At 38.8% G+C, this 217,645-nt stretch overlaps 3 protein-coding genes and 1 non-coding gene across 5 annotated transcripts; 3 read left to right on the forward strand and 1 right to left on the reverse strand.

Annotated features, from left to right (window-relative positions):
* Positions 1-22,892: 22,892 nt before the first annotated feature.
* AP3S1 (adaptor related protein complex 3 subunit sigma 1) lies at positions 22,893-99,527 on the reverse strand. 2 transcript variants are annotated; one of them, XM_010352603.2, is made up of 6 exons: positions 99,207-99,527; positions 75,951-76,042; positions 72,667-72,778; positions 41,129-41,200; positions 33,947-34,054; positions 22,893-23,611 (listed from the first exon to the last, which is right to left on the reverse strand). In XM_010352603.2, the coding sequence occupies exons 1-6, from the start codon at positions 99,273-99,275 to the stop codon at positions 23,483-23,485; spliced, it is 582 nt and encodes a 193-aa protein (XP_010350905.1). In that variant the 5' UTR covers positions 99,276-99,527; the 3' UTR covers positions 22,893-23,482. The 2 variants fall into 2 exon arrangements, with proteins under 2 accessions (XP_010350905.1, XP_030782840.1); XM_030926980.1 differs by lacking the exons at positions 72,667-72,778; positions 75,951-76,042 and having other exon boundaries at positions 99,207-99,387.
* Positions 99,528-99,601: 74 nt separating this feature from the next.
* On the forward strand, positions 99,602-113,410 carry ATG12 (autophagy related 12). Its single transcript, XM_010352606.2, is given in 5 exon segments — positions 99,602-99,707; positions 99,709-99,925; positions 103,545-103,681; positions 108,559-108,621; positions 109,996-113,410. Coding segments are annotated over 5 exon segments (564 nt in total). The 5' UTR covers positions 99,602-99,620; the 3' UTR covers positions 110,056-113,410.
* Positions 113,411-125,518: 12,108 nt separating this feature from the next.
* On the forward strand, positions 125,519-137,607 carry CDO1 (cysteine dioxygenase type 1). Its single transcript, XM_010352602.2, has 5 exons — positions 125,519-126,233; positions 129,170-129,247; positions 131,082-131,236; positions 135,826-135,995; positions 136,875-137,607. Exons 1-5 carry the CDS (start codon positions 126,064-126,066, stop codon positions 136,902-136,904), a joined length of 603 nt encoding a protein of 200 aa, XP_010350904.1. The 5' UTR covers positions 125,519-126,063; the 3' UTR covers positions 136,905-137,607.
* Positions 137,608-167,489: 29,882 nt separating this feature from the next.
* Positions 167,490-167,676, forward strand: LOC115896744. The gene has a single exon (XR_004056637.1). It is a non-coding gene; the product is annotated as a U2 spliceosomal RNA (small nuclear RNA).
* The last annotated feature ends 49,969 nt before the right edge of the window (positions 167,677-217,645 follow it).

Below are 217,645 nucleotides of genomic sequence, written 5' to 3' on the forward strand. Positions count from 1 at the left end.
TACTATAAAGACACATGCACACGTATGTTTATTGTGGCACTATTTACAATAGCAAAGACTTAAAACCAACCCAAATGTCCATCAATGATAGACTGGATTACGAAAATGTGGCATATATACAGCATGGAATACTATGAAGCCATAAAAAAGGATGAGTTCGTGTCCTTTTTAGGTACATGGATGAAGCTGGAAACCATAATTCTGAGCAAACTATCACAAGGACAGAAAACCAAACACTGCATGTTCTCATTCATAGGTGGGAACTGAACAATAAGAACACCTGGACACAGTGCAGGGAACATCACACACTGGGTCCTGTCATGGGGTGGGGGGCTGGGGGAGGGATAGCATTAGGAGAAATACCTAACGTAAATGACAAATTAATGGGTGCAGCAAACCAACATGGCATATGTATACATATGTAACAAACTTGCACGTTGTGCACATGTACCCTAGAACTTAAAGTATAATAAAAAGAAAAGAAAAGAAATTGAAACTTAAGTACAATATGATTCATATAGGTTGCTATTGTTACTATTATCATTATTATTTTAAGTATGAGATCAGATGACTCAACTTGAACTAAAGATTCCTAGCAGCTCAGGAGCTCTGCTATGAGATGAATGTCCATTAAATGCTCGGGCAGACAGTTCACATCTTCTCCTTCTGCCCTTCCTGCCCCTGCCCCAGTGTGTAAGTTGCTCAGAACACTCAGCTGTGAGCATCTCTCAGTTGTGAGCTGACTCTTCCTAAAATAACTGGAACAGTCCCCTATGCTTTCCACATGGGATGTCAGTGCTCTTCTCACATCTTTTTTAAGCCTCAATCTTGATATTTTAATTTATTTTCCATTTCATTTCTGTAAGACTTTCCTGGTTGTGAAATGTTAGGGTGGTCAGTTCATGCTTCATTAACTTTCCTTCAAGCCTATCGAGATTTCTAGTTTGCTAAGGACATGTGGATATGGCTAGGCCCACAAGTGTTGGCTGTGCCCTGACTCTTTCTAACAAAAGTCAAGGGTAATTCCCATTGTGGTGAGAAAGGCATGTCTGACTGACAGGAAGAGGGAGGGAAAGGGTGAAGCTGAAACATAAGCAACTTCCCAGGAGCGGCAGTATCTAAGGGATGCATTAAGAAAGAGGGACTGCTGGCCAGGCGCGGTGGCTCACGCCTATAATCCCAGCACTTTGGGAGGCCAAGGTGGGTGGATCACGAGGTCAGGGGTTCGAGACCAGCCTGACCAACATGGTGAAAACCCGTCTCTACTAAAAATACAAAAATTAGCTAAGCATGGTGGCGGGCACCTGTAATAGCTACTCAGGAGGCTGAGGCAGGAGAATTACTTGAACCTGGGAGGCGGAGGTTGCAGTGAGCCGAGATCACGCCACTGCACTCCAGCCTGGGCGACAGAGAGAGACTCCATCTCAAAAAACAAAAAACACACACAAAAAAAAAGAGGGACTGCCGAGAACATGGTGCACTTGTTAGTCCCATAGGAGCAGAGCACAGTCAGCATTGTTACCTCTGGATAAGAACATGCATGAATTCAGAGGCCAGGAAGTTCCAATTTCTTCAAGGATTAAGTTAGAGAATCCTAAGGGATAAGAGTCTGGCCATACAGTTCCAGGAAGAAGCTCCAACATCTGTTCCATCTGTGTCTGGGCCCAGACTGGGACACCATGAAGCCAACTGGCAAAATGTACTATTTCCCCTGGCCAGAAGATTAGCATCTTTAGAAATGTAAATTCTCCTTGACTTTTCTCCCTATTCCGTATGTTGTTTTCATTGTTGGGTTTTGTTTTTCTTCTTGTCAGATTTTCTTCCTAACTACTTCAAACCTTGACCTTGGACACACCTCAAACAGAAAAATGCTGCCACCACGGATCCTGTGAGCCTGGAAGATGGTAGCTTTGGGAGGCAGGGAAGAGAATCAGACAAATTCGACAAATTCTGATCATTCTACTGTTACTTAGAAATGGGTCTAGATGTGTTATATGCACTTGAATTTCATCTCATTAAACTCCTATAGGATCTGCCTGGATCTTTCCACTACCATAAAAGTGCCTTAGTGGTTGGACTGGGTGCGGTGGCTCACGCCTGTAATCCCAGCACTTTGGGAGGTCGAGGCAGGTTGATAATGAGGTCAAGAGATTGAGACCATCCTGGCTAATACGGTGAAATCCTGTCTCTACTAAAAATACAAAAAATTTGCCGGGCATGGTGGCGGGTGCCTGTAGTCCCAGCTACTTGAGAGTTTGAGGCAGGAGAATCACTTGAACCTGAAAGGTGGAGGTTGCAGCGAGCAGAGATCACACCACTCTACTCCAGCCTGGGCAACAGAGTGAGACTCCCTCTCAAAAAGAAGAAAAAAAATGTGCCTTAGTGGTAACAATGGTGTGATGAGTAACACTTTACCTTTATCATTTCTACCCCAATTATTGATCCTTTATGAATAATCACACCTTGACTTAAACACAGCTGCTTTGCTTCTGTAAATTAAGAATTAAATTGTGTTTCCTTTTCATCTTTATCCCTAGTCCTAGATTTGATCTATTGGTTTTATAAATTTATAATCATAGAAAATTCATTTTATCAAATTTGATTTGATCTATTGGTTTTATAAATTTATAATCATAGAACTTTGACAGTCTATGATTATCTACGGGCAAATAACTTCGAATAAGGTGAAACCTTCAAGATAATGCCCTGATACTCACAATGGTTTTCACATTCCCCCTGCTAGTAAAATCTTAAAACACTCCTTTTAGGAAGACCAACTGCAGAATAACATTGAATCCCAGAATGTGTGATTTCCTGAAAATTACATGCCAGTCATTTGAGTTAATTAAAATGTTAAGACACATGCCCACCATACAATAGAAATCCAAAATGAAGGCCAGTTGAAGAGTAAAGGAGTTATTTAATATTTATCTCCTTTCTAGTTCATTTCTATTTGGGTTGGTTGTTTTTTTTTTTTTTTTCTTGGAAATTTGCAGCTTTTGGCCTGGTGCACGAGGAAAGCATTGACAGGGAGGGAGATGTGGAGGAGGACGAAGGCACCAGGAAATGGCAGTGAGACTCAGACAATGGTTTTGTTGTTTGTCCCTGGACTCTGATGATTTCTGAAAACCATTGCATCTTGTTTTGAGAGCATTGTCAGTTCATAGGATGAATAAAGTTTTCTTCAAGGTCATATATTACTTCACAGTGGAGCTGGGGTTCTGCAGTCCCTGTGGTGCCTAACACAGAGCTTTGTACACAGGAGACATTACAGAAATGTGTATTTGCTAAATGTAGGTGAATTCCTGAAAGGTGTGTGTGAATTACATCTTTATAAATTGAATAATACTTTCAAAACATACAGGGGGCATATTTAAAAGAATACTGCATTGGATCTTTTTGTAAAATGAGTATCTACCTCAATTTATCTATTTTGCCAGCAGAATTGGGTTTATCAGGTTTCCTTAAAACTGAGCATGAAGGATGGGTGCAGTGGCTCACGCCTGTAATCCCAGCATTTTGGGAGGCTGAGGTGGGCAGATCTCTTGAGGCCAGGAGTTCGAGATCAGCCTGGCCAACATGATAAAACCACATCTGTAGTAAAAATACAAAAATTAGCCAGGTGTGGTGGTGCACGACTGTAATCCCAGCTATTGGGGTGGCTGAGGCAAAAGAATCCCTTGAGCTCAGGAGGCGGAAGTTGCAGTAAGCCGAGATTGCTCCACTGTACTCCAGCCTGGGCGACAGAGGGAGAGTGTCTCAAAAAACAAAAACAAAAAGTGAGTATGAAAATCCTTTTTCCTCATCTGCAACATGAAGGGCTTAGACTCTTGGGTTGATCTTGATTATTTCTGCCAGTACTAAAGTTCTGCAGTTTAAAAATCAGCCTCCAATTCACATAAAATTTTGAAAGGTGAGAGATCTGGCCACCTTTGCTGCTTTGGGTTGTAGGAGAAGAAAAATAAATCTTTCTTCAACCCTCATAGGTTCTTAGTTAGAACAGCTCCCTGTAACAAAAGGCAGATTAACCAGAGAAAAACAAGCAGATGTTTATATATATATATATGTATGTATGTATTTCATATATACGTGGGAGACACCCAGGGAATGAGTAGTTTTTAAAAAGGTGGCTTTGAATTCCAGTTAAATAGCATCGTCAACAAAGAATAGTAAATTTTTAAGTAGTGACAAGACAAACTGAAAGGATTTTGAGCCTCTAGGGGTGGCAATGCCTGGAAGGCAAATGAATGCCTCCTCTAGCAAGAGGAGGACAGGAAAAGGTGAGAGAGAGTTTCTGTTTCCTGAGGCCTGAAGTGCCCCAAGATTATAACAAGACTATCACAAGTGTAACAAGGGCTATGGGAGTTATGAGCCAGGAACTTTGGACAAAAGCCTATTTCGTATATGTATGATGATTATATATATACACATACATAAAATATATATTATGATTATACATAATCATAGTATCACAATCAGCATATGTATACATATTTCTATATATATCCAGTTGTATCTCTATTCAGCTAAGCATGAGTTCCCACAGATGTCTCCAGTTCTAATCCATTACCACATATTTTGTAGATAATACAACCATGGAGAAGTATAAAGAGAACCTGATTTTCCCCTTTTCTACATAACTCACTTTTCCTATCAATTTTCTTACCTTTGACATTTAGCAGCTCCACCAGACCCTGTACTGGAGTGAATTTGTGTATATATGGGCATATATATTTTTTTCTTGCATCTCACGGGCCCTTTCACCCTGCAGATTCAAGATTTTGTTTACATCTACAAAGTTTATTTTAAAAAATCATATTCTTAAATATGTTTGGGGTTCTATTTATTCAGTTCTGTACTTTAGAAATACTAATTGTGTGACTGTTGAAGTTCCTTTATCTATCTTCCATAATTATCACATTCTCTAGAATCAATTTTTATGTCTTTTGTTTTTTTTTTTGTCTCATTGTATGATTTTTCTCAAGCTAGTTTTTTCTTTCTTTCATCCTAATCTTTCTTTCTTCCATTCCTCCCTTCCTTCCTGCATCTCTTCTAAAGTATAATTATTTTTTCTTTTATTTCTTTTTGAGTTCTCCAGGTCTTTTTATTTTCTCCTCTCTTATGTTCTTTAAATTCTCACGTCTGTTCTTCGAGTTCTCTTTTCAGAGAAATCATGCTATCCAACATTTCTTGGAAACTCTATAGAGCTTAATTAATTCCTATGTCTTTGAGCGCATTTTGTTCTTTTCTTCTCTCACTCCTTTTTATGGTGGTATCTATGTATATGTGCCATGTTATTCATTTAAAATCATTGCTTATATTGTCAACTGGGGTCAAAAAATAGTGTGAGGAGGGGTGAGAGAGTGACCCAGGGCAGCTGTCTTCTTTGTCTCAGATTATTTCAATAATAACTTATCTTATTTCTTTTGGAAGCATGTCTTCTTTTAATTTTTAGATGTTAGCATTCAAGAGGCAATGTGGCGCCCCAAGCTTTAAGACCCAGGCTCTGTGTGCTAGTATCTGAAGAGCAGGTCTTCAAATGTGGATTCATGTGATCTCCCCAGACAAGAAGGCTTGATGTGGGTGAGGGTGGCACATCAGCAAAGCTCTCCTTCAGCCCCACAGCCCGGCGTCCTGTGGTTTCTAAACTGTCTCGAGGGATTCCCTGCTTCTCCCCTGGGCCATCGACATCCTTAGGCATGACCACACTAAAATATTTTTTTAGATAAACCTTTCTACAACATAACAATTCCTTGCAAGAAAATGTTTCCAGCTAAAGCTCTTAGAAAGTAGGTTTAATTTTCACTTTTCTCCCTCACTTTGTTTTCACAATATTTCAAGTATGCTTTAAGTTTGTGGCCTGGACTTAAGACCATTTCTTTATTTCATTGAAGATAGAGGGTTTTTTTGTTTTGTTTTGGTTTTGGTTTGCAGCAGTGGGAGGATCTTTTTGTTTCTGTCCTATTATTGTTAGATTTTTGCGTGAGTTTTGAGGAGAATGATGTACTAAGAACACTTATTCAATTATGTTTAACTGGAACACATAATTATTTCTTAAGTGTTTCTTTTCCAAATTGATGAACCTGGATATTCAAACACTGGTTGAATGTGCATTTATCAAAAAAATTGTCAATGTGCTTAAAAACTTTCAGGGAATAACATCAGAACTCCTCAGTCTAATTTTCAAGGTCTAGTTTGCTTTTCAAACAACACACCCACCACTCTGTCTCTGCAGCCTTCCACTCCTGAAAGCCTGATCTTCCCTTCCTTTAATAAGCCAATTCATTCCAGCTTCTGTATTCTTGCTCACATAATGCCAAATGATCTGATATATATGACCAGCCCTGAAATAAGTATGGTGATTTAGCTTGTTAGTTATTTTTTATATTCACTTGATGACAAAGTGGATTAAATGAGGGGAAAAGGCTACTGTAAAGGTTACCACAAAATTGTTTCTATTTGGCTGCAAACTCTGGGATTCCTGCATTGAAAACTTTGATGGTCATCAAACCAGAGATAGGTAGGGCAGCATCCTCCCCACTCTGCAAATGGAAATTGAATCCCTGGATTTCTAATATTCCTGCCTGACTGTTAATTTACAGGGAACTCTCATGGATAGTCTACATTCTTTATAAATTAATAAATCATCTATTGAGGATACTTTCATCTTTGTAGATGCAGCCCACAGAATACAATAAATCATTTCATTTTTATTTGGTAATGTGATCTTTTTGAGCAATGAATCCTTTGTATATAAGTCAGAAGTTTATTGAGTAAAAAGGAAATGTCTTAATAGTAAGCACTTTTATCATCATGGCATAAATAAGCTTTGAAGTTTCACATTAAGAACTTTGTTCTACTATATTTAGTGGTGTTAAAAAGTAATGGAGGGACCTACAAAGCAGGCAAGCTTTAGGAAAACATTTTAAGGTTTGCAGAATAATTTAAACTTAATTTCAACAGAAGATGGAATTCTTTGGGATTTTTGGGGGTGAATAAAAGCAAGCATGCAAGTGCTAGGTCAAAAGACATGGCATTTACGGTTGGAGACTAAGTACTATTGCTTTACAGGCCATTCAAAGATAAGCCTTGTGGCTAAGCAGTGCATAAACTTGACCTTGGCTCACAGATTTTAGCTGCCATACTTTACTCTTCCCATCTCAAAAGAATAACCAGTCATGATTACCATGACCGAGCTGCTAGGAATGACTAACACCATTTTTCCTGTTTATTTACCCTATTGGGTCATATGATCTTAAGGAACACTGGATAACTGTGTGTGATGCCAGTGACTCCTTGGCCATCAGTGGAACACAGTCAGTCTGAACTTGCATGTGTGCCACATGAATGTTCCTGATCGCCATATGCAGCTGTGAGACACTGGTCAAAGCAGCATGGCATGTTTCTAATAAGCCTGTAGGTTATTATAATACAGAACATACAGTCATAGTACAGAACAGGTCACCTTCATTCACGCCTGCTGCCCTTTGTAGCCAACTCCTTCTCCTGTTCCCAACCTTTGATAACCACTGTTCTTCATCCCTATGGTTTTGTCTTCCCCAGAATGTCATCTAAAAGGACTCATAACAGTATGCAGCCTTTGGGATCTGGTTTATTTCAATTAGCAAAAATGCACTTGAGATTTCTCCATGTTGTTGGATAAAATCACTTAATATCCATATTCATATACCACACCTGCATAGTTTAGATTCTGCTCTGGTGAATCTCTTGAATACTGTTACTAGCTTTTTTATTGCTGTATAACAAATTACCATAAACTTACAGGCTTAACACAATTCCCATCGTAACCTCAAAGTTTCCATGGTCCTGGAATCCATCCTCTGCTTAAGGTCTCACCAAGTTGCAACCAATGTTGTCCAGGGCTACAATCTCATCTGAGGCTCATGATCCTCTTCTAAGCTCACTGGTTGTTGGCAGAATTCAGTTGGCAGAATTCCACTATAGGATCAAGGTCTCTGTTGTCTTGCTGGCTGTCGACTGAGCATCTCTCTCACCTCCTCAGCTATCCTCAGCTGCTGCTTCCTGCCATGTGGCCCTCTCTACAACATAGCTGTTTGCTTCTCCGAGGCTAGCAAAAGTATGTCTCTCTTGCTTCAAATCTCTCCCTGCCCCAAATGCCTGGACCCTACCCTCTTTTTTAAAACTTGCCTGATTAGACTGGATCCACCCAGGAAAATATTCCTCTTTGTTAATTCAAAGTCAACTGGAACCTTAATTACATCTACAAAAATCACTTTACCTTTGCCACATAATGTAATCTAGTGACAGAAGTAAAGTCGTATCGTATTCCCACATCTTGCCCACACAACGGGGAGGGGATTATTCAGGGGTTGTACACTAGGATGCAGGGATCTGGGGGACTATCTTAAAAATTGTAGGTATCATAATATTCTACTCCTTCCTACCTATTTAAATGCTTCTCAAAATCTCTCTCACATCCCACTTCTTTACAAAGTCTTTCAAAGCTCCTTTTCGTAGCTAACAAAATTGAGGCTCAGAGAGTATATGCCAGTGACTCCACCGATTAACAGCAGATCCAATACCACAGCGTTATTTCACCTCTGTAGCCCTCACTTACTGCATAGCAAAGGTAGGCATTTAATGTGAAAATTTCTCAGGTGTCCCTGGCTCTAACAGCTAGAGATGCAAGTGGGATGGCTCCACTATGAGAAACTGGGCAGGTCACTGTGGGGGAACAGAGCAGTTCAACTTTCATCTTATTGGCATATTGTCATACCAAAAAAAATTGTGTGTGAACCAAAATTTCAAGAGCTTCAGAAAAGGAGCTTGAACACCAATGATTTAGCCTAGCCTCATCTTATGGATTAGAAACATAAGGACCTTTCTTACTCAACATGTCCAATTCTGGGAAGTGAGATGAAAGCCTTAACTGAGGGGTTGATTTGAGTCAGTACAGAGAACAATGGGCTTCTCACACAAGTAGAGCACAGATTAGGTGTGAAGATGTCCATGCCCTAATTCTTGGAATTTGTAAGTGTTGTTTTATATGCTAAAAGGTGCTTGGCAAAAGTGATTCAGTGAAGGATCTTCAGGTGGGCAGATTACCTTGGGTTATCCTAGGGGGTTCTATGTAATCACAGGAGGCCCTAGAAGAGGGAGGCAGAAGATCAGAGAAAAAGAAGACAATATGAAGAGAAGCAGAGAGAGATTTGAAGATGCTATACTGCTGACTTGGAAGATGGAGAAAGGGGACGTAAACCAGGGAATGTAAGGAACACAGCTCTAGAAACTGGAAAAGACAAGGAAAACAGTCTTCCTTGGAGCGTCCAGGAACCAGCCTTTCATTTTGCCTTTAGAGCAGTGAAACTGATTTTAGATTTCTGACCTCCTGCAAGAGAATAAACTTGCCTTGTTTCAAGCTGCTAAACTTGTAATAATCTGTTTCAGCAATAGGACATTGATATGTTAGGCATTGGAGAGAAGTGTATGTCCAGGGGATATGTTAAAATAGAATAGGGATTCTCAAACTTTTTTGACTGCAACTTTTGATAAGGAATACATTTTACATCAATATCCAATATTGTCAGAGGTGTGTGAACAAGAGCAATTCCATCTTAAACAGGAGCTGGGTAAAATGAGGCTGAAACCTACTGGGCTGCATTCCCAGACAGTGAAGGCATTGTAAGTCACAGGAGGAGACAGGAGGTCAGCACAAAATACAGGTCATAAAGACCTTGCTGATAAAACAGGCTGCAATTGTTAGACATGAGTTCTAAATTTCTTTTCAAAGAATCAGTATGTCAGTATGTTCAATTCTTTGCCTACTTTTAAACTTAACTTCCTCATAAAGCAACCTTTTTCCATTGCCTACTCCACCCTAACTCATTCCAATTACCTGCTGCACCCTGACTCATTCCGATTACTGGACGCACCCTGATTCATTCCGATTGCCTGCTCCACCCTGACTCGTTCCAATTACCTGCTGCACCCTCATTCTGATTACCCGCTCCACCCTGATTCATTCCAATTACCTGCTCCAGCCTGACTCATTCCGATTACCTGATGCACTCTGGCTCATTCCGATTACCTAATGCACCCTGACTCATTCCGATTACCTGCTCCACCCTGACTCATTCCAATTACTTGCTCTGTCATAACCATTTTTCCTGCCAAACCACTCGCCCTGTCACTCTCTTTAAATCAGCCAATCAGAATTAATTTAGCCTGTGCGGTCTAACCCTGGCCAATAGCGGAAGGACACAGCAGCAGGGGCCACGTGCATCAGGAATAAGAACCCCTGCCCCTCCTTTGTCCAAGTGTGCACTCATCATTGCTCCATCTGTAAGGGTGCACCCTTCTATAGAAGTACCTTGCTTTGCTGAGAATTAAAAACAAAAATTTATATTCGAGTGCTATTTCTTTTGTGCACCAAAACCTTATAACACAGTAAAAGAGCCAGCCAAAACCCACCAAAACCAAAATGGCAACAAGGGTGACTTCTGCTCGTCCTCACTGCTACAATCCCACTAGCACCATGACAGTTTACAAATGCCATGGCAACATCAGGAAGTTACCCTATATCGTCTAACAAGGGGAGGCATGAATAATCCACCCCAAATAACCATAAAAATGGGCAACCAGCAGCCCCCGCGGCTGCTCTGTCTATACAGTAGCCATTCTTTTATTCCTTTACATTCTTAATAAACTTGCTTTCACTTTGCACCACGGACTCGCCCTGAATTCATTCTTGCATGACATCCAAGGACCCTCTCTTGGGGTCTGCATCGGGACTCCTTTCTGGTAACAATATGAATAAACATACAGTTGTGCACACACACAGAATAAAAAAGTCTTGCAAATCAGTATTATTCCACAAAATGTATTGATATTTTCTGTATTATTTTATTCTATTCCATTATGTCATTTTTTAAAAAATGTTGATTAGGACCCACTAAATAGATTGCATAACCCCGAATGAGTATCAAACACTGGCATTCAAGGAAGAGAGTAGACTGAGAAGTGTAGACTGGGATCCAACTGAAAGGGGCTTTAAATGTCAGCCTCTTGACAGCATATGATAAATGCCTCTTAGTAGCTCATAGTTGGTGCCACTGCCATCAGGGCTCTAATAAAGTACAGACTATATACCAAGTGTTTCTGTAGAACTCTGAATTCTCTCTGTAAGTAGTTCTCAACTGAGGTTGGCTTTGCAACCCAGAGAATGTTGGGCAGTGTCTGGAGATATTTTTGCTGTTACAACTTGGAGGGTGTGCTGTTATTGGCATTTAGTGGGTAGAAGCCAGGGATGCTGCTGCTAACCATCCTGCAATGCACAGGACACCCCCCAACAATGATGAATTATCCAGCCCCAAATGTAAGTGCAGAGGTTGAAAGATCCTGCTCTGGCTGGATCTTCTCTCAGTCAGTTGTGTTCAGCAGTAGTTCAATCTCTTTTGAAATCCTTCCCCAGCTGTGTCTTCCCTGTGCTCCAAAACTATGCCTCTACTACCTGGTGTAAAACATTACAAGCTCTTATGAATTAGGTTTTTGATAAGTGATGACTGCATTAAAAAGAGTTTATTATATAGTGAATCTGAAAGTGGTGACTGTGGATATGTGCAAAAGATCATCTTGGCACATGGTGGCCTATTCCAGGTTGCCACTGTCAGTCAACTAAACAAACAAATCTGCAAATTGTTTCAAATCTCCAGAACTGCAGGGTAGCTAATTTCTGTCATCTAAACATGCATTTTAGGTTAGTACATTTTACTGCAATCACATTTAAAGTACATTTAAAGATCATTTGAACAGGGCATAGGTAGTACTAGTCCAGTGAAAACTGAAAAGATAATGACTTCCACATTATAAAGCTGTTTAGAAGCTCTTTTTGCTCAAAAAATAATTTTACCAGTGTCTCTAATCCCACATGGCCCGTTGTAGGGCACTAGAAAGCAGCTTAAAGGTAGAAGGAATAGTCAGTAACCAGCGTCTGTTGTTTCTACTAATAACTAGCATAAAATATACCTCATGCTTGGGAAATAATATCTAATTAAAGCCAACGAGGGACAACTTTCTGGGAGGCCCAGACCACATTCCCAGGGCCAGCTCATTGGAGTGGGGGTGGGGACAGAGTGGTGGTGGTTAGTGTCAAAGGATGGAATATGAAAATAATCTATTTTAGCCTCCATATTGAGGGGAGAGGTCTTTGAAAAACAAATGTAACACGTATTGCTAATAATCCTAGAATAAAGGTTTTTAGGTTTGTGTATAGTATCTCTTCTAGTTTCATTGGAACATGAAAGAGCCTATAAAAATAAACTCCAGGAAGTGGAAGATAAACTACAAAGGGAGTTTTAAACGTAATAATTAGAACCTCTGCCCCTTCAAACTAAAATAGCTTTACTGTGGAAAATACTCTGATCTTGGGGGGCGGAGCAAGATGGCCGAATAGGAACAGCTCCAGTCTCCAACTCCCAGCGCGAGCGACACAGAAGACCGGTGATTTCTGCATTTTCAACTGAGACTCCACCTCTGGGGACAGGGCACAACAGGGGAAGCAGCAGAGGCTTGTGCAGACGCGAACGACTCTGTCTGACAGCTTTGAAGAGAGCAGTGGATCTCCCAACACTGAGGTTGAGATCTAAGAACGGACAGACTGCCTGCTCAAGTGGGTCCCTCACCCCTGAGTAGCCTAACTGGGAGACATCCCCCACTAGGGGTAGTCTGACAACCCACACCTCACAGGGTGGAGTACACCCCTGAGAGGAAGCTTCCAAAGTAAGAATCAGACAGGTACACTCGCTGTTCAGCAATATTCTATCTTCGGCAGCCTCTGCTGCTGATACCCAGGCAAACAGGGTCTGGAGTGAACCTCAAGCAATCTCCAACAGACCTATAGCCGAGGGTCCTGACTGTCAGAAGGAAAACTATCAAACAGGAAGGACACTTATACCAAAACCCCATCAGTACGTCACCATCATCAAAGACCAGAGACAGATAAAACCACAAAGATGGGGAAAAAGCAGGGCAGAAAAGCTGGAAATTCAAAAAATAAGAGCGCATCTCCCCCTGCAAAGGAGCGCAGCCCATCGCCAGCAACGGATCGAAGCTGGTAAGAGAATGACTTTGATGAGATGAGAGAAGAAGGCTTCAGTCCATCAAACTTCTCAGAGCTAAAGGAGGAGTTACGTACCCAGCGCAAAGAAACTAAAAATCTTGAAAAAAGAGTGGAAGAATTGACAGCTAGATTAATTAATGCAGAGAAGGTCATAAACGAAATGACAGAGATGAAAACCATGACACGAGAAATACGTGACAAATGCACAAGCTTCAGTAACTTACTCGATCAACTGGAAGAAAGAGTATCAGCGATTGAGGATCAAATGAATGAAATGAAGCGAGAAGAGAAACCAAAAGAAAAAAGAAGAAAAAGAAATGAACAAAGCCTGCAAGAAGTATGGGATTATGTAAAAAGACCAAATCTACGTCTGATTGGGGTGCCTGAAAGTGAGGGGGAAAATGGAACCAAGTTGGAAAACACTCTTCAGGCTATGATCCAGGAGAACTTCCCCAACCTAGTAGGGCAGGCCAACATTCAAATTCAGGAAATACAGAGAACGCCACAAAGATACTCCTCCAGAAGAGCAACTCCAAGACACATAATTGCCAGATTCACCAAAGGTGAAATGAAGGAAAAAATCTTAAGGGCAGCCAGAGAGAAAGGTCGGGTTACCCACCAAGGGAAGCCCATCAGACTAACAGCAGATCTCTCGGCAGAAACTCTACAAGCCAGAAGAGAGTGGGGGCCAATATTCAATGTTCTTAAAGAAAAGAATTTTAAACCCAGAATTTCATATCCAGCCAAACTAAGTTTCGTAAGTGAAGGAGAAATAAAATCCTTTACAGATAAGCAAATGCTTAGAGATTTTGTCACCACCAGGCCCGCCTTACAAGAGACCCTGAAGGAAGCCCTAAACATGGAAAGGAACAACCGGTACCAGCCATTGCAAAAACATGCCAAAATGTAAAGACCATCGAGGCTAGGAAGAAACTGCATCAACTAACGAGTAAAATAACCAGTTAATATCATAATGGCAGGATCAAGTTCACACATAACAATATTAACCTTAAATGTTAATGGACTAAATGCTCCAATTAAAAGACACAGACTGGCAAACTGGATAAAGAGTCAAGACCCATCAGTCTGCTGTATTCAGGAGAGTCATCTCACATGCAGAGACATACATAGGCTCAAAATAAAGGGATGGAGGAAGATCTACCAAGCAAATGGAGAACAAAAAAAAGCAGGGGTTGCAATCCTAGTCTCTGATAAAACAGACTTTAAACCATCAAAGATCAAAAGAGACAAAGAAGGCCATTACATAATGGTAAAGGGATCAATTCAACAGGAAGAGCTAACTATCCTAAATATATATGCACCCAATACAGGAGCACCCAGATTCATAAAGCAAGTCCTTAGAGACTTACAAAGGGACTTAGACTCCCATACAACAATAATGGGAGACTTCAACACTCCACTGTCAACATTAGACAGATCAACGAGACAGAAAGTTAACAAGGATATCCAGGAATTGAACTCATCTCTGCACCAAGCGGACCTAATAGACATCTATAGAACTCTCCACCCCAAATCAACAGAATATACATTCTTCTCAGCACCACATCGCACTTATTCCAAAATTGACCACATAATTGGAAGTAAAGCACTTCTCAGCAAACGTAAAAGAACAGAAATTATAACAAACTGTCTCTCAGACCACAGTGCAATCAAACTAGAACTCAGGACTAAGAAACTCAATCAAAACCGCTCAACTACATGGAAACTGAACAACCTGCTCCTGAATGACTACTGGGTACATAAGGAAATGAAAGCAGAAATAAAGATGTTCTTTGAAACCAATGAGAACAAAGATACAACATACCAGAATCCCTGGGACACATTTAAAGCAGTGTGTAGAGGGAAATTTATAGCACTAAATGCCCACAAGAGAAAGCAGGAAAGATCTAACATTGACACTCTAACATCACAATTAAAAGAACTAGAGAGGCAAGAGCAAACGCATTCAAAAGCTAGCAGAAGGCAAGAAATAACTAAGATCAGAGCAGAACTGAAGGAGATACAGACACAAAAAACCCTCCAAAAAATCAATGAATCCAGGAGTTGGTTTTTTGAAAAGATCAACAAAATTGACAGACCACTAGCAAGACTAATAAAGAAGAAAAGAGAGAGGAATCAAATAGACGCAATAAAAAATGATAAAGGGGATATCACCACCGACCCCACAGAAATACAAACTACCATCAGAGAATACTATAAACACCTCTATGCAAATCAACTAGAAAATCTAGAAGAAATGGATAATTTCCTGGACACTTAACACTCTCCCAAGACTAAACCAGGAAGAAGTTGAATCCCTGAATAGACCAATAGTAGGCTCTGAAATTGAGGCAACAATTAATAGCCTACCCACCAAAAAAAGTCCAGGACCAGATGGATTCACAGCTGAATTCTACCAGAGGTACAAGGAGGAGCTGGTACCATTCCTTCTGAAACTATTCCAATCAATAGAAAAAGAGGGAATCCTCCCTAACTCATTTTATGAGGCCAACATCATCCTGATACCAAAGCCTGGCAGAGACACATACACAAAAAAAGAGAATTTTAGACCAATATCCCTGATGAACATCGATGCAAAAATTCTCAATAAAATACTGGCAAACCGGATTCAGCAGCACATCAAAAAGCTTATCCACCATGATCAAGTGGGCTTCATCCCTGGGATGCAAGGCTGGTTCAACATTCGCAAATCAATAAACGTAATCCAGCATATAAACAGAACAAAAGACAAGAACCACATGATTATCTCAATAGATGCAGAAAAGGGTTTTGACAAAATTCAACAGCCCTTCATGCAAAAAACGCTCAATAAATTCGGTATTGATGGAACGTACCTCAAAATAATAAGAGCTATTTATGACAAACCCACAGCTAATATCATACTGAATAGGCAAAAACTGGAAAAATTCCCTTTGAAAACTGGCACAAGACAGGGATGCCCTCTCTCACCACTCCTATTCAACATAGTGTTGGAAGTTCTGGCTAGGGCAATCAGGCAAGAGAAAGAAATCAAAGGTGTCCAGTTAGGAAAAGAAGAAGTCAAATTGTCCCTGTTTGCAGATGACATGATTGTATATTTAGAAAACCCCATTGTCTCAGCCCAAAATCTCCTTAAGCTGATAAGCAACTTCAGCAAAGTCTCAGGATACAAAATTAATGTGCAAAAATCACAAGCATTCTTATACACCAGTAACAGACAAGCAGAGAGCCAAATCAGGAATGAACTTCCATTCACAATTGCTTCAAAGAGAATAAAATACCTAGGAATCCAACTTACAAGGGATGTAAAGGACCTCTTCAAGGAGAACTACAAACCACTGCTCAGTGAAATCAAAGAGGACACAAACAAATGGAAGAACATACCATGCTCATGGATAGGAAGAATCAATATCGTGAAAATGGCCATACTGCCCAAGGTTATTTATAGATTCAATGCCATCCCCATCAAGCTACCAATGACTTTCTTCACAGAATTGGAAAAAACTGCTTTAAAGTTCATATGGAACCAAAAAAGAGCCTGCATTGCCAAGACAATCCTAAGTCAAAAGGACAAAGCCGGAGGCGTCACGCTACCTGACTTCAAACTATACTACAAGGCTACAGTAACCAAAGCAGCATGGTACTGGTACCAAAACAGAGATATAGACCAATGGAACAGAACAGAGTCCTCAGAAATAATACCACACATCTACAGCCATCTAATCTTTGACAAACCTGAGAGAAACAAGAAATGGGGAAAGGATTCCCTATTTAATAAATGGTGCTGGGAAAATTGGCTAGCCATAAGTAGAAAGCTGAAACTGGATCCTTTCCTTACTCCTTATACGAAGATTAATTCAAGATGGATTAGAGACTTAAATGTTAGACCTAATACCATAAAAACCCTAGAAGAAAATCTAGGTAGTACCATTCAGGACATAGGCATGGGCAAGGACTTCATGTCTAAAACACCAAAAGCAACGGCAGCAAAAGCCAAAATTGACAAATGGGATCTAATTAAACTAAAGAGCTTCTGCACAGCAAAAGAAACTACCATCAGAGTGAACAGGCAACCTAGAGGATGGGAGAAAATTTTTGCAACCTACTCATCTGACAAAGGGCTAATATCCAGAATCTACAAAGAACTCAAACAAATATACAAGAAAAAAACAACCCCATCAAAAAGTGGGCAAAGGATATGAACAGACATTTCTCAAAAGAAGACATTCATACAGCCAACAGACACATGAAAAAATGCTCATCATCACTCGCCATCAGAGAAATGCAAATCAAAACCACAATGAGATACCATCTCACACCAGTTAGAATGGCAATCATTAAAAAATCAGGAAACAACAGTTGTTGGAGATGATGCGGAGAAATAGGAACACTTTTACACTGTTGGTGGGATTGTAAACTAGTTCAACCATTATGGAAAACAGTATGGCAATTCCTCAAGGATCTAGAACTAGATGTACCATATGACCCAGCCATCCCACTACTGGGTATATACCCAAAGGATTACAAATTATTCTACTACAAAGACACATGCACACGTATGTTTATTGCGGCACTATTCACAATAGCAAAGACTTGGAATCAACCCAAATGTCCATCTGTGACAGACTGGATTAAGAAAATGTGGCACATATACACCATGGAATACTATGCAGCCGTTAAAAAGGATGAGTTTGCGTCCTTTGTAGGGACATGGATGCAGCTGGAAACCATCATTCTCAGCAAACTATCACAAGAAGAGAAAACCAAACACCGCATGTTCTCACTCATAGGTGGGAACTGAACAATGAGGAAACCTGGACTCGGGAAGGGGAACGTCACACACTGGGGCCTATCATGGGGAGGGGGGAGGGGGGAGGAATTGCATTGGGGAGTTATACATGATATAAATGATGACTTGATGGGTGCTGACGAGTTGATGGGTGCAGCACACCAACATGGCACAAGTATACATATGTAAGAAACCTGCACGTTATGCACATGTACCCTAGAACTTAAAGTATAATAAAAAAAAAAAAAAGAAGAAGAAGAGAAAAAGATAGATTACCAGATGAATGGTTTGGAAGCATTCTGTGATAAAGTGGTATCAATAAATATTTTGGCCCCTGAAAAAAAAAAAATACTCTGATCTTAATTTCTGTGTTGCCATATGCAGTCTCTCCCCAACCCTAAGAGAGACTGGAGTGGTGGTGAGGAAAGGTCTTAGCACACCAACATTTGGGAGCTTGAATAGTTAAGAAGAGTATCAGAAAGACAAGGTTCCAGATGAGCATGTTCCAAGGAACGAACAATTGAAAGTGAAAAACTATTTACTAACCAGTGACTTGTTCTATTCATTTGTGGTTCTATTCATTTCCCAGTTCTATTCATGTGTGGTCTTACTGCTGAAGCAAAGGCATACAAGTTAAAAGGAAAAAACAAAGCTACCATTTTATGAAATGCTGAACTTCTTTGTGTTTGGCACAGTGCTAAGCACTCTATATAGCATGTAATCATCACAATAGTTCTATGAGGTAAGTACCACTGGCGTTCCCATTTGCAGATGAGTGAACAGGCTTACAGAGATTATTTGGCTTAATTAAAAGATGAAACTAGGTTTAGAAATCAGGTGTTTTGACTCTAGAAGCCATGTAATGAATCACCCTGGGACATGCAGTACATGGAATTCTTTCAAGCACTGTCAATGGTTTATTTTATGATGGGCTCAAAGTAAAGGGAATTATTATGGTGTGGATGGTTGAAACGAGAAATATCACTGAGTTTCTTTTTTCTCTTTTTTCTTTTTTCTTTTTTTTTGGAGACAGAATCTTGCAGTGTTGCTGGGCTGGAGTGCAGTGGCACAATCTCTGCTCACTGCAACCTCTGCCTCCTGGGTTCAAGCAATTCCCCTGCCTCAGCCTCTTGAGTAGCTGGGACTGCAGGCGCCCACCACCAAGCGCAGCTAATTTTTTGCATTTTTTAGTAGAGACAGGGTTTCACCATGTTGGCCAGATGGTCTCAATCTCCTGACCTCATGATCTGCCCGCCTCGACCTCCCAAAGTGCTGGGATTACAGGCATGAGACACCGCACCCAGCCGTCAGTAAGTTTCTTTTTATCTTTTTCCCAGTTCTATTCATTTTACTAAGCAATCTATTATAGAAGCTAGTTATAACATGGAAACTATATTTCCCAAATCCTGTGATCTTACACAGGTAGTTACCTAATATATAATAGGTTATAATATATACATACATATGTATATGTAGTGGGTAACTTGATAGGTTATATATAATGTATATACACACACACTTATATACATATATATATACACACACACACATATACACATACAGTGTGAGGAGGTAAAGTAGGTTAAATATTTTGGTTCTGGCATCTCACTGAGTGAGCTGTATTGTCAGTAGTAGCAGAGTCCTAATGAAATCTGTCTCCAAAATGGCTGTGATTTCCACTAGATGAGCCATTATAGCTACTATTTATGGGACTCTGAAAGCCACTGTTTTGGTCAGACTTCAGTAAGCTGTGGAGTAACGGCGGATGCGAACTCCTTTCTTTGCCTCCTGGTCTCCTGATTTGAGGAGCCAGAAGGACTAGAGGGCAGCTGTAGACTAAAAGCTAATGTGACTCTTGTTCTGCTTAAAATCAGCATTTCCTTTTTGGGAACCAAGATTTCTATACCCATAGATCCTAGACTTGTGATGACCAGAAGCACAAATTTCCCAAGTGGATCACTGGGAGAAGTGGGGCCGCTCCTACTTTTACCTCTTGGTGCCTGGACCTATGGCATCTACCTACTGGAGACACAGCAGCACAGATTTGTTATGATTTAGGGTATATGTTACATCCTGTAGAATATGTCCCCCTTCACAAGGTATCATCTCCAAGCTGGTGTTCAGGTGTCCCTTTAAAAGGCCATTTCATTACTCTATCCATCCAGCAGCTTCTAGGTTTTGTGGCTTGTGACAAGACTAGTCTCACTGATCTGTATTCACCGCTATACCTCCTTTGTTGTAAAGTGAATTCCTTGGTCCTTTGTGAGGTTAGGTAGGTAGGTGGATCAAACCCTTTGTAGGTCCTTGAATAATGATGTTGGCTGAGGCCATGCAGCCAGGAAGGGAAATTTCATACCCAGAATATGTATCATTTCCAGTCAGAATCAACTTGCTCCCTTTTCAAGATGGCCAAAGTTACTTGACACCAAGTGGTTGCCTGGTTTCCTCAAGGGAAGGTGCTGAATCAGGGGCTGAGCCTTGCTCTCTGTTAGTGGTAGATGGGATATTTGACATAAGCAGTAGTTTAATCAGCCTTGGAGAGCAGGAGCCCCTGCTGTTAGGCCCATGTGGAGCCTCCATCCCCATCACTATGGCTTCTCTACTCATGTTCCTATTGTGCCAACACTGCAGTGGCCAATAACAGAGGCAGACTGACATTCCGGTGAGTCATTCTGTCCATTTTGTGATAGATGCTCTCTGTCAGATAACATACGATTCAGACTTTTCAAATACCAAACAAAAAGAAAGATTGTACTTTCATGTTTATTCCCGTAGACTCACCCACATGCCTCTTACCCAAACCTCCTCGTTTCTGATCTTCTGAGCTGTTAACTAACCAGCCAAGTCATTAGCTATGCTTCCACATGTAGTTTTACCTTGGGCCGCTTTTACTTTCATACCCAGCGGACACCCATGTGTGCAACTCAAAAGTTCTGCCCATTGGAAGGGTTTCTGCTCACCATTGTCTTACCCAGGAGCTGAGGGAAAGGCATTGGTCAACAGTGGAAAATGAAACTGGGGCCAGGACTTGTGCAGCTAATGTGTGCACTCTGGCCCCTTCTTTCCCACGTACACCACTTCCATCTTACTAGAGATTGTTGCTAGGTCTGCCTAGCCTTAGGATTTCGTGGGCTGGACAGATCTCAGGTCACTGCTGGAAGCATGATCACTTGTGTCAACCAGGGCACAGTAGCACCAAGGACTTGTTTTTCAAATGGTTTATAATTTTCTACTGTGGGTGTCATGGCTTGGTCGCAGAATTCTAGGGGGCCTACGTTGTTATTCTCCAACTGGAACATGCCCAGAAACACCACATGGCACCTTTTCCCATCACTGACAGCTCCAATATCATCGAGTTTGTTAGGTAGTATGGTCCAAGAGGAAGAATCACTTGCCTTGTAGCCGGACCTGCTGCAGAGCCCTTTTTTGTTGAGACTTATTCAGAGCTGGATGTTGTTTGTGTAAATGGGTTGGAATAGTGTTCTCTGTATGAAATATGCTGCCTTCAAAACCTGAAGAGGCCTTCCAACCACTGTGCTCATTTCTGAACGGGGAAGTTATGAAATACAATATTCATTTGACAGGGATATCATAGACCATTGGATCCCAGGCCCCCGAATCTTTATGGGGTTTCTCTCTCAACCACTGAGGGCATGTATCTTCTCAAGGTCTTTGATATGTTTGTAATTTCTTGTTCGTGCAGTCTAAATCACACAATTTTATCAATATGTGGACTAATGTGATATAATATCCAGAGGATCCAGATCCTTTGACTATATTATGAGGACGGGCAGGTGAATTAACATTTATAGTTAACTGTTGTGCATCCAAAGTGAATGTGAACTTTCTAGACTTTCCTCCTATAAGGGATGGGAAAGAAGGCATTTCCCAGATCAATGGCCACATACCAACTATCTGAGAGCCTTATTAATCTGCCCTAACAAAGATGCTACATCTGCCACAGCAGCTATAACTGGCCAATTTGCAGTAGTCCGCTGTCATCCTCTAGGATCCATCTGTAGGGAGTAGACTGGTCAATTAAGTGGAACATGATGGAGACCACCATTCCTGAATCCTTTTAGGTCTTTAAGCATGGCATTAATCTCTTCACTTGTCCCCAAGTTACAATTCTTACTATCCTGGCTAAGAGTGGTGTAGGGGCAGTTTCAAAGATTCCACTTAGTATTCCTTTCTACTATATCTCTTATCCCACAGACTAGGGAACCACTGCAAGGTTTTACCAAACACATACCAGTTAGATATATTCGAGGATAAGGAAAATATCATAACCATGAGGTAGACCTGTAGATTCAATATAAACTAGACCTGGGCCAGGACTAAATGTATTACCTAACCCTCATATGTTCCCAGTGTAATGGGGGAAGGGGCGATGACGATGCTTGGTCCCTGGGAATCAACGGCAACTTGGAAACTGTGCCCAGTAATTCCTAAAACATTGGGTTTTCCATTACCCAGTGCACAGTTACCCAAGTAAGTCCCTTTAGGGGAAGTCCTGGGAAAATAATTAGCTTGCGCATTTGGGTGGTAGTGCAGGGTCCTTCCTCCTGGAGATTTAGCATTTCTGCTAATCAATGAGTTCTGGATCTGAGAACTGGCTCAGAACCAGACACTAGAAAAGAGTTCATGACTTTTTATTGCAGCAGCTGCTCTCAGCCTCCTGATGATCCATTCTTGATTTCTTTTGGTTGTGCAGAGCAGGCAATGTCTTTACTGGCTGCCCATCTATCTTACATCTACTGAAGCCATGTTCCATTAAACATCTCTATAGCAAACTACAGACCATTAAAGCTATTTGTATAAAAAAGATTTTACATTTTCTCAATATACATTTTAGAAAGACTGTCGCCTCCCACTCCAGATCTCATCTTGCACAATATGCATAAGACAGACTGCTCCTGATTTGTGAAATAATTTTCAGAATAATTTACTGAGTTTCTGAATATTAAAAACATAAGTATAAAATAAATCGACATTAACAGCTGCTTAATAGTGATAAAATATACTTTTATTTACTTTGTTGAGTCAGAGAGTTGTAAAAAAATTATTGCTAAAGTAGATATCAGGCAAAAACAGAAAGGTGCTTTAGAAGTCCAGTTACCTTGGAGTTTATTTAAACTAAGAGAAAAAAGTCATAATGTTTTCATGCAATACATACTTGGTTCTTTAAATAACAATTGTGTGACAAATAGCAGAAGGAATTAAGGAATGCTGCACTTGTGATCCATACAAAACACCAACATTTTAGGTTGTACATAATTAAAGAAATATCTGAAATACGTTTTAAAACACTGTAGTAGCTAATACATAGAGGCATGCCGTGGGTGGGCACAGGAATGCAGTTTAGAAAAGAAAAAAAAATCACATAGGAACTACTCAATTTCTTTAAAATCACTGAGCAAGAAAAGCAACATTGAACTTTCATACTGATTTTACACAACTTCTATACAGTACCTTGACTTAAATCCAAGAGCAAAAGTTAAGACTCTCCTCCTCTATTTTTGGTAAACAACTGCATGGTAAACTTAGATGACTCTTCCCCCTGGATTTTACCTGGGAGTGGCCTTTTTACATTTTTATTTAAAAGAGGGCAGGTTTGGCACTTTTATACTGATGTCACCAATGTTAATATTTCTTGGGATCTCAGGAAGATTCATATTCTTTACAGCTGATACAGCACGGGCTGGAGCTCCCGCTAAGCCAGCCTGTATACAGAAGCAAATAAAAGAAAAAGAAAATGTACAACTCAGGTGTAGCTCATCATAAAACACTTACAATGGAAGACAATGATAAAAGATTTTCATATAACAAGCTTAGGGACCAGATGGTAGTTTGAATTGGTATGGAATGGTTACTTTGAAATACTAATCTATAAAGAGAAAACAGTGACACATTAAAAAATACAGTGAACACATGCAATGGTAACAATGTAAAGATTTAAATACAAATTAATGTGCACTACCACACAATATTCACACAATAAGACCTAAATCTTCACTTGTATCTTGATTTAACTGACATATAGCATGAAGCATGATTTACATTAGTTTCCTTATTAAATATCTCTTGCAACGATCATGATATACTTTCTTTTGCTTTTAAAATGGCATTTATTATCAATATATGCTGTGAAATAAAAATTGTAAGTAATAGATCGTGCTTGTTTAATTTCTTTTCTTAGGGATAAACCCTTAAAACATTTTAAAACAATAAAATTAGTTTTTTAAATTGTGGGGGCTCTTTTAAACTTTTCTAAGAAAGTTCTAGAACATTCAAAAAATAGGCTTTTAAGTAAAGCCTCAATCCAAAGAATATAGTTCTGCTTAAAGATGAAACTACAAGAAGAGGATCATTACAACCCTTTGGTGCATTAGTAAAAGTATGATTAAAAATATTTTGTCATATGGCATAGATTGAGCAACATATGTTCAGCTTGCAGTTCACAAATTTAGAGAAAGAAGAAAATAAAAGCAAGAGGCAGTAAATATAGATAAATGAATTCTAAAACTTCCAGTAAGTACCATTAGTGCATAACACTTGGCTTTCCTATTAGTAGGAACATTTATAATTTGTGAAATAATTTTAAAAGAAAATATGCTTACAAATAAAAGAAAAATTTATATATATCATTTTTCTCACCTACATTAACAGCCTTCATATTTAAGGTTTAATTTATATACCAATTACATTTCATTAATTTTTATTCAGGCTATATAATAAAGCAAAGTCAACAAAGACATCTGAGTTCAGTGGCATCATTTTGTACAAAAATAGACAACAAAAACGAATCTTCCACTTTGATTAGATTATATATAAGGCAATGTCCATCAAATTAGAAACACTAGCTTTAAGGTCCCTTTTCATAATTTTAGTTTTCTTTTCTTATGTAATCCTACCTTTGTTAATTAAAATAAAAATAATAATAAAGCTGTTACCTGAGAAAAATCTTGACTGATACAAAATAGGCCAGTGTAAACTATTTGCTAAATAAAGGATACAAACATTGTTAAGCAATGAAATAAAAGCCATGGATTATCAATTCAGAATTGGAAATCATAGAAAAATTAGTAGAATAGTATTAATAAGTATATTCTACACAGGCAATAAGGGCCATACAAATGAATAGCTCCATACCCGACTCAATACTGAATAGGCTGGAGAATGTTTATGATTTAATGGATGTTAGTTATTTTTGATGTACAACTAAAAATGTGATTGACCTCTATACTTATACCTACCTGAAGCAATGAAGTTTTTGTTATCCCCCTTCCTTCCTGCTACCCCAAAGATGTTGGAGATACAACTAAATAATAATTAAGGCAGCATGTATCATATTCGAAAGGGTCTTTAACTTGATTCCATTCCAAGTTAAAGGTCTAGCTACCAAAATTGAGAGTGGGTTGGGATCAAAGAAGAATCTAATTCAAAGAGGTTTACCATCTTTTGGCTTTGTTTTACCAGGAAGTATGTTGACTACTAAGGAAGAAAAATTTACAAAATTGCAGACGTCCTGGAGGTAGTATCATTTTTTAGACAGGAGGATTTTGTAATTTTTCTAGTTAAAAGACCAATTTGCCACTGTTTTCACTTTGGAATTTCCATAAAGAAGACAAATGATGAATTGACTATAGAAAAATATTGACAAAATATTTGAGCATAAATATTTAAAAAGGCATTAATTATTAAGGGATTTTACTATTGCAAGAGAAATTCTGTGTATCTGTGTATTTTACTGGACACTATGGTTTACACTTATAAATAGTAAACATAATTTTTTCAGTATTAAATGTACATGAAGCTCTCTTTTCCATAATATCCTGTACCATGAACAGCTAAAGCAAAAAAAAAAAAAATTAAAAAAATTAAAAAACGCATCCTGTTAAATTTCATTAGACTGACTTGTATCTTTGTGACCAAAGATGGTGTCGACTGTTGGCTGCTAACGAGAATACATAAAGTCAATACAGCAATTGATTTAAATAGCATACTTGTGCTTAATATGTAAAATCAAAAGAAGTTTCTAAGTACAACAAACTACAATTCTTCTAAACATAAGCAGCAAGCCATAGACATGCAAAAGATGGGAACTATTCAGAACATGCAAATGAATTAGGAGAATCAAATTATTTCTCAAGCATGTTCAATACTTTTGTGTAGTATGCCATGAATTTAAATGGTAGGAAATTTTAAAATTGTAATATGTACTTTAAGTTTTAATTAAACTAACATTTTAAAAAGAAATCATTACTATGCAAAATATAAAATGTGAAGAAAATATGATAATGACAATCGATCAATAAGTAAATGTTTAAACCAGCTAGCAATGTTTCTATATGAAAATTTAGGGCAAAAAAAGACTTTATGTCACTCAGTCAACACCAGAATGGCTATAAAACAAATTTCATTTTCAGACATTCATGAAAGTGATGCCTGAAAACATTTTTATTAAAACATAAAGTAATTTTCCATTAGGGGATCAGTTTGCTGACACAGAGGTATGAAGTAATTTTCATCTTGGTTAAGATATTTTTTTCTAGTAAGATACATTCAAAGCAACAAAGTAACTTTTACTAACACTTAACTTTTCAATGCTAAAACTTACAGAAATTAAGTTTACCTGACTTGTTAGCAGTACAGTAGTCCCCGCTTACCTGCAATTTCACTTTCCATGGTTTCATTTACCCGTGGTTAACTGTGGTCTGAAAATAGGTGTGTACAGTACAATATTGTGATAGAGAGAGGACTTACTCACATAACTTTTTTTTTTTTTTTTTTTTTTTTGAGACAGGGTCTGACTCTGTCACCCAGGGTGGAATGAGTGATGCAAATCATGGCTCACTGCAGCCTTGAACTCCTGGGCTCAAGTGATCTTCCCACCTGTCTCCTGAATAGTTAGAACTATAAGTGTGTCCCACCATGCCTAGCTAATGTAAAAAATATACATATCTTTTTGTAGAGACAGGGTCTCACTGTGTTGCCCAGACTGGCTCAAACTCCTGGCCTGAGGTAAATCTCCTGCCTTGGCCCCTTAAAGTGTTGGTATTATAGGCGTGAGCCAGTGCACCTGGCCTCACATGACTTTTATTACATTATACTCTTATAACTGTTCTCTTTTATTATTAGTTGTTAATCCCTTACTGTGCCTATTTTAAAAATTAAATTTTATCGTATGTATGTATGTATAGGAAAAAACATAGCATGTATAAGGTTCAGTAGTATCTACAGTTTCAGGCATCCATTGGGTGTTTTGGAATGTATCCAACACAGATAAGAGGGGATTACTGTAAATACACTTTTAAACGTAAAAGTAAGATATTTCTGACAGCACAACATAGTTCTTAAAGATTTAAGATTATATAGTTGACACACAGCAGAAATAAAAAGAATGAAATTCTACTAGAGAAATAACTTGTTTCCATCTATGTTACACTTGAGCACCACCATGGCAGGTAAAACTGCAGCGACTACACCAATAAAAACAAATATACGAATCCAAAGCAGTTAAGAATATGAACTGGATGAAAGAATGAAGTACAGTATATAAAAGAATGATCATGTTTTCTCTCCCATGAGATTAAATAAATTAACAGAATTAAGAGAAAGAAAACAAAATGAAGTCTGCAAATATACCAAAATGAGGCCAAACAGATAGAAGACTTATACAGACATACTCTTGGAAATTTCAAGCACTTGAATCACAAAGATAGTAATGGATGGATATGATTTGTTTTTGATTTTGTTTTTAAATTGCCAGACCCAAAAATAAACAAAATATGTGCAAGCAAAACTGAAAAAGCAGCATTACTAAAATATATTTCAAAGACCCTGAAAGCTCCCTTTTCTTCATGCAATAAACAATCAACTTTCTTGAAGGGAAAAGGAAAGTAATAATCTTGTTATTTATTTCATAAAATATCATCCTACCATCTTAAAATGTCTTTTTTTTTTCAAGTTTGAAATACAGCATAATAAGATGGTAGTTGGAACAATTGGTGCATATTAAAGCCTTTACCCACCCCTCCTGCTGGAAGTGCTCTATGCACATTCATGATTTCCACCGAGCACCGAAGCGAAAGAGCACCGACATTAATAAACACAGTATTAAATGGTTTCAGACTCCAAACCATTAACAAAATAATGGCAGATTTTGAAAGCATGTTTTTGAGCAAAAAAGACAATGTCAACAGTTTAAAAAATTTTTCAACATGAGGTAGAATAACTTTTAATCTGGGGATATATAATAGGCTTGTTCTTTGCTTTAATGGCAGTGCTTTAATATTGCAATTATAAACATTTAGATATGCTCATGACAATTCTCTAGTGAGTAATAACTATGGTGTTTTACAGTTTTAACAAAATTAGAATGTTCAAAAATTTAAAAAACCTTCCAAATTATTAGTCATTTTGTACGGATTATCTTCAATTATAGCTTTAACATCAAACATAGGATTTGCCTGCATGAAAAAAAGAGAGCAGACTAATGATTTTCATGGATTTATTATTACTAGTTTTGACCATTACATGTGACCTCAAGGGTTCTCACCATAATTTTTTACAAGTACAAGACAAACATGTATGTCAAGGTAGAGAGGCAGAACCAACTCATGAGCTGACCGTCCAACATTGGTATTAAAATACCGAGCCACTTTTCTTAGTCTCTACTCTTTGAAAACAGAAACTTGATTTTTTTTTTTTTTTAAAGGCCCATTAACAGTTCCAGTAATGAAAGTTAATGGACCCAGGTGATTAGTGGTTCTTTGCTGGAAAATAGCACTTTAACATAAATTATATACTGTAACACAGAAACTGGCAATAATTTTGCCCAATGGTGAAAATAAGACTACTATGTATTCTCTATATGAGGGACAAAATAACATGGATAGAGGGACCAAAAATGGTACCCCAGTTTTGTGATATAGCCCACAATCTCAAAATAAGATACTATAAAGCCACCTGTATGTTGCTACTTCTCAAACACATCCAGAGAGTGAGTAAAAATTTAGTGGCTAAAAGGCAATGCTTTGTGATATCACCACAATCATCAATTCTCGGTGTTTTTCTAATTAGTAAGGTGCATAATCTAACTTCATAAGTTTACGAATTTTTTTCTCCATAGGACTCAATAAATTACTTTCATTTTGAAATTTTCAATCAGAGACCTTATAAACATTTCTTTTTCTTACATAGTTTTACACAAAAGAGTTGCTCATCACCACATACATGGAACTTTTAAAAAAGTAATTCACACAGTTAATTTATGATGTGAAAAAATATACAGGAAATATCAGAAGAAAAATGAGTTTTGTAAAACTAGAGGTCTATTAAAAACATTTCCAATATTTGCCAATATGCTTTGCAAAAATATTCAGGGTTTTTAAATCAATACTAACTAAAACATTAATGTATTTTTACTGATTCTGATTATGACATGTTTGGATGTCAGAAGGTTTGCTACAATGAAAACCCATTGTATTTTGGTCAATATATTTAATTCCATTTTTCGAGCATTCAAGTTTGAAATACAGTCAAGTTTTATAAGGTTTCTGATCTTACTTTCTGTTGGCCACTGTTAATATGCACCTGCAGGTCAAAACTGTAAAAGCAATTCTGTTAAGACTTTGGAACTGAAAACCATTTGAGGGGAAAAAGTACTATTTAACAGTCACTATTCTAAGCCTTCACTGCTTCCCATTTTGTATGCAAAACTCTGAAGGTTCAGCTTTTGGTTTTTAAATTCACAGCTTCCAAAACCCAGCAGGCAATTTTATGTTAGAATCCTAATTTAGAGATGGAAAAAAAACAAATCTGTGAGAGTTAAATTAAGATTGGTTCTGCTATATGATGCTCAAAATAAATTTTACGTTTTTATACACAAAGTAAATTGTCATTTCTGCAAATGCAATTTGTCAGTTAGATGACAATGTTTAAAAAAAATTTAAACTTTCCTTTTACAAGGCAGGCAGACAAAACAGAACAAACATGACATCAATGATATACTAGTAAAATACACTAAGTCCAATAAAGGATGAAGAAACTACAAGGAGAAACTAGAATGGAAAATAGGCTACAGGGACTGTATGGGTTCATTGACACAAAGCATTTTTGAGTCTGGCCTAAATAATTAATTGCCTTTGACATCATTTTGCTTTCCCTTTGTTATAGCACATATTTCTGGAAGTCAGCAATACCTTGTCTACCTGTCCTGTCTGGGAGACTGAAAGATAAAGGTCTGTAAGAGAGAAGAATGGAAAGAGCTAGAAAGATCAGGATGTTCGGAAAAAAAAAAAGAGGACTGACTTTCAAAAAGTAGTGACTAAATTCAGACCCATTTATCCATCTTAAGAATAACATGAAATACACAAAAGCTAACAGATCTCCCCAACCCCACCCCTCTACCTCCACCCCCAGGGAGTCCTTTCATTCTTAGGCAGGTTCCTGAGTGCCTCTTATACTTCCCCCGAATCCCATCAACCTCCCAGCTTAAACCCTCCTCTCCCAATATTCCAATGTTACAGTAAACCATTTTTCTATCAAAACAGAATAGATGGAAATACATTCAGGGTATATCTTTGCTTCTCTCTTTCAGGATCTGGGAGAGCTTTGCTCTACCTGTCTAGGTATTGGGAATTAAACTGATTCATTTTTTTCCATTACCAGAAATGTACTAACTTTAGACCAACATAATAAAAGCTTTGATTTCTGACAAAGGCCCCTAGATAAATGCATGTTATGTTTAAAAAGCTGTGTTTCAATTATACCCAGAATGATTTTTAAAGATAAATGATGTTCCTAAAATATTACTTACATGATGTAAAATATTGATAACCAGTTCTTTTCATCAATCATGACATTCTCGATTTTAAACGAGCCTTTTTTTGTGTTTGCTTTTGGGATGGAGTCTTACTCTGTCACCCAGGCTGGAGTGCAGCAGTGCAATCTCGGCTGACGGCAACCTCCGCCTCCCAGATTCGGGCGATTCTTGTGTCTCAGGCTCCAGAGCAACTGGGATTACAGGCAAGTACCACCATGCCCGGATAATTTTTTTTTTTTTTTTGTATTTTTAGTAGAGACGGGGTTTCACCATGTTTGCCAGGCTGGTCTCAAACTCCTGACCTCAGGTGATCTGCCTGCTTTGGCCTCCCAAAGTGCTGGGATTACAGGTGTGAGCCACTGTGGCCAGTCAAACAAGTCTTTAAGTTTGTGCTTATATAAAAAAGTTTAACTGAAATTTAGTAAGAAGATTAGTAAAAGTTTATACTTTGCTTTCAAGTAATTTTGGATTATTCTGCAGAGTAATATCTCTGGTAAATTTAACCAATTGAAGTAACATGGACATGAAACATAGGAAAGCTTTTGACATTTCAATGTTTCTGGAATAAAGCTAGACATCGTTCAAACATACTTAAAATATATGAAAGCTACTGAAAAATTAGTCATCATACTTTTCAGTGCTGTTTTAAAAAGATGATCAGGACTAAATGGCCTCACTTTGATTTGAAATCCGATTTCATAACTAAAATATTACCAGACATTACATGTATAGAAAATATATAATTTTGTGGTTTATCTCCAATCAAACTTAAAACATACGTTCTTGTAAAAGACAAAAAAAGAGAAACTAATTTGGTACCAGATAACAATTATGTATGATGCAAGATGATCAGGGAATGAAAAATAGAAGTAATCACCAGTATTCTAAACTATTTTAAATAGCATTATTTCTGTGAATGGATTTTAAGTTACAGTATTCTTATAACTTTTCCCACTGAAATGTAAATTACATTTTACTGCTCTTTATGGATAAGAAAAATTGCCTTATTAATGAAGTTTTATTCAGCAATCAAACAGCAAACACCCATTATGTGATAATTACAGGTCCTTCATGGCTTTCGTCAATATAGCACATTAACCCATTTATGCTGGAGGTTGCAAACTTTTTTTTGTGAAAAATCAGACCTTGGGGATGACCTTGAACAGTAGGATACAAATAACTCCCACAAGCTTAGCATTCCAATAATGGAACACTAGGCATAAATGTGTTAAGTGGCAGAAGAAAAAGAAGGACCGCCACCAATGAAAGGGAGTTAAGTACCTGGAAAGGTGAAAATTCCAGACAACTGGTCATATTTTTAATAGACGATTATACAGAATTCACAAATTACTAGATACTCATTCATTACACCAGTTATTAAAGGACTGCATCACTGTTTGTCCCTTGGCATTTAAAATCTATAACCATACAGTTTTGCAAAGCAATGTTTAACAAATGACACATAAATTTTAAGTTCTTTTAAAACTTTAAAAGCAATAGCTCAGGGTTTACAGTAATCTTTTCTTTACTAAATAATATATTGCAAGTCAGTTATACTAAATTAAATTATGAGTCTTTTTCCTTGTCCCAAAACAAAATTTTCTCTATTAACCTAATTTATGTTTTCCACTTTCAAAAGCCAATATTTTAGAAATTGGCTATAGGACAAACAAAATATATAGTTACTTAAGAGAATCTTAGCTCTAAATCACCATTATAAACTTATCCTTTGGGAAACCAACAGGAATGGGAAATTGAGATAAAAATGCAAGACTATTTTAAATTTAAAAGAGAATATTGGAAAATGTTTTTATAAGAAAGCTTCAACTGTTTCTAGATTTCAAATTTATTCTTCATTCTGCATTTTCTTCAATTAAAATGGGCACAGAATTGAGTTAAACTGATCCTTTAAAACGTCAACAAGATAAATTTTTCAGAACTCACCTGTTGTAAATTAATGCCAGTGTATTTTTAATACCTTGATGTTTTCATAGTAATATTTACTTTAAATCAACAGAACATCTGAGCTTAACACTAATAATTATAAATAAAGTTTGTTTTTTCCAATCTGAGTTATGACTGAAAATACCAAATGTAAGAGTATCCTCAAACCAGCTGGGTGCTGAATGAGATATCAAAAAATTATTGATTTTTTTTTTTGAGATGAAGTTTCACTCTGTCGCCCAGGAGTGCAGTGACGTGATCTTGGCTCACTGCAACCTCCATTTCCGGGGTTCAAGTGATTCTTGTGCTTCAGCCTCCCGAGTAGCTGGGATTACAGGTGCGCTCTACATGCCCAGCTAATTTTTTTTTTTTTTTTTTTTTGTAGAGACAGGGTTTCACCATGTTGGCCAGGCCAGTCTTGAACTCCTGACCTCAAGTGATAAAACTATTGATCTTTCTAAACCTCTGCTAGGGTAATAAACAACCCAAATAATGTGAACCCAGGCGGCTCAGCTACAGCACCTGCTACTGATATTCAGACTAGTGCTTGAGGGAAGAGTCACTAAAATCCTGAAGTGGGGTTTTATACAATGCTAAAGTGCTGGTTGTTCCTCATTTATCCAATCTAAGGTTGAATGTAACAGCAGAAAGTTAGCTAAGTATAACAAACCAATCCTATAGAATGCAATAAAAACCATGGATATATATGTACCAATGTCTAAAATACGTGACTTAACTAACTTGTCAGTGAAATCTTAGGAAAAGGTCTAGAATTAAAAGATTAAGGTATTGAATTTCTTTTTTGAATGTGAACTCAAACATGCTAGGCATTTATTTATAACTTGAAACATTACTTACTTCCTTATAAGAATTCCATTTCCTGTCCTTGCCCTTTCCAGAAGTAGTTTTGTAACACAAAATTTATATATCTTTAAAATATTAGTTCTAAGACTTCCTTGATAATTACTGACTGATGTTTTACAAAGCAGATATTAGATTCCATTATTCAGATAATTCTTTTAAGCAATAAGATTTGGAAATGTGCTTATTACCCAAGGCAGCTATGACCGTGGCTAAAGAAGAATACACAAAGCTGTTTGGTAGATAATAGTCACAGAACCTTTAGCATACTAATATGTGTATATCCAATTTTTAAAAAACTGAATAAGCATAACTGCTGAACCTAAAGGGTGATACTGAAGGACAAACAGTGAAAGCTACAAATCATGCGTAATCTGTCATCATGCTTAGAACCTTTCTTAACTACAGCATTTTCCATTCTTACCTCAGATTTTTCCAGCTTATTTTGTGCATCAATCTGTGTAACAATCTCATTCATGTTTGTCTCCAATACCATTCCCCCCATCACCATTTCTGCAAGAATATTGTGAACCTAAAGGAAATAAAAGAACATATACCCATAAAGAAAACTAAAAAGAAGTTTCATGATTCACTTTTTGTTTCAAACACCACTTCGTCTATATTAAATGTATGAGCGGTAAAAACAACTTGGAGTAAGGGCTCATAATCCACTTTCATCACTACTGTGAAGTCCTAGGCAGTTATATAATCCCCTTAAGTTAATAGGCTATAAAACATTAAGTTAATGAGCTTAATAGGCTATAAAACAAAAACAATAGTACTAGCTTCATAGGACTGTTGAAAGGAATAAGGTAATCCAACGCAGTACTCAAAACAAAGTAAATGACTAGTAAATATTAACTACCATTCTTATTATTATTATGTCAAATTTAATACTAAAATATGATTTATAAGGGTCTTTTATGCCAGATTCTTAGCCAACAATAATTAGGTTGTTATTTTACACTCATTGTACTTAATGAAGCAACGTAGTACAGTACTCCTAACAGGTTCTAGATTGGAAAAAGGTAGAATTTTTAAAATTGCGGGTACTTTAATAGTGCTTTTACCCCAAATCCTCTACACATGTAATACTCAGATTTCCTCTCATAAATACATCTTATAATGACTAAAAATGGTGTCTTCTGTTGGGGAGTAAAAATATAACTTCATGTCTTTTCATAAGGTATTATTGGATCAAAAAAATCAACAATTCAGAGCTGAATTACATTTCACAGAAGAATCTACTCTGCTATATATATATATTTTAAAATAATGTGGTAAGGTTAGAAATGGAGACTCCAAAATTAGATAAGCATGAATACTGACTCTACCACTTATTACCACTCTGCATCCGTTATTAGGTCCCTTTATCCAAAGCTAATCAGTCAGCTATATCTTAGGTATCCTAGAAAACTTGCTGTGCACATACTTGTTATACGTGTGTACATGCATATCTAATTTACACAAATGAGAACATATTATATACGTTAATTTTTGCAGTTCTGCAAGAAAATAAAGAATTGAAAGTTAGAGTCAGGAAAGAATGAGAAATTAAGTTAGGAAAACCATAAAAGAGACTGGTGACAAATGAAACTGTATTGGTAAGAGCAAACGAACAAAAATATAAAAATTTAAAACAGTGAATCAACATTAATTATTAGACATATATTTGTATAATGAGATCTCTCACTGATCTCTGTCAGAGAAGCAAGTTGCAAATATGGAAAATGAGAAAGCCAGAAGAAATTCTATAGTATTGTACTAGATTCTGAGGTATTAAGAAGTGGTCAATGATTTTTAATATACATATCAAGATCTAGAAACAGCTGTGTGTGTATACACACATCTATTTCCCAGTTCAGTTCACTAAGAACCAGGAGTCATGTCACCCCAGCAACAATGAGCAAACACAGTGCCCAAATCGTCATTTCTAAACATCATTCTCCACTGAAAGAAGCCAGGATCCCTTGGAGAAATGGCTGACTTAAGGGCTGGAGCAGAAAATATATAAGATGCTCTGTTCATTGAAAAGGCCAAGAAACAATGAGCAGCTTCATCATTATGAGCACCTCTAGACTGTGGTTACTATATACTATCTCCAGCACAAAGGAATCAGGGCTCCTAGAAAGATGGGCAACTTGAACATAAAAGAAAGTAATGTCTGCAATTGACTTAAATCAAATACATTAAAATTTTTATGTCATAGGATACTAAAAAACTTAAATGATCTTTTTTGGTAGATATTAGAAAAGCAACCAGTTATGAAAATTGGTAAATATAAAAAAACAACACTCTAGAATGTATCTGCCTTTCCTATATAAACTGTAAATATAAAAAAAAAAACACTCTAGAATTTATCTGCCTTTCCTGTATAAACTGTAAATATAAAAAAACAACACTCTAGAATGTATCTGCCTTTCCTATATAAACTGTAAATATAAAAAAAAAACACTCTAGAATGTATCTGCCTTTCCTATATAAACTGTAAATATAAAAAAAAAACACTCTAGAATGTATCTGCCTTTCCTATATAAACTGTAAATATAAAAAAAAAAACACTCTAGAATGTATCTGCCTTTCCTATATAAACTGTGCCTTTTATTTAAATCCATTTGTCTTCAATGAATTATTTCATCCAATGTGTACTTTTAGTGTATTGAATATTATTTCTACCTTTAATTATACTTTCTCTTTTCTCCCAATATTTGTTAGTTTGATCTAATTTTATTACACTATTCTCTTCCTTTTAAATATGAGACTCTCTGTGCTTATACTTCCCATTAATAAATATCTCTCCCTCTTAAATGACTTTATTATTATTTATAAAACAAATATCAAGTCTTTCTAGATCACTGAGACCTTGTTTTCCTACTAAAATACTTTAATTATTCCTCATTCTTTTTTCTCTCAATTGGATATGACCCTCCAAGTACTTGTATAACACATGTGAAATGCATCCTTCAAAGTCTCTTATCTTCTTCATATTTTCTGTATTTCAGTCTTATGCTTTGAGATTATTTCCTACACTTGATCTTCTACCTTTAATTCAAGCCTCAATTGTGACCCCCGTCTTTAAAACTTTTCAGTCTGAAAAACTCTTTTCAAGCTCAAGAAGACTTTTCCAAATCTTAAGTACTTTTTAAATCATTTTAAAATTTCAAGTGAGGCCAGGTAGTGGCTCACATCTGCAATCCCAATGCTTTGGGAGGCCAAGGTAGGAGGATCACTTGAGGCCAGGAGTTCAAGACCAGCCTGGGTAACACAGCAAGACCCCAATCATACCAAAATAAATAAATTTTAAAATAGTAAAATCTCAAGTGTTACTCTATCTTCTCCAGTAGTTCTTTTCCATGGAGTGTCATTTCTGATTGTTCAATGTGTCCATCTCTCTTGTTCAGATGGCAGTGCTTTTTTTTCCTATTGGCTTACTGTGCTCAGGGCTGGCCTCCAAGATGTTATTAATGACTAGCTCCTTTATTTGGTGAAAGTAAAAGGAGTTTCTCATTCTGTGCCTGTGGTTAAAGATCAGGCTATCAAAATCCTCAAGAGGGACCAGGTTGGAGGAAAACACTCTGCTCTTAAGTCTTCATTCTCTCAGCCTCAAGGGTAGGAAAGACACTTGGGCCTCCAGTCAGATCTCTACACTAATCACTTGTGGAGGCAAGTGGGGGAATGCAGAGAGGAGAACAGAGTATATTAATAGCTGTCATTATCAAAATCATACATCCTCCAAATCAAGCCCTGCACAGAATCTTTAGCTGTCTCATTTTGCCTTGGATTTGGATGCTTTGTTCCAATACGGGCAACAACACGGGGCCACCCAATTGAACTCATACCATACAGGAAATGGGAGGATAACTCAGCAGCTCCTCCCAGCAACTCCACAATAAACATGTAGTCTAAGTAAGAAACAAACTGAATTATTCATATTTTAGGATTTTAGGGGTAATACACAGCATAACTTAGCTGCACGTGATAAAGGGTCTGACTCCATTTTTGATGTTTCTCTGCTCACAGCCTTCAAGTTCTACTAGTCCCCATTCCTCTTCTGCTTCATATCTGGGCAAGCTGTTAAGGTCTGGGTGCTCCTTCCTTTACACTAGTGGAAAGTTCAGACTAGCTAAGACCTGGCCCACATGCAGAAATCCTCACCCCATTCCCACCACCAAACCACCAGAAAACCCAAGCCCGGTGTTGTTCTCTGCTTTCTCCAGAAAGCCTCATTATGTGAGTAATAAACCTTTTCCAAACCTCTTAGGGCACTTGTGACATTGTTAGTCTCTACATCCAAACCAATTGTGAGTAGGGGCGGGTCTGTCCCACTGCTTCAGGGTGACCACACTAGCCTATGTGATTGATACAGCTATTAGCATGTAAAGATTTATAAAAAGAAACTGGTAACAACCACAATAAAAGAAAATGTGTGACAGTGGTTTACAGGTTGGACGGCTGGCCACATGGAAACTTATATTTGAGGCTAGGAAGTTACTGATGCATGTTTGTAGTGGCAAAATATTTGGTACAATTATCATCTGTGATACCTTGAAAAGCAGATAAATTTACCCAATGAAAACTTTTTTCTCTCTGACATAGAAACTAACAATGTCCTGGATAGTGGCAGCTCTGTTACCATGGATCCCAAAACGACAGCATGTGGAATGCGATAAAAATGCTGCGTGAATAGGAAAAACCCTTTTTTGTGTCAAGGGGTTATAACATTTTCATGTTTGCTACTGCAGCGCAAATTAACTCAGCCTGACTGATAACAAAAGGGGTATTCTCTGTAACTTTCTCTTTTCATCTACTCAGTTGTGACCCAGAAGCAGTCTGAGGGTTGTGTGCAAACCTCTCTGTCTTGCCTTTAAGAAAATGTGAGCCGTGACTGGGCGCGGTGGCTCACGCCTGTAATCCCAGCACTTTGGGAGGCTGAGGCGGGTGGATCACGAGGTCAGGAGATCAAGACCATCCTGACTAACACTGTGAAATCCCATCTCTACTAAAAAAAAAAAAAAAAAAAAAAAATTAGCCAGGTGCGGTGGCGGCGCCTGTAGTCCCAGCTACTCGGGAGGCTGAGGCAGGAGAATGGCGTGAACCTGGGAGGTGGAGCTTGCAGTGAGCTGAGATCGCGCCACTGCAGTCCAACCTGGGCGACAGACAGAGACTCCGTCTCAAAAAAAAAAAAAGAAAAGAAAATGTGAGCTGAGTCAGTCAGAAGATTCCTACTGCTGGAAAGTCCAGAGCGGCTTAAAAGTTGAAATTTAAAAATAAATATATATATTTTTAAGTTGAAAATAATTTTCATCAAAGTGCTGAAAGCAAAGTTAGCATTGTCTTGGAGAACAGAAAGGAAATACTTATTTGATCTCTGACTCTTGGTATCCTAAAACTTTTGTCTCCTTGCCTTGAAAAAATAAAACAAGATCTTAGCCCAGAGAAAAGAGAGACAGTTAATTTTGGCAGGTTCTAAAATAGTGATATAGTGTTGTGTAAAATGAACAGGCTACACAAAATACATATTGTATGATTCCATCTTCATTGTTTTAAAGATGTATTTGTTTAAAGATTATTTGTTTTAAAGATGTAAAATCAAGAACTATATGTATTCTAAAATGTTAACACTAGGCAATCTCTGGGATAGGGATGATTTTCACATATTTTTCTCATCTGTATTTTCTGATTTTTCTAAAATGAATGCATACTTATGAGAAATAAAAGTTTTAAAAACATTTTGTATCATGTATGGAAGTTGCAGATGAGTACAGCTTAATTTTCTTCAAAATTTTTATTCTCTTTCTCTAGTAAAAAAATACAAGAACCTTACTCTTACCACCACATTTCACAACAGAGTCCTCAATTTTCTTAAAAGATGGTAAATGTATTTATATAAGCTAATGATGACCTCTCAGCAGTCATTTTAAAACAAAGCTTTCTAAAAATTTTAACCATGTACCAAACCAGAAATTTTTTTCTTTTTTGAGACAGGGTCTCACTCTGTCACCCAGGCTGAAGTTCAGTGGCACAATCATGGCTCACTGCAGCCTCAACCTCCCCGGGCTCAGGTGATCCTCCCTCCTTAGCCTCCCAACCAGCTAGGACTACAGTCGCGTAACACCACACCTGGCTAATTTTTGTATTTTTTGTAGAGACCGGGTTTTGCCATTTTGCCCAGGATGGCCTTAAACTCCTGGGCTTAAGCAATCCTCTGGCCTCAGCCTCCCAAAGTACCGGGATTACAGACATGAGCACCTGCACCTGGTCTTCAAAACATAATTTTGAATATTGTGAACCCTAATGACTAAAAATAACAAGTCTTTTTAAGTGTTAAAAAGCATTAGACATAGTAATTAGAGAAAAATAGCAGAACACTAAAAACAGACTCATAAACATATCATGTTTAAGTACTCTGTCCAAAGTGAATTAATTTATAAAATCAAATCACTTGGTAAATGAGAGATATGATCTAGAATATTGGCTAAAGAGAAAAGTATTTTTTTGACATTCACAAATAATGAAATTCATTCCTTGTACTTTGATTGTGATGCTGGTTACATGTACTATACACACTTGTCAAATCTTAGTTTGGTAAGCTTAAACTTGTTGACTTTTAACACCTGTAAATTATGCCTCAATAAAGCCAATTTTTAAAAATCACACTGCATTTTTTTTTTGCTAAAATTTTCAGACTATCTTATTCAATAGTTGAATCACTCATAAAGAATCTCTTAGATTATACAAACTTAATACAGAATAAAATCCGCACATAGTGCAAGTGGAATCTCTTCCTCCTAAGTTCCGTGTCACGAATATCTACCAATACTGGTAGAAATCTGTCATTCTTTCTCTCACCTCCAGCTTTCAATAAGCCATCAAATCCTATCACTTCTACCTTCTCCCAAACCTCATCTTAGTGTTTTACCTTCTTTCAAACCTCATGGTAGTGTCTTAGTCATTTCTTTCTGGACTACTGCAGTAAACTCTTAATTGACTTCCCTGTGTTTAATTTCTCAACCTATCAATCCAATCTCCATAACACAAGAAAAAATCATTCTATCAAAAAAATATACAAACAAAGCAATAATAATGTCAGTAAAATCCTGTTTAAAAACATTAAATTGCCTCACAATAAAGTTCAAAGGCATGGCATTAATGGTTCTTTTAAATTAGGACTGTTGATCAATATCAGTCCCTCCTCACAAAAAGGCCTATATGTTGTATCTCTGCCAGTAGGACCATCCTCTCCTTTTCTATGTATGAAATACCTACTAATCCCTTAAAAATCCAGTTTAAATGTAATTTCCCCCTTCACAGTCTCCTAGGGAGAGGTAAGTGGGTCAGCTGTGTCCCCATTAACATCCTGTCCATACTATTATTATTTGTTAATGCCACTGTTTCCGCCCTTAGATGTGAACTCCTGTAAGGAAGGAGCTGAATCTTCTCCACCAAGCACAAAGCCTGGCTCATAGTAAAAGCCATTTATGAACTGAATAATAAAAGAATAAAATAAAAGAAAAAAATAGAATTATTCATTAAAGCCACTTTTGCTATGACAATTATAAGTTAATGTTTTTTTAAAAAAGCTTAGATGTGACAATAGAAATAGTACCTTGTCTACATGGAAAATCAAATCCAGTTCACAGACATTTTCAAAACATTTGTCTAATGTTTCCACAAATACCTATGGAAAAAGAGAAACGGTTTTGAGAACTGTTTAAATTTATTCAAACCTGTTATCTATAAGGAAGGCAATTCTTAATTATGAACTAAAATTTTGTATTATACATTTATCTTTTTCAAACTAAAAATTGTATTAAATGCAAAAAAAGTAAAAAAAGAATAGAGTCCTAAAAATACCAAGTTTAACTACAGATAAACTACTTTTCAATATGTAAATATAGAAAACAAAGTAAACTTTTTTTGAAAACCACTAAAACTAGAAAGTCTTAGCACCATTTCTTACAAAATCACTTAAAAATACTCAACTAAGTCTCCTTATTTTGACATGAGTAGGGGAAGAAAGCTCATTAGGAAATATCTATCAAGAGAGGTGAGGCACAGTCCAACTCCCTACTATATCTAATGTAGCCAGTAACTTTTAATTATCAAATCAGTATAAAAGACCACTAAAAACTACTTATGGAAAAAACACAGACTTTGGAATCAGACTTACCTGGGTAGAAACTCTAAACTGAGTAACTTGCATGACCTCGTGTGGAAAAGAGTCATCTCAGCAAACTTGCATTGTTCAAACCTGCACATTCCCATAAATGGACTGTTTTCAGGACTATCCCTTGGCCAGCTCCTGAGAACTAAGCTCCGACCTTTCAGAAAGTTGTGCGATTAGAGTGTTTTCGTGTGCTGGAGGTCTTGGGCCATGCTGTACCAGTATGAGCAGGTACTTTATGTTAATAATGTTGATTTACAGTGAATATAAGTTTTTTCTCTGAGGATCTGAAGCTTAAGTAGCCAAGGTCAGTCATGCAGGCATGACATACCTATGTGACTGACCCCCAGGGTAAACTTCCCTGGTTGGGAATACTCTCTACACATTATCACATATTTTGGGGGAAATTAAACATGTCCTGTGTAACTCCAGTAGAAAGGAACACCTGACAGCTTGCAACTGGAGTCTTCCAGACTTCATCCCATGTGCCTTTGCTGACTTTACTCTGTATCCTTTCACTATAATAAACTATAGCATGAATATAGCAACTTCTGAGTCCAGTGCATCCCAGTAAATGATTGAGATGGTCTTGATGATTCCTGATGCAAACCTTCAAAAATCAGTCTCTTAAATTCCACACTGCATAGTTGTCACCGACTATTCTATTCCCATTTCTATTCTCACCACCCCTTTCAGTGGTAATTTCAAATAAAGTGACCATACAATTTATCATCCCAAACGGGGTAGTATTAAAAGTAAAAAGAAACAGCTATTAATACTAAATTATATAATAGGATGCAATATTATCATAATGTAATAACAGCCTGGAACAACAGCTATAAACCAGGACTATCCCTAGTTTATTGAAATGAATAGTCATCCCACTATTCACAGGTGATCCTATGGGGAAAGAAGTAAAATGTAAACAAGAGGCTTCTTGCTATAGTTGCTCCTACGTAGGGCACCTTTCTACACATCCACAATCCAAGGTTCCTTCCTGGCATCAATGTTAGATGGTTAAGTGGACATGTAACTACAGTTCATCCTTGAACAACATAGAGTTTGGGACTCCAACCCTCTAGGCAGCTGAAAATCCATGCATAACTTTGACTTCCCCAAATCTACTAATAGTTTACTGTTGATGGAAGCCTTACCAATGACATAGTTAATCAACACATATTTCATATTTCACAAAATATGTGAAGTAACGTTTTCATGCCTGCTGGGGTACAACTTCATGAAATTTCCCAAAAATTTCCTTTTCTTGCTGTTCAACGGTCTGTATGCTGGATCCACTTATCTTGAAATGGAAAGCAACCACAGCTGCAGATCTCAATTTAAGGTACATACCAAGTGATTCAACTTTTGCTGGTAATGTCATGACATTCTCTGCTTCTTGGGGGCACTTCTACCATCACTAGTGGCACTTGGTATGGGAGTTACCATGGTGTTATTCAAGGATTACGATATTGAGTAAACATGATGAAAAATACCTAAGAACCAGGAGAGATTACTTTTTGCTCATGGGGACATAGCAATTAGCAGGACATAGCAATTTAAGCAGATACTCAAAACACTTGACCTCACCACAAGGAGGTGACAACAAAATTATTATAGTTAATATATACAGTTAATTTTGTCTAGCTATAATTTATTTTAATTTCTGTGGGTACACAGTAGGTATACATATCTGTGGGGTACATGAGATGTTTTGATCTGTGGGGTATAGGCATGCAATGCACAATAATCACTTCAAGGAATATGGGGTATCCATTCCCTCAAGCATTTATCCTTTGTGCTACAAACAATCCAATTATACATTTTTACTTATTTTTGAATGTACAATTCAATGATCATTGACTATAATCACCATATTGAGCTATCAAATAGTAGGTCTTATTCATTCTATTTTTTTGTATCCATTAATCATCTCCACCTTTCTCCAACCCCCCACTACCCTTCCAAGTCTCTAGTAACCATCCTTCTACTCTCTCTGTCCATGACTTCAATTGTTTTGATTTTTAGATCCTAAAATTAAGTAAGAACATACGATATTTGTCTTTCTGTGTCTGGCTTCTTTCACTTAACATAATGATCTCCAGTTCTATCCATCCATGTTGTTGCAAATGACAATATCATTCTTTTTGCTAGTACTCCATGTGTATTCATCTGCTGGTGAACACTTAGGCTGCTTCCAAATCTTGGATATTCTACACAGAGCTGCAACAAATATGGGAGTGCAGACATCTCTTTGATATACTGATTTCTTTTCTTTTGAATATATACCCAGCAATGAGCTGGATCCTATGGTAGCTCTATTTTTAGTTTTTTGAGGAACCTCCAAACTGCTCCCCATGGTGGTTGTGCTAATTTACGTTCTCACCAAGTGTACAAGGGTTCCCTTTTCTCCACGACCTTGCCAGCATTTATTATTGCCTGACTTTGCATATAAGACATTTTAACTGGGATGAGATGATATCTCACTGCAGTTTTGATTTACATTTCTCTGATGATCAATGATGTTGAGCACCTTTTCACGTGCCTGTTTGGCATTTGTATGTCTTCTTTTGAGAAATGTCTATTCAAATCTTTTGCCCATTTTTTGGTTGAATTATTAGGGTGCATGCAAGTCTGAAATCCAGTGGGGGAGTCAAATCTTAAAGCTCCAAAATGATCTCCTTTGACTCCATATCTCACACCCAGGTCACACTGACGCAAGAGGTGGGCTCCCACGGCCTTGGGCAGCTCCAACCCTGTGGCTTTGCAGGGTACAGCCTCCCTCCTGGCTGCTTTCACAGGCTGGTGGTGAGTGTCTATGGCTTTTCCAGGCACACAGTGCAAGCTGTCAGTGGATCTATCATTCTGGGGTCTGGAGGATGACGGCCCTCTTCTCACAGCTCCACAAGGCAGTGCCCCAGTACGGACTCTGCGTGGGGGCTCTGACCCCACATTTCCCTTCCACACTGCCCTAGCAGAGGTTCTCCATGAGGGTCCCATCCATCTGTATCCTTTGTAGTATTCTTTATAATTTATAATAAGTGGGTAAATGTGTTTCCCTGAGTTCTGTAAAGTGCTCTGGGAAATTAATTGAACTGAGGAGGGGGGTCACAAGAATCCCAATTCACCATCACTCAATCAGAAGTACAGGTCACAACCTACTACTTGCAACTGGCATCTGAAGTGGGGGCAGCCTTGTGGGACTGTGTCATGGGATCTGATACTATCCCCATGCAGACACTGTCAGCACTGAATTATAGGACACCTAGCAGGAGAACTGCTTGGTGTGTGGGGAACAAACTCCCACACATCTGGTGTCAGATGTATTGTACTGAGTGACTGTGGCGGTAGAGGCGAAAAACCATCTTGTATTTTCCTTTTACAACAGGTCAGCCACAAGTGAGATTTTAGTTTAATTTTTTGGTAGGTAAAAAATTAGTATCATTTAGTATCCACCTAAACTCCCAACTTTATTTATTTCTCCTCAAGGCCTTGGTGACATGGTACCTGAAATGACTTTATTCATTCTAACTAATTCAGATACATTTTTCCTCTTTGATACAACAGACTCCTGTTATGAGGACTGAATGGGGTAATGCTGCTTGAACACAGGCAAGCAATGAACAAATACTAACTTTTTGGAGCAAGTAATAATAGGAGTGAAAAGAGGAAAATTCTCGCTGTTACCAGGGCAGCCCTGATGAAATAGTTGAGAAAGTTCTTTTTCTTACTGTTTTGCTTTAGACCCCTATTAATAGGCACATCTGCTTAAAGAAACTAGACAGCCTGGGATGATACCAGGGCTCCGGAAACAACTCAAGTTACTGGTGACATTTCCATTGAGAAAGAAGAAAATATTTACTTCGAAAATAGTCTTTAACTTAGAAATCATTTGAATATTTATTTAGAAAACCATAGTTAAAAGTTATGGAAAATAAAGCCACTGAAGTTCTACCCGCTGCTTAAATTTTTACTTAAGTGTAACATACACACAGAAAAGTACAAAAATCATAACATATAACATAAATTTTCTGTATAATCAACACTCAAATCATGTTTTAACATTACCAGCATTATAGAAGCCTTCTCAGAGTCCATCAGTCACTATCAACCATCAAAGGTAACCAATACCCTACTTTCTAACACTATGAATACATTTTATCTATGTCTGAACCATATTAAAATGAAATCATAGGATATATGCTCTTTTGTGAGTGGCTTCTTCATTATTATCTTTGTGAGATTTATTCAGGTTATTACATAATACAACAGCTAATCATTCTTAGTTGTAGAGTATGCCATTGAATTAGAATATCACAATGTGTCCATTCTACTGGTGATATAAATTTGGGTTGTTTCCAGTATGGTGCCATTACAATTAGTACTGTTAGGAACATTTCTTACACATCTTTTGGTGAACATATATATATATATATACACACACATAGCTACTGATTGTATACTCGGAATAGAACTGCTAGGTCAAAGAGTCGCGTAGGTTAAGCTTTAGTATATAGTGCCAAATAGACTTTCAAAACAATTATGCACACTTAGACTTTAAACAGCAGTATATGAGAGTTTCTGCAGTTCTATAGCCTTGTCACCACCTTATGTTACCCATCTTTTAACTGTACTCAAGGGTGTGTGGTGGTATATGATGATATTAATTTGTACTTCTCTGATATATGACTGTGTACCATTTCATCTGTATTACCCATTTAGATATCCATTTTCATAATGCCTGTTCAAGATTTCTGTTCATTTTCTATTGGTCTTTTTATCATTATTTTTTCTTAAATATGGTCTCACTATGTTGCCCAGGCTGGTCTCAAACTCCTGGGCTCAAGCAATCTTTCTACCTCAGACACCTGAGTAGCTGGGATTAAAGTGGTCTGTGTTTTCTTATTGATGTATAGGAATTCTTTATATATTCTAGCTACAGTCTTTTGTCGTATGTATTACAAATATCTTTGCCAGTTCTGTGGCTTGCCTTTTCATTCCAAGAGCAGAAATTTTCCATTCCAATAAAATCCAATTTTTCAGTTTTTTTCTTTATAGTTAATATTGTTTTATGTCCACTTTAAGGAATCTTGGCCTACAGCAAGGTCAGGAAAGAGATTCACTCAGAAGAAAACAAAAGCTTTATTATTTTCCTCTTCAAGTTTGGACCAAATTTATCTGAAATTGATTTTTGTGTACGATGTGGAGTGGTCTTACTCGATTTTAAATCATTATTAGATTTACTAATCAGAATACAATTTCCAGTATGCCTTTATTTTTTCTTTCTTAATTTTTCTAGTTCCATTGATTACCTATATGTTGCAGTCATCCTTTTTTAACTGTTAGAAGACCATCCTGGTAAAAATGCTGTCTAAATAGTTCCCCTTCACTTACATGTATTTATAAAAGATCAGCAGAACCTACTAAATGTGCAGATTATATTGGGCAAAAAAGAAAAAAAAAGTTTGTGATAGCATTAAGTGTGCCTCTGGTAAACTAGGGAGTGGTAAAAAATATGGGTTGCCTATACAGGCAGTACAGTACTGTGTTGAGGATACATGCTTTGAAACCAGGAAGACATACGTGGCTTCAAATCCCTGCTCTGTGGCCTGAAGTATCATTTAACTCCTTTAAATCTCAGAACTATCAGATAGAGACAAAAGTACCTACTTTTCTGGATTATCATAAAAATTGAGTTAAACAATTTAGTTAGAGGGCCCAGCATAGTTCCAAAGACCCATTTAATAAATGGCAGCCAGAATTATTTATCTGGCTGTTCAAATTACGTGATAATTATAAAATTAAAATAGAAATAGAAAATTGTAATTCTGCTGATAAATACTGGTATAAAACGAAGATAACGACATGCCACAACCAAGACACTGTGATTTGTTAACTTAGAAAGGAAAAATGCTGTCCACATTTAATCCAGAACAATACCAAGTGTAAAAAAATGTGAATACTACAAAAAAAGTATACCCTGCAGCAAAATGTCATTTTTTATAACTGCATGTTCTTAATTTATGAAAAAAATCTTAAAATTTAAAGCACTCAGATACTATGTTCAGTTTTAAAAAATCAAAAACCTTCTTCAGAAGACTTTCTATTAATTCTCTTTTGATTTAGCAAAACTTATTCGATATAATTAGAAATCTAGAGCCCTAAGGTCCATACACACTGATGATCTGTTACATGGACGAGGCCAACAAAAAACAAATAAACGACAATCTGAAGTGAAGAAATTAGGGGGGAAATTAGAGTCTTGATGGTTCTAACCATAACAACAACAAAATTGCTGTTGCATTGTTATTTCACAAGGAGAAAGATAAAAGGAGCTAAGACCTAGAAGTGTCATAGTAAATAGCACCCTCTTGTGTCTCAATTTTAAAATGATAACGTTTCAAGACAATTTCAATATAACAGGTATCTAACTACTACTGAGTAGCTATTCAGGTGCCAGGGATATAAAACCAAAGACCTAAACTCTGTCCTCAAGGAATTCAAAAGCTGGTGGGAGAAAAATTACTTCTAATTTACAAAAAAAGAATAATATTTTAAATTGTCCTGCATTTTAATTACCTAGTATTCAAAAAATAAATACAAAAAATAAATAGATTCTGAAAAATGCCTCCCTCAAATATTAACAGTTCTCCTTTCCCATGCTATTCTAGTTATAAAACATTCTTGTGTTTTCTTTATCTTTACATTCAAGCCATAAACAGTGACCTACATATCCAGGCTACAAACAGTAACAGGTATCTATTATGTGGCAGCTTAGTACTGAGTACTCAAGAGCACAAACTTTAGCATGCGTACACTCAAATTCTAGCTTTGCCTCTAACTCTGAGATCCAGGGCAAGTTATTTAACGCTAAGCCTCAGTTTCTTATCTGAGCATAATAATGGTATCTATATCATAGAGTTGTTTTAGTGATTAAGTGAATAAATATAAAGGGCTTAAAACAATGTCTCACAGAAAACAATACACTTTAGCTAGTATTATAATAACACACACACGGAAAAATAAAGATGTACACAAGACAAAATAAAAATATCACAAATTACCCTTAAACAATACCATTTATTTGGCAGATCCCCTTTCAAGTTTCTAAGTCAAAAAAAATTTTGTTTCCCGGTTTAGAAATTTCTGTTAAAATTCAGGAGGAGCAGATCCTGCTGTTTCGAATCTACAATCATAAATGAAATAAAAAGGGTTATACTGACATGTTACAAGATAGGAAAAGTCTTTAGTGCAAGAATAGGAGGCATAAATTTAAGGGTACTAATATGCTGAAGCAAAAAAAATTTTTTTTTCATCACCAGTAAGATGTTCTAGAGAGAAACATCTTGGTTTAACTCAAACCAATAACTAAAAAATACCATTACAAATACTGAATGTACCAACAGGTCTAGGGAAGACAAACTGAACTTAAAATCAGATCATGTATCTTTGAAGAACAATTATGAATGTAGCCTAGGTACACTCTCCAATATGTACTACTGCATGTACTATTAAGAATCTTTAAAGTATGGTGTTTAAGATATGTAAATAGCACTTGACTCAACATATGACTGCATTCTGGACTGGATTTCTACTAAACCTCACTTGGACAATCACATGCCAGTGATGACAATGTTAGCAAAAATAGTCATTTAATGTGCATTTACTATGTACCATGAACTTAACACATAATGAACTCTTACTGTCAATATAGAGAAATTAAGAGTTGAAGAAAGGACCATCTATCTTCTGTATAACGTCATAATAATTCTGAAAGAGTTTACATTAATGATTCTTTCTCTGTGGTTTATAGAAAGTTAAAGATAGTAACAGCTAGCATTTACTTGGTACAGTTGATCTTTGAACAACAGGGGGGTTGGGATGCTGACTCTCCACACAGTTGAAAATCTGTGTACAACTTTTGACTCACTAAAAACCTAACTACTAATGGCCTGTTGCTGACCAGAAGACTTATCGATAACATAAACAGTCAATTAGTACATTTTTTGTTGTATGTATTATATACTGTAATCTTACAATAAAACGAGCTGGAGAAAAAATGTTATTAAGAAAATAGGAAGAGAACATATATTTACTATTCATTTAGTGGAAATGGTTCATCATAAAGATCTTTATCTTCGTCTTCACATCGAGTAAACTTAGGAAGACGAGGGGTTGGTTTTGCTGTCTCGGGGGTGGCAGAGATGGAAGAAGTGGAGGAGGTGGAATGGGAGGCACGAGAGGCAGGTACACTCAGTGTACTCTTTATTTTTAAAAATCTGTATATAAGTTGACCCACACCGTTCAAACTTGTGTTGTTCAAGAGTCCACTCTACATAGTATTGTGGCATTAACACTGTTCTGAGTGCTTTAAGTATTTTATTTGAGCCTTCACAGTAATCCCATAAGGCAACTACTTTTATCATCAACCATTTGCAGAAGAGTAATCTAAAGCAAAAGGTTAACTACTAACACTTAGTGGTAGAGTCCTGATTCAAATCTCAAAAATCTAATTCCAGAACCCACATCAACAACAAATAATATATTATTTATAATGTAGTAAGAAGCGATCATTTAGAAAATACAGAAAAGTATAAAGCAAAAATTTGAACTGTCCATACAGCACCCACAAACATCTACTGTTAACAGTTAAAATCTCATTCATAACTTCCTTTCAAGTGAAGAAATAGAAAAAGAACTAACTACAAACACAGGCTTTTCACACCATTCTTGAAAGTGTTTCATCTGCCTAAATCAAATGATAAATTTCAAGGAGAATAAAAGAAGTTAACAAAAGGATTCAACACGATGATGGTTAATATTAGGTGTTAACTTGATTGAAGGATGCCTAGATAGCTGGTAAAGTATTCTTTCTGGACATGTCTGTGAGGGTGTTGCCAGAGGAGACTGACATTTGAGTCAGTGGACTGGGAGAGGAAGACCTGCTCTCAGTGTGGGTGGGCACCATCCAACTGGCTACCAGCGTGGCTAGAACAAAGCAGGCAAAAGAAGGTGAAATAACCTTGCTTGCTGAGTCTTCCGGCTTTCATCTTTCTCCCACCTGATTGTTTCCTTTGCTTCCTCCTGCCCTAAAACATCCGACTCCAGGTTCTTCAGCCTTTGGACTCTTGGTTTTACACCATGGTTTGCCAGGGGACTCTCTGGTTTTTGGCCACAGACTGAAGGCTGCACTGCTGGCTTCCATGTTTTTGAGGCTTTTGGACTCAGACTGAGCCACTACTGGCTTCTTTCTTCCCCAGCTTGCAGACGGCCTACTGTGGGACTTTGCCTTGTGACTGTGTGAGCCAATTCTCCCTAATAAACTAACTGCCTTTCATATATACATATATCCTATCAGTTCTGTCTCTCTGGAGGACACTGACTAATACAGATGGAAAGTCATTAATGTGTCTTTGGAACCAGGAGGAAGACACTGAAATACTCAAGAAAGCAGAAGAAATGGAAATACAACTAACGTAGTAAATGATGTTGGCCATAATGTTAGTGCAGACTTCTGGAAGTAGAAAGAAGTAATATTAGTTAAGTTCATATTATTAAGTCATAGGGCTATGATTTCAACCCAGGAAGAACTTTGAGACCAACCATTTTTCTATGTGATAGAATGTCTGTATCAGTGTTCCTATCAGTGTGTTAGCAAAGAATCAATCTTGGGATCAGGCCAGGGCCTCTCAAGTTAACATATAATAACCTCAAAAACTAGGAAAAAAAACGGTTGCCTTACTAGTTAAGTGATTTTTTAATCCAGAAAGACTTAAAGTAACAGAAATTATGATGTGAACCTATAATATTAGTATTTTCATGTTAAGTTTAGAAAGAATCTATATAGTTGATATTTAAATACTTATGCCTTAAAAAATGTAGTATCATAAGAATAGTTAACAGACTAGGCTTTTATAAATCTAAATTTCAATGCAAACCTGAATATCCAATTGGAATGGGTTGTTTTTTCTTTCTTTTTTTTTTTTTTTTTGTTTTGAGATGAAGTCTCACCCTGTCGCCCAGGCTGGAGTGCAAAGGTGTGATCTCAGCTCATGGCAACCTCCACCCCCCCCCCCCGGGGTTCAAGCAATTCTCCTGCCTCAGCCTCCCAAGTAGCTGGGATTACAGGCGCACACCACCATGCACAGCTAATTTTTGTATCTTTAGTGGAGATGGGGTTTCACCATGTTGGCCAGGCTGGTCTCAAACTCCTCAAACCTCGTGATCCACCTGCCTTTTTAAGCTGAAATATGAAGGAAAACTTGCCTACACTGATTGATATATTAGAATGTTTAAGATAACTTAAGAATCATCATAATACATGAACTTCTAAAAATTAATTTGAGATATTTACAAATTTGAGAAAGTTTGCCAAAATATGAGCATAAAAATAAAACATATTATATATATAAATTCAGTTTAAAATACAGGTACTCCTTGCTTTATATGGTACCATGTTAACGGATCTCAGCAACCACTGAACCGTGCAAAGTGATAAACATGGTTCCTGCAAACATGAATTATCACCATGGTATTCTGCAAAGCGAGGACTGCTTGTACTATAGCAAGCTTAATTATGTTTCAGTCCCTCCATTTAAGTGACTTAATTTGATTTGTATGTTGAATTTAGAATTCTAAGAAAGAACCGGGTTTATGAATTTGTAAGGTTAATAAGTATTAATTTTAAAAATGAAAGTAAACTCTGAATAATTTCTTTCTGTGTACAAAACTACTCATGAGAACATTTTTTAAAGCTTATATTGACATAAATTGTCAAAACTATATTTAAACTCCCAAGCAAAAGCTGATTTTTAAAATGGTATTTGGCCTAAAAATACATTCTTCTATCTATAGTTGAATATGGTATGATTGATATTTTGAGCAGTGACTTAAAAAGAGTAAAAATATTGCAAAGGAGGTGGCTGGCAAGTTGGCCGAATAGGAACAGATCCAGTCTGCAGCTCCCAGCAAGATCAACACAGAAGGCGGGTGATTTCAGCATTTCCAACTGAGGTACCTGGCTCATCTCATTGGGACTGGCGAGACAGTGAGTGTAGCCCAGGAAGGGTGAGCAGAAGTAGGGTGGGACATTGCCTCACCCAGGAAGCGTAAGGGGTTGGGGAACTCCCTCCTGTAGCCGAGGGAAGCTGTGAGGGACTGTGCTGTAAGGGATGGTGCCACCTGGCCCCGATACTACGCTTTTCCCATGGTCTCTGCAACCTGCAGACCAGGAGATTCCCTCAGGCGCCTATACCGCCAGGTCCCTGGGTTTCAAGCACAAAACTGGGCAGCCGTTTGGGCAGACACCACGCTAGCTGCAGGAGTTTTTTGTCATACCCCAGTGGCACCTGGAACACCAGCAAGACAGAACCGTTCACTCCCCCGGAAAGGGGGCTGAAGCCAGGGAGCCAAGTGGTCTATCTCGCTTAGTGGATCCCACTCCCATGGAGCCCAGCAAGCTAAGGTCCACTGGCTTGAATATTTGCTGCCAGCACAGCAGTCTGAAGTCAACCTGAGACACGGGAGCTTAGTCGGGGGAGAGGCGTCTGCCATTACTGAGGCTTCAGTAGGTGGTTTAACTCTCACAGTGTAAACAAAGCCACTGTAAGTTCGAACTGGGCGGAGCCCACCGCAACACGGCAAAGCCACTGTGGCCAGACTGCCTCTTTAGATTACTCCTCTCTGAGCAGGGCATCTTTGAAAGAAAGGCAACAGCCCCAGTCAGGGGCTTATAGATAAAACTCCCATCTGCCTGGGACAGAGCACCTGGGGGAAGGGGTGGCTGTAGGCTCAGCTTCAGCAGACTTAAACGTTCGTGCCTGCCAGCTCTGAAGAGAGCAGCAATCTCCCAGCACAGTGCTCGAGCTCTGATAAGGGACAGACTGCCTCCTCAAGTAGGTCCCTGAGCCCCGTGACTCCTGACTGGGAGACACCTCCCAGCAGGGGTCAACAGACACCTCATACAGGAGAGCTCTGGCTGGCATCTGGTGGGTGCCCCTCTGGGAGAAACAGGCAGCAATATTTGCTGTTCTGCAGCCTCTGCTGGTGATACCCAGGCAAACAGGGTCTGGAGTGGACCCCAGCAAGCTCCAGAAGACCTGCAGCAGAAGGGACTGTTAGAAGGAAAACTAACAAACAGAAAAGAATAGCATCAACAAGGACCATAAGGATGTCCACACAAAAACCCCACCTGAAGGTCACCAACATCAAAGGCCAAAGGTAGATAAATCCACGAAGATGAGGAAAAACCAGTGCAAAAAGTCTGAAAATTCCAAAAACAAGACCTCCTCTTCTCCTCCAAAGGACCACAATTCCTCGCCAGCAAGGTAACAAAACTGGATGGAGAATGAGTTTGACAAATTGACAGAAGTAGGCTTCAAAAGGCGGGTAATAACAAACTCCTCTGAGCTAAAAGAGCATGCTGTAACCCAACGCAAGGAAGCTAAGAACCTTGAAAAAAGGTTAGACAAATTGCTAACTAGAATAACCAGTTTAGAGAGGAACGTAAATGACCTGGTGGAGCTGAAAAGCACAGCACGAGAACTTCATGAAGCACACACAAGTATCAATAGCCGAATCAATCAAGTGAAAGAAAGGATATCACAGATTGAAGATCAACTTAATGAAATAAAGCTTGAAGACAAGATTAGAGAAAAAGGAACGAAAAGGAACAAACAATGCCTCCAAGAAATATGGCACTATGTAAAAAGACCAAATCTATGTTTGATTGGTGTACCTGAAAGTGACAGAGAGAATGGAAGCAAGTTGGAAAACACTCTTTCGGATATTATCCAGGAGAAATTCCCCAACCTAGCAAGGCAGGCCAACATTCAAAATCAGGAAATACAGAGAACATCACAAAGTTACTCCTTGAGAAGAGCAACCCCAAGACACATAATCGTCAGATTCACCAAGGTTGAAATGAAGGAAAAAATGTTAAGGGCAGCCAGACAGAAAGGTCGGGTTACCCACAATGGTAAGCCCATAAGACTAATAGCGGATCTCTCTGCAGAAAACCTTCTGGCTTATAAGCCAGAAAAGAGTGGAGGCTAATATTCAACATTCTTAAAGAAAAGAATTTTCAACCCAGCATTTCATATCCAGCCAAACTAAGTTTCATAAGTGAAGGAGAAATAAAACCCTTTACAGACAAGAAAATGCTGAGAGATTTTGTCATCACCAGGCCCGCCTTACAAGAGCTCCTGAAGGAAGCACTAAATATGGAAAGGAAAAACGGTACCAGCCATTGCAAAAACATGACTAATTGTAAAGACCATCAACACTATGAAGAAACTGACAACTAACGGGCAAAATAACCAGCTAGCACCATAATGACAGGATCAGAGTCACACAAAACAATATTAACCTTAAATGTAAAAGGGCTAAATACCCTAATTAAAAGACACAGGCAAATTGGATAAAAGGTCAAGACCCATCGGTTTGCTGTATTCAGAAGACCCTTTCACGTGCAAAGACACACACAGGCTCAAAATAATGGCATGGAGGAATATTTACCAAGAAAATGGAAAGCAAAAGAAAGTAGGGGTTGCAATCCTTGTCTCTGATAAAACAGACTTTAAACCAACAAAGATCAAAAAAGACAAAGAAGAGCATTACATAATGGTAAAAGGATCAATGCAACAAGAAGAGCTACCTTTCCTAAATATATATGCACTCAATACAGGAGCACCCAGATTCATAAAGCAAGTTCTTAGAGACATATAAAGAGATTTAGACTCCCACATAAAAACAGTGGGAGACTTTAACACTCCATTGTCAATATTCGACAGATCAAGACAGAAAATTAGCAAGGATATTCAAGACATGAACTCAACTGTGGACCAAGTGAACCTAACAGACATCTACAACTCTCCACCCCAAATCAATAGAATATACATTCTTCTCAGCACCACATCACACTTATTCTAAAATTGACCACATAATTGGAAGTAAAATACTCACCAGCAAGTGCAAAAGAACAGAAATCATTAACGAACAGACTCTCACCACAGTGCTATCAAATTAGAACTCAGGATTAAGAAACTCACTCAAAACCATATGACTACAAGGAAACTGGACAACCTGCTCCAGAGTGACTACTGGGTAAATAATGAAATTAAGGCAGAAAAAAATGAGTTCTTTGAAACCAATGAGAACAAAGATACAATGTACCAGAATCTCTGGGCCACAGCTAAAGCAGTGTTTCAAGGGAAATTTATAGCACTAAAACTCCCACAGGACAAAGTGGGAAAGATCTAAAATCAACACCCTAACATCACAATTAAAAGAATTAGAGAAGCAAGAGCAAACAAATTCAAAAGCTAGCAGAAGACAAGAAATAACTAAGATCAGAGCAGAATTGAAGGAGACAGACACACGAAAAACCTTTCAAAAAAATCAATGAATCCAGGAGGTGGTTTTTTGAAAAGCCTAACCAAATAGATAGACCACTAGTCAGACTATTAAAGAAGAAAAGAGAAGAATCAAATAGACACAATAAAAAATTATAAAGAGGATATAACCACTGATCCCACAGAAATCCAAACTACCATCAGAGAATACTATAAACACCTCTATGCAAATAAGCTAGAAAATCTAGAAGAAATGGATAAATTCCTGGACATATACACCCTCCCAAGAGTTAAACCAGGAAGAGGTTGAATCCCTGAACCAGACCAATAACAAGTTCTGAAACTGAGGCAGTAATTAATAGCTTACCAACCAAAAAATGTCCAGGATCAGACAGATTCACAGCTGAATTCTACCAGAGGTACAAAGAGGAGCTGGTATCATTCCTTCTGAAACTATTCCGATCAATGGAAAAAGAGGAACTCCTCCCTAACTCATTTTTTGAGGTCATCATCATCATGATATGATACCAAAGCCTGACAAAGACACAACAAAAAAAGAGCATTTTAGGCCAATATTCCTGATTAACATTGATGCGAAAATCCTCAATAAAATACTGGCAAACCGAACCCAGCAGCACATCAAAAAGCTTATCCACCATGATCAAGTCGGCTTCAACCCTGGGTGGCAAGGCTGGTTTAACACACACAAATCAATAAACGTAATCCATCACATAAATAGAACCAAAGACAAAAACCACATGATTATTTCAATAGATGCAGAAAAGGCCTTCGACAAAATTCAACACCCCTTCATGCTAAAAACTCTCAATAAACTACATATAGATGGAACATATCTCAAAATAATAAGAGCTATTTATGACAAAACCACAGCCAATACCATACTGAATAGGCAAAAGCTGCAAGCATTCCCTTTGAAAACTGGCACAAGACAAGGATGCCCTCTCGTCACCACTCCTATTCAACACAGTATTGGAAGTTCTGGCCAGGACAATCAGGAAAGAGAAAGAAATAAAGCGTATTCAAATAGGAAGAGAGAAAGTCAAATTGCCTCTGTATGCAGATGACATGACTATATATTTAGAAAACCCCATCGTCTCAGCCCAAAATCTCCTGAAGCTGATAAGTAACTTCAGGAAAGTCTCAGGATACAAAATCAACGTGCAAAAATCACAAGCATTCCTGTACACCAATAATAGACAAACAGAGCCAAATCATGAGTGAACTCCCATTCACAATTGCTACAAAGAGAATAAAATACCTAGGAATCCAACTTACAAGGGATGCGAAGGGCCTCTTCAAGGAGAACTACAAACTACTGCTCAAGGAAATAAGAGAGAACACAAACAAATGAAAAACATTCCATGCTTATGGATAGGAAGAATCAGTATCATGAAAATGGCCATACTGTCCAACATAATTTATGGATTCAATGCTATTCCCATCAAGCTACCATTCACTTTCTTCACAGAATTAGAAAAAAGTACTTTAAACTTCATATGCAACCAAAAAAGAGCCTGTACAGCCAAGACAACCCTAAACAAAAAGAATAAAGCTGGAGGCATCATGATAACCTGACTTCAAACTATACTATAAGGCTACAGTAACCCAAACAGCATGGTACTGGTGCCAAAACAGGTATACACACCAATGGAACAGGACAGAGGTCTCAGAAATAATGCCACATATCTACAATCATTTGATCTTTGGCAAATCTGACATAAACAAGCAATGGGGAAAAGATTCCCTGCTTAATAAATGGTGTTGGGAAAACTGGCTAGCCATATGTAGAAAACTGAAACTGGACCTCTTCCTTACACCTTATACAAAAATGAACTCAAGATGGATTAAAAACTTAAACATAAGACCCAAAATCATAAAAACCCTAGAAGAAAACCTAGGCAATACCATTCAGGACATAGGCATGGGCAAAGACTTCATGACTAAAACTCCAAACGCAATTGCAACAAAAGCCAAAATTGACAAAAGGGATCTAATTAAACTAAAGAGCTTTTGCACAGCAAAAAAAAAAAAAAAAAAAAACTATCATCAGAGTGAACAGGCAACCTACAAAATGGGAGAAAATTTTTGCAATCTATCCATCTGACAAAGGGCTAATATCCAGAATCTACAAGGAACTTAAACAAATTTACAAGGAAAAAACAATCCCATCAAAAAGTGGGCAAAGGATATAAACAGACACTTCTCAAAAGAAGACATTTATGTAGTCAACACACATGAAAAAAAGCTCATCATCACTGGTCATCAGATAAATGCCAATCAAAACCACAATGAGATACCATCTCCCTCCAGTTAGAATGGCAATCATTAAAAAGTCAGGAAACAACAGATGCTGGCAAGGATGTGAAGAAATAGGAACGCTTTTACACTGTTGGTGGGAGTGTAAATTAGTTCAACCACTGTGGAAGACAGTGCAGTGATTCTTCAAGGATCTAGAACCAGAGATACCATTTGACCTAGCAATCCCATTAGCGGGTAAATACCCAAAGGATTATAAATCATTCTACTGTAAAGACACATGCACACGTATGTTTATTGCAGTACTGTTCACAATACCAAAGACTTGGAACCAACCCAAATGCCCAGCAATGATAGACTGGATAAAGAAAATGTGGCACATATACACACCATGGAATACTATGCAGCCATAAAAAGGATGAGTTCATGTCCTTTGCAGGGACATGGATGAAGCTAGAAACCATCATTCTCAGCAAACGAACACAGGAACGGAAAACCAAACACTGCATGTTCTCATTCATAAGTGGGAGTTGCACAATGAGAATACATGGACACACAGAGGGGAACATCACACACCGGGACTTGTTAGGGTGTGGAGGGCTAGGGGAGGAATAGCATTAGGAGATAATGCTATCCTACATCTACCTAATGTAGATGACGGGTTGATGGGTGCAGCAAGCCACCATGGCATGTGTATACCTACGAAACAAACCTGCACCTTCTGCACATGTGTCCCAGAACTTAAAGTATAATAAAAACAAATATGTATCACAAAGCTTTTTCCTCACAGAATTTCAACTATTAAATATTGAAGGTATGATAGAAAAACAACCCCACCATTTGATAAACACCACAAATATTAATAATTCTTTTAGGTAAGAATGATCAATAGATATTAGGATGAATGAACAAATATATGATTAGAAAAAGTGTATTTACATAGTCTCAAATATTCCCCATAATATACTAGCACAATGGGAAAATGAAACTTTATGACGCATAAACCTGTTGGACTCCACCTTAACCAAGTGATCATCACATATCACAAGTAGTGGAACAAATGGACACCATATACCTCTTGATATGATGCACTATGGACATAATATCATTTCTGTGGCATTCTTGCCAAAAATGCACAATCTAAATCATTATGAAGTATCAAACAAACCCAAACTGGGGAATATCAAAATAACTGGGTAGTACTCATCAAAAGGATCAGTTTATGAAAGACATGAATGAAAGACAAAGTTAAACAATTGTTACACAGTAAAGGAGATTAAGGAGACATGACAGCTAATGGAATGTGTGAATTACATCCGGAATGAGAAAAGGACATTAATGGGACAACTGGCAAACTGTAAACAAGGCCTACAGATTATATAGTTGTGTATCAATGTTAATTTCTTGGGTTAATAGCTGTACTGTGGTTAACGTTAAATTTGGGGAGTCTCCCTCCCCACCATGTCCAATTCCTTCCTGAAAACCAACCATTCTACATTAGGACATGATGAATTTACCTTAAATCAAAGAATAAGACCAACATAAGCTGAGTTTTTCTCTTAAACCTACATTGAAGGGAAGAAAATAAATTTTAAGTCACTTCCAGCTCCAATATTCTGACTTTAAGCACTTGAGTTCTAAACTACTTCCTTCACTACTGTGAAGTAACTAAGAAAAGTGTGTCCACTTGCTGGTTGTTTATATAAATTAGTTCTAATTCTTACAACAATGCTGGTGAGATAAGTATGAATATCAACACTTACAAAAAAGAAAACTGGGGAAAGATGAGGCTAAGTAATTGCCTAAAGTTATACAACTCTTAGGTGACAGAGCCAAGATTCAAATCCATACTACCTGACTCTAACACCCTGACACTCTTAAGCTTGACACCATGATGCCTCCTAAAAGAACTGCTAAGACATCAATGAAACATGTAAATTATAAAAGCAGGTATCATCAAATTTGATACCAGGTTTGATACCAGGATTTGTCACAAATAAACAGCAACATCAATAACTAAGAATTATTATATTTGCAATTGCTGGAAATTAGACTTCTCAAGCATGAAAATAACATAGGAAAATAATTTTAGGAATCCTGCACAACTCTAACAATCTGACCCAAACTATTTTTAAAAAATTGGAGGTTACCCAAAAATATATGAGAAACAAATCTTATTGAAAACAGAAAGTTTTAAATAACCGGGTAACACAGTATAATGCAGGAGGCAGAATTTTCCTAAAATGACCCTGGGCATTCACTTGAGTGCCTGGAAAATAAGCTCACTAGGCCAGGGATCCCTCTTGCTCCAGCAGGAGGAACTGTACCAGAAACTCATCTGCTTCTGGGACCAGGAGTTACTTCATCTCCAACAGGAGAGTTGTAAATTCCCACAATTTCCAAGTGCTGGACAGTTGGTTTTCCCAGGCAATTTTAAAAAACAGGTGGTACCCAAACTTACATAGCCCAAGGCTTAAACAGTTTATCTGTTACCCCACCAACAAGTGTACTTTCAGGCCTACCATCATAATAGATGAGAACAATAACTGGGTGGGCCTTCATCGGCACACCACTGTATGTTCAGTCGATCAGCAGCACCTACCTCACCATAATTTGCTAGGTGATGCTGGGAAGATCAGAGACCTTTCTTCACTTAAGTATTCTTGGCTTATAAATTTCCCCAGTGAAGACTATTTCTTATCACATAAATGTGTCATACAAAATTCATTCCGGCCGGGCGCGGTGGCTCAAGCCTGTAATCCCAGCACTTTGGGAGGCCGAGACGGGCGGCTCACGAGGTCAGCAGATTGAGACCATCCTGGCTAACCCTGTGAAACCCCGTCTCTACTAAAAAAAAAAAAATACAAAAAACTAGCCGGGTGAGGTGGCGGGCGCCTGTAGTCCCAGCTACTCGGGAGGCTGAGGCAGGAGAATGGTGTGAACCCGGGAGGCGGAGCTTGCAGTGAGCTGAGATCCGGCCACTGCACTCCAGCCTGGGTGACAGAGCGAGACTCCGTCTCAAAAAAAAAAAAAAAAAAAAAAAAAAAAATTCATTCCAAGCCATCAAATAACATATAGGATAAAAAGATTCACAAATGCTTCTAACAATGAGAAAGTCAGAAAGATTTAAAAAAAAAAAAAAAAAAACCTATTTACTTAATTCAGTTTGCGTACTAACAAAATAATATTTTATATGCCTTTCTTACAAATACATGCTTTAATGACAATGTTAGCTAAAAACCACGGACATGTTAATCATTTAGTCATTGGTTTCACAAGAAATATCTCTTTTTAATGCGCACACCTACTCTGTGAGTTGGTATTATTATTATCCCTGTTTTGTGGATGAGGAGCGTTAGGGTCAAAAGGTTAAATAACTTGCCCAAAATCACATAGCTTGTGTATGGCAGAGGTGAATGGTTTTAACCACTACAAGATAGTAGATAGCTTTAATTCACAGGTCTTTTCTAACAACCTCATGTCTGTAGGCAACATGTTGAAACAAGTATACTTTACAGGTAAAAAAAATTAAGGTCTATAAAGAATAAATAATTTGCTCAATATCATACTAACTTAGCATCAGCAGCCACGAATAAAATAATTCCTGAAAAGGTAGTCTAATGGTACTGTAATAATAACAAATGTTATATATGGAATTCCAGTTTAAATATACATTCTGACAACATGGTCAGAACGTATCTTTCTACACCTAAGAAAAGTTTAGCTGTTAGTTCTCAATTTTGTTGTTGTTTTTTTTTACTAGCTACAACTGAACAAGACTGATGCTCTGATTACTGTTATATGTGGTACAGAAAACTGTAACAGAAATTTGGAATTATTCACTGAATTTATATGCCTCCATTATCAGCTTGGCATAATAAACTAATTAAGGGCAATATGACTGCTTATAAACAACTCAACCCAACATTAATATTTGATAAACTTTTATTCTCATCCTGTAAATATTTTAACACTTCCAACTTCCAATAACAATATGCTACAACAGAAAGGACTCCTTAAAAAGCTAGCTATTAGCTCTCACATACATGGCCGTTAATATCACGCTAAAATGGTATATATCAATAACAAAAAATGTCTACCCTTTTTTTCCAAACTTACAAGGAATTTTAAAAAAGAAACACAAGAAAACAAAAACTGATAATTCATTTGGGTGGCTGGTGTAAATTCTGTGAAATACTGATGTAAATTCAGTACTGGTGGAATAGTGTGTAAATTTCATATCGGATTTACTAATAACGCCTTCTCCCAGATTTTATACAAGATACAAACTCATATTTGGGACAACACAGGCATACCTTAGAGACACTAACTCTCTGTATTCAAATGCATGCTTCCAGTTATATGAATGGTATCACTTTAATATTTAAAATATCAAAATTATAAGCATAGGTTTAATAGTTATATGCTGAGTTTTCTTGATATGTTCTCTAAAAGAATATGCAAGACCAAGAGGTTTTGATGTAAACTCTCTTGGTTTATAATTTTCCACTTTTATTTTTTACATTAAAATTGCCTTTCTCCAAACTAGAGGATGAACAAATTAAGAAAATCAGTTCTCTCTGAATAGCTATTTGATGAAGCAGAAGCAGAAACAATAAGCTACTCACTTCCATCTTTGTTTATTCAACCAATATTTTTAAAGTGACTGACTCATGTGTGCTCAGTACACTCCCTCTTCAGTATTTAATGAACTGTGGTAACTGAAGGGGAAAGATCGCAACCAAAGAACTTCCAACATGTTCCAGGTAGTGGCAGACATAGCACCTATAAGGTGAATTACAGAAATCTTCTTTTTTTGTGACACAATACATCAGCATGTGGTAACTCAGGGGTATTGTAAAAACAGCTCTAGCCTACTCTAGTAATAGGAAAATGACAAAGTCCTCCTGAAATCCTTTCTTCTATATGTTACCTGATATCAAAACAAATGATCAACGTGTGAAGCATGGCTAAAACATTTTGCAAAACACAGAAGACAGTTTCCACTTTCCATGAGTACATGACAGAATTTACTTCGGATATGACATATTAATAGCATGTTTGTTCTCTGAAAACTCGCCATCTAATCCCCTTTGGAGACAGAACTACTTTCTCACAACAAGATCAACCACAGTATCAAAATAATAATCAATGGTGAGGACTTAATCTCAGGACACAAGCATGAAATACTTCCGATTCACCTCCAGGAAAACACACATTTGCTTTGGTCTTTCTTAATTGCAATATTTCTCTTAAATAAGAGACTAAATTTGAAATGGTACACTTTTTCCTGTTTTTCTTCCTATAGTTCTAGTGGCTAGGCTCAGGGAAATAAAAACAGTGTTTTGGAACACAGTGTGCATGTCTACCACACTCTTCAGTCATGGGTAACAGAGAAATAGAAACCACAGTTCTGCATTAATTTTTTTTTCTGTAAAAATATAATGCTCTCTTGACATAAGGATAAAATAAATTAACTACTCCCCTAGGTGGAATAAACTAAGAAATGTTAAGAGTAAACAAAGTTACAAGGCAATGCAATATATAGTCCTGATCAACCCTTCAATGTTATCAAAAGCAAGATTTGGCTTCTTTTTCTTTGCTAGAAAAGCCTTGAGAAAGCAAAACAAAACTTAGCAGTGTTTCTCCAGTAGGCCCCAGGAGGAAAGTGAACATATGCCCAAGGGATCTCAGGGCACCTTTCCTTCAAGCTCAAAATTTCCTTCAAGTCTCCACTTAGAGCTTTAAATATTATTAAAATTTTGTACTCTACCTCATAATATATACATGTTTACTTTCATTTCCTCATTGCCGCCAATCTTCAAAACAAAGAAAAAACATATACCAGGAATATGTACCATGATTTCCTTGTGGCTTCATGTAACTTTGATACCTGGCTCCTCCCAAAAACCCAGTTTAAGAATTATAGATTTAAGAGTAACGTGGCAAATGAATAGATCCATTTATCATTTATCTCCTTTTTTATTTTATTAACAATGTTTTTATTTATATTTTTTTGAGACAGGGTCTCACTCTGTTACCTGGGGTGGAGTGAGTGGCACAATCTCGGCTCACTACAAGCCATTCTCTCTGGCTCCCGCCTCAGCCTCCCTAGTAGCCGGGACTACAGGTGCAGAACAGCATGCCTCGTTAATTTTTGTAGAGATGGGGTTTTGCCATGTTGCCCAGGCTGGTCTCGAACTCCTGGGCTCAAGTGATCTGCTCAGCTCAGCCTCCCAAAGTGCTAGGATTACAGGTGTGAACTACCACACCTGCCACAATATTTTTATTTTTAAAGCCTTAGCCATAGTGCTAAGAATTTATTACCTAAGTTGTCTGCTTGGGTTAATTTCTTGTCTATTCTGTAACACCAACTAGAGCTCAAACCATGCCTCCTTCTTGATAACTTCAAAAGCCAATTTTATCTGTGTACTAGGAAGCAAGGTGCTAAAAGTGCTAGATATTTTAGGAGAGAGGAGACTGTATGAGTAGTCATCTAGAGGTATGGGAGAGTAAATGGACCAGGGAAACAGAAAATGATTCTTGGGTAGCATAAAGGACTCACTGAGCTAAGGGATCATTAATTTAAAGTGAGACTGGTAAATATGGTTACTTTTTTTTTTTCCTCTAGGTATGTTCAGATGTATGGGTGTGGACAAGGAGTTAAGTGAACACAAGGCTGTGTCACTATCATGACTATGAAATTTAAGCTGAATAAGGAAAGTAAGATCAGTAAAATCAGAGACTGAAAAAAAGATAGATTTTTAAAACTGAGGGTTCCAATAGGTCTAAACACTTCAAAACTGTGAAATCGAGATTATGGAGGGGTTACAGGTTAGACAAAGATAAAATATAGAAGTGGGTACGTAGTGAGATGAAATGTAGGGCAAAATTTATCGGAAGAGAGGAGTTTCAGGTTTGAAGACACCAGGATATTAGAAGAATTATACATATGAACAATGGAATCACCGAGAATTACAAAACAAGCAGTACTGGAATGAATGCCAGTAAACCAAGAACCACAATCTATTAGGAGACAATTTTCCATGGATCTTGTGTTTCTGCACATATTGTGAGCAGAGGCATGGACTGTCTTTGTTCTGGGCTATCTTTTTAAGCATGCTTGTATATCAAACAGCCCTGGAAAATAGTGTCTTCTTCCACAGCAAAGGATAGGTTTCCTTACACTCTTGGAAGAGACAGTCTCTTCCTTCCAAACAAGGGCAGACAAGCTTAGTATCCATTATAAAAGATTCCACTTCCCTAAGCTTGGTGTTCCTCATCTGTCATTTAATCCACGGTGTGTGCAGGTATCATCTGGACCTCTTCGTATCACCCCTTGGGAATTAGAGAATTCGTGCAAACACATGCTGTCACTTTAGCTAAAGTTTTTGCTATTAGTAATAAGGTCCTTTGTCTCTGGCCCAGAAATCTCCTGTCTTCTGCCAGCATCCATGAAATTATGGCAGGTTAACTTCTTAGCTTGCAAGTAAAGCAAATCTCAGACACTTTACAATTCTTAACAAAATCTCCACTGAATGAGAGATGGAGATGAGTGATGACTATAACTAAATGGATAGAAGGTGGTATAGTCTGATAACATAAGATAAAATTCAGAGGTGTTTGAGAAGAAAGAATGGTCTGGAAAATGCAACGAGAAGCTAAGAGTACACCTCCGGGTTCAAAGGCAGAAAGAAGCAGGAGAGAAAATGGCCACTACCTGAAAGGGTTGCAGGTAGTATCATCAGGGAAGCAAGATTTAATTTAGAGCAAAATTAAAGTAATATTAACAGAAGAGGCTGAAGATAAAAAGAAATTTGCTGATGACTGACCCTGAGTTCCAGAGACTTTATGAAAGATTTTCAGGAAACAGGGAGAGGTAGGTTTTAGGGTTAGTTTTGGATACATGTGTTAAGAAACCCACGAGTCTTGAGTTCCTTGCTGTAACTTACATGAGCAAGATAAAAGGTCATGATGAAATTAGTTATGATAGTTTTAATCAGATCAAATGTTTGCTTGTTTCTATGTCCTTTGACCACTTTTACCAACACAGTATCTATTATGAAATGCTTTATTTCTTACTAACATCATTTTAGAAAATTTAGAACATATAAGTTTTTAAAAATTTAAATGCCAAACTGTTATTTAAGATAGTAAGAAGCGGGGCGGAGCAAGATGGCCGAATAGGAACAGCTCCAGTCTCCAACTCCCAGCGCGAGCGACACAGAAGACCGGTGATTTCTGCATTTTCAACTGAGGTACTGGGTTCATCTCACTAGGGAGCGCCGGACAATCGGTGCTGGTCAGCTGCTGCAGCCTGACCAGCGAGAGCTGAAGCAGGGAGAGGCATCGCCTCACCTGGGAAGCACAAGGGGGAAGGGGATCCCTTTTCCTAGCCAGGGGAACTGAGACACAAAACACCTGGAAAATCGGGTAACTCCCACCCCAATACTGTGCTTTAAGCAAACGGGCACACCAGGAGAATATATCCCACACCTGGCTGGGAGGGTCCCATGCCCATGGAGCCTCCCTCATTGCTAACACAGCAGTCTGCGGCGATCTAACCACAAGGCAGCAGCAAGGCTGGGGGAGGGGTGCCCGCCATTGCTGAGGCTTAAGTAGGTAAACAAAGCCGCTGGGAAGCTCGAACTGGGTGGAGCTCACAGCAGCTCAAGGAAGCCTGCCTGTGTCTGTAGACTCCACCTCTGGGGACAGGGCACAGTTAACAACAACAACAACAAAAGCAGCAGGACCCTCTGCAGACGCAAACGACTCTGTCTGACAGCTTTGAAGAGAGCAGTGGATCTCCCAATACGGAGGTTGAGATCTGAGAAGGGACAGACTGCCTGCTCAAGTGGGTCCCTGACCAGAGTAGCCTCACTGGGAGACATCCCCCACTAGGGGCAGACTGACACCCAACACCTCACAAGGCGGGGTGCACCTCTGAGACGAAGATTCCAAAGTAAGAATCAGACAGGTACACTAGCTGGTCAGCAATATTCTATCTTCTGCAGCCTCTGCTGCTGATAACCAGGCAAACAGGGTCTGGAGTGGACCTCAAGCAATCTCCAACAGACCTACAGCTGAGTGTCCTGACTGTTAGAAGGAAAACTATCAAACAGGAATGACACCTACACCAAAACCCCATCAGTATGTCACCATCATCAAAGACCAGAGACAGATAAAACCACAAAGATGGGGAAGAAGCAGGGCAGAAAAGCTGGAAATTCAAAAAATAAGAGCGCATCTCCCCCTGCAAAGGAGCGCAGCTCATTGCCAGCAACGGATCAAAGCTGGATGGAGAATGACTTTGACAAGATGAGAGAAGAAGGCTTCAGTCCATCAAACTTCTCAGAGCTAAAGGAGGAATTCCGTACCCAGCGCAAAGAAACTAAAAATCTTGAAAAAAGAGTGGAAGAATTGATAGCTAGAATAATTCACGCAGAGAAGGTCATAAACGAAATGACAGAGATAAAAACCATGACACGAGAAATACGTGACAAATCCACAAGCTTCAGTAACCGACTCGATCAACTGGAAGAAAGAGTATCAGCGATTGAGGATCAAATGAATGAAATGAAGCGAGAAGAGAAACCAAAAGAAAAAAGAAGAAAAAGAAATGAACAAAGCCTGCAAGAAGTATGGGATTATGTAAAAAGACCAAATCTACGTCTGATTGGGGTGCCTGAACGTGAGGGGGAAAATGGAACCAAGTTGGAAAACACTCTTCAGGATATCATCCAGGAGAACTTCCCCAACCTAGTAGGGCAGGCCAACATTCAAATTCAGGAAATACAGAGAACGCCACAAATATACTCCTCGAGAAGAGCAACTCCAAGACACATAATTGCCAGATTCACCAAAGTTGAAATGAAGGAAAAAATCTTAAGGGCAGCCAGAGAGAAAGGTCGGGTTACCCACAAAGGGAAGCCCATCAGACTAACAGCAGATCTCTCGGCAGAAACTCTACAAGCCAGAAGAGAGTGGGGGCCAATATTCAACGTTCTTAAAGAAAAGAATTTTAAACCCAGAATTTCATATCCAGCCAAACTAAGTTTCATAAGTGAAGGAGAAATAAAATCCTTTACAGATAAGCAAATGCTTAGAGATTTTGTCACCACCAGGCTGCCTTACAAGAGACCCTGAAGGAAGCCCTAAACATGGAAAGGAACAACCGGTACCAGCCATTGCAAAAACATGCCAAAATGTAAAGACCATCGAGGCTAGGAAGAAAGTGCATCAACTAACGAGCAAAATAACCAGTTAATATCATAATGGCAGGATCAAGTTCACACATAACAATATTAACCTTAAATGTAAATGGACTAAATGCTCCAATTAAAAGACACAGACCGGCAAACTGGATAAAGAGTCAAGACCCATCAGTCTGCTGTATTCAGGAGACCCATCTCACATGCAGAGACATACATAGGCTCTAAATAAAGGGATGGAGGAAGATCTACCAAGCAAATGGAGAACAAAAAAAAGCAGGGGTTGCAATCCTAGTCTCTGATAAAACAGACTTTAAACCATCAAAGATCAAAAGAGTCAAAGAAGGCCATTACATAATGGTAAAGGGATCAATTCAACAGGAAGAGCTAACTATCCTAAATATATATGCACCCAATACAGGAGCACCCAGATTCAGAAAGCAAGTCCTTAGAGACTTACAAAGAGACTTAGACTCCCATACAATAATAATGGAAGACTTCAACACCCCATTGTCAACATTAGACAGATCGACAGAAAGATAACAAGGATATCCAGGAATTGAACTCATCTCTGCAGCAAGCAGACCTAATAGACATCTATAGAACTCTCCACCCCAAATCAACAGAATACACATTCTTCTCAGCACCACATCACACTTATTCCAAAATTGACCACATAATTGGAAGTAAAGCACTCCTCAGCAAATGTACAAGAACAGAAATTATAACAAACTGTCTCTCAGACCACAGTGCAATCAAACAAGAACTCAGGACTAAGAAACTCAATCAAAACTGCTCCACTACATGGAAACTGAACAACCTGCTCCTGAAGGACTACTGGGTACACAACGAAATGAAGGCAGAAATAAAGATGTTATTTGAAACCAATGAGAACAAAGATACAACATACCAGAATCTCTGGGACACATTTAAAGCAGTGTGTAGAGGGAAATTTATAGCACTAAATGCCCACAAGAGAAAGCTGGAAAGATCTAAAATTGACACTCTAACATCACAATTAAAAGAAATAGAGAAGCAAGAGCAAATACATTCAAAAGCCAGCAGAAGGCAAGAAATAACTAAGATCAGAGCAGAACTGAAGGAGATAGAGACACAAAAAACCCTCTAAAACATCAATGAATCCAGGAATTGGTTTTCTGAAAAGATCAACAAAATTGACATACTGCTAGCAAGACTAATAAAGAAGAACAGAGAGAAGAATCAAATAGACGCAATAAAAAATGATAAAGGGGATATCACCACTGATCCCACAGAAATACAAACTACCATCAGGGAATACTATAAACACCTCTACGCAAATCAACTAGAAAATCTAGAAGAAATGGATAATTTCCTGGACACTTACACTCTCCCAAGACTAAACCAGGAAGAAGTTGAATCCCCGAATAGACCAATAGCAGGCTCTGAAATTGAGGCAATAATTAATAGCCTACCAACCAAAAAAAGTCCAGGACCAGATGGATTCACACCTGAATTCTACCAGAGGTACGAGGAGGAGCTGGTACCATTCCTTCTGAAACTATTCCAATCAATAGAAAAAGAGGGAATCCTCCCTAACTCATTTTATGAGGCCAACATCATCCTGATACCAAAGCCTGGCAGAGACAACAAAAAAAGAGAATTTTAGACCAATATCCCTGATGAACATCGATGCAAAAATCCTCAATAAAATACTGGCAAACTGGATTCAGCAGCCCATCAAAAAACTTATCCACCATGATCAAGTGGGCTTCATCCCTGGGATGCAAGGCTGGTTCAACATTCGCAAATCAATAAACGTAATCCAGCATATAAACAGAACCAAAGACAAGAACCACATGATTATCTCAATAGATGTAGAAAAGGCCTTTGACAAAATTCAACAGCCCTTCATGCTAAAAACGCTCAATAAATTCGGTATTGATGGAACGTACCTCAGAATAATAACAGCTATTTATGACAAACCCACAGCCAATATCATACTGTATGGGCAAAAACTGGAAAAATTCCCTTTGAAATCTGGCACAAGACAGGGATGCCCTCTCTCACCTCACCACTCCTATTCAACATAGTGCTGGAAGTTCTGGCTAGGGCAATCAGGCAAGAGAAAGAAATCAAGGGTATTCAGTTAGGAAAAGAAGAAGTCAAATTGTCCCTGTTTGCAGATGACATGATTGTATATTTAGAAAACCCCATTGTCTCAGCCCAAAATCTCCTTAAGCTGATAAGCAACTTCAGCAAAGTCTCAGATACAAAATTAATGTGCAAAAATCACAAGCATTCTTATACACCAGTAACAGACAAACAGAGAGCCAAATCAGGAATGAACTTCCATTCACAACTGCTTCAAAGAGAATAAAATACCTAGGAATCCAACTTACAAGGGATGTAAAGGACGTCTTCAAGGAGAACTACAAACCACTGCTCAGTGAAATAAAACAGAACACAAATGGAAGAACATACCATGCTCATGGATAGGAAGAATCAATATCGTGAAAATGGCCATACTGCCCAAGGTTATTTATAGATTCAATGCCATCCCCATCAAGCTACCAATGACTTTCTTCACAGAATTGGAAAAAACTGCTTTAAAGTTCATATGGAACCAAAAAAGAGCCCGCATTTCCAAGACAATCCTAAATCAAAAGAACAAAGCTGGAGGGAGGCATCATGCTACCTGACTTCAAACTATACTACAAGGCTACAGTAACCAAAACAGCATGGTACTGGTACCAAAACAGCGATATAGACCAGTGGAACAGAACAGAGTCCTCAGAAATAATACCACACATCTACAGCCATCTGATCTTTGACAAACCTTAGAGAAACAAGAAATGGGGAAAGGACTCCCTATTTAATAAATGGTGCTGGGAAAATTGGCTAGCCATAAGTAGAAAGCTAAAACTGGATCCTTTCCTTACTCCTTATACGAAAATTAATTCAAGATGGATTAGAGACTTAAATGTTAGACCTAATAGCATAAAAACCCTAGAAGAAAACCTAGGTAGTACCATTCAGGACATAGGCATGGGCAAGGACTTCATGTCTAAAACACCAAAAGCAATGGCAGCAAAAGCCAAAATTGAGAAATGGGATCTAATTAAACTAAAGAGCTTTTTGCACAGCAAAAGAAACTACCATCAGAGTGAACAGGCAACCTACAGAATGGAAGAAAATTTTTGCAATCTACTCATCTGACAAAGGGCTAATATCCAGAATCTACAAAGAACTCAAACAAATTTACAAGAAAAAAACAACCCCATCAAAAAGTGGGCAAAGGATATGAACAGACATTTCTCAAAATAAGACATTCATACAGCGAACAGACACATGAAAAAATGCTCATCATCACTGGCCATCAGAGAAATGCAAATCAAAACCACAATGAGATACCATCTCACACCAGTAGAATGGCAATCATTAAAGAGTCAGGAAACAACAGGTGCTGGAGAGGATGTGGAGAGATAGGAACACTTTTACACTGTTGGTGGGATTGTAAACTAGTTCAACCATTATGGAAAACAGTATGGCGATTCCTCAAGGATCTAGAACTAGATGTACCATATGACCCAGCCATCCCACTACTGGGTATATACCCAAAGGATTATAAATCATGCTGTTATAAAGACACATGCACACGTATGTTTATTGCAGCACTATTCACAATAGCAAAGACTTGGAATCAACCCAAATGTCCATCTGTGACAGACTGGATTAAGAAAATGTGGCACATATACACCATGGAATACTATGCAGCCATAAAAAAGGATGAGTTTGTGTCCTTTGTAGGGACATGGATGCAGCTGGAAACCATCATTCTTAGCAAACTATCACAAGAACAGAAAACCAAACACCACATGTTCTCACTCATAGGTGGGAACTGAACAATAAGATCACTTGGACTCGGGAAGGGGAACATCACACACCGGGGCCTATCATGGGGAGGGGGGAGGAATTGCATTGGGAGTTATACCTGATGTAAATGACGAGTTGATGGCTGCTGACGAGTTGATGGGTGCAGCACACTAACATGGCACAAGTATACATATGTAACAAACCTGCACGTTATGCACATGGACCCTAGAACTTAAAGTATAAAAAAAAAAAAAAAAAAAAAGATAGTAAGAAGCAAGTGTTAACTTACTTGAATTAGATCTAAAATGCCAAGTTCACTTTCTGAGGAATCCACACAGAAGACAAAATATAACGTTGCGTAATGTCTATAAATCAGTTTGTTGTCAGATCCTCCAATTAATCTAAATGACAAAAAAAATTGTAATGTTATTGGAAAGAAAATGCAAAACATTTTCATTAGCTCAAACAAACTGACAATTTGTTTAAAAACCACTTGTCAAACGAAAGGTGACATTCAATGGCAAAGCATTTAAGTGAACTTATTCAGAGACTAGGTAAATTAAGATGGCTGTTTTCTTCAGCAATATCAAGTAAAAGAAGCCAGTGCTTAATTTCAGTTCATTCATTCATTAAACCATTCTCTGAGTAACTACTGTGTGCCAGGCACTGGTAGTGGGGAAGGAGCAATAAACAAACACATCAGAACATCATCAGATAGTGGCAAGTGTTACACTGAGAATCAAAATACAATGATGATATATTGATGGGTTCCCTATTTCAGGCTGAATATTGAGCAAGAGTGACATTTAAGCTGAGATCTAATGATAAGGAGTTGGCTTGGAAAAAATTTAGAGAAGAGCATTTCAAGCTAAGGTAGTAAGTAATAAATGGCCATTTCATCTAGAACAAAGTATGTATATTCAGGGAAGAGAAAAAAAGCCAGTAGATAAGAAAAGATTAGTAAATGATAAAGTCAGAGAAATAGGCAGAAATTAGATCATGGGGCATTTGTAAGTGCTTACTAGATTTAACTCCATACATCACAGTAAGTTACACAGCTTAAGACTGATTATCAACTAGAAAAAAAAGAAGAATGACACTTCTTAAGTTTTGGATAGATTCACCATCAAGATCTCTTCCAGAATTACATTGTTTTGAAATATAAATGCAAGAAAACTAAGCTAGAATACTAAATTCTTTAATGAAATATATTTATTTATAATGACTGGAATTTTAGTATTTTAAAAATAATAATTTAGGAATCATTCCAAACATCTTATAATTTTCTAAATATAGTTTAGCTATTTCATAGTTAAGTTTGCAATAATGAATTCACCTTCTTAAAAGACCCCTAAACACTTAACATAATTTACAATCAAGGTTATATGTAACCAAAAGTAAACTAACATCTATCCCAGCAGAATATAGGAAAATGGCATTTCTTTCTCTCTCTCTCTTTCTTTTTGAGACAGAGTTTCACTCTGTCACCCAGGCTGGAGTGCAGTGGCGCTATCTCAGCTCACTGCAGCCTCTGCCTCCTGGCTTCAAGCCACCAAAGTAGCTGGGATTACAAGCACGCACCACCACACCTGGCTGATTTTTGTACTTTTAGTAGAGATGGGGTTTCACCATGTTGCCCAGGCTGGTCTCGAACTCCTGAGCTCAGGAGATCTGCATGCCTAGGCCTCCCATAATGCTAGGATTACAGGTGTGAGCCACCATGCTCGGCCAGCATCTATTTTTTATACAGTAAAAATAATACTAAACTTATAAGTTCTGTAGAAACAACTTCTCAAGGTATATACTACTTCTATGTCCTCTAATAGCAAAAGGAGAAATGATCTTTGACAAGAATAAAAATTTCCTACTATCCTAGATACTCCTCTAGAGAAGATATTTAATTTAAAAATATCTACATGCAATTTAAAGAGTCTGAGAGTGTATTTATAGACTGTGACTGCAATTGTTCCCTGAAAGAGGTAAAAAGAACACAAATAGGAGGCTTCACTTCATTCTGAATCAGCAATTTAGTGATTATCTTAAAACTTTTGCTTTACTTTAAAAGGAGAGCAAACTTCTGAAGAATATAAGTTTCAAAGAGGCCATTAATGCTATTAAAAGCAAGCAAAAATATTAACGTGGCAAGTATATATTTTGCCTTTAAAAATATAATTTTATCTTTAAGCTATAGTATAATACTGATAAAAATTCCTGTACAGAATGCAATACATCATATACAACCCCAGGACTGAGAAATCCTGTTAGTTAAAATAACTCGTTTTATAGAGGAGAAAACTGAGGCCCAAGAATTTAAGTGACCTGTCCAAGAAAATCAGCCTGTTAGTAACAAAACTAGGATTAAACTAGATGTGTAGCCTCATCTCTGCTGCAATATTTGCTTTCTATTTTTTGTAAGGTTAAAAAAGAACAATCACAATTTCAAGCCACAATTTCTATTTCAAATAGCACCCTAGTTAGATTAATCAGGCTCTTACTTCTAAATGCAGTACACTGTGCTGGGTGATAATTTCCTGGGAGATAAGAAATCAAGAGGCTAGGATGAGAGGAAGTGACAGTAATGTCAAAGACAACTAAAGCTGAATAAATACAAGTAAAATTCAAAAACAGAGGCAGGTACACTTGTCTCAATTATTAAATTAGAAGCCCTGAGTTAACAGCAAAATTTTTAAGTATGTATTGGACATTTAAGGACAGCATGATATAACCTTTCAGGAAACCCAAGTTAAGTATTCCACATGATAAAAAGTAACTTATGACCATGGATTCCCTGTTATCCAGAGTATTTCTCATCTATCATACACATAAAAATAACAAAAAATTCTAGGTTTCTCTGACTGATTCATGTTTGAGAACAAACTGTTTTCATGGAAGCTATTAGTTTAAAAGTATTTATTTGTAATATCTGTCAATATTCTTATTCATTTTAAAATAGAAAAATCAATTAGCTGATTTAGGTATATTTGAAAAACAGACTTCAGTCTTGTAATAGTAAAATAAAAAATGTAATCTAATTTTTATGCACATTCACACAAAGGAATACTCTGTAGTCATTAAAAAGAATAAGCTTGTCCTAGATGTGTTTATATGCAAAGCTTTTGAACATACTGAGAACCAGCAACATGCAAATGAGCATACAAGTGTGATCTCACAAATAAAAATTTTAAGGTTGTATGTTAGTCAACACATATAACATACTTTATATGTTAGTCTATACAAACAATTTTCTAGAAGGATACACAAGAAATTGGGTAGAAGGACTAAGGTTGAGAGGTTCTTATTTTACATTTTATACTTCCCTGTAATGTTGGCATTTTTACCATTAATATATTACCTTTATATAAAATTCCCTTTCAAAATTTTTAAGAGGAAAAAAAGATTTCATATCTTTAAAAAATAATTCTTTAAGTTAGATTTATAGCTAACATAGGTGGCAATTAATTCACCTAATCCAATTAATCAAAATTAGAAAACTGTTACCATACACTGATTAAACAGTATATATTTTAATCATATCGTCAAAACTTAGAAATGTCTATGAAATGCTTTACTTACAATCCTCCTTCTAGGAAATTACAAACATTTTCATCTCTTTTAGATACCAAATGGAAAGTCTCCCTGATGATTTGCTGTTGTGTATCTTCACTCTGAGGAAGAATAATTCATATATATTAGGATGGAGGGTATGGGTTTAATAGCATTTTAAGAATTTTTAAAATCAAAGGTAGTAATATCTATCTGGGAAATCCATCTAAGAGAGGGGTCCTTGGAGAAGTGACTTAAATTACACCTTACAGAAGCAAAACCCAACATTTCTTGATGAAAAAGAAAAGAAAAAACCAAGTATTTATATTTACCACTATAATAAAAGTAACATATTTCTAAGTTTCAAAAACCAACAAGAAAAAATATTAGATGAATTACATACACTGGTAAAAGGGAAACTAGATGTTAGTCAAAGCTGATTATCTTACGAATGAGTAAACTGAATCAGAAAGGTAAAGTTATAAATAGCATAGCTAATCTATATTTGAATGGAGAAAAGAAATAGAACTATGGAGCTTCCAATTAAGTTTAACCTTTACTAAATACAGACTGAGGTAAGAGTCCATCCATCTTACTCATCTTTATATGAGCTGATCTAAAGCCAAGGATTGGCTCAATAAATATCTATTAAGCTGGACTAAGCAATTCATATTCCAGCAAGAGTCAGCGTCCTGACCGGGCACAGTGGCTCATGCCTGTAATCCCAGCACTTTGAGAGGCCGAGGCGGGCGGATCACAAGGTCAGGAGATTGAGACCATCCTGGCCAACATGGTGAAACCCCATCTCTACTGAAAATACAAAAATAGCTGGGTGTGGTGGCGTGTGCCTGTAATCCCAGCTACTTGGGAGGCTGAGCAGGAGAATCGCTTGAACCCAGGAGGCAGAGATTACAGTGAGCTGAGATCGTGCCACTGCACTCCAGCCTGGTGACAGAGTGAGAATCCATCTCAAACAAAACAAAACAAAACAAGAGTCAGCTTCCTAAACACTGCAATAGAAAACTGAACAAGATCATGAACACCAATTTCACAGGAAAGGATGTGAATGGTCCACAAAGAAATAAAAAGATACTAAACCTCAGCAGTAATTAAGTGAAATACAAATTAAAACAACGAGATAGCTCCACATGTACCATATCGGCAAAAGTATAAGAATATGATAGTATAAAATGTTGACAAAGATGTAGAGCCAAAGAAACTCTCATCTCACCAGTGGCAGGGTAAACATAACCAGCACTTTCTCGCCTATTCTATTTAGTTTTAGTTTAGATACTATTCTAAACCATATGAAACCAGTTTTTGAAGATCAAAAACAATTGAGCATTGGCAGTTACACAGATAGTTGACCCTTGAACAATGTGGCGGTTAGGGATGCCAATCCCCCATGCATTTGGAAATCTATGTATAAGTTTTGATTCCCCAAAAATGTAACTCAGCTATACTTTTTCTCTTAAAAATCGGTCATCGTGACATTTTAAAAGTCAAACCTCTTTCTATAAGCAACAAACCATCCTTTGCTGGCATTAAATTCTCCAACTTTAGATCCTTTACCTTCCTTATGCTTTATGTTATCATATAATGACTTCACTTTTTCTCAAATCATATTCTACAGGTATGCCTTTCTTACAGCATTCCCGTGCCCACATAAGAGCTGGATTTTCAATACGAGATAAAAAGGGATTTTGCAAAAGGTGCAAAGTTTTCTCACACATTGGCATAGCTATAGCTACAGATTCATGAATATTCTTTTCTTTCTTTTTTTTTTTTTTTTTTAAATAGAGTCTCCCTCTGTTGCCCAGGTTGGATGGAGTGCACTGGTGCAATCTCGGTTCACTGCAACCCACCTCCAGGGTTCAAGCAATTCTCCTGTCTCAGCCTCCAGAGTAGCTGGGATTACAGGTGCCCGCCACCATGCCCAGCTAATTTTTGTATTTTTATTTCTATTTTATTTTATCAAGACAGAGTTTTTGCTCTGTTACCCAGGCTGGAGTGTAATGGCATGATCTCACTCACCACAACCTCCGCCTCCTGGGTTCAAGAGATTCTCCTGCCTCAGCCTCCAAAGTAGTTGGGATTACAGGCACCCACCACCATGCCCAGCTAATTTCTGTATTTTTAGTAGAGACGAGGTTTCACCATGTTGGCCAAGCTGGTCTTGAACTTGACCTCAGGTGATCCACCCACCTCAGTCTCCCAAAGGGCGAGGATTACAGGTGTGAGCTACCGCGTCCAGCCATAATTTTTGTATTTGTAGTAGAAACGCTGTTTTGCCATGTTAGCCAGGCTGGTCTCAAACTCCTGACCTCAAGTCATCCGCCTGCCTTGGCCTCCCAAAGTGCTGGGATTACAAGCATGAGCCACTGTGCCTGGCCATGAATTTTATTTTCTTTATGATAGTCCTTTTGCTGGATTCATTTATCTTGAAATAGTGGGCAACCACAGCCACAGACTTTTATCTAAGGTACACCTCAAGCAATTTAACTTTTTCTTGTAGTGTCATGACATTTCTCTGCTGCTTGGGAGCACTTCCAACATCACTAGTAGCACTTCAAGGTTTATGATATTACAACAAACATGACAATAAATTACACAGGAATTGGGAGAAAGCACTTTTTACTGTGATGTGCAATTTACTAAAGATACAAACTGCTCACCAGGAGATGATTAGCATCACACAGCATTTTAAGCAGATTCTCAAAACACCTGAATTTACCACAATAGCAACAGAATATTGGAATTACTACAGTAGTACAGTATAAAGTACAGTTAATTTTATACAGTTATAATTTAATACTGCATCTTTACATTTGTTTACAGTTCTCTCCACTGAGAGTAGCACCACTTACCGAGAGTAGCACCATGTCCAGTCTCTACGTGTTTGCATAAATTTTGATACATTTTAACTTTTTATGATGGATTTGTATATATTTTATGGTAGTAAATGATAAAATAAGCTAGTATCTACTGTTTTATGCATTGATGACATACCTCCAAACTTAATTTTTTTATATATATATATATTTCTAGGCTATACAATTTGTAAGTTTTTTCAATTTGTCAAAAATCTCCAAAAAATTTCCCAATATACTTACTGAAAAAAAGCTGTGTGTAAGTGGAGCCTTGCAAGGGTCAACCGTACATAAAAAAATCTCTTAACCTCTGTACCAGGAGACAAACAGAAGAATGTTCATAAAAGCACTGTTTGTAATTAGAAAAGTTGAAAAGGACCCAAATGTCCACCAGTCACAGAAGGATAAACTACGGAATGGAATTGTACAATGGAATCCTATAAAAAGTAAGTTAAAGAAAGAACCGAACCACGCCCTTAAATATGAATGATTCTCAGTTGTGCACAGTGGTTCACACCTATAATCTCAGCACTCTGGGAGGCCGAGGGGGGATCATCACTTGAGCCCAGAAGTTCAAGATCAGCCTGGGCAACACAGCAAGACCCCATCTCAAAAAAAGAAAAGAAAATTTTGGCCTGGTTCAGTGACTCACGTCTGCAATCCCAACACTTTGGGAGGCTAAGATGGGATGATCTCTTGAGTCTAGGAGTTTGAGACCAGCCTGGGCAACATGGCAAAACCCTGTCTCTACAGCATATTACCCAGGCATGCTCGTGCATGTCTGTAGTCCCAGCTACTTGGGAGGCTGAGGTAGGAGGATTGCTTGAGCCTGGGAGGTGGAGGTTACAGTGAGCCAAGATCATCTCACTACAATCTAGTCTGGATGACAGAGCAAGACCCTGCCTCGAAAAAAATTTTTTTAAATAATAATTTTTAAAAATCCATTCACAATATCATCCCAAACAACAAAAAATTTTTTTAAAAACTTAGAAATAAATTTAACCAAAGATGTGTAAGCCATGTTACTTCCTTTCTTAAAGATCTCTAGCTTTTATGTGGCCTAAATAAAAGCTCCCTACCATGCCATAAGACGTTCTCCAATATCTAAGCCAGACTAATCCCTAAGTTTCATCATCTCTTTCTTCTCCCCTATATAATCTGCTCCAGCCACACTGAACTTCTTACCATTCACCTTCTTCACATTTTCCCACTTCTGTCTGGGAACAACTTCCTCACTCCATTCTCCAGCAACACCCTTTCTAAGACACAGCTAGAACATTACGACTTCAATGAAGTCTTTCCTGGCTCTTAATTAAAAGTAGTCCCTTCTTTCTCCATGCTTCCTTGGTATTGTTTCTATTCTTATCATACACTTATAACAATGTGCTCAAATTTCCTTTGTGGTAGTCTGAATTCTAACACCAGAACCTGAGCTTTGTATTTGAAATGTTCAGCAAAGTGGCTGATGTAGAGTAGCCAATAAAAGTGTACTGAATAAATAAATTTGTAATCTAGAAGACAAGATCCACATCCATTTATATTACCCAAAATCTGGGTTACCTTACACACAAAAAAAGAGGCAATAAAGTTAAGGCAGTATGGTATAGAAGTTAAAAATGCAAGCTGTGTTCTAATTAAGATGGTAAATTAAACACACATCTGCATTTGTTGCCTGCCCAAACCCCAGCTAAAACAATATTAAAGGGTTTTTTTAGCAAAGGCATAAACACACAAGGATGAGGAGAATGGGAAAGGAAGACAAGAACAACAAAATCTTGAAAGTGTTTAAATAAGTGTTAAAGTATTCTCAGAAAATTTAATCCTAAATGGTGAGAGGGAAATCATAAAACTAACTCAATTTGTGTCACAAAATAGGCAAAAACTCATGAATTGGTGCTTTTACATATGTCTGGAAGTGAGGATGAAGAGAGTAGTGTAAAATAAGGACTAAAAGTTTGTTTAAAAAGCAGAGGATCACTAAATTCCCACTACCATCCCCAAGAAACGTTCTTAATCTTACTACTAGGAATAGATCAAAGGGAGGGCCTTCGGAGAGCAAGTGGTATTGTGGTAGGCAGAAAAATGGCCCACCAAAAAATGACAACATCCTAATCCCCGGAACCTGTAAATATGTGGTTAACATGACAAATGCCTTTGCAGATGGGATTAAGGACTCTGAGATGAAGATATTATTCCAGATTATATAGATGGGGCTAATTGCATGGCATGGTACTTTAAAATCTGAGAATCTTTCCTAGGCTGTGGTCAGAGGGAGATGTGACTACAGAAAAAGAATCAGAGATATGCTATGCAGCTGGCTATGAACATGGAGAATGGAAGCCATAAGCAAGGAATGAGGGTGGCCTCTAGGAGCTGGAAAAGACAAGAACATAGATTGGCCCCTAGAGCCTTCAGAAAGGGATGCAGCTATACCAATACCTTGATTTTAGTCCAGTAAAACCCACATCTGACTTCTAACCCAAAGAACCATACAACGATAAGTTTGTGTTGTTTTAAGCCACAAGTCTGTGGTAATTTGTTACAGTAACATAAAATAAATTCAGGGACCACACTGAAAACATGGGGATTATGTAAATGTACAGATACCAACAGATCCTGTCTAATCAGAGTTCTCAGAATACCTAGCGCTAGGCCTTCTTCACCATCTAGGCAGGAGATTGGAACATAACTCTGTAGGAACTCAAACTAGATCTAAAGTTAATGATAATGGAGATACCAACTATGACAGAAAACTGTTAGCTGCTCACTAAAATCTAGTTCCCTTATTTTCAGGGCACACAATTTCACCCTCCCCTGAATTTAGGTGGAGCCATACAACACAGTTCTGGCCAGCAGAATGTGGCTGGTAGTCTGTGGTATGCCAGAACTGGCATGAAAGCCTATTGGGTGTATCTCTTTCTTCTGCATTTGGTGACATCATGTTGGTAGCTTGAAATTGGTCACGGTGAAGTATTTATACCACAAAGATCAGCAAATGCTATAAATCAGAGCTTTTTTCCTCCCAGATGATCAGGTTGTTAAACGTATACTATCCAAGCCTCACTCATGAAAATTCCTGCAAAATCTTCCATGCTAACTAGATGTAGAAGTTCCTTTGTCCCCTTCTCAAGAATGATTTAAAAAAAAAAAAAAAAAAAAAGGCCCACATGAAAGGTTCCAGTTGACCAAGAACACCAATGCTGGACTTTATGTAAGTGAGAAACAAACTTTTATGTTAAGTCACGAAGATTTGGGGAGTTGTAGTTACAACAATTCCAATTCCTACACTACTTAAATTGCCTAGCTTGATTACCTCAAGTAAAGATTGCATAGGCAACCTCTAATCATGGATTGAGAGCTTCCAATCCGCTTTCAGTACTCTATCCTTAGAAAGGAGCAGTCAATCAAGGATTACTGGACAGTTGAAGACAACTCTAATATAGGTGCAGCAAACCACCATGGCACGTGTATACCTATATAACAAACCTTCCCATTCTGCACATGTATCCCAGAACTTAAACTATAATAAAAAATAAAAATTAAAAAAAATTTTTTTAAGAAGTTAAACATAAAATAGGGGAAAAAGCAACTCAGAGGAAACAAACCAAGTAAAGAGAAGAAAATTTAAAAATATGTATCATTAATATGAGAGGTAAGAAAATATTAACTATAAGGTAACAGTATTCAATAAAAGAGTGAAACTCAGAAATAAAGAAGCTCATGGGAATTCAACATATAAGGAGAAATTTTAAAAATTCAGTAGAAAACTGGAAAATAAAGTTGAGAAAATAGAGCCAAAGGGCACAAAGATAGCAAACGAAAGAGAAAGAATAAGAAATGTAGAAGAGTCCAGAGAAATTCAGAAAAACTGAAAAAAGGAGACTTGAGAACAGGAAATGAAGAAATGTTTCCAGCAGAGGACAAAAGTTTCTACAATCAAAGGACCCATCAAGTACCCAGCACAACAAATGAAAACAGACCCATGGCAAGGGTCTGTGAAACTGTGGAAACTCTGTCCCCAAAACAGGAATCTACAACTTTTTGGAAGGTACAGATGATCACACATGAAAGAAAAGTAATCAGAATGCTTCAGACTTTTAGATAGCAACACTGGAAACTAAAAGGTAATGGAGCATATATCAAAGTTCTGAGAAAAAATTCAAACCTAAAATTTTATATGCAGTCAATGTGGAGTCACAAGAATTTTGGGGCATGCATGCCAGGTCACAAAAAATCTACTTCCCATGATCTTTTCTCAAGAAATTACTGGAGGGTATTACTGGCTCCTCCATGGCAGGATAATAAACAAAGAAATGAAGCAATAGGAGGAAACACAGGAAACAAGCAAAACGAATCCCCTAAAATAATAAAGATCCCTGCATGACTGCCTTACAACCGGTCGGGATTGGTCCTAGTCAAAAGGCTCCAGAAGAGACTTAAAATTTAAGAACATAAAACAGAGAAAAGATGCATAAGATTTAGACAACTGGCAAAGATGTAAATTAGTGATAAGCGCATTAAACACTACATCAAAAGAAAAGACAATTACAACCTTTAAGGAAAATAAAATGTCAGGAAAGAAAAACAGTACAGTTGACAACATGGCTTGGCTGAAGAAAGTGTTTACATAATAAATTAACGTAAACATCAAAACACTGATCTAACGAAAATTATGAAATAACTAAGAGGGGACTGGGAATTAGTTGTGGAGGAGAGAACAACCAAATAATCAATTTTAATAGCAGAATAAATCACGTCTACAAATAATAAGTCAGGCAGTAAAACAAGTACATTATTTAGACACATGTACATAAACACTGAAAGCAGCTAAAAGTAGTTACTTGTGGAAAGGGAGAAATGAAGGAATGTTATTTTTCATAATAAACCTTATGAAACTATTAGATTCTTTAACCAATATGTATGTATTGCTTGAAGAAACAAACTAAAAGAAGGGAAAGAGGAGAGTAAACAATCTGCAACCAGATATATGGGTTTATTCCTGGATGTACTCTTTGTTAACTGTGTAACTTTGGGTAAGTTACTTATCCTCTCTGTGCCTGAGTTTTCCTCATTTGTAGCATAGAGAAACCAAGAGTATCTACCTCATGGTGGTGTTGTGAGAACTGAGTTCATACACTTACTTTATACATATATGTACATACTCATAGAATGATATCTGGCACATAATAAGCATGCATTAACACTGACTTATTTTTAAGTACTACCTCTGGGCCTTATCTGAAAAGGCAGTTCTAGAATTCTAAGGACAATAAAATCTTATAGGAAGTTTTATTTTAAGGAATGTTATCTTTCTGCATTATATTACTGCTTATCAAGGAAGAGGTCAACTGCGCTAACCTTTAACTATGTTTCATTATATTGACAGTGAAAGAATTTCTCATAGGAACTTCAACTGCTGCCACCTGGAATTTTCTTAGGATGCTGGCAATACTCAATGAAGAGAATCAGTAGGGTGGTTGCCAGAGACTGGTGGTGGGAATAAAAGGAGGAATGGGGAAAGCAAAAATGTTGATCAAATGGTACAAAGTTTCAGTTAGACTGCAGGAATAAGTTTTTGTGATCTACTGAACTGCATGGTGACTGCAGTTAATAATAATGTATATTTTAAAACTTCCAAAAGAATGTATTTTTAACATTCTCCCCACAAAGAAATAACAAGTTGGTGAGATGACAGATACGTTGCTGGGTGCGGTGGCTCACGTTTGTAATCCCAGCACTTGGGAGGCCAAGGCCAAGGATGACTTGAAGCCAAGAATTTCATACCACCCTAGGCTACAAAGTGAGACTCCATCTAAACAAAACAAAACAAAATGTTTCAAAAACTTAGTTGAGCACGGTGGCGGGCACCTGTAGTCCTGGCTACCAAGGAGGCCGAGCCAAAAGGATCCCTTGAAGCCCTTGAAAAGGTTGAGGCTGCAGTGACCTAATGATCACACCACTGCTCGTCAGCCTGGGCATCAGTGCACTCCAGCCTGGGAGACAGAGCAAGATGATATTACTTAAAAAAAAAAAAAAAAAAAAAGATGCTGGATATATTAACCAGCTTGATTGAATCCTTTTATAATGTATACATAGATCAAAACATCACACTGTACCCCATTAATACACACAATTATTATGTCAATTAAAAATGAATTTAAAAAATAGGAAAGAATGCCTTAAAATTTTAATCAAACATCCAAAGGCTAAGCTAAACTTAAATAAGTATCTGCTGACATAAAACTATTTCCCTTACTTAACTTAACAGCTTTCATTAAGGAGCCTAGAACTTACTTCAGGCTGATCAGATTTCCTAACAGTATAGTTTCACAACAGAAGTCAAGAGAGCTATATTTCAGTTGGTCACAACTCCTAGATTACATCAGTCTAAAGATGACTACAGTTACAAAAAGGCAAAAACTTTTATTATTTTAATATTTAATGCATTAATGAAAAACAAAAATAAGCTTTAAAAAATCAGAAACCCACTAATAATATTTTCTCTTTTCCTACGTTTCCCTCCTGTCCTTATGCATATATCACAAAGGCAACTTTAAAACTTCCCTCTAATCATATCAATATGTCATTATCCTCATCATTCTTTTAAAAATTTAGGAAAGTATTTTCTTAAAATGCATTCGTTCACTCTGATAGATGTTAAAATATAGAGGATTACCAACACCAAAGACAAACAGCGTATGATCTAATACAAGAAGTAAAACATAAGATATCATTATTTTGAACTTACAGCTTTGTATTTTGCCTTTTTTATATTTCAAAAAAAGAAACAGAATTCCTCATAATCAATTGGGTGCAGCGGCTCACGCCTATAATCCCAGCACTTTGGGAGGCCAAGGTGGGAGGATCACTTGAGGCCAGGAGTTCCAGACAAGCCTGGGCAACATGGTGAAACTCCATCTCTACAAAAAAATACAAAAATTAGCTGGGCATGGTGGTGCATGCCTGTAGTCCCAGTTACTCAGGAGGGTGACGTAGGAGGATCGCCTGAGCCCAGGGAGATCAAGGCTGCAAGTGAGCTGTGATCATACCACTGGACTCCAGCCTAGGTGGCTGTGAGGTCCTGGTTGAATAAAAATATTAAAACAGGACTGGGCACGGTGGCTCACGCCGTAATCCCTGCACTTTGGGAGGCCAAGGCAAGAAGAGCATTTGAGGTCAGGAGTACAAGACTGCCCTGATCAACATGGTGAAACCCCGTCTCTACTAAAAATACAAAAAAAGTGGCCAGGCATGGTGGTGTATGCCTGTAGTCCCAGCTACTCGGGAGACTGAGGCAGGAGAATCGCTTGAACCTGGGAGGTGGAGGCTGCAGTGAGCTGAGATTGCACCACTGCACTCCAGCCTGGGTTACAGAGAGAAACTCCGTCTCAAAACACAGACACACACACACACACACACACACACACACACACTTCTATATACAGAGAGAGAAAATAACTCTTCATAATAAAAGGTGCAGGGCAATTTCTGACATAATAGTAGCACAAATAACATACTGTAAGAAGTCAAGAGAAACAATGATTTTGAGCAGCAATATTGTCATCTTCAAAGAAAAGTGACAGATACTGAGGAAGGGCCTTAAAGAATAGGTAGAATTCAAAAATAAAGAGAATGGGGAGTATGAAGTTACACGAAGGGCAGAAGTAAAAATGTGGACAAAATCACAGAATCAAGAAAATATATGAAGAGTAATAAGTTTATGTTGCACTTAAAAAAAAGAGATGTCTGAGGACAAAGCCTCAGAGCACTCCAAACATTTAGGAATCATGAAAAAGAGAAGACCCTAGCAAAGAAAATTCAGTTAGTGTGTTTTCTGCCAATGCCTCTCCTAAGTGAGAAGTCTGGCTGGAGACTCTGTGTACATGGGCAGGCCTAACTTCAGCCAGAGTGTGCAAAGAACCAGCAATCAGGATGGCAGGATTCTTAAATCCCAAACAAGAAGAGACTAGGGCACTACAACAGTAACTTAATTAGAACTCTCCAAGAGATCTCATTAAATTTCTTCAGAGAAGAATTCTCTCATATTTTCTCTTATAATGTACAAAAAATGCTTAGCACACACAAAAAAGTACTAAATAAATGGCAGGTATAATTAACGCCCTAAACCACCATCAACCATTCTGCTTTGGTTTGAATGTATCCCCCAAAGTTCATGTGTTGGAAATTTAATCTCCAACACAACAGTGTTAAAAGGTAAGACCTTTAAAAGGTGATAAGGTCATGAGGGCTCTGCTCTCATGAATGAATGAAGGTCATTATTACAGGAGTGGGTTTGTTATCAAAGCGAGTTTGCTCCCACATTTGCCCACATGTGCATACCATGTGATGCCTTCCACCATGTTATGATGTAGCAGGAAGGCCCTCACCACATATGGCTCCCTGACCTTGGACTTCCCAGCCTCCAGAACCGTGAACCAAATAAATTTCTGTTCACTATAAATTACCCAGTCTCAAGTATTCTGTTATAGAAGCACAAAATGAACTAAAACACATATTAAAATGTTTCAGTTTCAGGGGCAAACACTCTATTACTGAAATAACAAAAAGCTGAGAAGGTGACAGACTGAGTTTGAAATATTTAGAGAGTCAACCATGGTGGCAGCTGGAAGGTCTAAGAACGCCAAGAACAAGATAAAATTTGGGAGGAAAACTTGGGGTAAAGTACCAAGACAATTCAACTGGGAAAGAATAACCAACAAATGGTGCTCAAACAACTAAATATCCACATGTAAAAGAATGAAACTGGATCCCCACCTCATACCATACACAAAACTAACCTGAAATGAACCACTGACCTAGGTATAAGAATTAAGGCTACTAAACTCTTGAAAGGAAAAATGGTTACAAGATTTTGACCTTGGAGTAGGCAAAGATTTTTGAGATAGGATACCAAAAGCTCAAGTGAAGAAAAAAGAGATAAGCTAGATGATATCAAAATTCAAAACCACTGTGCTGTAAGTGACAGCAGCAAGAAAGTAAAAAGACAACCTACGTGCACAACATATACCTGATAAAGGATTTGCACTTAGAGTATATTAAGAACTCCTACAAGTCAATAATAAAATGACAACTCAACTTAAAAACAGGCAAAGGATTTGAATATATATTCCTTTCAAAGATATATGTAAATGGACGATAATCACATGAAGAGATGTTCAACATCATCTGTCATCAGGAAAATGTAAGTGAAAATCACAATGAGATACTACTTGATACCCATCAGGACAGCTAGAATAAAAATGACTGACAATAACAATAGTTGGTTAGGACATGAAGAAACTGGAGCCCTCAGACATTGTTGGTGGGAAGGCACAATGGTACAGTCACTTTAGAATATAGTCTGGCATTTTTCCAAATCATTAAACATATTCTTACCATATGATTTGGCAATTTTACTCCCAATTACATACCCAAGAGAAATGAGAACATATAGTCACACAAAAATTCCTACATGAATGCTCATAGCATCATTACTCATAGTAACCAAAAAGTGGAAACAACCCAAATGTCCACCAATTGATAAATGAACAAACAAGATGCAGTGTATATATACCTCTCCATACTAAAATATTATTTGGCTATAAAAAGTAATGAAATATTGGCCGGGCGCGGTGGCTCAAGCCTGTAATCCCAGCACTTTGGGAGGCCGAGACGGGCGGATCACGAGGTCAGGAGATCGAGACCATCCTGGCTAACACGGTGAAACCCCGTCTCTACTAAAAATACAAAAAAACTAGCCGGGCGAGGTGGCGGGCGCCTGTAGTCCCAGCTACTCCAGAGGCTGAGGCAGGAGAATGGCGTAAACTCGCGGGCAGAGCTTGCAGTGAGCTGAGATCCGGCCACTGCACTCCAGCCCAGGCGACAGAGCAAGACTCCGTCTCAAAAAAAAAAAAAAAAAAAAAGTAATGAAATATTAATATATGCTACAACATAGGCGAACCCTGAAAGCATCATGTTAAGTAAAAGAAGCCAATCACAAGACTGTAATACTTCATGATTCCATTTATATAAAATGTTCAGAATAGAAAAATCTATGGAAACAAAACAGATTAGTGGTTGCCAGGGATGGTGGGGAGTGGGGATTGAAGAGGGACTGCTAATAGGTACTAAATTTCATTTAGTTTGATAAAAATGTTCTAAACTTAGATTGTGGCGATGGTTGCACACCATGATATAATTCTAGAAGCCACTGAGATGTTTTTTAAAAAGGTTGGCTAATTCTCAGAGAAAAAGAAAAAAGCTGAGGCAACTTTTATAGCCATACTTTCTCCCATGAAAGTCTTCTTACAGAACTTTTCTGTGGAAGAGTGTTTGGGACTTCGCATTTTATAATAAGCAGCAAGTTCATTCTAAAACAGGGCCCACATACTCTGGTTTCTCTTCAGATCTTATAAACCTTTTGCCTTTTACCAAAACAGGGCCCATATAATTTAAACATTGGGGTTTTTGGAAAAAAAATAAAATAAAAGAGATCATTCATTCTGAGAAAATACAAAGAGTATTTGAGAACAATCTCTGGTGTGTTCTATGGTCCTATGACTAACTACATGATCTTCCAGTTAGAAGTAGGAAGTAACAAGCAGTAATAAAAGTAATCATTATTATTTACACAACAATTACTAAGTCTTTCTATGTCAGGTTCTGCAACCATTCTCTTATTTAATCTCATCAAAAAACCTTACTCAAAATTGAAGTCCACATTGGTTATAGTGTACTATGCAATGTACTATTATATAGTAATTAAAACATCATTTTCTGGGTATGATACCAAAAGCAAGCACTAGCAACAACAACAACAACAACAAAACATGCAAGTTAAATCTCATTAAAATGTTGTCTCAAAGGACACTATCCACAGAGGAAAAAGGCACAGAATTAGAGAAAATATTTGCAAATCATATATACAATAGGAGACTGATATCTAGAATATATTTTTAAAACTCCTACAACTAAACAATAAAAGCAAACAACTGAATATTAAAATGGGCAAAAGACTCAAATAGATATTTTTCCAAAGATACACAAATGGCCAATAAACACGTGAAAGGATCCGCAACAGCACTAGTCACCAAAGAAATGCAAATCAAAACCATAACGAGATATCACTTCATAAACATTAGGATGGCTATTTTCAAAAACCAAAAAGTCACGTGGATGTAGAGAAACTAAAACCTTTGTGCACTGCTGGTGGGAATATAAAACGGTACAGCCGCTGTGGAAAATGACATGGCGCTTCCCCAGAAAAAAGCAAAGCATAAAATTACCGTATCATCTAACAATTCCACTTCTAGGTATGTACCTATAAAAGGTAAAAGCAGGAACTCAGACAGGTATCTGTGCATCTATGTTCACAGCAGCAGTATTCAGAATAGCCAAACGATGAAGCAACCTGTTTCCACTGACAAACGGATCCACAAAATACTTTTATCTGAGGAACGTAAGTCCTTTTAAATGATCTGGCCCAGAAAGGCATTCAAATGTGACAGCAATCACATCCTACTTCCCTCCTTTGAGCTAGGATAGATATTTATCTATTGAAACTGCTTTATACTGCCACAAATAACTAGAAAATCACCTAATAATGCTACACCACACATTATAACCAACTCCCTGCATCTCAACAATGTTAGTCAATCATAACCAACGTTATATCTAAAACTAGTGAGAATTCTTGACAGACAACTTAGTATCATCCCACTCCATGTCCCCTTTATTTAATGCCTGACTCTCCCAGACAACTGTTCTCATTTTGGCTCAAGTAAACTCTTTGAATATTATTTTGTGCTTGAGCCTCTTCCTTTTAGGTCGATGGTATGTACACACATACAATGAAATATTACTGCATCTTAACAATTAAGGAAGTTTTGATACACGCTACACAACATGAGCGAACTTCGAAGACATACTGAAAGAAAAACCAGTTTCAAAAAGACAAAAATTCCATGATGCCTCCTATATGAGGTTCTTACAGCAGTCAAATTCATAGAGACACAAAGTAGAATGGTGTTTGCCAGGTACTAGGAGAAGGGGATAATGGGAAGTTAGTGTTTAATGTGTAAGGAGTTTTTTCTGGGAAAGATTAAGTTCTACAGATGGATGGTGGTGATACAACAATGTGAATATACTTCATGCCACAAAACTGTACACTTGGAACTGTTAAAATGATAAATTTTATGTTATATATTTTTACTACAATAAAGTTTATTTTATAACCCTTTCATATCACACTAAGATATATTAATGACAGGAAATAGCAGGATATGTATGCAGTAGAATCAACTGGTACTCTTCCTCAGTAGGTACAAGGTAATCGAAACAATTCAGTGAGTCTGGAATATTAAAAGATAGTCTTTTCCTCCTGAGTAACAGAACTGTGACTGACAGTAAGTGATTCTTGTAATTACATCAGGATTGCAAGAGTGCAAAAATGTAAATGCTTTTTGGCACAATAGAGGTGGGTCCAGTGGGCTTCACATAAACTCTATTCACATATAATGAAGACAATAAGCTAAGAAAAAAAATCATTTTCTTCTTGAGTTGTGTTACTTTACAGGTGACTTAGGAAAGCTTGATCACAGGTCTCATTGATAGAGAGGCTGTACAGAACTGGAGCACTCATGTTTTTTGTTTCTTTTGCTTTTTTGTTTTTGTTTTTTTTTTCAGGAGACAGGGGTCCTGCTATGGTTGCCTAGCATGGCCTCAACTCCTGGGCTCAGGCAATCTTCCCACCTTAGCCTCCCAAGTAGCTGAGACTATAGGCACACACCATGCCTGGTTTTGATGCACTGACTTTTATCTTCATTCACTGGCCTAGCAACCCCATCTTTCCAGAGCCTAACAATAACTGGGTAGAGAAGAAGGTAACTAATCAGAGGAGAGCCTCATGGCCCCTTCTGCAGAGGCACAGTTCAAATGGCAAAATACAAGTATGATTTGAAGAGGAGTATCTCCTCTTGTGGAGAACATGCTGGGCATGATGTCATTAAACTGAATGATGTCAAGAAGGGGCATGGTGTGGCATACAGGCATGATCTGTCTCCAACATTCTCTTTAGCTTCATCTCCTGTCTCTCTTCCCTGTGTTTTCTCAGCTTGCCTTCTTGCTATTCCTGAACACATTAAGTGTGGTCCCATTTGAGGGACACTGCACCTCTTTCTGCCTGAAACATTCTTTTCTTTGCTGTTCTCATAATTCTCCCTCTCTTATCTCATTCAGTTTTCCTCTCAAATGTCAGGTCATCAGAGGTATTCCCAATGACCCTATCTAATATAGGCTCTCCTCCGTCAAGCTTTATTCCCTTACACTGCTTCGTTTTTCTGCGGACTAATTACAATCTTAAATAATTTATTGCCTATCTCCTATCACCAGAATGTAAACTCATAGGGCAAGGGTGACATCTGTCTCACTCATCACTGTATTACTAGTGCTTACAATAGGGCCATACAAGCAACAAATAAATACTTGAAAGAATATGGACGGGACAAGAGAAGAGTGTAATGGAGAGAAGATCAGCAAGTATCCAGAAAGCTCACTCCTCTTCCCAGAGGCCTATCTCTAGAAGGCCTAGTCAGAGGCCTAACTCTACAGGTGCTTCCTCCACTTGGAGTCTTAAGAAAACAGTTGGTAGCTAGAACTGTTCTTTTTTCACCTCAGTATCCTTCTAAGAGTTGCCTGATTCTTCAGCAAAGAATTCTAACTATATTGTAGTTCAAAGGATTTGATGAGAGGAAAGCTGAAAAGGCAGGATGGGTGAGGAAAGAATGTGTTTAGTTAGCCTAATGTGAGAGTTTTATATAACAAGAATTTGGAAGGGGACTGGGCCCTCTAGATGGTAACAGCTCAGAACCCCCTTGAATTATAAACAGCAGTGACAAAATCCATAATCCCCAGGTACAAAGAAGACTCTAAGTACTAAAGGCAAGAATGAACTCTTGACTTTCAAACAAAAATAAGCGAAGATTTCCCTTTAGAATGAAAAAGACAAGGACACTGATAACCTCAGGTTACATAGGTAAGTTTAATTTTATACAAAAGATATACACACATTTCTTAAAACATGCAAATTATTAATGTGCTATTAACATATATTGCGTTTTTTAAATTTTAACAATAGAGTGGCTGAACATTAACATACTCAGTTACCTTAAAGCCACAATGTTTAATAAATCCACCATCAGCTTCAAAGCATTTATTTGTGTTATTAATGTCTAAAAGGTATATCCTATTCACTGGGACATTCTGAAAGGAAAAATAAAAACTGGGGGAAATACACTAAGTGTTAATAATTACCTGTGTGTGGTAAAATCAAGAATGACCTTAGTGGCCTTAATACTTAATTTTACACATAGTCACAAAAAAGAAAGTTACTTAAAATTGAAAACAACTTTGCTAAAGAATATAATATAGGTACGTTATGTAAGGCCTTCTTTTAGAAAAGCCATGAAATGACCTATAACATTGTACTGTCTATAACACTTACCTCAAAACTAAAAATCATTTTAACTTTGAACACTTTATTTCCTCCTTTACAATTAAATATTCAAAAGGTTTAACCTTAATTTTTAAAAAGCAAGTTTTCCAGCATACTTCATATAAAAACTGTGATCGTATCAGCATTTGGGTTTTTCGAGGACACTTTGATATAAGGAAAACCTGAAATTAAGACCTATTGTGACACATGTTCAGTATTGCATATTACAAGGAACCATTCCTGATATTAACAACCTCAGAAGCAATCTAAAATTACAGAAAACTGATACATATTAAAAGCTAATAAAGAGGGAATAGTGGTGATAGACATGTTAATTAGCTTGATTTACCCATTTCACAATATATACATATACGAAAAAGGAAAGTACACTGTAAATATGTGTAATTTTTTTGTCATCTGTACCTTAACAAAAAAATTTTTTTTTTAACTTTTTGAGACTGAGTCTCCTCTGGCACCCAGGCTGGAGTGCAATGGTGCAATCTCAGCTCGCTGCAGCCTCAACCTCCGGAGCTCAAGCAATCCGCTCACCTCAGTCACCTAAGTAGCTAGGACTATAGTTGTGTGCTAATATGACTCGCTAATTTTTGTATTTTTTGCATAGAGACAGGGTTTTGCCACGTTGCCTAGGCTGGTCTTGAACTCCAGAGCTCAAATGATCCTCCCACCTAGGCCTCCCAACATGCTGGGATTACAGGCATGATCCACCATGCCCGGCCATAAAAATAAATTTTTTTTTAAAAGTTTAGAAGAGGAAATAGCAGACCCTTGTTTGCCTCCCACCATCTACTCCTTTCTTTAATCTTACCAACAGAATATCCATTTCATTCCCGTTTTCACTCTCATCTTCAGCTCCAATCCAAGGTTAGATCTTGATTAGGGTAAGCTATTAATATTATTGGTCTTGGGTGGGTCTAAGCAGAATGAAGAAAAAGACGCAGTCCAGGACTGCAGAAACAGATAGTTGTCTCTTTCTGAATTGAACTGATTACCACCAATTTCAAGGAGAAAAACAGGCTTTGGAAATAGTAATTTTGTGATGAGTAAAGCAGAGAAAGAAAAAGAAATTGGATCTACAATAAAGTCATCGACTTGTTGAATCATTTAAGTTTGGAATCAGTCTACTACTCTGCACTTCCTATCATGTACCTAACATAGTTCTTTCTAAGCATTTGAGTCAGGCTACATAAAACCAAATTTATGTAGACAAATGCATTATAACTAATATGGAAGGAAATCAAATCGTATGGAATTTTCTTCTTAACAAAAAGCTGAAATGCCATGTGTTAATACGTGTTAACACCCTCATACTCAGCAGTGTTGATAATTCTATCTTGATCACAGACTTAAGTTTAATTATCCCATCTGCCACAATGTCTTAATAGTGACTAAAAAAAGACATCAGTGAACATGGATGGATCTTTTTAAGGGACATTTTTAAAAGAAAAAATAAGTTATCTATACTTTCAATACTTTGTATTTTTATGTTAAAATTTTAAAAGAAAAATGGGAAAGAAGAATCTTAGAGTTTCTCCTAAGGCTTGCATTTGGTTAACAGTTTAATTAAATATAGTTTATTAAAAAATTGAGGCAACTCATATAGGTTAACTTGAAAATTTTCCGGCTTGTACTTCATATATGTGTGGTGTGTACGTACACATGCATATATACACACAGTATTTTATATCTGCAGAAACAACTAAGATAATCCACACAAAAGAAAGACATTTCCACTTTATAAAAGTAATTCACAGGCCAGGCATGGTGGCTCAGATCTTTATCCCAGCACTTGGGGAGGCCAAAGTTGGAGGACTGCTTGAGGCCAGGAGGTTAAGACCAGCCTAAGCAACCTAGTGAGACCTTTTCTCTATAAAAAAAAATTTTTAAAGTAATTCACCAGAGGATACATTATGGAATCATAACCCAAGAGATTTTTTTGTTTGATAGCTATGTAAAAATATATTTGGTTTATAAGATATGTCTCATTAGTTATTTACAGTAATGCACAAATACTGTCCGGCAAGTATTAAAAGACTACAGGTTACTGTTGCCAAGTCGCGGAAGCTAAGCATCAACTTAAAAAGACAAACGAAGAAAAACATTTGAATTTGTGCAGTCATAGACCAAGGATATAGAAGGCAAAAACAAAAAGGGAGGCATTCTGAGTACAGACTTGAATTTTTTTTTTTTTTTTTTTTTTTTTGAGACAGAGTCTCGCTCTGTCACCCAGGCTGGAATGCAATGGCACGATCTCGGCTCACTGTAGCCTCTACCTCCCCAGGTTCAAGCAATTCTCCTACCTCAGCCTCCTGAGTAGCTCCAATTATAGGCGTGTGCTACCATGGCTGGCTAATTTTTGTATTTTTAGTAGAGACGGGGTTTCACCATGTTGGCCAGACTGGTCTTGAACTCCTGACCTCAGGCGATCCGCCTGCCTCAGCCTCCCAAAGTGCTGAGATTACAGGCATGAGCCAAGGCACCTAGCCCACACTTGAATTCGTAATGTCTAACTCTAGCAGAATGAACCAAAACTTCCGTTTAGCAAAACAGGTGTGTGACTTCATATTTCTCACATATAACAGCTTGGAGCCACAATCGAATCTAACAATCTATTACAGCATGAAATGGAAATGTGCACTGTTAAAAGGGCGGAGATGAATATATAAGTTGTTATATTATGAGGGAGATAAATGAGGAATGAAAATGCAATGCAGTAGGATAAACTTGTTGGCAAAGGGTTAAACATCTTTCAAATTGCTTAGTATTAAACCATTACTGTTGGACTCAAACCTCAGCATCCTACCAGCATATGGAATCGTTAGCTCAGTCACATCCCTAGATATTGTTTAATAAATTAAACTCAAAATTTTTATTCATATTGGACATACACTTCTTAGAGACCTCTTAAAACAGAAACAGCTGAGTAACAGGTATTCCATCATTACTTTTATGCTAAAGGCAGAAATTCGTAAAACCTCTAGTTAGTGAAGGACTACATTTTAGAAGGCAGATGGAAACTCAGGAAGTCAATTCTAATCCAAACTCTATCCCAAGCTAGGAGATTCTAAATAAATGCATTTAGCAAAGAGTTAGTTTTCTGTGTTCAAGCCTCAGTGTTGACTGCTAAGAATGACACAAATATATCTAAAATCTGATACGTTCCTTCAAGTATTCTATAGGATGGCTGCCACAAGGAATACAGGCTGTGAACGAGAATATTGTGCCATAACAAAGATAAAAAATAAAATCCTAAAAACCAAGAGGAGCCTTTGAGCAAGATCAAAGGCTTCACAGACTGTTTAGGTGACGTTTGTGCTGGGCCTAGAACAAGGGGTTGAATTTGTACACGTGGCAATGGAAAGGAAGGACGTTCCAGGCAGCAAGAATAGAATGACGCCCTACACAGACACTTTCAACTCATGTTCCCTTCCATAGTCTGCTCCTGCTATGTAGAAGCTCCTGGGGTTCTTCCAACAGGCGCTCTCTTCAGGGTTTTTGCATTTGCTGCTCCTTCTACCTGGGATGCTCTTCCCCCAGATATCTGCAAGGCTGCCTTTCTTACCTCCTTCAAGTCTTTGCTCAAATGCCACCTTCTCAGTGAGAACTTACCAGACTACCCTATTTTAAACTGTCATCCTCTCAGTCTCTAAGACTCTTCTGTGCTTTATTTTTTTTCCACAGCACTTAATATTATCTGGCATGCTATAATATAGCCTACTCCTTAATAGCTCTATGTTTCTCACGCAAGGGCGAAAGTTATCTGTTCATCTTCAGATTTTAAAACTGTTTCTGCATATGGTAGGCATGAATTAAACATCCGTTGACAAACTGATGGAATGAATGAATGAAAAAAAATAACTGCCCTCAAAAAGGTCATGGTCTAGTGGAGGAAGCAAATATATAAACAAATAATCTTAAATTATTCCCGAAAGACAAAAAAACACACTCGGCAAAACCCAACTTACAGAAACCTAATACACAGAAACAACTTCTCATACTCCACTTATACATGGCCAGTGACCACCAGATTCTTCTTTATATATCTTCTAGCTCTCTGCCCTCAGTGGCACTGTCACTCATACAACGGCCAAAAATGCCACCAGAGCTGCCACTGCTGCCAGAACTGCCTCTTCCCACATTAACCGTCACTGCTACCTAGTGAGTGATGGTAAACAATACTTCTGTTTCCACTTTTGGACAAGGGAAAGGCAGATTCCTGAGTTTCTAAATTAAATGCATTTTTCAGTAGATAGTTACATTCTACACTACACGAATAGTATATACACTGATTATATGGATTAGCCAGGAAACCCACTGTTTTGAATATTGCTTAAGTTTACATATGGAAAAATAATTTTTTGAATTGTTTTACTATTGCAACATACCTTTTTTACACTGCAAATGGATGACACTGGCAAAATGGTTATGAAAAAGATTCCTTCAATAAAGGCCGGTACTATATTTTAACAAACAGGTAAAGTTAATGGCATTTTTTTCACTCAGGAGGATCAACTAGAATTTAAGCTGGATTACAGAATGATGTAGAATTTTTAAAGAGACCATCAGTATTTAAGTTATAGTAAATTAAAACCACACAGGAGTAGCAGAAAATATTCTTTATAGCTAGCAAAAGCAAAACAACTGAAAAAAAAATGAAGAATAAGCTCAAGACTTCTCACTTCAACTAACACCTTCACAGACTGCATTATCATTTTAGGCAAACTGACATTTTCACATTTACTTTGTAATGGCAAGATTGATTTCCATCTGGGACTTATCTGCATAAAAGTGTTAGCCTTGGCACAATTTCAAAATTGAATTGAAAGCTCATTTCTGGCTATAAGCAAAGTGCCACAATACCACACAACAGTTACACCTCACATTAATCCGACCACTGGGAACCCAATTTTATGTGTTTCAGCTAGTGAATTTTGCGCCCAGATGAGCACACACCTCTATAAAACCCTTCCTCGATCATCAATAAATCACTTATCTCTACTACCTTAATGCCTCCTGCACTTGTCCATACTAACAGTATTCACACATCTAAAAGAGAAGTTCTACAAATGCTACTATTCTTCATAAATAGAAAAAAAACTATAAATGATGGCAAATTCCCATATGTGGAAAAATGCCAAACCAGAAGCTGAAATCGTAACTTTTAGGTATAGAACCACAGTTCCAATCAGTCAACTACAAACGTCACTGGTTACTTCGAGGGTAAATAATTTGCAGCCAGCTGCTAAAAGGCCTGATAAAAATATTAGGTCCTCACGTATCTTCCTCTTTAATAAGGAGACACCTGAAAGTCACACTGGGCAGTCGGTCACGTATCGAAACATACAGGAGAGAGACTGTACAGAGCGTGCAGTTATCAAACGCAGGAAGCCAAAGTTCCTGCCCTATGAGATGATTACAGTGAAAACCAGTAGCCCATCTGTCCAAAGAACAGAAAGTCCACTTGGAAAGGCTGGGAGTCGGGGGAGGGGGGCGAGAAGAACGAGCTCCGCCCCGTCTTCCTCCTCCCGGGCTAACTGCAGCCGCGGGCGGCACAAGGCAGTCGCGCGGGATTGGCTCTTGGGGCCGGGGCGCAGGGCTCCGGGGCGCGGGTGGGCTGTCGCTGCCCGATCGGCGAGGGCCTCGCCCGCGCAGCCGGGAAGGCAACGCAGCCCACCGACGGGCGGAGGAACCGCCCGGGCAAAGCCACGTCGGTGGCTGACCGCGCGGCAGGGAGGTGGGCACCCCGTCCACACCCACCGGGAGGCTGACAGCCGGCGAGAGCCAGGCGGCCAGGACGGGAGAAGGGCCGCAGCGCGCCGGAGGGGGTCGCTCTGAGGAAGCCGCGCTGGGCGCTGCCCGTCGCCAACGACTCCCCCTCGCCCGGATCAGCAGCAGCTGGATACTCACGTAGGGTTGGTAGAACTTGGAGAGCCGCGGCTTCCCGTGGTTGTTGAAGATTAGGATCGCCTTGATCATGGCTGTGCCGGGCCGACCGGGTGGGCACTGGGGGCCAGGGCGGGGGCGGGCGCACGAGCCTCGCCTGGTAATCTCGCCGGCGATCCTTCCCCACCCGCCCCCTCCCGTACGCGCCCGCGCGCGCTCCCGAGTCGCCGGGCGGGGCCCGAGGGGCGGGGCCTGGGCGGGGCAGGCCCTGAGGAAAGCGGAAACATTTCTAGGTCCCAGCCAGCGGTCTAAGAGGGGAGTGTGCGCCTTCGACCCAGCACGGAGACGTTGCCCACCTCTCCTTTCCTGAGGTCTGTAGTCGCGGAGAAACGCATGTGCGTTATTAACGTTCAGAAGTCTGCCACAGCTTCGATTTGAATGACTAGCCAGGAACACCAAGTTTCACTGTGGAATTGGGTTCCCCTACTCCGGCGCCTCCTTTGCGACGCTCTCTGGAGAAAAACCACACCCGCTGCACGCGCTCAATCGCTACTTCCGCTCTCCAGTCTCTCCAAGCAAGATGGCGGAGGAGCCGCAGTGTATGTTGCAGCTTCCTCCCTCAAGTGCTGCTGGAGGGGAAGGACTTACGGAGGTCTCCCCAGAAACAACCACCCCGGAGCCCCCGTCTTCCGCTGCAGTTTCCCCGGGAACAGAGGAACCTGCTGGTGACACCAAGAAAAAAAGTAACTGAATTTATTTCCGGGCAGAGGCGGGAGGTTCAGATGGCATGCGACTGGGGGTGGCGACCAGTAAAGAAGCAAAATTTAGAGGAGCTCCCGTCCTAGACCTGCATTTTGACCAGACATCAGAAGAAGTGTACTTTTTGATTTTTAAGGCTTTTGAGTTGAGTGTCAAAATACTATCTCTGTCTGTCGGTGTAGGTCCTGATACTTGGCTGCCACACCCCTTTTTATATTGTATTCTTTGAGTTGGCCAGACTGCGAGCTCTTTGAAGGAGGGAGGGAGCTGAGTGGGGGTTCTCGGTAATTCCAGGTACTTAACACAAGAGCTATTTATTTTAATAATGTGTTACGGTGGTAGGGATGGTCACTGGCAAAGCCTGGATTAGAATTCACGCCTTCTGACTTACTCGCTTTTGTGGTTTTTTCCCCCTCCCAGATGGTTGTGAATTCGCTCCTTAAACCAAAAACCAAATTCTTAACCCAAAATGAAGACTGCTAAGGGAAAGCTAAAGGCATAGATGTTACCTTTTTGAGAAACACATTTGGGAAGCTTTTTGAGTTACTTCATTGCTTGAACCAGCTATCCTCAGCCCTTTATTGTTTGAGATTTTTCCTTTGTAAAAGAGATTGCCAAGGTTACGTGTTCTGAAGCACTCTGTAGAGTTACAGTTGCCTATGAGAAAAGCAGCATATAAGCATCCTCGATTCAGAGAGGCTGATTTTGTCCTTAGACTAAGTTTTCCGCGTTCAGTCTTAAGATGACAGTGGTCTCTGGCTGGGCGCGGTGGCTCAGGCCTGTAATCCCAGCACTTTGGGAGGCCGAGGCGGGTGGATCACCTGAGGTCAAGAGTTCGAGACCAGCCTGGCCAACATGGTGAGACTCTGTCTCTACTAAAAATATAAAAATTAGCTGGGCGTGGTGGCGCGCGCCTGTAATCCCAGCTACTCGGGAGGCTGAAGCAGGAGAGTCGCTTGAGCCGGCGCAGCGGAGGTGGCAGTGAGCGGAGGTGGCGCCATTGCACTCCAGCCTAGACAACAAGAGCGAACTCCACCCCCCCCAAAAAAAGACATTGGTCTCATTGCCTTTTCTTCAACTTCTGCTACTGTGCATTCTCTCCCAAGACTGCCCCCCTCCCCCTTTAAGTCAGACTCCCATTTCCACGTGATGCACTGTGATTATTTCCATGGATAGCCGCTAAAAAAGAATTCCGCAGGTTTTACAGTTTTTTGTTCCATTTTTTCTTCCAATATACATAGGCAAGAGCGGACTTTCCGAGATTCGTTTTAAGGTCTAACAGTCTTAGTCAAAAGCTTATTACTTCACCCTGATGATAGCTGTGTAAAACAGAAGCAAAAAAAAAAACAGTGGCTTACAATCTAAATATTGCCCGAGGGCATATTTTCTTGGTCTGAACAGTATTTTTTGCAAATTGAACTGTCATTTAAGGATCAGATTTTTATTTTCTGGCTCTTGTTAGCATTTGAGTTTGCCTCTCCAATATAAAACTTTCTATTCCTAACCTATTTCTAATTATTCCTACCTTGAGGTTGTCATCATTTGTTGAGGATAATCTGATGAAAGCAGCTTAACTGTTTTGTATCCTCAGCCTTTGTTTTAATCTACAGAAGAAAGATTGTTGAAACAGACCAAGGTTTTGGCACTGGCGGTATGTTAGGTTACCTGGGGAGTAAGTGTTTTCCTAGTTGATTCTAATGTCTATCCGGGGTTCAAAACTACAGGCAAATCACCTTTAAAATTAAAAAGAGAGGGCAACTGTAATTAAATTATTTTCCGTCTCTAGTTTCTCACTGTCTAACACTTCTTCCTTAGGTAGCATAACTCATGATATTTTCTGCTTCACTTTCTGGAAATGTTTAATTGCGTTAATCGATTTACTGATAGCCCCAGGGGATTGAGGGAGCAGTGAAGAGAGGTATGAAAGATAGGATAACTAAAATCCCATGTTATCTCCAAATACATTCCTATTCCCGAGATAACTGGGCCTAGGATAATTAGTTCTTTAGTAGGAAGATAAAATGTGCATGCATCATGTGTTCTAGATGCCTTCATTCCAGGGGTAAACTTGAATAAATTGACTTCTGATCTTTCGGCCCCAGCATTTAATACCAAAAGAATGGAGCAAGAAGGGTGTAGTAGAATAGAGTTAACTTTAGGGGGCAGCAATCCACTATTTTGCTTTCAATTGTGTCTTGCTTTTTGACTGCAGATGTGTGTTTTTTTTTTTTTTTTTTTTTTTTTTTGAGAGGATGTCTCAGTGTGTTACCCAGGCTGGAGTGCAGTGGCGCATCTCGGCTCACTGCAACCACCGCATCCCGGGTTCAAGCGATTCCCCTGTCTCAGCTTCCCAAGTAGCTGCGATTACAGGCATGCACCACCACCCCTGGCTAATTTTTTGTATTTTTAGTAGGGACGGGGTTTCACCATGTTGGCCAGGCTAGTCTTGAACAAGAGGTTGGAAGGGGACTGGGCCCTCTTGAACTCCTGACCTCAAGTGATCCTCCTTCCTTGACCTCCCAAAGTGCTGAGATTACTGGCGTGAGCCACCGCACCTGGCCAGATGTTTGTTTGTTTGTTGTTTTTTAGCAAATAACTTTTTTCAAGAGAGAGATTCATAGGGTTTGGGTTTGCATATCTGTGTTTTGGATCATTGAAACCTTAAGATTTCTCTTTCTGCAACTTCTTTTTGGCCTTTGGTTTTTCTATTATTGTTAATAACTTACTGCTTTCCTTTATTGAAAAGTTTATTACAGAAAATTTGGTAGTTACAAAAAGCATAAGTAAAACCAAGTAACCATTGCCTACATGTCACTAATGAGAAATAACGTTTTGGTGCATATTATTCCATATTTATGTGAGTGTGTTTTTGATGGTTTTTAATGCATTTGAGATATTATACATGCTGTTGGAGAGATTAAATATCCACATATATACCCAGCAAATGGCAGAGCCAGGATTTGAACCTCAGGCAGTTTAAAGTGTATGCTGTTTACTACATTCCAGTTAATCAGTCACCTCCAAATACCCTTTGGATATTTAGGTTTACCAGTGTGTCATATAAAAATAAATGCTTAAATGGAGGTGAAATCTTTTTAAGTGAATTTTTACACATCTCATATTTTCTTAGGCTAGATTCCTAGAAGTACTGTTGAATCAAAGTATACCTTTATTGGGATCTGTATTACCATATTGCATTCCACAAAGAGTGTACCATTTTACATTCTCAAAAGTGGTATCATCTACACTGGTAATTATTCTAATTTTAAGTAGTTTGGTGGGTGAAAAGGGACATGACATTATTTTACTTTGCTTTTTGTGAACTTAAATATTGTTTTTGTATTGATCATTTGTATTTCTTCTCTTCGGAATTGCCTATTAAGATAAAATGCATTTTAAAAATTAGTCCTGTTGGGAGAACTTCGTAGGATCAAGAAAAAAATTATGGAAAAGAATCTGACATTTTTATATCTCTCACATATCTTCAGTATCATAAATACATAAGACGGATGTAGATTAAATATTTCTGATTTCTAAGTCTTTTATATTCCATTCTCTTTAGATGTTTCCATGTAATTGTCAGTAAATTTTATTGTTTTACAGTTGACATTTTGCTAAAGGCTGTGGGAGATACTCCTATTATGAAAACAAAGAAGTGGGCAGTAGAGCGAACCCGAACCATCCAAGGACTCATTGACTTCATCAAAAAGTTTCTTAAACTTGTGGCCTCAGAACAGTTGGTATGAAACCAATGGTGACGTTTTCCTACAAAAATTTGCAGTAGTTCCTAGGCAACAATGAATTAACTGTTGTTTATAGAAATGCATATGGAGCCACATATGTTGCTTTTGTTATGCCCTTTTATCCCTTTATTTTTATTTATTCATTTTCTTTGAGACAGTCTCGCTCTGTTGCCCAGGCTGGAGTGCGGTGACTCACTGCAACCTTCTCCTGGTTCAAGCGATTCTCCTGCCTCAGCCACCCGAGTACAGGATTACAGGAGTGCACCACCATGCCTGGCTAATTTTTGTGTTTTTAGTAGAGACGGGGCCACCTCAGAAGTGCTAGAATTACATGAGTGTGCCACTGTGCCCTGCCTTATCTCTTGTTAGTGGAGTTTATGTAGTTTATCAAAGGATTCTCTGGGGAATTCTGAAATGAAATGTTTTAGATTTACAATGTGAACCAGTTTATTTATGTATTTATTGCCTCCTGTATTGTTTTCCTCAGAAAGTCACTGAATACCCGTGCAGAAAAATCTATCGTAGAGCATTACAGTATCTGTACATTACTACAAAAGTTTTGGATTTTTTTCAATTTGTTTTGATAGCAGTTACTTTTTTCCTGTTTTTCTCGAGGTAAGCAATGTATCTTTGCCATATATTGTGAAAGAACTAAGAAATATTTCATGTTACAGTACACATTAAGCACTTCACAGGGGCAGTTGTAGTAAAGGTTAATTCTTTAAATGCCACTGCATTTTAACTTGGCATTTGACTACAGAAATTTAAATGTCTACATGTATTTGGCATATTGTTTTTTATATATACAATTTATATATTTATCAGACACCTTTATCTGCAAATAGATCACAATCTTGGATAGTATTAACTCAGATAGCATGAGTGACTAGGTAGTTGAAGAATCGCTATGCATTTTTTAAATAAAATCAGGAATTTTTGTGTGGGGGCGCTGGGGGAAATACTTGCTTCTGAACACAGGCGTGTGCATGGGGAAAGCAAGTGAACTATCATTGAAGCAGCACATGTTGGAATTTCTCTTTGTCAGGGAGGAGCAAAAAACTGACTCTGACCTAAGAGTTTGGCTGCAAGTGCTCTCACAAAGGTGAAGCTAAATGGAAAAGTCAGGGGAATGAGGACATACATTTGAGAGAAATGAGCAGAGGCTATGTATTTACTAAAGACGCAACATGAAGAGTTGGTAAAAATAAATGTACTGACTAATGCATCAGTTTGAAATACATGGGGATTTAAAAAAGATGAAATGATACTGTGTTCTCTGTTAAGAGTCTTGAAATTTTGTATTGCCTATATTCGTTCAGTAACCTGAAAGGACTGGATTGATACCAATACATAGTAGGTTGAACCACATAAAATTGCCATCATTCAACCATTCTACCCTATGTAAACAATTTCATAAAGGTTAAATTAAAGCCTCTGTAGTGAATATGATTATCCTTTCCCATTTAAGCAATAGGAAACATAAAAACTTATTTTGTCATTTTCCTAGATTAAACTAAAACTGATATCTTCTGAGTTTTATCTAGCAAAATGGATGTTAAAGGAAAAAAAGTAATGCTAGGCATTCTGGGAAGATAGTGGTATCAGAAGGCATGCGTGAATCTCTCTGAATTCTCACAAAACTTAGTCAACTAGATAGCAAAACCAAAAACCCATGATTAGTATTTGTAACAAAACTAGGTGATAAGATATCCTCATGAGCCCCGAAACACATGTTGGTGGGGGCAAACCACCAGCAACCACAGGACCTGCATGGTGTCAGCATCTGTGCTAAAAGAAGCAGTAAGAAACAGGCTTGGCATCTGACAGCACTGAGACAAGAAGAACCTCAAAAGCGCTAATAGATCCTGACTGAGAAGCAAAGTGAGCCAATTTGAGAATAGAAGCTGACTGAGAGGAGTTTTGCCCTCTCCTGTAGCACATGATAACAATGTATTTGCACTAAGGAGGACTTGAAGGGCTCAAGCAATCTCAAATAGACCCAGGAGGGCTCCAGGACCCCATACTGAGGAGAAATTTTGGGAAGTGAAAGGAAAATTGAAAAGGGTAGGGACGTGAGAAAGGAAGGAAAGAGAAAGACCAGATCAAAATGGAGGGGAACAGAACTTAGAAAGCTCAAAGCAGGCCTCCATCGTTTTGAACAGTATACAAAAAACGGGGAGCTCTGTGAAGTTAGAAAAACTACCCTAATTCACCTCATTCTAAAAATTGAGGAAAAGTAATTTCACATAAAAACAATAACAAGGTCAAATTCCGTGTTACAAGAAAAAAGAGATGCGGAAAAGAACAACATCCCTAGAGACGATGAAATCAAGCCAGAAAAATATGCCTATAAGACAAGTCGAAAACTGGAACCTTGTGTTTCAAAACGAGCTAAAAACAAGAAGATGGTATAAGACATGAAAGAAAAACAATCATCAGCATTAGTAAAACTAAGAAATGAAGTGACAGAGCTCAGGAAAAGAATTAGAAATAAAAGGAAATTATTTCAGAAATGGAGACTAAAGTAGGAGGAACGTAAACAACGGATAATGGGTTAAGAAAAATAGATGAAAAAAATTTAAAAGTGAGTCAGCCTTTGGACAAGTCTGTGAAGAAAAAAAACAGAGCAAGGGAACAGAAAAAATACTGTAAAAATGTCATTTAAGAGATTTCAAAATACATATTGAAAAAACATCCCAAGTACCTGAGAGTATCAACCCAGAATAATGAACACCAGGATGCATTCTGTTAAAATTACTGGACTTGAAATCATTTGGAAATGTAGGGGTTAGGAAAGAAGGCATGACTTAGAAAATTAGGCTGTCATCAGACTTTGACAGCAAAGATACTTAAGGAGAAAGTGAAATAAGGCTTTCATATCCTGCATAACTGACCTAATCGGGGCACAAACTATTAGCAGAAAATGCTATTCCAATGAATCCATGAGGAATCTACTAGGCAGAGAGCTTTATAACCAGAATAACTAGAGACATCAATTTAAAGACTGCTGATTTAAAGGTAAAAAGAAAAGCTGATTTAAAGGCAAAGTAATTAATAAAACTAATTTTGTCTGCCCAAGTTCTTGTAGTTTGGAAATAATATTTCCATGGAATTTTACTTTCACAAACCTGGAGTAACTACATCTACTTTAAAGGAACAAATTATAAGCCACTTAGCGTTTCTACAGTGGAATTGATGATGTTAACCTGTTACTTATATAGCGCTTTATCTCTTAAACGAACTGAATTGCTTTTTAAAATTTCCAATTAACACCTGTTAAAAAAATCACATTGAATTCCTTCGGTTGGTTCTCCGCTTCATCTAGTCTGCTGTTTTCTGTGAACACAACACCATCTTACTCTTTGTCTCCTTTGCCTACGAAGTCCTAATTACTACTTTCTTCACCTGGTTAAATCCTGCTTATTTCCCACAAAGCCGTCCCTGACCCTTTTGCTAGGCTAGACTAGTGTACATTTCTGTGTGCTACATACTTCATTAGATGTACTTTTCTCACCCATATTTATTCATGTGTGTCTGCCTGTCCTATAGATAGATTATAAGCTCACTGAGGGAAGAGGTCACATTAATCTTCATAGTTCCATGTACAATTCTCAGCACATCATTGACACTGATAAACTAAGCTGTTATTGAGAGCCCTTCCCCTCATTTATAACGTACAAGAGTAAAATCTGGATTTGCTCATAAATTGTCAGGCACTGAACACAAATTTTATTTATATTACAAAAAATTCACATTAAAATGCACATTGTTTTCTGTTACAGTTCTGAAATTTTTGTGCCAGAACTCTACTCAGCCGTAACCACGAATTGATATTTCAGCATGAACTATTTAAAGATAATTTAACAATAACAACTCTTGAGTACATACACCAGGCACTGATAGTTAGTGCATTATCTCATTTTGTCTTTCCCAACAGACCCAAGAGGTATAGTTACTATTATTTTCCATATCTTACAAATAAAGAGGATGAGAGATTATTTGTATTTAAAGCCAGGTTGCAAACCCAGATGTGTCTTATTAGAGCCTGTACACTTAATCACCACACTACATTGGCTAGGAGAGATGCGAGCAATATTGATTGTTCATGGTTGGTGATCAAAATAGTGTCTGTCAACCAACTATTCTGATACTTTTTTTTTTAATACTAAGTTTAATCCAGGACATTTTAGTCCCAAATTTGGATATTAAAGGAAAGCTAAATTTGTTACCTGCATATAATGTTTTGTTTTCCAAAAAGAAAATTATTAGAAGGCACTTCGACACTGTGACTTTTTTTAAGTACTAGAAATATTTTAGTAAAAACAGACTAAACTGAAACATTGAGCAGCGAATCCTTGAAAGAGCGAGGTTATAAGGTTTTAATTTTGTTACTTTTTTCCTGGTTCATTTGCCTGTAAGTGACTTTATAAAAACCTAAGTATATATGTCATACATTTACCCAAGGAAAGTGCACAAACTACCTTGAATATTAGACATACTGATTTTTGACTCTGTGTGTGTAATTTTCTTAGGGGAAATTCTTTATGGGTAAGTGGGGATATTTTTATGATAATGTAATTTCTTGAATAGCCAGCCCTTCAAAAGCTATTTGTAAAAAATATTTAAAAGTTTCTTAGTTATAAAAAGTTAGGAACCACTGTTCTAGGAACTAGAATTGTGTTATTTTTATTCCTCTGGAGGTAAAATGAGATCTTCATAAAGATCTCTTTAAATGGACTAGAAAAGTTAGGAGTTCAGAGAAGCTTTCTTCAGTTGTGAAAACAAGACGAAATAGCTAGCTGATTGGAATGCAGAAAAATGCAGATTAATCAGGATACCCTTAAACTTGTCTGTTTTTCTCTCCTTTCTTGTAGTTTATTTATGTGAATCAGTCCTTTGCTCCTTCCCCAGACCAAGAAGTTGGAACTCTGTATGAGGTAAAAAAAAAAAAAAAAAAATTATTGCTTTTTTTTCTTAATGGAGTACGCACATCTGTATAATATGTATATTGTGTAGTATTGTTAATTCACATTTTTATTTCAAGAGATGGCATGCTTTTTTTTTTTTTTTTTTTTTTTTTTTTTTTTGTGAGACCGAGTGTCGCTCTGTCGCCCAAGCTGGAGTGCAGTGGCATGATCTCGGCTCACTGCAACCTCCGCCTCCTGGGTTCAGGCTATTCTCCTGTCTTGCCCTCCCAAGTAGCTGGGACTACAGGTGTGTGCCACCACACCTGGCTGATTTGTTTTTTTTTTTTATTTTTAGTAGAGACAGGGTTTCACCATGTTTGCCAGGGTGGTCTCGATCTACTGACCTTGTGAGATCCACTCACCTTGGCCTCCCAAAGTGCTGGGATTACAGGCGTGAGCCACCATGCCCATCCATCATGCCATTCTTAATTGTCTGGGATAGAAGAAAAGATGACTTTCTTGTTCTGTTATCTAACATCTTGATCATAGTAAGATCTTAATAAATTATACAGTGATTGAAGAACCAAGGAATAAATTATATTTCAAAGTCATCGTTGTAATTCTTAGAAAGTAAGGCTTTTTCTTTATGGTTGATTTCTTCTGCATTGTTCTTATAATTTGTTATCCAAATCTGCCTACAAGAAATTGAAAAAACAGCGTAAGAATGACTTTGTTCAACATCTTACAGTGTCATTGCAAGAGTCATTAGAGTACACCTAGTAGCACCACTACTAGAAAACAGCTGAAATTACATACATTGTGGTTGGAGATGTAGAGAAAGGACAAGATTAAAATACATAAGCTCGGCCGGGCGCGGTGGCTCAAGCCTGTCATCCCAGCACTTTGGGAGGCCGAGGCGGGCGGATCACGAGGTCAGGAGATCGAGACCATCCTGGCTAACATGGTGAAACCCCGTCTCTACTAAAAAATACAAAAAACTAGCTGGGCGAGGTGGCGGCGCCTGTAGTCCCAGCTACTCGGGAGGCTGAGGCTGGAGAATGGCGTGAACCCGGGAGGCAGAGCTTGCAGTGAGCTGAGATCCGGCCACTGCACTCCAGCCCGGGCGACAGAGCGAGACTCCGTCTCAAAAAATAAAAATAAAAATAAAAAAATAAAATACATAAGCTCATTCATGCCTAAGATGCTTAAAGGACAGATTTTATTAAACACTTCGGATTATTAATATGTGTCTGATAGAAACAGGCATCCTTTGAAAGAGATAGCCTGTAACATAGGTAACTTAATATACATGTGTGGATATTTATGATACATGTGGCATTTATTTTCTTAGTTTCATCTAAGAATAATAAAGATTGAGTTTGATTTATTGCCTTTTTTTTGTAGTGTTTTGGCAGTGATGGTAAACTGGTTTTACATTACTGCAAGTCTCAGGCATGGGGATGAACCACAAAGAAAACCAACTTGCTACATAAGATGGATTTTCACAGAAGAGACAGCTCTGAAAAGTTTTGCTGCTTGTGGCAAGAGACTTAACAGATGTGATCTATTCAGTATGTGTTTATGTTTATGCATAAGAAAACATCCATAGCATGAATGGACTCAAAAAAATGTGATTTGTATTAATACACCAATCATCATAAAAGATGGTCATTATAGTACACCCATTGCTCCTACTTGTTACTATTATTGCTGCAGATCTGCCTCCAAGGTTGAAAAGGAGACTAAGACTGTATAAGCATCTTCATTGCCAGTTCTCAAAATGACTGAAATTGTTTTCGTGATAAAAGTTAATATACTAAAAGGTTCCTTTTTTTTAATGTTTACATTTATGCCTCTGTTTACCTTCTTAAATATAGTCACATTGACCTGCTGGCTGAATACCTCAAAGAGTCCAGTAGAGGGCAGCTCACCAGGCAGAAAAGATTAGGCACTTTGGTTTCACATCTTTGCTGAGGAGTAACAAGGGAAACGGCAGTTTTTGCTAATTTTTAGCTAATATCTAGCCAGGAGAGCAAGCACGTTGGACAGACTGAAAGACTGTAATTTTAGACAATACACATGGTTATATTATAATACAAATTCTGGACAAATAAGTCATATACCTGTTTTCAGTACTATCATTTAAGGATTCTTGAGTCCCAATCACCTAACTGTGGTGTTATTCTGTCATTTATAGAAAGCATTCCAGATCAGCCATGGTGGCTTACACCTGTAATCCCAGCACTTTGGAAGTTCGAGGTGTGGGGATTGTGTGAGGCCACAAGTTTGAGACCAGCCTGGATAACAAGGCAATTTCCCCAACTCTACAAAAAAATAGAAATTAAAAAAAAAAAATTATTAAGCTGCAGAGGCAAGAGGATCCCCTGAGCCTGGGAGTTCAAGGGTATAGTGAGTCATGATTGTACCATGGCATTCCTGCTGGGCAACAGAGTGAGACCCCATCTCAAAAAAAAAAAAAAAAAAAAAGGCATTCTAGTAAATCAAATGGAATGTGAATGGAATTTCAAAACAGGATCTAAGATGGTATGTAGTAGAATTCCAAGTAATATCATTTTAAAGTTAGATAAGTTGAGTATGGAAAAGATGTGCTCTCTAGTTTTGTCCACTTCAGTTTACTGAAGGAATATATTTAATTATATTCATATATTTGACAAATAAAAATATGTTGAATTTTTTTATTATGTTTGCCACTGAGGTTTCAGATGATAGACCTCAAAAATTGAAAATACTGGTTGAATTTGTAGCATCCATTTAATTATCCTTTTTGACCTAAATAACTTAATAGTTTATTAAATCTAAGGTTAGCTAAATATGCAGCTAACCTTATTTGTTTTCTTTCCTAACAACTCTGAAGAATATATAGGACTTTGCACTTTTTTATTTTTTTCTAAGAGAAGGAGTTTTGCTCTTGTCGCCCAGGCTGGACTGTAATGGCGCAATCTCGGCTCATTGCAACCTCTGCCTCCCGGGTTCAAGTGATTCTCCTGCCTCAGCCTCCTCAGTAGCTGGGATTACAGGCGCCTGCCACCATGCCTGCCTAATTTTTTGTTATTTTTAGTGGAGACGGGTTTTCACCATTTTGGCCAGGCTGGTCTCGAATTCCTGACTGACCTCAGGTGATCCACCCACGTTGGCCTCCCAAAGTGCTGGGATTATAGGCGTGAGCCACCCTGCCGGGCCTGGACTTTGTACTTTTTCGAATCATATTTAATTATTTCTTGATCTTTACTCAAAGAATCATTCTGTGCTAAATTTGCAACATGGAGCAATAATTAAGCCTGGATCTGATAAGTTATTGGGTGACTAGAACCTAAAACACAATTTATTTTTAATTTAGACTCTCAAGTCTTATTAAACTTGGGGGGAAAATTGAACATTCAGGTGATATTTTAAGTTTTCTTTGTGACTAAATAGATGTCAATAATGTCATGCTTTATTTTACTGTACATAGATGACCCATGGCACACAAAGCATATGCATAATATTACAATTTTGTACTTACACCTTTAAAAGTATGCCAGACTTCATAATGAATTCACCATATTTAATGAATAAGGCAAATTAATGTTTTATCTGAAATCAAAATGAGATTGGATAATTCCTGGAATCTGATTTCTATAAGTTTCAATCCTAAAGGGACCTTAAATATCTACTAGAAGTACAGTGTATTCCTCAGATTATATGACATTAGTCAACCAATTTAGTTGTAACACAAACTGGGAAAGTCTTAGGTGTTGAAGGAGTGTGAAAATAAAAATCTCATGCAGTTTCTACTTCATTTTCCAAGGATTATAATGTGCTGAGTAAACTCTTGGCACAAAGGAGGAAGCCAGCTACAGACCACATAATGAAAACTATTCAGAAAACAGTTCAGCAAATATTAGTATTTGAATACAGTTCAAGTCGTATTTATATAAATACTGTTTCCCTACATTATTTAACCCAAACTGGATTATTCACTGTTCTTTCAAGATGCCTTGTGTTTTCTGTTTTCTACTTCTGCTCGTGCAGTTTACTTAACACTTTCACCCTTTAAAATCCTAACTCTTCTTCAAGGCCTGATTCGGATTTTAACTTTTTAAAGGCTATCTGAATCATTCAAGGAAAAGATACCCTTTCATAAAAACACTTACAGCAAACTACCACTATTACAGCACTTACTGCATACTGCCTCAGAGCCGTGTGCCCAGTTATTCTGGTTTTTATCTGGTACCCACACACACATAATACTACATTTCCTTATACATAAATAATTAGTAATGTAACACATTGAGTGAATGAAATTGTGATTTGCAAAGTATGACAGCTAAAAACAGGAAATTTTGTATAAAATTTTTGTACAGCAGAAGGTAATGGAAAATATTTGCAGCATATGACAGTGCTTTTAGTGTCTTAAATATGTGAAGAATTCATTTCAATTGGTAAAAAAAAAAAAGACCAACTGAAAAATAGGTTAAACATACCAAATTTCGATTCAGAAAAAAAAAAAATGGCCAATAAAACATGAAACACCTTGAACCCTATTGGCTACAAAAAATACAAATAAAAACAATGCTGATAAACATGAATAAAAGTAACGTACATCTTGGTATTAGCAGAGTTGTGGGGAAATTCTGTCATATTTTTGTTGAACAGAATATGAGTTGGTATATCACTTTTAGGGGGCAATTTGGCAATATCAAAAACCTTGAAACGTAAGTATAAACTTCAGTTTGTTCATACAACCTTTCATTCACACACTGAATGCCTACTATGTCCTAAATATTGGAATAACACTAATAAAGCTCATAAGAGACTATAAAGTCCCTGTTCTTGAGTCACTTTCATGTTGACTAAAGGGCGTAGGACAGATTTTTTAGATTGGAATTTAAGTCTCAAATTTTTTAAAACTGAATTTTTAGAAATAATGGAAAGTAAGAAATATTAGTTTACCCATGTTTCTGTATTTAATATTAATGAAAGATAAAACATGTATGTATGTGAGTAAAATCTTTAGAGGAATCTTTATAAATCAACTCCCATAGTTCCTTCTGTCATCGTAGCTGATATACACGAATCTAGGTTGATTACTTCTAGTGATAGACACAAAGGATGTCCTGTCCATTTTGAGATGGCTATTTGTTTCATAACTGTCTTTCTTACAACATGCCAAAATCTGCCTCCTTGCTTCCTTCAAGTATTTGTTCCCAGTTCTTTTATCTACATCTACAAAACATACTTTTCCCCTTTTCCTGCCCCACTTTTCCCAAGTCTTGTCTCAAGAATGATAAATCTGTCCCTCTAGTTGCTTAGAATTTTGACTGTCTTCAAACCCAGTTTCAATCCATCAGCAAATCCTGACAGCTTTACTACCCAAAACAATCTACAGATTCAATGCAATTGCTATCAAAATACCAATGATATTCTTCACTGAAATAGGAAAAAAAAAAGTCTAAAATTTGTATGGAACCACAAAAGACCCAGAACAGCCAAAGCCATCCTGAGCAAAAATAGCAAAGCCGGAGGCACTGCATTACTGGGCCTCAAATTATATACTGCAAAGCTATAGTAATCAAAACAGCACGATAGAAGCATAAAAGCAAGACACAGACCAATGGAACAGAACAGAGAACCCAGAAGTAAATCCATGTATTTACTTGCAGTCAACTCTTTTGACACACTAAGAACATACATTGGGGAAAGGACAGTCCCTGCTATAATAAATAAATGGTGCAGGCAAAACTGAGTATGTGAATGCAGAAGAATGAAATTAGACCCCATTCTCTCACCATATACAAAAATCAGAATAAAGACTTAAATGTAAGATCTGAAATTATGAAGAGAAAATTGGGGGAACCAAAAGTTTGGGCTGGTCAAAGATTTCTTGTAAGACCTCAGAAACACAACCTATGTGAAAATGAGCAAATGAGATCACATCAAGCTAAAAAGCTGCACAGCAGAGGAAACAAAGTGAAGATATATACTACAGAATGGGCAAAAACATTTGCCAACTACTCATCTGACAAGGAATTAAAAACGAGAATATATAAAGAACTTAATAGCCAAAAAAAATACAATTAAAAATAGGCAAAAGATCTGAATAGATGTTTCTTAAAAGAAGATACCAAAGTGGGCAATGGGTATATGAAAAAATGCTCAACATCACTAATCACCAGGGAAATGGAAATCAAAACTAAATAACAGAGCACACCCCAGTTTAAATGTCTTTTATCCAAAAGACAGGCAATAATGGATGCTGGTGAGGATGTGGAGAAAGGAGAATACTTGTACACTGTTGATGGGAATGTAAATTGCTAAAACCACTAAGGAGAACAGTATGAAGTTTCCTCCAAAAACGAATAGAACTACTTTGTAATCCAGCATTCTCACTGCTGGTTGTAAACCCAAAGGTAAGGAGATCAGTATATTGAGATACCTGATTGCAGCAGTACTCACAATAGCCAGGATATATAATCAACCTCAGAGTACATGCATGGATGAATGGATAAAGAAAGTGTACATGATGGCATATTCAGCCTTAAAAAAGAATGTAATCCTGTTATTTGCAACATGGAACTGGAGGATATTATGATGTTAAGTGAAACAAGGCAGGGACAGAAAGACAAATAGCACATATTCTCATGTGTGGGAGCATAAAAAAAAATGCTTTTAGGATTGACTGGCAAGATGGCCGAATAGGAACAGCTCCAGGCTGCAGCTCCCAGTGAGACCAATGCAGAAGTGGGTAATTTCTGCATTTCCAACTGAGGTATCCTGTTCATCTGATTGGGACTGGGTAGGCAATGGGTGCAGCCCACAGAGGGCGAGCAGAAGCAGGGTGGGGCATCGCCTCATGCAGGAAGTGCGAGGAGCAGGGGAGCCTCCCTTTCCCAGCCAAAGGAGGCTGTGAGGGACTGTGCTATCTGGCCCAGATACCACACTTCCCCTGGTTTCAGAAATCCACAGACCAAGAGATTCCCTCGTGTGCCCACACCACCAGGGCTCTGGGTTTCAACCACAAAACTGGGTGGCTGTTCAGGCGGACACCGAGCTAGCTGCAGGAGTTCTTTTCACACACTGATAGCCGAGTCGATCAGTGGAAGAAAGGATATCAGAGACTGAAGATCAACTTACTGAAATGAGGCATGAAGGAAAGATTAGAGAAAAAAGATTGAAAAGGAACAAAGCCTCCGAGAAATATAGGACTATGTGAAAAGACCAAACCTATGATTGACTGGTGTCCCTGAAAGTGATGGGGAGAATGTAACCAAGTTGGAAAACCCTCTCCAGGATATTATCCAGGAGAACTTCCCCGAACTAGCAAGACAGGCCAACATTCAAATTCAGGAAATACAGAGACCACCACAAACATACTCTTTGAGAAGAGCAACCCCAAGACAGATAATCGTCAGATTCTCCAAAGTTGAAATGAAGGAAAACTGTTAAGGGCAACAGAGAGAAAGGTTAGGTAACCTACAAAGGGAAGCCATCAGACTTAACAGCGGATCTCTGCAGAAACCCTGTAAGCCAGAAGAGAGTGGAAGTCAATATTAAACATTCTTAAAGAAAAGAATTTTCAACCCAGAATTTCATATCCAGCCAAACCTCCGTAAGTGAAGGAGAAATAAAATCCTTTACAGAGAAGCAAATGCTGAAGGACTTTTGTCACCACCAGGCCTGCCTTACAAGAGCTCCTGAAGGAAGCACAAAATATGGAAAGGAAAAACCAGTACCAGCCACTGCAAAAACATACCAAAATATAAACACCAATGACACTATGAAGAAATTGCATCAACTAATGTGCAAAATAACCAGTTAGCATCATGATGACAGCTGGTTAATACATAGGACTTTGCACTTTTTTATTCACACATAAGAATATTAACCTTAAATGTAAATGGGCTAAATGCCCCAATTAAAAGACACACCCTGGCAAATTGGATAAAGACCCATTGGTGTGCTGTATTCAGGAGACCCATCTTCCATGCGAAGACACACATAGGCTCAAAACAATGGGATGGAGGAATATTTACCAGGCAAATGGAAAACCAAAAAAAAGCAGGGATTGCAATCCTAGTCTCTGATAAAACAGACTTTAAACCAACAAAGTTCAAAAAAGACAGACGGGCATTATATCATGGTAAAGGGATCAATGCAACAAGAAGAGCTAACTATTCTAAATATATATGCACCCAATACAGATGCACCCAGATTCATAAAACAAGTTCTTGGAGACGTACAAAGTGACTTAGACTGTCACATAATAATAGTGGGAGACTTTAAACACACACTGTCAATATTAGATCAAGGAGACAGAAGATTACAAGGATATTCAGGACTTGAATTCAATGTGCAAAAATTTCAAGCATTCCTGTACACCAATAAAGACAAGCAGATAGCCAAATCATGAGTGAACTCCCATTCACAATTGCTACGAAGAAAATAAAATACCTGGCCGGGTGCAGTGGCTCATGCCTGTAATCCCAACACTTTAGGAGGCCAAAGTGGGCAGATCACGAGGTCAGGAGATAGAAACCATCCTGGCTAACATGATGAAACCCCGTCTCTACTAAAAATACAAAAAAAGGCCGGGCGTGGTTGCTCAAGCCTGTAATCCCAGCACTTTGGGAGGCCAAGATGGGCAAATCACGAGGTCAGGAGATCGAGACCATCCTGGCTAACACGGTGAAACCCCGTCTCTACTAAAAATACAAAAACTAGCTGGGCGAGGTGGCGGGCGCCTGTAGTCCCAGCTACTCGGGAGGCTGAGGCAGGAGAATGGCGTAAACCTGGGAGGCGGAGCTTGCAGTGAGCTGAGATCTGGCCACTGCACTCCAGTCCGGGTGACAGAGCGAGACTCCGCCTCAAAAAAAAAAAAAAATACAAAAAAAAAAAAAATTAGCCAGGCGTGGTGGTGGGCACCTGTATTCCCAGCTACTCAGTAGGCTGAGGCAGGAGAATGGCGTGAACTTGGGAGGCAGAGCTTGCAGTGTGAGCCAAGATCACACCACTGCACACCAGCCTGGGCAACAGAATGAGGCTCCGTCTTAAAAAAATAAAAGAAAATACCTAGGAATACAACTTACAAGGGTCATGAAGGGCCTTCAAGGAGAACTACAAACCACTGCTCAAGGAGATAAGAGAGAACACAGACAAATTGAAAAAATTCCGTGCTCATGGATAGGAAGAATCAATATCATGACAATGGCCATATTACCCAAAGTAATTTATAGATTCAGTGCTATTCCTATCAAGCTACTATTGACTTTCTTCACATGACTGGAAAAAAACTACTTTAAATTTCATATGGACCCAAAAAAAGAGCCTGTATAGCCAAGACAGTCCTAAGCAAAAAGAACAAAGCTGGAGGCATCACGCTACCTGTCTTCAAACTATACTACAAAGCTACAGTAACAAAAACAGTATGGTACTGATACCAAAACAGATATATACACCAATGGAACAGAACAGAGGCCTCAGAAATAACACCACACATCTACAACCATCTGATCTTTGACAAACCTGACAAAAGGAAGCAACGGGGAAAGCACTCCCTATTTAATAAATGGTAATGGTGCTGGGATACCTGGCTAGCCATGTTTAGAAAACAGAAACTGGACCCCTTCCTTATACCTTATACAAAAATTAACTCGAGGTGGATTAAAGACTAAAATGTAAAACCTAAAACTATAAAAACCCCCAAAAAACCTAGGCAATACCATTCAGGACATAAGCATGGGCAAAGACTTCATGACTAAAACACCAAAAGTAATTGCAACAAAATCCAAAATTGACAAATGAGATCTAATTAAATTAAAGAGCTTCTGCTCAGCAAAAGAAAGTCTCATCAGAGTGAACAGTCGACCTACAAAATGGGAGAAAATTTTTGCAATCCATCCATTTGACAAAGGTCCAATATCCAGAATCTACAAGGAACTTAAACAAATTTGCAAGAAAAATCAACCCCATCAAAAAGTTGGCAAAGGATATGAACAGACACTTCTCAAAAGAAGATATTTATGCAGCCAGGAAACATGAAAAAGAGCTCATCATGACTGGTCACTTGGAGAAATGCACATCAAAACCACAATGAGATAGCATCTCACACCAGTTAGAATGGCAAGCATTAAAAAAACCTGGAAACAACAGATGCTGATGAGGATGTGGAGAAATAGGAACACTTTTACACTGTTGGTAGGAGTGTAAATTAGTTCATTGTGGAAGACAGTGTGGTGATTCCTCAAGGATCTAGAACCAGAAATGCCATTTGACCCAGCAATCCAATTACTGAGTATATATCCAAAGGATGATAAATCATTCTATAAAGACACATGCACACGTATGTTTATTGCAGCATTGTTCACAATACCAAAGACTTGGAACCAACCCAAATTCCTATCAATGATAGACTGGATTAAAAAAATGTCGCACATATACACCATGGAATACTATGCAGCCATAAAAAAGAATAAGTTTATATCCTTTGCAGCGACATAGATGAAGCTGGAAACCATCATCCTCAGCAAACTAACACTGTAACGGAAAACCAAACACCATATGTTCTCATTCATAAGTGGGAGGTGAACAATGAGAACGCATGGACACGGGAACATCACACACTGGGGCCTGTGGGTAGGTGGGGGGGGGGGTTGGGTAGGGGGCAAGGGGAGGGAGAGCATTAGGACAAACACCTAATGCATGTGGAGGTTAAAACCTAGATGATGAGTTGATAGGTGTAGCAAACCACTATGGCACCTATTTAACAAACCTGCACGTTCAGCACATGTATCACAGAACTTTAAAATAAAATTGCTTTTATGGAAATAGAGTGTAGATGATGGTTACCAGATGCTGGGAAGGGTAGTAAGAAAAGGGGGAAAATAAAGAGTTGCTTAATGAGTAAAAAATACAGTTAGAAGGAAAAAAGATCTAGTGTTGGGTAGCACAATTGAGTGACTCTAGTTAATAATGTGTATTTCAAAAAATAACTAGAAAAGTAGAGTTGGGGCCGGGCGCAGTGGCTCAAGCCTGTAGTTCCAGCACTTTGGGAGGCCGAGACGGGTGGATCATGAGGTCAGGAGATCGAGACCATCCTGGCTAACACGGTGAAACCCCGTCTCTACTAAAAAATACAAAAAACTAGCCGAGCGAGGTGGTGGACGCCTGTAGTCCCAGCTACTCGGGAGGCTGAGGCAGGAGAATGGTGTAAACCTGGGAGGCGGAGCTTGCAGTGAGCTGAGATCTGGCCATTGCACTCCAGCCTGGGCGACAGAGCGAGACTCCGTCTCAAAAAATAAAAAAAAAAAAGGAGAGTTGGAATGTTCATAACACAAAGGATGAGAAATGCTTGATGTGATGGATATTTCAGTTACTCTTATTTGATCACTACATATTGTATGCTTGTATCAAAATTTCACATGTACCCCATATATATGTACATTTATGTATCCATAAAAATTTAAAAGCCTGACTGCTTTACCTGCAAAACATGTTCAGGGTCCAGCCATTTCTCATCTGCTACCACTGTGGACAGACCCACCATCATTTTTTTTTTTTTTTTCACTCAAATTGTAACAGCTAACTGGTTGGTTCCTCTATATCTACTATCTCCTCCCCTAGAATCCCCAGTGGCTTTCTATATTGGTGTAAAAGCTGAAGTCTTCACCTTGGCCTATGTGATACGTAGTCATCACTTCCCCATATTCTGCCACCCAAATGCTGTTACTCAAACACTAAACTTTCTCCAATCCCAGGGCTGTTGGACTTAGTGGTTCTTCCACCTGGAAACTTGCCCTAGACAAATGTCTTACTAATATTCAGTCCTTGCTCAAATACCACCTCAAGGAAATGTTCCCCTGAACTCCCTCTAAAACAGCAACTCGCCACTCTACATACCCAACTTCCCGTTTTATTTTTCTCCATTGTATATTTTATAAAGTGTTTGTATGTCCGTTTCTCCATGTATGCTGCATACAATATTTGTTGGTGTGCTCCTCCTATCAACCCAACCCCATTAAAATGTAAGCCCTCCGAGGGCAGTGGCTTAGTTTTGTTAGCAGTGTCTGGCATATAGTACATGCTTTTTAAAATATGTTGGATAGTTCCCTTCTCTGTATATCTACCACCATGTCAATGTCTGTCTGAAAATGTGACAGTCATTGATTGCCCTGGGCAATTCAGAGTACAGTAGAGCTACCTCTCTGGATCTAGGTATTCTACTTATGTTAACAGAGTCTATAATGTCAACTTTTTTAGATGACTATAGTTAGGTTACAATATGCAACTGTTGGGAAGAATTCAGATGTCCTTTGCAAAGAAACAACCTGCAAAAAGTCTTTTCTGGCTTTGAAATCACAACCCTAGGATCCTTAAAGAGGAATGAGGAACTAGATGAGTTACTCTAGCCAATATGTTTTTACTAACTTCATTTATGCATACACTTAAGAAATATTTCTATTTGTGCCTAACCTGCACAAAATACTGTGCACTAGGCACTGGTGGTGATATAAAAATAAAATGTAAGAGGAGCCTGTCTTAAAGGTTCTCACTGTCAAAGTGATCAACGTAAGTAATTGCAACACATGCTGAGACATGGTAAGTGCCATAAGAAAGATAGTGATTGTCCGTTGTTCAGGAGGAGGAGAGATGGCTCATTTGACAGGAAAGTAAAAGCTGGATCTTAAAATAAGATTGGGACATGTTGAAATGGCTGGCTAGGATTCAAGCAGAAGGAAAAGCTTAAGCAAAACAATGGATTTGGTAAGCACATTCAATTTGGCTGAAAGATATATTCATAAAGAAAAATAATAAAGGGCAAAATATCAAGAAAGGTAGTTTACAGCCAAAATATGAAAAAAAAATTAATGCCAGGCTAATAAGACCTATTGTATAGGAAAGTTAGAGTTATTGGAAGAATGTGACCAGGAAACAACATCATCAGTTCTGTGCTTTAGGCTAATTAATCAAGTGATTGTGAATAAAGGATACATATGGGAGAAAGCTGGAACCAAGGAATCCAGTTCAGAGGCCAGTGCCATAATCCAGCCAAAATCGAATAGAGGTTTGAGTAGTGGAATAGCAGTAAGAATGCAAAGTAGGGAAAATGATAAGAGATACAAAACTTGGCAATTGGTTGAATGGGCTCTGGATAATGATGCAAGGAAGGAGTAGGCAGCAATGGATGAGGTTTTTGAGCCTGGGTGCCTCATTGCAGAAATAGAACCTTTAGGAGTTTGGGAGAGCATTCTTGAGAGGAGTTTCACACATACTGCATCTGAGGTGGGAAGAGGTGCTGGAGATTGCAGTCTGCATGTAAAACTAAGGGAATGTGGGAGGCATCCACATACAGACGATCAATGAAATCCTGGGTGTGGGGGAAGGGAGGGAGTTGAGAGAAGAAACAATAAAAATGTGTCAATATCACTATATTAATAAAGTTCCTTGAGGTCTTTGAAGGTCAAGAGGAGGAGTCAGATGGACATAAAGATGGCAACAGTAGACACTGGGGACAACTAGAAGGAGGATGGGGGAGAGCAAGGGTTGAAACTGTTGGATACTATGCTCAGTACCTAGGTGACAATAACATTCATTACCAGAAACCTCAGCATCACACAATATACCCAGGTAACCTGCACATGTAACCCCTGAATCTAAAAAGTTGAAAAGAGGGTAGCTACGCACAGTAGCTCACGCCTATAATCTCAACACTTCAGGAGGCTGAGGCAGGAAGTCACTTAAGCCTAGTAGTTCAAGCCCAGCCTGTGCAACATAACAAGACCACATCTATAAAAAAATTAAAAATTAGCCAAGTGTGGTGGTGCACGCTTTTAGTCCCTGCCACTCAGGAGGTGGAGGCAGTAGGCTTGCTTGAGCTCAGGTGTTGAAAGCTGCAATGAGCCAATGGCTCCACTCAGGGTCCAGCCTCAGTGACAGAGCAAGACCTTTGTCCAAACAAACAGAGACAAGTCACAGACTGGGAGAAAATATATACCAATCACATATCTGACTTGTTTCTAGAATATATAATAAACTCTTAAATCTCAACAATAATATAATTTTTTAAATGGACAAAATACTTAGATATTTCATCAAAAATTATTTACAAATAATTAATCACATAACTATATGCTCAACATCATTAGTCATTATGAAAGACAGGACTAGCTCTATTTCCTAGGCCGACTAAGAATTCCTAAGCCTAGCTGGGAAAGGTGACTGCAATTACCTTTAAACACGGGGCTTGTAACTCAGCTTACACCCAACCAATCAGGTAGTAAAGAGGGCTCACTAAAATACAAATTAGGCTAAAGCAGGAGGTAAAGAAATAGTCAAATCATATATCGCCTGAGAGCACCAGGGAGGGACAATGATCAGGATATAAACCCAGACATTCAAGCAGGGAGTGGCAACCCTCTTTGGGCGCCCTTCCATTGTATGGGAGCTCTGTTTTCACTCGATTAAATCTTGTAACTGCACATTCTTCTGGTCTGTGTTTGTTATGGCTCAAGCTGAGCTTTCGCTTGCTGTCCACCACTGCTGTTTGCCACCATCACAGACCCACCACTGACTTCCACCCCTCCAGATCAGGCAGGGTGTCTGCTGCTTTTCTGATTCAGTGAGGCGCCCACTGCCAATCCCAATTGGACTAAAGGCTCGCCATTGTTCCTGCACTGCTAAGTGCCCCAGTTCCTCCTAATTAAGCTGAACACTAGTCGCTGGGTTCCATGGTTCTCTTCCGTGACCCACGGCTTCTAATAGAGCTATAATACTCACCGCATCGCCCAAGGTTTCATTCCTTGGAATCTGTGAGGCCAAGAACCCCAAGTCAGAGAACAAAAGGCTTGTTGCCATCTTGGGAACGGCCGGCCACCATCTTGGGAGCTCTAAGAACAAAGACCTGCCCGTAATAATTAAGAGATATAGAAAATGAACAACACAATGCAATATCAGCACACCCCTATTTGACCAAAATTGGTAAAACTGACAATACCTGGTGAGGATGCAGGGCAACTAGAACTCATACATTGCTGTTGAGAATGCGAAATGGCACAGACCTTTTGCAAATTAGTTTGTCAATTTCTTGCAAAGTTAAACATGCACTGACTAAATGGCCCAGCAATCTCACTCCTAGGTATTTACTCAGGTGAAATGAAAATTTGTATTCACCCAAAAAGACATTTGTTGAATAAATTAATGAATGAATAATAAATGAGTGGAGCTTTCATAATGTAAAATGACTAGATAATATCTAAAATTGCTGAAACAAACAAACAAAAAAGCCTATTTTTGGCAAAAGGAAGTAACTACCACAAGGAAGAGTTAGAAGAGTTAAGGGACTGACTCTTTACGTACAGGACAGATAGTCGGGAATGGTTGAAAGGACCTGCTGCTTTTCATTGACCTTCCAGTACTACTGATTTTTTTTAACTATGTGAATATATTACTTTCATAAAAATTTAGAAAGAAAAAGAGGAGTCAGAGAAAGAAAATGAAATTGTCAGAAAAATTTAGAAGTTTTATCAACTGAAATGTAGAAAAGATAAATTGTGCTTATATATATATATTTTTTGTTCATTCCAAATATTTATGGATTACACTAGCTGAAATGAAGTAATTAAGAGACTCAGTAGAAAACATTGCCAAGAATAAAAAACAATTTGTGTAAACAATGAAAAGTTTACAGGTTACTCTGTCACAAAATACTTTGTTAATTCACTACCCGCAGCAACACACATTACCAAAGCTGGCTTCTGGAATGCTTTCTACCTATAGCCATTTTTGAACAATAGGTGATTGAGCTTTTAACAACACTGTTAGAATATAATGTAGCGAGTTTTACCAGAGATGTTTAAGACTACCTGGGACAAGTCAATTTCATTGTATACATGTATATACACGAGGGAGGGCGATCACAGTCTAGAAAAAAAACAGGTCTTCAGAAGTCTAGAACTTTAATAACCTTAAATCCAAATTATTCCCTGGGTCCATCTATAATGAGAAGAAAGAAATCTACACTTGCATTTCCTCGTCTTTAACATCTTTCTCATTTAAATGCTACTTTACTTGATTTGTGTTGTTCCCAACGTGTTAGGTGCTATGCATGATGTAGAAACGTGTTTCCTTATATGTGTGTACCAGCAGGCTCCTTCAAGCACATGCTTGAGAGATTCAAATCTAATTAGAGCCTCTGAAATAATTGCGTCAGAGCCCCATCCCCTCAGAAAAAGCCCCCTTTTACACCATCAAATGAAATACCAGATTCTTTGCACTGGAATTTTTTTTTTTTTGAAACGGAGTCTTGCTCTGTGCACTGGATTTTTTTTTTTTAAAGAAAATATTTGATTTTAAAATCAAAGAGTTCTTGGTTTTCCATCATTTCACTACTTGTCTTACTAGAGACCCGAGTCTCCTTTGCCAAAATGTATTTCAGTACACATTTTTAAAAAATACGTGTATGTACTTAAATATATTTTGGCTATATATATATATATTCTTTTCTAAAAAGAAAATATTTGATTTTAAAATCAAAGAGTTCTTGGTTTTCCATCGTTTCACTAATTGTCTTACTAGAGACCCGAGTCTCCTTTGTCAAAATATATTTCACTACACATTTCAAAAAATATGTGTGTGTATACTTAAATATATTTTGACAGAATGTGTGTGTGTGTGTATACACACATATATATGTATGTCTTCGACTTATTTCCACCTAGCCTGGGGCATATTCTAGTCTCAATTGACAAAACAGGCGCTGTCCGGCCTAGGAGTGGAATCCATCCTCAGTCTTCGCAGGCTCCTCGCAATTCTCCATTTGGAAGAAATGTCCCTCTCCTTCCCTTTTCTTTTCCTTCTTTACTCAGCGTCCGCCCCCGCAGCCATCTCCGCCGACCCTTTTTGTCCACGTCCCAGCGTCGCGAACCACAGCGGCGGAGGTGGAGCGGGGAGAGGCGTTAGGCCGGGCGGCTAAAACGCGCCGCAAAAGTGGGGGAGAGATTGCGCGGAGCCCGCGCGAGCCTGGGGACGCTGGAGGCAGCTGGGCTCTTGGGCAGGCGCGGAGTCCGGGGAAGCAGGGCATGCGCGCGTGGTGGGTGTCGGCAGAGTCTCGCCGCCTCCGCCCTCTTTCTTGGGTGGCTCTCCGCCTCCTCCACCCTCCAAGGGCCGTTGGTACATTCCTAGTGACTCCAAGCGCTTAAAAGGGGCCCGGGAGGGCGAACCCCCGAGATCGGAACCTGATTTCTGTGTGCGCCGCGTCTGCGACGAGCCCGGATCCGCTGCGCTGCCAGCGGCGTGGGGTGGGTCTCGCTGTCTTTGCGGCGACATCCCGACGAGCGGCGCCGGAGCGCTGGGTGCGTGCGCGTGTCTGCCTAGCGGTCTAGCGAGCGGTCGGGCTCCCTCGCCCCCGGCTCCTGGTTTGGCTCCGCTGCTCCACCGCAGCCCAGCAGCGAGGCGCGCACACAGCCGGCTCCGCACCAGATGGAGCAGACCGAGGTGCTGAAGCCCCGGACCCTGGCCGATCTGATCCGCGTCCTGCACCGGCTCTTCGCCGGCGATGAGGTCAATGTGGAGGAGGTGCAGGCCGTCATGGAAGCCTACGAGAGCGACCCCACCGAGTGGGCTATGTACGCCAAGTTCGACCAGTACAGGTGAGCGCGCTGCAGCCTCCATGCCGGGCGGCGCCACTCGCCTCGTCCGAGGAGGAACGGACGTGGGGGGCGCAGCCCAATGGCACTGGCTCGGGAAGCTCCGGCCGCGCTGCGCCCGCCGCTCGCCCCCTCGCTGGCGAGCCGCGGGGCGGGCACGACTCGCCTGGGGCTCCGCGGCCACAGCGCAGGCGGAAGGTGGATCCTACTGGCCCTGCTGGCCTCCGGCCGGGGGCTGCGGGCAGGCGCTGGGAAGGGCGGCCACCGCGCGTCTGCGAGACTTTCTGTTCCCTTCTCTCCCGCAAACCCCTCTGCTTCTAAACTAGCAGTCCTCCTGCCCCTGGCCTCGGGAGCGATGCCCACACTCCCAAGCCATCGTCAGCCCCCGGCGCGGAGATGCGGAGAGACCGCGCTCAGGTTCGGGCCCGCCTGGCGTCTTAAGGCACTGTCCGGCGGTACTAGCAGAGGGTGCTCCCGGGAGAGCGCGACATCAGCCGTCGGGAGAAGTGCGTGATGATAAAGAAGACAAGTCACCCACGTCAGTTCTCCATCACTGCGCCTTCTGTCGCCTGCAACCGGGCAGCTTACAGCAGGCATTTTTACTCATGTAAAATAGCGTCTTGTGGCCGTCACCTGCCACTACGCCATTTCTGCTGTTCCCTTTCCCAAACCAACTTCCCCGCCTGCGGGTTTATTCAAACCACTGCCAGGTTTCGCAGATTGAATATTCGACCGTCGTTTTTTTTCAGCCCCCAAACGATCTGATTTCTCTTATCCTTGATTCTGAGTATCCGCAATGTAAATTAAAGACTCCTACTTCCCAGATGTATTTGAGTGAGGTGCCCTGGTAAGCTGACTTTTTTGCAGCCCCTGCTTGGCTTGGTGATTAAGTTGAATCTCTCTACCAATCCTCCGGGGCCAGAGGTAAAATTTAATCACCCCGAAGTGTGAGAGGTTCTACTTCTTCTGAGCAGCCAGCGCATCAGTCTTTATGGTTTTTTTGGGTTTAAGGTTGGGAGAAAGGGGTAAGTGAAAGAAAATAAGGAAAGAAGTAAGTTTGTTTTCTTGGGAACAGGTTCTTTTAGTCACCGTTTAACAGGTAGGATGTTTGGTAAAGTTTTGTTGGCATGGGCGGTTTCAACTGTATTTTAGGATTTGAAATAGAAAAAGTGAAGCCCACTAAGGATCCCATTTTTCATATACAAGTGACTTGAGGAAATTCCTTTGGCTCCTGTCAGCTTAGTTCATGGTAGAGCGCTTCTGTAGCGGTAAAAGCTACCAGAGAGTCTAGCTTTTAAATTTTCTTGCATTTGCTCCAGGTAATTGAAGATTTGTTATCGGACAGATACTCTTCCAGTTACTTGACACATATGAAGAATGGTAGGCAATGAAGAGGTTGAAAAACTTGCACAAGGTCTTCTATCGAGTAGCAAGGTTAGCATTATTGTTCCAGAGCCTACACTCTAAACCACTATTAAACCAGGACAGGTTGTAACCGTTTTTAATCTTTAATCTTTAGAACAAGTGTATTTTCAAGGACCTTGAAGTAGTCTTGATTGACAAACTCTAAACCTTTTGAAGGGCAACCAGTCGGGTTGATTGGTCTTTTCACAGATATCTGAAGTACAGCTCATTAACATAATGGATGTAGTCCCGAGTGGGCAGTTGGGGGAAGACAGGAGATGGGAGAGAAGTCAATTCTACAGTATTTTTTGCATTAAATAAATGCCTAGCTCTGTGAAGGATTCTGTTCTCTGACTTCGGGAGGGCCAGTGCAGAAGAATCAAGACACAGTATGCTCCAGTGTGGGCCAGGCTGTGAATTCTTTGAAAGAAGCCTTAGAGAAGCAAGAAAGATTATCCTAAGACTTGTGAGTTCCTTCTGCAGGAACTCAGTTTACTGTGAATTGAAGGTTTTGTGCACAACTTCTTGTTAGGTCATAAAGAGCTACAAAGTAGAGAAAACTGAGGCTAAAAAGCACTTAATAGGATCGTGCTCTTCGGGCACCTGGGGGTGGGGAGGAATGGGACAGGAAGGGGCATGCTAGACAAGGGTTAACTGATGACCAAGGGAACAAAAACTCCACAAAAATGGAGTAAAGACCCCTTTTCTTTAACGTGACAGCCTAAATGAATGTCATAATTTTGAAACTTTGCTAACTAGATGCTGTCAACAGTACACCTTGGACCAATAGAAACGTTGATGTTGATTTTGCTTTTTTCCTGGTGCTACCGTTATGGTCGTGGTTTGCAGTTTGTTGTTGTTGTTGGTGGTGGTGGTGGTGGTGATGGTTGGTTGTGGTATGTGTGTCTGTGTGTATGTGTTTGCCAGTTACTGGTTTCTCCTAATTGTAAGAGGTTTAGAGTCTTCTATACTTCACTAATATAGTCTTCTTTGTTCTGGTACTCAGATCAACCCCCACAGAAGACTTTTCATTAGAAGGGCTTTTGAATGTGGTTTGTGTCTAGGTTTTAGTGAAACTAAGAATTCTAGAACAGCTATTTAATGAAATCTTGTTTCTCAAGTCCTGATTTAGCTACAGGCAGAAAAAGAAAAAAGAAGAAAAAAAATACAATAGCAACATTCTTGCCTGAACCAGTAATGCACTTTGGGAATACTTTTCTCTGAGAAACTTACTCCAGCAGTTTGAGGCCGTCACATTGAGAAACATGCAATTTCAGTTTTTTTCCTTTTATTTTTCCCGTGCCATTAATTAAAACTGAGCAGCTACCTCTGTAAATGCAGCAGTTCAAAATTAACTGTGAAAGAGGATTTTTCATTTATGTTGGATTTCTAATTAGAAAACTGCATGCAACATTGCTTAGAGGGGGAAATGTTAACATTTGTGAATAAGTGGTACTTGGTGACACACTTACTTTTTCCAGTGCTTGTTTCAGCAACCAGATTAAAACTTCTGAATATACTGGGTTTTTTTTTAGGTATACCCGAAATCTTGTGGATCAAGGAAATGGAAAATTTAATCTGATGATTCTCTGTTGGGGTGAAGGACATGGCAGGTAAAATAACTATTCATTCACAGATATTTATTACCACATGTTTTCTAGCATATGAAAAGTATAGTACCAGGCTAGCCACAGGCCTTACAAGTACTAACAAATCTCTTTTTTTGTTTATTTATTTATTTTTTTTGAGCCGGCGTTTCGCTCTTGTTGCCCAGGCTGGAGTGCAATGGCACGATCTCGGCTCACTGCAACCTCACCTCCCGGGTTCAAGTGATTCTCCTGCCTCAGCCTCCCGAGTAGCTGGGATTACAGTCATGCGCCACCCTGCCTGGCTAATTTTGTATTTTTAGTAGAAACGGGGGTTTCACTATGCTGGTTAGGCTGGTCTCGAACTCCTGACTTCAGGTGATCCACCCACCTCGACATCCCAAAGTGCTGAGATTACAGGTATGAGCCACCACACCCAGCCCTCATTTTCTAATTACTTGTTCGTAATGTTCCCTAATCCCAACAAAAATTCTCATGAGAGTTAGCACAGGGCATTCACGCATACACCACACATATTAAAAGCAGCCCCCAAAATGAATAGTAGATCAAAGGAGGTAAGTAACCCCCTTAAGTTAACCATACTCTGTTTTCTGTGGAGTTAAATTTTATGTGAAATTGTGTTTACACTTGACATTTGTGGTGTTTGAGGTATGTAAACAATCGTGGGACCAAAGACCAAAGGATGGAGAAGCTAGAAAAGCATTGCAAATTCAGAAAATTGCTTTCTACTTCAAGTTAATTATTTAGTTTCTTTACTGAAAAGGCAATTTATACTGTTTCCTTGAAACTTAGCTCCTTAATTTGTCTATAGTTTCACGTTTGACAGTCTTATTATCAACTAAGTATTGCTATCTTTCTCAGTCTTTTGAGAATGGTAAAAGCAATAATTTAGATCCATTTTTATGAAAGGAAACATGAATTTATAAGTGTTTAGAAAGTTAGGTCTATAGAGTGCATTTATTTACTCATATGAAATGAAGTGTTTCCATTCATTCTCTCAATATTTTTGAAAGCACATTATGTCCAGAGTGGGACTAGGCTCTGTGGATTTAGGAAACAAATTCTTTTTATGGTTCATATATAGATTAATAAAATTCATTGTATGAAATGAATACCCAAAATGTATATAGACACATATATTTTAATTAACCCTGTAACCACGACTGCCTCATATAGTTAAATACTATTTACTCTAAGATTGCATAAATAAATCCTTTGTTTCCTCAAATGCAATTAACTTTCTCCCACCAATGTTGGAAGGTAATCACAGGTAGAGCACTCGAAATTGACACAGTGTTAACATTTTATGTACAGTATAACTTTAGGATGGTAATACACATACAGATACCTTCTCTCCTTACAGCTCCCCAAAGGAAGGAGAAAAGAGAAAAGCCTTGGGGAAAAAAGCATTAAATGTTAAGTGGATCTTCTCAATGTGGTACAATTACCATGGATGATTGTCTTAATCCTTTCTAAAATTTCTCTAATGTACTTTCATAATCAAATTCTAGCCCAGTTTAAGTGAGTTGTCTGTATTTGGGGGAAGATAAAATGTTGCTGGTTCTGTGTTTCTATTATCAAAGTACTATAACAAAGTTAATAAAACTGTTCTTTAGTAGGGATATGCATCAAAATTGTACTTTTTATATGAATTGATATAGATGACATATTATTACTTTACCCTGAACATTGTTGAACTGTAAATTTCAACTGAAATGGATTTTGGCTGGGGAGATGGCTTACTGATGGTGTGTAGGTGTCAGTTATGGGAAGACTGTTAACTGCAGGTCTGGATACTAGAACATCTACTGAGTTGGATTGTCATTTTGTGTACATGTAGCAGTATTCATGATCATACGAACTCCCACTGCTTTCTGAAGATGCTACAGGGAAGTCTAAAGGAGACATTATTTGCCTGGCCTGACAAAAAATCCAATGAGATGGTCAAGAAGTCTGAAAGAGTCTTGAGGGAAAACCAGTGTGCCTACATCAATGGTAACATCTTACTCTTTTTCTAAGGGCAAGTGGGAAGAACCATGACCTTTTGTCTGAAATATTGGTTACTTATACTTTTTATGCAGTAAAACCTGGGATCATGAGTCATGATTTAAAATACTTTGGAAATTACTTAAACATAGCAGGTTTTGTTTTTTAACAAAACCTGCACCTGGGTTGGAATCACTTATTGAAAACATATGCATGCAGATTAGTATCCACTGAAAAGTTATTTACTTGTCAAGACAAGACAGTTAAAATAAAATATGAATTTACTTCAGTGGAGTCTTTCAACAAAAGAGATGAAGTTGGAAACATTAGCTTTGTGTTAGAGAAAAGAACAAAATGTTCTGTAACTAATTAAGAATTCTAGCTAGTCTCTGTTTTTCTAAAATACGTATAGCATACCTAAAAAATATCCTCCAGGGAAATTTTACAAAGCACATTATTGGCTAGTGATTTATACATATCTTACCAAGATTTCATTATCTTTTCTAAATGAGATATGGGATAGCCAAATACTTTTCAAGAGAGGCAGTGATTAACTTCCATATTCCTAAAAGGAATAGTAACTTTCCAAAAAGCTCATTAAAATGTATATGTGACAGATAGTTTTTTATTCCCATTTACATATGAAGTTGCCAGTACATAGGAAGATAAAATAATTTGTCCAAGGTCACTGAGCTTCTAAGTGGCAACCAGAATTTGAACCTAAGCAATTTGATCCAAAAACCTATGCTCTTATTCAGCATGTACCCCACCTATATAAAGTATTATAGAGTTTTGGGGGACTTTTTTTGGCAAAGCTAGTTTTTTTTTTTTTTCATAAATCTTACTGGCCTCGATATTTGGCCTGTATGCAAGTTACTTGCAAAGGTCAGATGGTATGGGAAGTTTTCCCTCATTCACATAACACAAGGATGTTAGTTTCCTGTGTGGCAGGAAGCTCTGATTCATTTACCCAAATAATGTGAGGGTTGCTGTCTATAAGGCACACCAGATTTCCAAGAACAATGTCTGTTGTCTGTATATTCACAATAAAGCCACACACCTTTCAGAATAATTACTTCCAGCTGGAGTCAGAGGGCTTGTGAAAACAGGTTAGATCTTTAAGAATACGTAAGCTTTTTCAAGGGTCTTCAATGCAAAATCCTATAGAATCCAAACAGATAAGGAAGTGACATACATCAGGGATAAAGCTGTGGTGAGGCCTGGTATGAACTGGAGTATACAAGCCTCATACTAAGGTGACGGCAGTGGCCACCCAGTTCCAGTGAGATCAGCCTGGTTTCTTTCTCCATAGAAGTTGGAAATTCTGTGTTTTATATGAAATTTTGCCAATCAGTAAAATATTGGGTGGGATATGTTAATTATTCTGTAGACTAATTACCCAAATAACTTAAAAGCCACAAATTTTCAACCTCTGATTCTTACAGATGCAGGAGTAGGGGTGGAGATGAATAGTGATCAGGGGGAAGGATGTTTCAAGTACAAGGAAGAGCACAAGTGAAGGTACAATCGTTGTGAAAAATGGAAACTATTCCAGCATTGGGGGAAGTAAAGAAAGAAGAATGGGTTTGGTCAGTGGATTAGCAGGAGAGTAAAGTGAGCTCACGGGATGGGCCTGCAAGACCAGCTAAAAGTAAGGACTTTGGTCAACGGAGTTGTAATTGGGAATATCTTGATTGATTTAGTAGCAGCATGCAACATAGGGTGGAGGAGAAGGGAGGACTGGGCCAAGGAGACCTAGGTGCCTATTGTAATGGGCAAAAGGTCGACAGGGCCTGGACCTAACTGTCCTTCATAAATATCACCAAGAAAAGTCCAGTATGACTGTGACAGAGGGTACACCATGATCATAAAGGAAAAAGAAGCAAAGATCAAAAGATAATAATAATGCGTGGGTTATTAATAGGAGCTTCTCTAAAGGATGGGCGACTTGTTTTTGCAGGGTCTTTGCTTGCAGGATTGTCAGCATGCATTAGATAGTGCATGAACCTGCAGTGGTGAACATTTCTTCAAAACTGTGCTTAAGCCAGTATATTATGAACGCAACAAGCTACAGGATCAAAGAATTTGCAGATCTGAGAATTAGGCCCCAGTTTCAGAAATAAGGAAAATGAAAGATCCTAGAAGGTGTGACTTGTTCTAAGATAGCTTCGCTAATTAGCTAGAAGTAGAACTTAAGTCTTCTGGTTCTATGCTTCATTCTTTATGATGCGCACTCATGGAGCTAGATCATGAAGAAAGCACAAAGCCACATGGGTTGCCTACATTAGTTACACTAAACTCATTACTTGATTAATCCCTGAAACTTTCTTGTAACTATATAAGTTTATTAACATTTTTAATTGAGTATTTCATCTTGTTTTTTTGTTTTGTGTGTGTGTGTTTTAAAAAATCTTCTTGAAGCTCTCTCCCAGGGCCTCTTGACTGCTTCAGCACAGATCGGTTGATCTCTAGGCCCGGGGTGAGCTGTGATCCTGAGATTCCTTACAATGTAAGGCTTACATCCTCTCAAGCTTTCCCTTTGCTGTTTCCTGTGGCTGGATCCCCTCTTTCCTGATCTCATGATTTTTTTTCATTCTTGGTTGATGCCCTTGTTTTGGTGGAGCATATGCTCCAATGGCTTCACAAGAAAGGATTCTTGGAAGGTAAATTTTTAAGACCCCATATATTTAAAAATCTCTGTATTCAACCCTTACAACTTGATTGATAATTTAGCTAGGTATGGATTATCACCTGGTAAACATCTTCCCTCATAACCATGAGGGTAATTCCTTTGTCTTTTAGTTTCTAGTGTTCTTATCAGAAGGCTAGTGCTGGCCAGGTGTGGTGACTCACACCTCTAATCCCAGCACTTTGGGAGGCTAAGATGGAAGAATTGCTTGGGCCCAGGAGTTCAAGAACAGTGTGGGCAACATGTTGAAACCCCATCTTTACCAAAAACACAAAAATTAGCAGGGCGTGGTGGCAGGTGCCTGTAGTCCCAGCTACTTGGGAAGCTGAGTGAGAGGATCACTTGAGACCGGGAGGTGGAGGCTGCAGTGAGCCAAGAGCCCACTGCTTTACTTCAGCCTGTACAGCAAAATGAGACCCTGTCTTTTTTTTTTTTTTTTTTTTTAAACAAAAACAAAACAAAAACCTGGTGCCATTCTAATTCTTGAATCTTTCTATGAAACCTTTTTTTTCTTTCTAGAAACTTTTGGGACCTTCTCTTTTGGTGCCTTCTTTCTATCCCCAGTATTCTGAAATTTCACAGTGATGTATCTTGTTTGATGACTCATTCATGGTGCTGGGTACTCAGTGGGTTTTTAAATCTGGGAATTCATGTCCTTCAACTCAGGAAAACATTCACAGGTTATTTCTTTGAATTTTTTTTTTAAATTCTGTTTCTGAAACTCCTATTTAGATATTAAACTTCTTGAACGGTTCCTTATTTTTTTTCTCTTTCTTATTTTCTCTCTTTGTCCTTTTGTTCTTTGAGTCTTCCTCAGCATTTCCTGCCAACTCTTTTCTGGTTTCTGTTTCTTCAACCTCTTTTTGTATTATGGTCCCTTTTATGGTATTTTATTTCTGGGAAAATGTTAATGATAGGCTTTTGAACACTTCCCCTGAGTAGTCTCTGTTGCAGGTTACTTTTTTGTTTGCTCTGACCTCTGTCTTTCATACTAGAGGCCTTGCTCAAATGTCTGGTGACCTTGGCGATTTGCTAATATTTAAAAACCAAGAACAAAAAAATTAATTGGTAACCCTGAATATGAGTGGAGCTTGTCAACTGGATTTCACTTTTTGATAGTCTAGCAGAGCCTTTTCCTTCAGGAACTTCCAGCGACAATATCTTTAAAGCTTTTTTCTTGAACCAATCAGATTCTCTGAGAAGCTGCTTCCTATCTTCTGCCTGGAAAGAAAAATCTTGTCTGGCAGCATTCTTGCAGCTAGGTGATGACTAAAGCAGGAATTTTTACTATCCAGTATGGAAGCTTTTGTTTAATTCATCTGTTTTTCACCTGATTGCCATCAGTCTCAAGTTGATCTCTTACACCTGGAGACTAGATCTTAGTCTGCTGCTGAAAAGAAAGAAGAGAGAGAATTGGTAAAAGGGTTTTGAGACTCTGCTTCTTAAACAGGCTTTAAACCAGTTCTTATATCTATAGCCCTATCTTTACCCTCATTTCCGGAAGTACCTGGTGCTGTCAATTCCTGTGCTGTTTGGAGTTTCAAGATATAAATCAGGTTATGTCTTGACTTTCCCCATGGATGGCTAAGGATTTAGCTTTCTCTGCTCTGTAAAGCTATCCATCTTACTTTCCAAGCTTTCAAGTTTTTGTTAGTGTTTTCTCTTTTCCTATTTTGTCTTTGTATATTGATGTCTTTTTAATTTTTTTACTGCCATTGGAGAGGGTTTTCAGGAAGGAGCAGAGGCTAATGCATGCATGTTACTTACTATCTTTAAGTACAAGTTCAATTCTAGTATCTATTCCATTTGCATCACAATTGATTCATGATCTCAGATGACTCACGGGAATTTTACCTGCAGCTGTTGTCTAGGCTCCTTTACCTATTTTTCCCTCTTGGACGTTGTTTAGATTCCATCGGCTTACATCGAGTAGAGAACATCAGCCATACGGAACTTGCCGTGAGCCTCCACTTGTACAGTCCACCTTTCGATACGTGCCATGCCTTTGATCAAAGAACAGGACATAAAAACAAAGTCACCATGACATTCCACAGTAAATTTGGAATCAGAACTCCATGTGTGAGTATGATTTCTTCTAGGTTTAAATGCTTTGTAGGTTGGCACTATTACACTATATGTATGCAAAGAATGAGATGAGTCTTAACTCATGGGTAAGGCCCAATATATCTTGATTGTTTTATTTAACTTTAGAGACTATCTCTTCAGTTTATTTTTAGAAACTTACTATGTCAGATCCAAAGATTATTTGAGAAACTTCAAAATGTGTGCTTAAAATGTTTTCATTTACTTGGGAAATAAGAGTGAAATCTATTATTTGATACAACTCTTACTACCATGACTTACTATTCATAGGTCTAATTTGCTGGGCCAACAGGAATAAGTTGCATAGTCAACTTTTGTGAAGATTATTCAGATGATATAACTAAAGAAAATTGTCTGTTTTGTTTGCCAAGGTTGCTTATTCTTAGAGTTGTTATGCCATTTATACCACAAATAAGAATAAACTATACTAACAGATTCCTCCTTGAGAAACAAGCATTTCCTACTAAAAATAAAAAGGCAACCAACACTAATATAGCAGGGCAGTCTTCTACCTCTGAAATAAGTTTGTCATTTAGAGGAATAGTCTATATTTAATTATCAGAATATCCAGAAATAGACAATGTGTGAAAATGGAGAACAAAACAATCCTTATGAGTCTTAGTGAAAGCACAGCCTCTGAGGGAAGCCAGGGCAGAATTTTCTCATTATTGCCCCACTTCATCTTTATCTTCCACATTCCAAACCCTAAGAGATATTCTTATTGCAGGAAAAACAACAAGGCTCCCTTGCCCTTGCTGAGTTTTCATACAGTGCTACAAAAGCAGAACTATTTAGAACGAGCTAAAATGTCTTTTGTGAAGATTCTTACACAGTTTTTTTTTTCCCTTTTTTCAGGCAACTTCGGGCTCATTGGAGAACAATTAAGGAGCACCAAACCCTCTGAGGTTTTACTTTAAGCCTCGCTGTATGTTTGCCTTGGACAAAAAGGCTACCTACCATGTGCTATCCAGTAATGTGCTTAAATAAGCCAATACTTAGATCTACTGTAAGGCAGATGCTAATTATAAGGCATTAAGTAAGCAAGTAGTGCCCTCAGCTACTGCAGAAGAAAAGTCCCACTAAGGAAAAGAAAGTCTTGTGATTTTTAAAGGCAAGTTTCCACATGCTCTCCTAGTTCTATCCTCTGATTCCATTGAATCCATACTAGGAGTGTCAGTGAGGGTTTTCATAGCTTTTGGAAATACTTTGGTCTCTGAACTGTAATTAGCAAGAAGTAAAAACAGAAACCTCAAACATCAAATGCTTGCTTTGGTACCTGGAGGACTAAACGTAGACGTCTTTAGTATACTTTGTATGTTCTTAACATTGAAAGATAATTTTGTGAATCTGTAGATTTCATTTTTTCAGTCTTACCTTACGAATTTCTTTTCTATGAATAATAGAGAGGAACTGACAGCACTCTGCCATTGGGTAATGAAAGGAAGTGGAGAGGATTTAGAAAAGTACATGCTCCCCAAACCACAACAAACCAAAACATAAACTCACGTCTGTGTCCCATGGTCATAGTCAAAAGATTTTGTACGGCTAAAATTGCAAAATAATTTTAATAAAGTGGATTTGAACACAATTTGAAGTTGCCTTTCTGATTAACATGATACAAACTTCCCATAAATCAGTTTCTTAGATTTAGATGTACAAAAGCACTGTAACAAATGCTTTTATGATGTAAGAATATGAGCGAACCAAAAAACATTCAAAAACTACTTACCTTTTTGGACTTAATTAATATCTTCACTAATTGGTCAGAGACACCAACCTGAGAGCCTCTGGCTGTAGTGTGGCTCAGACATGGTCAGTTTTGCCTGAAAATTGTGTGTCTATACATGTATGTGTTTAAATATGGATTGGTTTTCAACATCTAAAAACTGGAGATTTCGTAGAAGTTGAGGGATTCTAGCTGCTCAGAATTTGAATTATCTAGAACACTTGGTCTGCACTGCATTTTTATTGGTATTAGTTGGCTAGGCTAGGGTTTGCCTCTTAAATGGGCCGGCCCTCCAATCTGCTGCAGTCCCAAACTCACCTATTTCCATTATTTGTTACCTGCAAAGCCTGCATATGCATTCGAGTTTGCTCTTCCTGCTCTAAGCAACTTTTTTAGGAATATCTGTCATAATCTTAGAGCTTATTAATTCTGGGAATTTAGTTAGCAAAGTCCTTTAAAAATAGTTTCTGTGTAGCTCATTGGTTACATTGTTTATATATCTCATATTAGTATTTATATGTTAGCTTCCTCTCATCCTTTAGAAAGATTAACACTTATTGAATGCTTACTATATATTAGGTATTGTTATAAGTTGTTTGAGCCTACTAACAATTCTGAAAAGTAACCTTAATGAATTGGTGTATTTCTGCTGCTGTATGTAGCACATTATCACAAACTTAGTGGGTTAAAGTAATGCAGATGTATTATTCTATAGCCCTGCAGAAGTCTGTTGCACAGCACTAGAATCAGTGTTATAAGGACTGCACTCCTTTCTGTAGGCTGGGCAGTATCTGTTTTCTTGTTTTGTGGATTTCTTTTTCCCTCAGCTCCTAAAGACTGTCCAGTATTCCTTGACTTGAACATCCTTCCTCCATCTTCAAAGCCAGCAATGGTAGATTTAGTCCTTCTATGTCTCATTTACTTCCCTTTTCCACTTTGAGGAACTGGACAATGTCTCCATCTCAAGATTGTATCCTTAATCACATCTGAGAAGTTGTTTTGTTTTTGGCCACGTGAAATAACATTTCTAGGTTCTGAGTATTAGGTATCAGTGCCTTTGGAAGACCACTCTTCTGATCACAGAGTTAATCCCATTACAATATCAACTCAGAAGTCCAAACACCTTGTCTATATATCATTCTCTAAATTAGGTGTGAGGGAGGCTCTTTTTACCATCCATCCTAGGACACAATTCCTCTCTCTATATACACATATTCAGCACGGTTAAGAAACTTGCCAAAAGGTATCTAGCCAAGGTATTACAGACCTAGGATTGAAGCCAGGATTTGATCTCAAGCAGTCATCCTCTAAAATTCATTCTCTTTATATTTAGGCCTTTTGACGTAAAAGAAGGCTGGGCCATTTCTCATTTTTTTTTTTTTTTTTGTATCCCATTATAACAAAAAGCAAAATTATGGTATAGTTACATGTTTTATACATATACATAAGTGCTTAATAGCACCTTTCACACATATAAATGATATAATATCCTATGTATGACAGTGATGGTCAAATGTAAATGTGAAGAACTTTGTGAACGTGAGGCTCATTATAGACGGCCCCACCGCCCTCCCTGCCTCTGTAATTGGCCTGCTCCCTCCAGTCCATAACAACATTTATGCAGGAGCCAATGTACTGCTTCTCCCAGAACTTACTGTTTGCTTGGGTCACTGGGGTGTTTGCACGTAAGCAAGGCAGTGATGGCATCAAGGTCTCAAGAGGATTTTGTAGGAGTGAGAAGGAATATTGAGGGCTGGAATCATACTGTTTACTAAAGTGTAGGTGGGATGTAAAAGGGAGTGGAGACCTGAGGGTAGAAGAGGAGTAGCCCTAAAATGAGGAGACATTTAAAATGAGGTGGAGACAGGTGGCCAAGCACCCCATAGCACTCAGTACCTCCCATCTCACCTGCAGCTGGAGCTTGGCACTGTGGCTCCCTCTGCCTAGAATGTCCTTTCTCAGTTCTTTATGTGGCTGGCTCATTCTTGCCCATCAGGTTTCAGCTCAGATGCCATCTGCCCAGAGAGGAATTTCCCAATCACACTATCTAACAGTGAGATCTCTAGGCTACTCTGAAGCACTTACAGTTATCTGAAAGTGTCCCTTCTTTTTTCACTCCTTTATTGTCTAAATCCTAGTAATAGGATGCAAGCCCCCATAAGAGGAAAGACATTGTGTTATTTACTACTTTATATCCTGAGTGTTTGGACTGTACCTGACACATAGGAAGTGTTCAATATTTATGAAATGAGTGAAAAAATCCTCAACTTCCTTACATGGTAATCTTGTACTAACACACATGGATGCTTTGGTGTTTTCTGTGTGCCACCAAATGAAATGTGCAATGTTATTTTTATTAAGGATGGAAATTCTAAGGGTCATTTTCTTAAGCCACAGACTTCTTTTGTAAAGCCGATTCAGAGACTTATCTTGGCGTGGATTCATGAATCATGTACTCACACAATCTTATTGATGAACAAAGCGTTTTTACATCTGTTCCAAGGGAGGGGACAGAATTAATTATCCTATTTAACAATGGTACTTAGCCTTTTTTAAAAATTATTTTTATGGACCACTTTGAAAATTTCTGAATACTAAATAACTTATCTCCCAAAAGGGAACACACAACAAATTTGCATACAATTTCAGAAAAGATTCATGGACTCTGAAGGCCTCTAGGGCCCCTCTTCAAAAGGTCTGCCATATATGAACCAAGGTTTGTGGGAAATGGTGGCTATTTGACTTCATTTTCTGAGATTAAGAGGGTATTAGCATGCTGGGCCACTAGTTAACCTTTAAAGGTTGCAATGAGTTATCTAAGGTTTCTAGGAAACACCAGGCATGAGTTACCTTGTCCAAGGCACGTCCACACATTTCACAAGATCTGTTCTCTTTTTTCTAAAGACATGAAGGACATTTCAAACTTTCACAACTTTATATATCCAGCTGATAAATGTTTTCTTTAGAAAACAGAAGTATGTGGGAGAATGGTATAAGCCAGACACCGAACAAATATTGTATGATTCCATTTGTACAAGGTAGCTAGAATAGGCAAATTCATCAGAAGTAGAACAGAGGTTACCAGGGGCCTGGAGGGAGGGAGAATGGGGAGTTATTGTTTAATGGCTAAAGAGTTTTTGGTGAGAATACTAAAAATTTGGTGGGTATAGATAGTGGTGATGGGTACACAGCACTCTGAATCTATTTAATGCCACTGAATTGCACATTTACAAATGATTAAAATAACTATATTTTCCCACAATAAAAATTATTTCTGTAAAAAGTACTTGTGGGAAAAAGTGTGTTCATGTGTGTATGTATTGGCATAGGTAAGACACACTGATCATAGCAAATACTAAAATGCTAAAATGTGATAAACCATTTTATGAAAAACATAATGTGAGAAGTCTCCTTCTTAACCCCAAGCACTTCGTTTCCCTCCCTAAAGGTAGCCAATATTATCACTTTCTTGTGTTTCCTCATTTATTTTTTCCCATTTTTTATACACAGGGTAGCATTCTGAAGTCAATGTTGGGAAATTATAAGGAGATCTTTCCATATCAGGATACAAGCAGCTTCTTTATTCTTTTGTACTGACAGCTGTATGCTATCCCATTGGATGAATGTACCATAGTTCCATTAACTAGCCCTCTACTGACGGAGTTTTCGGTAATTTCCAGCCTTTTATAATTACAAGCAATTCTGCAATGAATAACTGTGTGCATAATGTCATTTCACAAATATCAGTTGACATATTTATTTATTGCAAAACAAGCAAGATAATAGGGCCCAGGAAATGAGGTAACAGCAGAAAGTCATAGCCAGCTGCCCTGCTTGAAGGCGTCCCTTTAGTGCACAGCCTCGGCTCCCTGTCTTGACTCTTCAACTCAGCCATTTCCACTCTGTTCACTGGCCTGCTGTATTCATGCAAAGCTCCAAAGCTGTCAGAAGTTTGACACTCATGGAGAGAGTATATACCACAACCAAGAAAGCTCTAGGGCCCCTGTTAGTAAGAAAAGTCACGATCTAGTCATGGTCAATTTAGGATTCAGCCCCACTCTCAATAAGAGAGTTGAGGCATTCCTGATGTTTGTTTTTGTTTTTTGTTTTTTTTATCATTGAGCTTTCTGTGCAGTTGAAGGAGATGTAACAGCTTTCTGGGCTGTTTGAAAATATGCCTCCCATGGCCGGGCGCGGTGGCTCAAGCCTGTAATCCCAGCACTTTGGGAGGCCGAGATGGGTGGATCACAAGGTCAGGAGATCAAGACCATCCTGGCTAACACGGTGAAACCCCGTCTCTACTAAAAATACAAAAACTAGCCGGGCGAGGTGGCGGGCGCCTGTAGTCCCAGCTACTCGGGAGGCTGAGGCAGGAGAATGGTGTGAACCCGGGAGGCGGAGCTTGCAGTGAGCTGAGATCCGGCCACTGCACTCCAGCCTGGGCGACAGAGCAAGACTTGTCTCAAAAAAAGAAAAGAAAAGAAAATATGCCTCACCTGTTGCTTACTGAGGGGCATTTGGTGAATTTTTTGAATAATTCACACAGAGACATCCACTGTGAGAGACTGACTCTCCCTCAGTAATCTGAGGGACATTCTTATACGAGCTCAAGGAAGTGGTTATCTACTTAAAATATCTGTATCTAAATATCCACATACTAGAGTGCTATATGTAACGTTTGCCTAAAAGCATCACCAGACCAGTTCCTTGCTCACGAGGGATAGACATATTACATAACTAGAAAGCAAATTAATGCAAATAAAGATCGCTGCTAGGCATGTCATAGCATAAAGAAAGAGTGTCATCACAGCAGATGACTGCACGGCACCTTTCAGTGAAAGCTGTATGATTATAATTAGTGAAACAAGTGTTTCGATAAGTGAAGAAACTGAAGCAGAGGAGCTAACCAATGGATCTGAGCAATGTGCTGATACAGGCTCATGCAGTCCTGTTAGAGCTGATATTCGGGGATTTTGCAAGCAAACTGGTAGGTTGAAATTGACTATAATGATAGAATTTCTACTGTGGAAATTAGTCAAAGCTACAAATTAGGGTATTTTTATTCCCTCAGAGAAGCTTTTGTTAAACATGTGCCAGCACACTGTTATAGCTGAGGTTATTCAACCAATTCAGAGTAAAGACAAGATTTGCTTGAGCAATTTAAATATACTCTTTTAGGTTGGGCGAGGTGGCTTTCACCTGTAATACCAGCACTTTGGGAGGCCAAGGTGGTGGATCACCTGAGGTCAGGAGTTCAAGACCAGACCACCCTCGAGATGGCAAAACCCCGTCTCTACTAAAAATACAAAAATTAGCTGGGTGTGCTGTAATATGCGTGTAATCCCAGTTACTTGGGAGGCTGAGGCAGGGGGATCACTTGAACTCAGGAGACAAAGGTTGCACTGAGCCCAGATCGTGCCTGACACTGCACTCCAACCTAGGCAACAGAGTGAGACTCCATCTCAAAAAAAAAAAAATTATATATATATATATATATACTTTTTTATCCTTTCATTTGTACTGGACTTCTAAATTTTAAAACCTCTTTTGTATATATATTTGTTATTGTCACTTAAGTAGATATTGTATCTCCCTGCTCCATTTCAGCAATGAGAACACTTAGCCACACGTACATGAAATGTTTTGCCCAAGGACACACAGCTTCATAATGGAAAAAACAAAAGAGATATCAATTCTGCCCCGAACATTGGACCTTTGACAAAAAAGAAAAACTATTAAGCAGGGACAAAGTAAACAATGTGGCCAACGTGATTGCGATTCTGATTTTCCTGTTTGATATCTGTCAACTGGTTTCTGACCTCATAGTTTACAAAATATGTTCATGAGATACTCAGGCCCAATGGAATAGAGAGTGGTTTTGTTTTTTCTGAATAGATTCAACTAATGATTGTGTCATAGCGGAGGCTGAGACCGGGCTGTGCTTTATTCCTACTTATTTGACAGGGCATAGGTTATCAACTTTGGGGACGATGTTCATAGCTATACTCCATGGCACCAGACCAGTATTCCAGGTTGTTTCAGTTAGGGCTTGCTCAGTTGCAAGTGACAAAATGTGACCCAAACTGACCTGAACAAAGCCAGCTCATGTTACTGTAAAGTCCAAGGGTAAGTAATCAGGGAAGTGTGTGCCAAGGAGTTCAAACAGCTTATTAGGACTCTTATCATGCTCTCCATATTTCCTGACCCTAAAGTCTGCCTTTGTGTGTTAAGATGACTCCCCAAACCTGCAGACTTATGACCCAAGCTCTCTATTTCAATTTTGGGAAGATAAGGGGTCATGTCTTCACAGTCTTTCCATAGGTATTGAAAGGAATTTAGCTTTTTGGGTGCTGAGTGCATCAATGACTATCCCCGACCCATTCACTATGGCCAACAGGGTGTGATCTCTGGCCTGGCCAGAGTCCAGTGTTGGCCTCTGGAGTCGAAGGTGGAACCAATTCCACCAAATCGTATTTGTTGAATGTATGAATAAAAGGATAAAATGAAGAATTATAGCAACCAAATGACCATCACCTTTTTACCCTTGATAACACTAATTTTTTTTTTTTTTTCTTTTTTGAGACAGGCTCTCACTCTTTCTCACCCTTTCACCCAGGCTGGAGTGCAGTGACAGGACCACAGCTCACTGAAGCGTCACCCTCCCAGGCTCAAGCAATCCTCCCGCTTCAGTTTCCAGAGTGGCTGGGACCACATGCCACCAGGCCTGGCTATTTTTTTTTTTTTTTTTGTAAAGGTGGTGTCTTACCATGTTGCCCAGGCTGGCGTTGAACTCCTGGGTACAAGCCATCCTCCTGCCTCGGTCTCCCAAAGTACTGGGATTATAGGCATGAACCAACGCACCTGGCCATGTAACACTACTTTTAAAACTGCAAGACTAGGTTGTTTCTTTCTCTTCTTTTACTGATGAAACTTACAAAAACATTCTCATCACTCCAAAGATAAAGCACTTTACAGATAGACTCATGAGGGAGCTCAAGGGACAGCTCCAACATCTCAATATCCTCCATCGATCCCAACCCATGTCAAAACTCTTCCATCAGAATTACTGCCCTGTGTAACAAGAGACAGGTGGGATGTTTTTCAATGTCCTGAAATCCAGCTAAGGCCTGAGGTCAAACCGAAAAGATAACAAGTACCCTCACATTACAAAGAAAACTGACAAAAGTCACTAAGAGCTTGGGATCAGGCATTTTCCTTTGAGGACTTATTAGGTGTTGATGGAGCTTGCTCTCCCAGCAGCACCCCTACTCCTTCACCATCTTTGATTGCCATGGTGAGTTACTGAAGTACCTCTCTTAATATTTATTTCTAAGTCTGTATGTACTGAGTCTGTTACAACTGTATTCTAGCTTCTGCTGTGATCTGACCCTACATAGCTCTAGCTCTGACCCTCAATCTACTTCCCTCTTCTCCTGTCCAATAGAGCCAGGTTTTGCAGTTAGATCTTAGCACCCCACAATCTCTCACAAACACACACCCCTTCCCCACCCCATACTCTGGACAAATAGCACTTTGCTACCTCACTGGTTCTGCTCTGCCTCCTTCTCCTTCTGCCTAAAATGCACTCTGCCCCAGTTCCCTGCCCTCTGGGGACATAGCAGCTCCTTTCCAAAGCCCAGCTCAAATATCAATTATTTCAGAAGTTGCCTCAGTGGGAGGTAATCTCTCTATCTTTGGGCTCCCATAGAATTTTATTTTCACTTTCTTATAGCACTTGCCACATTCTGCTCTGTTACAGGAATTAGTTTGTGTTTGCTCTGCTATGAGTTAATAGGTTCCTGAGGTACCAATTCTTGCATTGAGTTGTAGCAGGACAATTTTAAAAATTAATTTCATTTTTTAAAATTAACAAGTAATAATTGTACACACTCTTAAGGTACATGGTAATATTTTGATACATATCTTGTATAGTGATCAGATCAAGGTAATTAGCATATCCATCATCTCAAACGTTATTTCTTTGTGTTGGAAACATCAATATCCTCCTTCTAGCTATTTGCAACTATATAATATTGTTAACTATAGTCATCCTACAGTATTGTAGAACACTAGAACTTATCCCTTCTACTTTGCTGTTATTTTGTATCCTGCTTTTTAAAAATAATTAATTAATTTATTTATTTTTGAGACAAGGTCCTGCTCTGTCACTCAGGCCAGCATGCAGTGGTGCAGTTATAGCTCACTATAGCCTCCAACTCCTGGGCTCAAGTGATCCTCCCACCTTAGCCTCCCAAGTAGCTGGGGCTACAGGTGCACACCACCATACCTGGCTATTTTTTCTTTTTAATTTTTTTGTGGCAATGGAGGTCTTACTATGCTGCCAGGCTGCTCTTAAACTCCTGGGCTCCAACAATCCTCCTGCCTCAGCTCCTCAGAGTGCTGAGATTACAGGTGTGAGCCATCACACTTGGCCTTACCTAAGGTATATTTAAAAGTCAAAAACCAAGTAACAGTAGTTACCGGAGATGGTATGCAGCTGACACATTCTGTTAAGTGCTACCCTGTCCTGCTTTGGTGTGAAGGCCACTGCTGGAGGGGACAGAGTATGCCATTGTCAAGTGTAAGAAACCACTAGGGGAGTTTCTAAAACTGCAGTTTCCTGGACTCACCTCCAGATAGTCCAATTCTGTGGGTCTAGGGTGAAGACCAGAAATACACACTTTTAACAACGTTCTCCAGAAATCTGGGGCATTCTGATGCTGAAGGTCTGCAGAGAATACTTGAAGAAATATCATGCTCATTACTATTATTGGGAGTTTCTTCTAGTATAATTTATGTGCCTAAATTATTTCTTAGTAACTTTTTGGAATTTTAATCTTTCTCCTTTGACTTTGTTTCCTACCCTGCACCAAACCTCTACACGGAGCAGAAAGAACACTCAGCCAAGAGTCCTGAATTCTAACCTTGCTCTGTCATTAACTTGTACTGGGCTATTGGGCTTCTATTCTATTCTTCTTTGGGCCTCAGTTTCCTTATCATTCAATTAAAGGATTAAAAACAAAAACTGAGCTCCATAGAACCCTAGGATTCCCTAGATTTGCCCCAGACCCAAACATTTAGTGAGGGGTGAAGGATAGACTAAGTGATCTTGGATTAGGGCCTCCCAAACCTCCAACTCCTCTAGCAACCAAACCAGCCAGGCTTTGAAATTTTACTGTACATCTTGGGATTTCAGTCATGGTTTTGCCTGCCTAATTAATTCCTTTTTTTTTAATCCACAGGATTTAAAGAGGTCTTTAAAGCATCCCTTTGATCTCTGCTGTGTCTAATTTCAGAAACTCTGGCACATGTCTTTTTTGTGTGATTTTTCCACTCCACCATACGCCTAATCTGTGGTAGCCAATTTTATTAGTCTGGGGAGGAAAGAGTCCTTTCTGGGAAGCACATTGTATTAAGAGCCAGGAGCATGAGTGGGTGACATGGGCATTGTGACAATCAGTGCTACTGGGGAATCCACTCAAGAATCTTTTAAGCCGAATTGCCAGACAGGGACAGTGCTCCATCTATTTTGTTCTCAGTCTCCCCCAGAGTAACCACTCCCCCACCGTTTCACCCCCGTTAACAGTGATGTTCCTGATAAATGACTTCACAGTTGTGGTGTAGACAGAGACAACAGAGTGTTCAGAGAACACACAGAGCATTTAAAAGGTAGATTTCTGCTCTGAGAGGCAATGCAACGTCTTAGGACAAGATAATCCCTCTAAGTTATTTCTCTCTGTTCAAGAACAATGTGTTATCACCCTAGCAGGAAACCCCTGGGGCTGGGCAGCCACAATCAGCAAATAAGGGAGAGAGACATCCTCCCAGATTGGGCAGTGGTGGCTATGTGCAGGCACAGTAGTTGCCTGTTAACAGGAAAGGTTAAGACACCTGCTTCTCGGTGGGAGCAAAGTTCTTCCTTTGCCCAGAGGTTGAGGTACTGAAAGGACTCATGACTCCCATTAATTGAAGAATCAGGGGACATCCTTTCATGTGTATAAATAAGGAAAGTGCAGAACAAAGAAACACCTGCTATCTCTGGACATGTTGGAAGACACAAATGGGACCTGTTCCAGATTGCCAGCATCATCATCTGCTGGGAAGCACTCTTCCCCCTTGTCAAACTCCTTCTTTACAAAACACGGCCTAGCAGACAAGAGCATTTATCTGACCCTGGTCTAACTTGTCCCCACAGCCATCTTAATCATTTGTTGGCCAATAAGACATATATTATTATAACAGGCAGCCCCTAAGTTGGCTGTCACAATGTCACCAAATAAATAAATACAGAAAAATAAACAAAAGCCTACAGCTCATATATATATATGTATGCACATACACACATATATAACTTGCTGATATATAATTAAAATGTTTTTATCCACAATACAATAAAATTTGCCCAAATGTCAGAGAACTCTATCAGGAAACTAAGCTTTGGGGTTAAATATGTTGTAGAAAGTCTGCTTTGATTGATTTAATGAAATCAGTTCAGTAAATAAAATAATGTATTTATTCAATAGACATCTGTTGGTCCTTCTGAGGTGCTAGACCTTGTGTAAGGAGTTGTAGCAAATCTAAATAGAATACAGCCTCCATCCTGAAAAGGAGTATCTCTCTCTCACACACACACACAGACACACACACACACACACACACACGATAAGTACCAAACCAAAAAGAATAATGACAAATGTCATGAAGAGATATGAACTGAGGACTATGGGACCTGAGAGTGGGGAGATTTTCTGCCTAAAGGATGGGTTGAATCTTTACATTTAGACCTGAGGAACAGGGTATTGTAGGGAGGTGGAGCATCCTAAGGTGGCCAAGGCTCACATACTTCTGTATCTCATCCATTTAAAGAGGCTTTACTAGTTTGGAAAGTTGTGAATCCAATTTGACTAGAGGGCATAGTGGGAGTGGAAGGCTGAGTGGAGAAGCAGTGGGCAAAGGCTGAAGACTTTGGGTTTCATTCTGTAAACAATGAAGAGAGATCCAGACATAATAGTGATGTGATCAGAGCTGGGCATTAAGAAATTTTACCTGGTTCTTTGTGTAAGTTTGTTGGAAGGAGAGAACTGAAGACAAGAAAGTCATTTGAGAGGTTCCTGCAGGAGCTTTGACAGGGAGATCTAGACTAGGAGCTGACAGTGGAAATGGACAGAAAACAAGGAGACAGAGGAGCCACTGCAGAGGCAGGAGTCACAGGACCTGATTATGGATTGGCTGGAGAGAGAAAGTGATCAAAGATTACTGTGAAATCTCCACCAGGCTCCAAGGAGAAGGGATCTTATACATTTGACCCAGAGAAGTCAGGAAGAAACATATCTTGGGGAGATAAAGTGAAGTTTGATTTTGGGCAGTGTCATGGGGAAATAGGATTTATGAACTGGTCTGATTTATACTAATTCTCTTATCAAACTGAATTGTGTTGTTACCCATAGCATATGACCAGAAGGGACATGTGGGTGAGAAGGGGCAAGAAAAATAAATGCAGGCAATGACAGGATCCAAGATGCTTTTATAGGGACACCCCATTCTGCGTCAATGTCTCAGAGAACAAAACGCAGAATCACTAATTTGCTTGGGTAAATAGATTGTTATGAAGCAAATACAGCAGTCTTCTTAGGTACATTGTGGGAGGAATCATCATATATTTTTCTTTCAGAAGAATCCCCATGCAAATCATTAAATGTAGTTTTAATGTTTCATGAAAATCTAGTTCCGGCCGGGCGCGGTGGCTCAAGCCTGTAATCCCAGCGCTTTGGGAGGCCGAGACGGGCAGATCACAAGGTCAGGAGATCGAGACCATCCTGGCTAACACAGTGAAACCCCGTCTCTACTAAAAAATACAAAAAACTAGCCCGGCGTGGTGGCGGGCGCCTGTAGTCCCAGCTACTCGGGAGGCTGAGGCAGGAGAATGGCGTGAACCCGGGAGGCGGAGCTTGCAGTGAGCTGAGATCCGGCCACTGCACTCAGCCCGGGAGACAGAGTGAGACTCCGTCTCAAAAAAAAAAAAAAAAAAAAAAAAAAAAAAAAAAAAAAAAAAAAAAAAAAAGAAAATCTAGTTCCGCTTATTTTGTTATACGTTATCTTTCTCCAAGATACAAATACACCTGCATATGTTAATTCAGTCCTTGTTTGCAAGAACATCAAATTCTTTCCATCTACAATATTTTAAGATAGACGCCATTAATCTGAGCTGTTAACTGCGTTCGAGTCTGATGCATCTTTCCATACCCATATCAGATAACAGCAGGAAACTGACGTAGTCCCAACTGGAAAAAAAAATTGTTTTTAATATATAGGTATCAATTTTAGTCTGGGAAAGTCAAACTCAACCTCATTTCTTCTAACTTCAAAATCCAAAATGCTTGGAATCAGAACTCTATTACTTAACAAAGTAATTTTCACATATTTCTTTCAGAATAGCCATGAAATTATCTCTTTTTACCTCTTTCACCCTGTCGTCACAAAATGTAAAGAAATCGATGAACACATTTATTTAAAGACATTTCAATGATTCAAATAAACAATAGTCCAAATAGCCAGTCTAGGTGGGAGGTGAGATTTTAGAACGATCCTGGGTCATCTCAGCACGAGAGAGTAGCTTTGAAATTGCACAGCAAAGTCACATAGGGAAGAACTAATACAGGGGTCAGGATGCTGAAACAAAAGCCTCTGGCTCACCAGCTCAGCCCGACCTGGTCCTCTGCGCCTCAGAGTATCTGAATAGGCTAAAGTAAGAAATAATAAGTAATAATAAATATATCATTAGAGTAATAATAAAATAAAAATGACTATTGTAGCACAGCTACTTGTGCTAGGCACTGCACTGCATATTCACATATTATTTTACTTGATCTTCTCAACAGTCTGTGAGAGATCTGCTTTTATCCCCATTTTACAGATAAGGACACTCAAAGACTCAGAGCAAGCTGCAAAGGGGCAGATTTCTGTTTGGGACCAAGTTCTCTCTGATTCCAAAGTTCGCGCTCCATGCATTCTGTTGCTTTGCGTCTCTAGCAGGTTTTTTCTCACAAATTTGATCAGGAGACCAGTAAAGCATCCTGATTTCAGGCTGTGAAATTCAGATGCTAAGAGCCAGGAAATTGAGCCCTTAGGCATTAAACTTCCAGAGGCTCTTCCCAAATTCCCCTGGCTAGTGGCTCTTATTTTAGAAGTTCTCACTTTTCTATCCCACTGGAGGTCATTTTCTAATTTCTCAGTCCTAATAAATATTTTCTACTATTGAATAAAAACAAGATGCCAAAGGGTTCTGTTGCCCTCTGCTCATTCTTATGTTTTTGCTTCTTCAGTGACTAAATAAGAGCTTTCAAATGCTTCCTTTACCTCCCACCTTTCTCCAATTCCTGTTTACTGAGTTTTAGTTCTACACTACTATTAGATTTTTCTCTCATATGTCTTCAATTTTAAGACTTTATTTGGCATTGACATTAAAAATTCCTTATCTCTGTAGCACTATTTATTCATATTTACTGGTAGTTCCTCAAATGATTAAACATAGACTTGCTATATGACCCAGTAATTCCACCCCTAAGCAACAACCCAAATAGCAACAACCCAAATGTCCATCAACTGTAAATGGATAAGCAAACTGTGATACATCCATACTATGGAATATTATTTGGCCACAAAAAGGAATGAAGTACTAACACTTGCTATACCTGGGCAACACAGCAATACCTCATCTCTACAATTTTTCTTTAACTAGTTGAGTGTGGTGGTGCACACCTGTAGTCCTAGTTACTTAGGAGGCTAAGGTAAGAGGATTGTTTGAGCCCAGGAGCTCAAGGCTGCAATGAGCTATGATCACGTCACTGCACTCCAGTCTGAGCAACCAAGTGAGACCTTGTCTCAAAAAGAAACTTGCTATAGCATAGATTACTTTGAAAACATTATGCTAAATGTGAAAGAATCCAGTCACAGAAGACCACATTATATGGTTCTAGTTATACAAAATGTCTGGAATCAGCAAATCTCTAAACATAGAAAGTACATTAGCAGTGCATAAAGATGGGTGTATTAGTCTGTTTACATTGCTATAAAGGAATACCTGAGACTGGGTAATTTATAAAGAAAAGAGGTTTATTTTGGCTCATGATTCTGCAGGTTGTACAAAAAGCGTGATGCCAGTATCTGCTTCTGGTGAGGGCCTCAGGAAGTTTTCACTCACGGCAGAAGGCGAAGATGGAGCAGGCATGTCACATGGTGAGAGAGGCAGCAAGGGGGTGGGGGTACCGCACTCTTAAACAACCAGCTCTCACATGAACTCAGAGTGAAAACTCATTCATTATCATGAGGACAACACTGAGCTGTTCATGAAGGATCCGCCCTCATAACCCAAACACTTCCCATTAGGCCCACCTCCAACATTAGAGGTCACATTTCAATATGAGATTTAGAGAGGACAAAACATCCCAGCCATATCATTTGACCCCCAGACCCCCAAATCTCACGTTTTTCTCACACTGCAAAATATAATCATACCTTCCTAATGGTACCCAAAAGTCTTCACTCCAGTATCACTCAAAAATGCAAGGTCCAAAGTCTCATTTGAGACTCAAGGCAGGTTTCTTCTACTTATGAGTCTGTAAGATCAAAAACAGTTATTTACATCCAAGATACAATGGTGGAACAGGAATTGGGTAAATAATAGGGGTCTGGGATATAAAGGATGGGGGACAAAACCAAATAGCAAAAGGACACAGGTTTCTTTTTGAGATGGTGAAAATGTTCTGAAATTGACCGTGGTGGCCATGGTTGCATCCATCTGAATATAATAAAAACCATTGAGTTGTACACTTCAAGTAAGTGGGTTATATGGTATGTTTATCTCTCAATAAAGCTGCTAAAAACTATGTTATTCTGAAAAAAAGAATAATATTGCTAATGATATTGCATAAGAACAACGATTAAAATAGCTCTAAGCCTGTATAACCAATAAAAGGCAAGCAATATTACTAAGTCTTATACAACAGGCAAAATTGTATATAAAGTGCCCCAATTTATTATTAACTATATATATAAAACTATATATATAAAACACATAAAAATCAATCTCTACTAAAACTTAAATTTGAGCTAAATATACAGTTTTAGTTTAGCAAATAATAAAACAGAATGCCCAGTTAAATTTTACTTCTAGTTGCCTATATATATACATTTAGAGAAATAAAAAATATTACATAAGACATACTTTACTATGAAAAGTATTTGTTCTTTATCTGAAATAAATAACAAACATCTAAATTACATATCCATTTTTAAAATTTTATCCCCCTAATGACTTGGCTTTCCTTAACAGCTCTTTGTTTTGCAGAATTTACTTATAAAACTCCTTGTAGTTATAATCTATACTCTATTTCCATTTTAACATGTCATTTACAGTGGTCATATCCAACGAGTTTTATTCTTTTGTCCATTTGACATTTACCAATGACAAAATATGCTCATTATGAGCTGGAATACTAGGCATGTACTGGCCTAAAATTAAAATCCCAGTAAGTGCTCTTGAAATTTAATTTGTTGAAGAACATACCATCTTTGGTGACATAACTTGCTTTTCTATTCTTGAGGATTATATTGCATCTTGATCAATTACTTTTTAAAATGTTGTCCAGTGTCATAAAAGAGCATTGCTGTGAATTTTTATTCCCTTCCTCTTCAACCGTACACACGGTGATTCCTCTTGTTCCTATGTCAAAGGTGTATTTAGTAATATCTCTATAAAAGAATCAAATTCTTCAAGGGATGGTATCAATTTCAAAACATAGTTACAATCAGTGCCATAATAATGATCTAATCCAGTTGGAATTTCTTTTCTTGTTCAAAGTAATGTTGCCACTTTTAAAAACAACTTTTGTAGCTACTCTGGAGGCTGAGGCAGGCAGATGACTTGAGCTCCCAGGAGGCAGAGGTTGCAGTGAGCTGTGATTGCACCACTGCACTGTAGCCTGGGTGACACAGCAAGGCCGTGTCTCAAAAAAAGTAAATAAATAAAAACAAAATAAAATTAAACAACTTTGATAATTAAAGGAATACATTTTTCAAGTCATTCTCTAATGCATTTAATAATTTCCTTAAACAACTACTTCAAAAACAATGTTTTTTCAATTTGCATAATCCTCTTGCAAAAGTAATTGCAAAATATGAAAAAGAAATAAGTAGCCTTTATTTAATAAACTATTTAAATACTCAACAAGAATTTGGGGGAGTCTTTTCTTTGGAATTAAAGTATGATATCATATGGAGGATTCTCCCAAATACATTGGTTAAAGAGAGCCAATAGGTTCTGAATCTGATAGAACAGAAAAACGCTGTTTGTAAGTATAGTAAGTCCTCACCTTAGGTCCTCCATAGATTCTTAGAAACTGTGACTAAGTGAAATTTCCTAGAATGAAACTGAGTCACCATAGGCTGATTGGTATAAACAAGAGTAAAGTTTCTATGGCATATTTCTGGTCACAAAAACATCATCGAACTTCTGAATAAAGATCCAAAACATTTCTAATACTAAACATTGAAATCAATGTGAACTATACATACTATTAGGAAAGATTAATACAAACAAGATAATTATTTACCCAATTGTTCCAGTTTAGAGTTAAGGGTGGCCGGAGCCTATCCCGCCAGCTCAGGGCATAGTTGGGAACCGACGTTGGCCAGGACACCAACCCACTGCAGGGTGCTGTCACACACACTCCTACTGTGACAATTTAGACAACTTTTTTTTTTATTAACGTTACAAGGGAATGATGTTGAACAAAATGATGTTATTTGAGGACCTGCTGCATAAATGCTGAAGAGAAGAATTTCATGACAATGTCGTGACAATATCAGTAGAAGGAACGTCATATGCTATTTGAACAGCACTATGCAGAATATGGGCAGGACAGCCAACCCCTTCCATAGAATCATTCATGCTCTGCTTCAATTTTAACTACACATTTTCTGTACCTGTATGCATACATTGACATGGTCCCCACCAAAAGCTATACAATTTATCTCATGAATTTCTACCTCATTAATAAAGTCCACTAAAATTGTCCAATGTGCCTGAAGTCTTCTCTGGAAGATTTTACTCACGATAGTCTTAAAAACAATCCTTTTTCACAAGAAAAATATTGCACGAGAAATAGGAAATTTTTTTCTGATCATGATTATTTTATTGCACTTGGCTATGCCACAAAAAGGTGAGGCATTAGATCTTTAATAATCTGTAGAATAAATGTAACTATTATATTTTCTATTATTGCTGTAGATTTTGTCCTGGCACTTAAATATTTGCTTGCAGTTTTGGAATCGAAAAATGCTCTGGTAGCAGTACCTTCAAATAGTCATTTGAGCTTTAAGATTGATGAAGACATACACTAGGGAAAGCCATTACAGTTTCTGTTGCCCAGGCTGGTCTCAAATTCCTAGTTCAAGAGTTCCTACTGCTTTGGCCTCCCAAAATGCTGGGATTACAGGCATGAGCCACATCTGGCCTATAGCTGACTTTTTTGTGTGTGCTGAATGAACAACTGCAATTACACAAAGAGCTTGAAGATAATTTATAAGACACAGTAAGAACTGTGCTTGTAAGATAGTCTGCTGGAGCAAAGCCAGAGTCGATCTTACATAGGTTTTGAGAATTCTGACATTCAGGGACTGGTGGGCTTTCAGAAGTGAAGTGCCTAGACACTGAAGGATTTTCAGCTACCTGACTGTGGTCACTGGAGGAAGGCTGCTGTTGACTGGCTGACTCTGGAGCAAGGCTAATGGAGGGAGGCCCTTGCCTATTGGCTGTTATCTGTGAGTGTGGGGCATCTCAGATTACTGAGACTGATTGGCTTTCAGATGCTTTGGGCTCTTAACGATTTGCTCCATTTCAGAAGCTTGTAGGGAGGCTGTTTTCTGACTGATTGATGATGAGAAGCATGGCCATAGGAGTGAAGCTATGGCTGTTTGGCTGATTTTCAGAGCCTGTCTGTCGATACAAAGTCATCTGGGAATGAACAATGCTTACTCATTTATGACTTGGAAATGTGGCCAAAAAAATAGTCTTTTACTTTCTGAAATATGAAAAATAAGTACTTTTCATTCTTAGTTTCCTCTTTCGGCCTTCTCTTAGCCAAATCTGCAGGAGAGACAATGAGGGATTGTCCAGATGTTTATTTCTAAAGGTATAATTTTTAGCTGGTGTTGCTATTTAAGTAATTTAAGCACTAATTATGGGTGCAGAAAAATAGTGCTAGTTGCTGAATTTTTCTAATTAAGTGGGGGAAAAAGCCGAATACAGGGCATTTAATGTGTTCTGACAAAGTCATTACAGGACACTGGATATGCCCTGTATGCAAAGAATGCCTGGCAACCCTACCAAATACAACATTCTAGTTGCCACAAACATTAAACGTTTTGTGTAACAGTAATAAGATTTTCTTTGTAAAGTGTTTTTAAAAATATCGTTTGAATGACCTTGGTTTCTCTAAAAACATCAAATTAAATTGGGCTTATTCCTTTTTTCTGTCTCTCATTTATTCTCCTCAAATTACATAGAAATCTTGAAGATCTATTCTGCTAAGAGGCACTTAGTTTTTCTTTTATTCATTGTGTTGCCAATGATGGTAATAATTTCCCACTAAAAAATTCTTAAAATAAGGTCTGGTTTACCATATAACCCTTTTGCGTTTGCTTACCTTTTTTGCTTTATTCAAAGCTGTAATTCCACCTTCCCTCTGTGAGATCAATTAACATTACCGGGAATGTGGTTAAGGGCTAGTTTTGCCTTTTTAAAACAACAAGTAGAAAATTTCATATTTCTTTAGATGTGTCTTAATACAATTTGCAAATCATAAAGCAAAAGTTTTTTATTTTTATTTTTTTTTGAGACGGAGTCTCGCTCTGTGCCCCAGGCTGGAGTGCAGTGGCACAATCTTGGCTCACTGCAAGCTCTGCCTCCCAGGTTCACGCCATTCTCCTGCCTCAGCCTCCTGAGTAGCTGGACTACAGGTGCCTGCCACCACGCCCGGCTAATGTTTTGTATTTTTAGTAGAGATGGGGTTTCACCGTGTTAGCCAGGATGGTCTCCATCTCCTGACCTCGTGATCCGCCCGTCTCGGCCTCCCAAAGTGCTGGGATTACAGGCGTGAGCCACCGCGCCGGGCCAAGCAAAAGTATTTTTAAGGGGGCTTTAAGAAATCTCTCACAGGTCTCTTAAGAGAGATCAAATATAGTTAAAATACTGAGAAACGTTCTGGATAAATCAGCCTGTCCCGTTTCTCTTGGGTGCACAAAGCAGTGGGCAGCAGCTGTTTGACACCCTAGATGGGGCCTGGGGGTAAAATGACAAAGCAGTGCTACCACATGGCTGTCAGCTTCCAAGGTGGGTGGGAAAATGTCTCACTCAAAAGACAATGGTTGGAATACCTCCTCTTGGCCACAAGTCCCATCCCACCCTACATCAGAAGTTATACATCTTTTATCTGTTTATGTCCCTGGAGGCAAGCTGTAGTCAACTGCAGCAGAATCCTCAGACCTGTATATACAGAACCGCAGATACAAAGATAAGAACACGACTACCAATCACCAAACATTTGAGGAACACTGTGAAAGTGAGGCACTAAGCTCAACAAACAAGCAAACTCAAACAGGGTAAATAGAACAAGCAGAAAGACTCCAAAATAGTTGTAATTAATACCCTCAGTGTGATAGAAGAGGCACATTGCATATTCATATGTAACAAGATAAGCAATTAGAAAAATTATTATATAATTTTGGGGTTTTTTGGTCATTATTTTTTGATCACAGAAACTGTAAAAGCTCGGTAAATAACCCTAATGTAAAAATGGACAAATGTCAACATTAATTAGAAGATCTAGATGAAGAGTGTTCTCATAATCTAGCACAATCCAGAAGTTCTGGTGTCCACCTCAGAGGAGGAGGGGAAGGGAGGGAGATGAGAGGGAGGGAAGGAACCAGGGAGTGAGAGAGATCAGAGGTAATGGAAAGAAGAAAAGAAAGAAAGAAAGAAAAAGAGAGAAAGGAAGGAAGGAAAAAAGGGAGGGAGAAAGGAAGAGAGGCAAGAAGGAAGGAAGAAAAAGGAAGACAGATTTCCACATCTAGACAAGAGTCTTCGAATGAAGGGCCCCAATGGATAAGGACCCCAAAAGGCCCTAATGGGTAGGATTTTTGAAAAGCACCCATTAGACACATTCAAATTGTATTCACTATCCATGGATAAAGAGAAAATCCTAAAAGCATCCAGTAAGAAAAAAATCATGATGCCTCCAAAGAAACAAAAATCAGATTAACTTTGGATTTCTCATCATTAGCTCTGAATGTGAGAAGATAATGGAGTAATATCTTTGAAATCCTGGAAGACAATTTTGAGCTTAAAATTTTTTGAAAAGCTAGATTAGCACGAATTCAATTATTTCAGTACAATTACAACATCTTTTGTCATGCAGGTATTCAAAGGTTCACCACCCACAGATTTTTTTTTTTCTGAAAGGATTACTCAAGAATATAATCCAGTAACACAGAAAATGAATCTAAGAGAGAAAATGTTTAGCTTACAGAAGCAATAATAAGCCAAGAACTTGCTAAAGCATATAGTTATGTCTAAATAACCACTCATGCATAACGTAAAAAAAAAACTCATAGCAATCTAGAAATAAAATCAAAGGCCATTTCAACTAGAAGATATGAAGAATTCAGGCCGGGCGCGGTGGCTCAAGCCTGTAATCCCAGCACTTTGGGAGGCCGAGACGGGCGGATCACGAGGTCAGGAGATCGAGACCATCCTGGCTAACACGGTGAAACCCCGTCTCTACTAAAAATACAAAAACTAGCCGGGCAAGGTGGCGGGCGCCTGTAGTCCCAGCTACTCGGGAGGCTGAGGCAGGAGAATGGCGTAAACCCGGGAGGCGGAGCTTGCAGTGAGCTGAGATCCGGCCACTGCACTCCAGCCTGGGCGGCAGAGCGAGACTCCGTCTCAAAAAAAAAAAAAAAAAAAAGAATTCAGAAGTAAGTGAAAATATGCTAAAATTTTTGTTTTGTGTAGCTTGACAAAAAAATACAGATTATATCTAGACACAGATAGGTAAACAGAATTTTTTAGGTGAATTGCAACTTTCAGGGTAACCAAAAAAAATATGGATGTAGGACTTGTAACTTTCAAATAAATAAGAAAAGAGTGGGCAAAAAAATTAACGCGACAAAAGAAAAGAGAGGAAAAAAAAGAAAATGATAAAAAGAAAACAGTAAAAATGAGACAAGAATAAGAAAAGCCATATCAGATTGACAATTATAGAAATTGGTTATATTTCCCCATTAAAAGACAGAGATGCTGAGTAGGAAAAAAGAAAAAATCCAGCTACCTGCTATTTTGTAAGAGATATAAAGAAAAAAAAGAGAAAAAAAAGTACAAGAAAATACTAAACATATGAACAAACCATTAGTATTAATTATTAATGGACAGAATCATTCAATGGGACAAAATAAATATTTCATATTGGTGAAAGATATAATCCACCAAAATTATAAAACAATGTAGCTTCATAATATATAAAGGAAAAATGGATAGATAACAGAGGATTTGACAAATCCACAGTGGTAACATATTTTAATGCTCTTTTCTTGGGTCAGAGAGAGAAAAATTATTAAAGCTATAAAAGATTTGAATAAACCAGTTGTAAACTTGACCATAGGTAATTTGCATTCTTTTCAAATACATGTGGAGTATTTATAAAAATTTAGCATGTATTAAGCCTCAAAGGGAAATCTCATTTTCTAACCACAATGTAATAAGAACAGAAATTAACAAAAAAAAAGATAGTCAAAAATAAAAACAACGAAACAGTAAACTTGAAAGTTAAAAAAGTAAAAAAAAAAAAACAAACTTTTCTAAGTAATCTTGGGTTAAAGTAGAAATAAAAACATATTTGCAATGGGTTACAAATCAATGTTAATGTAAATACATGTTATCAAACTTGTGAGATTACTGAGAAAAAATTATGAAAACTGTGTCAGAAATAGTGTGACGAGACAGCAATCTCTGATTCTCTTCAATCTGCCTTTTCCTCATTATTGTGGAGAGTCTTTTTTGAAAAATATTGCACGGTAATGATACTATGAAGTTGTGAAAGATGGGTTATATAAATGAGAGAGAGGGGGCATGTTTACCTTTTAGGCATGAAGAATGTGTGGGTCTCATGCAGGGGTGTCCCATCTTCTGGCTTCCCTGGGCCACATTGGAAGAAGAATTGTCTTGAGCCACGCAGGAAATACACTAACACTAAAGATAGCTGATAAGCTTTAAAAATTCGCAAAAAAAAAAAAACCTCATAATATGTTAAGAAAGCTTACAAATTTGTGTTGGGCTGCATTCAAAGCCCTCCTGGGCTACATGCGGGCTGTGGGCCTTGGGTTGAACAAGCTTGGTCTAGAGTAAAGCGGTTTTACCAGTCTTGGCTTTGAGGGGCTAACAGGAGTTGCTGAGCTTGGGCAAGTGCTAAGCGCTTTGGCTCCTTGTAGAATGTCCTGCAAGCTTTCAGGATATGGGAGTCTTAGAGATGGAAGGATTAAGGAAGATCAAGAGAAGAGGAGACTCATGGGGAGGATTTTGTATGGACTAAAAAGCAACTCAATGAGGAGAAATGTTTTCCAGAATGTCCTCCTCTGCATTCCAAGCTGTTTATGACCAGCTGTGAGTAAGATTACATTCTTTCTGGTTATGTCCTCTACCCATAAATTTTTCCAGATATTGCAGGGCGTGAAGGGAAGGATATAGAAGAAAGACTGAAAGTAACAAACTAAGTATATCACTCAGGTGATGCTAAAAATAACAAACCCAAAGAAGTCTGGGCGTGATGTCTCATGCCTGTAATCACTTTGGAATGCCAAGGCAGGGGGATCCCTTGAGCCCAGGAGTTTAAGATCAGCCTGGGAAACATGGCAAAAACTGCAAAACCTGGTCTGTACAAAAAAGACAAAAATTAGCTGGGTGTGGTGGCATGGGCCTGTAGTCCCAACTACTTGGGAGGCTGAGGTGGGAGGATCTCTTGAGCCTAGGAGTTCGAGGCTGCAGTAAGCCAAGATCACGTCACTGCACTCCAGCCTGGGTGACAGACTGAGACCCTGTCTCAAAAAAAAAAAAAAAAAGAATTAAAAGGAAAAAATAAGATCCTTCTGTAGCTTGTGCAATAAATCTTTCTTTCTCTCCATACGTATGTTTATGTGTGTGTGTGTGCGCGTGTGTGTGTGTGTTTATTTACATATATACATAAAATCTTCTAGCTCTGTTCTCTGGTAGAATCCTAACCAAAACATCTGTTCACTATGTGATAAGCACTAAATATTCAAAAATAAACACAATAAAGATAGAATTTACAGTTTCATATTGAGAGAACAATAAATAGACAGGTACTTTGCAAGTTGTGGCATGGGCTAAGAAGGAAAATAAACAGGTGTTATTGCGAGGAAATTATAGGAGGGGACTTAATTTAGATTGGGTGGCCAGGGACCTCTCTAGGTAGATGACATATAGGCTAAGGTGTGGGAAGGCACCAACTTCTAAAAAAAGTAAGGATAAGGGGGTTCCATGTGGAGGGAATAATACATGCAAAGGTCTTGATTCTGATGAGTGCTTGACATGTCCTTGGAACTTCCAGAATACTAAAGTATGTCCTAATCTCTCCCTTGAACACCTGACTCTATACCTAATTATCTACTGGACATATCCACATTGATTTGTATAATTCAGTTTTTTGTCTGTCTCCCATTCACTAAAATGAAAGTTCCATAAAGCAGGGGTTTTGCCTGTTTTGTTTCCCTGCTCTGTCTTAGAGTGTTGAAAAGTTCCTGGTACTTGGTAGGTCCTCATCAATATTGAATGAATGAATGAACAGTTAGGAATAATTGCAGGAGTCCAGGCATAAGATGATAGTGGCTTGGCTAAAGTGAAGGTGGTAGAGATAGAAACAGGTCAACAAGTTTGAGGTATATTTTGGAGTTCAGCACTAGTACGTAGATGAGAAATGGAGTATATAAAGAAAAGGAAGATATTTAGAGTGACTCATGGGTTTCCAGCTTGAACAGCTAAGTGGATGGTTGTGCCTTTAATAGAAATGGGACAGCCTATAGGGTAAACATATTGATATTTCCAGGACCTAGCCTACAAGCTTTGTGACTATTTGATAAATTAATTAATGAAATGGTGAATTTAATCACTGTAATTGTGTTTAGGCAAAGAACAACTACCTTAATGTGTTTTTCTTTTATACATTTTAATGATATCTTCAGCTACTTCTAGAAGTTTTTTGTTTTTTTGTTTTTTTGTTTTTTTAATGCCAGAAAGTAAATATATTAGTAGTAGAATGAAGAACTGTGTTTGGATGACTTAAGGGACCTTTGGCTATAGTGAAATCTGGAGGACAGGAAAATTCCTCATGCTAGCAATAACTGACGTTCTTGGTGCAATAACCATAGAATGGACCTGTGTGTATCACAAGAATCGGGTTTCCCTTTTCTTGATCTATTTCTCTATTTTAAGTCAGATACTTTTACTTCAAATTTTAAAATTTCATCTTACTGAAATGCTTTAGTCTTGTAAAATATCCAAGATATTTTTTGCTTTGGAATGGTTTTTCTCAAATAATGAGGCACAGATTATTATTATCTGGGGAATAGAGCCCCTGAAGTGAGAACTTGCTAAAAAGTGCACGCTAGGCCAAACTTAGGGAATCAGCAACTTTGGGTGTAGAAGCCAAATCAGCATTTTAACTATGCCTCCTAAATGATTCTTAAGCACACCAAAAGGTGAGAACCACTGCTATAGGAGTATAAAAATACATACACTTTTAGAATAAAAATCCGAAACATAGTTTAATTTTATTTCTTTTTTTGTTTTTTTAATATAAATTTGTGACGCTCAAAACCAGCACTTCTGAAAGTATGGACAAGGGGATGCTTAGGGATGCCCCCTAAGTCCTTTCGGTAGAGTCCACAAGATCAAAACTGCTTTTGTAATAATACTGAAATGTTATTTGACTTTTTCTATTCATTTTCTCATGAATGTGCAGTGGAATTTTCCAGAGGCTAAATGACAAATGCTATCATAACAAACCAAATGCAGAAGCAGATAGGAGGACCTAGCCTTCTTCTATTAAGCATACATTGAAGAGATTCTCAGAAGTATAAAAACACCACTCCTCTCATTACCTTTATTATTCTAGAAAATATAGCTATTTTTCATTAAAAGATGTTAGCATTTAATGAATCTGTTATTATTTTAAAATAAATAAATATTTTTAGAAATTACATAATTTTAGTTTCCATTTTTACAGTGAATATCAATAGATATAATCCACATAAACAAAAGCTCTTTGGGATGTTCCAGAATTTTTAAGAGGGTAAAGTAGTCCTGAGTCCAAAAGTTTGATTTATCCTAGATTTGTTTTCCTCTCTAAAATAATCCTAAGGGATCTTAGTGGGAACTCTTTTCTGGTTCCTGATCAGCTGCACATTCTGAATCCTTGCGGTTTATGACCAAACAACTGGTTGACCAGGTGAGCAAATACAATATTGAGACTTTGGTGAAGCCCTTTATCTATTCTAGAGTAAACAGTGATGGTTTCCATGAAGATTAAGTAAAAAACTAGAAAAACAGGCTCTTCAGAATTTCATTCAAGTAGCCAAGTCTTGACAACACCAAAAAATGAGCAGATAGGGTATTATTAAAACAAGGATGTTTTAGGCATGTGTAATATGACACAGTAAAAACAGCATTGTCCTTGAAGTAAGCTTTCTTGAGTAAATCAACCCTCTCTGGGCCTCAGTTTTTTTCATACAGGGTTTATATTGGAATCTAACATTTATTCATTCATACATACATGTATTCTTTCTTTCTTTTATTCAACAAATATTTGTTAAGTATACTCTTAGCTTCAGACACATTGTTAAAGACTGGAAAAATAGAGGTAAATGATCTGATGTCTGAACCTGAGGTGTTCATAGTCTACAGGAAGCTAAATCTATTTAAAATTTATTTAAATTTACTCTAAAATAGGTCTCCAGTTCTACAACATTTTCTCTATTTCCCCAGTTTAATATTTCTTCATAGCACTCATCATGACCTGATGTCTTATGTATGTATGTATTTACTTTGGGGAGAGGGTACTAATTGTCTCAGTAAACTATATATTCCAGGAGGGAAGGGTTTTTGTCTTGCTAGTTTTTTCCTGACACATGGTTGACACTCGGTAGGAATTTTTTGAGTAGATGAAAGAAAATAAGGGAAAAAAGGAGGGATAAATACCTATACAGGAGTCCAGGCATAAGATGATAGTGGCTTGGCTAAAGTGAATATACAGGGGAAAGAGAGAGGAAAAAAGGAAAGAAAAGGAAAAAGAGAAAGAAAATACTTAGGAAAACAAATCAATATATTTATTGAGTAAAGAAGGATGAACTGAAGTTAGGTGAAGTATTAGAGAGTTGGAAAGAGCACTCCATGCAGAAGGAGGTGCATGTACAAAGACTAAAACTGTAGAATATCATGGGACTGTAAGTTGTTCAATATAGAAGGTTGAAATGTGTGATCAGTAGTGCAGGGAGAGGGAAAGAAGAGATGGGCAGCTGTAATGTTCTGTGAATCTATGAAGGAAAGGATGTGAAGGAGCGAGCAGCTTTGTGCATGCTTCTACTTCATGGTCTAAGCAATGTGGACTTCTCTGTGGACTGGTCAGATAGACATACAGTTTCAGTGTGGGAAAGCTTTTAGTTATTATCCAACAGTGTTGATGGTAGAATTATTGTGATTACAGTTAATGTATACTGAGTTCCTGATAAGTGAAAATAATTAACATGTATTTTCTCATTTTCAAACAACCTCATGAGGTAGAGACTATTATTAATTCCTATTTCATAGATGAGGACATTGGTGTTCAGAGGGGTTATGGGTATTGCCCAAAGTCAGTGGCAAAGTGGTAGCCAGTCTCAAGAAGACCATCAATGATCTTTACCTCCTGATATTCTTGCCCATGTGCAGTATACTCCCATAATGAAAGCAGAGCTGGTCTGCATGTGCTGTGAAATATGGTGGAAGTGATGGTGTGTGACTTCAGAGGTCAGATCACAAAAAACATTTCAGCTTCAACCTTGACCTTTTGAATTGCTCACTCTGAGGGAATCTCAGGGGCTGGCCTAAGGTGGCTTTTCTTTTTCTAGGCAGGGTAATTTGTCTGGGGTCAGGAATTAAAGGTAGAGTAAGGAATGGAAAGACACTCTTGGAGTTTGTGATAAGAATCCTGATGCGGAGGAGGTAGTAATAGGCTTCTATTTTTTTAGAGAAGCAGCTGATTTCACTTTAGGGGCCCGACAGTCCTATATAAGCTCTGGGGAATGATGGAGAAGGAACTGTGTTCACAGTGTGGCATAAAGTGAACTGAACGGAAAACCACTTGGAAAACGGGAGTTTCCTCCCAGGAACTTTAGGCTTTGGACTTCCGGAGTTGTATGAGATGAGACTGTTAATTATTTATTTATTATGTATTTGAGATGAGACTATTAATTAATAGGACATTGGAGGATTTGGGAAGACTTGGGGTTGCCTTTGCAAAGTCACCTAATGTGTGTCTGACTTACAGTAAATATCTACATAGGTTTGTTGGATGTGAATCTGTTCATTTAGCCTATATTTTAGATATCAGTTCAAACAAAAGCTTATCTAGGATATAAGTCAAAACAACACTCCTGTTAAACCAAATTTTTCATTTCTTTCTTTTTAAAATCTCTCAATTTTTACAGTAAAGATTTAGTTGAACTAAAGATTCAGAAGGAACAAACATGTGTAGACCATCTGGTTGGTGTGAAGCACTGTGCTAGGTACTTTTACATGCACTGTCACCTGCTCCTCCTTGCAGCAATCCTCTCCATATGGGTTTGCTTTGCTCATTTAGCCCAAATAGAAGCCCCACGTGGCTTCTGCCTAGCCTTCCTGTGCTGGTCACAGTTGGGGAAGTTCTGCCACTGAGGAGGAGCCAGCTACCTGGCTCTGAGCCTGTGTTTCATAGTCTCACTGTCACAAGGCTGCTGGGTAAGAACCACTTTTTTTCTGATCTGTGTTGATTTGCACTTCTCCTCAGTAACTATATTTATGCTTAAAATAATTAATGCCCTCCATTTAGCCCACATCTTTCTTCTTATGGAGCTGTAGTACACATTAATCTCACCTGACTACATCTCATTTAAGGGAGAGCATGGGAGAAAGTTTTGTAGTTGAGAAACTGAAATAAAGGGGGACTAATACCAGATTATAATTATGTCTTACAGTTTTCAATTTTTAAAAATGTCCCAGACCAGTGTTTCTTAAATCTGGGAGCTATATGAACCTTGTAAAGGGAAAAAAATTCATGAGGTCTCAAAACGATGTCTACTAACTTGAGTGGGAAAAATACTACTTTATGGAACAAAAGCCTTATTCTACAAGCAAAGTTTTTCAAAGATGAATTGTCACTGCAAATAATCTTTAAAACAGGTGAAGTTAATTTTGTACTACCTTTAAAATGAAAAATTAACCCTTAAAATTCCTCACGAAACTCCCAAGTCACTGCAGCCAAGCCTGCCCCACCAGTTTGAGAAGATCTGTATCAGCTACAAGTTTATTTCTATATTATATATTCCCAATTATATTTGAGGTCTTTGGAGGCCCTGACAGTGTGAGGCACCACAGCTATTTCTTTCTTCTTCCTTTCTTTTTTTATTTTTTGTTTTTTTGAGATGGACTCTCAGTCTATTGCCCAGGCTGGAGTGCCGTGGCGTGATCTTGGCTCACCGCAACCTCAGCCTCCCAGGTTCAAGCGATCCTACTGTCTCAGCATTTTGATTAGCTGGGACAACAGCTGTGCACCACCACACCCAGTTAATTTTTCAGTCTGGCCTTGAACTCCTGACCTCATGTGAGCTGCCCACCTTGGCCTCCCAAAGTGCTGGGATTATAGGCATGAGCCACTATGCCCTGCACACCTATTTCTTTCTGTATGGATTTAAAGGGAAAAAAAATCACAGTGTATTTCTTTTAATTTGTTCATGCAGTATGTAGTTATCTGCATTCCATTTGTCTGGGTTTGCTGAGTGTGTGAAGAACTGGTGTCATAAGTACAGACAAGGCCTTCAACTTTGTTTTGCACATGCTTTAAGCCCCACTTGTATTCTCAAGTGTCAGGCTCTCTCTGGGGTGGGCTGATGACCACTCTTCCACCTGCAGAGTGCATTTCATCCAGCTACTGGCAGCTGCAAGGGTTTCAAGGCCTAGGAAAAGCTTAGTCCTCTGAGACTGCTGCTTGCCCAGAAATACAAGTCATACTTTTGTGATATCTGGTTGCTTGCCATATGGTGTCTCAAGGGGTCTGGGATCATTTACTGCAAGAATTCAGTGGGATCATGTTACAGTGCTCAGAGTCTAAGACAGGCACACAAGAAACACACTACTACTGCATGGCCTTCTTTAGCAGCATGTGGAAATGTTGCAAACCATGGGAAGGCTTGGATTAACCCCATAAAGAGACAAACAAGGAAAGAACTGGATGGGATTCCCAACAATCTTGGAGTTCAAAGGACCCATTGTAGGGCTGTTCTGGAGTGTTGGATGGGGTGATAATTATTAATAGTTCCATTTGGTTCCTATAAAAACAATCACTTCAAAAACATTGATTATTAAAAGTCTCAGAAAATTTATTTTTACCACTTCTCAGCCTTCTGGGTAAGAGCAAGTGTAGTATCTATTTATATCAGTTTAGTATCTGATACATCCTCTATGGGAGGATAATATATTGAATGGATTTTTGGAGTTAGGAGATGGACTAGGAACTTGCCCCACTCCACCTGTTGACCTAGTATTGTAGTACCTCCAGGAATAGTGCATCCCTTTTGGGGTATAGAATGGTTGCAACAAAAAGTAGATCAAGGCTGGGTGTGGTGGTTGATGCCTGTAATCCCAACACTTTGGAAAGCCAATGTGGGAGGATCGCTTGAGTTCAGGAGTTTGAGACCAGCCTGGGCAACATAGTGAAACCCTGTCTCTACAAAAATTATATAAAATATTAGCTGAGTGTGGTACAGTGTGTTTGTAGTCCCAGTTAGGAGGCAGAGCCAGGAGGATTACTTGAACCCAGGAGGCAGAGGTTGCAGTGAGCTGAGATCGCACCATTGCACTCCAGCTTGGGCAACAAGAGGGAAACTCCATCTCAAAAAATAAATAAATAAATAAATACATAAAAAATTAAAATAATAAAGAATTTTTTTTTTTTTTTTTTTTTTTTTTTTTTTTTTTTTTTTTTTTTTTTACTGGGAGGAACAGTGTCAAAGTTTTGATGTTGTCTTTCAGTGATAAGATGACAAATGGCTTTTCCTCCTGCTTCTCTCTCTATTTCTATACTTTGCAAATGAGCTACAAGAATGTAAGTGTAGACATTCATACTCAGACTAACTGGCTCCACTATCTAATACCCAGGTGGCCCTGGACTAATTTCTAATCTCCCATGTTTTTTCTATTAGATGAGGATTCTATTAATAATGCCTGCTTTCATAAAGCTGTTGTTAGAATTAAATGAGGCAATACAAGTAAAGGTTTAAACAGTGCCTGACACATAGTAACTACATCCACTATTTTGGCTATTGTTACTATTACTGCTATACTTAATTGATTCTAAGACTCACATTTTTCTCTTTCATTTTTAACTGCTTTCTAATTGGGATATATCACAGCTCATGGTGTGACATGCTTAATGGACAGCCCTTTTTATTGTTTTGGTGACTTTGGCGGTTTGATGCAGTCAGTCTGAACAGCTGTGCAGTTAGCGTTGCACTGTTGCAGCCTAGGTCAGAGGCTCTATCCCTTGGGCTATGTGGTATTTTGAACTTGCTGATTACTGCTGTTTATGAAAGCCTTATCCACAGGTCAATAGCTATCTTTATGAAGGCAGATCTGACAAATGCATGGGGTCCACAGTTGCCTTCAGAAGATAGCCATGAGGGGGCGGGCGAGCAAGCAGATACTGGCCTTCTTGTCCTCAAAGCTATTGTCCCTCAGTAGGGGCTTTGCTGAGCTGGCTGCTGCTTGTCCTTGGATTACACAGGCATACATGCCCTGGCCTCCTGGGCTTCTAGACAGATTCTAGTGGGCCTCCAAGGGCTTAATACTGAAAAAACTAAGGCAGTAGTCCATTTTTAAGGGAGTGGGGGAAAGTCTTTGGACATACTTTTAAAGCAGCACACTTTTGCTGCTTTTAAAATGCTATGCAGCTGAAGGGGGTATGTGTGTGTGTGTGTTGCATAAGTTTCAGTTAAGAGTGCCAGACCCTGGGAAGGAGCACTAGATGAGCTGCTCTAATTTCATTCTGCATCCAGGACCAAAGAGTGAGCTCTGAAGGAACTAACCTTAAATTCACAGGATTTGTACACAGATTCAAGGATCACTCCTCCTTATGTGATCTCAAGATGTCCCAGATTAGAATGCAGAGTTCTTAGGACTATTGACCTGGCAGTAAGAGGTTGTAGAAACAGCCTCTATGAGCAAAGACAGAAAAATCCAGATCAGAAAAGAATATGAATACTTGTAACTTGGCGGTGCCTACGTTCATTTCAATATTGGGTTGCTAGTGAAGGAAGACATGTGCTCCAATGGAAAACTATGAAACTATGTCACATCTAGACTAGCACAATACACCCTTCATGGTTATCAAATTTCTATTCTGTGGGAGCTATTTTCTAAGTAGGAAAATAACTGATACCAATCAAAATAATTACTTTCTTTGTATTTTGAAATGTTTTTGAAGTGAAATTTTTTCTGGTGGAGGAAAAATACTCCCTCACCCTCTCACCACCCCATGCCCATGCAGAAGCCTGTTTTGCATCCAAATGAGCATTCATATCAATGTTTCTTAGTCTGTAAAAATTTGTACTTCTATGACTTCTCCTTTGAACCAGTTGCCTGGTTTCTCCACGTAATTCGTGAGTTAAATAATACCTTGAACATGTGTTCATTTTCTATCTATATGACTCTCATGATTTTGCTTCTTTTAAAAATATCTTTGAACACTAGAAACACAGGATTCAAAGGACAAAGAACAACTTAGGAAGTTTTGAATATACTGGATGGGAAAGAAAGGCACCTCAAATAAGACTGGGAATGCCCTTAGGTCAGTCCTCTGGACTTTGCTCAAAGCAGCAGTATCTTAAATGCTCTTTTCTAAGAGTATTTCTCTCCCCATCTGGAAAATTCATGGTTCCAAAAATAAACTCTTGCCAAGAGCTTTTTCCCAGTTATTGTTAAGCTCCCAGATCATGGCCTATGGACAAGTGGCATAAACTCTGGCATACTGATGCAGCTCAAACCAAGAAGGTATCTTCTTCCTCTCAATGCTGCTGAATCTCTGCTGCGGTCTTTGCCAACTGTCTTTGGTTTAGACTAAGTACTGAGTTGGGGGAATATAATTTTGTTCTGGGATAACTGCCCTGAGGACTGGGGATGGAGTAGTTTTCTAAATTTGGTAAACGTGGGACCAGTGCTATTATACTCTTATAGTACTACTAATTAACTCTGAACTTTTTCCAAGGGTGGCTCATGTAAGATTTAGCATCAAGTAATACTACATCTTAAGAACCACACTAATTCTGGTATGGAACAGCTTAAGCTATGGCTGCTGAAAGAATCACAGTATCCAAGATGGAGAATCTCTCTCTGAAAACTGAACAAGATAAGAGATTGAGGGGTCAATTTTGAATTGGTATGTCTTTGGACATTCACACTGAATGACAAGGGAAACTGATTCTGGACTTTTAATTCCACTGGACAATCATGATTTTAGAGTCAACTTGTAAGCAGTCTTAGTTGCTCTTGTGAACTCTTTATTTCTCTTGAGATAGATGATTGCTCTGTTGCCAGGTTGGGGTGCAGTGATGTGGTCATTGCTCACTGTGATTTCAAACTTCTGGGCTCAAGCAGTCCTACAGGCATGTACCACCACACCTGGTAATTTTTTTCCAGAAAAAAAATTAACAGGTTTATTTATAATTATTACAAAGTTGAACCACTGAAACTTGTTCACTGAAACATTTTGACTTGTATTAATGCTTTATGTCCCCGCATTTATATTAAAAATTCACAAGAACTACCAATAACAGGAAGAAGAGTTTTGTTTTTTTTTTTTTTTTTTTTTTTGGAGAATGGCCTGTTTCGCATCATAGTGGATTCTTGAGCACATTCTCCACTTACGCAATGTGCTACCTGGATGTCTTTTGGCATAATTGTTACACATTTGGCATGGATAGCACACAGGTTGGTGTCTTCAGAAAGGCCAACCAGATAGGCCTCATTTGCCTCCTGCAAAGCACCAATAGCTGCGCTCTGGAGCCCAGATCTGTTTTAAAGTCCTGAGCAATTTCTCCACAAGATGCTGGAAAGGAAGTTTGTGAATCGGAAGTTCAGTGGACTTCTGATAATGTCTAATTTACCAGAGTTCCACAGAACCAGGCCTGTAAGGATGAAGCTTCTTCACCCCTCCAGGAGAGGGTACACTCTTGCGGGTGGCTTTTGTAGCCAGTCACTTTCTGGGTGCTTCACCACCGGTCGATTTGCGGGCAGTCTGCTTTGTAAGCGCCGTGGTATACAGATCTCATTACTTACCCCCCTTCTCCTTAGGCTGGAGCTCGGCGAGCGAGAGGTGTTGGAGAGCGATAGTGGCATGGCAGCGGCTGCCCATACCTGGTAATTTTTTTAAAATTGTTTGTAGAGGCGGGATCTTCTTGTATTTCCCAGTCTGGTCTCGGACTCCTGGCCTCAAACAACTCTTGTGAACGCTGGATGGAAGAGAGTTTATATCCATATTGCTATGCTTGCTGACCATTTTTTGTTGGACTATCTTAATGTTGAACCTCTAATAGACTATGCTGGTGCATGAGGCTGCTCAGGATTTGTGATGAGAAACAGAATAGGCAGTCAACTTTTGAAACTGGGTACAAAGTGGCTTTGGACTTAATTTACCTACTGTACTGTTCCGATGCATTTGAGACTCTACTGGGGGCAAAACCAAAACTTCTCTCTGGTGGTTCCAGGATGATATTCAAAGGGGAAGTCGTTGGTATTACAGAAGCACCCGTGAGGTAGGAGCATGGACCTATACTGACAACCTGCTGATATTTTTTCCCCAATAGAGCAGCTGCACCCCAGGGTTAATGGTTAATAAAAAACACGACTAGACAACATGTTTAGGAAACTCTCCTGACATTTCTTTCCATGTGAAGGACATTGATTACATAACACTGTCTCCATCCCTTTACTTATAAACCCATGAGTTTGGAGGAGAAAAATGGGCATACAAAGTGTAAACTATTCACTTTTCTTTCCTTCTGACAGTGAACTGCCCTACAAAGGATATGTGTCTTCCTCCTGTACATGGAGATGGTGGCCTTGACAAGCACTGCTGGGAGTGGAATCTCTAATTCTGGTTCCAATATCAGGCAGCTTGCTTGGCCACAGATACAAACTTCCTTCTCCAGTATCAGTTTTATCAATCATGAAGGTAATATTTAGATGTTACATCTGTTTCTTTTATTTTTTTTTCCTTGCTCTGTTACCCAGGCTGGAGTGCAGCAGTGTGATCACGGCTCACTGTAGCCTTAACTTCCTGGGCTCAAACAATACTTCCACCTTAGCTTCCAGAGTAACTGGGAGCACAGGCATGCTTCACCACCCCAGCTAATTTTTAAATTTTTTGGGCTCCAAAGATGTCATTCACCAAATAACTTCCCCCATAGCAGGATGCAAAAATTTCAAATACATACACACAGTCACACAAGTACATGTACAAAAAAATGTACACTTATATATTCAAAACACTAACAAGTTTCTCAGATTTTTGTTTCTTTCAGCTATTTGATCTACCTTTATTCTCCTACATTCTCCCACATTCCTGAAGGGAACATATATTCTATATATCTATGTAGCTATAAATCTATGTATGTATATGTCTATGTATAGATATAAATGTATGCATATTAATATATGTTTATATAATATATAACATATATTTATATGTTTCCTCTTTTCTTCACAATACTGGATATTACCTTTACATTGGTAATTATAGATATATTCTTTTTATAATCAGAAAAAAATTGTGTGTAAAATCTTCAAGAGTTATCCGTATAGATAATAAGGGAAGTAGGATCTGCTCAACAATGCGCAGCAAAAATCTTAGCTATCCAGATCTTCAAATAAGTCTCAGATCTGGGGTCTCAGGCCCCATCAGCCTGGGGCCATCATGAAAGTAGCACATGGATTTACTGGCTGTCATCTGTCTTCTCTATTGTGGGATTTTGAGACCTTTCCAAGTCCCTGGGCTGTCTCATATGTGGGTCACACACAGTATTTTCAGTTATTATCAAGTGTACATATTTTGGGGGCTACCCTCTCCAAGCCTCTTGCACAGACTGCAGATGGAGGTGGTGTAGAAGAGTACAGGAGGAGAGGGAGGAAATGGACCAGGTAGAAGTAAGAACCATAATTTCTCAGAAATGCCCTTCTCTCATTCAGTGTCTATTCTCCTATCACCTTATATATGCTGAAAGAAGTGACCAAGCATGGGTAATTTATAAAGAACAGAGGTTTAATTGACTCAAAGTTCCGCATGGCTGGGAGGCCTCAGGAAACTTACAATCATGACAGAAGGGGAAGCAAACACATCCTTCACATTGTGGCAGGAGAGAGAAGTGCTGAGCAAAGTGGGAAAAGCCCCTTATAAAACCATCAGATACCTGGGAACTCACTAACTGTCACAAGAACAGCAGGGGGGAACTGCCCCATGATCTCATCACCTCACACAAGGTATCTTCCCCAGCATATGAGGATTACAATTAGGATTACAATTTAACATGAGATTTGGGTGGGGACACAGAGCTAGACCATATCATATCTTCTCTTGTAAGTCTTTCCTTTTCTTTAGAGGACGTCCTTCTCAAGGAGCCCTGAAGTCCCTCTCCGTGGGCTTTCTTGTGATTACATAGCTGTGAATCCTAGGCCAGGCCTAGCCTGGGTTCAAGCTAAGGCCACCATTACGTTTTCTGATTGGCTGAGTTTCAAATACTGAAACATTTATCCTTTGAAAAACAAAACAAAATTTTAAAAATCAGTTTGGATAGAAATGGCGTTCACACTTCGTGAGGGCTTTAAATGATACCTGAACATGAATGAAACTTTCTCTAATGATCTGGGATCAACCTAATGAACATGATAGTTGGTACTGTTCTATGACACAGCTATTTCCTGCTATTGAGCTCTGTAACTGTTTGCTACAGCTCCTAAAATGCTATACTTTTGGGGATCCTCTGTCTTCTATTCATGGTTATAGTGTCTTGTTATTGTCAATATCCTTGTGAATTAAAAACTAGAAAAGCAATATTGATAAATTTGGTATAAGTAAGAGTAAATTGGCTCTTCTGAGAGTTACTGGAGTTTTCCCATGAATATAATGTATAACCTCAAATGAATTTGGGAATCTTTATTTTGGCTGCTCTGATGCCTTTGTGATTTGGCTTTTGGATGACAGCTGATTTCCTGTCTGTGACTCTGCATCCTGATTTTTCCATGGAAGTCATAATGTCCTGGAGTAATATAGTGATAGTTTCTGCTTTCATTCTCAAAGGTGTTGCAAATTGGATAATAGATTAAATGGTCACCCTACAAATGAGTGATAGTATCAGCAGGATTAAAAACTGTACTACTTTCTTCTCTAAGTGATCTATATATCAGGATTATACTCAGGTTCACCAAAAATTAAAAAGAAAACATGAAAATGTACAGCTGAGCTTTATTCTAAAGATTTCCAGATTTGCTTGCCTAATAGAAATCTGAGATGGAAGGAGGAAAACTAATATTAAGTACCTACTGTTTACCTTGACCTATGCCAAACACATTCACATTTATTAAATTTGTTTAATCCTCAAAATAGATATAATTCTCTTCTATGTAAAAGGAAGCCAAGTCTCCAAGAATTAGCTTACAAACCTCAAGGCTGACATAAGGAGAAAAGAGAGATGCTTTTAAACCACAAATAGACTTATTTCAAGTTCTTTTATTCCATTCCTAACCACAATGTTTATCATTATCATACAGTAAGCTGGAGAACCTCCTCTTGGTAACATTATAACATTGTCTTCACAGTTGGTTAATAGAAACAGGTAGGATAGGAAAAATAACTTAATTTAATTCAGAAATGTTTGGAAAGCCTTGGTTTGGAGAAGTTGCTGAATATAATGTCATAGTGTTAGTTTAATTGTAAATACTACTTGGCTGATTATTGCTGTAGTTTCTGAGGTCTGTGGCTTTGAACATTTTTAAGCATCTGATGAGTCAAAGGAATGGAAAATCATGGGGGAAAATGTAACTTGAAACATTCTGGGTGTATCTGGAATGCAGCCCTCCATTTTTAAAAGTGAAGGCTTACAGCACAAAACAGCAGTATTCTGAGAAATGTGTGACGGCATCCACCCCATCCATAATCATTTAAAAAACTGTCCATATATTAGGACCCAAGTCTGCCATTTTGATTTATGTATATTCTTTTTTCTTATGTTTTTAATTTTTCTTTTCTTTCCCCAATTTCCTGTAGGTTACAAGAACATTTTTTGAAAGTTCATATTTATTTATCTGGGATTTTTGAGCTGTTTCTCTATATAGTCTTTTTTAAAGGTTGTTCAAGTTATTATATTATACCTACATAAATTATCACAGTCTATTGATGTTAAGATTTACCAGCTCAAGTGAAGTATAGAACACTTAACCCCACTTAAGTCTCCTTTCCCCACTCCCATTTATAATATAATTGTCTTAAATACTTCCTTTATGTACATTGAGAAACATACTGTTAAATTAAGTTTGACCTATAGCTGTCTCCTTATGTTTTAAGTACTGCCCAAAGCCTTCTAGTGCATAATAAACTGTAACCCAGCTTGATGTATAAACAGACTGTAAACCACTTTAACAAAGAGCTGAGGCTCAACCAATCACAGCAGCTTAACTTCAGCCAATTAAAGGCAGTCAGCTGTTCAAACCAGTTTCAAATAAGGTAAATGCCCACCTTTAACCAGTCCAGCTGTTTCTGTACATCACTTCTGTTTTCTGTATATCAATTATTTTTTCCTGTTTATAAATGTTGTCTAACTGTGTGGCAACCCTGGAGCCTCTCTGAACAGGTTTTCTTTGTCTTTGATTTTTAGAAGTTTGATTATGATGTGTCTTGGTGGGGCTTTCATTTAGGTTTATCCTATTTTGAATCTTGCAGCTTCTTGACTTTGTAGGTTTATACTTCTTGCCAAATTGGGATATTTTGCAGCCATTATTTTTTGAGTGCTTTTTTATTCTCATGATTTCTCCTCTCCTTCTAGGACTCCAATGACATGGAGTTAGATCTTTTGTTATGGGTCCATTGGAAATTTAGGCTCTGTTGATTTTTGTTCAGCCTATATTCTGTCTGTAGTTCACATTAGATAATTTCTGTTGCTCTATCTTCAAGTTCATGGATTCTTTCATCTTTCTTCTTCATTAGGCCATTGAGCCCATCCATTAAAATTTTAATTTATATTATTGCATTTATCAGTTTTAAAATTTCCATTTGGTTCTTTTTTTTTTTTTTTTTTTTTGCTGAGATTTTCTGTTTTTTTTTTTTTCATTTGTTTCAAGTGTATTTGTAAATTTTGCTAAAGCCATTTTATACTAGCTGTTTTTAAACTCTTGTCAGATGATTCAAACAGTATTCATGTCATCTTTGTGTTGTCATCTGCTAGGGTTTGAATTTGTCCCCTAAAGTTCATGTGTTGGGACTAGATTCCTCAATGTCGCAGTGTTGTGAAGTTATATGGTTTGGCTTTGTGTCCCTACCCAAATCCCATCTTGAATTGTAATTCCCATGTGTTGAAGGAGGGACCTGATGGAGGTCATTGAATCATGGGGGTAGTTTTTCCCATGCTGTTCTCATGATAGTGAGTGACTTCTCACAAGACCTGATGGTTTAAAAGTGTGTGTTAGTTCCTCTCTGTCTCTCTTTTGTTGCCATATAAGATGTGCCTAGCTTTCCCTTTGCCTTTTGCCATGATTGTAAGTTTCCTGAGTCCTCTCCAGCCATGCAGAACTGTGAGCCAATTAAATCTCTTTTCTTTATAAATTAACCAGTCTCAGTCTCAGGTAGTTTTTTGTTTTTTGTTTTTTTTTTTGTTTTTTTTTTTTTTGAGGTGGAGTCTCACTCGTCACCCAGGCTAGAGTGCAGTGGCATGATCTCAGCTCACTGCAACTTCTGCCTCCTAGGTACAAGTGATCCTCCCACCTCAGCCTCCCAAGTAGCTGGGACTACAGACATGTGCCACCATGCCCAGCTAATTTTTTGTATTTTTAGTAGAGATGGGATTTCACCATGTTGGCCAGGCTGGTCTTGAACTCCTGACTTCAAGTGATCTGCCCACCTCAGCCTCCCAAAGTGCTGAGATTATAGGCATGAATGACCATCCCCAGCTGCAGGTAGTTCTTTATAGCAGTGTAAAAATAGACTAATACAGAAAATTGGTATTTGGAGTGGGGTAGGGCTACAAAGAGAACTGAAAATGTGGAAGTGACTTTTGAATTTGGAACGGGGTAATGGGCAGAGGTTGGAATAGTTTGGAGGGTTCAGAAGACAGAAGGATGTAGGAAAGTTTGGAACTTTGTAGAAACTTGTTGAATGGTTTTGACCAAAATGGTTTTAGTGATATGGGCAATGAAATCCAGGCTGAGGTGGTCTTAGATGGAGATGAGGAACTTATGGGGAGCTGGAGTAAATGTCACTCTTTGCTGTGCTTTAGCAAAGAGAGTGGCAACATTTTGCCCCATGCCCTAGAGATCTATGGAACTTTGAACTTGAGAGAGATGATTTAGGGTATCTGACAGAAGAAGTTTCTTAGCAGCAAAGCATTCAAGATGTGACCTGGCTGTTTCTAAAAGCATAGAGTCATATGCATTCACAAGGAGATAGTCAGAAATTGGAACTTATGTTTAAAAGGGAAGCAGAGCACAAAAGTTTGGAAAATTTGTAGCCTGATCATGTGGTAGAACAGAAAAAACCATTTTCTGGGGAGAAATGTAAACTTTTGGTTGCAGAAATTTGCATAACTAAAATGAAACTGAACGTTAATAGCCAAGACAATGGGGGAAAAGTCTCCAGGGCATTTCAGAGATCTTAACAGCAACCCCTCCTATCAAAGATCTGGAGGCCTAGGAGAGAAAAAATGGTTTCATGGCCATGCTCAAGGTCCTGCTGCTCTATGCAACCCTGGGACATAATGCCATGTGTCCCAGACACTCCAGCTCCAGCCATGGCTAAAAGGGGCCAAGATGTAGCTTGGGCCATGACTGTAGAGGGTGCAAGCCCCAACCCTTGGTGGCTTCCATGTGGTGTTGTACCTGAGGGTACACAGAAGCCAAGAGTTGAGGTTTGGAAACCTCTACCTAGATTTCAGAGGATGTATGGAGATGCCTGGATGTCCAGGCAGAAGTCTGCTGCAGGAGTTGAGCTCTCATGGAGAACCTCTACTAAGGCAATGCTGAGGGGAAATGTTGGGTTGGAGCCCCCATATAGAGTCCACACGGGGGCACTGACTAGTGGAGCTGTGAAAAGAGGGTCACCAACCTCCAGCCCCAGAATGGTAGATCCATTGACGGCTTGCACTGTGCACCTGGAAAAGCTTCAGGCATTTAACACCAGCCTGTGAAAGCAGCTGTGGTGGCTTTACCCTGAAGAACCACAGGGGTGAATCTGTCTAAGGCCTTAGGAGCTCACCCCTTGCATAAGCATGCCCTGGATGTGAGGCATGGAGTCAAAGGAGATTATTTCAGACCTTTAAGATATAATGGCTGTCCTGATGGGTTTCAGATTTGCATGAGGACTGTAGTCCCTTTGTGTTGGCAAATTTCTCCCATTTGGAATGGGAACATTTACCCAATGCCTGTATCTCCATTGTGTCTTGGAAGTAACTAACTTGCTTTGATTTTACAGGCTCCTAGATGGAAGGGACTTGCCTTATCTCAGATAAAACTTTGGACTTTTGGGTTAATCCTGGAATGAATTAAGACTTTAGGGGACTGTTGGGAAGGCATGATTGTGTTTTGAAATGTGAGAAGGACATGAAATTTGGGAGGAGGCAGGGACAGAATGATATGGTTTGGCTCTGTGTCTCCACCCAAATCTCATCTTGAATTGTCGTGCCCACTTGTAGAGGGAAGGCCCTGATGGGAGGTGACTGGATCATGGGGGTGGGTTTCCCCATGTTATTCTTGTGATAGTGAAGCATTTCTCTTAAGATCTGATCTTTTAAAAGTGTGTGGCAGTTCCTTTCTCTTTCTCTCTTTCTCCTAATGCCATGTAAGACATGCCTTATTTCCTTTTTGCCTTCTGCCATGATTGTGAGTTTCCTGAGGCCTCCCCAGCCATGTGGAACTGTGAGTCAATTAAACCTCTTTTTTAAAATAAATTTCACAATCTCAGATAGTTCTTCATAGCAGTTCCCCCTTCACAGCAGAGGGGAAAATAGACTAACACAGGAGGTAAAAAAAAAATGTTTTTTTGAGACAGAGTCTCGCTCTGCTGCCCAGACTGGAGGGCAGTGGTGCGATCTTGGCTCACTGCAAGCCCCACCTCCTGGGTTCACGCCATTCTCCTGCCTCAGCCTTCTGAGTAGCTGGCACTATAGGCGCCTGCCACCAGGCCTGGATAATTTTTTTGTGTTTTTAGTAGAGACAAGGTTTCACCTGTGTTAGCCAAGATAGTCTCAATCTCCTGACCTTGTGATCCACCCACCTTGGCCTCCCAAAATGCTGAGATTACAGGTGCAAGCCACCGCATCTGGCCCAGGAGGTGAAATCTTTTAAGAGGTGATTAGGCCATGAGGGCCCTCATGAATGGATTAATACTGTCATCACTGCAGTGGGTTCATTATTATGGGAGTGGGTTTGTTTTTTTTAATTAAAGAACAAGTTCAGCCATCTCTTTCTGCCCCTCTCCTTTCTTACTCTCCCTCTCTTTTTCTCTCTTTGCTCTTCTACCATGGGATGACATAGCAAGAAAGCCCTCACCAGATGCTGGCCCCTTGATCTTGGATTTCCCTGCCTCTGGAACCGTGAGTCAATAAATTTCTGTTTATTATAAATTACCCAGTCTGTGGTCAGCTATAGCAGCACAAGGTAGACTAAGACAGTATCTGATTATTGTCTTTTCTTATTCACATTGAGTTTTTTGGGTTTTCGCATGATGAGTAAATTTTAATATTCTGGACATTTGGGGCATTAAATCAGAAGATTCTGGATCTTATTTAAATCTTCTGTTTCAGCAAGCCTCATCTGAAACCACATCAGCATGGAAAGGAAAGTGCTGCCCCATAACTGCCACATGGGGGTAGAGGTTTAGGTTCCCAGTGCAGCTTTCATTGGCACTCTCAGGAGGAAAGAGACCACCTCATTACATCTGGGTAAGGGTGGAAGCATAGCCTTCCCACTTGGCCTTTGCTGATGGGATCAGGGCAGGGCTACAGTTTTCCTCCCAATGTCTGGTTGGAGTTGGGTGGTTATTGTCAAAAATTTTATTCCTGCAGTTTGGAGATTTGTCAAGGAACTTAGAACTACTACTTGACCCAGCAATCTCATTATTGGGTATATATTCAAAAGAAAATAAATTATTCTACCCAGAAGACACATGTACTTGTTTGTACATTGCAGCAGTATTCATAATAGCAAAGACATAGAATCAACCTAGGTGCCCGTCAATGGTGGACTGCATAAAGAAAATGTGGTGTATATGTACCATAGGATACTATGTAGCCATAGAAAGGAGCAAAATCATGTCCTTTGCAGCAACACGGATGCAGCTGGAGGCCATTATCCTAAGCTGTATTAGTCCATTCTTATGCTGCTATGAAGAAATACCTGGGACTGGTAATTTATAAAGGAAAGAAGTTTAATTAGCTCACAGTTCCGCATTGCTGGGGAGGCCTCGGGAAACTTATGATCATGGCAGAAGGCAAAGGAAAAGCAGGCACCTTCTTCACAGGGTGGCAGGATGGAGTGAGTGCCAAGTGAAGTAGGGGAAGCCCCTTATGAAACCATTAGATCTCACAAAAACTCACTCGTTATTATAAGAACAGCATAGGGGAAACTGCTCCCATGATTCAATTATCTCTACCTATTCCACCCTCAACATATGGGGATTATGGGGATTATAATTCAACATGAGATTTGGGTGGGGACATAGATCCTAACCATATCATAAGCTAATTAATACAGAAACAGAAAAACAAATACCACATCTTTTCACTTATAAGTGGGAGCTAAACAATGGATACTCATGGACATAAAGATGGAAACAGTAGACACTAGAGACCACTAGAGGGGCAAGGGAAGGGGGAGGGCAAGGGTTGGAAAGCTATTGGGTACTATGATCAGTGTCTGGGTGACAGGGTCGCTCATACTCCAAACCTCAGCATCATATAATATACCCAGGTAACAAGCCTACACACTTTTTCCTTGAATCTAAAATAAAAGTTGAAATTATTTTTAAAAAAATTAAATTAATTAGATGTTTTTTTTCTTTTTCACTAGGCTGACCCTTTGACCCTTTCTTGGTTTTCTTGGGGCTTTTTTTTCTTTAATCAGTGTATGTTGGTATTTTGGGTTACAGGCTTCTCTAGAATCCAGTATAAAATATATAAGGAAAGAGGAAATCTGGAGACCTCAGTTGCATGCTGTTTTTAAGGTTTCAAAGTCCCTAACTGAGCTTTTTGTCTCCACCTTTCCGAGTATTCTTATGTTTGTTTTATGTATGATGTCAAGAGATTTGGCTATATCTAGAGAAGGGAAGAGAGAGACACACCTGCTTTCTCTTCCAGCTGTGATCTTCTAGCCCTTTTGATGTGCCCTCAGTGTCCAAATATTTTGAAATAACCATGATCCCCAGAAGGTTCTATAATCAAGATTGACACGTGGCTCTCTGTGTCAGCTGGTTTCATCAACTATTTCCCTAAGTTTAAGTTGTTATTGGTGACTAGGGATATTAATTTAGACACAAATGTACATGGATTGACTTACCTTGGTTTAATTTGCCTTTGTTGAAATTGCATTCTGTCAGATTATTTTGGCCAATTTTCCTTCTTTAGCCCTGTCGTATGTAACTCTTCAAGCTAAGTTCCTAGTCCCTAACCTCCTGAGTGAACATAAATTGTTTCCTAATTGTTTGCTTTGGGCTTATAAATGAAACTTCTTCCTCTAATGTCAAATTTCATTTCATGTATGGGGCTGTTCTGCAGTGAGTAGATATATGCAAATCTCCCCCTCAAAGGCTAAGGAAGCTGGGAAGCCGGAGAAAAAGGCGGATACGTCTAGTTTCTCAGAAAGAAACATTTGATAGGAACCTCTGAACAGAAGCACTGCCTGGGGCAGCTGAGAGACCATAGATTCCCACACCTACCCTCCAGAAATATTCTTTCTCTAGCAGGTTTTTTGTTTTTTGTTTTTTGTTGGTAAAACATGCAGCTACATTGGACACAATCAGATAAATGAAAAAGCACATGTTCTACAGGTTGGTGCAGTTCCTCCTCTCGCCATTTGCTTTTCATTTCTATTGCTAGCTGAACCTGTGTTGAAAAACAAATGGCCTACCAAAGCAGCCAGCCCACTGCAGTGGTGATCCACTGCCCTTCCTTACTTCACTGCACCATATGCCGTTCAGTTAATAACCACTCTAGGCCAACCAGCATGTTCAGGGTGTCTCCATAATCACCCAGAAATCCAAATGCATCTAACAGACGTGCCACGCCATCCCACGTAGACGTGACTGGCCAGCCTGGGATTTCCCTACAGATGCTTCATTCCCCTTTCCCATTTCTTGGCCTCTTAGCTCCTGACTGACTCACCAAATGTTCTGGGAGAGTAGGTATATACAGATCTACCCCCCAAAGGCCAAGAAAGCTGACAGGCCAAAGAGGCTGACAAATTCAGTTTCCCAGAAAGAAACATTTATTAGGGACTTAGCAAACAGAAGCGATGCTTTGGGCAGCCACAAGATGATGGATCCCCACACTTGATACTCCAGAAAATATCCTTTCTGTAGCAAGCTTTTTTTTTTTTTTTTTTTTTTTTTTTTTTTTTTTGATAAGACATGCGCTGCTGGTCATGTCTTAGACCCTTTTATGACACTCATGACCACTGGGGAAGTTAGAGAAGCATCTTTATGAAGAGTTGTCTATGACAGAGGCATTGTTTCTTGACCTTGCTGTGGGAATGCCTGGATATGCAGGAATCAATGACGGTTTCACTTCAAGATGGCATTTTTCTTGCCATGCAACAGGCCGCTTTCCTACAGGAGCCCACTTACAGAGTTCGCCTGTGAGGTGTGATTTCTGAGTAATTTCAGGGTGTTACAAGTTCCTTTGCAAGGGATCATATATCTTGTTATCAGTAGTGTAGACCCGGAGGTAAATTAGTTTCAGGTTGAGGACTTAGAATGTATTTTTAGATGGGAGCCTCCTACGTGGTGGGGAAGACTTCAGGTGATGATAGGGTCAGGGGATGCCAAGGAGAGGGAAAGAAGCATGTGCTATAAGGGGTGGGAGAGTGAGCTGGTTGAATCTGGGGATTCAACCTAGAGAAAGCTGAGAGAAAGGAGGCCACCAAACGTGGCATATTTCTGAAAGTTAGCCAGCATGACTGACTGCCTGTCAGTACAGAACCAATCAGATATTTTGTTCTCTATCATGTTATTTAGATAAAATATGTCAGAAATTACAAACTCAGATGTCTACAGGGGCCAGGTTAATGACCTGGTTACAAAAATATGTTTTCTTTTCTTTTGAACTCTACTATAAGAAAAGTAATAACCCTAGCATGATTACAATTAACAACACCCTCCAAAGGCTTCCTATTTCGTCCAGTAAATGACAAACTCCCTTCAATAGTCTATGAGACTCCATACCATCTCTACCCTGTTATTTCTCTGATCTCATCTCTTATTACTCTGTGCCAAGCTAGATTAGCCTCCTTGCTGTTGGTTGAAGACCCTGGGCAACTTCCCTTGCCTAGAATCTTCTCATGGATGAACTGTCATGTCTGTCTAGAATGCTCTTCCCTGGGTTATATGCATAGCTCACTTCCTCGCCTTCTGCAGGTTTCCTCCCAAAGTCACCTTTCAGTGAGGACTTCCTGGGATCCATGGCTAATATTTTAGCTCTGGAACTGTCTATACTTCTTCCTGGCTGTATGATTTTTTTTATACTTCTCTCTACCTAATATACTATTTAACCAACTTATTAACTCTAAATGTCTGTCTTTCTCCAATCTCACTAAAATGTAAACTTCATGGTACCCCGTGACAATTAGGCAAATGGAACCCATGACAGTTAGGTGTGTTTGCATGTTTAGTCTCCAGTACCTAGAACGAGGCCATTCATGTATTAGGTTTTCAATGAGTAACTTAAATAAATGACAATGAACATGTAATGAATGCTGGTAAACTTGAAAGGGTGTGCCCCTTCTAAAGGACAGCTACTGTCTATCTCATGTATTTTTGGCTGATAAATATGTAGACTAAATGATGCCAGACATTTTGAGTTTCAAGAAATATAGAGATCTCAATTTGTATATAAAATTACCAATTTTTTATTTTTCTGCTTTATTGAGGTACACTTGATATAAAATAAATGCATATATTTCACTTGAGATTTGATGAAATACATCCATGAAACCATCACCACAATTAAAATACAGGACATTTTAATTGTCCCAAAAGTTTTCTTATGACTCTCTGTCATCCCTCCCTCCCTCTACCCCATCTCTATAAGCCACAACCTTGTTTTCTGTAAATATAGACTGGTTTTCATTTTCTAGGATATTATATATTCTAGAATCATACAGTGTATACTTTTATTTTCTGGCCTCTTTCACTCAACATAATGACCTTGAGATTCAATTATATTATGTGCCTGATTTATTTTTATTGCTGAATATTGTTTTATTGGATGAATATACCACAATTTGTTTATCATTCATCAGTTGATGGATATTTGGGTTGTTTCTAGTTTTGGACAATTATAAACAATGCTGCTGTGAATATTTATGCGCAGGTATTTGTAGGGAAGTATGTTTTCATTTCCCTTTAATTCTCCCAATGTTTAAATATTGCTAACTAATATAAAACATTTTTAACCCAAGTAGGCAAATAGTTGATGGCCTACACAAAACACTACTGCACACCAGATTCAGCCTGTGGCTGGTCAGTTTGCCATGGATATGGAGGTTCTGTGGTTTTCTCTTGGAAACACAGATATTGAATTATGCTCATTGGCTACCCTGACCCTTTGAGACTTGGCTCCAGATTTCATTCACCATCCAGAGGTTAAATTATGTGGAGGCCATGATACGAAGCCACAATTTATGGCTTCCATTGTGTTTCTCTGTCTGGGGATACTTGGTAGGGCCAACGGTAAGGGTTTGACTTTTCCGTAGCAAGGTTGGGCTCTAGGGATGGTGAGAAGGTATGTTGGCACATCTTCTCCAATGGACTAGAGCTGGCAGAACAGTTGTCATAAGTCTACTTGGGGTGCTTCTGTCTAGGCCCCCATTACTCCATCAAGCAAGCAGATTGGAAGTCAGACAGGGTTCTGTCATTTCTTCTTGGGTGGTCTAGCTGTTACCTTAGCTGCTCCGGGAAACCTCCTGATAGGGCCTTGCAGTGAGATTTCCACGAAGGCACGAGTACAGGAGCCCTTTATTCTCTTTGTCCTGAGAAGGACGAAAAACTGCATAAATGGTTTGGGAAATTAAGCCCTATTTATTTCTTATTTTCCTTTCTATTAAAGGCAGAGAAAGGGGAAAACGGTTGGCTCTGGAAGGTAGCAGAATTCTCTGAGATAGCTGCAAAAGAGAAATAATAGAAGAAGGTCAGTTTGGGCCCAGGTGGGAATGGTAGTTTGTAAGACCTCCAGTCCCTTGCCTGAAGTGCTAGCAGGCACTCACCAGCAGCAGTGAGGAGCACTCCTCACTTGCCATGGTCATGTGAGGAGAGCTGCCCCTTGGGGTACTGGCAGGGGGCATCACTGCAGGAGTGGATGGAAATGGAAGACCAGGGCAGTAGACAAAAGAGGTAGTTTCATACACCTGGGATACAACAAACTTCAAAAACTATTTTGGGTGAATTTGAAGGGGCTGCGCTTCTGCAGAGCAAGTGTGGATAGATCCAGAAATATACTGCTTTATCATCAGTACTTTGCTTCTATGTTGATTGATTGATTGATTGAGACAGGGTCTCCCTCTCACCCAGGCTGGAGTGCAGTAGTGTGATCATAGCTCACTGCAGACTTGACGTCCTGGGTTCAAGTGATCCTCCCACCACAGCATCTTGTGTAGCTGGGACCACAGGCATGTGCTACCACACTAATTTTTTTTTCTTAGAGATGGGGTCTCCCTATGTTTCCCAGGCTTGTTTCAAAAAATTGAGCTTTATTTTTTCTCTTATAATAGTAGTACCTGCTTGTAAAACTTCTCTTATAATTTTTTCTCTTATAATAATAGAACATGCTTGTAAAAATTCCAGAAAATTCAGAAAAGTGTGAATAAGAATAGAAAAGTTACCTGAGCTTTTACTGTGTGGAGGTAGCCATTGTTAACTTTTGAATAATAGCTTCCTGAATTTTTAAATATCCAGGGGAAATCACACACACACACACACACACACTCTCTCTCTCTCTCTGTGTATATATATATACACATACACACACATATATACACACACATATATACACACACACATTCTCTCTCTCCCTCTCTCTCTCTCTCTGTGTATATATATATACACATACACACACATATATACACACACATATATACACACACACATTCTCTGTCTCCCTCTCTCTCTCTCTGTGTATATATATATACACACACACATATATACACACACACACATATATATACACATACACACGTGCCTACACAGCTATAAATACACAAATCTAATGATAAAGAGAAAATCTTATTCTGTTTACACTCCTTTCAGGGCCAGGCATTGGCTAGCACCAAAGCTTTCAAAGAATCAGGCAGGAGAAAGGCTGAACAGCTATTGGGATGGTGAAAGCCTGAATGATCCTCAAACCCTCAGTGAGTTCAGCAAAAACTCACAAAGGGCTTGCTGAGAATGAATTTATTGTGAAAGGAGTGAGTTTTTACTTCTAGGTTTTATAAGGTAAAACAAGACCGGCACACAGGTACACGGAAGTCTAGAGGCGCATAGAAACATGAAGAAGAAAACCTCGGGGGGTGGTGAATCTAATCCAGTGGTCCCCAATCTTTTTGGCATCAAAGACCAGTTTCATGGAAGACAATGTTTCCACAGACTAGGGTGGAGGAATGGTTTTAGATGATGGACCTTAGATAATCAGGCATTAGTTAGATTCTCGTAAGAAGCGCACGACCTAGATCCCTGGCATTTCACAATAGTGTTTGTGCTTCTGTGAGAATCTAATGCTGGCTGCTGATCGAACAGGAGGTGGAACTCAGGTGGTAATGCTCACCTGCCGCTCACCTCTTGCTTTGTGACCTAGTTCCTTACAGGCCATGGACTGGTACCAGTCCATGACCCGGGGATTGGGAACCCCGATCTAATCCACATTCTTCAGTAGTAAAGCCAAATCAACCCCAATGAGGATCTTAGCCACTTTCTGGTTTTCTCTTTCTCCCTCTCTCTCATGTGTATATTCACATATATACAATTTAAAAAAATTATACAAGTGGTATGGGCCAGGCGAGGTGGCTCACCCTGTAATCCCAGCACTTTGGGAGGCCGAGGTGGGCAGATCTTGAGGTCAGGAGTTTGAGACCAGCCTCACCAACATGGTGAAACCCCATCTCTGCTAAAAAAAAAAAAATACAAAAAAGTAGCCGGCCATGGTGGTGCACACCTGTAATCCCAGCTACTCGGGAGGCAGAGGCAGAAGAATCTCTTGAACACAGGGCGGAGGTTATGGTGAGTGGAGATCGTGCCATTACACTCCAGCCTGGGCAACAGAGCAAGACTCCATCTCAATAAATAAATAAATAAATAAACAAACAAATTGTATAATGTGCTGTCTTCAAAAAGGAAATTATACAAGTTGTGTAATGACTTAAAATTCTGTTTTCACTTAACTGCATATTATAAATAATTTTCTGTGTCAACAAAAACATATCCAGATTCTGACTATTAATAGCAGCATGACATTCTACTATACAGATGGATCAAAATATTTATCCACTCTTCAATGATTAAACATTTAGATTGTTTCAGTTTTTCACTATTATAAACAATGCCACAATAAATGTTTTGCACATGCATTGATTTACATTTTTCTTACACTTTTTAAGGTGAAATTGCTGGGACATAGAGCATGTCCATTTTGAAGGTTTGTGGCACTTATTACCAAAGCATCCTTCACAAAAAGTGTAGCAATTATCCTCCCACTAATCCTGTATGAGAATCCATTTTCTTATATGCTTGTTGTTGCTAGATATTAAAATGCTTATATATTTTTGAAAATCTGGCTAACAAGTAAAAAAAAATTATTTTAATTATAGCAAGAGTATATGTCTTCCTTTTGAATTACTGTAGAAATGTAAATTATTTATTACATGTATTTTAAATACGTTCTTGCAGTTTTTAAATTTTACTTTTGATCTAGCTTCTGGGTTTTTTTTCACAATATGAAAGTTTTTCTCTTTTAACATAATGACTTATAATTTTTTGCTTCATGATTCCTCCTTTGGTGTTATATTATAAAGACTTTTATTCATACTAAGATGGTAAAATTATTCACCTATATCCATATTTTTCTTGTAATCTTAGAGTTTAATATTTTAATTTTTAAACATACCTGATTTTTTGTATAGAAGGCAAAAGCCATGATCCAACTTACTTTTTCACAAATAGCTAGCAGGTTGACTCAATACTATCATGCTATCTGATTTGAAATGTCTGATTTATGACAATCTTATTCTGACTCCAGACTAGAAGGGGCCTAAGAAATGCAAGAAATACCTATGGAACCTGCCTGTCCATGGCTAATGGTATTCTCATAATATTAAAATTTTACATTCTAAAAGCTGCATGCTACACTAACCCCACCACACTGCTTGCTTGCTATTTTTATTATAACCTATTAGCCTTACACTATTTTCAGCATACTACCCTCTGTGTGTTTATTAAGCAGCCAGAAGGCTATGCCCAATTTTTCTTCTAAAAACCAAATTGTCCTGCAACTCTATAAAATAGAAAAACACAAACTATTTTTCTCTATATTCACACTCAACACAAAACACCTCTGTGACCAAATATGTGTGCAAAAATAAGTCATTTAAAATCAAAGCTCCTCATGCATCAGCAAATGTGCTCAGGGTGAGCCAAACAGCGTTTTTCAAAGTAACTTTCAGGGGTCAATATGGCAGACTAGAAGCAGCTCGTGTGCACTGCTGTCATGGAGAGGAAACAAAGGGCTCGTGAACACTGACCCTGCAGGCCAACCATCTGAGAAACCATGCCAGGAGCTGCCAAGGCAGCAGGGGAAGCTGAGAGGAGCAAAGCTGGCTGCCAGCCTATGTGGGGTCAGAGTGGAGCCAGGAGAACCTCTTCAGCATGGGAAAGGGTGAGTGAGTGAGAGCCCCCAGGGAATTCACACTCTCCACAGGGACCTGAGCAAGACTGAGAATGGTAGAATCCCCCTGCACCCCCTACACCCCTCCCCTCACACCATGCTTCTAGACTGAGGAAGAGAGCAACCTGCACATATTGTAGGGGCAACTCTTGAGTACAAGGGGACCTCTACAAGACTTGGGCCCCAGAGCAGAACAGCATTGGCACCATAGCTCAATAGAGGATACAGCTGCAGTCCCTGGGAGCAGTAAGATTGATCAAATGATTGATGGAGCGGGGCTCAGCTACAGTTTCAGCCTAGCAGTCCTGCTTCAGCACAAACTCAGCTGGCCACTCTAGCCACTCCTGCCACTGGTAGCTAGGTGGGCAATGCCTGCTAGAGCTTCCAGCTCACTGGTCCTGGTTCTGTGGAAACTCAGCCAGTAGTGATAGCCTCCTGTTTTCCCAGGGAGCATCCATATGGCAGGGAGGCATCCCCATCTGCTCCTAGTGCTGGTAGCCAGGCAAGCCACATCTGCTAGAGCTTCTTGCTCACCTATCCTAATTCTGCCTGAATTTGCTGAAGGCCATTACTCCCTGCTTCTCTGTAAACACCTAGATGACAGGGCAGGCAACTCCATCCACCCCTGCTTCCCAAAGCCAGATGGGTCACACTCAGAGAGCTTCCAACCCAGTGGTTCCACTTCCACTTGAACTCTGTGGACAGGCACAACCCTGTGTTTCAGGGTTGTATACAGGCTGACCTAGTAAGAATACAGGAAGTATACAGGCTGACCTAGTAAGAATATGGCTTGCCTGCCAACTGTGGCCACTGCCTGAGGAACACTCATGAACCAGAATACCCAATAAAGGAAAGGCCAGTATGGAGACAGTAATCAAAGCAGGTTCCTCCAAGACACAGGAGCAGACTAGAATCTAAGCCAGTCAACCAAAGCCACCTTACACCACACTCGAACCCCTAAGGGCAACAAAAACAAAGCCCCTCCTCCCCCAAAAATCCAAAGGACAGCAACTTCAAAGACTGAAGGAACATCAGCCTATACAAATGAAAAAGAACAGGGACAAGAACTCTGGCAACTCAAAAATCCAGAGTGTCTTGTTTCCTCCAAATGACCACACTAGTTCCTCAGCAAGTGTTCTTAACCAAGCTGAAATGGCTGAAATGACATAAATGGAATTTGGAATATGGATAGGAATGAAGATCATCAACACTGAGGAGAATGTCAAAACCCTATCCTAAGATGCCAAGAATCAAAATAAAACAATAGAGGAGCTGATAGATAAAATAGACATTATCAAAAAGAACCAAACTGATACGAGAGAACTGAAAAAACACACTACAAGAATTTCATACTTGGAATTGCAAGTATTAACAGTAGAGTAGACCAATTTGAGAAAAGAATCTTAGAGTTCAAAGACAGGCTGTCTGAAGTAACTCAATTAGACAAAAACAAAGAAAAAAATAAAAAAGAACAACCAAAACTTCTGAGAAATATGGAATTATGTAAGGAGACCAAATGTATTACTCACTGGCATCCCTCAAAGAGATGGGAAGAAAGCAAGCAAGTTGGAAAACATATTTCAGGATATTGTCCATAAAAAATTTCCAACCCTCACTAGGGAGGCCAACATTCAGTCCAGGAAATGCAGAGAACCCCTGAGATATTACACAAGAAGACTTTCCTCAAGGCACATAATCATAAGATTATCCAAGGTTAAAATAAAAGAAAAAATCGTGGGCCAGGCATGGTGGCTCATGCCTGTAATCCCAGCACTTTGGGAGGCCAAGGTGGTTGGATCACCTGAGGTCAGGAGTTTGAGACCAGCCTGGCCAACATAGGGAAACCCCATCTCTACTAAAAATACAAAAATTAGCTGGGTATGGTGGTATGTGCCTGTAATCCCAGCTACTCGGGAGGCTGAGGCAGGACAAGTGCTTGAACACAGGAGGTGGAGGTTGCAGTGAGCTGAGTTTGTGTCGCTGCACTCCAGCCTGGGTGACAGAGCGAGAATTCATCTCAAATTAAAAATGAAAAGAAAGAAAAAATGGCAGCTAGAGAGAAGGGGCAGATCACCTAAATAGGGAACCCTAACAGGCTAACAGTGGACCTTTCAGCAGAAACCCTACAAGTCAGAAGAGATTGAGGACCTATATTTAGCATTCTTAAAGAAAACAATTTCCAACCCTTTTTATATTCAGCAAAACTAAGCTTCATAAGTTAAGGAAAATAAAGATCCATTTCAGACAAGCAAATGCTAAGGGACTTTGTTACCTGCCTGACAAGAGGTTCTGAAAGGAGCACTAAATATGAAAAGACCATTACCAGCCACTACAAAAACATATGTAAGTACACAGACCAGTGACTCTGACTCTATAAAGCAGCCACACAAACAAGTCTGCATAATAACAAGCTAACAACATGAAGATGGGATTAAATCTGCACATGCCAATACTAACCTTGAGTGTAAATAGGCTAAAACTCTGATTAAAAGGCCCAGAGTGGCAAACTGGATAAAGAAGCAACAGCCAGTGGTATGCTGTCTTCAAGAGACCCATCTCATGTGCAATGACATCCATAGGCTCAAAATAAAGGGACAAGGAAAAAAATCTAAGGAAATAGAAAACAGAAAAAATAAACAGGGTTTGCAACTCTAATTTCAGACAAAATAGACTTTAAAACAACAAAGATCAAAAAAGATAAAGAAGGGCATTATATAATGGCAAAGACTTCAATTTAACAAGATCTAACTATCCTAAACATATATACACCAAACACAGGACCACCCAGATTCATAAAGCAAGTTCTTAGAGACCTATGAAGACACTTAGATTCCCACACAATAGTAGTGGGAGACATCATCACCCCACTGGCAATATTTGATGGATCATCAAGGTGGAAAATTAACAAAGATACTCAGGACCTGAACTCACCACTTGATCAAATGGATCTAATAGACAGCTGCAGAATTATCTTCCCCAAAACAACAGAATATACATTCTTCTCATCACCACATGGCACATACACCAAAACTGACCACACGATTGGACCAGAAAAAATACTCAGCAAATTTAAAAAAAGCAAAATCGTACCAATCACACTTTTGGACCACAGCAAAGTAAAATGGAAATCAATATGAAGAAAATGATTGAAAACTATACAATTACATGGAAATTAAACAATCTACTCCTGAATGACCAGAATCTCTGGGATACAGCTAAGGCAGTGTTAAGAGAGAATTTTGTAGCACCCACATTAAAAAGTTAGAAAGATCTCAAATTAACAATCTAAAATCACAACTAGAAGAACCAGAGAAGCAAGAACAGAGCAACTGCAAAGGTGGCAGAAGACAAGAAATATGCAAAATCAGGATTAAATGGAAGGAAATTGAGACACACACAAAACATATACAATATCAACAAATCCAGGAGTTTGTTTCTTGAAGAAATAAGATAGATAGACTGCTAGCTATACTAATGAGGAAAAAAAGAGAGAAGATCCGATTAGAAATGTTGAAGGGATGTTACCACAGACCCCACAGAAATACAAAGGCAGTAGTTTTTTTTTTTATCTCTCTAGGGATTCTGTTGTTTGCAAGTTTGTGGTTTTAATCTTCTTTGAGGTTAAGATTTTGTTCATCTTACTTGCTAAAGTTTGCAACCTTTTCTCAAGTTCAAAATCTGGTTTCTCGTTATTTAAGGACATTTAAGGAGAAAGTAAATGTCTATGGATTAAGCAAAATTGTGATTTAAACTGGTGAGGTTTTGAAGTTTGGTTCAATTTGGCAAATTAGAATTCTTCTTTTGAGTGACCAATAATTAACAAAAGACCTTTATGAGGATATGATAAGTCCTGAAGACAAGGGACACTGTTCCTCCCAGCCAAAGGCACCTTAGGCAGCCAAGCACTTCTGCAAATTTCAGAGCTTATCACTCGAGACAAGAAATGGTCCCATAGGGAATTCCCAAAGAAGAAAATACAGGGAAATTTGCTTAAACTTGTGGGCACATATAAGGGGCTGATTTCTCAGTGCCTTAAGCACACTGAATTCCTGGTTTTCATTGAGACACATAAAAGGGAAGAACCAACCCAAGGGTGGCACGTTGGGGCGCTATTCCCTTAAGCAGTACACTCAGTCCAAAACACCTTCCCCTTTTAGCTTTTAGTCCTTAAGAGAAAAATGCAAATGATGGACAATCAGCCATCTAAAACCAAGTTTTTCTTTCGGAAAAATCCACCTTTAGAGACTCCAGCTAGATACAGGTACAATATTTACGGCACCACCTCTTGTCATTATTTTTAAAAATGGTCCCATATAACTTGTGAAGAACCAAAACTTCAATGGCTCAAGTGGGATACCTTTGAAAGACTTCAACTAATTTACTTGCATGTTCAAATTAGAAAAAGCTGACCATAGAATAAAACAGAGTAATTGGGAATGTCATTTTCAATGGTATTTGAATGCATCCAAAAGAGGTTCTGATACAGTCATTTCTTTGCAGGAAAAAAACCCAAAAGATTGTCTAAAACAATTTCTGAATTTAAAAAGGCTGCTGAAGCTTCTCCTGCCACAGAAGGTTTCCCTTCTCCTTCCTCGGCTCCTTTTTCTCTTTATCCTTTACTGACTAAATTACCTTGCCCTGCTACGGAATTGAAGTATTTGAGCTTATGACCCTGGCTTCTCTGACTTATATCAATTAGTTTACATGTTAGCTTCAAAAAACAAGGCTAAAAATGAGGCTTGGATAGATAAAGCCCATTGGAGAAACTCCTAGAGGATTTCCATAAATGTTCAAAAGAAGACTGCAGGAATGCCCGTGAACTGAAAGGCTCTACTTGCAACCATTTCTTTAGTCTTCCAAAAGGGAGTTGATTGGAATAAAACACAGCGATGTCAATAACATCTAGATGAGTCAGTGGTGTCATACTTTGAAAGATTTGAAAAGACTTTTAGACAATATTCAGGTTTATCTGAGGTGAGTTCTGCTAATCATCAAAATGATACTCTCCTGAACTCCAAGTTTATAAATGGGCTACACAAAAAAATTAGCCCTATTAGTAAAGAGACATTGCCCTAGCTGGGCTACTTCTCAGACTCACAATTTGATTAATCTTGCTGACAAGTTGTCTTGTACTTGAATTAAAAATGAAAAACGGAAAGAGACTAAACCAAAAAAAAAAAAGCTAAGAAGATTGTGAATCTGCAGCTAAAATGATTATTCACCCAGTCTGGAGTGCCAAAATACATCCAATAAACCTCTGAACAGATCTAACCCTCCAAGTTGCAATTATTGAAAAAAAAAAGTCCACTTTAAAAAAAGAGGTTGCTGAAAATTAACACAGAAGGAAAAACAACAGCCAAAGGAGGAAAAGATAAAACAGGATGCTCCAAGGAACTTAGAGGGATCTTTACTTATCTCCTTACTAATACTATGGGATAAATACAAATCTCATCTTATTACAAGGTCTCATTCCTCAGAGTAAACACTTGGTCCAAATGATAGGTGTCACAAATACTCCTATCAACAAACAGGTCTCAACCTGTAGCTTTCCAACCAGGTCCCTTACAAGGGACTCACATTTTCCTTTTGGTTCCATGGGCCACCATCCATGTAATAGAAAGAGACTTCCTGGAACTGTATAAATACTCATATTTATTTTTCCTTAAAGGAGGAACTGTATTTAGAATTAGATTGTATGGTATGCACAAGAGACTACATTTTTTATCTACTCTAATCTTTTAAAAATGAATTCACTTTCTATCTTTTCCAAGTCATAAAGAAGTTTCCTCTCTTGAGCCAACTTATGAAAGATAATAAGCTACATCACGTCTTAATGACACGATTTTGGCTTTTGTGAGCCAGCAGTGAAGAATTGTTTCTCAGAACCTTGAATCTGATGTTAGTCTCAGAGCTATACAGGCATCTTCATTAACCTGAGCCTCTGGATCTGACTTGTGATAGAGAGTGTCCTCTTTGTTTAAATTTTAAGATTCTTGTTCTTTTTTTTTTTTTTTTTTTTTTGAGGCGGAGTCTCGCTCTGTCGCCCAGGCTGGAGTGCAGTGGCCAGATCTCAGCTCACTGCAAGCTCCGCCTCCCGGGTTCACGCCATTCTCCTGCCTCAGCCTCCCGAGTAGCTGGGACTACAGGCGCCGCCACCTCGCCCGGCTACTTTTTTGTATTTTAGTAGAGACGGGGTTTCACCGTGTTAGCCAGGATGGTCTCGATCTCCTGACCTCGTGATCCGCCCGTCTCGGCCTCCCAAAGATTCTTGTTCTTAAAGGCAACCACAAGGCTCCAGGGGAAAGGAGAACCTTCCATCTGGAGACTGTTTACTAACTTGTTTTATTCTGTTACACGTTAAAATTATTTACCCAGAAGCTAGATACTGAACAAATCATTTTGGAGATTGTGGACCCATAATTGTATCCTAACTTATAGTTATTTATGTAGTTAACTCCCTTACTAAATTATATACTCCTGGAAGGCAGAACCTTTGTCTTTTACATATGTATCTTCTCCTTTAGCATCTAGTACAGAGGTGGCGACACAGAAAAGCAATGTCCTTATTACAAGTTTGGACTTTAACCAGATGGGGAGTAGAAATCTGACTCCATCACTAATTGGCTGTATGACTGTTAGTTACCTATCTGCAAAGTGAGGAGCAAATTCTCCTCCTCCCTTCTCCCCTCCCTCCCATCCTTTTTTCCTTTAACAAGCACTTACTGAACACCTACTAAGTGCTTGGCACCATGGCACACAAGATAAAATAATGAATAACACAGGAATGGTTGTTGTATTGGACCCCTATTGACTCCAGTAGGGATGATGCTATATCTGAGAGGATGAAGAAGAGACAGTGAACAAGACATAGGGTTTACTGGGGGGATTTACATACAGGTATGGTCCTTTGGTGGCAGGTTGATCAGGCGAACTGCTACTGTTTGTAAAAAGCATGCAGTTTATACAGCATTTTCACTTAGCACCCTCCACCTAGCTACCTCCATCTAACCCAAAACAAAGGGCTTTGATCCCTTGTGTGGCCTGCATTGCAAGGGATGAGCCAGGGGTTCTGATGTCCTTCATAGATAAGGAGTGAATCTGGATTGGCTACTCCCAGATTCCTTAGCTTGGGACTCTGAGCAAATTCTTCTTAGGTCATTTTGAGGATGTGCTGAAGTTACTGCTCTCGGACCTGTCTGCCATACAATGGTCTTTGCTCCTTTGGAACTGTTTTAAGATTAAGAAAGATGATGAAAATGAGTACAGTGATGAAGTACAATGTGAGGTAGAGAGATAGAGAAGTAGATAGGATTGAATAGGTATTGTTCAATAAATTAATGCTGATGGGGAGAGAAAAGGGAATATAATACTTTAAAAAATATATGATTGATTACCAATAAAAGAGAAAGAGAAAGCAAAGAAAGAAAGAGCTAGGAAACGAATTAAAAAAAACTGGAGATATGGATGCAAAAGAAAATTAAATGAGAAGAAAGGTGATATGAAGAACAGGCAGAAACTTAACCTACTAGGGTTGGCTGTGGTGCATCTAGAATATCATCAGAACATAAAATGTCACTAAATTGTAACCAAAAACATCTCACAGTACTCTCCTCTCACTCACTGCTGGATCCTGAGAACTGCCTTTGGCTTCTAGTATAGTGCTCGAGTATTAAGTGAGAGGAGAAAACAAGGATAATTTGGAGACTGTGAGCTTGTGTAGCTAGAAATGATGACACAATTCATATAAATGAAGTGAGGCATATAAATTAGTTAGGTCTTGAGTTTGGTGTAAAACTGATGAAGTTTCAGGTCTGAATTGCTTATCTACAGAGATATAAACAACGGCTCATTGGAGATTGGAATGAAAATTGGTGAAATAATCCCTTTGTAAAAACATACCTAAACAATGCACAGTGTAACGACAAAATGGATAACTCTTGAGGGAAATGACAGAGACAAAGCCAAAGAGAACATACTGGATCTTGAGAGTCTTTTCCTGGATGGTAACTTTCAGGAAATAAGAGAAGGAAATGCTTCAATCAGAAAACTAGAGTTGGAGCAAGGTGGAGCAAGGTGGCGAAAGCTCCACAGATCGCAATCCTGTGCAAGGACACCAAGTTAACAACTATCTACACTGAAAAAATCATCTTCATAAGAACCAAAAATCAGATGAGCACTCACAGTACCTGATTTTAACTTCATATTGCTGAAAGAGGCACTGATGAGATAGAAAAAACAGTTCCAAATTGCTGACACCATCCCTCCCTGCCCCCTCTAGCAGCAGTGGTGTGGTGTGGAGATCATCTCCAGGTAGGGAGGGAGAACACAGCAATTGTGAGGCATTGAACTCAGTGCTGTGTTCGAACAGAAAGGAAAACCAGACCAAACTCAGCTGATGCCCACCAATGGAGGGAGCATTTAAACCAGCCCCAGCCAGAGCGGAATCGTCAATCCCAGTGCCTGCAAACCTCGCCACCAAAGGCTACAGTATTCTGTGTATACAAGAAAACTCGAAAGGCAGTCTAGGCCATAAGGACTGAAATTCTTAGGTGAGTCCTAGTGCTGAAGTAGGCCAAGAGATAGTGTACTGGGGAGGGCATATGGGGTCCTGGTGTTATTCCACCCCAAGCTTTAGATAGCTCAGAACAGAGAGAAACCCTGTATGTTGGGAAGAAAGTAAGGGATGAGAACAAGAGTCTCTGCCTGGTAATCCAGAGAATTCTCCCAGGTCTTGTCCAAGACCATCAAGGTGGTACCTCCACAAGTCTGCAAGAACAACAGTGTTACTGGATTTGCAGTACTCCCTAAAGCAGATAGAGCCTAGGTCACAACACCCAAGTCCTTTCAAATATCTAGAAAGCGTTCCCAAGAAGAACTTCTACAAGTAAACCAAGGCAGTGAAGACTCCAATAAACTTCAATGCCCAGACACTGAAGAACATCTACTAGCATGAACACTACCAAAGAAAACCTGACCACACCAAAGGAACTGCATAACTCATCAGGGACCAACCCTGGAGAAACAGAGATGTGACCTTTCAGACAGGGAATTCAAAACAGCTGTTTAGAGGAAACGCAAAGAAATTCAAAATAACACAGAAAAGAGATTCAGAATTCTATCAGGTAAATTTAACAAAGAGATTTAAACAGTTAAAAAGAATCAAGCAGAAATTCTGCAGCTGAAAAATGCAATTGGCATATTTAAGAATGCATTAGAGACCTTTAATAGCAGAAATAATCAAACAGAAGAAAGAATTAGTGAGCTTGAAGACAGATTTTTGAAAATAGTCAGAGGAGACAAAACAAAAATGAATAAAAACAATGAAGCACGCCTGCAGAATATATTATAGAAAATTATCTCAAAACGGCACATCTAAGAGTTATTGGTCTTAAAGAAGAGATAGAGAAAGAGAAGGGGTAGAAAGTTTAATGCAAAGGGATAATAACAGAGAACTTTTCAAACACAGAGAAAGCTATCAATAGCCAAATACAAGAAGGTTGTAGAACACCAAGAAGGTTTCACCCAAAGAAGATAAACTCAAGGCATTTAATAATCAAACTCCCAACGATCAAGGACAAAGAAAGGATCCTAAAGGCAGCAAAAGAAAAGAAACAAATAACATACAATGGAGCTCCAATACATCTGGCAGCCGACTTTCCAGTGGAAACCTTACAGGTCAGGAGAGAAGTGGCATGACATATCTAAAGTGTTGAAGGAAAAAAACCTTTTGCTCTAGAATATTATATCTTGTGAAAATATTCTTCAAACATGAAGGAAAAATAAAGACTTTCCCAGATAAGCAAAAGGTGAGGGATTTCATCAGTACCAGACCTGTCCTATAAGAAATGCTAAAGGAAGTATTTCAATCAGAAAGAAAAGGACATTAATGAGCAATAAATAATCACCTGAAGATACAAAACTCACTGGTAAACACACAGAAAAACACAGAGTAGTATAACACTGTAACTGTGGTGTGTAAACTACTCTTATCCTAAGTAGAAAGACTGAACAATGAACCAATAAAAATAATAACTACGACAGCTTTTAAAGACATAGTCTAAACAAACATGTATAAATAAATAGAAAAAACAAAAAGTTAAAAAGTCAGGGGATGAAGTTAAGTTTAGAGTTTTTATTAGTTTTCTTTTTGCTTGTTTATGCAAATAGTGTTAAGTTGTTATCAGGTTAAAATGATGAATTATAAGATAATATTTACAAACCTCATGATAACCTCAAACAAGCAAACAAAAAACATACAATGGATACACAAAAAGTAAAAAGCAAGAAACTAAATTACATCACCAAAGAAAATTACCTTCACTAGAAGAATATAGGAAGGAAAGAAAGAAGGAAGAGAAGACCGTAAAACAACCAGAAAACAGATAACAAAATGGCAGGAGTGAGTCCTTACTTATCAATTATAACATTGAATGTAAAAGGACTAAACTCTCTAATCAAAATACATAGACTGGTTGAATGGATGGGAAAGAAAACAAGACCCAATGATCTGTTGCCTAGAAGAAACACACTTCATCTGTAAAGACACATATAGACTAAATATAAAAGGATGGAAAAAATATATGCCAGTGGAAACCAAAAAGGAGCAGGTGTCACTACGCTTTTGTGAGACAAAATAGATTTGAAGACAGAAAACTATTAAAAGAAACAAAGAAATTCACTGTATAATGATAAAGGGGTCAATTCAGCAAGAGGATATAGCAATTTTAAATATATGTATGTGCCTAACACAGGAGCACACAGATATATAAAGCAAATATTATTAGAGCTACAGAGAGACATAGGCCCCAATACAATAATAGCTGAGGACTTCAACACCCTTCATTCAGCATTGGACAGATCTTCCAGAGAGAAAATCAACAAAGACACATCAGACTTAATCTGCACTATATACCTAATGAATCTAATAGATATTGACAGAACAATTCCTCCAATGGCTGCAGAGTACACATTCTTTTCCTCAGCACATGGATCATTCTCAAGGATGTACCATATATTAGGTAACAAAATAAAACATTCAAAAAAATTGAAATAATATCAGACATTTTCTCTGACCACAATGGAGTAAAATTAGAAATCAATAACAAGAGGAATTTTGGAACCTATACAAATACATAGAAATTTAACAATATGCTCCTGAATGACAAGTGGGTCAATGAAAGAATCAAGAAGGAAATTGAAAAATTTCTTGAAACAAGCAATGGAAACACATACCAAAACCTATGGAATACAGCAAATGCAGTTCTGAGGGAATTTTATAGTTGTAAGTGCCAAAATGTCAAATAAACAATCTAAGTATGCAACTTAAAGAACTAGAAAAGCAAGAGCAAACTAAACCCAAAGTTAGTGAAAGAAAAGAAATAATAAAGATCAGAGCAGAAATAAAGGAAACTGAAATGAAGAAAACAATGCAAAACATCAATGAAACAGAAGTTTGTTGTTTGAAAAGTTAAACAAAATTGACAAACCTTTCACCAGACCAAAAAAAAAAAAAAAAAAAAGAGAGAGATGATCCAAATAAATAAATCAGAAATGAAAAAGGAGACATTACAAGTGATACTGCAGCAAGTCACAGGATTACTAGTGGCTACTATGAGCAACTATATGCCAATAAATTGGAAAATCTAAAAGAAATGCACAAATTCCTAGATACATACAACATACTAAGATTAAAACAGGAAGAAATCCAAAACCTGAACAGATCAATAACAAGTAATGAGATTGAAGCCATAATAAAAAGTCTCCCTGCAAATTAAAGCTCACAACCCGATGACTTCACTGCTGAATTCTTCCAAACATTTAAATAAGAACTATTACCAATCCTACTCAAATGATTCCGAAAAACAGAGGAGAGGTAATACTTCCAAACTCATTCTATGAGGTCAGTATTACCCTGATACCAAAACCAAAGACACATTTGAAACAAAATAAAACAAAAAACTACAGACTAATAGCTTTGATGAATATTGACACCAAAAATCCTCAACAGAATACTACTAAACCAAATCTAACAATGCATTAGAAAGATCATCATCATGACCAAGTAGGATTTATCCCAGCCATGCAAGGATGGTTCAACATAGGAAAATAAATCCACACGATACATCATATCAACAGAATGAAAGATAAAAATGATCAATTGATCTTTTCAATTGATGCTGAAAAAGCATTTGATAAAATTCAACACTTCTTCATAATAAAACCCTCAAAAAATGGGTATAGAAGGAACATAATAAAAGCCATATATGACAGATCCACAGATATTAAATAGTATCATACTGAATCGGGAAAAACTGAAAGCCTTTCCTCTATGATTGGGAACATAACATGGATGCCCACTGTCTCCACTGTTATTCATCATAGTTCTGGAAGTCCTAGTTAGAATAATCAGACAAGATTTTAAAAAAGGGCATCTGAATTGAAAAGGAAGAAGCCAAATTATCCTTCTTTGCAGATGATGTAATCTCGTATTTAAAAAACCTAAACCTAAAGGTTTCACAAGAAAGCTACTAGAACTGATAAACAAATTCAGTAAAGTTGCAGGATACAAAATCAACACACAAAAATCAGAGCATTTCTATATGCCAAGACTGAACAATGTAAAAAATAAAAATTAAAAGGTAATTCCGTTAACAATAGCCACAGATAAAAGCAAATATCTAGGAATTAAGTTAACCAAAGAAGTGAAGGATCTCTATAATGAAAACAATAAAACACTCATGAAAGAAATTGAAGAGAATACCAAAAAAATGGAAAGATATTTCATCATCATGGATTGGAAGAATCAATATTGTTACAATGTCCATGCTACCCAAAGCAATCTGCAGATTCAATGCAATCTCTATCAAAATGCCAATGACATTCTTTACAGAAATAGAACAATCCTAAAATGTATATGGAACTACTTTTGTGGACCCAGAATAACTAAAGCAACTAAACTAGAAGAATCACATTACCTTACTTCAAAGTATACTACAGAGATAGAGTAACCAAAACAGCATGGTACTGGTATAAAAACAGACACATAGCCCAGTGTAAGAGAATAGAGGACCCAGAAACAAATCCACACACCTACAGTGAACTCATTTTTGAGAAAGGTGAAAAGAACATATACTGGGAAAAAGTCTCTTCAATAAAAGGTGCTGGAAAACTGGATGTCCATATGCAGAAGAATGAAACTAGACCCTATCTCTTGTCATATATTAAAATCAAATCAAACCAAAATGGATTAAGGACTTAAATCTAGGACTTCAAACTATGAAACTACTACAAGAAAACACTGGGGATATGCTCCAGGACATTGGTCTGGGCAAAGATTTGTTGAACAATACCCCACAAGCACAAGCAACCAAAGCAAAAATGGACAAATGGGATCACATGAAGTTAAAAAGCTTTTGCACAGCAAATGATACAATAAACAAACTGAAGAGACAATCCACAGAATGGGAGAAAATATTTGCAAACCAGCAATCTGACAAGAGATTAATAAGCAGAATATATCAGCAGTTCAAACAAATCTATAGTAAAAAAATCTAATAATCTGATCAAAAAATGGGCAAAATATTTGGATAAACATTTCTCAAAAGAAGACATACAAATTGTAAACAGTTATATGAAAAGTTATTCAACATCATTGATCATCAGACAAATGCAAATCAAAACTATAATGAGATATCTCACCCCAGTTAAAATGGCTTATATCCAAAGATAGACAATAACAAATGCTGGCAAGGTTGTGGAGAAAAGGGAACCCTCATATACTGCTGGTGGGAATGTAAATTAGTTCAACCTCTATGGAGAACAATTTGGAGGTTCCTCGAGAAACTAAAAATAGATATACCATAAGGTTCATAATCTCACAACTCAGAAGGGCCCCTCCACACTCTTGGAACTGTACATCCATTAGAAACCTTAAAGTAAAACTAATCAGGGAAGTTTCCCCCCAGAAGCATTGGCATCCATCATGTGGACAGCTTTCTTCCAAAATCACAGATTGAGAGTTCTCTGCTATCACGAGACTCACATCTTTCAATGTGTTTCCTTGCTTATGCCTCTGTGAACAATGGAAGTGAAAAGGGAGTCTGTTGTTGTATTCATGGGGTATACTCTTATTTATGAAAGATTTTGCAGCCAGCCTTATACACGGACAAGTTCATGTTGTGAGAGATGCAGGATGAAGGGTCAATGTAGGTAAGAACTTTTAATGGTATATTTGTTGCCTAATAATCAGTCAGAAATGAAACTTTGGTCTACTCCTCTTAAACTACATCATGGGTTAAAGAGAACATTGCCAGGCCAGGTGTGGTGTCTCACACCTGTAATCCCAGTAACTCTGGGAGGCTGAAGTGAGCAGATTGCTTGAGCTCAGGAGTTTTAGACTAGCCTGGGCAACATGGTGAGATCCAGTCTCTAACAAAAAATTAGCCAGGCACGGTGGCATGCACCTATAGTCCCAGCTACTCAGGAGGCTGAGGTGGGAGGATTGCTTGAGCCTGGGAGGCAGAGGTGGCAGTGAGTTGAGATTGTGCCACTACACTCCAGCCTGGGTGACAGAGCAAGACCCTGTCTCCAAAAAAAAAAAAAAAAAAAAAAAAAAAGAAAGAGAGAGAGAGAGAGAATTGCCAGGACATCTTCATTCTTCTGAATGAGTGTCATTTTTAGGTCTTCTTTTCCACGATTTAGAGTAAATTAGGTAATGATTAAAAATTAATCTCTCATGATAGCATCTGTAGCAGATTGTATTGTAAAGGCTATGGTTATACAACAGATTTTAAATTCTCTTGTGGAAGTTATGCTAAATATTAGAATTGCTCTAGATTGCTTACTGGCTAAATGGAGAAGTATCTGTGCAGTTACTGGCATGTCTTGTTGCCCATGGAGAAATAAATTGGATACTATGGGGATTCAGTTGTAGGGGATTAATGAATAGGCTGCCTGGTTAAAGTAAATAGACTCTTTACCCAGCTCATTCTTTGACCTGTTTAATTTTAGCTGCTTTGGTTAATGGGTATCCTGGCTAAAGAGCATACTCCAAACCCTTGGTATTATTCTCCTGATAGTCATAGTAGTCTCCCTGGTGTGTTGTATTCTCTTAAAAGCCTTAAATGTTTGTACACAGCCATCTCTAGAATGTCAAATGGTCTCTTTTCAACTGGAATGACAAGAGCTGAAAGAAATGTGTGACAATGAGGGCACTGAAACCTATGAATGATATGCTGACACTGAAAACCCAAAATGACAGTAAGAGTGGCACTAAGGCCCTAAGTTTTGGTCATACTCTCAACTAAATGAGAACTTGACCAGAAGGGAAGAATTTTGTAAACAAAATTGTGGGAAGCCATTGTTTTGGATTGAGCTCATGCAGTAGGCCCCAACAGATCGGACCAAACCAAAATAGTCGCTTATGCTAAATGTGATATAATCAAACTAAGGCTTCAAAGAAATAGATTCTAGAAGAGACCAGGTCTTGTTTTTCTCCTGTAAACAGGGCATTCCAGCACAAGAAAGTACCCTCTACTCTAACCCTTGCAAAAAAAAATAACCTGAAGTCCTTGTTCCCACCTTAGGAATCCCACTGTTCTGCTATTTCCTAGTGGATTTCAAGACCAAATACTCACATTTACAATGGTGATAATGACATCAATGACTAAAGTTTTGGTCAATCTCCCAAAATTGAGAGAGGATGACCAAAAGGAGAAAATTTTTAAATCAGGTTTAGTCTAAAACTACCTCCTCATGTATTTTAAGTTCAGCCTAAAGGTTTCTCTGTACATAGTGAACTATAATCTAAATGGAGATGTAAACAGGCTGTAACCTACTCTTGTGTCAATCACCCAGTTTTGGCCAATAAAAGGGGCCAATTGTTTAAACTATGTTCAGATAAGGCAAATGCTGAGTTGCAACCAGTCTGGCTCTTTCTGTACCTCACTTCTCTTTTCTGTAAGTCACTTTCCATAAGTCACTTTCCATTTTCTGTCCATAAATCTTTTTCTACCATGTGGCTGTGCTAGGATCTCTCTGAGCCTCTTCTGGTTCAAGAGACTGCTTAATTCATGAATTGTTCTTTGTCTAATTAAACTCTGTTAATTTAATTTGGCTAAGGATTTTCTGTTAACAGGGTGATTGGTAGGGAAAGAAAGTTGATGGAGTAGTAACTTGAAGTGACAATACATTGTAAAGAAGGGTTTTTCAGAATAGGGAGGATGTGCATAGGCTTTTAGTCAGAAAGAAAGGGACAGGAGGAGAGAAAGACGTTCAAAAGGAGAAAAGAAAGTTGATGAAGAAAGGAATTGGATGGAATTAGGAGTCAAGGCAGGAGGGGGACGTGAGGATAAGGATTATTCAGACCAGGAAAAGAGAAGCCTCTTCCTCTGCCAGGAGGAAGGAGGATGCAGGGAATGAAAATGGTCAGAGGAATTAGAGGCAGAGGAGGATGGTCACAGAAAGTGGAAGAAAGATGATTGTTTTCTTACTGCATAACCTTGAGGGACAGTGGCTGGCCTGATGTCCTATTTTTGGACCACCCAAAACCATTGCTACACCTCAATAATAATTCATGGAAGGAAGGCAGGTAAACCAGGTTAGCCTCAGCAAGTGCAGCATAATCCATGGCCTGTGGTCATGGTTTCTGGGGCACTGGAAAGAGACTTTACCCAAAATAATTTCTTCAAACTTTAAAAATGTTCATGTTAAATGGCTTTATTGAATCTTAAGTCATATTTTTAGATAATCTCTCTCTCTCATGTGGCTTCTTTAGCGTGGAAGGCCATACCAAAATGAAGTTTTCCTGCAAATAATATTAATTTAGCATTCAAGCTATGTGTATGGGCAAGTAGTCATTTGCAAACTTGTTTTACAGGTAAGCAAAAAAGAATGAAATGGGTTCAAGGTAAAAAGAACTCTGAAAGTTGTTTTATGGAAAATAAAAATACAATGTCTTTAGTTTTTCCTTTTGTAAGATCAGGTCTACTACATAATTAGAGCTTATGTGTATTCAGGATATCACAAGAATACAGAATTGCAAAGCATCTCTACTATCGTGATGGATGTGACAAAAAGGTACAAAAATTTTAGAACAATCTGCAGGCCAGATGCTGCTGCTTAATGTTTGATTTGCAAAAGAAAACCACAAAAAGCTTTCATTAAAAAATGATTGGCATCCTTTGAAAACTTTGCTTAAGAGGAGAAACATCATAAGAATTTGTGAAGGTGACAGCCATTCTTCCCTTTACACTTTTTTCTTTATGTTCTTAAAAGCAGAAACAATCTTTTAACCAGAGCTTTTAAAAAAACATAAAGTTCCTATGCCCTACCCATCAACCCCTATTTAAATATGTGTGGGTAAGAGCATAATTACTGGAAACTGTGTGTTGGCAGCATATAGAGGAACCTGCTAGAGGTGAAGGAGAAGTAGAGAAAAGAGAAATCGTGTACACCAAAGAGAAATGTCTCTTGTTTCAAAGTTTTCTTAGGATTACTGTAAAATAAAATTTCCTTCAATTGATGTAATTTAGTATTAAGTTATATGAATGACTCGATTGCTATTTGAAAGGTTGTTTTTAAAATTGTTGTAACTTTTTAACCATGGTTTTCATTTTTACTAACATGAAAGTTCAATTTTCCATTACTCACTTGGAATTAAGCTTGAAAACATATTTCTTTTTCCCTTTATTTTTCTTCTAACTGATTGTGCAATAGAGCTGAGACATAATGTACTCTGTAGAGTAGATGGGGTTTGAGAATTTTTTTAAATCCAGAGCAAATGTAGGGAGTTGATTGAAATGTCAGAATCTCACACCGTTTGTCAAACACACACTCACCCCATGTCTTCTTGGAAGTCACAGTGCTCCCACCTATTTTCATTTTACAACAAAACTGGTTTGATGCAATTCCACAGTTGAGATTTTTTACATAAGCTGAAGTTGAGAAATCTTCACTCATTCTCACCTACTTGGCTTCAGTTTAAAATATTGCTATAATTTAAGCAAATAGTTGCAGAAAAAAATACGCCATGGAAAGGCTAAGCAATAGTAGCTACGGCAACCTGCCTTTGACTCTCTCAGCCTTGTAGGGAATGGTGCTTCTGTCTGCACTTCACAGCAGTCTCTTTGCCAGCACTCCCTGCCACCACAGATCTCTTCCTCAGGGGAGTTTCAGTGAACAGTATGGGCAGTTCACTCAAGTGGAAAATTCCGGTCCTCCACATGTGCCAGCAGGTCGGTGGGGTTTCAAATGCCTGTGACAGCTTGTTGTCTTGAAATTTTGCTGAGACAGAAAAACTATGCCTTGAGCACCCCAGAATTGATATTTTTCTTTTGCTGCTCTGGTTGAAAGATAGAACATGTGTGGACTAGGATAGCAGGGTTTTTACAATGTTCGGGTAATCTCAATCACTGTGCAAGAAAACAGCTCGATAGTATCTGTCTCCCCTCAGCTTCAAGCAGCTAAATAAAGATCACTCATCTCTGGAGTCCAGAATCAAGGCCTTTCTTGCCTTGTAGTGGAATGACTTCACTGTCGTGTGGTAAGCAGACCATCTGTTTGCAATAGCACCATGACCACGAGTGGTTGCTTGAAGGGAGAGTGGCAGTATTTGAGGTCTCTCTTTTCTGAAGGATTCTAGCCAGAGTGTGTAAACTCAGAGGTCTACAGGGAATAAACAAGTGATGAAATTGAGTGAGGCAGGGAGAGGGAGACTTTGGGAACTGGAGAACCCCTGCCCGACATAAAGGTCCTGGCTTGGTTTAAAGTAGAGAGCCTCCCTCAGCTCCACCTAGTTGTTGTCATACAGAAATGTGGCTCTGTCTTGCCAGGTCTTTGGATTTGCCAAGAGAAGTCAGATAGTTACATGAAATTTATTTGTTACAAATTACTGGTAGCGAATTCATTAACATTTTGTGAACACTTCGTCAAGTTTTCAAAAACATTTCACCTCTTTCAGTTCTTTGCGCAAATGCCGACTTCTCATTGAGGATTTCCCTGAAAACTCTGTTTTGGTTGACAACCTCGACCCCACCCTGGCACTTCAGGTTTTCTCCTTCTTTGCTTTCTCTTTCTCCATAGCACAACCCTTAATTGTTATCCAATGCTGAGAGCAGGAACTTGTATCTGATTGCTCCTCTTCTGGATATCCAGCACCAAGAACAATGTTTGGTCCATAGAAGGTACTCAAGAATTTTATTGGATGAATGTGGAGGAATGCAGGTCTGATGCACAGGCATAGGACTAAGGTAAGATGAGTGAGGCACTAAGGGTGCAAAATTGAAGGGGTACTTAGCTTGTATGACCATGGGAGTGAGTGCCTACTTAAATTTTGTGTCCTGGATACCTTACTCCCTCACTCTAGTCTCTGCCATGCCAGTGTAGGTGCCAAAAGAATGTCTGATATGATCCTGAGGGTGCAATGAGAGAGAGAAAAAAGGACTAGGATGTTTAACAAGTAACATGCTACCGTTATTTAAAAACGCATGACTCCAATGAATCTATATTGTGTCCATCAAAAACATGAATGATATCGACTAAAATTGGTACAGGGTAATCTTCAGTTAGAATGCATACCTTCTGGGAATTAGGAATTTTAATTCGCGTTCTCTTTTTCATTTTTACACAGAAAAATGTAAATCATGATGAAAATGTTCTGTCAGCCAGGGGGGGATTATTGATTTCAATTTTAGGCATGGGATGACCAGAGCTGAGAATGCCTATTTATTGAAAAGCATCAAAATGTACAACAAATCGAAAAAAGAATTACTACCTGTGGAAGAGTAGTACACCTCATGTTCAAATTGAAGTTAAGGTTAAATTTTGAATGAAAACTAATTACAAGAAAAGTTCTCAGTACTTATGTAACAAAGGCCAGCTAACGTTTTCCATTTATAGTTTTACTGGCTGAAAAGGAGTATTGTCTGCACTCATATCCACCAAACAGATGGCAATCCATAATACACAGGATGAACATAGTGGCAAATGTTAAATGGGAAATCTTGACTGAGGCTCTGAGATAGGATAACTATTAAAAGGAGTTAGTGAGGCAGATCAAAATGCAAACTGTTCAATTGTTGGAGAACTGGTTTCTCAAGCAGATTTGCAGTAGGAGGAACCTATCAAGGGAACTACCAAAGAACCCACAGTAGTCCCCATGGGGGAATGAGTTTTAAACATCTTCTATGCCTGATTGTGCAAAGCTTTTTAGAATGACACAAGTGAAGAAAGAACTTTCTGTACTCCTCTCCTTTCTGGCCTCCAATCCCAGGGACCTGAGAGTCATGCTTAGCAGGTTTGAGAGGAGATGCTGAGAGAGAGAAAGAGAGAGAGAGGGAGGGAGAGAGAGCCACCACTGTCCCCTAAATCCCCTAAAACCCCTAAACAGAATACATACTGTTCATGTATGTATCCTATCTGTGTCTAAGTCCTTGAATTTCAATATCTGTGTCTAAGTCCTTGAATTTTCATTGCTAGGAAATGAAAAAAAAAAATTAACGATCAAAGAAAGAATTTTGTATGTTACATTGGAGTGGGCATTCCCATTATTGGATGGAGACTGTTTTGTGACATAAAGTGCCCTAGGACTATTTCAGAAGAATGAGTAGAAAAGTCATGGAACATGGTGGATTTCATTCAGAGGAAGTAAATTTTAAAGGGAGAGTGGGAGACAAAGCTCGAGTTTCCTTTCAGTCATATCTCATGAGTGTGATTGTTAAATGTGCTGATTACCCAGGGCCGTGGCAGACTACAGCCAGTCTCTACGATTATTGTTAAGTTTTCCCAGAAACTTTGCTCTTATGAAAACTACCTATTTGCTTAATAAGACCGAAAAGGAAAGAAAAGATGATCAGGTATAGTCATAGGTGATATGTATGGCTACATAGTAACTGGAACGTAAAGGAGAAAAGGAGCTCAGAGCAAATGTACTGGAGGGAAGAATGGTGCCAAGTAGTCCAGGGGAGTTGGGAGTTGGTATCCATCCCCTCCTGAAAGATCTACCCCTTACTAATACAAAAGAGAGGATTCTCCCTTGCAAAATAGCTCGTACCTTTCACTCCAGATATTTCAAAATGAGATGCTGAAGCACAGTTAACTATAAAAGCTATAACTATAAGCTATAAAAATTAAGATAACTAGTAATACATCCCTGAATGAGGCAAGGAAGTGGAAGGAACATAATCTTGGAAGACAGAAGTCAGATCTGCCACTTATCTTTCTGTGCATCTCAGTTTCCTCATTTGTAAAAAAAAAAAAAAAATAGATTATTAACACAGCTTTTAGGATTGTTGGGAGCACTAAATAAGATTATATATGTAAATAAAGTGTCTTATACCACTTGACGTACAACTGTCATTCAATAAATGAGAGATACTAAAGTTAAAATAAATGCTAGAAGACTCACCATCTATATTGGAAAAAAATCATGCGTATCATTATATTACGCCTCTCTATTGTCATCATTATTATGCAATGACAGGCTTACAAATATTTTTGCAGAAAACTTATATTCGAAAAGTAATATAATGGTGTAATTTGCTTGCCTAACAATAATACAAGAAAGCACATGACAGAAGACAGGGAAGACCCACATACATCCTCCAAGAATAGTACCTCTTTTCAATTTTATTTTACACCCTAAAAATATATTTGGAGGGTTTTGATATCTTGAGAATATTAGGAGAACTATTATAAAGTGAGTTACATTTTTTGTAGTCTGTCTTTAAAAAGAAAAAGGCTAGTTTATTTTAGGGTGGTAGAGTCTTAGGCTTATGCAGCTGAAGTAACAACTCCCAATGCAAATTATTTTGTAACTTTCTTTTATCTAATGCCATCTTGGTAAATATTTATAGGACCTGGCAAATCATCCTGTTGGGCTGATTTCCCAGAGTCCCTGAGGGTAATAGGAACCTTTTTTTTTTTTTAGAATGTCTGTAGTTTTCAGGAGTTTCAACAAGATATAGCTTAAGTTGTGGCAATATGAAATAGATATTATGAATGCATGTGTTGATATGGTTAGCAGCATCATATGCCATCAGTCAATAAGAATGGATGATCAAATTCCAGCCCTTCCTCAGCCAGTACAAAGTTACAATTTGATTATGGCTACATATACGATTACCTAGGTAGATAATTTGATAACTGACCTTAGACTGTTCATGTATGTATCCTATCTGTGTCTAAGTCCTTGAATTTCAATATGCCATCACTTTTGACACCTGGACTGTTTTGTGGACTATTCAGCCTTGCTGGAACTCAGGGTCTGGGTCCCTCAGTGAAGCGCCAGTGCACTTGCAAGCTGGAAGTGGGTATTCACTGAGGATAGGAGAGACAGCAGGAGGTACGAATTCCAAATTTTACTTTCTGCTACCCAAACCATATCTTGATTGTAGTGGTGGTTACATGTGTATATACATTTGTCAAAGCTCATTGAACTTTACACTTCAAATGGGTATGTACTTTTATATGCAATTTATCTCAAAAAAATCCATTAGAAAATATTTTGCTCCAGTTTGCTGAAAAGTAATTATTAATATTTGAACACTGTGATGATTGAAACTTTCAGCTTGATTGGATTGAAGGATACAAAGTATTGATCCTGGGTGTGTCTGTCAGAGTATTGCCAAAGGAGATTAACTTTTGAGTCAGTGAGCTGGGAAAGGCAGATCCACCCTTAATCTGGGTGATAAAAAGGAAGCAGAAAAATGTGAAAAGAGAGAGACTGGCCTAGGCTCCCAACCTGCATCTTTCTCCAGTGCTGGATTCCCCCTGCCCTCAAACTTTAGACTCCAAGTTCTTCAGTTTTGGAACTTGAACTGGCCCTCCTTGCTCCTTAGCCTGCAGATGGCCTATTGTGGGACCTTGTGATCATGCGAGTTAATACTTAATAAACTCCCCTTTACACATACACACATACACACACACACATTATATATATATATTTAAATTTATATATATTTATATATATTTAAGTTTATTAAGAAATATATATATGCTATTAGTTCTCTCCCTCTAGAGAACCCTGACTAATACAGATTTTGGTACCAGGAGTGGTTCTAGAGGAAGAGAATATTAAGGATGGAGTTCTTTTGTTGGTTTGGGGTTTTCTGGAGTCGGCTGCTTAATATGATTAGACCCCAAAAGGCTAAGGACTCTGCTTCTAACAGTACGGAGAACACTGATAGTCCTTAGCATTAGCTGTTTAGACAGTTATTCAAAATAAATGCATTTGACACATTGATTCATTGCTTGTGAGAGGCAAGGAGTTTAGTGACTCTATACATAATGCCTTTGCCCATATGTGGAGAACCAAGGAACATAATGAAGCTGGTTGGTTGCTCCTAAGTTTAGTGGACAAAGTGATGAAAGAAAATGATGAACTTAGGGATTCTATCTCCTGGCTTCAGAAGCAGATACTCAGCCTCAAATCTGCTACGATTGCCCTGAGAGAGAGTCTTATCAGCTGTAGAGAAACAGTTGAAATTGTGGAAAAACAGACATAAGCTCTCATCATGCAAGTGGCTGACCTGCAATGAAAGATGCAGGCGCAGCCTCCCCAGGTGTCTACTGTTAAAGTGAGGGCACTGATTGGAAAAGAATGGGACCCTGCAACTTGGAGTGGGGATGTGGGAGGACCCTGATGAAGCTGGACACTGAGTTTGTAAATGCTGATGAACCTCTTTTGTTCCCGGTACCATCCCCAGTAGTGGCAACATCCTCTCCCCGACCCATGCTGCCATCAGCCTTTCCACCCTTGTCTGAGAAGATAAACCCTGTGCTGCCTGAGTCTACAGTGATGGTCTCTCCTGAGGCAGTTGCCAGGCAAGATAATGTTGATTCTCCTCGGGAGCCACCCCTAACACCCCTTTTGCTTCTAGACTTATAACTAAAGTCCTAGCAGCCCCCTATTGGTGAGGTTGAGAGTGTGACCCATGAGGAGGTACACTATACTCGAAAAGAACTGCTTGAGTTTTCTAACTTACATAAACAGAAATCTGGAGAACAGGCATGGGAATGGATATTAAGAGTGTGGGATAATGGCAGAAGGAACATAGAGTTGGATCAGGCTAAATTTATTGATTTGGGCCCACTAAGTAGGGACTCTGCGTTTAATGTTGCAGCTTGGAGAGGTAAAAAATGTCCTAATTGCTTGATGAGCTGAAATATGGATTAAAAGATGGTCCACTGTGAGCGAGCTGGAAATGCCTGATCTCCCTTGGTTTAATATAGAGGAAAGGATCGAAAGGCTTAGGGATATTGGGGTGATGGAGTGGATTAGTCACTTTAGACCTACTCATCCCAGCTTGGGGTGGGGGGAGTCCAGAAGGTATACCCTTGACCAATGCCTTGTGAAATTGATTTATGAGGGCGTCACCTGAATCTTTGAAGAACCCTGTAATTGCTCTTCTCTGTGTGTCAGATCCAACAGTGGGAACTATAGTCACTCAACTACAAAATTTAAATACAGTAGGAATAGTTGGATCCTGAGGTGGCAGGGTCCAAGTGGCAGCACTCAGCTGTCAAAGGCAAGGTGGGAGTAGCTACCATCATGGACAGCAGCGGCAAAGTGGTGATCAGAATAGTCTGACTTGTGTAGAGCTCTGGCACTGGCTAATTAATCACAGTGTTCTTAAAAGTGAAATCAATAGGAAGCCTACTGCACTCCTAATTAAATTATACAAGTAGAAACCTTCTAGGTCGAATGGATAAAAGGCTAATGTGAATTATACAAACAAAGAATCATGGCCCCTCAATCAATTTCCAGACTTGAGCCAGTTTACAGACCCAGAACCCCTTGAATAAAGGGGAGACTGGGTCCCCTTGAGAAACGACCCCACTACATTTACTGGCAATTTACGCAGTGAATCTTTCTCCCATCCTTCCCCAAGGAGACCTCCTGCCTTTTACCAGGGTAACTGTGCACTGGGGAAAGGGAAATGATCAGACATTTTGGGGACTACTGGACACTGGCTCTGAGCTGACATTGATTCCAGGGGACCCAAAACATTATTGTGGTCCCCCAGTTAAAGTAGGGGTTTATGGAAATCAGGTAATTAATGGAGTTTTAGCTCAGGTCTGACTTGCAGTGGGTCCAGTGGGTCCCCAGACTCATCCTGTGGTCATTTCTCCAGTGCCAAAATGCATAATTGGCGTAGACATACTTAGCAGCTGACAGAACACCCCATGTTAGCTCCCTGACTGGTAGGGTGAGGGCTATTACGGTGGGAAAGGCCAAATGGAAGCCATTAGAGCTGCCTCTACCTAGAAAAATAGTAAATCAAAAATAATATCACATCCTTGGAGGGATTACGGAGATTAGTGCCACCATCAAGGACTTGAAAGATTCAGGGGTGATGATTCCCACCACATCCCTGTTCAACTCTCCCAATTGGCCTGTGCAGAAGACAGATAGATCTTGGAGAATGACGGTGGATTGTCGTAAGCTTAACCAAGTGGTGACTTCACTTGCAACTGCTGTACCAGATGTAGTTTCATTGCTCCAGCAAATTAACACACCTCCTTGTACCTGGTATGCAGCCATTGATTGACTTGGCAAATGCCTTTTTCTCCATTCCTGTCCACAAGGCCCACCAGAAGCAATCTGCCTTCAGCTGGTAAGTACACCTTTACCGTCCTACCTCAGGAGCATATCAACTCTACAGTTTTGTGTCTTAAGCTTATTCGGAGAGACCCTGATTGTTTTTCGCTTCTGCAGGACATCACACTTTTCATTACATTGATGATATTATACTGATTGGATCCAATGAACAAGAAGTAGCAAACACACTGAACTTAACGAGGAGATGTTTGCATGCCAGAGTATGTGAAATAAATCTGAATAAGATTCAGGGACTTCTACCTCAGTAAAACTTCTAGGGGTCCAGTGGTGTGGGACCTGTCAAGATATTCCTTCTAAGGTGAAGGATAAGTTGCTGCATTTGGCCCTTCCTGCAACCAAGAAAGAGGCACAACACCCAGTAGGGCTATTTGGATTTTAGAGGCAACACATTCCTCTTCTGAGTGTGTTACTCTAGCCCATTTATCAAGTAATGTGAAAGGCTGCCAGTTTTAAGTGGGGTCCAGAACAGGAGAAGGCTCTGCAACAGGTCCAGGCTGCTGTGCAAGCTGCTCTGCCACTTGACCTATGTGACCCAGCAGATCCAATGGTACTTAAGGTGTCAGTGGCAGATAGGGATGCTGTTTGGAGCCTTTGGCAGGCCTCCATAGATGAATTGCTGCAGAGGCCTCTAGGATTTTGGAGCAAGACCCTGCCATCTTCTGCAGATAACTACTCTCTTTTTGAGAGACACCTCTTGGCCTGTTACTGGGCTTTGGTGGAAATTGAATGTCACCATGCATCCTGAACTGCCTATCATGAACTGGGTGCTTTCTGACCCATCTAGCCATAAAGTGGGTTGTGTACAGCAGCAATCCATCATCAAATGCAAGTGGTATATATGTGAATGGGCTTGAGCAGGTCCTGAAGGCACAAGTAAGTTACATGAGTAAGTGGCTCAAATGCCCATGGTCTTCACTCCTGCCACCCTGCCTTCTCTCCCCCAGCCTGCCCTGGTGGCTTCATGGGGAGTTCCCTATGATCAGTTGACAGAGGAAGAGAAGACTAGGGCCTGATTCACAGATGACTCTGCACGATATGCAGGCACCACCTGAAAGTGTTCAATTATAGCACTACAGCCTCTTTTTAGGACATCCCTGGAGGACAGCGGTGAAGGGAAATCTTCTCAGTGGGCAGAACTTTGAGCAGTGCACCTGGTTATGGACTTTGCATGAAAGAAGAAATGGCCAGATGTGTGATTATATGCTGATTCATGGGCTGTAGCCAATGGTTTGGTTGGATGGTCAGGGACTTGGAAGAAGCATGTTTGGAAAATTGGTGACAAAGAAATTTGGGGAAGAGGTATGTAGAGGAACCTTTCTGAGTGGTCAAAAATTGTGAAGATATTTGTATCCCATGTGAGTGCTCACCAATGGGTGACCTCAGCAGAGGAGGATTTTTATCAAGTGGATTGGGTGACCCGTTCTGTGGACACCACTCAGTCTCTTTCCCCAGCCACCCCTGTCATCGCCCAATGGGCCCATGAACCAAGTGGCTATGCTGGTAGGGATGAAGGTTATGCATGGGCTCAGCAACATGGACTTCCACTCACCAAGGCTGTCCCGGCTATGATCACTGCTGAGTGCCCAATTTGCCAGCAGCAGAGACCAACACTGAACCCTCAATATGGCACCATTCCTCAGGGCGATCAGCCAGGTATCTGGTGGTAGGTTGATTATATTGGACCTTTTCCATCATGGAAAGGGCAGAAGTTTGTCCTCACTAGAATAGACACTTACTCCAGATATGGGTTTTCCTATCCTACATGCAACGCTTGTGCCAAGACTACCATCCGTGGACTCACGGAATGCCTTATCCACCGTCCTGGTATTCCACACAGCATTGCCTCTGGCCAAGGCACTTACTTTACAGCTAAAGAAGTGCAGCAGTGGGCTCATGCTTATGGAATTCACTGATCTCACCATGTTCTCCATCATCCTGAAGCAGCTGGATTGATAGAACGGTGGAATGGCCTTTTGAAGTCACAATTACAATGCCAACTAGGTGGCAGTACTTTGCAGGGCTGGGGCAAAGTTCTCCAGAAGGCTATGTATGTATTGGAATTCGCATCCAATATATCGTACTGTTTCTCCCATAGCCAGGATTCACGGGTCCAGGAATCAAGGGGTGGAAGTGGAAGTGGCACCACTCACCATCACCACTAGTGATCCACTAGGAAAATTTTTACTTCCTGTTCCCATGATATTGCATTCTGCTGGCCTAGAGGTCTTAGTTTCAGAAGGAAGAATGCTGCCACCAGGAGACACAACAACAATTCCATTAAGATTGCCACCTGGACACTTTGGGCTCTTAAGTCAACAGGCTAAGAAGGGAGTTACAGTGTTGGCTGGGGCAATGGATCTGGACTATCAAGATGGAATCAGTCTACTACTTCATAATGCAGGTAAGGAAGAATATGCATGGACTACGAGAGGTCCATTAGGGCGTCTCTTAGTATTACCAATTACTACCATACCCTGTTATTAAGGTCAATGGGAAACTACAACAGCCCAATCCAGGCAGGACTACAAATGATCC

The sequence above is a fragment of the Rhinopithecus roxellana genome, chromosome 3 (genome assembly GCF_007565055.1).
Source record: "Rhinopithecus roxellana isolate Shanxi Qingling chromosome 3, ASM756505v1, whole genome shotgun sequence".
NCBI classification, from domain to species: domain Eukaryota; kingdom Metazoa; phylum Chordata; class Mammalia; order Primates; family Cercopithecidae; genus Rhinopithecus; species Rhinopithecus roxellana.

What these genes read in the sequence shown, in the direction of transcription:
- AP3S1 (XM_010352603.2), bottom strand. Translation starts at nt 99,275, where the DNA reads ATGATCAAGGCGATCCTAATCTTCAACAACCACGGGAAGCCGCGGCTC. An exon ending in CCAAGTTCTACCAACCCTAC is followed by an intron (nt 76,043 to 99,206) that starts GTGAGTATCCAG and finishes ATTCTTCCTCAG; the next exon opens with AGTGAAGATACACAACAGCA. An exon ending in AATTTCCTAGAAGGAGGATT is followed by an intron (nt 72,779 to 75,950) that starts GTAAGTAAAGCA and finishes TTTGTCATTTAG; the next exon opens with ATTAATTGGAGGATCTGACA.
- CDO1 (XM_010352602.2), top strand. Translation starts at nt 126,064, where the DNA reads ATGGAGCAGACCGAGGTGCTGAAGCCCCGGACCCTGGCCGATCTGATC. An exon ending in TGGGGTGAAGGACATGGCAG is followed by an intron (nt 129,248 to 131,081) that starts GTAAAATAACTA and finishes GTGTACATGTAG; the next exon opens with CAGTATTCATGATCATACGA. An exon ending in TTGGAATCAGAACTCCATGT is followed by an intron (nt 135,996 to 136,874) that starts GTGAGTATGATT and finishes CCCTTTTTTCAG; the next exon opens with GCAACTTCGGGCTCATTGGA.